Source organism: Giraffa tippelskirchi, chromosome 9 (genome assembly GCF_054371585.1).
Source record: "Giraffa tippelskirchi isolate mGirTip1 chromosome 9, T2T-mGirTip1v1.2.pri, whole genome shotgun sequence".
Taxonomy (NCBI): Eukaryota; Metazoa; Chordata; class Mammalia; order Artiodactyla; family Giraffidae; genus Giraffa; species Giraffa tippelskirchi.
In genome coordinates this window covers 158,230,177-158,518,534 of record NC_137283.1, presented here as the reverse complement: position 1 = coordinate 158,518,534, position 288,358 = coordinate 158,230,177, and the positions used below count along the sequence as shown (strand labels likewise).

The window sequence follows — 288,358 nt, the reverse complement described above, 5'->3', positions numbered from 1 at the left end:
TTAAAACTCCTTATGAATATGGTGGTGGTGGTCGTTTAGTCCCTAAGTTGTGTCCAACTCTTTGCGACCCCATGGATTGTAGCCTGCCAGGCTCCTCTGTCCACGGGATTCTCCAGGCAAGAACACTGGAGTGGGTTGCCATTTCCTTCTCCAGGGGACCTTCCCAACCTAGGAATCAAGCCCAGGTTTCCTGCTCTCAGACGAGTCTCCTGCATTGCTGGCAGATTGTTAGCCAAATGAGCAGGGAAACCTGATGTAGATGTTGGGTTGGCCAAAAAGTTTGTTTGGGTTCCCAAACAAACTTTTTGGCCAACTTGATATACCCTGTTGCTACACATTTTGCATTACACACTGTAAAGTTAAGTTTGATTGTCACCCATTTAGGTTTTAACATGCTCTCCTGTGTCAAAAATCAGTGGTTCTCAGTAATCTGGGGAGAAATATTCCTTTGAGAATCTTATGGGAGCTCACCAATAAGAAAGCATGTCTTCATATATCCACAAAAGTTTGCAAACAATTTTAGGGGCTTTTCAGACCACAGACTCCCACACAAGGATCTCCTGGGGGTCCATGAACCCTGTATTTGAAATCCCAGAACACATACTTGTTGAGAGACTTTTTAGTTTGATAACAATTGCCAGGTTTTTATTTGATTTTAAGCTAACTTATATGACAAATTGCTCATTGGAAGACAGCAGAGATCATGGAAAAAATAAATCTGCTCCAAAATTATGTATAATCTGTGTTTGTTCTCTGCAAACCCTTGGTGGGGAAAGAGGGAAATAGTTGAGAGAGGTGTTTACGACACTGGGCATTTGTAATGAGCTGTGGTCTGAACATCCCCAGAGCAGCTCACTAGGTCTCATTGCCTGGAATGATTTCTTCCAGTGTCTGGCCACTTGGAAAAGAGAGACAGAATGGAACTTGGATTTGAACTACTAAACAAGGTGGGTTGGGGGACTTGGCTTCCAGTGGCTCCCTTGTTGTTAGATAGTTGGTCTTGGGAAGGTAGGAAAGGAGAATGTATGTAATTGACTCCCAGCTCAAAGAGAGATTTCCCTTAGGTTGTAGGTTCATCTGAAGCTTACTCCCTGGAAGGATGGTGCTTGGTCATCATTTACGCCTTTGGTCCAATTGCTTTAACCAGATCTGGAGCAGGTATCGGCATCACGGAGGGAGAGTGTTGTTTGGGCTGAGCTGGAGGACTTCAAGGTCAATTCTGAAAGTCTGGGCATTTCAGGGAAAGAAAACCTGCAAGTGATCTTGGCTAAGGTCACTTCATTTCTCAGGCTGTTGGTTTTCTCAATGTAAAAATAACTGAAGCAAGACTTAATTATCTCCTTGGTTTACCCATTTGGTGATTTCATTCAGTTCAATAAATATTTATGGAGAGCTATTTGCCAGGAATGTTCTAGGCACTTGGAAGGATCAGCAAACAAAATAAACAGAATTCACTGTCCCCCTGGAGGGTATGGGGTGGGGGCTTGGGAGCAGGGATTGGCGTTGTCATTGTTCTTAAGGTGGTGGTTGAGCTTCAGAGATGGGCCAAAGCTTTCCAGGCAGACGGAAAAGCCAGGCAAAGGCCCTGAGTTTGGCATGACTGGGTAGAGAGGTGACGGGCAGTGTGCCCAGGGCTGTGGAAGTAGGCGGGGAGGGGGAGCAGGGTCAGGGACAAAACAGCAGGTGGACAGAGCTCCATGCATGCCCAGATTGGCAATGGAACTTGGGCTGGGTCTTGAGCCCCATCCATGAAGGACCCCCTGAGCACTGAACAGCCTGCAAAATATACAGGTTCGAGGGTGCCCTGAAGAGCCCCACATCAATTCATCTATAAAGGAAAGATGAAAGTCACCTTCTCTAGGTCACGATTGCTTTTAGTTCAGTATGATTGCAATGACTCTGATGCCCATTAGTAAAACTTCTGAGGCCCCAGAACTTTGCTTTCCTTCCTTGAAATCCCCTACAAGGGGCTCCTGGGTGTCTCACATGTGCTACAGATAACCACGTCAGTCCTCCTCACTCACCACGGCATGCTATTGCTTGGCTGTTCCCAAGTTCGTCAGTGTCGCTGAGAGCTTGGCATCGAGCACGGGGCATTCTGAACTTGTTGCTCAGGGATCTTGGCCCAGGTCAGCTGTCTGTCCTGGGGCTGCCCTAGGCTCTGACCCTCTTCCAGACCCTCTGCTGGGACCCTCCGGGCAGAAGGCCCCTGAGTAGAGAGTACAGAGCATGATCACTGAAGTCAGAAAAACAAACAAACCTCCACACTGGATCAGTTTCACTATTTGAACTTTACAAGGAATTGGCTGTATAACTTGGGCTACTTACCCAAACCTTCTCCATGTGTAAAATGGGACTCATAATAGCATCTTGTCCTCATGGTGCTTTTGTAAGGAGTAACTGACACAGTACATACAAAGCCCTTATCACACTCTGGCACATAATATATGCTCAGTAAACTTATTTCTTAAATCTTCTGAATTCTCTGGAACAGTCCTAATTTAAAATATTTTCACATGGTAACTTCAGAAACAGGTGTTAAGTATAAGTTGGTGCAATGTTTCCAGGAAAAAAAGTTGGTGATGTGCATGAAGAGATTCAATGTAATTCTATCCTATTACGCAGTAATTTTGTTTCTTGGCTATGTGGTGGAAATTTTCAGAAGTGTGAACAAAGATATAGGAATGTTTATCAAAGTCTAATTATGGTATATACAAAGATAGGATAGTATGCAGCCATTAAAGATCAAGTTTACAGAGAATCTTCAATGACATGAGAAAATCCTTGTGACACAGATTTAAATGTAAAGGTCAGCAATTAAAATTATATATTTAGTGTACTGCCTAACTTGATCAATTTATCTTCTGTTATAGATAAAAACTGAACAGGAATATGGATTAAAATGTTAATAGTACTTCTTTCTGGGTGGTGGGATTACATATGTTTTTAGCTGCTTCTTTGACTTTTCTGTAGTTTCTAAAATAAACATGGGTTACTTTTTTAAGCAGGAAAAAAAAGCAATGCATTTTATTTCTAATTTTATTTTTAAATCGTGTGGTAAGTGGATGCATACTTATCAGACCATGTGTTTGGAATTTTATTTGGAAAGTATGGTTACAGTAAATATAGGTCAACTACTTTCCAAGATTTCTTAATTGGAAACTAAAAAAAAAACTTGAAAATAAATGATTTCCTGGACTAGTCTGGATGAGAAGAGAAAATAAAATTTTAAAGGAGATGGAATAATGCCTTCAGCATCTCCATGTATAAATAACTCTCCCCTTTTGGCCTTCGGGACAGTGTTGGGGTGGGGTTTCTTCTGCTTCTTTTTGAGAAACAGCTCTGAGGCCTAGAAGTCCATCTGGGCCAAGTCTGTCTTAGTTTGAGAGACTTAGCTTGAGAGAAAAATAGCTGTCCTCGACTTTATCACTGTATGTCAGTATGACAACAGGAAATGTGAAAGGGAATGACTTTTATCGGAGTGGGAGCCCTTGGTGTGCATGACTGAAACAGGCAACTGTATTTCCAATGGTGTCCTTTATTTTTAGAGGATCTCTAATAGAAGAGCTTGTAATATGTAAAAGTGGAATCATGAAATGGTGTGGTACAGGGCTTCTCAAGCCTTAACAAATGTAGGAGTAACCCAGGGCCTTGGTTACTAGGCAGATTTTCGTTCAGAGGGGGTGAGCGAGGTCCCAAATCCTGAATTCTGTCCAACTCCCAGGTGATGTGAGTACTGCTGGCTGAGGACCACATCTTGTCCTATATGAAGGTATGCATGTATGTGTGCATGCGTACTCAGTCATTTAGTTGTGTATGACTCTTTGCAATCCTTTGAACCGTGACCGGCCAGGCTCCTCTGTCCATGAGGTTCTCCAGGCAAGAATAGTGGAGTGGGTTGCCATTTCCTCCTCCAGGGGATCTTCCTGATCCAAGGATGGAACTGACATCTCCTACATTCACAGGTGGTTTCTTTGCCACTGAGCCACCTGCGAAGCCCCACACAAAGGTGTAGGATACCACAAACGCTTTGTATTTTGACAAGGAAGAAAGGAGGCAGGAACTGAGATGCTGCCTTATCACTTCATGAAGATCTTCCCAGAGAACTATGGACCACGGTGCTAGACCAGTAGCTCTGAGCTTCCCTCTACCTCAGAATCAACCAGTAGATTTTTAGAAAATAAAGTGAGATGCCTGGGTTCCCCCTCACAGAGATTTTGATTTAGTTGGTCCTCGGTGTTCCTTTTTCAGTAGCTCTCCAGGTGGTTTTAATGGACAGTGACGGTTAAGATCAAAACCACCCGGAGAGCTATTAAAAAAGGATCACCTAGGACCAGCTTACCTGGCTCCTTTCCGACCTGCACTGGCTGATCAGCTCGACTCAGGGGTGTTTCTCTTTCTCCTTGGCAGGGCCTGGTGCCCCTCCTGTGTGCTCATGGGACCCCATTGCTTGAAGCATTTTCTCAGTCTTACGCATCTTAATTGCAGAAGAATCTTCAGGATGAGACAGAGGGTCCTGACCCAGCTCTCCCGCCCCACTGATAAGTCCATGTTACCTGTGCTCACCTCTTAATAGACTCGGTAGACCCACGGAGCAGCCATTCAGAAAGCGTTCATACATGAATTTGGAATCTGGCTTTTTTGTGACACACAGTCAACACTCAGGAAGCTAGGGAAGGATTTGGATGACATTTCTGGCTCTAGATCTTGCCAGAAACTCCCAAAGATCCCAAAATTAAATTAATTTTCTTTTGGAGATGGAAGTTGATAAATGCTGAAAATTCAACTCCCTTCCCTCTCTATTAGTAAAATGAAAATATCAGTAACAGAATAATTTAAGATGCACACAAGAAAGTGGTTTAGATTCCAAAGAATGCCTGCTCTGAGGTCCAGTGAGATAGCTTTAAAAAAACCCAATAATACCCCTGCCTTGCTGTATCTCACTGTGCGCACTGTTCCCTGAACCCATGGCAGTCAAGGTGAATCTGGAAGAGAATGCAAGGAGCTGTAGGAATTGCAGACGCGTTTATTTTCTCCTGGCTGGCACAGCAGCTGCAGCAGCAGACATAACAATAAAACCAAACAGCACACAATCACAAGGGCTTTTCCAGGTGGAGCTTGTATATGCTTCAGTTCAGTTCAGTTCAGTTGCTCAGTAGTGTCCAACACTGCGACCCCATGGACTGCAGCACACCAGGCTTCCCTGTCCGTCACCATCTCCCGGAGACTGCTCAAAATCATGTCCATCCAGTCAGTGATGCCATCCAACCATCTATCCTTTGTCATTCCCTTCTCCTCCTGCCTTCAATCTGTCCCAGCATCAGCGTCTTTTCCAGTCAGTCAGTTCTTCTTCCAGGTGGCCAAATATTTGGAGCTTCAACTTTAGCATGAATATTCCAATAGTCCTTCCAATGAATATTCAGGACTGATCTCCTTTAGGATGGACTGGTTGGATCTCCTTGCAGTCCAAGGGACTCTCAAGAGTCTTCTCCAACACCACAGTTCAAAAGCATCCATTTTTTGAGGCTCAGCTTTCTTTATGGTCCAACTCTCACATCCTTACATGACTACTGGAAAAATCATAGCTTTGACTAGATGAACCTTTGTTGGCAAAGTAATGTCTCTGCTTTTTAATATGCTATCTAGGTTTGTCATAGCGTTTCTTCCAAGGAGCAAGCATCTTTTAATTTCATGGCTGCAGTCACCATCTGCGGTGATTTGGAGCCCAAGAAAGCGAAGTCTGTCACTGTTTCCATTGTTTCCCCATCTATTTGCCATGAAGTGATGGGACCAGATGCCATGGTCTTAGTTTTTTGAAGGTTGAGTTTTAAGCCAGCTTTTTCACTCTCCTCTTTCACTTTCATCAACAGGCTCTTTAATTCTTCTTCTCTTTCTACTGTAAGGGTGGTATCATCTGCATATGTGAGGTTATTGATAGTCCTGCAATCTTGACTCCACCTTGTGCTTCATCCAGTCTGGCATTTAGCATGATGTGCTCTGCATGGAAGTTAAATAAGCAAGGTGACAATATACAGCCTTGACATATCACTTTCCCAATTTGGAATCAGTCTGTTGTTCCATGTCCGGTTCTAATTATTGCTTCTTGACTTGCATGCAGATTTCTCAGGAGGCAGGTAAGGTGTCTGGTATTTCCACCTCTTTAAGAATTTTCCACAGTTTATTATGATCCACAGAGTCAAAGGCTTTAGCATAGTCAAAGAAGCAGATGTTTTTCTGGAATTCTCTTGCTTTTTCTATGATTCAGTGGATGTTGCCAATTTGATCTCTGGTTCCTCTACCTTTTCTAAAACCAGCTTGAACATCTGGAATTTCCCGGTTCATGTATTGTTGAAGCCTGTCTTGGAGAATTTTGAGCATTATTTGCTAGCGTGTGAGATAAATGCAATTGTGCAGTAGTTTGAACATTCTTTGGCATTGCCTTTCTTTGGGATTGGAATGAAAACTGACCTTTTCCAGTACTGTGGCCACTGCTGAGTTTTCACAATTTGCTGGCATGTTGAAAGCAGCACTTTCACAGCATCATCTTTTAGGATTTGAAACAGCTCAACTGGAATTCCATCACCTCCACTAGCTTTGTTCATAGTGATGCTTCCTAAGTAAGTCTCATTTGACTTTGGATTCCAGGATGTCTGGCTCTAGGTGAGTGATCACACCATCGTGGTTATATGGGTCATTAAGATCTTTTTTGTATGCTTCTTCTGTGTCTTCCTGCCACCTCTTCTTAATATTTTCTGCTTCTGTTAGGTCCATACCCTTTCTGTCCTTTATTGTGCCCTTCTTTGCATGAAATGTTCCTTTGGTATCTCTAATTTTGTTGAAGAGGTCTCTAGTCTTTCCCATTCTATTGTTTTCCTCCATTTCTTTCCATTGATCACTGAGGAAGTGTTTTTATCTCTCCTTACTGTTCTTTGGAAATCTGCATTCAGTTGGATTTCTCTTTTCTTTTCTCCTTTGCCTTTATCTTCCCTTCTTTTCTCAGCTATTTATAAGACCTCCTCAGACAACCATTTTGCCTTTTTACGTTTTTTTTTCTTCAGGAAGATTTTGATCACCACCTCCTATACAATGTTACAAACCTTCATCCAGAGTTCTTTGGGCACTCTATCTGTCAGATCCAATCCCTTGAATCCATTTGTCACTTCCATGGTATAATCATAAGGGATTTGATTTAGGTCACACGTGAATGGCCTAGTGGTTTTCCCTACTTTCTTCAATTTAAGTCTGAATTTGACAATAAGGAGTTCATGATCTGAGCCACAGTCAGTACCTGGTCTTTTTTTGCTGCCTGTATAGAGCTTCCACATCTTTGGCTGCAAAGAATATAATCAATCTGATTTCAGTATTGACCATCTGGTGATGTCCATGTGTAGAGTCATCTCTTGTGCTGTTAGAAGCGGGTGTCTGCTATGACCAGTGCATTCTCTTGGCAAAACTCTGTTAGCTTTTACCCTGCTTCGTTTTGTACTCCAAGGCTGAATTTGCCTGTTATTCCAGGTATCTCTTGACTTTCTACTTTTGTATTCCAGTCCCCTATGATGAAAAGGACATCTTTTTTGGGTGTTAGTTCTAAAATGTCTTGTAGTTCTTCATAGAACCATTCAACTTCAACTTCTTCAGCATTAGTGGTTGGGGCCTAGACTTGGGTTACTGTGATATTGAATGGTTTGCCTTGGAAATAAACAGAGATCATTTTGTCATTTTTGAGATTGCACCCAAGTACTGCATTTTGAACTGATTTGTTGACTATGAGGGCTACTCCATTTCTTCTAAGGAATTCTTGCCCACAGTAGTAGATATAATGATCATCTGAATTAAATTTGCTTGTGCCGGTCCATTTTGGTTCACTGATTCCTAAAATATCAATGTTCACTCTTGCTGTCTCCTGTTTGACCATTTCCTTGGTGGCTCAGCTGGTAAAGAATCCACCTGCATTGTGGGAGACCTGAGTTTGATCCCTGGGTTGGGAAGATCCCCTGGAGAAGGGAACGGCTACCCACTCCAGGATTCTGGCCTGGAGAATTCCATGGATTGTATAGTCCTTCGAGTGGCAGAGAGTCGGACATGACTGAACGATTTTCCTTCATTCACTCACACAATTTACCTTGATTCATGGACCTAACATTACAGGTTCCTATGCAATATTATTCTTTGCAGCATCAGACTTTACTTCAATAACTAGTCACATCCATAACTGGGCATTGTTTTTGCTTTGGCTCAGCCTCTTCATTCTTTCTGCAGCTGTTTCTCCACTCTTCTCCAGTAGCATATTGGGCATCTACCGACCTGGGAAGTTCATCTTTCAGTGTTGTATCTTCTTCATTTTTCATACTGTTCATGGTGTTCTCAAGGCAAAATACTGAAGTGGTTTGCCATTCCCTTCTCCAGTGGGCCACATTTTGTCAGAACTCTCCACCATGACCAGTTTGTCTTGGGTGGCCCTACACAGCATGGCTCATAATTTCATTGAGTTAGACCAGGTTGTGACCCATGTGATCAGCTTGGTTAGTTTTCTGTGATTGTGGTTTCCATTCTGTCTGTCCTCTGATGGATAAGGATAAGAGGCTTGGGGGAGCTTCCTGATGGGAGGGACTGACTGTGGGAGACAAAAGTAGCCCATGGTCAGGCGAGTACTTTGTGATGTGCATTCACAGTGCTATAAGTGATCTCAGCTGTTACATAATCAGTATTTACAAACCATGGAGCAAAAACAAGAGGTCGTGGGGATAAAAGAGCCTGACACCACCATCTTGGCTAATTTGCTCTTTTGCTACAACCCAAAATCGGCAACTAACTTTGGTGACAAATGGTCAGAAAGAAGAAATATTCAGCTTCCTCATTTACAAAAGAAAAGTTGTGCAAAAATGAGAATTGCAAAGCTGTCAGAAGTGTTTATTTTTGCGTCAGGGCCAAATCAGAGTAAAATTGCTTGAAGTGAGTTCTTATTTATTTGTTTCTCTAGCTTTCTATCTATTTATATTGTGGTGAAAACACATAAAGTTAAATTTATGACCTTAGACTTTTGTCATGTACAGTTCAGAAATGTACATTCATATTGTTGTAAAATAGATTTCTAGAACTTTCTCCTCTTGCAAACTTGAAACTCCAGAGCCACTGAACACGAGTTCCCTTTCCTCCAGCTCTTGGCAATCACCATTCTAGTTTTTATTTCTGTGATTTTGACTCATTTACATACTTCATATCAGTGGAATCAGGCTTTTGGTGATTCAGTTCAGTTCAGTCACTCAGTCGTGTCCGACTCTTTGTGACCCCATGAATCGCAGCACGCCAGGCCTCCCTGTCCATCATCAACTCCCTGAGTTTACCCAAACCCTTGTCCATTGAGTCAGTAATGCCATCCAACCATCTTATCCTCTGTTGTCCCCTTCTCCTCCTGCCCCCAATCCTTCCCAGCATTAGGGTCTTTTCCAGTGAGTCAACCCTTTGCATGAGGTGGCCAAAGTATTGGAGTTTCAGCTTCAACATTAGTCCTTCCAATGAACACCCAGGACTGATCTCCTTTAGGATGGACTGGTTGGATCTCCTTGCAGTCCAAGGGACTCTCAAGAGTCTTCTCCAACTCCACAGCTCAAAAGCATCAATTCTTTGGCGCTCAGCTTTCTTCACCGTCCAACTCTCACATCCATACATGACCACTGGAAAAACCATAGCCTTGACTAGATGGACTTTTGTTAGCAAAGTAATGTCTCTGCTTTTAAATATGCTGTCTAGGTTGGTCATAACCTTCCTTCCAAGGAGTAAGCGTCTTTTAATTTCATGGCTGCAATCACCATCTGCAGTGATTTTGGAGCCCCCCAAAATGAAGTCTGACACTGTTTCCACTGTTTACCCATCTATTTCCCATGAAGTGATGGGGCCAGATGCCATGATCTTAGTTTTCTGAACGTTGAGCTTTAAGCCAACTTTTTCACTCTTCTCTTTCACTTTCATCCAGAGACTCTTTAGTTCTTCTTCACTTTCTGCCATAAGGGTGGTGTCATCTGCATATCTGAGGTTATTGATATTTCTCCCCGCAATCTTGATTCCAGCTTGTGTTTCTTCCAGCCCAGCGTTTCTCATGATGTACTCTGCATATAAGTTAAATAAGCAGGGTGACAATATACAGCCTTGACATACGCCTTTTCCTATTTGGAACCAGTCTGTTGTTCCATGTCCAGTTCTAACTGTTGCTTCCTGACCTGCATACAGGTTTCTCAAGAGACAGGTCAGATGGTCTGGTATTCCCATCTCTTTCAGAATTTTCCACAGTTTATTGTGATCCACACAGTCAAAGGCTTTGGCATAGTCAATAAAGCAGAAATAGATGTTTTTCTGGAATTCTCTTGCTTTTCCGATGATCCAGTGGATGTTGGCAATTTGATCTCTGGTTCCTCTGCCTTTTCTAAAACCAGCTTGAACATCGGGAAGTTCACAGTTCACGTATTGCTGAAGCCTGGCTTGGAGAATTTTGAGCATTTCTTTACTAGTGTGTGAGATGAGTGCAATTGTACGGTAGTTTGAGCATTCTTTGGTATTGCCTTTCTTTTGGTGATTGGCTTACCTCAAATGAGTTTATTTTTTAATGAATACTTTCAGAAATAGTCTCTAGACCAGCAGGAATTAGCTAACAAATAACTGAAAAGCTCTCAGGATGTTGCCTTGAGCTGCAGGCTGGCTGTGTAGAAGGAAAGAGAGTGATTGACACAGGTGAGCCTGGTCGGTGGGCCTGGCATGGGGCAGGTGCTGCCATGAGTGGACCAGGTACATGGTGTCATGAGTGACAGGGGCAGGTAGGTGTTTGTAAAGGAAGATGTCAGATGGGAATGCAGGAAAATGCTTCTTTTAAAGACAAACAAATGAACGAAAAGAAAGCAGACCCTGGTAGGTTAGTCTTTTGAAGACTGGTATCTGAAATCACTGAAATTTGTTGGGCAGAGAGACATTGCAGAAAGGGAAGGAAAGGAAACACCTTACAAGGCACCAGAAAGCAGAGGTGGGAAGCTGGGAAGGATGATTAGATATGAGCTGTGGGAAGATGGACAAAGAATAGCAGGTGAAAGGAGGGGAGAGAGAGGGGCTATCATGCAAATTGTGGTTATTTTCCCAAAGGTCATGAGGGCACTTGCATCGAGTTCAGCTTTGAACACTGGAAAGGGTGACAAACCCATGATATTATAAAGTAAACACTGTATGCTGATTTGTCCTCTGGCTTTACCACTGGGATGGAAGGAAGTCAAAGGGGATGGAGAGCTTGAAGTTGCTGGATTAGACCCACAACCATAGCAACACAGGACTGGTTTGGGTGGTGATTCCAACATTGTAACTACCAATATAAGAAGACGTATCTGAAACAATTGGGGAAATTTAAATATAAAGTGGGTACTAACTGGTAATAGGGAAGCCTTGTTGATTTTGTTAGGTGTGACTGTTAAGGCAATCCTGGAAAAATTCATGCTATCAGTTAGAGATGTCTTCTGAAATATTTACAGCAAAATGGCATGATATATGAGATATGCTTTATTTTTTTCATTTGAGATCTGTTATTATTTTGGTTATTATTACTCTACCAATTTTTTAAAACTGGAGTATGATTGCTTTTCAATGTTGTATTAGTTTCTGCTGTACAATGAAGTGATTCAGCTCTAAGTATACATATATTCCCTTCCTCTGGAGCCTTACTCCCACCCCCACATCCCACCCCTGGAGGTCATCACAGAGCCCCGGGCTGAGCTCCCTGTGTTACAGGGCAGTTTCCCACTAGCTCTCTACCTTACATATGGTAGTGTATATATGTTAATGCTACCTTTTCAATTCATCCCACCCTTTCCTTCCCCCAGTGTCCACAGTGCATTTTCTACATCTGCATCCTGAGATATATTTTAAAATAATTCAGAAAAAAAGTGTATGTATGTGTGTGTGTGTGTGAGAGAGAGAGAGAGAGACAGAGAGTGAGAGAGGTGGAAAAAGCAAACAAAGATCAGTAAAATATTGGGATTGTTAAATATTATTAAAATTAAACAGTGGGCAAAGGAGGGCTCATTCTCTAGCTTTCTCTCTTGTTTATGTTTGAGATTTTCCACAATCAAAATGTCTCCCTCACTGCCTTGAAAAAGTCAGTATTGATTTAATTACACAAAAGCATCAGCACATTAACTCCAGGACCCTCTAGACCGCACATCACACTTGGGAACTCTGAGCCACACATTCCGTTGGCCTGACTCAATGGAATGCACAGCACACTGTAAATAGATCTGGGTTTATGGCTCTGAGAGATGCTTCCATGGATACAAGTCTGTACAGTCAGCCTGGAAGGTAGAGGCCTCTTTTCTCTGCTGGAGATGTGTTTATTCTTTTGCAATAAACATTCTTTCAAAGATCAATATGTGATACAGTTTGCCCAGGGGTCTATATTTTACAGGCAGTGTAGACATTCACCTCTGGTGGCCCAGGATGCCTGTATACGTTGGGTCAATAAAGTGAAATTTGTAGACTGACTCAGCATTAGCAAATAAGGGAGATGGGCAGGTGGCTCAGGGCCTGGGCAAGACTTCCGGGGAAGTGAATAGCTCTTCTTGTTTCCAAAGGCCCCCAGCAGGAGGAAGTCTTCTGGTGGATGAAACCTAGCCATTTTCAGCCCTTTTCCTCATCTCCAGTCAGTTCAGTTCAGTCTCTCGGTCGTGTCTGCCTCTTTGCGACCCCATGGACTGTAGCATGCCAGGCCTCCTTGTCCATCACCAACTCCCGGAGCCTACTCAAACTCAAGTCCATCATGTTGGTGATGCCATCCAACCATCTCATCTCCAGTAGTCATCCATTTTTCCAGTAGTCATGCACAGTTGTGAGAGTTGGACCAGGAAGGAGTTGGACCAGGAAGGAGTTGGACCAGGAAGAAGTTGGACCAGGAAGAAGGTGGACCAAGAAGAAGAGTTGGACCAGAAGCATCAATTCTTTGATGCTTTCAAACTGTGGTGTTGGATAAGAGTCTTGAGTGTCCCTTGGACTGCAAGGAGATCAAACCAGTCAATCCTAAAGGAAATCAACCTTAAATATTCATTGGAACAACTGAAGGTGAAGCTGAAGGTCCAATCCTTTGGCCACCTCATGGGAAGAGCCAACTCATTGGAAAAGACCCTGATGCTGTTACAGTGAACGTGAAAGTGAAGTCGCTCAGTCATGTCCGACTCTTTGCGACCTCATGGACTGTAGCCTATCAGGCTCCTCTGTCCATAAGATTTTCCAGGTGAGAGCACTGGAGTGGGGTGCCATTTCCTTCTCCAAGGGGTCTTCCTGATCCAGGGATTGAACCCAGGTCTCCCGCATTGTAGGCAGACGCTTTTACTGTCTGAGCCACCAGGAAAGTTGCAGAGAAGAAGCCAATTCTGACTCCGTGTTGGAACTGTTTCTTTGACCAGCTTTTTGTTGCTTTATAATCATACAGAATGGTCTACCTCAGAGAATCTTGCCCCTCTGCCTGACTGTTAAACTAAAGTGCCTTTGTTCAGAACCTGTCCACCTGTAGATGGCAGGAAGGAAGAAATGAACACGTCCTCGGCCTGAGGTTTGCCATTTTAAGAGTTATTTGCAAGATTGATGGCCCTTTTACTTTGCTTCCTCACCTCCCTCCATCTCTGAGCTATAAAACAACCTGGCATCCAGACCCTGATAAGACGGTTATTTTGAGCCACTAGCCTGCCATCTTCTCAGTCAGCTGGGTCACTGATTAAAGTCTCTTCTTTGCCTCAGCTCCCCTTCTGTCAGATTCATTGGCCTGTTGTATGATGAGCAGAGTGAGCTTGGACTCAGTAACAATGCTGGGAAAGATTGAGGGCAGGAGGAGAAGGGGATATCAGAGGATGAGATGGTTAGATGGCATCATCAACTCAATGGACATGAGTTTGAGCAAACTCTGGGAGATGGTGAAGGACAGGGAAGCCTGGTGTGCTGCAGTCCATGGGGTCGCAAAGCATCGGACACGACTTAGAGACTGAAAAACAAGCTCGTTTCCACCTCCTTCTGAGCCAGGTGACAGTGACTGTGTGGATCACAATAAACTGTGGAAAATTCTGAAAGAGATGGGAATACCAGACCACCTGACCTGCCTCTTGAGAAACCTGTATGCAGGTCAGGAAGCAACAGTTAGAACTGGACATGGAACAACAGACTGGTTCCAAATAGGAAAAAAAGTATGTCAAGGCTGTATATTGTCACCCTGCTTATTTAACTTATATGCAGAGTACATCATGAGAAACGCTGGGCTGGAGGAAGCACAAGCTGGAATCAAGATTGCGGGGAGAAATATCAATAACCTCAGATATGCAGATGACACCACCCTTACGGCAGAAAGTGAAGAAGAACTAAAGAGCCTCTTGATGAAAGTGAAAAAGAAGAGTGAAAAAGTTGGCTTAAAGCTCAACATTCAGAAAACTAAGATCATGGCATCCGTTCCCATCACTTCATGGCAGATAGATGGGGAAACAGTGGAAACAGTTTCAGACTTTATTTTTCTGGGCTCCAAAATCACTTCAGATGGTGACTGCAGCCATGAAATTAAAAGACATCTACTCTTAGGAAGCAAAGTTATGACCAACCTAGATAGCATATTAGAAAGCAGAGACATTACTTTGTCAACAAAGGTCCGTCTAGTCAAGACTTTGGAGAAGGCAATGGCACCCCACTACAGTACTCTTTTGCCTGGAAAATCCCATGGATGGAGGAGCCTGGCAGGCTTCAGTCCATGTGATCGCTAAGAGTCGGACACGACTGAGCGACTTCACTTTCACTTTTCCCTTTCATGCATTGGGGAAGGAAATGGCAACCCACTCCAGTATTCTTGCCTGGAGAATCCCGGGGACGGCAGAGCCTGGTGGGCTGCCAGCTATGGGGTCGCACAGAGTCGGACATGACTGAAGCGACTTAGCAGTAGCAGTAGCAGTCAAGACTATGGTTTTTCCAGTAGTCATCTATGGATGTGAGAGTTGGACTATAAAGAAAGCTGAGCGCTTTTTAACTGTGGTGTTGGAGAAGACTCTTGAAAGTCCCTTGGACTCCAAGGAGATTCAACCAGTCCATCTTAAAGGAAATCAGTCCTAGGTGTTCATTGGAAGGGCTGATGTTGAAGCTGAAACTCCAATATTTTGGCCACCTGATGGGAAGAGCTGACTCATTTGAAAAGACCTTGATGTTAGGGAAGATTGAAGGCAGGAAGAGAAGGGGACAACAGAGGATGAGATGGTTAGATGGTATCACTGACTCAATGGACATGAGTTTGGGTAAACTTCGGGAGTTGGTGATGGACAGGGAGGCCTGGCATGCTGTGGTTCATGGGGTTGCAAAGAGTTGGACACGCCTGAGAGACTGAACTGAGCCAGGTGAAAAATCCACCTGATTCCTTTCTGACCCGTAGAGTGTACTGCTGAAGACTCCTTAACATTTTCCATCTGTCCTTTTTCTTTCCCTGCTTTGGAAACCGTGGTCCCTTTTTCTTCCTTTAGAGTTTTATCTGAATTGCTGGCATTTCTCTGGTTGCAGGGCCTAGACCAGCCAGGCCCAGCAGACACTTACATTCTGGCATCTAGTAATTTATTTTTTTGAGTAACGTAGCCAGGAATACTTGGAAAACATGAAAATTTCTAGTATGCAATATTAATATTGAAACCTGCTATAAAGCTTCAGTTCATATTTTGCCTTTGTTTGCAGGCCAAGGAGTCTTCACCAGATAAATCATAGACTTCTAGTTAGTAGGAACCTTAGGGGATATTTATTCCAGTGCCCCTGTGAGTGCCCAAATCTATCCATGCATCAGGTAGATCAAGTAATTAACTCCTGACTAATTTAATGATTGGAGCCAACTCTTTGCGACTCCATAGACTGTAGCCCACCAGGCTCCTCTGTCCATGGAATTCTCCAGGCAAGAATACTGGAGTGGATTTCCATTCCCTTCTCAGGGGGATCTTCCCAACTCGGGGACTGAACCCAGTTCTCCTGCATTGCAGGCAGGTTCTTTACCATCTGAGCCACCAAGGACACCCCTAGGGGTGAAAATGTGATGCTTATATAGTCACGTCCAGTGGGCACAAACAAATTCTAACTTACAGTAGGTGGAGGGTGTGGAGATTAAGCTGCCTGAATTTAGCATAGGTCGCAGGATACAGAGAAGAGCTCAGTTTTGTCCACTATTTTTGTATTCTAATGTCTCTTCACAATCAATCACTGTATGCACGGAATCATTCAGTTCTTTCTTATAATATTTACTTCATTCTTTCACCATATAGACAATAGCTTTCAAAGCTTTACTGTTTGCATATAAAGAAAGGAATGGCTCTGTCACTTCTGGTTGAACAAATTAGGAACTTTTACAAAATTCTTGGCAAGAGAAATACAATATGCTTAAAAGCTGGTGGAAAGAGATTTTAAAGCTTATGTGTTATAAACATTATTAAACCATTTATCTGAAAGTTAATCCAGTAAAATAAACCACATTTTTTTGAATACCAAAAGGCCAAAATTGTACTCAAGAACTAAGTGTTAAATTATCTTTATTTTTGCTATTTGTTAAGAAACCATTCAGCTGTTTTGGAGCAGATATTTGTCTGAAAACATAAGTCACAACTGGCTATTTAAAGCTTTTCTTCATACTTATTTTTCTATTACTTTTTCTTCATGTTTTCTGGCCTTGACTTTGTTTCTTTTGTACTTTTTGTTGGGCTTCCCAGGTGGTGCTAGTGGTAGAGAACCTGCCTGCCAATGCAGGAGACTTAAGAGACGCTGGTTTGATCCCTGGGTCAGGAAGATCCCCTGTAGGAGGGCACAACAACCCACTCCAGTACTCTTGCCTGGAAAATCCCATGGACAGAGGAGCCTGGAGGGCTACAGTCCACGGGCTCGCAAAGAGTTGGACAAACTGAAGCAACTTAGTGTGCGTGCATGTACTCTTTGTTAACAGGTTTGTGCAACTAAATCAGATGTCAGCTAAGTATTTTCCCTGAAGATTCATACATGAACAAAGAAACAAATTTTCTAATTGAATTGGAATTGTTTATAGATTAATAAATTGGCATATGTATGTATCTGTCTGAGTGTAAGTTTAACCTCTGAGTCAAGTTTAAAGGAGGTAAAATTTATCCCTAACATTGCCTTTCTCATCCCCAGATGATGATGAAGGTTAAAAGGCATCAGATAAATCCCCACCTATGTGTTGGCTAACCAACAAAATCGCCCTCAACAACGTAACAGTTCAGGGGCACAGTCTGTAGGACAGTGGGTCCTAGTCATTTTCCATCATATCCTTCCCATCACGTTACCTTGGTGGTAACTCTCTCACCTGCCTGTACAGGTTTCTAACGGCTGATTGTAGAGTGCTGTGTATAACTGCCTACAACAATGTAACTGCGATGATCGCTATGATTATTCCGTCAAGATTACTTGCTCAGGTGCTCTGTGCTGGTGATAAAAAGATAGATAAGATAGAATGACCATTCTCCAGAAGCTTCAGTCAACTAGAGAGGATGAACAGATTAAAGTAGAGTGCTAAGTGAACTAATGAAGGATACACTTTTCCTAGCCTCCACCATGAATGTGAGAATTGGGATTTCTGTATTCAAAGACAAGGTGCCAAAGACTATGGTTGGTGTTAGCATCTCAGGGGAGATACAACCTAAGCTAGGGTGGCACTGCCAATACCATCACAGTGAACACAGGCAAAAAACATTTAACATGAGGCACAGTGTAAGACTGCAAGGCAAGGTGGCCACTGCCATCCTGAAGGGGAAGAGATTTGGGTTCAGATTCGTTAGAGAGTGAGACTTTCCAGGGTTGCAGTCCCAGAAGTCTCCTCCTCCCATCGGGAAGGCAGGGAGTGGGCCGAGTTTTTTTTTTTTTTTTAATATTTATTTATATTTATTGATTTATTTGGCTGTGCCAGGTCTTAGTTGGGGCAGGCGGGATCTTCGATCTTTGCTGCAGCATGCAGGATCTTTCGTTGTGGCATGCAGATCCATAATCGCAGCTTGCAGGATCTAGTTCCTTGACCAGGGATAGAACCCTGTATTGTGAGCATGGAGTCTTAGCCACTGAACTACTAGGAAGTCCCTGGGCTGAGTGTTTAAGTGTGAATTTCATTTCAAGAGCCAAGAAAGAGAAATGGTACCTTTTATAGGTGAGATTGGCTGTAAGGAACAAATTTGCAAGGATAGGATAAGAACAAACAGGTTGATTGGAAAGGTCAGGAATTTTAAACACCCGGAATATCTGGCTTGGATGTTTGGCTTTTATTCCATGGAGGAAGGACAGGAGTGGGAGACACGGGATGTGGAGTCCCAGTTACAGAGCTCTGTGACGGAAGGCATGAAACAGAAGGGATAGATAGATGGGAGATAGCTTGAAAAAATAATGAAAAGAGTTGGTTGTCCAACTAGATATGGAGGTTCAGAGAAGTTAGGAGGTAAAGAAGAGTCTAAGATTTGTCCCTGGGGAATCATTAAGAAGCATCGTGCCTCCAACAGAAACTAGTGACATTGTGGAGGGGAGTTGGGGGGAGGTGGGCAGGGAGCTGGATTCCGTGAAGAGATAATGATGAACCTAGTTTCAGTGTTAATTTTAAAGGAATGTCAGGTCATCCAATGAGCTATGTGACCAGAGAGCCATTAGAGATGCAAGAATGGAAACTGGGACGGAGGGCTAGGCTTGATCTTCAGATCCTTGTGGGAGAAGAAGGTGCTGTCTAGGGCTAGCTCACTATGCATTTATTGACCCATGCGTGTATGTACATGTGTTCAGTTTAGTTCTGTCACTCAGTTGTGCCCGACTCTTTGCAACCCCATGGACTGCAGCATGCCAGGCTTCCCTGTCCATCACCAACTTCCGGAGCCTAATCAAACTCATGTCCATCGGGTTGGTGATGTCATCCAACCATCTCATCTTCTGTTGTTCCCTTCTCCTCCTGCCTTCAACCTTTCTGAGCAACTCACTAACTTATTCATGAGCTCTCCATTCACACATTAATGTATTTGCTTTTCATTTATCCATCCATTAATTCCTCATATCTTTGTTAGAATCCCTGCTGGGTGCCGGGTGTCACGATGCTCTGGAGAAAAAGAGACAAGACACACTCTTGCCCCCAAGATGCTCACTGTTGAAAGTCCCAGTCTCTGCTGGTCAGCACCTTGACTTTCCCCCACTTCTCCCCTAACGGCTGCCTCAGTTTCTTTTTCTGTACAAAGCAGCTGCCAGTGTGAGATCTAGAGTGAAAACGTTTCAGATTTGCTGAAGTAACGACCTGTGGACGGGAAAGTGGGGTTATATTTTCTAAACATTCTAGGACATGTGTTGCTTTTAAATTTAAAACAGATAGAAAGGACATTTGCCAGGACAGAAAAAGCGAGTTTTCCAGACAGTGATCATATTTGAGTTGGACTTCCAAGTAAGTGGAGCCCAAAGGCATTACCTTCCTGGAAGTTATATGCTGAAGACACACTGTCTTTGGGGCTGAACCCCAAAGCCTCGGCTCACACAGATGCAAGGCTGCTCTTCCGAGGTCTTTGGGGGCCTGGGGCTTGGAAGTTGAGTCCCAGGGAGTTGATTTGTCTGGGAAAGACTCTCTGGGTTCAGAATCCTATCTTGGTCTCTGTATTCGTTTTCACACACGGATCTTCTCTTTGTGCATCTGGTCAATAGTTTATTCCCAAGAACGTGAAGTCATTGTTGGCCGGAGAACTTGAGCCCTTGGAATTTAACTCCTGCATGAGTGTCTGGTCGTCTGGATTCCTTGTGTCCTCGGCACCCCTGGGGCTCGCTCCAAGCAGGCAGGTGTTGGAGACAGATCGGGGGTGGGGATGGCAAGGTGGGGGGTGGACACGAGAAAGGATGCCTCCAGGCTTTTCTGCGCTGGTGTCATGACTCACAAATGTGATCTTCATTTGTTTCATGTGCTGCCAGGGGCGCCTGCAGTGGTGTTCTTTCCTGCCTCTTTCCAGCTCCAATTCTCCCCACTCCCCATGACCAGTCAGGCTCTGTCCTGCCGGGAAGGGTCTGCATGCTGGCCTTCCACTGAGCAGTCAGAACAACCTCTCCAAGAGCTCTGGGAAGACCATAGGTCCTTTGTGGCACTGCCAGGGACAGAGCTCTCAGACTCCAGGGGACGCAGATTCCCTTGTGTCCTAGGTGGGTTTTGCCCCTTGGAGTGCAAATGCTCTGAATGTGGGGTGGTTAGTGCCCGCTGCTGTCATGGGATCAGGAGGTGGTCCTGATGGGATCAGGGAGGGTCCCTCCATGGTGCAGGGCTGCTGCAGGATTCACTCCTTAAAAGTAACCTTCACTTCTGCGTGTGCAGGTCGTGGTGGAGGAGGGCCCCTCAATTCATCACAAGTGACTTGAAGGCTAGGGCTGGGGCTTTCACCTCCTTTACACCAACCCCTTACACACGCAGCACCCAGCACACACAAGGCATGAGCGGCTGTCTGCTGCTGGTTGAGGCTCAGCGGTCTGTGGTTCCTCTGTGAAAGCTGGGGTGGAGACGAACCTTAGGATGTTCACTGGCTGTCTAGTACTGCTAACCCACATCCCAGGGCCTGGGTTTATAAAAACAGAAACTTATTATTATACATGTGGATGCTACGGGACAGAAATTTAAATATGGCACACCAGGCTGTCTTATCTCTGCCCCATGATATCTGAGGTCTCACCTGGGGAGACCAGAATATCAGAGAGGGTCTTGAACAATGGAACTGGTTCTTCCCTCACATGTCTGGTGCCCGGGCTGAGATGACATGAAAGCTGGCCTGGGGCGCTCTCTACCGGAGTGCCTACATGCGTGGCCTCTTCACGTGGCTGGAGCTTCCTCCCAGCCTGGTGGCCCTGGGGTCATCAGATTTCTGACCCAGAGGGTCAGAGCCCCAAGAGCGAGTGTTTTGGTAAACAAGTCCTTTTTTGCCTGCCTTAGGGGCCCCAGAGAATTATTTCCACCACTTTCTGCAGGTCAGAGCAGTCATAGGTGCCTCCAGAATCCAGGGGAGAGGAGCCTGGTCTTCGAGGGATAAAGTGTCAAAGCACTTGAGGCCTCACTGTAAGGCTGCCACAGGCCCCAGCTGTATGAAGCACCTCCCTCAGCATCAGAAACAGGGAGGTGATGGGTGGAAAGATGAGAAAATCCTTTGGCCACAGAAAGCAATGATAATTTTAAAAAGGTTTCAGCTTCGGGGGCCCCAACCTGGAGTCCTGAGAGCTTCCTGGACCAATTCCTCTTTGGCGGGAGTGGCAGCAAGGGTCCCTGGGGTGTCATCAGCAGTGCCACCCAGGGGGCTGCTTTGGGTCTGGGCACAGGGGCTCACATTGGCTTCTGAGTACAAGGCTCATACCTGCACTCACATCCACCTAAGAATTGTGAAGAATTTTCCATTTAAAACTTCCTACAAGCAGCTCTTTCTGGTCCCCCAAGATCAATATTTCATAGAACTTTTCTCTGATTTAGGGCTTCCCAGGTGGCACTAGTGGTAAAGAACCAGCCTGCCAATGCAGAAGACCTAAGAGACACAGGTTTGATGCCTGGGTCAGGAAGATCCCCTGGAGTAGGAAATGACAACCCACTCCAGTATTTTTGCTTGGAGAATCCCACGGACAGAGGAACCTGGTGGGCTACAGTCCATGGGGTCACAAAGAGTCAGACATGACTGAAGCAACTTAGCATGCAAGCATGCATGTTCTCTGATTTGGGAGCATGACCCTCACAGAGGCTCTCCCAGGGCAGCAAGGACTCATTGCAGGGCCAGAGTCAGCAGGGCTTAGCTCGGATACCCCACCCTTGTCCCAAAGCTTGACGTTGGCAGGAGAAGGGCATTCATGGGAAATGCGTCCTCAGATCCTGCATCTGGCCTGGAGGTCTGGAGGAAGCTGGCCTTTGTTTGATCTTTTATCTGAAGCTCTGTGGGAAGTTTCAGTTTCCAGCTGGGGATGGTGATGAGTGTCTGTGAAATGCATCATCAGTGAACTTCACCCCATGAACATGACTGTAAATGCCTTAGAGATAAGCATTATCTGAGCATCATCATGACCTCAGAGGAGCTAGCGAAGAGAATATTGATGATACTCTGGGTAGCCTTTGAAAAATGCAAACCATCATTGGTTCCCTCCAATTCACCAGCTCCACGTGGCTGTGGGGTCAGTTTCCGTTGCCACTGGAAAAGCATTTTACCATTAGACGGTTCGGTCCAGGGGTGTTCTCAATGGGAGCAGCATGAGTTAGGAAGGAATCTTCGCTTGTGACTCACGCCTGCAACTTGACCCTCCCAGGAGAGGCAGCCGATTCTGGTGCTGGAAAAGAGCCTATGAAGACAATTCTCAGTTCTGAGTTCTGCTTCAAGCTGCTTTCAGAGCGGAGGAGCCCTCGTCAGCCTCTGGAACCTTAAGGAAGAGGCCTGCTGGGCACAAGGCTTGAGGCTTCATGAAGAAACGCCTTCCTGTGTCGTCTTTAAAAGACTTCGCTTGCATTTGGGGGTGATTCGAGATTAAAAAGGGGGACATGAAATCTAGAGGGTAAGTGAAGCAAAGGGTAAAAGGGGAGGGGACCATGGAGAAGACACACCAGGAAACATGAATGGCACGTGCTCAAAATCGCATCTCAGCTCAGTCAGACCCAAGACAATGCTGACTTGTCATTTATTCCATCATGAATAAAATATTCAGTTCTGGTCCATTCAGGTGAAAGAAATAATTGTGAAGGTATCGCCATAGGTGGAAGCTCTTACAGAAATCCTGTGTAGAACTCTAGAGTAATCACCCTCTGCCTTGTCTCTTTCCTAGATAGCCCCACCCCATATCATGTCCAGTATTGGATAATTAGATCTTGCGAGGCTTTGGCAAAGTCAGCTTCCTAATGTAAAGCATCCCGGCTGCAAAGGAGGATGCCCTTTGGTAAAAGCATGAGATAGGATCGTTGCCTGGCAGCTGTGCGTTCTCATCCTGGTTCCTCCCAGCTTGGTTTCCACACATCTAGGGCTGTGGATTGTTTATTTATTGCGTTTTTGGCTGCAGCACAGAGGTCAGGCACCTTTGCAAACTGTGGGCATCGATGACTAAACCTCAACATTTTTACCACCTCAAAAACCCTGGAGAAGAGAGTGTGGCACATATACACATGGAAAAGCAAGTTCCCAAATTTAAAAGAAATCAGAAACTACTGGTTGAGAAACATTGAACTTCTAGATGTTCTTCGGTTTTCACCTACAAATGTACATTTCTGTCCTCTCTGCTAGGCTTTGAGCCTTCAGAGCTCAACTGTGTCTCTCTGGATTTCTGGGAGAGCTCTCATGTTCCACACTTGGGTGGCCCACGGGGGATCTCAATAATGGAAGGGGCATCAGTAGCAACCTTGTGGTCAGGTCTCATGGTTCAGCCTAGCCAAGAAGCAGGTAAATTGAGGAAAGCAACTGTGTTTTCATGGACAGACAGGCTTGCCCGCAACAGGAAAAGGTTTCTGTGCTGGGAGCCCTGCGGTCCCTTCTGGAGGCTGAGGGCTGCAGGGAGGACCAGCTTCTCTGACTTTCTTAGACCGAGGATGGAGGATGGGGTGAGAGCTCTGCCCCACGGGGATGCACCCACGTGAACATCCCAGCACTGTCAGCAGTGGCTGGGTTTAGCTTCAGCAGAGTGGGCACCCTGGGAAAACTTGTCATCTCTAGATTGGCTCCTACCACCTGACACGCTCCATGCTTGCTCCTTGGAAGAAAAGCTATGATGAACCTAGACAGCATATTAAGAAGCAGAGACATCACTTTACAGACAAAGGTCCATCTAGTCAAAGCTATGGTTTTTCCAGTAGTCATGTATGCATGTGAGAGTTGGACTATAAAGAAGGCTGAGCGCTGAAGAGTTGATGCTTTTGAATTGTGGTGTTGGAGAAGACTCTTGAGAGTCGCTTGGACTGCAAGGAGATCCAACCAGTCCATCCCAGAGGAGATCAGTCCTGGGTGTTCATTGGAAGGACTGATGTTGAAGCTGAAACTCCAATACTTTGGTCACCTGATGAGAAGAGTCGACTCACTGGAAAAGACCCTAATGCTGGGAAGGATTGGGGACAGGAGGAAAAGGGGATGACAGAGGATGAGATGGTTGGATGGCGTCACTGACTCAATGGACATGAGTTTGAGCAAGCTCCGGGAGTTGGTGATGGACAGGGAGGCCTGGCGTGCTGCAGTCCATGGGGTCACAAAGAGTCAGACACGACTGAGCGACTGAACAACAACCTGACACTCTCAAGACAGGCAGGATTCCTCCGAGCTTCTCTGAGTTTGGGTTTTGGCATCTGCGCTTGATAAACAGAACACACCCTGCCACCTCCTCTGCTCTGGATGGTTATGGCTCATGTTCTGACTTTCAAGATCAAGAGGACTTTAAAAAAAAAAAAATCACTTTACATTTTTTAAAAAATTGTGGACTTAATAACTTCTCAGCTTAAAGTTGTATTTTCTAAAGCCTCTTGGTAGCACGGTGTGACAGAATGCCTAGAAAAATGAGGTACTTAATAGACCCAGGTGAACTGGCAGCCCAGTGCTCCCTGCTTTCAAAAGTCCTCATTGTCTCCAGAGGGAACATGACTCAGTCCCTCTGAACACAGGCCTCTCCTCTCAGGGGACAATGTTCTCTGGGCAACAGGGGCCACATCTGACTCGTGGGGGCCTGTTCCTTTCTGCTTTCAGGCCGGCCCTCAGAGGACATGGAGCCTGTGAACTAACTGAAGGGTGAGGTCGCCTTCTGCCCTGTGCCCTTGGCTCGGATGCAGGCTGTCTTTGAAGTGGTCCAGATGACATGAGAAGGTCACTGGTGGCCCTCAAGTCCTGGGTACTTGGCATTGTACAGTGTTTGGGGTTCTGAAGATGTTTGTTTCCAAAGATGGCTACCAAAATCCTGCACGTGTTTTTGCTAAGTCACTTCAGTCGTGTCTGACTCTTTGCGACCCTAAGGACTGTAGTCCTCCAGGTTCCTCTGTCCATGGGATTCTCCAGGCAAGAATAGTGCAGTGGGTTGCCATGCCCTCCTCCAGCGGGTCTGCTCGAACCCATGTCTCTGATGTCTCCTGCATTGGCAGTCGGGTTCTTTACCTCTAGCGCCACTTGGGAAATCCTCCCAAATCCTGGCCAGTCCCTATTCTCTCTTTTAAACAAATATTTATTTACCTATTTGGCTGTGCCAGGTCTTAGTTGCAGCCTGTGGGGTCTTTGATCTTTGTTGCAGCATGAGGGACCTAGTTCCCTGTCCAGGGATTGATCCCAGGCCCCTTGCACTGTGAGCACATAGTCTTAGCCACTGGACCACCAAAGAGGTCCTCTTATTCTCTTCTGAAATGTGGCTTGGTCTCTCCTCTCATCTGAAGGTGGAGTCCTTGGCCTCTCTCCTTGAGACTCAGATGGCCCTTTGACCTGCTTTGCCAGCAGAAGAAGTGATGCTGTTTCATCTTCAAAACCTGTGCATGACGGTTTTTTTTTTCCCTTGAGGATGCAGATCCGGTGAGCAGGAGTGAGCTGAGGCAACTGGTCACGTGTGAGCAGCTCTGGTTCCTGCCTGCTTCCCATGAATGGATCACCCGGTACAGGACTTTTCCAGATCTGTAGGCTTGCACTGGACACTTTACAGGCTGGCTTCAGAGCAAGCATTCTCAGTCTTTGGAAAAGGAGAAATCATAATCCTTTGATAATATTTCCCAAGAGCAGTAAATCGTGTGTCTTCCTTTGTATCAAAGCTTCCTCTCACAGTCTGGAGCAGTAGCTCAGTTTTTCACTAACTAGCAATGTGGCCTCAGCCTTCCTACCTGTAAAGGCAAGATGGCACAATCTGTGTTTGATGGAGATGCTGGAAAATTGAGGTTCCCCGCCCACCAGCGGGCAGGGGCTTTGTGATGGCTGTGTCCATCTTTCTGGGACCACTCAAGTTGGTCGGCCTCCTCTCCTGGCTTGCTCCATTTTTTGGACCCAACATCCATATATGTCTTGGACTGAGACTGACTTTTCTCTGTCAACATTCAAGTCTGCTGTCACGTTCCTCCGTGGCTCCTGGGTTCCGTTGACTTGCCTTCCAGGCAGGGTCCTTGCGGTCTCCTCCCGCCTGCCTGGGAGTTCTCGGGGCAGCCCCGCCCACTCGGTTCATCTTGGCTTTGAAGTTGAGACCCAGACACCCCTCAGCAGGCACCGTCCTTTGACTTCTTTCTAGAGAGGGGGTTGGCTATGTAGAGTCATTCATTTATTGCCAAAATCATCTGCTTGTGTGTTTCTGGCCAAGGTTAAGGAAAAGAAAGAACAGCAGACATCCTGGAAAAGAGCCCTTCTCTATGTTCTGAATGATCCTGAGCTTATTAGGTCTGTCCTTAAGTAAGACTCAATAAGAAAGCTCTCATATAAAATGTCCAGGTTGGAGAATCCTACCTCCCAGCCTCTCCCCCTCCCCAGGCCCATCTCTGCTGCATATCTGTCTATTGGCTCCATACCAGGCTCCCGACCTGCTTATGTTCTTTGCGTCTTCCCCTCTATCAAAACATGTTCTCAGGAAGGGCTCTTAGGAATCTATGTCTACTTCGCTGCAAACTACCGTGACCAATGTTACTGTGTGCTGCTGTGTGCTAAGGCGCTTCAGTCATGTCCGACTCTTTGCGACCCCATGGACTGTAGCCCACCAGGCTCCTCTGTCCACGGGATTCTCCAGGCAAGAATACTGAGGTGGGTTGTTATGCCCTCCTCCAAAGTTACTGTAATGAGTATTAAATACAATAGGGGATAAAGCTTGAAGTCAAAGGAATGACTCTCTAAATGTGGAATATCGACCTTGAGTGGAAACGGATATTTAATTGAAGGGCTGTGTAGTCAGGGTGAAAGAGTCTCGCTATTAGAGAAACCAGGAGAGCCTCTAATCATGTGTGTTGATCACTAACTACCTTCTGGAAGCCTACTCCAGAACTGAGCAGCAAATGCTGAGAACCTGCCCTGTGCTCAATCAGGTCACGCACAGTAGGGGGTGCTGGTAGTGACCTTGACCTTGTCATGTTCCCTTGACTGTGCTCCTGCCTGGACTTTCAGGAGCCCCTGTTCCTGTCATGTGGCACTTCCTATTGTCAGGTGCTCAGAATGCATTCCCACTGCATGCTTCTTCTTTTCCTCTCCTCTGTGTGACTCTTGACTCTAAGTCTGGATTCCCCTGTGGTGGTTTATGTTGTGGGGGTTGGTTGGGGGTGTTGAGACTGGATATGGGGGGTCACCTGCCCCCGCTGGGCTCCCTCTTCCTCTCTGAGCACTGGATGCCCCCTCCCCCAACCCCAGCATCTGGGACAAGATTTGCAAAGTAAGAATGACTGGCATTGAAAAATTTGGGAGACCTCCTGCAAATGAGCCATCAAGGTAACTGAGACATAAGTATCTTGTTCAGAATGAGTATAAAGAAATTAGTCTTCTTTATCTTCATCTCTAGTTTTTACATGTCAATCAGTCATACATTTTTGTGTATGTGTTGATTTTAAAGCTTGGTTCTATGTGGGGACGATTCAGTGAATGTTCCTGAGTCATTCACACTTTAATATGAAAGAAGGAGTTGGAAGAGCACTTAATATCTGGAGAGTGTCCTGGTGGTTCCAGACATTGTCAGAGCCACTCTGCTCCCGGCTTGGGAGCAGAGTGCGTGGACATCCAGGGTGTTCACTTCTCATTACTTGGCTTCTACTGGTAGAGAAAATGGAGTTATGTGGCAGTAATGTGGCAAAAACACCTCCCATCACTCTCACTCCCATATTTAAACCATGACTTGTCAATGGTGCAGGGACTAATACGCAATTTTGAATGGATTCTGGGTCTTTCTTCCATAGGAAGCAACTCATCACAGAAAAGAAGGAGAATATTATGGTTATGGATTAGCTTCCCTGGTGGCTCAGATAGTAAAGAATCCGCCTGCAATTCAGGAGACCTAGGTTCAATCCCTGGGTCAGGAAGATCCCCTGGAGAAGGAAATGGTTACCCACTCCAGTATTCTTGCCTGGAGGGTCCCTGGCAAGAATGGACAGAGGAGCCTGGTGGACTACAGTCCACGGGGTGGCAGAGTCAGACACAACTTAGTGACTAACACATTATGGTTATGTATCAGGGAGTAAACTTTGATAATATTTAATTGGAAATGTTTTCTGTCTTTTGCTAAACTTGTGGTAAATGATGCGAACTCTGCTATCTAAGGGAAAGTGATATTTTACAAAAAGAAGAGTCATCTTAAAAAGTTACAAATATAATTTAGTTCATGATGTGAAATTTCCTGATCAAAACAAATCTGTACTGTAGATTTGAAAAATTGTATGCATTTTCATCTGTAACTGGAGCTCCAGTGGCTTTCTTTCTCTTTTTAAAATTGAAGAACAGTCAATTTACAGTTTTGCCATTGGCTTTCTTAATGCAAGATTCAGGACATCTGGAAGGTCCCCCAAAATGAGTCCTGGGGTGGGGGTGGGTCTCCAGGGAGCTCTTGCCCCTGGTCCACCCAGGACCACTTGACCCCACCATTTCTTCTCTTTCCATTCACCCATTCATCAGCCCATCATATTGTTTTGGGCATTTCTAAGAGAGCTGCACTTCTTTTAGGCATTCTGCATTCCACACTTTAAGGCATTTCTAAGAGAGCTGGATGAAGCACAAGCTGGAATCAAGATTGCTGGGAGAACTATCAACAACCTCAGATACGCAGATGATACCACTCTTATGGCAGAAAGTGAAGAAGAACTAAAGAGACTCTTGATGAAAGTGAAAGAGGAGAGTGAGAAAGTTGGCTTAAAACTCAACATTCAGAAAACTAAGATCATGGCATCTGGTCCCATCACTTCATGCAAATAGATGGGAAAACAATGGAAACAGTGAGACCTGGGTTAGATCCCTGGGTCAGGAAGATCCCCTGGAGAAGGAAATGGTTACCCACTCCAGCATTCTTGCCTGGAGGGTCCCTGGCAAGAATGGACAGAGGAGCCTGGTGGGCTCCAAAATCACTGCAGATGGTGATTGCAGCCATGAAATTAAAAGCCGCTTGCTCCTTGGAAGAAAAGCTATGACAAACCTAGACAATGTGCTAAAAAGCAGAGACATCACTTTGCCAACTTTGTAGACCAAAACCTAGACAGTGTATTAAAAAGCAGAGGCATCACTTTGCCATAGCTTCATCTAGTCAAAGCTATGGGTTTTCCAGTAGTCATGTATGGATGTGAGAGTTGGATTATAAAGAAAGCTAAACGTCAAAGAATTAATTAACGCTTTTGAACTGCGGTGTGGGAGAAGACTCTTGAGAATCCCTTGGACTGAAAGGAGATCCAACCAGTCCATCCTAAAGGAGATCAGTACTGAGTATTCATTGGAAGGACTGATGCTGAAGCTAAAACTCCAATACTTTGGCCACCTGATGTGAAGAATTGACTCATTGGAAAAGACCCTGATGCTGGGAAAGATTGAAGGCGGGAGAAGAGGGGGACGACAGAGGATGAGATAGTTGAATGGTACCACCGACTTGATGGACATGTGTTTGAGTAAACTCCAGGAGTTGGTGATGGACAGGGAGGCCTGGAGTGCTGCAGTCCATGGGGTTGCAAAGAGTGAGACATGACTAAGCAACTGAACTGAACTGAACTGAAGAGAGCTGCGGACGTCCGTGCCCTGCATCCCCATGCACGCCTTAACAGTTCAGTATTTGTTATGGTCTTTTGTATAGTGTCAGTCCTACTACCTTGAATGTTGATATTGTCTGGAGTTCTAGGAGGAGGCAGCTCATTTTATTTTTACCTGCAGCCCCCTCTCTCCACAGGAATCAGATATAAGTCCATGGGACCAGAGACAAAGGAATCACAAGTTCAGACTAAGTGTATCCAGCAAGAAACTAAAATTGGAGAGCAGGTTTTTGCAACCCTCCCAACATCCTGCATAATGTGAAAATAATAGGTCAATTAGTCAATATGGTTTTTTTTTTTTTTTTAAAGGCATCAGGCCAGCCTGCTGTTGGAATTCATACAGAACTGACAATGAACCATTGTCTGAACACTGAACTTCTTAGCTGGTTCCTTTGTTGAGGGGTTGGCATAACAGGCATCTGAGTGAAGAAACTGCTCAGAAATCTCACCGAGCCGCCGCCAAACCGTAGAGCTGTGGAACCGATCCTTCAGCTGCTTGAGCATCGTTCTGTTGGGAGTGGACTGTGGTGTCAGGGAGCAAAGGCAATGAGACCAGTGCTGAGCATCTTTCCACACACTTAACAACCCCCTTGCCAGTCCTGGCAGGCCACAGATTTACAAGAGAAAACCCCTTTTGACAATCTGTAGCCATCAACAGGTGATTAACTAAAGTTGGCCACCCCTTCCAGGGAGAGAGGAGAGGGCTTTCATTTTAATAAGCTTGCTGATGCATTTATTTAGAAAGACAAAAAAGGTTCAGGGCAAGAATGCTCTAATTAATCTATCAGCCAACCTGGAGGAAGGAAGGGAAATCTCCTTTTTAAACTATTTTATGGTGTATAGTTGCTTTCCAGGGCTTCCCAGGGGGCGCTAGTGGTAAAGAACCCACTTGTCAATGCAGGAGACTTAAAAGACACGGGTTCCTTTCCCGGGTTGAGAGGATCCCCTGGAGGCAGGTATGGCAACCCACTCCAGTATTCTTGCCTGGAGAATCCCATGGACAGAGGAGCCTGGAGGGCTACAGTCCACAGGGTTGTACAGAGTCGGACACGACTGAGCGACTCAGCACACACGCTTGGTTGCTTTATAGTGTTGTGTTAGTTTCTGCTGTACAGCAAAGTAGATCAGCTGTATGTTTACATATATTTCCTCTTTTTTGGAGGAAAGGAAATCTTTGAAACAACAGTTGTGTATCCACAAAAGGCAGTTTTGTGTTTTTACCTTTTGAGTATGAATTTATAATAAAAAAAGTCATCTTTCTTTTGGCAGTCATTTCCTGCAATTATAAAACAATATAAAGCCTGACTATAAATAGGATAGGGTCAATGTTACTTCAGCAAAAGCACAAAGACACTGAGTTGTGGATGGCTGGGAAAAAAATAAGGCTTTATTTTCCTCACATTTTGCTGTATTTGCTAAATTCCTCCTAGAATTTAATAATTTTATAGCCAGGCTGAGGATAGAAGTTTCATAATCTCGAAAGTGCTGAATGAGCAGGTTCTCAGAAACATTTGTAATTAGCCCTTGTTCTTCAACAATGTTAAAACTGTTTGCCTCTAAAAATAGTTTATTGGCTTTTGCCTTTGCTAATGCCATTAGTCTGTTTATGCGCTATGCTGTGCTACCAACACAAAAACCCCCTCAGCCTAGTGTGTCAGACAACTTTTCAGTTGGACCTAAGTTAATGGGGTGTAATGTAATAAAGCCTTCTTTTAAAATTAAACTTTTGTGTTTCATTTTGGTGAAAAATAAGTTTTCTGCAAACTTTAAGTCATACGATAAAGTAATTATAGAATATATATTAAAATATCAAATTAAGGAGAAACAGTGGCCTTCCCATGTCACTGTCCATGTCTCTCTTCTCCATCAACAACACCCAGGTTTTTTAGGGAGGACAGTCACCTACAGGGTTCTCAGCTCAGGACTGGGTTTGGGTTGGATTAAGCCTGTTGGTATACGTGGCGATTATATTTTCTAAAGATGCTGTTCTTCTAGATGTTCTTCTAGTACCCTGTTACTCTTCCATTAAGAGGCAGAGTCTGTGTACCTGCCTCATGAACCTGGGTGCGTTTTTGTGACTGTTTCACTCAGTAGCATAGAGTCAAGTCACGCTGCATGGTTTCCAAGGCCGGGTCACAAAAGTGCCAAACGCTCACTCTTTGTTCTCCTGGGACCCCGCCATGCGAGCACTCCGACGGGTCTGAGACTTCCACACTGTGAGAAAGTGAAAGTGAAGCTGTTGAGTCGTGTCCGACTCTTTGTGACCGCATGGACTGTAGCCCACCAGGCTCCTCCATCCACGGGATTTTCCAGGCAAGAGTACTGGAGTGGGTTGCCATTTCCTTCTCCAGGGGATCTTCCTGACCCAGGGATCGAACCCAGGTCTCCCACATTGCAGGCAGACACTTTACCTCTGAGCCACCAGGGAAGCCCTCCACGCTGTGAGGGAAGCCCAAACTGGCCCAGCTGGGGAGATTACACGGAGAAGCTCCAAGACTCTAGGAGGAGAGCCAGCTCCCAGTACCGACTACCCCTCCCCAACCTTTCCATCTCCCAGCCCCATCTGACCTCAGATCTGCAAGGAACTCCAAGCCAGAGCTTACCCAGGTGACCTTACTCAAATTCCTAACCCACAGAAACCAGGAACCATAATGAAGTGATTGTTGTTCGAGTCCCTAAGCTGTGGAGTGGCTTACTATCCAGGGACCAATAGCCACAGAAGTAGGTCTCATCTCTTTGGCCACAGTGATTGTTGTAGGATGGACATGTGACCCAGTCCAGTCTGATCAGTGTAAGCCTGAAGCAGTTTGGTGGGAATGCTGGAATCCTTCGGGCTTGGTAGGCTGAGTACACAGGCTCGGGAAGATGCTATAGCTGTCTGACTGTAGCCAAGTGAGACAGCCAGCAGGTGAAACCAACACACACAGCAAACTGAGTAGAGAGAGGGATCATGATGACATCATCATGCTCTGGATCAAGCTGCACCTGAAGCCGCCACTTGATTTATTTATTACCTGCTGAAGTCATCTACAATCAAGAAATTCTGGAATTGTGAGTCACCATGCAAATTGCAGAATTCAATACTTCTTATCATGCCTGAACCTTTTCTATTTTTTTTCTGATCCATGACCAGCTAAACATTAGACAATCTTCAATGACAGGACACTCACAGCCATCTGTAGCATCAATTCTATTCCAAAGGAGCTTTAATCGTTGAGCCAAAGTCTGTCTCTTGACCACAGTTTTCATGAGGCAAATTGTGAATGTGTGTGCATGTGCTCAGTCCCTCAGTTGTATCTGACTCTTTGTGACCTCCGTGGACTGTATCCCACCAGGCTCCTGTGTCCATGGAATTTTCCAGGCAAGAATATTGGAGTGGGTTGCCATTTCCTTCTCCAAGAGATCTTCCCGACCCAGAGATCAAACTCTTGCCTCTCCTGTATGGGCAGGTGGATTCTTTACTGCTGTGCCACCTGGGAAGGATAAGCTTCAGCAAGTTGCTTAAGAAAGAATTTTATGAAATTCAGATTACCATGATGGAGTGATGTGGGCTGGATACCGTAATAGTCAGCTCAATTGACAACTGTTTGATCACTTTCTACTTAAAGAGCATTGATTCATTGATCAACCTAAATCAGCATCTGATAACAATGACCGAATCCAACAAGATAAAATTGGAAAAAGATAAACATAATTTTCTGTCCTTTATTCCTCTCAAAATCAACCGTATAAGTAGAAGAGAAATGAAAACTGATAGAGTTCAGAGGTTAACAGATACAGAAAAACAGAAATCTCACTTGTCAAAAAGGCTTGATGCAAGGCAAGAGGGTTATGTATTTATTTTAAAAAGTTCTTATGATCTTAGATTATATCAGCAGAAGCACAGGGTCCAAAAAACGGCTGATGACTCTCTTTTCTCTGTGCTGGTTGGACTTACTCTGGAGTACAATGCTGGCTTTGTGGATGCCACATGCTAAGAGAGAAACTGACCAGTGCATGTTTAGAAGCAACTGGGGAATAGTGAGGAAAGCTGAAATCTTATCATAAGAGACATGGTTAAAGGATATGGACATTGCCTGGAAAGGACTCCATGTAACATCTGGGCTTCTGGAAAGTCTGATAAAGTCACTATTTTATCCTTTCGGGGGAAGCCCGCTGGGGGAAGATTCACAATAGCCTGCCAAGTGAGAACTTTAAAGCTACATCTTCTAACATATCTCTGCCTTCATCTGCTGTACTGGGAAATCCTTGAGATGCTGATGGGAGCTCCAGAACCACTTCCTCAGAAAAATCACAGAAACGAAGTAACTTGAAAAGCTTTTGAGTTTATGGATTCCTCTGAGGTACACACATCCCATGTAAAGAAGCCCTGTCCATTCATTTCCTTCTGCCTGTTTCCTCTCCTCCAGAGAAGCAAATATTACAGAATCATTGCTTGAAATTGCTAAGAGTGAAGGGTTATTTTTTTTAGTGATTTTATTTCTCTTTCTCACCTTCAGAGCAGTGCAAAGATCATTAAAACCTTCTCTTTTGCGGGCAGGTTTTCTTTTTCGTCTTTTCCTTAATCCATTTTTTGTTTCCTTCCCTCTTTCCGGTCTCTTCTCGCCGGCCTCTCCTTCCTCAACAAGGAAAGAAGGCAGAGATGTGGTGGCAGTGGTGTCGAGGCTGCGGAGCATGGCTGGAGGGAGGCTTGAACTGGCCAGGGGCTCTTTCTGCTTCTTCCTTGACCTCTGACCCTCCCTTCCTGCCCATGCACCCTCTGCCCTCTGCCGGGTGCCATCTTTTTGTTGTTGTTCATTTTTAATTGGAGAGTAATTGCTTTACAATATTGCGTGAGTCTCTGCCATACATCAACATGAATCAGCCATAGGTATAATATGTTCCTTCCTTCTTGAACCTCCCTCCTACCTCCCACCCCATCCCACCCCACTGGTTGTCACAGAGCACCAGGCTGAGCTCTCTGCATCATACAGCAAATTCTCACAGGCTATCTGTTTCACATGTGGTAATGTGTATGTTTCAATGCTGCTCTCTAAATTTATCCTGCCCTCTCCTTCCCCCACTGTGTGCACAAGTCTGCTCTCTATGTCTGCATCTCCATTGCTGCCCTGCAGATAGGTTCAAATGGGTCCCATCTTCAATCCAGAATTCTGAAGATTCTATGACACTCAGATAGGAGTCTCTATGTGATAGCCATGCTGACTTCACGGGAGAGATCTGGGCATTGGGAGGTGGTGGTTACTTGTGTAGATCCTGAGCTTTGATAAAATATGATTTCAATGAACATTTGATGTCAATTTGAATTATAACTGAAATTATTTGTAGTCTTGTCTCTACAAATGGATTATAAACGTATCGTGGCTTGAGGTTTCATGCTATATTACCTTTGTGCCTTTCACAGGAAATGGTAACATGGCTAATATTACCACCTCTGCCTTGTGTAAACTATTGGCATCTGTGTATGTGCTGTGTGCTCAGTCGCTCAGTGGTATCCAACTCTTTGTGATCCCATGGACTGTAGTTCTCCAGGCTCCTCTGTCCATGGAATTCTCCAAGCAAGAATACTGGAGTGGGTTGAAGATAAGACCAGATATATATATTCACCAAAGGAAAGGAAATCAGAGTCTTAGAGAGATATCTGCACCCTTGTGTTCATTGTAGGGTTATTCACTGTAACCAAGACTTACGATACAAGGTAAGTGTCCATCAACAGATGAATGGATAAAGAAGATGTATATTACATATATAATATATATGAAGTGAAGTACAAGTGTTAGTCATTCAGTTGTGTCTGACTCTTTGCAACCCCAAGGACTGTAGCCTGCCAGGCTCCTCTGTCCATGGGATTCTCCAGGCAAGAATACTGGAGTGATTTTTCCATTTCCTTCTCCAGGGGATCTTCCCCACTCAGGGATCAAACCCACATCTCCTGCATTGCAGGCAGATTCTTTACCATCTGAGCCACCAGCGAAGCCTATATAATGGACTGTTATTCAGCCATAAGCCAGAAGGAAACCTTGACATTTGTGACAACATGGACTGACCATGAGGGTATTATGTTAAGTAAAATAAGTTAGAGAAGACATACTGTACCACCTCACTTACATGTAGAATCTGAAAAAACTGAAGTCATACAATCAGAGTGGAGTGGTGGTCACCAGCAGACGGGGGTGGGGGAAAGTGTCCATGTTTCTAGTTAGAACACGAATGAGTCTTGGGTATCTAATTGTGCAGCATGGTGATTGATGTTGATACCATGTATGATACGTTTAAAAAGGGTTAAGAGAGTAGATCTTACATGTTCTCACCACAGGAAAGAAATCATAACCATACGTGAGCGAGGTATCAGCCAACCCCAAGGTGGAGATCACTTTACAGCCTACAAGTACATCACATCAGCACATTGTCCACCTTAACCTTATACTGTGATGTGTCAATTACATTTCAGTAAAGCTAGAACAACAACAGAAAAGATAACTCTGAGTGATCAGCTCCTGGATAACTGAGAGTTGGTTAATAATCTTAGGAAATGAGAGCACAGGTTATGGACTCAACTGCCAGACTGGAGCTGAATCCACATCACAGCTACCAGGTGTGTCGCCTTGGGTGAGTCCCTGGGCTTCTCTGGCTCCCAGTTGTTCCCACACATAAAGTGGAATCATACTGCATCATAAGGCTTTGTTATTTAGTTGCTAAGTCGTGTCTGTCTCTTTGCGACCCCATGAACTGTAGCCTGCCAGGCTCCTCTGTCCATGTGATTTCCCAGGCAGGAATACTGGCGTGGGTTGCCATTTCCCTTCTCCAGGGGACCTTCTTGATCGAGGGATCAAAACCATGTCTCCTGCACTGCAGGCAGATTCTTTACCCCTGAACCACTTGGGAAATCCCTCATGAGGCTTTTGAGGGTTAAATGAAGTAATTTATAAAGCAGTTAACCCAGTGCCTGAGGCCCATACTCAAAAATGTTAGTTATTGGGACTTCCCTGGTGGTCCAGTGGCTGGGACTTCACTTTCCATTGCAGGGGGTATGGGTTCGATCCCTGGTCAGGAAGCTAGGCTCCTCCATGCCTCATGGCCAAAAGACCAAAACAGAAAACGTAAGCAAAGTTGTAGCAAATTCAATAAAGACTTTAAAAATGGTCCACACAAAAAAAGATTCTTAAAAAAAATGTTAGTTGTTGCTATTTTCCTGAATATGGTCTTTACCTGTATTTGAGGGAGCCTCCAAAATTTCCAGCGGGAAGCACCATTTGCATCAGACCCAGCTGTGTCTGAGACACCAGCCCCTTCTTCCCATCGATGCTGCAGTGCAGCTTGTTGTCACAACACAAGGGGGTTAAGCGTTCCACAAAGAAGTACAAACCCGTGGAGACCCTCCAAACATCCAGTTCCCGTGAATGTCTTACCAAAAGGGAATTGAAATGACGGACTGAATTTATTCAGTGTATTTATTGCCAACTTCTGGATGTTCTTCATGTTCTATCCCATGTTCCATTGTGTCCAGTTGTCTTAAATACCGTTTGGCCTCATTTCGTTTATGAAAATCAGGTGCAACCAAGCTGCCTTAAGCAAATAAAGTGCTCATCCCTTCCAGCCTCCCACCTTAAGCCTAATCTTATATGTTCCCCACTCCAGCTTCACTTCCTTGCTGACACAAGTCCTCCCAGTTCTGCTGGCCCAGAGCCTAAGAGATGGACATCTGTCAGTGGACCGGGGCTGGCAGATGGTGGTCGTGCTCCCTGGGGTCCAGGGCTTTACCTGACGACAACACGATGTGTTCAAAAGATTCCAGATCTGCAGCAGGGGAGCCAATGCAGTTCTCATGAAGGGGAGCCTATTAAAGGGGCTCAAGAAGGGGAGCTCATCATTTGTCTGAAAAAGGAGCATGCTCTCCGGCAAGGGCCCAGGTGGGAACCCTGCTTTCTCTCTGTGTCTACAACCTGCCGAACCACCCCTGGCCTCCAGGAGGGGAGCACAAAGGGCCTTGTCTGGTGGTAGCCACCCCGGCTCCATTTGGCATAAAACCCACAAGGAGAAACGTACAGAGGAAACTATGCAGGAGCGGGAACGGGGTGTGTTTCAGACGTGAAGTCTGCAGAGAAAAATTTGTAGACTTTTTTTTTTAAGAAAAACAAGCCCCTGGAAATGAACTTTTGGAGAGAGATCGTTTATGCAGGAAATCTTCCTAGGAGGGGAAAAAAGAAACTGAGCTAAGAAGCAATCCAAATGAGAACATCCCCTCCCTGCTCCACAAGGAACAAAAGTGGGAGACGGAAGTTGATACGTGAAAAGCTCACTGAAGCTCAGCTGGGGCCCTGGGTGGGCTGAGCAGAAATCCTGTGAGAATTGTCCTCAGCGCTGGCTCTCCTCTGTCTGTGTAGCCACTGCTCTGGGCCCTCACCTCTCCTTGTGGCTGAGGAAATCCCGCCATGAGTGACCACGTGCCCCTGGGCTGTTTCTGCTCCCATTCATAGTCTCTTCTTTCCCCTTCCTTTTTCGCCACCGTCTGGACTCTCACCCCTTCCCTGCTGCTCCCCACCCCCACCCCCTATTTTGGTGTTTTTTTTTTTTTAATTGAAGTAGAGTTGATTTACAATGTTGTGTTGGTTTCAGGTGTACAGCAATTTTTTTTTTTTTTTACACCTTGTAAGTAAAGGGAGAAGAGAATAGAGAGCACAGAATAGAAGAGAAGAGAGAATAGAATTTAAGAGGCAGGACAGGAGAGTACATTCAGGAAACATTCCAGGCCCCTGGATCCTGATGTCACATGTGCAGCATTACCACCATCTCCATTGTCTCCCCTCTTCCCCCCGAGGGGCAGCAAGGCTGAGGCCGAGGGCCTGGACTTGCTGAGCTCTGATCTGGGTGTTTTGCTCACAAGATGCAGGACTTAGGGAACTGTAGAAATCTAATGTGCAATGAGCAGGAAGGAATCCTTCTGCAAACTGAAGTGTAGAACTCCCGGCTCTGAGATTCCCAAGTAATTTGGTCAATTCAGCATCAGTGTCAAGTCAAATGGTTTGCTACATGTCACAGAGAAAATGATCTGTTTGTTTATTGATTTAGCAAGGGCCGCAGCACCTACCTATGCCCTTGTGTGCTCCCTGCGAAGTACAAAGCACTGTGCACCCTTGATGTTCTGAAAGTTTCAGAGACGAGATAAGATTGTCAAGCAAGTGGCAGCCTTTTTCACTACCAGGAAAGGTGTCCCCTCCACCAGGAGCAGATATCAACCTGAGTGGTCCTGGGTGGCCAAGAAAGACCCAACCTGCACAGGTGCTGGAGGGGGCCAAGCTCTCCCCCATGGAGAAGACAGAGCCTCAGCCTCAGGAGTGGGCCCCAGTCCCCACGATCAGCAGCCAAGGAGGCCCTGTGAGATTTCCAGAATCCTTCCTGGATTAGCCTGGGGGAAGTTGAATCTGAGCAGGGTCTGGAGGCTGGTGGGTAGAACCTGGGGTGGGAGGAGGCTTGCAGGAAGGGCCCAAGACCACCAGGCTCACAAGCTGACCCCAGGGCATGTGGAAGGACCTGGGGGAGCTGCTGGAGGAGCGAGGGAACCAGACAGGGCGGGCCTGGGCTCCCACTCAGAGCCGGAGGCGAGGTGTGGGGAAGTAGAGGGACGTTTGGACATTGTTCTGAGTGGACATTGTACTGAGCGAAATTGTGTGCCCTAGCCCCCAAAGATGCACCGAAATCCTAATCCCTGTACCTGTGAAGGGACCCGATTTGGAAATAGAATCTTGGCAGTGAAATGGAGTTAAGATGAGGTCCTTAATTCCATGTGACTGGTGTCCTTGTAAGAAGAGGAGAAGGAACACAGAGACAGATGGACCCAGAGGGAGAAGAATCCTGTGAAGACAAGGGGGAGAACTCCGTGACAATGCAGGTCAGAGCCTCGTGTCTACCAGCGGGGACCCCGAGACTGCTGGGGACACAGACGCCAGGAGGAGAGCAGGGCAAAGACCCTCCAGAAGAGCTTCGAGAGACTGTGGCCCTGCTGACCCCTCGATTTGGGGCTTCCAGAACTGAAAGAGAGTAAGCGTCTGGTGCTTTGCACAAGCGGCCTTGGAGACAAACACAGGGAGGGTGGTTGGGTGCATCCCTTTGAAATGGGACCACTCTGGTGCCATGCATGGGCCCAGTGACCCGGGGTACCGTGCCCTGTGGCTGCGGGAGCAGATGTATCACACCCCCCAGGACCTTTCGTGGCACCAACAAACTTGCTTTTGAGACAATTCCAGTCATGACACGGATGGCTGTCTTCCCTGACCAAGGGCTCCCTCCACGTGTCCATATACAGTGAAACCAGTTGATCACACTTCCTCCAAAATAGCACCAGATGTTTAAAGGTGCCCCAGCCCACTCCCCGTTCATGCTGTTTCCCATTGACAAAGTTTTCCTGTTTACATGCTCGTTCTCAATCTCTAGGAAGATATCATTAAAAATTCATTGAGCACATCTTCAGGCAAACACATTTACCAAAGACCTATGTTCAACCGAAAACAGTAAGACTTACAGTAATGGGTCAAAATATAGCCTAAAAGGCCTTTGTAATTCATTGCAGATGGTCCACTGTGTTTGCAAGGGGCTTGGTGGGGGGCGCTTCCTGCAAAGTCAGATATGGCTGAGCAACTCAGCCACTGGAAGTCAGATGCAGGAGCAGAAACCACAGGGACTGAAACTCAAGTGAGAAAGAGGACTTTATTATAAACACAGGAGCACTGCTGGACTTGCCCAAAGGGCAGACCAGGAAGGTGCTCAGAGCACAGCAGAGCACAGACAGAATTGAAAAAGAGCCTGCTGTTTGATTTAAAAAAACTGGAGTGGTTAGCAGGTGCAAATCATAACTTTTCAGGACTTCTTTATGTTTAGTTCATAGTCGAGCTCTATTTTTCTTTTCTGTGACTTGTGCAGGGGTGGGCAGGGGGCTCAGTCTGCTCTGGTTTGGGGTCTCTCGAGGTGGCCCAAATTCTGAAATGTCCCGTGGAATTGAGGCTGCCCTGAACTGGGCCTGGGGCAGGCCTTTGGAAGAGGGGTCTTCCCTGCCATGCCCCCGACGCTCGGGTCAGCTTGTCTGCAGGCCGGTCCTGGTGGGCAGGCTTCCTCAGCTTCCCGGGGTGGGAGGGGAGGAAGATGCTTATCCCATTTATGCAGCATGGTTCTACCTTAACAGCACACCTCTCCCTCTCAGACACACAGTTCAGACAAACAACTCTTTTCCTGGTGGATCTGGCCCACCCCTGGTTTCATAAACCTCAGCCAGAGAGAAGTCAAGATGTTCAAACAGAGAGGAGGAAAGACAACATGGCAGATAATGCTATATTTAAAACGGATCACCAATAAAGACCTACTGTGCAGCACATGGAACTCTGCTCAATGTTATGTGGCAGCCTGGATGGGAGGCGAGTTTGGGGGAGAACAGATACATGTATATGTGTGGCTGAGTCCCTTCGCCATTCACCTGTAACCATCACTACATGTCAATTGTCTATACCCCAATATAAAATAAAAAGTTAAAAAAAAAAGAGTGCAGATTCCGGAGCTGGACTTTACGGCTTTCCATCCTGACTCCACTGTATTCTGATTATACACTAACCACGTTATTAATTCCCCTGATTCAATGAACATGAACTTGGGTGAACTCCGGGAGATGGCGAGGGACAGGGAGGCCTGGCATGCTGCCGTCCATGGGCTCACAAAGAGTCGGACATGACTCAGCAACTAAACAACAAGAGCAACAGCCTGCATCCATTCCCTCAGCTGTCAGATGGGCAGAGACTAGCCCCTACCTCGCAGGGCTTCTGTGAGATTAAATGAGCCACTGAATACCATGCCTGCATGAATACCATGCCTGCATATATACCAGCTAAAATTACGAGAAACCCTTCAGAGAACTTGTCACCTTCTGGATCAGAGAAGGCAGACAGTCCCTACAGAAGCATGTTAGTGGCCCAAGAGCTGGGAAGCTGGCCAAGAGCATCTCCTACTGAGGGCGAGGCTCTGGGTCACGGTCAGTAAAGGGAATGGAGGGCAGTGGATGGTGCCATGAAAGACTCAATGGTCAATATAGATGGAGGGGGCGCCCCGGCTCCTGGGACAGCTGCTTCATCCTCGGACGGCGGACTTGATTGTGGAGGTTACAAGCAGGTTGCCATAGAAAACGCTTAATGAGAGTGGCCTGAGTCATTCCCAGATAAGACTGTGACGTGGGTCGGTCCTGTGGGAACTGGGTTAGGCCATTGACATCCAAACGGACTCGACTCTAGAGAACTGAAGGAATCCTTTTCCCCTGTGTTGGCATCTCCTGCCCATCTTGTTTGAAAAAGTGAGTCATGGGAGGCAACTCTGGTGACCTTGACCCCTCGACGCAGACCTCCTTGCTTTGCCGGAAGGCTCCGGAGCTTGCAGATGCGAAAGGAGAGCAGAGCCTCTCTGCTTTGGAAACAGTGAATCCGGACTGCTGAACTTGGCCCAGGGCAGGGGAGAGGAGAAAGGGCGACTGAAAGTTCAGCCTCATTCTCATCATGTTCTCCTTAATTTTCAAGCCCACGCATCCATGGATAAGGAATTAGAGGCTCAGAGGGGTTAGTCTGCCAAAGTCACACAGTAAAAGGTTGAGTTGGGTGAGGCTGGCAGATGAGGCCAAGGCCTGGCCCCTGATTTCTTGGCTCATTTTTTTTTGGGGGGGGGGTGGTATGCTGGAAGCTTCCTCCAGCCCCACCAGGAACTTTCTGAGCCCACACTCAGGGCAGTTCACCCAGACTGGGACAGCTGAGGGGGTCACCATCTGGGGATGTATCCAGGTGGGAACACAAGGGTTAATCACTCTTGCTTGTGAAGTTCAGAGTCAGGGTCTGTAACCGGCCACCAGGCAGCCCTGACCCCAGGGCTTAGGCTTAGGATGAGGCCACTGGGCTTTGCTGCACAGGCACTGTCTCCAGTTGATTGTAGTTCAAAGCCCCCAAGGCTACAGAGGGTCCCTGGCAGGAATGGGTCCCCGGCGGGAATGGGTCCCTGGCAGGAATGGGTCCCAGTTGCCCATAGCAGCAACTAGCCCCTGGGCACACTCTTCATCGGCTTCTCTCCACTCCCTGGATGGCCTTTCCACTCCCTTACTCTGGATCCTTCCTGGGGTCCCCTCTCTGATAAACCAAGTGCACGGGATAAACCAGCACATCCCCGGAGACAGCTTCCCTGATGGACAGCTCACTGCACCTGTCCGCCCGCAGGGCTGCGGGGTCCAGACGTGGCTCAAACACCAGCCCAGGTGCGGCGGGGAAGGCGTTTCTTAGATGTGATTCATATCTACAACCAGCAGACTTTGAGTAAAGAAAACGACCCTCCAGAGTGTGGGTGAGCCTCATCCGATGAGTGGAAGGCCTTAAGAGCAAAGACAGGGTTCCTGAAAGAAGGGGCCTTTCTGCCTCAAGACTGAAACACAGATGTCCCCAGCTTCCAGCTAGCTAACTGCGGAACTCGAACTCAAGACCAGGATGGCAGCACCAGCGTTCACCTGGGCTTCCTGCCTGCCAGCCCGCCCTGTGTGCGGATCTCAGCACTGTCAACCCAGCACACATGCAAGCCAGTCCCTAAAAATGAGCCTCCTGTCTGCACACTCACACACACATACATCACACACTCACACACGTACACACACATACTCACACACACTCACACACACGCATACACACTCACACATACTCACTCTCACACACACTCACACACATACTCACACGTACACACTCACACACATACTCACACGTACACACTCACACACATACTCACACGTACACACTCACACACATACACACACACTCACAGATATACACAATCACACACATATACACTCACAGACGTACACACTCACACACATATACACATACTCACTCACACACACATACTCACACATATACACACTCACACACATATGCACACTCACACACATATGCACTCACATACACTCACACACGCACACACACATACTCACTCACACACATACTCACACATATACACCACACATGCACACATGTACACACTCACACACATACACACACTCACACACATACACACTCACACACATACTCACACACATACACATATACACCACACACATACACACACACACACTCACACACATACACACACATACACCACACACACACGTACTCACTCACACACATACACACTCACACACATACCCATATACACCACATACACACATGCACACATGTACACACATACATACTCACACACATACACATATACACCACACACACACATGCACACTCACATACTCACTCACACATATACACCACACATACACATGCACACATGTACACACTCACACACACACACATACTCACTCACACATATACACACTCACACACACACATACACACTCAAACATACACATTCACACACATACACACACACATATATAGCACACACACACTCACATACATACACACACATACTCATTCACACATATACACACTCAAACATTCACTCACACACTCACATGCACATGTGCACACACACTCACACACATACACACATGCACACTCACACACATGCATGCACACTCATATGCACACTCACATTCACACACATTCGCACACATGCTCACACACTTACTCTCTCACACACTCTCACACACTTTCACACACACTCACACACACACAGACTCATCCCTTGAACTGCCACCTTATCTGTGCTATGGCAGCACTTACATACCTGTTTCCTTTCTGATGAACTTCATGTGATATTTTTTTACTTTATTACAACATTTAGTTTCAATTTTCCTCTCTCCTGTTGTGTGTTTGCCACACCAAGCTGAGCCCCTCTCTGCCCCTCACACAGGCCCTTAGCTGTTGAATGGATAAAGGGGGGCTGGAGTCCTGATCTCAAAGTGGCTGCTGCCTCGGGTCTGATTCTGAATCCCCGCTGACAGCCTGAAAGGCTTCAGGCAGCTTCTCCACGGCCAGCACTCCCACTTTTATCCATTTAGTCTTCCATATGTACACATCCCAGCTTCACGATGTCATCCCTGGTTAGCAATGCACACATTCACTGGTTTATTTAACACTGATCTATGTATCTGGCTGGGCCAGCTCTTAGTTGCCTCACACGGGATCTTCAGTCTTCCTTGGGCCACATGGGTCTTTAGTTGCAGCATTTGGGTCTAGTTCTCTGACCAGAGATCAAACCTGGCCCCCCTGCATTGGGAGCGAGGAGCCTTAGCCCCTGGACCAGCATTGGCACACTTTGCTGATGAAACTCCAAGTTGAATAATTAGGTTGTTGCCTTATCCATCAGCCCAGCTGGGAGCTGCTGGTAGGACACCTGTCTGATCCACAGGTGGGCACAAAGGCTATTGAACACAATTGGGATTTTGTACAGTGTTGTCTTAAACTGTTTGTGAAAGGCTAGAGACAGGCATGGTTCCCTACTCTCTTCATCTGACACATCTTTTTTTTTTTTTTTTTTTTTTGATGTGGACCCTTTTTTAAAGTCTTTTTGAATTTGTTACAACATTGCTTCTGTTTTATGTTTTCAGTTTTCGGCCCTGAAGCACGGCCGTCTCAGCTTCCCAACGAGGGATTGAACCAGTGCCCCGTGCATTGGAAGGTAAAGTCTTAACCATTGGACTTCCAGGGAAGTTCCCAGACAGATCTTGTAGTTGTTGTTGAGTCTCTCAGTCGTGTCCAACTCTTTGCAACCGCATGCACTGCAGAATACTAGGCTTCCCTGTCCTTCACTATGTCCTGGAGTTTGCTCAAATTCATGTCCATTGAGTCAGTGATGCTATCTAACCATCTCGTCCTCTGCTGCCCCCTTCTCCTTTTGCCTTCAGTCTTTCCCAGCATTGGTTTTTTCCAATGAGTCAGCTCTTCGCATCAGGTGGCCAAAGTATTGGAGCTTCAGCTTCAGCATCAGTCCTTCCAATGAATATTCAGGACTGATTTCCTTTAGGATGGACTGGCTTGATCTCCTTGCTGTCAACAGGTATTCTCAGGAGTCTTCTCCAGCACCACAATTCGAAAGCATCAGTTCTTTGGTGCTCTGCCTTCTTTATGGTCCAACTCTCACATCCATACACAGCTACTGGAAAAACCATAGCTTTGACTCTATGGATCTTTGTTGGCAAAGTGATGTCTCTGCTTTTTAATATGCTGTCTAGGTTTGGCATAGCTTTACTTCTAAGGAGCAAGTGTCTTTAATTTCATGGCTGCAGTCACCATCTGCAGTGATTTTGGAGTCCAGGAAAATAAAATCTGTCACTGTTGCCACTTTTCCCCCTTCTATTTGCCATGAAATGATGGGACTGGATGCCATGATCTTAGTTTTTTGAATGGTGAGTTTTAAGCCAGCTTTTTCACTCTCCTTTCACTCTCATCAAAAGGTTCTTTAGTTTCACTTTGCTTTCTGCCATTAGAGTGGTATTATCCGCATATCTGAGGTTGTTGATATTTTTTCCAGCAATCTTGATTCCTGCTTGTGATTCATCTAGCCTGGTATTTCACATGATATACTATGAATATAAGTTAAATAGGTAGGGTAATATACAGCCTTGATGTGCTCCTGTCCCAGTTTTGAACCAGTCTGTTGTTCCAGGCCCAATTCTGACTGTTGCTTCTTGACCCTCAAACAGGTTTCTCAGGAGGCAGGTAAGGTGATCTGGTACTCTCATCTCTTTAAGAATTTTCCATAGTTTGTCACAATGCACACAGTCAAAGGCTTTAACGTCGTCAATGAAGTCGTGTCCAGTAATGTTGTCACTCAGTTGTGTCTGACTCTTTGCAACCCCATGGACTGTAGCCCACCAGGCTCCTCCATTCATGGGATTTTCCAGGCAAGAATACTGGAGTGGGTTGCCATTTCCTTCTCCAGGAGATCTTCCCGACCCAGGGATTGAAACTGGGTCTCCCGCATTGTAGGCAGACGCTTTGCTGTCTGAGCCACCAGGGAAGTCCCAATGAAGCAGAAGTAGATGTTTTTCTGGAAGTCCCTTGCTTTCTCTATGATCCAATGAATGTTGGCAATTTGATCTCTGGTTCCTCTGCCTTTTCTAAATCCAGCTTGTACATCTGGAAGTTCTGGGTTCATATACTGCTGAAGCCTAGCTTGAAGGATTTTGAGCATTACCTCACCAGCATGTGAAATGAGTGTACTTGTGTGGCAGTTTGAACATTCTCAGGCATTGCCCTTCTTTGGGATTGGATACATCTTAACGAGAAACAAAATGAGACAAACAGGCTCCATTCACTGTTTGATGTGTGAGAGGAGACTTTCTAGTCCCAACTTGACTGTGTCAGGATTTTTTACCTCAGGATCCAGAAGCCACTGTTTTGAAAGCCCCTAGGAATGTTAATATCTTTACCTGCTCCTCAACCGCTACTCCTTAAGAAAAAAAAAACAATGGACTTTTTAATTCCAATAGACAAAGTTAGTGAGATTTTTTTTTCCTACTGAATTTGTCTTGGACCCTGAAACCAAAGCTATAGCATACTTTACTTATATAGTCCTTTCATAAACATTTCTGAGGTTTTTGGATGAAGTAGATTTCTCTTAACAGATGGAAAACTGTGTTGCAGAAGAGAAAACCAAAGCACAAAATGAACTGACTGAAAACTGACTTACATCCAATTCCTAGGCTGCCCTAACATTGGAAACTCTCCACTCTTCTCCAAAGACATTAATTAATCATGGTCATTCTTGAATATTTACTCTAGGCCAGGTCCTGTTCTAGGTAGCTTACAAGATTGCTAATTTACATGCGCAACTAAAACTTCTTGGAAAGTTAGGAAAACAAGATGAAAAAATATATATTAGAAAAATATAAACAAAGCAAACATAAAATGTGGTATCTACAGTTATATCCAACACAAAAACTTTAAGAAACAACAATCATTATGATAAAAATTTCGCTACATAGAAAGGTTAAGTTCATTTAAAATACATAATTCTTAATTTCTGAATTTGGTAAAATAACATAGCCTCAAACTATGACTGATTGACCATATCAATCAATCAAGAAAAATAAACAGATTCATGATCCTGGTGTGAGAATTTAATGTATTTATCTCAATTACTGGTATGTCAAGCAGACCAAAATAAATGTAAAAATATAGAAAGAAATTAAAAAAAATGATCAACTTCATAGATTTAGTGGACATTTATAGAACCAGAAGGGGGCTTCTCAGATGGTACTGGTGGTAAAGAACCTGCCTGCCAACACAAGAGACATGAGAGATGCGGGTTTTATCCCTGGGTCTGGAAGACCCCCTGGAGGAGGGCATGGCAACCGACTCCAGTATTCTTGCCTGGAGAATCCCATGGACAGAGGAGCCTGGTGGGCTACAGTCCATGGGGTAGCACAGAGGTGAACACAACTGAAGTGACTTAGCACGCATGCACGCATAGAACCAGAAATTAGGGAATACGCATTCATCTCTACACCCTACACATGGAACACTCACAAAAATTAGAGAGACCTCATGCTAAGCCATAAACCGATTTCAATAAATTCAAAGAACTGGAATCACACACAACATATTCTTTGGCGACTATGTAATTGTCGTTTAGTTGCTAAGTCATGTCTGACTCTTTTGTGACCCCATGGACTGTATCCTGCCAGTTTCCTCTGTCCATGGGATTTCCCCAGCAAGAATATTGGAGTGGGTTGCCGTTTCCTTCTCCAGGGGATCTTCTCCAGTCAGGGGTCGAACCCATGTCTCCTGCTCGGCTAGTAGATTCTTTACCTCTGAGTCACCAGGGAAGCCCCAGTTAAGTTGAAATAAATAACAAAAATTAAATGTGAAAACCTACAGTTTTTAAGTTTAACAAGTATTCTTCTGAAAAATGTGTAAAAGAAGAAGCAACATTTAATTGAATGGAAATTAAAAATACAATTGAATGACAATATATGTATATATATAAAGTTCATGAGATATTGCCAAAGCAATAGTTTGAGATATATATATGCCTTAAAAGTTTGTCTTAGGAAAGAAGAAAGGCAAAAACTTGAGAAGCTGAGTATCCAGTGCAAGAAGTTATCAAAGTAACTCCAGAAAAAATTTAAAAAGTAAAAGAAGGAATGAGCAAAAATAAGTGAAGTAGGAAGCAAAGATATAATCAACAATGTCAAAAGGAATTTTTAAATACATTAATAAAATAGACAAAGTGTTGCTGAGATAAATCAAGAAAAATATAGAGAAGTCATAAACAAAAAATTAGGAGTGAAAGAATGCCATAAATATAGATAGAAGAGAGATATTAAGAAAGAATACTATGGAATATATATATATGTGTGTGTGTGTGTGTGTGTATATATATATATATATATATATATATATACATATATATGTTTAAACCATATGCACATGTGCAAGCTAAGTCGCTTCAGTCGTGTGTGACCTATGACTCTGTGTGACCCTATGGACCGTAGCCCACCAGGCTCCTCTGTCCATGGGGTTCTCCAGGCAAGAATACTGGAGTGGGCTTCCAAGTCCTCCTACAAGGGATCTTCCTGACCCAGGGATTGAACCCATGTCTTTTATGTCTCCTGCATTGGCAGGCAGGTTCTTTATCACTATTTGCCATCTGGGAAGCCCTTAAATCATATATTTAACAATAAATATATTCACTTATCAAAACATACTCAAGAAGAAATAGAAAGCTTTGATAATTTCATTATTCTTAAAGAATTTATGGAAAGTTATATAACCTTTCCTCAGAGACTCAGATGGTTTTATAGGTGAGTTTTAAAACAAACTTTTAAATTATTGGGTTGACCAAAAAATTCTTTGTATTTTTCCATAAGATGTTATGGAAATATTATTCATTCACTTTCACACAAACCCGTTCAGAGAATACACAAAAGAGGAAGCGATGTAGTATAGCATAAGAGATATGTAGTATAAGAGGTCATTATGACCTTGATGACAAAACCAAACAAGGACTGTATAAAGGAAAGTTGTCAGAAAATCTCACTCATGCACATGGATGCAAAAATCCTAAATAAAATATTAGGAAATCAAAGATAGGATTGTAACAAAGCAGAGAATACACCAAGATAAAGATGAATTTGTGTCAATAATGTAAGAGTTGTTTATAAAAAAATCTATAGATGTAACATATTATCTCCTTCTTTTCAATAGATGATGAAGCATTTCATAAAAGTAAAAAAAATTATAGTAAGCCAAGAATGGAAAGGGACTTCCTTAGTGATTAATCAATGGTGTGTACCAAAATGATAGCCCACATTATTCTCAATGGTGAAATGCTAGAAGCATTAATTTTAAACTGGCTACCATTTAGGAACAAGACCAGGATACCACGGTCACCATCTTTTTGACAGTAGAAATCATAGCTAGCACAGTAAGAGAATAACATTACAAGTCATGAAGGTAAGAAAAGAAAAAGACAAAACTATCATTACTTATTAGGTGATACAGTTCAATCTACATTAAAAAGCCTCAAAATATCTATAGAAAATTCATTAAGAGTGTTTCTGCAAGATGACTGGATTTAAGATTGATATAAAAAGTCAACTGCATTTATAAAACACCAGTAACTCAAACTCTTCCAGAAAATTGCAGAGGAAGATAAACTTCCAAGCTCATTCTATGAGGCCACAATCACCCTAATACCAAAACCAAAGATGCCACAAAAAAAGAAAACTATGCCAATATCACTGATGAACATAGATGTAAAAATCCTCAACAAAATTCCAGCAAACAGAATCCAACAACATATTAAAAAGATCATACATCATGACCAAGTGGGCTTTATCCCAGGGATGCAAGGATTCTTCAATATTCACAAATCAATTAATGTGATACATCATATTAACAAATTGAAAGAAAAAACCACATGATTATCTCAATAGATGCAGAGAAAGCCTTTGACAAAATTCATCAACCATTTATGATAAAAACTCTCCAGAAAGCAGGCAGAGAAGGAACATACCTCAACATGATAAAGACCATCTATGTTAAACCCACAGCAAACGTTATCCTCAATGGTGAAAAATTGAAAGCATTTCCTCTAAAGTCAGGAACAAGGCAAGGGTGCCACTCTCACCACTACTATTCAAACATAGTAGTGGTGACTTCAACATTGGAAGTCTTAGACACAGCAATCAGAGAAGAAAAAGAAATAAAAGGAATCCGGATTGGAAAAGAAGAAGTAAAACTCACTGTTTGCAGAGGACATGATCCTCTAAATAGAAAACCCTAAAGACACCACTAGAAAATTACTAGAGCTAATCAATGAATATAGTAAAGTTGCAGGATATAAAATTAATACAGAAATCCCTTGCATTCCTATATACTAACAATGAGAAAACAGAGAAATTAAGGAAACAATCCTGTTCATCATTGCAACGAAAATAATAAAATACTTAGGAATAAATTGACCTAAAGAAAAAAAGACCTATATATAGAAAACTATAAAACACTAATGAAAGAAATCAAAGATGACACAAACAGATGGAGAAATATACCGTGCTCATGAATCAGAAGAATCAATATAGTGAAAATGAGTATACTACCCAAAGCAATCTATAGATTCAGTGCAATCCCTATCAAGCTACCAATGGTATTTTTCACAGAACTAGAACAAAGAATTTCAAAATTTGCATGGAGACACAGAAAATCTTGAATAGCCAAAGCGATCTTGAAAAAGAAGAATGAAACTGGAGGAATCAACCTGCCTGACTTCAGACTATACTACAAAGCTACAGTCATCAAGACAGTACAGTACTGACACAAAAACAGAAATACAGATCAGTGAAACAAAATAGAAAGCCCAGAGATGAATCCATGCACCTATGGACCCCTTATCCTTGACAAGGGAGGCAAAAATATACAATGGAGAAAAGACAATCTCTTTAACAAGTGGTGCTGGAAAAACTGGTCAACCACCTGTAAAAGAATGAAACTAGAACACTTTCTAACACCATGCACAAAAATAAACTCAAAGTGGACTAAAGATCTAAATGTAAGACCAGAAACTATAAAACTCCTAGAGGAAAACATAGGCAGAACACTCCCTGACATAAATCACAGCAAGATCCTCTATGACCCACCTCCCAGAGTAACGGAAATAAAAGTAAAAATAAACAAATGGGACATAAGTAAACATAAAAGCTTTTGCACCATGAAGGAAGCTATAAACAAGGTGAAAAGGCAGCCTTCAGAATGCGAGAAAATAATAGCAAATGAAACAACCGACAAAGAATTAATTTCCAAAATATATAAGCAGCTCATGCAGCTCAATACCAGAAAAAGTAAATGATTCAATCAAAAAATGGGCCAAAGAACTAAACAGACATTTCTCCAAAGAAGACATACACATGGCTAGTAAACACATGAAAAGTGCTCAACATCACACATTATCAGAGAAATGCAAATCAAAACCACAATGAAGTACCATCTCAGGCCGGTCAGAATGACTACAGTCAAAAAGTCTACAAATAATAAATGCTGGAGAGGGTGTGGAGGAAAGGAACCCTCTTACACTGTTGGTGGAAATGCACACTAGTTACATCACTGTGGAGAACAGTGTGGAGATTCCTTAAAAAACTGGAAATAGAACTGCCATATGACCTAGCAATCTCACTGGTGGGCATACACACTGAGAAAACCAGAATTGAAAGACACGTGTACCCCAATGGTCATTGCAGCACTGTTTACAATGGCCAGAACATGGAAGCAACCTAGATATCCATCTGCAGATGAATGGCTAAGAAAGCTACGGTACATATACACAATGGAATACTACTCAGCTGTAAAAAAAAGAATGCATTTGAGTCATTTCTAATGAGGTGGGTGAACCTGGACCCTATTATACAGAGTGAAGTAAGTCAGAAAGAAAAACACCAATACAGTATATTAACGCATATATATGGAATTTAGAAAGATGGTAATGATGACCCTACATGCAAGACAGCAAAAGAGACACAGATATAAAGAATAGACTTTTGGACCTCTGTAGGAGAAGGCAAGGGTGGAATGATTTGACAGAATAGCATTGAAACATGTATATTCAGTTCAGTTCAGTTCAGTCGCTCAGTCGTGTCCGACTCTTTGCAACCCCATGAACCTCAGCATGTCAGGCCTCCCTGTCCATCACCAACTCCTGGAGTTTACCCAAGCTCATGTCCATTGAGTCAGTGATGCCATCTAACCATCTCATCCTCTGTCGTCCCCTTCTTCTCCTGCCTTCAATTTTTCCCAACATCAGGGTCTTTTCAAATGAGTCAGCTCTTCTCAGTATTACCATATGTGAAATAGATGACCAGTCCAAGTGTGATGCGTGAAACAGGGTACTCAAAGCCAGTGCTCTGGGACAACCCAGAGGGATGGGATGTGGAAGGGAGATAGGACGGGGGGTTGGGATGGGGGACACATGTACATCAGTGGCTGATTCATGTCAATGTATGGCAAAAACCACTACAATATTGTAAAGTAATTAGCCTCCAATTAAAATAAATAAAAATTTAAAAAGTTAACTGCATTTATAAAACACCAGCAACAATTTATAAAATATAGTAATAGCTACTATTTGCTGTAACACACCTGTTTTCAAAATTAGGCACTAGAAATCTAACAAAAGTTATGCCAGAGCTGTGTGAAGAAACATTTTAATGCTGTTAAAAGATAGCAAAGTTCTAAATAAATGGAGAGAGAACACGGGTTTTGTTTTGTTTTTTAACCATCCAGTAAAGAAGTCAATGGTCTCAAATGTCTAACAGTTTTTCAAGGAACACAGCAGTTTCTATACAATTTAAATGGAAAACAAAGGCTCTAGTATAATAGGATCAGCACACTAACAAAGAGGAAAAAGAAGGCAAAGGAAATGGTCTGAAGAGGTATCTATGTTTAAAGTGAGGCTAGATAGGTGGATTGTGAGGAGGGCATGGGGCAACCCACTCCAAGATCCTAGCCTGGGCAATCCCACGGACAGCGGAGCCTGGTGGGCTACAGTCCATGGGGTCACAGAGAGTCGGACGCGACTGAACGACGGAGTACGTGTGCAGGTGAATTCTGCCCCGCAGAGGACAAAGTGACCCCGGTGCCATGACCGTGGGCCGTGAGTCTGGGCATCTGACATGAGCCATGGGATCACCTATAGCCTGCCGCCTGAGCTGCACACCTCCCTGCACTTCTTCAGCAAGGGCATCACCACGTGCTGTGTCGAACTCTGGCGTGCGTCCTTCGTGTCGCACCGCCCTTCCTAGTGTTTCATCTTGTCTACACGCGGGGAACGCAGGAGTCTGAGAAATCCAAGAGGAAGAATCCAGCTGCCTATGAAAATGACACATGAGCAACCCACTGGGATAAGGATTCCTGGTCTCTGAAAGAACCTTCTCTGGGAGAGGAGTGTACATTGCAGTGTCTTGAAGACACAATAAATTTATTATGGGCTGCAAAAAATAAAAATAAAAAAATAAAGTAAGGCTAACTGAAATAGTATGGTATTGGCTCAGTGACAGACATAGTGACCCATATAACAGAACAGGGAACCAAAAACGGTCCCACACCTTTTTTGAATTTGGAATATGATACAGGTGGCAGCGCAGATTACTAGAAAAGGATTAACTGTTCTGTAAGTGCTGTTGGGATCATTTGCTATCTAGATGGGAAAAAATGAAATTGGACCCAGACATCGCACCATACACAAAAATCAATTCCAGATGGATGTAAAGCCTTCCATGTGAAAGGCAAAAGTCTCGAACCTTAAGAAAAAGATACTGGAGAGTATCTTTAAGACTTTGGAGGCAGAGAAGTTTACACTAAGCATTAACTATAAAAGAAAAATTGATATACTCAACTGCACTGAAAGGAAGGATTTCTGTGAGTAAGAATAAAATGAAAAAGATAGTAAAAATAAACTGAAACATGCCCCTGTCTAGAATATGTTTTTTAATACATTTAAGCAACAAGTGATGGTTACTCTTTGTACGTTAAAAATTCCTTCAAATTGTCAGTGTAGTGAAAGTCATGTCCAACTCTTTGCAACCCCATGGACTATACAGTCCGTGGGATTCTCCAGGCCATAAAATTCGAGTGGGTAGCCTTTCCCTTCTCCAAGGGGATCTTCCCAACCCAGGGATCAAACCCTGGTCTCCCGCATTGCAGAGATCAAACCCAGGTCTCCCGCATTGCAGATAGATTCTTTACCAGTTGAGTCACAGTGGAAGCCCAAGAATACTGGAGTTGGTAGCCTATCCCTTCTCCAGCAGATCTTCCAGACCCAGGAATCGAACTAGGGTCTCCTGCATTGCAGGTGGATTCTTTACCAACTGAGCTATTAGGGAAGCCCAAGGAAAAGAGAAATAATGAAATAAAAAAAATCAACTGGATATTTTATAGAAGAGGAAGTATGAATGGCAAATAAGCATAAAAATATAGTCAATATCTTTTTAAATCAGGGAAATGTAAGCTAAGAACATACAATATATATCTTGGCTGAACTGTATTAACAAAAATCAATACAGCTGAAAACACTAAGTACTGGAGAAGATTTAAATGCTGTAGAGGTGAGAATGTAAGTTGGTACAATCACTTTGGAGAAAAATGTGGCATTATCTTCCAAAGCTGAGAATGTGCTAAACACACTCTCCAAGCCAGAAATTCCAATTCCACTCCCAGGGGTGGGTCCATGCACCATGGAAAACATCTGTGTATGTGGGCTGGAAAACAGGTACAATTGCATCCTTAATAGTGTTATCAGGGCAAAAACCCTGGAAACAGCCGAAATGTTCATTGTTAGGACTGGATAAATGTGTTGTATACCCATACAATGGAATATTAAATGACAAGGAAGATGAATTAGTTTAGCAGCATATAACAAACTAGATGAATCTTGGAAAAAATTCTGAGTGCAATAAGCAAGTGAAAGAAGGTTGCATATTCACTATGGTATCTTTTTTTTTGAGGCCAGATCTGCATTTTATTTTATTTTCCATTTATTTTTAAAATTAGAGTATAATTGCTTTACAATGCTGCACTGGTTTCTGCTGCACAACGATGTGAATCAACTATGATATACATATATCCTCTCCCTCTTGAACCTTCCTCCCAACCCCCATCCCACCCCTCTAGGTCATCACAGAGCACCAAGCTGAGCTCCCAGTGCTGTACAGCAGCTTCCTGCTAGCTAGCTATTTTTATGGTACCATTTTTATAAGGTTCAAAAACAAGCCACGTACTGCTGAAAGATACATGTGTAAACTATTTTTAAAAGGTGCAATGATAAACACAAGTTTCAGGATTTTCCTAATCACAGGTCAATCAGGAGGAAACATCTAGGTCATTTCAAAGTTATTGGCCTAGTTGTTAAGTGATGGTTCTCAGCTATGTCTTTTATGATTATGTTTGATAACCAACATAGACCCTGGCTTTATTAGTCCATTAATGAAGTATTTCCAAATCATCCGGTGACTTGTTGGCCTTATTACAAGCCTCAGACTTCATTTTTCCCATTCTTAATTATCTTCACTTTCCCATTCTCATTTCCTCTGGGACTTCTGAGCATCTGAACGGTCACCAGCCAGATCAAGAGCCATGCTGTTGTGACTCAGTGAACTCTTCTGCCTGAAAAATAATCTCTCCTCCCCTTTAGTCAGCACCCCTTATCTGCCCAGCTTCCTACAAACCCAAGACCAGAGCCTCCAGCTGACTGTTTGGAGAGACATTTTCCAAGATCTCATTAGGAGACGCTCACATTCTGCCCATGATTTCTCCTCTTTCCTCCTCGGAAGGAAGACCGACAGTCATGAGGTTCATGGTTGGGGCTGTCCTTGGAGTTCTTTTACAGGAATGTGGGCTTCTTGGGGCTTGACTGAACCCAACTCTCTGGCCCAAGAGGTGTGTGGGCGGCTTTATGAACTAACTGACTTTCTGTCCGCCTCCATTTTTTCTTTCCTTACATTAGTGGTGATTCTATTAGCAAACCGCGGGCCCTTGACATTCAGACTTCATAAAACCCGCCGGAAATGTAAAGCAGAAGTGTCCACAGAAGGGGATGGACCCGGGATGGACCCATTCCCCCGCCTCACCTCAAGATTAGATCAGCTTGGCACCTGCCTGGGAGAGAGCTGGAGCTATGATTCATCACCATCACTTGCAAAACTAGGATGGAAATCTTTCCCAGCTGCTGGCCAGGGCAGAAACGTACATGACTGTGCACATGTTCCAGACAAAGTGAGTGAGACTCAGAACTCCTTCAAAGGCTGCTGTGGTTCATGTGCACAAGGCCAAGTTTCAGCTATGAATAACTCAGCAATTGGCCCATGTGGAAACTCATGACTGAGTTCATGGGACCAACTGATTATGGACATGACTGAATTAAAAGCAGCCTCTGTGTCCAATGAGCCATTGAGAAACTTAAACCAGGAACGCTGAGTTCAGTGCACTGAGAGAATAGTTTGGGGTCAGTATACAGATGAAGCAAGGGGAGGCAGAAGAGGGGCCCACGGCAAAATCTAGGGGAACAGAGCAAGTAGCTCTGGGCACGGCAGCCGGAAGACCTCACAGGGTCTTCCTCTCAACATCTCATGCCAGGGTCTGGGTCCCTCTTGGCGCCACCTGTGGGCTTTGTGAATCAGATGATGTGGTTGGATGCACGGGCCATGGTCAGCCCAGCACACCTCTCTGGGTTCCCAGCAGAAGCTGACTTTGGAAAAAGATGCTTAATCCTTCTGGGTTTCCTTTTATTCATCTGTCAATGAGCTTAATAACAGTGTCAGTCTTCTAGGAGGGTGGTGAGGATTAATTGAGTTTCTTCATGAAAAAGACTCATTCCGAGTCTGGCACATGTTGGGGTTTAATATTGATCAGCGGATGTTTGTGGTTGCAGGGCCACGAACCAGTGCCACAAAGGTGCTGAGATCCAGTTCTGATTCTGTCTCAGGTCACTTCTGTGTTTCTGGGCACCAACTTCTCTCACAAAGTCAGGGGCTGGGGGACCAGGGCGGGACTCATACAAGCACCTGGATCTGGGGAGGCGGAGATGGAGACTCAGGCCGGCTGTGAGCTTGCTATTTCAGCTGGCAGATGATCATAAAGAGCAGCTTATGAGATTATCCTATTTTACAGTGGTTGCTCTGAAAGTTTGTCACTATGCCCTAGAAATGTAAGTTCAGCCAAGGAATGGAAAAAAAAAAAAAACACCTACAGGAAACTAGTTTTTACAAAAACACAAAAGGATGCAATGTTATTTGGTGAAACATTGATTTTTTTAAAGTGCCTTCACTGTGACAGGGCACGTTTTTAGAGCACTGTATCTGTGCACGTCCTCTGAGAGGCTGAGGAACACGCTGACACCCCCAGAGGCTGAGCTGGGGTAAACCAACCCACCTCACCCCAGGCTTTCACCCAGTCCATTGCCCCACCAGCTGCCCCTCCAGCTGTGCTGGCTGCTAATTCTGAATTCTGGACCTCGCCCTGTATTTCTTTTCTTGGACACTTAATAGTTTTGTCTTAATCAGGATTTCAAGGAGCAGTTGGCCGCATAAACTCTCAATAATGTCCCTATGAATCCCGTAAGCGGTGTGAGAGCAGGGCACACGGGCCTCCAGGCTGCTTTTCATGTGGTTTTGGGCTCCTGAGTGTTCAGCTTCTGTCTTTGTGATGACTCAGTCCTGTCAGTTCCAAAGTCGTGTTCTTTATTAAAGCTAAACTCTCTTGATCTGGGCAGGAGATGGGCAGGAAGGGCTGCCCTCTGTCATAAGCTGTGAGCTACCTTTGGGTGCCCGGCACCCTCTTGTCCATGCAGAGAAGCCGTGCGGTGGGGAGGTGAGATGCTGGGCGGATGTGAGAGGAGGGTGATGTCCTCGGGCCCACTGCTCCTGAGTCCGCCTCCCTCACTGGTCCTGGGGCATTTGTGGGAGTAGGGTTGGAGCCCTGCGACATCACAGGAAATGGTGCCTGCTTGCCGTGTCTTCTCACTCATGTTCTCTCAACATGTTTTCAAAATATTGATTTTGAACCGGGTGTCCTGCTGTGATAAGCGAGAGTTTTTCAACCAGAAGCTTCTCCTTTGGTGGCAGAGAGATACCCCTGTCACATGCTCATGGAGCTGCAACTCTAATTCAGCTTCCTGAGGATGGATGTTGGAAGTAGGTAAAAAGGCAATAAGACCAAAGAAGGCCACATAAATCAGCTTATGAACCACATAAACCAGTTTCAATGGAGAAGGCAAAGGCAACCCACTCCAGTACTCTTGCCTGGAAACTCCCGTGGACAGAGGAGCCTGGTAGGCTGCAGTCCATGGGCTCGCTAAGAGTCGGACACGACTGAGAGACTTCACTTTCACTTTTCACTTTTATGCATTGGAGAAGGAAATGGCAACCCACTCCAGTGTTCTTGCCTGGAGAATCCCAGGGACAGGGGAGCCTGGTGGGCTGCCGTCTATGGGGTTGCACAGAGTCGGACACGACTGAAGCGACTTAGCAAACCAGTTTCAAAGTGCTTGTCTGGAGCTTCAGTGTCAAGAGGCCAACATACTCAAGTAGTTCTGTCTTCACTGCTCTGAACTCGCAATGCACCAGACTAAGCATGAGAAACAGACAAGATCTCAGCTTCAGGCTTCACCCAATGGCCTGAAAGTTACAGAAACTTTTGATACAAAGAGAAAAACCAGGGGCTGGAGGGTGGGTGGGGAAGGCACACAAACACACACACACGTACACACACTTAAAAACAGGTGTTTGCATTATCAGGTTTTTACTTATTCATTCATTCATAATAAACAATTTTGAATATGTGTGGTATATTATATCTTCTGTTAGGTAGAGGGAATATAGGCATGAATGTGATATGCTATCATCTCAAGGATTGTACAGACTATTGAGGGAGAAAGGCATTTATTACATGATACACTGTAAATAATAAATAATACAACGCACTATAAGAATCCGCTAAAAACCATACAGGCAAAATGTGGTAGAAACATAGGTGAAGGGGTTATAAGTAAGCCTACAAAACCAGGGACATTTCCACAGAAGCAAGAATTAGGTCTTAAAGAACAAGAGAAATTCACCTAATGAAGAAAGTAGGAATAATGTCCAGACAGGTTCCAATTAGAACAAATGGTTAGTTTAGTCTCTATTGGATAATCAAGGGTAGATCATACTTGTGTCTGTGAGGGCTAAGTTGTTGAAAATAGAACCCTCTAGTTAGTTTACACGGGCTTCCCTGGTGCCTCAGATGTTAAAGAAGCTACTTGCAATGCCAAAGACTTGGGTTTGATACCTGGGTTGGGAAGAGCCCCTGGAGAAGAGAATGGCTACTAACTCCAGTATTCTTGCCTGGAGAATCCCATGGCTAGAGGAGCTTGGAGGGCACAGCTTACCCGGGAAGGAACTTACTATAGGTCTTTAACTGGCTTAGATAATCAGCGGCAGTGCTGAGGAAATAAACTTCATGCTGAGTTTTCAGGAACTATGTCCCAAAGGCACACAGCAACGTTGACCCACCAAGAGACTCCTGACTTCTCAATGATTCAGAAGCCACTGGCTCCAGAACCACAACCCCACAATAAAGGGACGCCACGATGAAGAGGCAGCCATGGTCAGAAAAGCTGACGTGTCTACGGCCTCCAGGACTTTCTATGACCCACAGTAGTATGCCCTATTCCTTGTCAGTTGACACCCAAGGTAATTACTAGACACTGAGACCTCCACTAACCCTGATATGAAAAGGCTCTAAGCACATCCTTTTCTGTGCTTCTTGGATACACAGCTTCTGCCTCACTCTGCCATCCAAAATTCACTCAAGACCGTCTGATGGTTCTCATCCTTAGTCACATAGAGAACCCTAGATGCAAGAGCCTGAGAAATGTGGATAATAGTTGTCCAGACTGTGGATCACATAAAAGTGTTCTGAAGCAGGGTGGAATGGAGAAATAATAGTTAAAACAGAAACACATGCATATGTACATACAGATAGCTTATGTGTATATTTGTGTCTTCCTTTTCAATGGATCCTTTTGTTTTTGTGAAATGTCCCTCTTTATCTTCTATAACACTCTTTGATTTAAAGTCTACTTTAATATTAATAGAGTCATGCTAGTTTTTGAGTGCTTATACACTGTTTGTTTGCTTTATCTTTCCATCCTCTTCTTTCAACCTGTTTGTGCCTTTATATTCTAAGTATATCTTTTACAGACAGAAGATAGTTGGATTTTGCTTTATTATCTCTACTTTTTAATTAAAATGCCCAGTCCCTTTCACTCAATGTAATTATTGATATGGTTGGTTTTAAATCATGTATTTTACTCTACATATATGTTACAAACCCCATCTTACAATGCTAGTATTTTTATTTAAATAGTTATTTATCTGTTACAGAAATTAAGAGAAGAAAAGATGTATCTTTTGTATCTATCCATATATTTAACTTTTTAATGTTCTTTAATCATTCTTATATATCTGTATTTCCCTCTGATATCATTTTCTCTCATACTCAATAACTTCTTTTAATATTTCTTGTAACGAAATTCTGCTGGAAATAAACTCTCTCAGCTTTTATTTATCTGAATATGTCCTCTTTAAAAAAAAATCTCATAACATTGTCTTCTGGCTTCTGTTGTTTCTGATGAGAAGTCAACCATCATTTGAATCATTGTCCCTCTGAATATAACAGATCATTTCTTCCCACTCTATTTTATCTTCCCCTCTATTTAAAGATTTTCTCTTTAGTTTGACTCTCAGAATTTTGACTATGATCCTGCTTGGCCTGGTTTTCTGGACATGTTGGCTCTGTGAGTTGGTGTGTTTTCACCAAATCTGGGGATATTTTGATCATATTTTTTTGTTTTTCTGTTCCTTGACTTTTCTTTTTTAAAATTAACTTATTTATTTTAATTGGAAGCTAATTACTTTACAATATTGTAATGGTTTTTGCCATACTGATCATACTTTCTTCCAATATATTTTCCTGCTTTTATTCTTCCTCTTCTCTTCTGGGATTTATTACATGCACTTTAGATCATTTGCTACCCATAGGTCACTGAAACTCTGTTTATTTTGGCTTTCTCTTACTTCTCTCTATTCTTCAGATTGGGTAATTTATATGGATCTGCCTTCAAATTCACTGACCGTTTCTAATGGTCACTAACCATATCTAATCTGACCACTAATTCATGTTTTCATTTTAAATTTTGTTGTTTTACTTCTGAAATTTCTATTTATTTCTTTTTTATAGTTTTAATTTCTCTGCTGAGACTATCTCTTTGTTTATTGAGATCATAATTTCCTTTAAAACTTTCAGCATAGTTATTATACCTGTTTCAAAGTTCTTGTATAGTAATTCTAATTTCTAGGTCATTTCAGGGTCTGTTTCTGTTTACTATTTTTGTCCTTGATTGTTGGTGAAAGCTTTCTGCTTCTCACATGTCTAAAAATTTTGTTAATATGCTGGACATTTTGGACAATACAAGTGGCCTTTAATTTCTGGAGCTGTACTTATACCTAAGGATTGGCCTTTCTGGTGCCTCACCTGAGTACTTGAGATGTTAATGAGGTCTTCCCACTGTAGCTGAGCTAGAATTCCACTGTCTTTAAGGACCATGTATCTATAGTATCTCTATTCTTCTTTCAACCTTGTAGCAGCTCTCTCTGCTAAGCCTGTTGAAGCAATGTTGCAGCCAGCCCCTGACCAAGGACCCACTGAGAAGCATTATATACATTCTTGCTGTTTCCCACTTCTATCTTCCTTCTTCCCCAGGGCAACTCCCTTCTCTCTTGTATTCTAAGCCCTGAACTCCAAACTATCCTTTCCCATCTCAGTAGGACCTCCCTCCTTGATCTCCTTGCTGTCCAAGGGACCTTCAAGAGTCTTCGCTAGCACCACAATTTGAAAGCATCAATTCTTTGGCACTCAGCCTTCTTTATGATCCAACTTTCATACTGGTACATGACTACTGGAAATCCATAGCAAGGAGATCACGCCAGTCAGTCCCAAAGGAAATCAACTCTGAATATTCATTGGAGGGATTGATGCTGAAGATGAAGCTCCAATACTTTGGGAACTTGATGCCAAGAGCTGACTGACTAGGAAAGACCCTAATGCTGGGAAAGCTTGAGGGCAGCAGAAGAAGGTGACAAAGGATGAGATGGTTGGATGGCATCAAAGACTCAATGGACATGAGTTTAAGCAAACTCTACGAGATAGTGAAGGACAGGGAAACCTGTGTGTGTTTCAGCCCATGGGGTCACAAAGAGTTGGACATGGCTTAGCAACTGAACAACAGCAGGACTGCCCTACTTTGAGTTCTGCCTCCTGATGCCCGAAGTTAAGAAATTGTCCCCAGTTGAGACCCCAATTGAGACCTCACTCACCCCAGAGAGTGAAGGTGAACATTGGACTCACATTGTGTACTTCCCTTTTCTCTGGGATCCCAGTGTGGCAGTGCCTATTTTCAGTCTCTGAAAACATATTGATTCAGCCTTATAGTTTGTTCAGGCTTCTCCGGTGGCTCAGCGGCAAAGACACTGGAGACGTGGGTTCAGTCCCTGGGTTGGGAAGATCCCCTGGAGGAGGAAATGGCAACCCACTCCAGTATTCCTGCCTGGGATATCCCACATACAGAAGAGCCTGGTGGGCTACAGTCCATGGGGTCACAAAGAGTCAGACATGATTAAGGACCCATGCATATTGTAGTTGTTTGTGGTGTAATGGTAAATCTAGTACCAGTTACCCCAATCTGCTGAGAAAAAGAAGTTTCTCTATACGAATATTTGAAATGCATAAAATAATAAAATAAAGAGGAAAATCAAGACGTAATCATCTTAAGGCATCTCTTTTAATTCCAAATCAATTTGAATTTAAAACACTTTGTAAGTAAATACAGATGATATGTAAATTTTATGATGTGAAAAAAATCTAAATATAAGATGTATCTATTAAGATTTTTGCATTTGGGTGTGACAGGCAGGAAAATTCTTGTGTTGCTAACAACTCCTGGAGATTTTAGTATGAATTGAATAATCTTATTTTCCCATTGAGAGTTTCCAAAAATGAGGTGAGTGTTTCCTTTAATACACTGGCCAGACCAGAGGAGCTTGGAATAGCATAAAATAAATGACTTCAAGAGAGATGATTTAAGTAGAATGGAGAGGTTGAGGTGGAGATATAGAATGAAGTTGCTGTTCCATTTCAGATACTAAAGAAAGTGTGACTCAAAGAGGAAACAACTATTTATTTTGGCTGCTTGAACTCTAATGGGGCGAGAGTGTGACTGACATCCCAGAATACTATACAACCATCATCCAGCCACTGAGAGGCACACATAAGCCCTCTGGGAAGTTCTTTATTTAATGTTCTCTTTGCTTCAGTGGTCAAATCTGGGCTCTCCAGGGAGAGCCTAATGGGCCAGCCACATTTCAAGCTGAAACCTAATAAATGCAATAAAATTTTAAATGAGTTCATGTTTAAAGGACTCATAAAAGAGATATTTTATGTGCCAAATATATTGAAGAAAAACTGTGTCCATAACATAAATGAAAGGAAATGTCACCTCTCTATGCTTAATTCAATTGCAGGTAATTTTTCAGTGTCTGATTTAAATGATTATTTCCTGTTACAGTCAGCTAAGACCTTTGGTCCAGGCAGGATGTATTACAGCCCCTGACCCTGAGGAGTATGTGGTAACCAGGCAGAGGCAGACTCCTACCTGGACCATGGAGACTTATTAGGGTTCACCTGAGGCCAGGGTTAAGGCAGGGGAGTGTGTGACTGGCAAAAGATCAAGGCTGTGTGAGCTGGTGGTGAGAGCTCAGGCTTTGGAATCACAGCCTCCCGGGTCACAGTGCTGACTGTGGCTCTAAGTAGGTTGACTTGATCTCTCTGAAGGTAGTTTCCTTATCTGCAGAATGTTGATCATAATTGCATCGACTTCTCAGAATCCATGTGATGCTTCAATGAGACTATGTTTGTGAGGTCCTGAGCACAGATCTTGAAGATCTTTTTTCATTAATTTTAATTATTATTTCTTTTTTTGGTTGCCCTGGGTCTTTGTTGCTGCACACAGGCTTTCTCTAGTTGTGACAAGCAGGGCTACTCTTCATTGCGGTGCCTGGGCTTCTCATTGCTGGGGCTTCTCTCTTGCACAGCACAGGCTCTAGGTGCACGCGCTTCAGTAGTTGTGGCTTGCACACCCTAGAGAGGGGACTCAGTAGTTGTGGTGCATGAACTTAGTTGCTCTGCAGCATGTGGAATCTTCCTGGACCATGTTCCCTGCATTGGCGGGCAGATTCTTATCCACTGTACCACCAGGGAAGTCCTTTGAAGATCTTAATGTTCAGTGAGGGGTAGAGGTTATGAAATGTATGTCCCATGTAATCTGCACATCACTAACAAAATAAAGCCAACAAGTTATAGTTTCTGCAGTGTTAAGATGCTAGTGGATCACAGGTTAGGGATGAACAAGAGTCCTCTCCCTTTTCCTCCCCTCCCTTCACCCCTGCAAATTTACCCTCAGGGGACCCTTGCTCTCTGCATCACCTGGGCAGCCCCACATTCACCCATGACTAGTTAGGTCTGTCACTGTCATTTCAAAATGCTTGTGTTGTGATGTTGAGCAGATATTTGCACACACTGTTCAGGATAATGGCAAAGATTCATCCTGGAATTTGAATTGGGTGAGCAAAGACACTATTTAGGATAATGGCAAAGATTCATCCTGGAATTTGAATGGGGTGAGCAAAGCTTTTTGAGGCTGGGAAAGGGGGCCCCAGGGACGTAGGAAGTTTTTGGAAGAAAGCCACCCTGTTTAGCTGACCGCTGCTCAAAGGATGCTTTCTGGAAAGCAGGGTGCTGGGAAGAGCTCATTTAGTGCTTGAAAATATTTGCATGAGTAACACAAAATCCAGAGACACTGACTTTTATTATGTATTAATCAAGTATTTAATTAATTAATTTTGTTGTATCTGCTGGCTGGTTTTGCAGGGCTGTGAAGAATGGGGAGGGACTTCAGTGGTGGGGGCTGATTTGAAGGTCATTAAAGGTGAAGAGAAAGTGGGACTGGTTAGAACCATTTGTTGTCTCACTGCCCTGGGACCACTGTGGTTTGGTGTCTCCCTGCCCCGGCATTTATATTGGGCCACCCTGCTCCCACCCTTCTCTTTGTGAGATGTTTTGCTTTACTTCCCTTATCAAAATTGTGTTCATCCTTTGGTTCCTTCCTCCCAGGCATTTTTCTGGGTATCTAATGAGTTAATCTGTGATAAATTAAGTGTGAGTGGTTCAGTGAATAACCTTCTCTGCTCCCCCCACCCAAATGCATTTTGAGGGGGACTCAGAGGAGCCTTACTCTAAACTACTGACTTCAGTCAGTACTAAGGGATAGCCCTCCTCAGACAGGTGTAGAAGAATTCGTAGTGGGAGCATGGTAGTGGTGGTAACTTTGGGGAGTGCCTAAAATCACACCCCGTATTTGGCCACATACAGTGGTTGATGGGGAGCAGAGGCTCTGGAAATGGGTTCACACAGCCAACGGGCCTCCTGGTCCTGGAATTTAGACCTGGCTGTCCTCACTGTATGCTTCAACTACGTGCTGACCTCTGTAGGGGCTGCTGTCATGGGCTCCGAGGAATGCCCTTGGGATCCTGACGCGGTGTGAGGGGAGTTGCACGTCACCAGCAACGTGAGGAGGCCTTTGCCTCTCCTGCCAGTCCGTCTCGTCAAGTGTGTGAGTGCAGAGGCTTCTCCAAGGGGCTTCCCCAACAGTGTCCAGCCCCAGGCCCAGGGAACCTTTCAGGAGCAGGACAGGTAGCAGGGGTTGAGTGTGGCCACATGCTGGGTGGTTGGAAGAACCAGGGCCTTCCTTCTCACTGGAAAAAAAGGAAAAAACATTAGGAGAATACTAAAGTACCACAGAAAACCCAGCAGAGTTTTTGTTTCTATGAAAAACAAACAAACCAACCCACTGTGGTTACTCCTTGCTGGACTTGCTGTTGAAGGTGGATAAACCCTAACTGCCCTTAGTCATGGTTTCCTGTAAATGTCCTGTGAGTTCCTCAGGTCTGGTCCTCAGACCACCAGGCTCTGGATTCTCTTGATCCTGCCCTGCTCTTCCCTGGGGTGGGAGGACAAGTTTTTTTACATTATGATTCGTGATGCTCTTTGACTTGATTATTAAAACTGCTCTTCAGTCTCTGAGTATTACAGAGACTCCCTGACCGCCCACCACGCTCCTCACTCTGCTGGGAGTCCTTCTATCCATCACCATTTCACACCCCAAATCTTGTCTGCAAGATGAGAAAGATTTTAAATATCATAAGATGTCATAGATACAAAATCATGTTCCCTGTAGATTAGTTTAGAAGCTAGAAAGAAAAGGAAATTTCAAAATGACTTTTCATACTCACTCCCCACGCTGCAATTCACTTGGAGATCAGGTAAAAGGGGAACTTGGAGGTGGCAACCCCTGATGAACCAAAACTACAAACCCAGACAGCATATTAAAAAGCAGAGACATTACTTTACCAACAAAGGTCCATCTAGTCAAAGCTATGGTTTTTCCAGTAGTCATGTATGGATGTGAGAGCTGGGCTATAAAGAAAGTTGAGCGCCAAAGAAGTGATGCTTTTGAACTGTAGTGTTGGAGAAGACTCTCGAGAGTCCCTTGGACTGCAAGGAGATCAAACCAGTCAATCCTAAAGGAAATCAACCCTGAGTATTCATTGGAAGGACTGATGCTGAAGCTGAAGCTCTAATACTTTGACCACCTGATGTGAAGAGCTGACTCATTTGAAAAGACCCTGATGCTGGGAAAGATTGAAGGCAAAAGGAGAAGGGGACGACAGAGGATGAGATGGTTGGGTGACATCACTGAGTCAATGGACATGAGTTCAAACAAACTCTGGGAGATAGTGAAGGACACAAGAGCCTGGCATGCTGCCATCCATGGGGTCACAAAGAGTTAGGCACAAATTAGCAACCAAACAACAACAACAGGTTCAAAAAGATGATGTCACCCCTTTAAGTGAAAAGGTGCTTGAGCAACTGACTCATCACAATGAGAGCTGTCGACTCTCTGATTTAGAGCCTGGATAGGAGGCAGTGCTGCCCTGAGATCCTGCACACAGGGAGTCCCCCGAACCAGGGGGAGCTTAGTGTAAACACACTGAGACATGTTTACTTCCTTTTAAGAGGATGAACCATATACCTCTGGGTGTTGTCACAGATTTCCTGTGTGAAGGATTCTCTCAAGTGTCTCAATCAGAAAATGTTTCTATTGGGACCAGAAAGACAAATGAAAAGCATAACCCTCCCACCTGGGACAACAGCTTGTCTCGGCCGCCAGCTCCAGTGGACACGCAGGAGCCAGGGGTGCCGAGGCCAACAGTGACCTCAGCTCTGCTCGTCGGGCTCCCAGCCCGAGTCACAGGGCCCCAGGGCCTTGACCTTGACCGCCAATTCAGCCCCAAACCCCAAGGCTCCCCATCCCAGTGTCTGAAGAGGTCAGAGGTGGAAACTTTATTGACTTACCATGGGACTTTCCAAGTGGGAAGCCAGGCTCTTCTTCCCGTATATTACAATAATAAAAAATAATTACTTCTGCCATTGAATTTTTATGCTAACCACACCAGGTCCAGACATCTGCATTAAACTAAGCTGCAGAACCTTGGGTAAGGATTTTTCCACAGCTGCAAAGCTCTGCAAAAACCAGGAAATGTCCAACAGCTGCTGCAGCCACAAAAATATTACAGGAATGAAGACATTTCAAATGTAAGAGAAATGGCTGATTACGCACATCAAAGCGGCCTTAATGAAGAGTAGTTTCTTTTGGCTAACACTACAGAAGTGAGGAATGAGCCATTAGTCAAAACTATGATGATAAAGACTTTTCATTAATCATGTAGGAGACTGGAGAAGGGGGACAAAGGGGTTTTCCTGAGCGGGATTGAGGAGATTATATTCAAATGAGAGGCAGACAAACAGCATGGGATGGGATAGAACCTTGTTCCCATCAAAGAGGAAGAATCAACTGGAAAAACTTTGAAAAGGACGAATTTTAATGCTGTTTTTGAGTACCCAGTTTAGTATGATGGAAACTGAAAACATTATCATTACCCGATCTTGTTGCAGTAAATAAATATGGCGGTCATATCTTTAATTAAATGTGAAATTAATTGTCTCTTTTAAAAGAGAAAAAGCTTGTAGCGTTTGTAGAAGGGTCTCAGCCTCTCTTGCTTGGTGCACTCAGAGGTCAGCAGGCCCACGTGTCCTGGGCAAGAAAGAAGTTGCTTATCTGACTTGGCCACCCCTCCCAACTGTGGACTACTTTCACCTTCCCGAGTTATCCTTTTTCTGGATCCTGTGAGATTATTTAAGAGGACACAAACCAGGATTCTATGGAGAAACAGAACCAATAGGGTACACAGAAATGAGAGAGAGAGAGAGATTTGGGGCTAGAAAGTCCAAAGTCTGCAGGGTAGACCAGCAAACTAGAAATTCAGGCCGCGTTCTCAGGCTATAGTCTTGAGTCAGAAAATTCCTTCATTTTAGGGAAAACCATGTTACTATTTTTAAGGCTTTCAACTGATTGGATGAGGCCCAACCACATTATGGAGGATAATCTTTACTTAAAGTCACCTTATGCTGAGCATATCTACAAAATACCTTCACAGCAACACCTAGACTAGCGCCTTACTGAAAAACTGGATACCACAGGCCAGTCAGGATGACACATAAAATTAACATCACACCCTGTATTCATTTCAAGAACATTCCAGAAGGTGGGAGTGGGCGTGGGAAAATGTGGGTTGGTGGGATAGTGTTCATACTATTTCTCGGAGATGGAATAAATGTCATTCTCTTGTGTTCAAATTTTAATAAAATTTCCAATTTCTAAAGACAATAAGGATTATTTAGAGCTTTAAAAGGACATTGCAATTTAAAATCAGGCCATAGGTTGCTACAGCTGTGAAGTCAGGTTGTGAAAATCTCTCCTTTGCTCACTCAGACACACGGTTCCCACTGGGAGGTGTGAGGAGCAAACCTCCTGCTGCCCCTGGGCAGGGGGAGGCCCTTGGGCACCATGAAGCCAGGGCACCACCTGCAATGCAGCATGAAGGGATCTATTTTCAGAAGGCGAACTGTTTAGGGCTGCCCAGGACTCTGTGTTGTTTTTTTTTAATTAGAGTATAGTTGCTTTGTAGCATTGTGTTATTAATAGTTTCTGCTGTACAGCAAAGTGAATCAGCCATATATATGTATACATATATCCCTCTTTTGAAAATTTCCATTTAGATCACCACGGAACACTAAGTAGAGTTTCTTGGGCTACACAGTAGGTTCTTGGTAGCTGTCTATTTTATACACATTAGTGTAAATACGCCAATCCCCATCTCCCAATCCCTCCCACTCCCCCTCCCCGCCTTGGTGTTCATACACTCATTCTATGTCTGTGTCTCTGTTTCTGGTTTGCAAATAAGATCATTTACATCATCACTGACTCAATGGACATGAACTTGTGCAAACTCCAGGAGATAGTGGAGGACAGGGAGGCCTGGCATGCTGCAGTTCCTAGGGTCGCAAGGAGTTGGACACGACTTAGTGACTGAACAAAAATACCATTTTTCTAGATTCCACACATGTGCATGAATATAGGACTCTGTTTTGCAAAGTGCTTGCCAGTCATTGAGAGATAGGATCATTGGCCGCAGAGCCACAGGCATGCTGGGATTCCTGCCTGCAGGACCACACCCTTGTCCTTGACGCAGGCCCTTCTCCATCCTTCTTGCCCAGGCTGCCGTCTCTGGCAGGGACATTCATGACTTCTTGACCTTTAGGTTCTTGATCTGCAAATTCAGGAGGAGAAAAGATTTCTGGTCTCCTTTTCTCTTCTCTGCCTGTGGAATCTGCCTCTTCCAGGGTAAGAGCAGATCCTTGTCTTCAGTTTAACTCCTCAGGGCCTCTCTGACCAGGACTGACTTCCCCATCCTCTCTTCTTCTGGAGGCTCATTCTTTGTATCATTCATTTGAAAAACATTTGATCTGTTGCTAATTTTCAGGCCCAGATTTTGTCTCTTCAACAAGGTTGGAAACTAAAAGCTTAACTCAAGTGTCACCTGTATTTAAAATCTGCCCTGTATTGCTCCCCACCTCCCCTGCAAACACAGCCCCTCCCTACTACAAAAACACCCACCATGTCACACACACACACACACACACACACACACACACACACACACACACACACACACACAGAGTTCCCAGAGCAGAGATATAATAAATAATTATGAGTGATGCTGATGACTTAAACTGCTTCACAAATGTGCATATAGTAATTTGACATATAATGACAGTTGTTTCAGAAAAGAAGTTTACCTCAGAGTATTATTTTAGGTAGTTTTACCACCTCAAAATTTCATTTATTGAGCAATTACTATATGCTAAAGACCGTTCTTTACATGTGCTATCTTGTTAAATCTCACAGCAGCCCTGTAAAGTGGAATTCATCTGGGTATTATTTATTTATTTACTTGTCTTTAAATTATCAAGTTGTATTTATTATAGCATTTACTACATATTAGGTGTTCTATTAAAAATTCAGTTTTAGTTTATTTACCCTGGATTCTACCACTTACTTTCCTCTTCATCTTTATTTTATTTTTTTAAATTAATTTTTATTGGAGTTACTTTACAATGTTGTGTTAGTTTCTACTGTACAGCAAAGGGAATCAGCCATACATACATCACCTCCCTTTTGGACTTCCTTCCCATTCGGATCACCGCAGTGCATTGAGTAGAGTTCCCTGTATGCACATTATTAAAATGATTAATTGTGACTTAGAGTGCTTAAATAATTTGCCCAAGGTCATAAATAGTGGGATTGGAGTTTATAGTTATTTTCAGCTACCAAACCCTATCCGTGTACAGAGTACAGTGTTGGCGAGGGGAGGAAATCACAAGAGGTTCCCTTCACTGTGCTACACTTCCATGCAGGAAGGCAGGAAGAGGTAAGTCTGGGATCAAATGGTTTGGCCCAGGTGTGCATTGGAGGTTATGTAAGCTTAGGTGAACTCTTAAATTCATCTGAGTCCAGAGGTTTAGATTTCTCAGTCTGCAAAATGGGAGTGAAACTACTTGTCTTACCCTGTAAATAGCATCAATGTTGCAAAATACTGACTATAGTTCCAGGGTTTATTTAGAATCATCTTCTATTGCTTTCATGAAGTATTCTTGATTTTGTAATCTACCCAAGATATGACTTCTACATGAGATTTGACGTTCGTCTCTGGATACTTTTAGCATCAAACAAGCAGCCCCTGCCTTCCAGAGGCTAAAACCCCAAGACAGAAGAATTACAAGGAAAATCAGTCCCTCTGCTTTTCTGTTTTCTTCTCCCTTCTTGTTGCAACCACCATGACGTCATACAGAGATCACTCCCACTCTGTTATTTTCATTTTGATTTTAGTATATGATTTTGGTTTTCATTTATATTTTTATTAGAAAATAGTTTTTCTTCATGCAATGCCACTTCTGAGGCAGTACCCATGAACTGGCAAAGTTCATCACACTGACATTGATGCAGTAGAAAAAGTCAGTCCCAGTTTACCAGTTGACTGGTCCACAATAAATTGACATACCAATGCAAGCGGAGAATGGAGAAGGGGGTACAGAGAGAGGAAGTGGGACAGGCATTTTAGAATTCATCAGGATACGAACACTAGAGTCTCTCTTCTTGTAACGACAACAAAAAGCATTTTTTGAGGGTAGAGTTCTTACAGTTCTATTGAACATGTGAGGGACTTAATGTTTATTTTTTTCTTCTGAAAATGGACCACTAAAATCAGTATCAAACGGGGTAGAGACTGTTGCTGAAGCAGGCTGTGGAAGTGTCTGCCCACCCTGACCCTCCACCCTGGTTAAATCCATCTCCAACCACCATGATGAGAACATCCCCCTCCCCCTCCAAACCCTGACCCCACTGCCATCTGTCTGTCCATCCTGTCCCTGACCTGCCAAGATGTCACAGGTGAGTCTCAGAGGGGCCTCCTGGCAACTATGTAAACTAAGGCTCTTGTAAAGAGGATTGCGTCATGGTAGGGAAAGTTTTTTGGGGGCTCCAAAATCACTGCAGATGGTGATTGCAGCCATGAAATTAAAAGACGCTTACTCCTTGGAAGGAAAGTTATGACCAACCTAGACAGTATGTTAAAAAGCAGAGACATTACTTTGCAACAAAGGTCTGTCTAGTCAAGGCTGTGGTTTTTCCAGTAGTCATGTATGGATATGAGAGTTGGGCTGTGAAGAAAGCTGAGCACCGAAGAATTGATGGTTTTGAACTGTGGTGTTAGAGAGGACTCTTGAGAGTCCCTTGGACTGCAAGGAGGTCCAACCAGTCCCTCCTAAAGGAAATCAGTTCTGAATATTCATTGGAAGGACTGATGCTGAAGCTGAAGCTCCAATACTTTGGTTTGGCCACCTGATGAGGAGAGCCGATTCATTGGAAAAGACCCTGACGCTGGGAAAGATTGAGGGCAGGAGGAGAAGGGGCAACAGAAGATGAGGTGGTAGGATGGCATCACTGACTCAATGGACATGAGTTCAAACAAACTCTGGGAGATAGTGAAGGACAGGGAAGCCTGGTGAGCTGCAGTCCATGGGGTCGCAAGGAGTCAGACACGACTTAGGGACTGAACAACAACAACAATTTATACTTTTATGTATTTATCTTTTATGCTTACTCTGGATTAGGCCAGTGTTACCTAAGTAATAGTAATACCAGACTACTGTAATATCTCTGTAGAAATGGAGCCAGCATCCTGAAAAATTGAGTTTGCTCATTAATGTCATGATTCAAGGTTCCATGATGGCTATAGTTAGAAGCCATCAAAACATAGCTGTATTACGCAGACAGTAAAAGACATCTGGGCTCATGTAGTGCAGGAGGAGGAGAGAGAAGAGAGGGAAGAAAGAAAAAGGAAGGGAGATAATACATAACAAAAAGAGACACACAGAAAGAAAAAGATGCTCAATACCTAAATTCTCATTAGGTTTGATGAAGTTTTCTTTAACCATTAAGCTTTTAGTCTTTTTAGACTGAATTTGGAAAATCTTTAAAAAAATAAAATCATCTTAGGAACACAACTAAAAGCACCATTGAATTCAAATGGAGTTAACTCAGAGTACTTTTTAAATTAATTTTTATTGGCATATAGTTGCTTTAAAATGTTGCATTAGTTTCTACTGTACAGCAAAGTGAATCAGCCATACGTATACATATATCCCCTCTTTTGGGGGATTTCCTTCCCATTTAGGAAGGAAAAATGTAAATATACTTACACATAAATAAATATGGTTATCTGTAATTAAATATAATAAGTTAAGTTTCATCCCCAAAGTGTTGAAGGGTATTCTAATTTTAGTAATATAGATTTGTGCCACCTTGAAGATGATTGCAGAAATAAGAAAGCATCCTATGGAGGAATCAACCTGCCTGACTTCAGGCTCTACTACAAAGCCACAGTCATCAAGACAGTATGGTACTGGCACAAAGATAGAAATATAGATCAATGGAACAAAATAGAAAGCCCAGAGATAAATCCACGCACCTATGGACACCTTATCTTCGACAAAGGAGGCAAGAATATACAACGGAGAAAACACAATCTCTTTAACAAGTGGTGCTGGGAAAACTGGTCAACCACTTGTAAAAGAATGAAACTAGAACACTTTCTAACACATACACAAAAATAAACTCAAAATGGATTAAAGATCTAAACGTAAGACCAGAAACTATAAAACTCCTAGAGGAAAACATAGACAAAACACTTTCCAACATAAATCACAGCAGGATCCTCCATGACCCACCTCCCAGAATATTGGAAATAAAAGCAAAAATAAACAAATGGGACCTAATTAAAATTAAAAGCTTTTGCACAACAAAGGAAACTATAAGCAAAGTGAAAAGACAGCCTTCAGAATGGGAGAAAATAATAGCAAACAAAGCAACAGACAAACAATTAATCTCAAAAATATACAAGCAACTCCTGCAGCTGAATTCCAGAAAAATAAATAACCCAATCAAAAAATGGGCCAAAGAACTAAACAGACATTTCTCCAAAGAAGATATACAGATGGCTAACAAACACATGAAAAGATGCTCAACATCACTCATTATCAGAGAAATGCAAATCAAAACCACAACGAGGTACCATTTCACACCAGTCAGAATGGCTGCTATCCAAAAGTCTACAAGCAATAAATGCTGGAGAGGGTGTGGAGAAAAGGGAACCCTCTGACACTGTTGGTGGGAATGCAAACTAGTACAGCCACTATGGAGAACAATGTGGAGATTCCTTATAAAACTGGGAATAGAACTACCATATGACCCAGCAATCCCACTGCTGGGCACACACACCGAGGAAACCAGAACTGAAAGAGACGCGTGTACCTCAGTGTTCATTGCAGCACTGTTTACAATAGCCAGGACATGGAAGCAACCTAGATGTCCATCAGCAGACGAATGGATAAGGAAGCTGTGGTACATATACACAATGGAATATTACTCAGCCATTAAAAAGAATACATTTGAATCAGTTCTATTGAGATGGATGAAACTGGAGCCCATTATACAGAGTGAAGTAAGCCAGAAAGAAAAACACCAATACAGTATACTAATGCATATATATGGAATTTTAAAGATGGTAACGATGGTAAAGATGGTAACCCTATATGTGAGACAGAATAAGAGACACAGATGCATAGAACAGTTTTATGGACTCTGAGGGAGAAGGTGAGGGTGGGACGTTCTGGGAGAATAGCATTGAAACATGTATATTATCATATGTGAAACAGAACACCATTCCATGTTTGATGCATGAGACAAATGCTCAGGGCTGGGGCAATGGGATGACCCAGAGGGATGGGATGGGGAGGGAGGTGGGAGGGGGGTTCAGGATGGGGAACACATGTAAACCCATGGCTGATTCATGTCAATGTATGGCAAAAACCACTACAATATTGTAAAGTAATTAGCCCCCAAATAAAATAAATAAATTTATTAAAAAAAAAAAAAAAAAAGAAAGCATCCTAAAGCAACCGGGTTTGTCTTCTGGTATTTTTTTCCCTTAATCCTCAGCACCCTGATCATGAGAGCAAATATCCCGACCCTCATGGGGCTGGTGCTCACTCTCCCCACACGGCCTGTTCTCTGATGCATCTGCTGTGTTTCACTCAGCTTCACTGAGTTTCACTAAGTATCAGAGATTTCTTCCCCTTTTGGTTTGATTCTGTGCAGGATCGGCCTCGTGGCATGTGGTCTGTGTCATCACCTAGGCCCCTGCTCACCGGGGCTCATGCTTAGATCAGGGCCCTGTGGTCACCAGCCTGAACTCCTTAATACTTTCTGTACAAGGCACTCCCGATTCATTTTGCACTGGATCCAGTAGCCAGTTTCAAATGTAATCACTCCACCCTTCTGCTCCCCGGATCTCGCCCTTTTTTCTTCCTCATCACATCAGAGGATGTAACTAAAGAATGTGGGACTCTGCACTCTGTCCTCACCACACTTCTATGTGTTAAATCTCAATTTTTATAAGCTTTGGGACTTGAATGGTACCTCACAGCCAAGAACTTTCCACCATCAAATTTCACTGTGGTTTGCCTGACTGTGGGCATATTTTACCTCATTTCTCCAGCTGGCAGAGAACAGGAAGAAAAACAGGATGCCCAGGTTAGGGATGAAGCCGGCAGGAGAAATCAAGTCTTCCTAACTCTAGTCTCCAGTCTGACGAGCCAGACCAAGCAGGAAGCAGTCAGGAGCCCCTGATATGAAAGTGCTGGTCGCAGGACGCTCAGTCCATTGTGGACAGGACAGCCCTGCTGCCCGGGAGTGTCCATGGAGAGTTTGGTCTGGCTGTCTCTTATTATTTTGTTTTAGATGTTCCTATCATTTACCCTTATTGCAGATTTGTGCTTTCAATAAATGACTAGAGGGAATTCCCTCATGGTCCAGTGGCTAAGACTCCAAGCTCCCAATGCAGGGGCCTAGGTTTGATCCCAATGCAGGGGCCTGGGTTTGATCCCTGGTCAGGGAACTAGATCCCACATGCTACAGTGAAGATCAGAGATCTTGTGTGCTGCAACTAAGACCCAGTGCAGCCAAATAAATAAATAAAAATATTAAAAAAGAAAAAACAATAAATGACTAGAGCAAAGCACATCACAGCTTTACCTGGGCAGGGTTGGGTGAAATCCACAACTGGGCCTGATATTCTTCAAGGCAAGAGGATCTTCTTCTTTTAAGATAATGATCAAATCTCTAGAGGTAAACAGGAGAATGAGGGCTCCCTTAGTTGTGGGATTTAATCCATCCTGCCTATTCACCAAGCTTCTTTCACCTCAATCCTGTTTTCTTGTCTGTCTGTGTTGTATCTGTGTGTGTGTGAGATATGCATGTTGTTGTTCAGTTGCTAGTCCTTGGATTCACAAGGGGACTTCCCTGGTAGTTCAGACAGTAAAGCGTCTGCCTGCAATGTGGGAGACCTGGGTTCGATCCCCAGGTCGGGAAGATCTGGAGAAGGAAATGGCAACCCACTCCAGTACTCTTGCTTGGAAAATTCCATGGAAGAGTAGCCTGGTAGGCTACAGTCCATGGATTGCAAAGTCATGTCCAACTGTGACCCCATGGGCTCCAGCACACCAGGCTTCCCTGTCCTTCACTATCTCCCAGAGTTTGCTCTAACTCATGTCCATTGAGATGGTGATGCCATCCAACCATCTCATCCTCTGTTGTCCCCCTCTCCTCCTGCCTTCAATCTTTCCCAGCATCAGGGTCTTTTCCAATGAGTCGGTTCTGCCCATCAGGTGGCCAAAGTATCGGCTTCGGCATCAGTCCTTCTAAAGCATATTCAGGGTTGACTTCCTTTAGAATTTATATATGCATATCACATATATAAATAACATATAAAATATGTTTCTGGCACAAAAGAGGTCTCAAAAATGTTTGTTGGATTCGAATCTATATATTGATGAAGCAGATACACTGTTCTCTGTAAAGTTTAGGAAAGACCCTAGCTATCTGTCTTCTGGTTTTCCAATTTGCCTTTGTCTTTCATGGGTCCACTGAAAAGGCTTCACTTCTCTCCCCAGGCAATGGTTTTGTGGAGTTGTATTTTCCAAGTAGGGAAAGGCTTTTGGCTCCAGGTATAGGATTAAACTCAGGTGAAACGCCACAGCAGGATATCAGAAAGATCCATTTTCTACTTTGTAGTCCGTGATACCCGTTTCAGGTAAATCACAAGGATTCTTGCAATAAAGACTATTCCCCTAACAAAAATAGATATACGTGATCATCCCCCTTTTCTTTTTATTACAAACCTCGCAACTTTCTCTTAGAGAAAAAGGTCTAGTGCACATGATCCTGGCAGCCATTTAAATATACAAACAAGGCTCCTCCAGCCCTAAACGGACCCCCTTCCCCTTTCTGGAACTCTAAACTTCCCCTCTTCGTTCTCAAATGCTGAAAGCAGTCATAGATTTTCAGGAACACTGGCACATTTTCAAACATTCCCTAGAAAGGGTGTAACCCTGCGTTTCTCATTTATCTCCTTCCCTTACATCAGCCTGACACTTGCCACCCCAGGCATTTTTTACTGCAGTTCATTCAAGGGTCAACCAGAGATAACTTGCTGCTACTCAGAGGGGAATGCTGAACAAGTGAGGCATCCTCCAGGAAGCAAGTTGACAAGTAAGACACAGCGCCATGATTTCCATCCCTTCTCCAAAGCTGTTTTCTTTCTAATCCTTTTTTTTCCCCATACATTTTGACTCCTTCAGGAAAGTCTTGCTATTTTCCCGGAAAAGTCTCCAATGGAGCAAGATTTCCAAGCCCACTGCTCACTGTGTGCCAGGCCAGCATGTGAGAGGCCATTTGTTTACAGAAATGGAATCAACTCTCGATCGCTCTTCATCAAGACCTGTATCCCCATAGCTCCTTCACTAGCAGGAGACTTGCTGGCGTCTAAGGACACACTTCTTGGAAGCCATTTATTCTCTGGCCTTCTTGACAGCTAGGATGATGTCATATACACTCCTCTTGTTTTATTCCAGATGTATAACATTAACACAAACGTTGGCGGTCATTGCTTGTCTTTTCATAGTCCTCAAAATGGCTTGCACTTCTAAAAATGGAGCTGGCATCATTTCCAGCATGGACACAATCGGAGGTTCGGTGGGTGTGGGAGGTGGGAAGGGGGATGGGGTAGGTCTACTTTCATTCACTGGGGACCCCAATAACATTATAGACCCAAGAATACATCTAGTTCTCAAAGTAGCAGCTTGTTTAGCTATTCTCATGGATCAATGAGAAGAGCCCTGGATTGCCTTTACCAGGTTATGGAAGGGCTACTGAAAGCACTTACTGGGTTGGTTGATTGCAGAGACACTCGTACAGGTATAGTGACACTATCAGCATCTCCGTCATGTCCTACCTCCAGTCACCCCACATGAAAACAGAGTGCTCCGGAAGCAAGCATAGCTGGATCCAAGTCCCCTAGGCCCCTCTTCTAGCCAGATGGCCAAGCCTCCATCCTTGTTATTTCTTTTATTGAGGTTCACATAGGCTGGGAGTGAAAACGTAGTGGTCTCAAGAAGGCTGTGAATTATTTATCTGAGGCTACATAACAAATGATTCCAAAATTTAGTGGCTTGAACGATTATCCTGTATTATTTCTTTTAAAAAATAATTTTATTTATTGTTGATTTTTAACTATACAGGGTCTTTGTTGCTGCACAGGCTTTTCTCTAGTCGTGGCGAGCAGAGGCTACTCTCTAGTTTCAACGTGCAGGCTTCTCATTGCGGGGGCTTCTCTTGTTGTGCAGCACAGGCTCTAGGGCACGTGGGCTTCAATGGCTGCAGCATGTGGGCTCAGGAGCCCAGGCTCAATAGCTGGGGCACATGGGCTTTGCTGCTCCATGGCATGTGGGATCTTCCCGGATCAAGGATCAAATCCATGTCTCCTGCCCTGGCAGGCGGATTCTTTACCACTGAACCACCAAGGAATCCCCTCCCTTTTTTTTTTTTTTTTTTTTAAATTTCTGACTGTTTCTGTGCATCAGGAATTTGGTTAGGGCACAGCTGGGATGGCCTGTATGTGCTGTGTGACTCCTGAGGCCTCAGATGGAAGACTCGAAGGCTGAGGGTTGAAATCATCTGAAGGCTCACAACTCTCATACATGGTCATTGATGCTGGCTATTAGCTGGGGGCCCACCTAGGACTGTGGGCCAAGACACTCTCATGTGACTCTCCATGTGACCTGTGTGACCAGCATCTAAGTGTGACCATCTCTAGAGAGAGAGGCAGATCTGTATGCCTTTACGACCTGGCCTTGGCAGGCCTGTGGCGTCCTTCCCACTGTGTTCTATTGGCCGAGGCGGTCACAGAGTTCTGCCCTGGTTCCAGGGGAAGGAGTGCGGATGCCCCCTCTTTGTAGATGCGTCAGTCTCACAGTCAGAGAGTGTGTGGGGTAGGATGCGTGTTGATTCAGCCACCTTTGAGAAATCCGATCTGCCGTGGGTACCTCCATATACATTGGCTTCCCAGCAGAAGTGGTGGACTTGTCATCAACATTAAATAACAAAGCCACTTCCTGAATAAATCCTAATGGAACTCTCTGAGACCTGCAGGGACTCCAGGTCTCCTGCGGAAGACAACAGTGGTCAGAAAGCCCGATTCAGTGAGAGCCGTAGAAGAACTGGCCAACTGGAAACAGCCAATTGCTGGACTCTTCTCCCAGCGAGGATTTTGGATCAATGTCTGGAGAGCACAGGGCTCAGCTAGTCAACAGCCAGCTAAAGCAACACTGTAAAAACAGCGCCCTGCATTGGACTGTGCCTGGCATTTCTGTAAGCATTGCCGCATCTGATTCACCAGAGAGCAAGCCAATTGCAGTGTGGACAGTCTTTCACGGAGATTCCATGGGAAACAAGAAAGACTGTTCTCTGTCTGAGGATTTTACATTTTAGCTGGAGGAGGTGGAAAATAAACATAATAGAGTAAGCAAAGTAACAGGAGAGTGAGAAAACACCAGCAAGGGATGGGCATTGTGGTACTGGCCTGGCGTGATGGTGAGGACACAGCCAGCACAGGTCTTCAGGAAGGTTCATGTAATTCATGGGCTGTGTGGGTGCTTAGTCACTCAGTTGTGTCTGACTCTTTGCAATCCCATGGACTGTAGCCCACCAACCTCCTCTGTCCATGGGATTCTCCAGGCAAGATACTGGAGTGGATTGCCATGCCCAGCTCCAGTGGATCTTCTCGACCCAGGGATTGAACCTGGGTCTCCTGCATTGCAGGTGGATTCTTTACCTTCTGAGCCACCAGGGAAGCCCTATCCAAGGGTTCCCACCTCTTAATTCTCTCCCCTCCCTTCCTTAGCCCAGAGTTCTTAAAATTATGAAAAGGAAACTGATGAAAAGAGAAATAACTTTAGGCTGTTGAAAATATTTTCATCACATTTTTTAATTTTTCAGATAACACTGTGTATAAGTGTTGTTCTCTTCATCTGGAAGAAAGTAAGCGGACCTGAATTCTTCCCAACCGAGAAGGAAGGCTCCTTGGGAACCTTGTTAATAGTCCAGGCACGAGGCTCCTTTTGCCTTCTTTCCACCTTGACTGATGCGGCAAACTCTCAGGGGTCTCGCGCCTTCATCTCCCACCTAAACCCCCAACCCCAGGATCTACAGAGGACAGCAAGGCAAACATCAGATGCTCACCGTTTGCTTATCTTTCTTTCTAGGTGATGGGATTACGATTTCTCATTTCTGTAAATTATATTCAACTTACTTAGTGTTTTCTGCATTCGTTGAGTGTTTTTGGTCAATGAGCAGGCAGTAGCTTGTACTGAAAAAAAAAAGAATCCACATTTTTGAATAACAAATGCTGTTACTCCTCAGCTTAAAATCCTTCATCGGCCCTTCCTTGACTCTCCACTGCCTGAAGCAGAAAATCCAAACCCTCTGACCTGGTCCCTCCCTGCTGCAGGACCTGCACCCTCCCAGCCTGCCCTACCTTCACACTTCTTCCCTGACCTCCCACCGCCCCCTCCTCAAGCTCTTCCCACCCACTCCCCTGCCTCCACCCCACACCCTGACCAGCTGTGCCTGGGACCTGCCCCGGCTCTACCGACACTGCGGCCTTCAGAAGACTCTCCCTGCCTCCCCGCCAGCCCTGCACCCCACCTGGCAGACTCTGTACCCCCTTGGGAGGAATCTGCTGCCCACCTCTGCTGAGTCTCCCTCTAGGTGCCCTCTCTCACTCAGCCTCTTTCCTCTTTTTTTTTTAATTGAAGTATAGTTGACTTACAATGCTGTGTTAGTTTGAAGTGTACAGTAAAATGATTGTTTTATATATATAAAAATATATATATAGAGAGAGAATATGTGTGTGTGTGTGTGTACATATATATATATATGTATGTATATATTCTTTTCCAGGTTCTTTTCCATTATATGTTGCTACAAGCTATTGAGTATAGTTCCCTGTGCTACACAGTACGTGCGTGCTAAGTCTGCTTCAGTTGTGTCGACTCTTTGTGACCCCATGGACTGTAGCCCACCCGGATTCTGTGTCCACGGGGATTCTCCAGGCAAGAATACTGGAGAGGATTGCCACTTCTTCCTCACAGGGGATCTTCCTGACCCAGGGATCGAACCTGCATCTCTTATGTCTCCTGCATTGGCAAGCAGGTTTTTTTTTTACCACTAGCACCACCTGGGAAGCCTGCGCTATATAGTAGGTCCTTGTTTATCTATTTTATATGTAGTAATACCTATCTATTAATTCCAAACTCCAAATGTATCCTCCCCCCTTGCTCTTTTGGGCTTCCCTGGTGGCACAGACGGTAAAGAACCTGCCTACAGTGTGGGAGATGGGGGTTCGATGCATGAGTCAGGAAGATCTCTTGGAAAAGGAAATGGCAACCTGCTCCAGTATTCTTGCTTGGAGAATTCCATGGACAGAGGAGCCTCGTGGGCTACAGTCCATGGGGTTGCAATGAGTTGGACATGACTGAGTGACTAATAGTTTTCTTTATCTTTTGGTTACCATAAGTTTGTTTTATATGTCTATGAGTCTGTTTCTGTTTTGTAAATAAGCTTATTTAATCATTTTTTAGATTTAGCATATAAGTGATATTACATGATATTATATTGGTACCTCCTTGTAGTTCTGGTCTGCATTTCTGTAATAATTAGCAATGCTGAGCATCTTTCTATGTGTCTGTTGGCCATCTGTATGTCTTCTTTGGAAAAATGTCTATTTAGATTTTCTGCCCATTTTTAATTGGGTTGTTTGGTTTTTATTGTGTTGAGCTGTATGAGCTATTTGTATATTTTGGAAATTAGTCCCTTGTTGGTTGCATCATTTGCAAATATTTTCTTCCATTCTGCAGTTAATTTCATGAAAGAATGAAATTAGAACATTCTCTAATACCATATACAAAAAAAAACACCCTCAGAGTGAATTAAAGACCTAAGTGTAAGACTGAATACTATGAAACCCCTAGAGGAAAACATAGGCAGACCGCTCTTTGACATACATCGCACAAATATTTTTTTGGATCCATCTCCTAGAGTAATGGAAATAAAAGCAAAAACAAACACATGGGACCTAATTAAGTTTAAAAGCTTTCACACAGCAAAGAAAATCGCCCAGCCTTTTTCTGAAGCAACACGCTGTGTATCCTGCCTTGCAGGGCCGTTTCTTCACTAGACTGGAAGGGCACTGATCGCAGGCTCCGTGTCTTTACCTCTTGCTTGTGCTCTTGCTGAGTCCCCAAGTCATGTCCAACTCTTTGGGACCCCACGGACCGTAGCCTGCCAGGTTCCTCTGTCCATGGGGTCCTCCAGGCAAGAATACTGGAATGGGTTGCCATTTCCTTCTCCAGGGGATCTTTCCGATCCAGGGATCGAACCCGTATCTCCTGCATTGGCAGGTGGATTCTCTACCACTGCACCACCAGGGAAGCCCATCTTTACTCCTTATGTAGTTTTTTCCTCTCTTTTCATCTTCATGGAGTGTTTTTGTGCCCAGCACAGTGTCAAACACAGAGCAAATAACCCATGAAATTACTCACTGAATGTCTGCCTGGGTTTCAAGTTGCCTACATAGCAAATATAGATCACTGGAGTCTTCCCCCCGCCCCGCCCAATAAAGGCCACTTGGGAATAAAACCACCGAGAGTCCTATATGCATAGGGGCATCCGAAACACAAACGACTTTCTTGTGCTGTTGCTGACTCCCCCTGTGCTGGGTTTGTGCTTTTCCTGGAGCCCATTCTCTGGTTTCCCAACAGCCCAGAGAACTGAGACCCTCAAACAGCGTTGTTTCCACATCTGTTTCCCCCAGAAAGTCCCTGGGGACTCTCTGTCTGGTGTACCATGGTGAAGTGAAGTGAAGTCGCTCAGTCGTATCCGACTCTTTGTCACCCCGTGGATTGTAGCCTACCAGGCTCCTCTGTCCATGAGATTTTCCAGGCAAGACTACTGGAGTGGGTTGCCATCTCCTTCTCCAGGGGATCTGCCTGACCCAGGGATCGAACCCGGGTCTCCCACATTGTAGGCAAACGCTTTACTGTCTGAGCCACCAGGGAAGTCAAAGGAAGCCACCAGAGTGTACCATAGGTGCTCATTTAATGCTCATGGCAGGAATAAATTTCACACTTAGGTGGTCCATGTGTCAGAAGTGTCCAATCAGTATCAATGGAGGCATTAGAGATGGATGAGCGTGGGGACTCTCGGAGAGTTCTGCAGTTTGATTTCCGGACTGGGTCACTGGATTGGTGGGGTGAGTGGGGCCTCCAACCCACGCCAGCTCCTCCAGATCCCCGGCTGGCCACGGAGCTGCCAGGGAGCATCTGGGACGGTCAGCTTCAAGCCTGCCTCGTGGGGGCTAACAAAGGAAGCCACGCGTTTGAGAAGTGCCCACCCTTCTTCCTTTCCACATGAAACTCCGGATTCTCTGTAACTTGAGAGTTCTCCTTCTCCATCGTTTCTCCAGAGCTATGTCGGTCCTGAGACCAAAGCATCGTAGAGCATCACCCTTTAGGAATGTGAAATGATTCTTGTCCCAACATGGCTTTGCTTAATAGCATGCTCCACAAACTCAGGGGGCTCATTTGGGTAAAATACAGTTTTCTCTTTTCATACGTTTGCTGCTTTCTCCAAACAGACTCTCGGAAAGACTGCAGCCTCAGCGATTCAACAATTTGGAACTGAAATAGAGTCGAGAGTCTGGAATTTTGTGTCTCTTCTGGTTGAAAATATAAAAAATTCTTTGAAGTGTATAAATTTGTGCTTGGCCATGCTTTCAGTTGGCATCGTTTCATTCTCACAGACCACGCTAGAGCGGGAAATATTATTCCTCAACCCTTCCCCACTAAGCTTCTTTGCCCTCTAGACCTTCCAGATAACCAGGACAAGAGTCCTCCCTAAAAGGGAGTATGGGTTCCCTTCCGTCATCCCTTCCAATCTTCTTTAGAAGAACCACCCCCAACCCCACCACTGCCACCTCTTCATCTTCCTGACGGTCCTCTCCCCACCCAACACGGCACAAACCACGGAACACAACTCCTTCTGAAGAAGGGGAGGATGGATGGTGGTAGCAGTATCCTTCAGTTAAGTGTCCTCAGTTCTGGACAGCACAGCACGGGGCTGGAGGTGTGTGACATTTCAGGGGAGGGGACTGTGCCGCCTAACACGGAGATGCATGTGCCTCGGTTCTTCCATGGACTCTGCCTTGATGCCATGTTGGTGATGACAGTGGTCAGTTGATATGTCACTTATTTCCCCATTAAACTGAGCGCACAATGCTAGACTCCTACACTATATCCCAGAACAACAGAAGAAAGTACCTCTTGGAGTATGGGAGAGGTAAGTGTCTGCTGAGCTTGTTAAAGGGTTGCTCTACCCTAAAGAAAACAGTCAGCACCTGCTATCAACAAACAAACATAGCCAGGTCTCCTGAGCATCCCCGCCACCCAGCACTCTGGAGACGCTTCGCCAGTGCCTGGTGGGGACTAGGCTTTTGCATTATTTTACACCTGAAAAGACAGATCCTTTAGGGGCCAAAAAAGATTTTTGTCTTTTGGGATAGAGATTAGAATATATCCACCAGAGATATTTGGTTGCAGAAGGACCATCTATTCACAGTCTGGAGGGAACCCTGAATGCAGCACAGTAACCCAAACCGAAAGACTGAGGGCAGGAGAAGAAGGGGGTGAGAGCGGACGAGATGGTTGGATGGCATCATTGACTCAACGGGTGGGTTTGAGCAAACTCCGAGAGATAGAGAAGGACAGAGAAGCCTGGTGTGCTACAGTTCATGGGTTGCAAAGAGTCAGACACGACTGTTTGTATGTCTTTGAGTGAACAACAACAACAAATCCAAACAGCAGTGCTCCAGGCCGAGATGCTGTGTTCAGCAACATCATCTGAGCACATTACTGATATATTCTCCCTGGAGCTGGGCTGTCTTATGACTGAGCAATATTGTTCTTAGGGGGTGTGGGCCCAAGCACTTGTTCCCAGGAGTTTGGGAGCTAAAGACAAAGGCAGTGGGAACACCTGGCTTGTCTCCTCTTTTTCTGATCCTGGAGGGAAGAATGCATAAAGGACAGGAATGGCATGGCTCACACCCTGGGCTGGAAGCTCATATCCTCTGGGTGGTGGTTTCTAAGACTGAATGAGCAGTATGGCAGGAGTGGGTTGTGGGTGATTTTGGACTTTTTCGCCTTGGAATGTTTGATGGACTAGATTGTCCTGTTTAAACCACAGAGCCAGACCACACACTCTGTGTGGGAGGGGGCTTTGCACTGCAAGGGAATGAGTGTTCCCAACTCAGTCACTGGAGGAAAGGTGAATCCCGGGGTGGGACATCTGGAAACAGGAGACTGTGAGTGAAGGAGAGCTGGAGGGTTACTGGTGGTGGGTGGGGCCCAGGTGGGGGCTGTCTGGTAGGACACCCCTGGGCTCAGGCTCGGATCTGGACTCTGAGAGCAGACCCTCCAGGAGCAGCTGTGGGCTACTCTGTGATCTGTGCTTTCTCAACCCCAAGGGCTCTGGGTAAAGTGTCACCGAGGACAGAGTCCCGTCTCACTCTTGTGTGGGGAGCATGATCCTCAGGGTGGGGATCTCCCCAGGACCAAGGCAGCAGCTGCAGCAGCAGTGGGAGGCTGGGAATAAGCCAGGGGGTCTTAATGATTCATTCTGGCCATGAAGATGGTGCAGAAGGCAGCTTCTAAACTGGCACACGACGACCCTAGCGTTTACACTCTTATGCACTCCACCCCTTGAGCAAATTGCTTCTAACCAAGAGAATATAGCAAAGATGACAGGGCTTCTCGTCTCCAAACAGGATTTGTAGCATACTGTATCCTCCTAGGTTTACCTAAGGTTGTGACTTGTGTCTTGTAGCAGACTCTATTGCACTCCATTTATTTATTTATTTGGCTGTGTTAGGTCTTAGTTGCACTATGCGGGGTCTTTCGTTGAAGTGCATGGATTCTCTAGTTGTGGCACACGGGCTCTGCAGTGTAGACTGAGTAGTGGCAGAGCTCAGGCTTAGTTACTCTGTGGGCTGTGGGATCTTAGTTCCCTGACCAGGGATCAAACCCGTGTCCTCTGCATTGCAAGGCGGATTCTTAACCACTGGGCCAGCAGGGAAGTCCCTACTGCACTCCTGACTTGCCCTTAAGAAGCCATGTTGGAGAAGCCCACCATGGTAAGGAACTGAGGTGGCTTCTGGCCCATACCCAGCAATGGGACTGACCCCCACCAGCAACCACTCAATTTTGAGTGTGGATCTTCCCCGCCCCCAGTGGAGCCTTCAGATGAGACCCCAGCCCTGACTGACAATGTAATCACAGCCTGTGGGAGACCCTAAGGTAGAGGAAGGGACCACTTAGACCATTCTTAGATTCCTGACACAAAAACTGTGAAATACTAAATGAATGTTTATTTAAACTGCCAGTTTGTGATTATTTGTTATGCAACAACAGATAATCAATATAAGTAGTACCTTTAAAATGTGACAAAAAAATATCTGGGAAGATGTAATAGGGAGATCCTGCTACTGGCAATTAGGGCACTGGGAAAATTTTACAATAAAAATTTGATATTAAAAGAAAGGCAAATTGACAGTCACAGGTTTATGAGATTAGAAGAGACAGGTTATTTGAGAAGCTGCTGGTGAACGATTTACTTTCTAACATCACCTACCCTTTTCTCAGAACCCTGCTCTCCCATCACTGTCATCCCCTTAACTTCCACCTGGATCCTGCCTTCCTGCCTTCCTCGCTGAGTCAACGGCTCAGCTGGACCACGTGCCTGCCTTTGATTTTAGTTTCTCCAAATGGAGTTGATGTCCACTGGCTCTTTTCACTGCATCTGGTGATCCAGTGCTACTCCCCACCCGCCACAGGCCCCCTGTGCTCAGTCCTGAGTCTGGGGATCTCATATCCCAAGGGGAACCTCAGAGCCCTCACATGTCTAAGAAGGAAGGTTAGACATGGTATGTAGCTGATCAGGAAAGGCTTAAAGTTGGGACTTTCCTGTTGGTTCAGTGGTTGAGAATCTGCCTTCCAATGCAGGGGGCATGGGTTTGATGCTTAGTCAGGGAACTAGGATCCCACATGGTACAAGGCAACTACTGAGCCTGTGCCACAACTACTGAGCCTGTGCCACAACTAGAGAGAGGCTCAGACAGTGCAAGGAAGAGCCTACATATCACAGTGAATGATCCTGTTGCAGCCAAATAAATAATAAATATCAGACAACAACTTTTAAATGTATGATCTGTGGTCCTTTATCCAGATGCAGTCTTTGGCATCCGTTCATGACTTGTGCCAGTTCCAGATGAGACCCATCACCATGAGCGTTTAGAGAAGGTTCAGGGGAACTTTGCCATCCAGGAAGTTGCTACCTCCTGTCTCTCCATACTTCTTGGGTGTACTCCATCTGATGAAGACAAAGACCTAATTTCTTGATCTGTTCCCCTTGGTTGGAATCCAGTTCAAAGGGAGAATTTGGATATCTCGAAGTCTGAACTTGGAATGATATGGTCTTAAATTTTTACGAGCCTCTTAACTTCTCAGATATGGAACCTGATGGGCTCTTCCTTTTAAGTGGCTTTCTTGATGTTGCAAGTTCTGCCATACCTTCAAGGTTTGATATAACACTGAAACATCTTTCTGCAGTGAACAAAATGCTGTGTTTAGGAAATTATCCACATTTTTTTGCTATCAAAAATATTTTTTCTGCTTAATTTGCTTTATATCAAGGTGTTTGGATTATGTTTATTTTAAACATAAACCATTTGGAAGATTTTCTTTTCTGTATCAGTCATTTGTACCTCCTCATTTTGAAAGCCCATAAAAATACATCACCACCTAGAAATAAAGATGAAAGCATCCGCCTGTGGGACCACATTCTCAGGCTTGACCTTTACACAGAGGTTCCTAGACAAAGATTAAATCAGACAACAAAGCCTGTAGGATGCATAGTCTCCTGCAGGTTTTTGCACATAGCATCTTTGGTCTTGGAAAGCCGGTTTCTGGACCAGGAGGGAAGTTAGCTGGGTGGACCCAGGGGTTAACAAAGCTGGGTATAACAGGGTGCTGGTGATGTCAGGGGCTCCAGACTTAGTGTTGGACCAGATAACTCCCAACTTTTCTATCCCGATAAACTTAGTCACCAAATTCTTTTCATCGGAATGGATGAGTCACGAAATTCTGTGGAATAGGGGCTAGATTGCGGATGTGACCATCCAGGGCAACATGAAAGTTCAGACCAAAAGAAACAGCAAAACTGGACTGTGTGTGCTCAACATTCTTTCCTTGGCAGTGGGTCTCCCAGGATCTGGCCTTGGCCTGGGTCCTGGGAGCTAGACAAGTACAGAGGAGGGATGTGGCTGCAGACCCAGAGCCCAAAATCAACGTTTAGAATCAAACCAGCGGAGATGGAAGAATGGCAAGGACCTGGGCAGAAAGGCTGCATCAACAAGACTGCAACCAGGGACTCCAACGTGACCACGGCCAAGCACACAGGGAAGGAGGAGACGGCAGAGAACAGAAGAGTCTGTGAGTGCTGGGACCCCTGTGGGGCCCTGGGATCTTGTTTCTGCATGGAGAAGGCACAGAAAGGCAGACTGGGCACAGCAAAACCAGGGTTCCCACGCCAGGAATAGAGTTGAAAGATTTGCCAAGATGGAAGGGAGGCCAGAAGCTGGTGTCAGAGCCATGATCTAGGGTCAGCAAGACACAATCAAGTTCAAATAAGGACCAGTAGGAGGTGAGATGGGTAGGGTAGAGGGACAGCTTTGTCCTTGACAGGATGCCCATTTCAGTGTCTGCTTGTGTGAACAAATCAAACAATCCATGACATCTGGGTGGATCACGGGTGTGTTAATAGGGCCTGGGCTGGAAGGGACACTTTATACTTAACACGGATGCTCCTTGCACAACCAGCAATGGAAAAGAACTCCAGTGGCTCAGGACAATTTCATCCCAGTGGTGGGAAAAAGAAATACAAAGCCACAAGGTCGTGAGACCCTGGGTCTGTGGATCCTTTCCCGTTCACAGGGAACAGTGTCTGCCCATGGGAGTGAGCCATCTACGAGGCAGAGGCTGGATTGCATAATCTGGTATGAAGCTTCAGGGGCCAGGCTGAGGTCTTGCAAGGGGAGAAGGCAGGTTCTGAATGAGGACATTGAGTCAACGTTTTCTGGAAGCCTGTTCAGGGCTTGTCATCCAGGCTGAACACTGGGGGTGCTGTGGCTGCTGGAAGGAAAACTGCTGATGAGGGAGGATGCAGATCTATAAGCTAGAAGATTTATTTCTACTTGCTGAGTTTTTGCCATTTGCAGATTTTCCTGCTTCAGTTATTTTGTCATCAGGATTTTTTTTTTTACCTTATTTTTTCCCTCCTTTGCCAGTAGGAAAACGTGTGTTTCACAATTTCTCTTGAATGTCATCTCCTCTTTCACCCAGGGGCAGGGGTGGATCTGGTTTTGTGGGGCCTGAAGCTTACACAGTTTGGGAGTGGTCCTCTTTAAGAAAAAGAATATAAAAATTTTAACATGAAGCCTGAGTCACTATGCAGTCCAGCCATCTACAAATGAACTAGTGACCAGAAGGCTTCCCAGGCGGCAGAGTGGTAGAGAGCCCACCTGCCAATACAGTAGACATAAGAGACGTGGGTTTGATCCCTGGGTTGGGGAGATCCCCTGGAGTAGGAAATGGCAACCCACTTCAGTTTTCTTACGTGGGAAATTCCATGAACAGATGAGCATGGTGGGCTACAGTCCATGGGGTTGCAAAGAGTTGAACATGACTGAGTGACTGAGCATGCATAGATGAAATTAGGTGCCATAGTGAAAATATGGATTTGGTATGAGAAAATAAGCCACAAGATGTTACAAATTTTAAAAAGTTGTCTAAAAGTATCACTAGATCTAGAAAAATATCGTACTATTTTTATTAATGAGGTGCCTGGCTATAATATGTTTTGCTACATTTTTGGCTGCATATTCTGAACACTTTTTCATCTAGTAAAAATTTCATACTATTTCTGTTGTTGTTGTTCAGTTGCTGATGTATCCAACTCTGTGACCCCATGGACTGCAGCACACCAGCCTTCCCTATCCTTCACTGTCTCCAGAAATTTGTTCAAACTCACGTCCATTGAGTTAGTGATGCCATCCAATCATCTGATCCTCTGTTGCCCCCTTCTTCTCTGGCCCTCAGTCTTTCCCAACATTGGAGTCTTTTCCAGTGAGTTGGCTCTTCACATCAGGTGGTTCAGTCTTCCCTTGAATTTGGTTATTTTACTATTTGATAGTTTGGCAATGTTTCCTTAGCTTCTTAACTCAATTTTGATGATGTTGTGTAAAGTTTTTGGATCAGTATTAAACTTGGGAAAATCTCTATCAATCTTTCTTCCCCCAGGGGCTGTTATGGACACACTCAACTTCTTGGGTTTACTGCTGCAAGTCTGTGTCTTCCAAACATAGGAGTTCTGATACTATCTGTTCTGCATTGTTCCCAAGAAAGAAGAACAAAATCGCACAACATGTTTATAATTTCACACACTGCATTTTGGAGTATAATCCCAGTAAGAACTTTAATTTTGAATAGGCATCTGAACTAAATCCTCTGCTTACAATTTTTATGCTTGACGTGGAGGAACTTCTATGGGATAACTTTTTTTTTTTGGCTTAAACAACAGAAATTTATTTTCTCATAATCCTGAAAGTTAGAAGACCAAGTTCAAGGTGTCTTCAAGGCTGGTTTCTTTGGAGATCTTTCTCCTTGGTTTGCACATGGCATTCTTCTCCCTGTTTTCACATTTTCTTCCATCTGTAACTATTGATGTCCAAATGTCCTGTTCTTATAAGAACATCAGTTATATTGGATTCGGGCCCATACTAATGATCTCATTTGATTTCCTCTGGTGGCTCAGTGATAAAGAATCTACCTGCAATGCAGGAGGTATGAGCTCAATCCCAGGGTCGGCAAGATCCCCTGGCGGAGGAAATGGCAATGGTGTCGCTTCTGATGCTGTTCATTTGAACCTTGTTTCTTCTCCACTGCCCACGTGAATCCAAGGTCAGGCCTTGGAGCTCCCATTCAGGTTGCAATACTTCCTGAGTCTTTGTATATCTGTGGGATGTACAAAGTGGGATACATCTGTGTCTGACCTAGGGAAGTCACCAGGTGGGAGGAAGGAGAATTGGAGAATTCCTGGAAGCTTCTCCTGTAGCAGCTGGCAATGACTTAAATATACATGGGAACGACTGTGATATATAGCTAGAGAGACACATGATAGAGACATAAACATAGACATAGATATGGGTGTAGATGAGTTTAGTGGGATACATACATGTGTATTTTATATATAACAAAATAATAATATATATCTAATACATGTAGTTATCCCACTAAACTCAGCTTCTCTTTAGACAGATCCCCCAAATGCCCATTGACTCTCCAGTACCATCTGATATGGGGAGAGAGGCGACAACGAGGAAGTTGAAGGGCAGAGAGATAATGGCCTAGAACCATGAGCAGCCAACACATCCTACTTGCGCGAAACACCACCAAAAACTTGTGATCCTGTGACCACGTTGCTAGGGTCCAGCCCAGGTCATGGAAGAAACTCAGTAACTGCAGAGCCCAAAGTCGATGTGCTGGTAACTGGAAAGTCAGATCTTTTCTCAAATACTCGGAAGTCCTGTTTACAAGTTCCTCGATTGCCTTTTCATTCCTAGAGAGAGGTGCTTTAATTCCTACTCTTTTTTTGCCCATTTTCTTATTTTCCTCTGGGTTTCCCAGGCAGGCACTTTAGCCGGCTTCCCACATGGCGATGTAAACTACTTAGGTTTTTTGATTTCTGTTAACTGTTGCTATTTGGAAAGTAAAAAGTTCTCAGATACTGAAGTTGAGTGGGTTGGTACGGTCCAGAAACACGGGGAGCCAGCTACTCGCATTCAGAATCTCTACTTCGGCGTCATCTCCTTTTGCGGATTTAGGACAGAGTAAAGCGATGTTGCTGCGGGGCTCAGAAAAGGAAGGTGAGCTCCCAGGGTTAAGACTTATGCTATCACATTGTAAATCACTAGACTGAAAAAAAAAAATCTGAAGAATTCAAACCTCCCGGATTTCTAAAATGTTATATTGTATGTTTAAAAAAATAAGATGTTGGCAAGGGTATGGTTTTGTAGATCCGCCTGTTCTCGCTGGTGTGTGATGACTCAGGGTGCAGGGTGGGCAGAACGCTCGCTCTGTGTGGCCCCCTGTACAGGCTGGGTTCACGATCAGCCACACCCCGCCCGGGGCACCTTGCCCCGTACAGATCTTGACACAGAGTCACTTCCTCCCCAGATGCAGCCGCAACCTGGCCATGAAGAGCGTGGACACTCCCTAAGATTCTGGGCTCCAGGTAAACTTCAGGCCTCATTTAAAAATTTTTTTACAAGTTGATTTTTTACTACTAGCCCTTCTAAAAGAGGAAAAACAGCTTGAGATATTTTATTCTATTATGAAATAAAATTTTAATACTAATATCTTGCCCTACAACTTGTTTAAAAGAAAAATGAACAGTCACTTATAAGACAGAAAAAATAAAATTACACTCCAATATCTCAGTTTCAACTTTTTTTCAGTTTAGTTCAGCTCAGTTGCTCAGTCATGTCCAACTCTTTGTCACCCCATGGACTACAGCATCCCAGGCCTCCCTGTCCATCACCAACTCCCGGAGTTTACTCAAGTTCACGTCCATTGAGTTGGTGATGCCATCCAACCATCTCATCCTCTGTCGTCCCCTTCTCCTCCTGCCTTCAATCTTTCCCAGCATCAGTGTCTTTTCCAATCAGTCAGCTCTTCGCATCAGGTGGCCAAAGTATTGGAGCTTCAGCTACAGCATCAGTCCTTCCACAGAATATTCAGGGCTGATTTCCTTTAGGATGGATTGGTTGGATCTCCTTGCAGTCCAGGGGATTCTCAAGAGTCTTCTCTAACACCATAGTTCAAAAGCATCAATTCCTCTGCACTCAGCTTTCTTTATAGGCAAATTCTCACATCCATACATGACAACTTTTTTTTAAACCATGTTAAAAATCATTCAGCTTTATTAGAAAATTTCCCTAACATGGGAAAGGAAATAGTCAGCCATGGCCAGGAAGCCCAGAGTGTCCCAGACAGGATAAACCTAAGGAGGAACACATAGTAATCAAACTAGCAAAAATTAAAGACAAAGATAAAATATTAAAGCAACAAGGGAAAAATGACAAATAGCATACAAGGGAACTCCCATAAGGTTATCTGCTGATTTCTCAGCAGAAACTCTACAAGCCAGAAGGGAATGGCACCATATATTTAAAGTGATGAAGGGGAAGAAACTACAACCAAGAATACTCTGTCCAGCAAGACTCTTGCTCAAATCTGATGATGAAATCAAAAGTTTTCCAGAGAAGCAAAAGTTAAGAAAATTCAGCACCACCAAGCCAGCTGTACAACAAATGCCAAAGGAACTTCTCTAGGGAGGAAACAGAAGTGAAAGAAAAGATCTACACAAAATAACCCAAAACAATTAAGAAAATGGTCATAGGGTCATACATATTGATAATTACCTTAAATGTAAATGGATTAAATGCACCGACCAAAAGACAGAGACGGGCTGGGTGTATGAAAACATGGGCGTGTATGCACTGTCACTTACCGCATCACTCTGCTGAAGTCCCCAAATTGTATGTATTTATTTTATATTGTTAGCTTAATTATGTTTCCATTGTGGCTTGCAATTGTAACTACCTTTTATTTTTCCTCTGGCTATTGATTGTGAAAACTGATAAGCATCTTTTACTATTGTGATTATGTGACTATTATTCACTTAATATCATTGTATCATAATTGGTCAGCAGAAAATAATAGAATGCTATATCACCAAAACTACCATTTAATAGAAAACCCTGTAATTGCTTTTTAAAATCCAGATGCACATATGCACAATGGAATATTACTCAACCATTAAAAAGAATACATTTGAATCAGTTCTATTGAGATGGATGAAACTGGAGCCCATTATACAGAGTGAAGTAAGCCAGAAAGAAAAACGCCAATACAGTATACTAATGCATATATATGGAATTTGAAAGATGGTAACGATAACCGTATATGCGAGACAGAATAAGAGACACAGATGCATAGAACAGTCTTATGGACTCTGAGGGAGAAGGTGAGGGTGGGACGTTCTGGGAGAATAGCATTGACACATCTATATTATCATATGTGAAACAGAACACCATTCCAGGTTCGATGCATGAGACAAATGCTCAGGGCTGGGGCAATGGGATGACCCAGAGGGATGGGATGGGGAGGGAGGTGGGAGGGGGGTCCAGGAAGGGGAACACATGTAAACCCATGGCTGATTCATGTCAATGTATGGCAAAAACCACCGCAATATTGTAAAGTAATTAGCCCCCAACTAAAATACATAAATTCATTTAAAAAAAATCCAGATGCATATCAGAATTATCTTGGAATTTTTTGAAAAATACAAATGCCTAGGTATTCCTTTTTTTCTCCAGAGCTCCAGATACGTTTCTAATGTGAAGCCATGTTTAAAAACAACTGGACTATATGAGGATCTTTTACTTTTATCTAGTTTGTTTCACTTTTTCTATTAATATGTCATATTCAATGCTCCCATTTCATTTAGTTTATGTTTTCCAATTTCTCCATCTCATTTTTTTAATATTCTTTCTCAAGCCTTTATCAAGCATAGTAGAAAATCCTTTTTGACTTAGTATGAATAGAATGCTAGATTTCTAATTAAAAATAAGATACACAGCAAGCAACAAAAGTTTACAGTATAGCACAGGGAACTATAGCTATTATCTTGTAATAACCTATAATGGAAAATACTCTGAAAAATAATATGTGTATATATATAACTGAATCACCTTTCTGTGCTCCAGAAACATTGTACATCAACTATACTTCAATTAAAAATATATATATATTAAGAGAAAAATCATTCAGCTTTATTAATTAACATATACTAAGTTCACACATAATCTAAATAAATCTTTTCACAATGCACTATACGAGTCTAGCCCAAAATACAAATTACAAGAATTCAGAAGCATTCTTGATGTTCTGATATAAATGATCTAAGAATTGTGTTTCTTATGATTTACAAAATAGAGGTTAGTTGTTTAGTAAACATGGATGCACATTAATCTTAAGACCTTTTAGGGAAGGGCTACCTACACTATACCTACCTATATGATACTATACCTAAGGAGACAAAATATCTGTACTCCAAAAACTATAAGACACTGATGAAAGAAGTTGAAGGCAACACAAACAGATGGAAAGATATACCATACTCTTGGATTGGAAGAGTCAATATTGTTCAAATGACCATACTACCCAAGGCAAACTACAGATTCAATGAAATCCCTATCAAACTACCAAAGGAAGTTTTCACAGAACTAGAGCAAAAAAATTTTAATTTTGTATGGAAACACAAAAGACCCCGAAAAGCCAAAACAACCTTGAGAAAGAATGGTGTTGGAAGAATCACGCTTCCTGATGTTTTTCCCCTACACTCTTGGTGGGAATGCAAACTGGTACAGCCACTATGGAGAATAGTGTGGAGATTCCTTAAAAAAACTGGGGATAGAACTGCCATATGACCCAGCAATTCCACTGCTGGGCACAGACCCCAAGGAAACCAGATTTGAAAGAGACACGTGTACCCCGATGTTCATTGCAGCATTATTTATGATAGCTAGGACCTGAAAGCAACCTAGATGTCCATCGGCAGATGAATGGATAAGGAAGTTGTGGTACATATACCAATGGAATGTTACTCAGCTATTAAAAAAGAACGCATTTGAATCAGTCCTAATGAGGTGGATGAAATACAGTATATTAATGCATATGTATGGAATTTAGAAAGATGGTACTAGCGATCCTACATGCAGGGCAGCAACGGAGGCACAGACGTAAAGAACGGAATTTTGGACTCAGTGGAAGAAGACGAGGGTGGGATGGTTTGAGAGAATAACATTGAAACATGTGTATTACCATATGCAAAATAGATGACCAGTGCAAGTTCGATGCAGGAAGCAGGACACCCAAAGCCAGTGCTCTGGGACAACCCAGAGGGATGGGGTGGGAAGGGAGGTGGGAGGGGGGTTCAGGATGGGGGGACACATGTGCACCCATGCCTGATTCATGTCAACGTATGACAAAAACCACCACAATATTGTAAAGTAATTGGCCTCCAATTAAAATAAACTAATTAATTAAAAATTTTTTCAAGGCTAACACAAGAGAACTTTCAAGAACTCCTTTTGCTCCAAGAAGTGGATGTTCTGCAGTGGTTGTTCAGACATGAAGGGTCTTGGCAGGTAAGGTAGCTGGTTCCCCTTCAGGTCAGGAGCACAACTCAGACCCTGGAAAAAATATATTTCCCATTCAAGAACCTCCAAATAAGAATATTCTAGAATCTGGTCATTTGACAATTGTCTATTTAGCATCTTTGGTGTCTCAGACGAGGTGCTGGGGACGGGAAGATATGGGAGCCAGCCTGAGAGGCCCTCCCAGCTGGTCGGGGAGCGGCCAGATGCACCGTCCTGGGGAAGATGGAGAGAGTGGAGATCATCACACCCACTGCAGCCTGTGGGCCAGGTCTGGCTCCCAGCATGTTTTGTTTGGCTTCAACAGTGTTGTGCTAGATTAGTTTTTAAAATTATGAAATAGCTGCCAACATGAAAAAATTTGGAAAATGCATGCACACTCATGCACACGCACTCCCCACACACATTTACTTCCAGATGTTCGACATCTTTTTATAAGCTCGGGAGACCTAGAGACAACCAGGCCCACATTTCTGCCTCACTAGGAGTACATAACTTGGCTCCCCATGTTCCCCCGCAACTGCCCATGGATGCCCCGGAAGGGCCGCCTGTGTTACCAGTCAGACCACCGAGTGGAGCTTCGCTAATGGGAGTGTATCATCAGCCACAGATGCAAGCCATATACGCAATGTACATTTTCTAACAGCTGCATTTTGTTAAATAGGTGAAACAGATAAAAGTAATTTAACAATGCATTTTGTTTAACCCAAAATGTCGAAATGTGGTTCCACCAATATAAAAATTATTGATATACTTACATTCTTTATTCATACTAAAGCGAAAGTTAGTCGCTCAGTCATGTCCCACTCTTTGCGACCCCATGGACTGTAGCCCACCAGGCTCCTCTGTCCATGGGATTTTTCAGGCAAGAATACTGGAGTGGGTTGCTATTCCCTTCTCCAGGGGATCTTTCTGATCTAGGGATCGAACCCGGGTCTCCAGCATTGCAGGCAGATTCTTTACTGTCTGAGCCACCAGGGAAGCCCATACCAAATCCTCGTAATTCAGTGTTTTTCTTGCAGCACATCCCAATTCAGCCTTGCCCCATTTCAGTGCCACAGGTGGGGGCAGACCAGGACAGTGGGGGATTACAGCATGGTACCTGCTGTGGGGCTGGCTGGTGGAGGGCCAGGCTGGGAAGAGATTGACACCGGATCATGGGTGTACTTAAGGGGGTGCTTTCTGTACTTCTAATTGAGCTGACTCACTGGAAAAGACCCTGATGCTGGGAAAGACTGAAGGCAGGAGAAGGGGATGACAGAGGCTGAGATGGCTGGATGGCATCACCGACTCGATGGACATGGGTTTGGGTGGACTCTGGGAGTTGGTGATGGACAGGGAGGCCTGACGTGCTGCAGTCCATGGGGTCACAGAGTGAGGCATGACTGAGCGACTGAACTGAATTGAGAAATCACTGAAATTCTGTTTGGGGGCTTGAGTTTGATGTTTTGAAAAACCCTGTATTGTATCTAATGTTCCTCCGATCACATTTTAAATCCACTTACTCTTGAACCACCTGAATATATACAGAGAACAGCCAAGTAGGAGCTTCTAGATGTTTCCAAACTCTTCTTGTAGAGTGCTGGGGATTCCATGTCTGGACCTCAGAGGGGAGGGGGATGGGACAGAGGGACCTGGGGCACCATCCGGGAGCCACCAGGAGGAGCTCTGGCAAGTCAGTCTTACCTGTTGTTGAGTATGTGCAAGATTTTATTTATAGAAAGAGCTCTACTGGTTTTTGTTTTTTCACTGTTTGAAAAACACTCCTTTACAATATAACTTTCCAGAACATATAAAATAGTCTCTTTCATGTTAGCTGCTTAAGTACTTGGTGTGTTTCCCATTCTCTTCATTTATCTTTTATGGAGTCTTTATTCACGTCAAATCCCTTTATCCGGGTTAGCCCAATATAAACTGGGTACCAGAAAGTACTCATATTACACCGAAAGAGGTCTTTAAAAAATGTAGTCGTGTACAATGCTTTTAAATCCTGAAGGGGTTATTTTGTCACCATGTATCTTCAAAAATCTCATGTTAACAAGTAATTATGGATCTGATTGTATAATTAATTATAAGATTTTTAAAATAACTGTTAAAATTCATTTTTATTAAATGAATCAGTAACAGATGATTAGAAACAGACTACAAGAGGAAGTGGAGTGTGAAGAAGGAATTGGCTTCTAAGCCTTCCAACGGAACAGACCAAGCTCACCCACGCCCTTCCCCAAACCCATCTGTAAGTTGATCTCTTAGCAAAAGAAAGAAAAAGGGCTTTCCGTTTCTGTGACTTATATGGAATAAAGAACACGTCTCTGCCTCTAGACTCTGGCCACCTCTAATTTTCCGTGATCTCTGGTCCTTTCTCTGTGGTGAGAGGGTGAGCGCACACAGGAAGGCTCGTCTGCATTGCTTGAGAGCATTTATCTGCCTCCATTCCTGGCTTATCTGGTCTTCTTCCCCTTCTCCTCATAGGGTTTCTCTGTATTTTCATTAATAATTGATCTTTCCTTACCTGCCAGTCAACTGAAACATTTAATGATGGTTCCAAATACTCCTCCACCACACCAGGCTGTGTTTTAGGGAATTCCCTCCATCTGATGACTCTGATGTGTCCAGGTAAAGCCTGTGACAGAAACCTACTCAAACCCAGAACTTTTGGCAAAGGAATTCTCCATGATGTGTTCAGATGAAGGGCTTCTCTAAATGTCCTCAGTATCCCTCATTATCTCCTGAAAAGGCCTGAGGGAAGCCACATGTGACTGTAAGCTACAATGGCTAGTGGAACAAGGGCTGGGGTGGGGAAAGCATGATGGCAGACTCGGGGGTGGGGGGTGGGGAGGGACAGTGGCTGTGCCCCAGCACAGGTATTTAGACATTCAGCCCTTCATTCCACTAAGTGCATTAGTTCAGTTCAGTCGCTCAGTTGTTTCTGACTCTTTGGGACCCCATGAATCACAGCACGCCAGGCCTCCCTGCCCATCACCAATTCCCAGGGTTTACCCAAACTCGTGTCCATTGAGTCGGTGATGCCATCCAGCCATCTCATCCTCTGTTGTCCCCTTCTCCTCCTGCCCTCAATCCTTCCCAGCATCAGGGTCTTTTCCAATGAATTGGCTCTCCTCATCAGGTGGCCAAAGTATTGGAGTTTCACCTTCAATATCAGTCCTTCCAATGAACATCCAGGACTTATCTCCTTTAGGATGGACTTGTTGGATCTCCTTGCAGTCCAAGGGACTCTCAAGAGTCTTCTCCAACACCACAGTTCAAAAGCATCAATTCTTTGGCCCTCAGCTTTCTTTATAGTCCAACTCTCACATCCATACATGACTACTGGAAAAACCATAGCCTTGACTAGATGGACCTTTGTTGACAAAATAATGTCTTTGCTTTTTAAGATACTATCTAGGTTGGTCATAACTTTCTTTTGGGGCTCATTAATCCAGGGACAGGCACACAAGACATCATCCAGAAAGTGGAACCAAGGCTGGAGAATCAACTCTAGGGAGAAAGATGGGGAGAACAGGAGATGGTGCTCCCAGGCATGGCCCACCCATGAGCAAGTCCCAGCTAGAGTGCACTGATTCCAGCCCTTCACTCTTGCACAAGAATATGTGCATACATGTGTGCTAAATCACTCCAGTCATGTCCAATTCTTTGCGACCTTATGGACTGCAGCCTGCCAGGCTCCTCTGTCCATGGGATTATCCACATAAGAATACTGGAGAGGGTTGCCATTTCCTTCTCCAGGGCATCTTCCCTACCCAGGGACTGAACCTATACCTCTTATGTCTCCTGCATTGGCAAACTAGTTCTTTTACCACTAGCGCTACCTGGGAAGCCCATAGGAATATATATAGAAGAATGCAAAGAAGAATGATACTCTTGCAAAACTTCCTTTATTTGCAAAAGACATGATCTTATATTAAGAAAATCCTAAAGATTCCACACCAAAAAAACTATTAGAACTGATTTAAAATGCAATAGTTTCAGGATATGAAATTGGCATACAAAAATCAGTTGATATTTTTTGTACAGGAACAATGAACTATCTGCAAAAAGATAAGGAAAAAATTCCATTTAAAATGGCATCAAAATAATAGAATTCTTAGGAATAGATATAATCAAGGAAGTGAAAGATCTATATATTGAAAACTATGACATGGATGAAAGAAATAGCAAAAGACACAAGTAAATGGAAATATATCCCATGTTTATGAATCAAAAGAATTAATATTGTTAAAATACCCATGCTACCCAAAGCCATTTATAGACTCAATGCAGTCCCTATCAAAATTCCAAAGGCATTTTCCACAGGAATGAAAAAAGTTATTCGAAAATTTGTGTAGGGAACCACAAAAGACCCTCAAAAGCCAATGCAAGCTTGAGAAAAAACAAAGTTGGAGGCATCACACTTTCTGATTTCCAACTACATTACAAAGCTATAGTAATCAAAACATATTAGTACTGGCCTAAGAATAGACACATAGACCAATGGAACAATATCAAGAGCCCAGACATAAACTCATGCATGTAAGGTCAGCTAACATTTGAGAATGGATCCAAGAATCCTCAGTTGGGAAAGACAGCCTCTTCAATAAATGATGTTAGGAAAACTGAATATTCACATGCAAAAGAATGAAATTGAACCCTTATCTTATGTCACTCACAAAAATGAACTCTAAACGGATTAATAATTTAAATGTAAGACCCCAAAGGGTAAAACTCTTAGACAACAACACAGTGGAAAACTTTCTGACATTGGTATTGGCAATGATTTTTTTTGAACATGATAGCAGAAGCACAAGCAATGAAAATAAAAATCAACAAGTTGAACTATATTAAATGAAAAAGTTTCTGCACAACAGGAGAAATGATCAACAAGATAAAAAAGCAACCTATGGAATGGGAGGGAATATTTGCAACCATATGTCTGATAAAGGGTTAATATCCAAAATGTATCGGGAACTCATACAACTCAATAGCAAGAAAGCAAATAATCTGAATGAAAAATGGAGAGAGAACCTAAATAGAAATGTTTCCAAAGTAGATAAACAAAATGGCCCCAAAATACATGAAAAGATGCTAAATATCACAGAAATGCAAATGAAAACCACAACATGCTATCATTTCACACCTATTAGAATAGCTACTTTCCAAAAAAAAAAGAGAGAGAGAGAAAACAAGAGATAACAAGTATTGGTGAGATGTGGAGGAAAGGAAACCCTAGTACACTGTTGATGCAGTCATTGTGGAAAACAGTATGGAGATTCTTCAAAAATGAATAAGCTAATTTAATAGCACGACCACATGAGCCAGTAATTCCGCTTTGGGGTGTTAATCTGAAGGAAATAAAATCACTATCTTGAGGAGATATATATACCCACATATTCATTGCAGCATTATTCATAATAGCCAAAATATAGAACAAACTTGTTGTCCATTGAATGGACAAAGAAATACATATACCTAATGGCATCATATCTTGATGAAGGTGAAAGAGGAGAGTGAAAAATTTGGCTTAAAGCTCAACGTTCAGAAAACTAACATCATGGCATCTGGTCCCATCACTTCATGGGAAATAGATGGGAAAACAGTGGAAACAGTGTCAGACTTCATTTTTTTGGGCTCCAGAATCACTGCTGATGGTGACTGCAGCCATGAAATTAAAAGACGCTTACTCCTTGGAAGGAAGGTTATGGCCAACCTAGATAGCATATTTAAAAGCAGAGACATTACTTCGCCAACAAAAGTCCGTCTAGTCAAGGCTATGGTTTTTCCAGTGGTCATGTATGGATATGAGAGTTGGACGGTGAAGAAAGCTGAGCACTGAAGAATTGATGCTTTTGAACTGTGGTGTTGGAGAAGACTCTTGAGAGTCCCTTGGACTGCAAGGAGATCCAATCAATCCATCCTAAAAGAGATCAATCCTGGGTGTTCATTGGAAGGTCTGATGTTGAAGCTGAAACTCCAATACTTTGGCCACCTCATTCAAGGGTTGACTCATTGGAAAAGACCCTAATGCTTGGTAGGATTGGGGGCGGGAGGAGAAGGGGACGACAGAGGATGAGATGGTTGGATGGCATCACCGACTCGATGGACATGGGTTTGGGTAGACTCCGGGAGTTGGTGATGGACAGGGAGGCCTGGCGTGCTGCAATTCATGGGGTTGCAAAGAGTCAGACACGACTGAGCGACTGAACTGAACTGAACACCATATTATTCAGCCACAAGAAAGAAGGAAATTCTGCCATTTACAACAGCGTGGATAAATGTGGAAGGCATTGTGCTAAGTGAAGTAAGTCAGACAGAAAAGGCAAAATACTGCATCATATCACTTACATGGAGAATATGAAAAAGCCAAACTCATAAAAATAGTAGAATGGTGGTTGCCAGGTGTTGGGGTGAAGGGAAACGGGTGTGATGGTCAAAGGATACACTTCCAGTGATAATATGGATAAGCTCTGGGGATTAATATGCAATTTGGTGGCTATAGTTAACAATATTGAATCTTATTCTTGAAAGTTGCTAAGAGAGTAAATCTCAAATGTCAGCACTACCACCACCACAATTAAAAGATGATAATTACATGAGGTGAAGGATATGCTAATTAACCTTATTGTGGTAATCATTTCATGATATATATGCATCAAATTATCACAGTGCATATCTTAAACTCATATGATGTTATATGTCAATCATATCTCAATAAAGCTGGAGAAAAAAGAATGACGTGGAGTTGGCCTGGAGGTTTAGTTTCCAGGTTTAGGGACATTTAAGGAACTTGGGTTTAAGAAGCTTATTGCTATAGTTGAAATAAATGCAATGCAGTTGACCCTTCAACAACATGGGTTTGAACTGAGCTGGTACACTTATAGTGGATTTTTTCAATAAATAATAATAAATAATAGATGCATACCACATACTATAGCTTCCCAGGTGGCTCAGTAGTAAATAATCCACCTGCCAATGCAGGAGACACAGGAGATATGGGTTCGATCTCTGGGTCAGGAAGAACTCCTGGAGGAGGAAATTGCACCCACTCCAGCATTCTTGCCTGAAAAATCCCATGGATGGAGGGGCCCGGTGGGCTATAGTCCATGGGGTCGCAAGGAGTCGGACACTACTGAGCATGCACGCATGCGCAGTACTATATGATGGTTGAATCTGAGGATGTGGAACCTCACATATGGAGGGCCAACTGTAAAGCTATATTTGGATTTTTGATTGTTTAGAGGATTGATTCCACCAACCCCCTCATTGCTCAAAGATCAACTGTACTCAAGGTCTGGAGACTTCACGAGACCCAGAGGTATGTTTAGAAGGCCAAGCAGCAAAATGCTAGCAGGGAGGGATCTCACCAGGGCTTGGAGGGTTGACTTATCACAGCCAGTAGGAGCATGACTGGATCTCTCTGTTGGCTGAACTGTAATCTGTGCATCTTGGCTGAGGGCAAGTTGAAGTCTGTTGATATAACCCTGAGAGACATGTAGACTATAACAAATGGGGCAGGCCAAACAACAAAGGCAAGTCATGTTATGTCTGAACTTGAAAAGCATATTCTGGGTATATAAACATACAAAATGCATATGTTTACAGGAATGTAAAAATTGCAATAGTTTATCCATTTTTTCCTGGGGACTTACGAAAATAAAGTGGGTCATTTTTCAGGTCCATTGTTTCTGGTAAGGTAACATATATGCACACAGATAAATATACAAATACTTGCAACAATCTGAGGTTTGCCATCATAACTTAACTCTGTAAAACTTACAGTGGTTCTGCCTCAAGGCAGAACCTCATATTTACTATGAGGTCATGTCTTTACTGAAATGTGTTTGGGTGTGTGTGTATTCTTCACTACGAGAACTACCACAAATTCAGCATGGCTTGGGTATGTCAGTTCTTCCAGAATCCAGGACTTGGACCCATAAGGCTCTCTTCCAGGGCAATAAGAGCCTTCGCACAGATGATATTCTAATAGAATTCTGTGGCTATCATCTTCAGAGATCGAATTTAACAGAGTTATGATCGTTAGCCATGTTTCCTTTGGGAAAAGGAGAAAGTCATCAAAGAAATTCACTGTAAAACACTTTAACCAAAATATTTTTTAGGAAAATGAGTAATGTCTATAATAATAGAGAAACAAGTAAGCTATAATATGAATTCATAATATGGATTCCACCAATTCTGAATTCATTTGAGAGGCTGTGGAAATTGACCATGCTACAATATATAAAATAAACAAGTTGTAATACAGTAATGAAGACAACTATGACATTCAGGGAAACTGTTGATCTTTTATGCTTATTTACAACATCAACAGCCATGACAGGGTATTATCTTAAGATATAGGATATAGTCCATTGAATTGTGTCCCCTCCACCCTCCCGCCCCACGAATGATATACTGAGGTCATAATCCCCAGTACCTGTGAATGTGACTTCATTTGCAGATATAATCATGTTAGGTTGAGGTCAGCGTGGGTTAAAGTGGATCCTAAATCCAATGACTGCTGTCTCAAGAAAAGGAGAGATTTAGATACAGAGACACACACGCAGAAGGAAGACGTGCACTTGAAAACAGAGGCAGAGACTGGAGTGAGGCAGCGATAAGTAACACTGAGGATTGCTGGCAACACCAGAGGCAAGAGAAACAAGGAAGCATTCTCCCCTTGAGCCTTTGGGGAGCCTGGCCCACTGACATCATCATGGCAGACTTCTGGTTTCCAGGACAATGAGAGAATAAATTTCTGTTCTTTCAAGCCACCTGGTAACTGTGTTAAGTCAGCTCTAGGAAACTGATACAAATGTAAACAAAAGTTTGCAGTCAAATGCTCTACCCCTCTCTGCAACTGTAAACAAAGTTTTGAACAAACTAATGTTTCTGTTTCCTCTCTGGCACTCTGCGTTCACAACCCAGGGCTGAGACCTTTCAGGTCCACCCTCTTGGTCTCTTGACTGGTCCATTTCTCCTTCTCTCCATTCACCGCAGGCGGGACCCAGGCTTTGGCACCAACACCACAGAGTCCTCTGTCCTGCCTTCCCATTCCCCTTCTTCCAATCCTTCCTGCTGCAGCCAGGGTGATCCTAGCATGCAAATCCAGTTACACCCCACCCTCACCCTCCCAACCTCCCCCCCTCTTTTATATAGTTTTAACCATTTCGAGCTTTTTCCTTCTCATAGAATAAACCACGAAACTCTTGCTGTGGCACCTGGTGCCCCTGTAATCTGTTCCTTTCTGGCCTCTCCAGTTCTAGCTCATCTCTCTCTTCCTCTTACTCCCTCCTCTCAAGACGAGATGATCCAGTCATCTTTCTGGTCCTGGAATGTTCCAAGCTCTGTCTTCTCCCAGGACCTTGGCATATGCTGTTCCCTATGCCTGGAGCTGGAGACAGGAATGGCAACCCATTCCAGTAGTCTTGCCTGGAGAATTGCATGGACAGAGGAGCCTGGTGGGCTACAGTCCATGGGGTCACAAAGAGTTGAATACAACTTAGCGACTAAATGACAACAACAACATGCCTGGAGTAGTCATGCATCCTCTGTGGGTTTTACTCCATGTCCTGCCTGCGGAGTTAATCAATCTTGCATCCTGCATGCTCACAGCTTCCAGAACTCTGTAATGCCTCTCCTTTTTAAAGAGGAATCCTTCCCTCAAGATATGCATTTGAGTAACCTTGATCCTTTGTTCCATTCCCTTCTCTCACTCTTGCTCCATCAAACTTGAAAAAATTTGTATATGATTGGCACACAAAAAACAAATTTAGCTAATCAATCCCAGCCTTGTGGAATTACTAAGTGATGAGCACATTTATTGCAAGAAACATTTTCTCATTGAAAAAGGAAAAAGACCATAAAAAAGATCATATCTTGTCTCTAAAGCTCTTTGTAAGTACTGTCAAAGCAGCAGCTCTCTACAGCTGTCTGGTCTGCCTCTACACGGAGTAGCAAACTACTTTGCTGATAAGAAAGTTGGCTCTGATGAAAAGTGAATTCATGGGACCCAGTCAACAAAAGAAAATTTATAGGAAACTGATTTAGCTCAGGAACAGAAATCGAGTTTCTAAAAGACACACTGCGCCCAGTTAAATGAACCGTGCTTCCTGGCCAGGGCCTGGCTGAGCTCTGGCCTCTCTCTAGTCCATCTCCAAACCTTGGCCATCTCTGACTCCCCCAGCCCCAAAATTGCTTCCCCTCTGAGTGGATTCTAGAGTACAATCCTATCTAGAAGAGCAGTTCCCAAGACATCCTATCCCTCATCCCCATCCCCCTTACTCAGGACAGTTTACAATTCTTTGCAGGTGACCAAGCCTGCTTCAAACGATGTGCGGATGTGTTGGGTGTTGCCATTTCTTTGCAGCAGCTGGAGGTGCTTTGTAGAGAGCAGCACTGGCCTCCCTCCACCCTGGGGCTCCAGCTCTGGGACAAAATACAGCTGCTGGGGGCCCTGCTGTTCCCAGGCCTCACCCAGCCTACTTCAGTCCCTGGACATGCACTCAGATGTCCACTTCTATCCAAGGAGAGGGGGCTTCCTGGGAAGTGGCTTGCTGATGGGTCTGCAAGGTAGACAAAGGATGCTACAACAGATGTCCCCTGGCATGCTACACAATAAGTGTGTCTAACAAACAATGTGACTCACACAGCTACAAAGCACCCCCTTAACCATCCAAATTGGCATATTGCTTTGATGCAAATTACCAATAAGAGGTTTGTATTTTATTTGTCGGTTGGTTGTTGTCATTTAGTCACTGAGTCATGTCCGACTCTTGTATGACCCCATGGACTATAGCCTGCCAGTTTCCTCTGTCCATGGGATTTTCCAGGCAAGAATGCTGGAGTTGGTCACCATTTCCTCCTCCAGGGTATCTTTCCAACCCAGGGATTGAGCCCATGTCTCCTGCATTGCACGCAGATTCTTTACCACTGAGCCACCAGGGAAACCCACATTTGTTGGTTTACTCATATTTTATTTGTTAGCTTCTATTTATTTGCTTGATGTAAATTCATTTATTTGCCTGATGTATGTTCACATGCTCTTTGAGGTTACATAAAAGATATATAGGCCTGAATGATGGTTTATTCCAAGGACCCAAAGGGGACTGTAAATTCATTTATTTGCTAATATAAATTCATATATTTGCCTGATGTATGTTCATATGCTCTTTGAGGTTACATATAAGATATACAGGCATGAATGATGGTTCATTCCAAGGACCCAAAGGAGACAAGGGGCCATGTGGGATATGCAAGCCGGGGAGTGAAGAAAGCTTCACGGAAAACCAGAATCACAGCTCAGGATGGTTGAGAAACAGGTCAAGCATCTGGCATGTGCATCTGGCCTCAACCACACCAAGGAAGGTGGTCTGAAGGATATTCTCAGCTCATCCAAAACCACCTCATGTTCTTCCTGGATCCTCATTGTCCTTGATCCTCATTGTCACTTGACCTGCCATGTGACAAGGACCAACAGGAGCAAACGCCCTGTTTGGAGGGCTTTCCCCAGAAAGGAAGCATGGCCTGGCAGCCACAGGCGTTCAAAGGAAGCTTCCATTCTAGTGCTTTACACACTTCCAAATACCTTAATTCTCACAGCAAACATAAAAACCCAGTATCATCATGGCAGTTTCAAATATGAAAAAGCAGCGACCTGCAGAATATCAGGTCATTTGTGGAGAATCCAGGATTTGAACCAGGCCTGGGTTTGCCTCAAAGCAGAACTCTGGGGTAGCTCCTTGGCAGAGCTCGGTGGCATCCTTATTATTTATGCACAAGTAACTCAGTCTCACAAATTCCCACAGAATCAGCCAGTTTGGTTTTGTGTAGCAGGAACTAATTTTCGCAGCGGCAAGCTGGAGTGAGTACAAGTTAATTTTTCATAATTAGAACAATTAGATACACTTCTGGCTCTGAATCCTGTTCAATTAAAAACTAAACACATCCAGACATGACTTTCTTCTTGTCGTGTCTGGGAAACTCCGTCAAATGTAGAGACTTCTCGGCAGCTGTGGGTTTAAAGGCTGGTCTTAGCATCGCAGTCCCCGTCCCTCCCCTCCCTGGGCTGTGCCCAGCTGAGCCCAGCAGGTGGGGGATGGGGACGTCGCCATCTCAGTCTCCATCTGCTTCTGGAACCAAGCGCAGGTGAAGCTCGCCCTGTGTGGCCCTCGTCGTCAGGATGGGCTATGCCAGGCGCGCAGCCTTCCTGCACCGAGTGGACAGCCTCCCAGCTGTGTGGGCGTCCCTCGTGCTCCTGAATTGCTGCTCTTGGTTCAGATCAGCGACCAGTGCGCTTGCCACTTGCTTCCCGCTCTCTTCCTCCTGTCCCCCAAGTCCCTCCCACCCCCCAATTCCCATGTAGCCTTTGGGCCCATGGAAACTTCAAGATGCTGTCTTCCCTCTCCCCTCTAGAGGCACAGACAGCCCCTGCGCACGTCTTCCTCCCCTGCTTCATCCTTGACTCTCTGCCCTCTTCCCAGCTCACGGGATTGTTAACAAACCTGGAAGCCAGAAGGGAAGGCAGGGGACACGATGATACCAGGTCACTGCTGCTGCTAAGTCGCTTCAGTCGTGTCCGACTCTGTGCGACCCCATAGACGGCAGCCCACCAGGCTCCGCCGTCCCTGGGATTCTCCAGACAAGAATACTGGAGTGGGTTGCCATTTCCTTCTCCAACGCATGAAATTGAAAAGTGAAAGTGAAGTTGCTCAGTCGTGTCCGACTCTTAGTGACACCATGGACTGTAGCCTACCAGGCTCCTCCATCCATGGGATTTTCCAGGCAAGAGTACTGGAGTGGGGTGCCATTACACTGCCCTTCAAATCCTTTGTGTCTTACGCCTGGCTCAGTCACTTGAAGTCACTGGTGAATAATGTTCCCCTTTGTTTTCTGGCCCCAAAGCAGTGGGGCCTCTTAAGCTGAGTTGTGCGGGCTGTGGACTGACGGGGAATGAGACAGTGTTAGGAAATCCTATGGTGGGGGCAGGGCAAGGGGCGGGTGGGGAGCACGGTGGCTTCAGTACTTAAGTCTCTTCTTACAGGACCACTGATCAGAGAGGCACCCTGACGACTCCGTCAAAAAAAAAAAAAGTCACTGTCAGCCATCACTCTTGCACCCTAAACACTGTTGTGTTTCTCACAGTAGGTGTCACCTGCTTGCATGTATATTTATTTACTTGTCCATTATTCATCTCCCATGACCCTCTCTCCCACAGGCATAATGAAATACAGTCTCCCTGAGGGATGGACTTTTTTTTTTCTTTTTTTGTGCCTTAATACAATAGTATATTTGTTTCAGGTATACAGCAAAGTGATTCAGTTATACCCAGAAAGGTAAATGTCTATATTCTTTTTTTCAGGTTCTTTTCCATTACAGTTTGTACGGTTTATTGCAGAATATTGAATATAGCTCCCTGTGCTCTACAGTAAACCCATGTTGCTTGTCTATTTTATATATGGTAGAGTGTATCTGTTAATACTCCCAGCTGAGGGATGGACTTACCTTTACTGCTGAATCTCCAGCACCTAGAATATACCACGCATGATATCAACTCTCAGTGTTTATTGAATGAATTAATAAGTTGAATTCCATAAACTCCTCCACTTAAATCGAGTTTACAATAAAGACCCAGTTTTTTAAAAAATTTATTTTTATTGGTTTGGCTGCAATGGGTCTTAGTTGCAGCACACGGATCTTTCATAGTGGCATGCAGGATTTTTCGTTGCAGCACGCAGACTCTATAGTTTTGGCTCGGGCTTGGTTGCTCCATGCATGTGGGATCTTGATTCCCTGCATTGCCTGGGCCACAAGGGAAGTCCCTAAAAACCCAGTTTTGGTTTTACAAAATTACTCTATTGGAGATGTGCTGTTACATGCCTCGTGCATCCAGATCCACCAGCAAGCGAGCAGGACAGCGTGAAGCCTTGACAGTGAAGGGAGGTGACGGCTTCCATTCTTTTTTCCTCTCAGCCCATCAGACCTCAGGCCATCTTTGCCTCTCCACCACATCGAACAAAAGAAACCAACAGATGAATGCAGCCACTGTCTACATATTTCCAAGGCCTTGCAGTATATATGGAGGACTTTATAGAGTAAGTGATTACAGTTGGGATAAAGCATAAAAGACTCCTGGGGTCCTTCTAGGGGGTTGGGGTTGGGAAATTGTTAAAAATCTAGTTGGAAGTTTGAACTAGGAGAGCAAGGTTCATCATTTACCATTTGTTAGCCAAACATTGCCAGGCTAGAAACCACTTCTCCCAGCCAGGATTGGTGTCAACAGGTTACCCAAGGATTATCTATCCATTCATTTCCATGGTGAATACTGTAAATATGGGAAAATAGAGCATTCCAATCTGAAGAGGAGGATTAATCTAAATCTGTTGATAATAGATAATATTTTGCACAGTTCTAAACCTAACTGAACAACAGATTGACTCTACAAAACTGCAAACATTATGTAAACAGAGCTGGCTTGGATCTGAAATTTCAAACCCAACACTGACGGGTACATAGGTATAAATGGCAGTATTTGAAAACATGAAGAAGAGTCTTTTACTTAAGATAGGCTCTCTGCTGGTGTTCAGCTGGGCTGCATGGATTTATGGTTCCTTCCTTTGGTCCTTCCAGTTTTCAGCTTAGCACAGATTTCCAAAGTGGATCTTCACTTTTTCTTGGCTACTGGCTTTTACCATCCTGTCAATCAGCAACCATGGCTTGTCCCCTTGACTTTGCTGTCATGGTTAATTCTTCCTTTGACTTCGCACCACTGCTTTTCTGATCTGGGTTTTATGATGCTCTGTAACTAGTTGTGTGCACTAACTAGTGAGGGATCATCCCTGCTCCACTCGACCTCAGTCTTTGAAAGTGTTCTAAGCAAGTATAAACCCTGTTATGGGTCAATATTTCATTTGAGTTGTGTGGGAATAGCCATATGAGCAACAAACTGAATGCTAAGTGTCCATTTAGAGTTTCATTTTCAACCAAGTAAAATTGATGCCAAAGATAACATGATGTATCTGGAGATGTCCATAATTGTTCCCAGGCTGTCTATACTTTTCACATTAATATTAACTCAAACTCAAATATTAGTGATATCTTCACACCGTCACCTGGCAGAAAGAGTGAGTCTGGGCAGAGAAGGTAATTCCAGCCTCGGGCAAACTTGAGTTTCCTAAACAATGGGGTGCTTATTCAGCAGGAGGGCTGAGGGAAGGCAGAAAGAGGGGTCCACAGGCACAAGGACAAGGCCCTTGGACTTGGGTCCCTGACTTCTCAGTGATCAGGAGTGCTGAGACAGCCCTGAATGTGCTGGCCTCTGTGGCTGTGAGACCAGACATATTTTCAGGAGCTGAGATGGGAGGGGCTTAAAAACTGTGTGGTATTTAAAAGTAACTACTCCACACACAACCGAAATAAATAAAGTAGATAAACAAGGACCTACATATAGCACAGGGAACTATATTAAATATGTTGTAATAATGTATAATGTTTACTGGAAAAGAATCTGAAAAAGAATATATATATGTAATATATAAATGCAATATATATTATTGTAATATATATGTAATATACATAATAAAATATATACATAACATATATGTATAATATATATGTTATATATATGTAAAACAGAATCACTTTGCTGTACACTTGAAACTAACACAACAGTTGTAAATCAACTATGCTGCTGCTAAGTCGCTCAGTCGTGTCCGATTCTGTGCGACCCCATAGATGGCAGCCCACCAGGCTCCCCCGTCCCTGGGATTCTCCAGGTAAGAACACTGGAGTGGGTTGCCATTTCCTTCTCCATTGCATGAAAGTGAAAAGTGAAAGTGAAGTCGCTCAACCTTGTCCGACTCCCAGCGACCCCATGAACTATAGTTCAATGAAAAAAAAAAAAACTACTGCAATTCTTTGTCTTCTAAAGTTTGATGCTCTCGGTCAAACTCGATTCCTTGCCCCTTGTATGATTCTGGAGGAAAGATGGGGCTTCTGGTGTCTTTGGGGGCAGGGGATAGAGAGACATCTGTGCCTCTTTTCTGCCACTGGGAGAAGTTCTTACCATCTGAGAAGGAGACAGCCCTGACGTCAGCTCCGGCCCCCGTGGGTCCTCAGTGTCACAGGTGAGTGAACAGTGAGAACACAGATGTCTTAGAGATGCTGGTGCACGAACCGGTTCGTGTCTGAGCTCTCAGACCTCTCAACACGTATGGCTTGTCTAACGTTTCACGAGGAGAAATAAAAGTGTTACCTGATGAGCTGGCGCCGAGACTCCTTAGTCACCTGCTCATTCATGCAAGGTCACTGACTCATCTCGCCACAGGCTTGGCTTAATGAGCCATTGGAATTGTAGCTGAATATAATGAGTAATTTGATTTTGAGCTAAATTGAGTACTTGACATCGAGGCTGCTAACAAAAGCTGAAGATTATTTATAAAAGAAGACAACGTGAGTAAGAGTCTCCATGGGCCCTGGAATGAAATCAAATCCAATTTGAATTCAACACCAGTACAGACCTGCTTCACGCACTCTGCTTGACCTTCTTGTCATCAGTCACAAGTCAGGCTGAGAGCTCAGGTAAGGATTCCTGCTCCCAATGTCCACTGGGTAAAAAACACAGCTCCTCTGCCTTGAGAGCCTGAGATGGTGGATGCATCTCTGAAATGAGGGATGTGGCAAAAGACAGCCTGGGATCAGAAGTCTTTTGACTTTTTAAAAAGATTTTTTTAAGTCACTCCGTGCAGCATGTGGGATCGCAGTTCCCAACCTGTGATCGAACCCATGGCCCCTGCATTGGGAGGGAAGTGGCTTAACCATTCGACCCCTCAGGGAAGTCCCAGAAGTCTTTTGACTCTTAGAAACTGTTCAGAGCAGGCCAAGGAGGAGAAAGGGGCCTCTTATGGGCTGAGCTGTGGCTTGCTCTTCCCCACCACAAAAAAATCATATGGTAACGTCCCAACCCTTGGTACTTGAGAAGGACCTTATTTGGAAATGGGGTTATTGCAGACATAATGAAGTTAATTGAGGTCACGCTGGAGTTTAGTGTGCTCCTAATCCAATGACTGGTGTCTTTATAAAAGAAATGCATCTAAAGAGAATGAGGTGTATATGGGGTAGGGGAGACAAGGTGAAGACACAAGGAGAACCCCACTTACAAACCGAGGAACCCTAAGGATTTCCAGCCAAACACCAGAAGCTAGGAGAGATGTGGGGACCAAAATTTTCCTCACAGTCCTCAAAAGAAACTAACCCTTCTGACACCTTGACCTTGGACTTCTGGCCCCCAGGACTGTGTTGTTTAAGCTCCAGCCTGTGGTCCTTTGTTAGAGCCTCTGACATGGAGTCAAGTGACAAGGCAGACAAGCACCCACGGCCTTGGTCGACTCAGTCAGCCTCCTTCCCTGACACAGAGCTTCCAGCCTGGGGTTAGAGTTTGGGCTTGTGTGAAAAGGGCAAAAGCAATTTGGAAACGAGCGTATTTGAGGTGTTACCTTAGATTCTTTGCACCCACTGCTTGCACCACCTCTAATGGCACTGATGGTGTCTCTCACACAGAAGCCTCAGGGATGATTTCTTAAAAGTAAGACTTGCCTCGTTCCCCATCCATTACTATATCAACAAAAGACATCTAGCTTTGGTTGCTAATTACATGCACGTTACAACTCAAGCCCAAAAAACAAAACCCTGTACCCAGGCCTTGTGCAAGTCCTAGATTCAATCAATTTAAAAATAAAAGTAAAGAACAGCTCTTATGCCTGCCCTTTAAAGAGAATGCCTGTGTAGCAGAGGCTGCTTACCAGTGTCAATAGCCAAGAAAGAAAGAAAGAAAGTGAAGTTGCTCATTTGTGTCCGACTCTTTGCGACCTCACAGACGGTAGCCCCCCCAGGCTCCTCTGTCCATGGAATTTTTCAGGCAAGAGTACTGGAGTGGGTTGCCATTTCCTTCTCCAGGGGATCTTCCTAACCCAGGGATCGAACCTGGGTCTCCTGCATTCCAGGCAGACACTTTACCATCTGAGCCACCATGGTAGCCCCAAAAAGCATCATGGAAGCCAAGAGAAGCATCGGATTCTTGACCGAGTTTCTATAGCAGAGACAGGAGCATTGAAATTCAGGGCTTTGAATTACAAGGGTAGGGGGTTTGGGGGAGAGTTTTCCCTCAGGGTTCATAAGGTTGACTTTGAGTATAAGAAGGAAAAAGATGTATGGAACTGAGGGCCCATGATATACGTAAGTAGAGTGGGGCAGAGTGCGTGACGATGTCGGATGGTTTTCCCACATCATGGAAGATAAAGAAACTTTGCCAGCCATTGGAATAAAAGCACCGATGTGACTTGGTGTGCACTCAGCTGCTAGTGAGTTCCTGAGGAGAGCGTCCTACCAGGCTTCAGGTCAAGCTCCTGATGGCAGGAGGTTGAAGGATGTCTCAGGAAGGTTGGAGGGAGGACCTAGAGTTGGGTTCTGGGTTTGTCTTTGAGCTCTAGGGGTGGCAGGCCACATGGGGAAGAGCCCTGCTCAACTGGGAGGTAGGGGAGGGGAGTGGTGTGCAGATGCTTTCATCAGGAGGCAGCAAGGAATGGCCACGATGGCCAAAGCCTACAAGTTGGAGGTCTGAGTGAAGGGACGGGCTGAAGTTGCCTTGCAAGGCTTGGATCTGTCTTATGGATTCAACCCCTGTGCATGAAGGAGACCCGGGGATGTGGTGGGAAAGAGGCAGGAAACGACATGGAGACCCGGAGAGAGAACGTCTGAAGGACCACTTTTCCCCACCCAGCCCTAGGACAGGCACCACAAGATCCTTCTCCCCTTCCAGGTCCCTGCCCCTCCTCACACCCATGTTCTACAGTCTGTTGGCCCACACAGGGTAACAGGGTGGACTGGCCTGGGGAGCCATCGTATCTGAGCGGTTCTGTCATGATGCTCAGGATGAACCAGGCCACAGGCTCCATCAGGAGCTGTGCTCTGAGCCACAGTAGACACGTGTGTGAACACCCTTCTCTGTTTCTCTTGCTCTTATCGTATTTCTGCAGGCAGGAGGAAGAGTTCCACGGATCACTGTGTGTAGCTAGCTGGGGTCTGGGCTTTGCCAACTAGGTTTTAAGAATTAAAAAAAAAAAATTTCTCTGCTTTTCCAAACTGTGAAGGATTATTGATTGTGAGCTCTCTTAGACTATAATGAATTCACATGGACCTAATAAGTATCCTCGAAATTAAAAAAAAAAAAAAAGATCCTTCTAATCCATACCGTGTGTCCCCATCCTTTGTGTAAGCCTCTCTTTCTCTTCTTACCACCATGAATCATTGTGAGACCTGTGCACACTTTTAATATGAGATGTGGATCTCCTGTGGACAGAGAAGATCCTGGCAGGACACAGTCTACAGGGTCACAAAGAGCCGGACACGACTGAAGCAACTAAGCATCCACACACACATAGATCTTCTACAGTTAAATAAGCTTGAAAGATCTGGTTCACATAAATTGGATTGGAAGCCAAATAAAATTTGCGACTAATCATTATTGATGGTCTCAATAGGTACACGACTGAAGCAACTTAGCAGCAGCAGTAGCTATGCTGTTTGCTAATAAAACCTCAAAACAGAGATTTTGGAGTTAATAAGAAGTATTTCAGGCTTTATCTGCCAGACCCAAAGCCTATACCCTAGACAAGGTAAATGGGTAAATGTGAACAGATAAATATGGCTTGCCATATACGAGGACCACTTAAGGTGGGGAGAGGCCAGGGCCTGTGTGAGAGTAGAGGAGGGGTGTGTGAATTCACCTTGGTAAGTCCATGGCTTGGCTGGCTTTCTCAACACAGTTGAGACTTACTTACCTGGAGAGTTCAGTTTACACAAAAATTGCAGGTTGTTTAGCTTGAATGCAAAGTTGAAAACCAAGCTTCTTTATGCCTAGGGTCTGCTTTATAGGGCTCTATGAAGAGAAAAATCTATTTACTAAGATTTGAGGCAAGAATGTGCCTTGAGGCTAAAGTGCATATTCCCTAGAGATGTTTTAGGGACTTGCTTTTATTGTTCAACTTTATTCTGCTTTAAAAATTGTCCACATTTTTGAAATTTCAGATGCACCATCTGACACACACATATGCATCTTACTTCACCTTTTTTCAGGGCTTAAATATCCAAAGTCCTGGTTCCCATACACACTCCAGTGAAACCTCTTTATGTGCCTTTTGGGTGAAATACATTTTTTTCTCACAGAATCCTTTTAACCTGTTATTTTTCTATTTGTAGTGCCCAAAAGCTGAATACCTACTGGTTGAGAGAGAAGTACATGTATTAAAGTTTACAAAGGGAAGAAAATGTGACATTTTGAAAGTCTCAAAAATGGCTTTGAGAGTTATTTTTAAAGAATATTCTTGTTGTTATTGACAAGTTAAGGTAAAAATCGAGATTTATCCATGTCCTTATCCACTAGTTCAATCAGCATGTATTAAGCATGCCAGTCTGTGCTGTGCTCCAAGGCAAAGTGGATAAAAACGCCATGGTGCTGGCACTGGGAAGGGAATACCTTTGCACTCACAGGAGAAGGGCATGCAAAATAAATTGTAATAAATGCTGCAAAACTGAAAAAAGAGTACTGTGGTAAACTCTGCAGGAGGGGCAGCGCCGCTGATGGTGCCAACAGGGCCCCGTCCGTGTCTGTGTGCAGCCCCTCCCACCAAGTGCTAGTCACTCAGTCGTGTCCGACTCTTTGCGACCCCATGGACTGTAGCCCACAGGCTCCTCTGTCCATGGGATTTCCCAGGTAAGAATACTGGAGTGGGTTGCCATTCCCTTCTCCAGGGGATCTTCCCAATCCAGGGGTCTAACTGGGGTCTCCTTCATGGCAGGCAGATTCTTTACCATCTGAGCCACCTGGGAATTCCCTTTCCTGAATCCAGCCTACCTGAAGACTTGTTAGATGAACCGGAAGTCATGACCTGCAGTCTCTGAGCTTGGACCTCAAGAGGCCACCCAGCTTTCATCCTCTTTGAAGTCACCGGCCATGTGGGAAGCTCAGGCTGGACCCCTGGATGGTGAGAGGTCCTAGGGAAGGAGAGAGACCCTGTGGATGAGAACTGAGCCACCCAACTGACCCCAGGGGATTAAAGAGGAGCCTCTCTTCTGAGTCCTGCCCAATCCCCGAAGCACAAGATCACAGACAGTGAGACAACTGTGATTTTGACCTCCTAAGTTTTGGGTGGTCTGTTATAGAGTAACGCTGATGGTAACCTAGACAATGTGGAATAAAAACACGAAAGTCTACCTACTTTGTCCGGGAATGCATCAGAAGCCAAAATGTACATGGTGACAAAGCAACGCCTTGTCAAAAGTTACTACTACCGAGCTTCCAACTCAGGAACCTGAGTGCTCTAAAGTGACAGCGAACGCCAAGGTGGTGCTTATTCCATGCCTGGGGCTGTTTTCAGTGCTGTGTGCCCGTTAACTCATTCAGGCCTCGCAGCACACTCCTGAGGCAGCTTTACTGTTATTATCACCTCCCGCTTTACTCGTGGGAAAGCAGGCTCAGAGAGGTAAAGGGATGAGTCACACAGCTAGTAAGTGAGGTACCAAGGAGTCAGTGCCAGGCCCTTCAGCACCAGCCTAGGCTTTTAGCTGCCATGCCTCCTTCTGCCTAACGCTAGATTTTGGGAAGGAGCCCAGTCTTTCTCACTTAGCCATCAGAGTTCCATTGAGGGGAGGATTCTCTTGATGAAGATGTGTCTGTGAATGATGGGTCCAGATGACTACCAAAGCACCCCCTTACTCCCTCCTCATCTCATTGACTTCTGGATGCTGGGTCCCGTGGCATGCATGGCCTTGCTTCTCTGCCCTGCGGTCCCATCCCGCATCAGTCAGGCTCTTTCCTAAAGCTGCAGGGACCAGTGACATGGTCAGAGCCTGGGTTTGTCTGCGACTTTTGTGCAGGGCAGGAGTTAAGAGGTTAAGAGGAGATGTGATTTTTTTTTTCATTAATGCACCTAACCAGAAAACCACCTTGTTTAGAATGTAGTCCATAATTTAGTATTTTGAAGTACTGAGATTTTTCTGGGAAAAGATACTTTTATATAAAATGTCATTTTGAAGTAAATGCTTAAAGTTTAACTTTTGTTATTTGGGGACCCTAGTACTAGTAGCTCCTATAAGGTTTGAGAAAATTCACACCTGAGGATTATACTGATTCCATGGTGTGAGGTCTCCCCTTCCACATGTGTGTTATCTATATTTCATACCCACTACAGACCCACTACAAAACTGACTTTATACAGTTCATGGGGTCCTAACTATGACAAACCTAGACAGTGTGTTAAAAAGCAAAGACATCATTTTGCTGACAAAGGTTGGTACAAGTCAAGGCTATGGTCTTTCCAGTAGTCATGTATGGATGAGAGAGTTTGGTCATAAAGAAAGCAGAGTGCTGAAAAATTGATGTTTCTGAACTGTGGTGCTGAACAAGACTCTTGAGAGTCCCTTGGACAGCAAAGAGATCAAACCAGTCTAACCTAAGGGAAATCAACCTTGAATATTCATTGGAAGGACTGATGCTGATGCTGAAGCTGAAGCTTCAGTACTTTGGCCCCCTGATGCAAAGAGCCAATTCATCAGAAAAGACCTTGATGCTAAGAAAGACTGAAGGCAAAAGGAGAAGAGTGTGACAGAGGATGAGATGGTTGGATGGCATCACCAACTCGATGGACATGAATTTGGGCAAACCCCGGGAGATCACGAGGGACAGGGAAGCCTGGTGTGCTGCAGTCTATGGGGTCAAGAGTGGACATGACTAGGAGACTGAAAAACAACAGGCCCTGACTTAGCTTCAGTGCAATTGGCTTAGTTTCCCCTCATCCACAATTGGAACCAAGAATCAGCCTGCAATGCGGGAGACCTGGGTTCAACCCCTGGGTTGGGAAGATCCTCTGGAGAAGGGATAGGCTACCCACGCCAGTGTTCTGGCCTGGAGAATTCCATGGACTGTATAGTCCATGGGGTCGCAAAGAGTCGGACGTGACTGAGCGACTTTCACTTTCACGTCCCTTCACCCCTCCCAAGAGGTGAGTCCAGTGGGGAAACTGCAGTCTTCCCTCCCAATGACCAACAGCTAGAGGTTTAGGTTTGCCTCCTTCAGTATCTAGGAGTGTGGAAACGGATCTCACTGCTGTCCAGGGTCAGTTTCAAGCCTCCTCCAACAAAGACCTGGAAACCTGTCCTTCTCCCTGGAGTCGCTGACTCCTTGCTTTTCTGCTCCATCCTCCCCTGAGTTCCACTATAGGGTGATGTCAGTCCTGATAACCATTCTGCTAAGAGTGTCTGCCTTGGATCTTAATGACCATGTGTAAATAAAACCAGAAAAAAAGCAAACTTCTTGGCTGGTGCTGGCACTGCCCATTTCCTTGGAGTTAACTGCAATGTACCATTTGCTGAAAGGCTGCCTTCCCTGGGGGCAGGGAGCGAGGAACAAGAAGGTCAAGGGCCCTGTCCTCCCGGCTGGGAAAAGCTGAGGGACGCCTGTTCCCCCCACCCCTCGCCCCACCCCAGATGGATCCAATCCTGAACCATAGTGAGGTGAACCGAATTCTTCCTTTGCACTGAGATTACACCATCATGTGGCTTGAGGCAAGGCCTCTTTACAAGGTAAAGGGAAACCTACCTGCTCTGTCAACTTCCTACAATAATTATCAAAAACCACTACAGTATTATAAAGTAATTAGCCCCCAACTAAAATAAATAAATTTATTAAAAAAAAAATCATCCTTCAGTTGCTTAAAAAAAAAAAAAATCCAGTGAGAAAATGCAAAAGTAAACATTGTATATGTTACATACAATGTCCTTGTCATTTTCAATGATGATGACATGTTGCAGCAAGAATTCATCTCTTTTCTGAAGGTGGGGCCTTTTTTTTATCTTCTCTTAGTGTTATACTTTTGGTAATAGATGAAGCAGGGTAGGTTTAGAAGCATGAATCTTATTCTGGGTTACGTTTTTTCTGTCATTGTTGTTGTTGTTTAGTGCTAAGTCATGTCTGATTCTTCTGCGACCCTACAGACTGTATGGCCTGCCAGGCTCCTCTGTCCATGGGCCTTTTCAGGCAAGAACACCAGAGAGGGTTGCCATTTTCTCCTCCAGAGGAACTTCCCGATCCAGGGATTGAACTCACATCTCTTGCGTCTCCAGTACTGGCAGGTGGATTCTTTACATTGAGCCACCAGAGAAGCTAGGACACAGCTAATTAAAGGCAAGTTCTAAACTGCTTGGCTGCACAGAAGAGAAGCAATGTATTTGACATCATAGTCTTAAAACAAAAGTTCAGTCTCTGTTGACTTTCTTTTTTAGTAAATTGCCAGGTCTCGAGAGCCCTCCCACTCCCAGCACATCAGGGTGAGAAAGTGTCCAAAGCATCTGAATGGATCTGGGAGAAAGCTCTCAACCCAACAAAGGGAGCCGAAAGAGGGGCTGCTGTGAAAGGAACTGAGTTTAAAGGGGAAAAAGGTGGGTACCAGCCCTGTGGGAGGGACATCAAACCCTTATTTAACCAGCAAGCCTGTGGCCTTTGCATCCTGAGCGGGAGGGGAAGGCGCAGGACCCGGAGGCTTGCATCTGCAGAGGCAAGAATGCTCATCCGGGAGAAGACAAAGCTAAGGAAGTTTGTGTTGGAAGCTGGAATTGGGACACTTGTGTTCCTTGGCTTAGAGCAGAGCCCACAGAAGGGCGGTTACGTGAACCAAGACCCTGTCGGAGCTGCGAAAGCTAGACGCGAAGCCTGTTCCTTTGAGGTTCACCTCCTACGGAAACAAGCTTTCCTAGTGTGAACAGAGACGTCGTGTGTCCTGGAGTTGGCAGGAAGCTGTTTATCTGCTCCCGCTACAGCTGTCTTCAGGGACTAGTGGCAGAAGAGGTCTGACCTTCTGCCTTGGACCCAGAGCAAATTTCAGGAGAGGTAGCTGCTGGGTAACAGGTGTCCGTGGAGCCCTGAAGCCATGGAGCTCCCTCCAAAACAGAGGTCTGTCCTTTTCACTTCAGGGCAGACTGCAGGGCCCATAGTACTTCCAGAAGGTGTATATCTTCCTGTTTTACTAGGGGACAGCAGAGGATGAGAGGGCTAGATAGCATCACCAACTCAACGGACATGAATTTGAGCAAGCACTTCCCAGGTGGCACGAGTGGTAAAGAACCCGCCTGCCAATGCAGGAGACACAAAAGACATGGGTTCGATCCTTGGGTCAGGAAGATCCCCTGGAGGAGGAAATGGCAACCCACCCCTGTGTTCTTGCTGGAAAATCCCATGGACAGAGAAGCCTGCCGGGCTACAGTCTGCAGGGCCGTGGAGCCTGACGTGACTTAGCGACTGAACAGCAACAACAATTTACTGGACCTAAAAGCTCTCTTTTTTCTAGTTTGTTCTCTGAAATGCTTCACCCTTTCCTGAGGTGATGTCTAGCTATGGAACGTTCAGAATATTCCTCCCCGGTTCACGTGGCTGCCTCTCCACACCTGATCACCGCTCCAAGCGAGCTGCTCTCGTGGGAAAAATGTCCCTGGCATGGCAGGGAATGGAGAGACACAGGGTGAGGTCAACATTCATCAAAAAGAATGGCAACGTCTCCCTTAAATTCCAGCATTTTTGCCCATTTCCTCAACGCATCTTCAAACTTAAGAATTTTGTAGACATTGGCACAGACTGAACCACGCCCTTAATTAAAAGTTTTGAGCTTGGCCTTAAGCTGGGCGGTTGATGAGCTTAGAGGCTCTTCTCTCTGAAAATGAAACAGATGCCGTTCACGCAGCCGGATGCCATTCCTGCTTGAAGCTGGCAGACGGCCGGCTTCGTTGCCATGGGGGCAGTTTCCACAAGACATCGTGAGTTTCCATAAGACGCATCAGCTTAGTGAGGCTCTGGAAGAGAACCAACAGCCGAGAGGTGCCAGAAAGAGGACGCTTGTGCTTTGTGTTTGCTTCGAGGCAGTTGCTCAAAATTACGTGTTGTGCAGACACAGAGGATAGACAGATGGTTGCCGGGGGGTGGGGGAGGGGAGGCTTGGGAGTTGGCGATGCAAACTATTACATATAGGGTGGATAAACAACAAGGTCCTACTGTATAGCACAGAGAGCTATATTCAATATCCTATGATAAACCATAAATGAAAAGAGTATTAGAACAAAAACATATATATATATGCATATACACATATACATGTAAAACTGAGGTTATATATATGTCAGGTTAGATAGCATCACTGACTCAATGGACGCATATTTGAGCAAACACTTCTCAGTTGGTGCTAGTGGTAAAGAACCCACCTGCCAATGCAGAAGACATAAGAGACTTGGGTTCAATCCCCAGGTCAGGAAGATCCCCTGGAGGAGGAAATGGCAGCCCACTCCATTATCCTTGCCTGGAGAATCCCATGGACGGAGGAGCCTGGAGGGCCACAGTCCATGGGGACGCAAAGAGTCAGGCATGACTGAGGTGACTTAGCACACACATGCATAACTGAATCACTTTGCTGAATAGCAGTAATTAACACAACACTGTAAATCAACTATGCTTTAATAAAAAAATAAAAATTATGTGTTGTGTTCAACAAACATGTCTGTGAGCTCCCTGTGTGCCAGGCATTCTTCTGAGCACTTTACAAATGCCAACTCAGTTCTTGAAACAACCCATGAGGCAGGCGCTGTTATTATCTCCATTCTAGAAGAGGAAACCCAGACACACAGAAGCTGGAACCCTTGCCCAAGACCTCAGAGCTCCTGAGGCGTCCAGCCGGCAGTGGGGCCCAGAGGCAGGCCCTCCCCCCGCACCAGGAGGCCTGCCCCAGACAGGCCCGCATGGGCCCTCAAAACACCAGCTTACGGGAAAGGCTCCTGAGAGAAGGACAGTCAGTGCTGAGCACAGATAAGCCCTGATGGGTTTCTAAGTTATGGATCATTAGCTATGGCTTCCTAGTCACCCTCCTGGGGGCTGCCTCCTGAAGAGAGGTGTCAGTGACCAGCGAGACTGGTGGCAGAGAGAGTGAGTCTCTTGGGGAGAGAAGCCCCAGCTGTTCATCTATTTCTGGAGTAAAAGAAGGGAGAAGAATTGGCCATGGAGGGCCAGGGAGGGTTGGTTGTGTCACCTTCTGAATCCTCAGCTGAAAAGGTTTTCATAGTTGTTTTCACTGTCACACTGGCTGTTATTTCTTTGTCATTAACAGCATTCTTCCTTGGAAGGGGACCAAGAGTCTGCACTGGGCCCTCGGTTAAACCCTAATCGCGTCTTTCTCATCTCGTGCACACTCCACACCTCACAGACGTTGATGCTTCCTGTTTCCGAAGCAGAGGTGTCCTGATAGAACGGTGCGTGCTGAATCAAGCTACGCACAGGCTTGCCAGGGACCAGGGACTTCTGGGAACAAGGCACCTTCAGTGATGAACCCAGTGAAGTTCTGAGCAAACTGGGTGGGCTCTAGACTGTGTTCATGCCCACCTCTTTGCCAACAGAACACGATTGAAGCCATTAATCTTACCTAAACTTAGCCCGCTTGCAACAAGCATTTGCTGTTTGTGAGTTGCCTGGTTCACACAGAGGAAAGACCCATTGGAGGGAACCCCCAGCCAACCTTGGAGTCAGACCAGAGCCAGCCAGCTTGTGGTAACTTTGAACGTTCTGTGTTGAAAGATGGGCAGACGGGGGTCTCCTGCTGAGAATGCTCTCATCCACAGCATCCTCATATCATAGCACACCCCCCTTTGTAGCTGAACGTGAGGCACTGAGTAGATGATGCTTCCCTGGTGGGTCAGACGGTAAAGCGTCTGTCTGCAGTGCTGGAGACCCTGGTTCAATCCCTCGGTTAGGAAGATCCCCTGCAGAAGGAAAGGGCAACCCACTCCAGTACCCTTGCCTGGAAAATCCCGTGGACGGAGGAACCTGGTAGCCTACAGTCCATGGGGTCGCAAAGAGTTGGACACAACTGAGCGATTTCACTTCACTTTTGAAAAGAGCACTTTTCACCTTTGGCTTCTGACCCCTGACACCAGCCTTCCCTAACTCACCTCTCAATCCAATCATTCACCCCATGAATAGGGCAAAGGACACATTTACTGCCCTGCTCTGAGACTCCCGTGTGATAGAAATACCAGAAGTGACTTGGACTATCATTCGAATAGATAATTATAAAATAATAGAAGAGTCCAGTGGCTATTATCATCACTCATGTTTTGGGCTATTTTCTTTCTGAAATGTTTGCAAAGAGTTAGGAGATTTGGAGCATCATCTTGGCACCAGTCTTTAAGTTTCAGCACAGTATACAATTTTTTAAACAGTTATATTGTGGTATAACTGACACGCCATCAACTTAATTGTATTAAGTCAATTATTTTAAATGCAATTATATTACTATATTGCATTAATTATATTAAAAATAATGCAATGCTTTAACGTGTATATAAATTCATGAAACCATTGCTGCGATTAAGATAATGAAAATAGCCATCACCCTAAAAAGATCCCCACAACCTGTTCCAATCTTCCTCACCACCCACCCTCGTTCCCCAGGCAACTGCTGATCTGCTCTTGATCATTTAATTTGTTTGCAGTTTTGAGCTGTTACATTGAGCTGTTAGAAATAAAGCTTCCATGAACATTTTATGTGCAAGTTTTTGTATGGACATAACGCTTTTATTTCTCCTGAGTAATTGTCTAGGAGTGGAATTGCTGGGTCAAGTTGTAGGTATATGTTTAACTACAACTTCTGAAAAGGTTGTAACAGTTTACATTCCTCCCTGCAGTGGATAAACATTCCAGATCCTCCGTATATTTGCCTATACTTAGTAGGGATAGTCTTTTTAATTTTTGTCAGTCTAATAGATGTGTGCTTCCCTTGTGGCTCAGAGAGTAAAGAATCTGTCTGCAATGCAAGAGACCTGGGTTCAACCCCTGGGTCAGGAAGATCCCCTGGAGGAGGAAATGGCAACCCACTCCAGTATTCTTGCCTGGAGAATCCCATGGACAGAGGAGCCTAGGGGCGATAGTCTATGGGGCTGCAAAGAGTCGGACACAACTGAGCAACTAACAGATGTGCAAGTTGTGTCTTGCTACGGCTTTATTTTTCATTTTCTTAAAGATTAATGATGTTGAACATCTTTTCGTGTGCTTATTTGCCATTCATATCTCTTCTTTGGTGAAGTGTCTTTCAAGGCTTTTGCCCATTTTTATTGGACTGTTCTTATTTTGAGTTTTAAGAGCTCTTTATATATTTTGGAAACAAATCCAATATCAAATGCATGCTTGCAAAGACTTTCTCTATGTACGTGGCAGATTATCTTTTAATTTTCTTAACAGTTTTTGTTGAAACGCAAAAGTTCTGATAAAGTCTAATCTATCAATTTGTGCTTTTAGGTACTGTACTATAGGTATTGTGAATAAGAAACCATAGCCTAACCCAAGGTTACAAATATTTGTCTTCTGTGTTCCTGCTAGAAGTTTTGTAGGTTTTTAAACTTTTTATATTTTTACATTTAAGTTTACAATCTGAATTAAATCATATATAGTGTGTGAAACATAAATCAAAGATTTCTTCCCAGATAAGAAGATCCAATTATTCCACCACAATTTGTAGAAAAAAACTACCTTTTCTCCATGGAATTGCCATTGCACATTTTTCAAAATCAGTTGTCCATGTATATGAGAGTCAGTTTCTAGATTATCTATTCTCTATTCCTCTGTTCTATATATCTTCCAATACCACAGTCTTAATTATTGTTTCTTATCATTTCTTTATATTGTCTTGAAGCTAGAGGGTGTAAGTACTCACTCAGCTTTGCTCTTTTTTCTTTTTCAAAGAATTTTAGTTATTTCAGGTGGTTTGAATTTCCATATGAATTTTAGAGTCAGCTTGTGAATTTCTATGAAGAAAGTCCTGACGAGATTTCATTGAAATTGCATTGATCAAATTGGGGAGAACTGATACCTTTAACCACGTTGAGTCTTCTGACCCATGAACACAATATATTCTCCCCTTTCATTCAGTCTTTAAAATGTTTTTAAATGAAGCAATGCTTTGCAGTCTTTAGTGCACAAATCTTTGACATCTTTTGTCAGATTTATCCTTAAGTATGTTATATTTGGGGGCTTTGGAGAAGGCAGTGGCACCCCACTCCAGTACTCTCGCCTGGAAAATCCCATGGACGGAGGAGCCTTGTGGGCTGCAGTCCATGGGGTCGCGAAGAGTCGGACACGACTGAGCGACTTCACTTTCACTTTTCCCTTTCATGCGTTGGAGAAGGAAATGGCAACCCACTCCAGTGTTCTTGCCTGGAGAATCCCAGGGACAGGGGAGCCTGGTGGGCTGCCGTCTATGGGGTCGCACAGAGTCGGACACGACTGAAGCGACTTAGCAGCAGCAGCAGCAGGTGACTCAGTGAAAAGAATCTGCCTGTCAAGGAGGTGAAGATTTGGCCCCTGGGTTGGAAAGTACCTCTGGAGGAGGAAATGGCAACGCACTCCGTTATTCTTGCCTGAGACATCCCATGGACAGAGGAGCCTGGCGGGCCACAGTCCATAGGGTCGCAGAAAAGTCAGACACGACTTAGCAACTAAACAACAACAATAGCGGCATATTATATCTGAGTGAAATTGTAAATGAGCTTTAAAATTAATTTCAGCTTTCAATTGTTCATTTCTATTCTGTAGAAATACAGTTGAATCTTGTATATATTCATTTGTATCTTTGCAGACTTGCTAAATTCACTTATTACATCTGGTAGCTTTTTTGTAGATACCATTTTTCCATATACATAATTCTTTCCAATCTGGATGCTTTGTGTTTGTTTTTCTTGCCTTATTACCCTGGCTAGAATCATGTTGAGTGGAAGTGATGTCAGTGGACATAATTGTCTTGTTCCTGATCTTAGGGAGAAAGTGTTCAGTTTTTCACCATGAAGTTTGATATTATCTGTACATCTTTCCTAGATACCCTGTCAAGTCTGAGAAAGTTCTTTTGTACTCCTAGTTTGTTGAGAGTTTTTATCATGAATAGATGTGAGTTTTTTCTAATGTATTTTTCTGCATTTAATCAGAGTATCATATGAGTTTTCTTTATAAGTGTGTAATACAGTGAAATGAATGGTAAGATTTTTGAATGTCAAACCAATCTTGCATTCTTGGGATAAAACACACTTGGTCATAATGGGCATGATCCTTTTTATGTTTTCTAGAGTTTGTAAAGAGCTAATATTATTTCCTCCTTAAATTTTGGTATGATTTACCAGTGAAGCAACCAGGGTCTGGAGTTTTTCTTGTGAGGAAGTTTTGAATAAAATTTTGATTTATTTAAAAAGCATAGGGTGTCTCAGGTTATTTCTTTGTGAGTGAGCTTTGGCAGTTTGTGTCTTTAAAGGATTTTTTTTACTTCATCTAAGTTGTCAAATATATTGGCATAAAGTTATTTATAATATTTCCTAATATTTCAAGAAACTACATCTCTAATTCCTGATACAGTAATTTGTGTCACCTCTTTCTCTCATTCTGTCTGTCTGTCTGTCTCTGTCTCTGTCTCTGTCTCTTTCTCTCTCTATATATATATATATATGTATATACATTTTTTTTTCTTATCAGGTCACCTATAGCTTTATCCGTTTTATCATATCTCTTTTCTGTGGAACTTTTAAAGAAGATCAAAACTCATGGGAAAATTATTTTTTATACAACCTCTAACAAGCAAACTAACTAATAAACAAAATCTCAAAGACAGTTGACAAGCATTTGGACCAATTCTGGATGCATCTTTTTCACTTATAATTGTGACTCAAACTCACTCTGTGTAGAACCAATGTCATATCTCATAACAGAACAAACTGGATCATATAATTCTGAAGTTAGGGGACAGAACTCTGTCAGGAATTTTCTTTACATATAAGGATTGTCTCCAAATGGAAAAAAACAGAAAGCTACATCTTACCACTGAAGGAATGGTAAAAATTAGAGCATGCTAAATAAGACTGAAAATGTTTCCTAATTTCATAAGGACCCCAGACACCAGCCTTGCTACTGCAGACGGTGGCAAGTTCCCTCTCTGAGACAAACCAGAGAGAGGTCAGGTTACAGCCACTCAGCAAACCTCACTGCAGAGACCAGGAACCTTTCAGTGGGAATAAACCATTTGCCATTAGGAAGACCAAGGGAGGAAGGGGCCAAGAAACTGGAAATGAAGAGGATCAGTGTCGAGAGCAGTGACAGGAAACACAGAAAAGCAATGACTCTCAGTTCTCCGAGAACACTGATCATGTTGCTGGCAAAGAGATCCAGACCTCCAGTCTAACCCATTCTAGTTTCCTTTGTTGTTAGAAGTCAGACATGTAAACACAGTGTCTCTAAGGGTGTTTTAACTGCTCATAACATTTGTTTGCTTTAACGAGGCATAGGGACCCAGCCAGCTTCCAACTCAGTCTTTTGCAGACAATAATTTTCATACCACTGATCTGGATGGTTCATTTCAACTCCAGACGGAAAAGAAAAGATCAAACAGTGGTTGGGACCACAGGGAAGTCTTCAGCTGAGGGCAGGGACCTTATTCCAGCGGGAAAACGCTTCTTGTTATCCTGTTGTTTAACAATATCCAAAACAACCTTCCTTCCCTGCCCAGGGGGATGCATCTTGGATTGGATGTTTGTAGAGGCCAGTTCTAGATAGACACGGAGCAGGGTTCTGGAAAGATGCTTTACCTTTAAATCCTAAAAAAAAAAAAAGAAAGCATTAAGTGATGGGAACATTAAAATAATCATGAGGAATAAAAAAGATTGTTTGGACCTATGGATACCAGTGGGGAAAGGGAGAGGATGGATTGGGAGATTGGGATTGATGTGTATACACTCTTGATATTGTGTATAAAACAGATTAACTAATGAGAACCTAGTGTACAGCACAGGGAACTCTACTCAGGGCTCTGTGGTGACCTAAATGGGAAGGAAATACAAAAAAGAGGGGATATATGTATAAGGGTAGCTGATTCATTTTGCTGTACAGCAGAAACTAGCACAACATTGTAAAGCACCTATGAAAGTGAAAGTTGCTCTTTGCAATCCCATGGTCTGTAGCCCGCCAGGCTCCTCTCTCCATGGAATTCTCCAGGCAAGAAGTGGGTAGCCATTCCCTCTTCCAGGGGGATCTTCCTGACCCAGGGATCAAACCCAGGTCTCCCACATTGCAGGTAGATTCTTTACCATCTGAGCCACCAGGGAAGCTCTATATTCCAAAAAAGCAACTTCACACCAATAAAAACTTATTTTTTAAAAATGGCTATTTGGAGTAGATATTTTTTAATTACACAGATCTCCTAGAAAAGTCTCTTTATCTGCACAGCGCCTGGAAGATCTACTGGCTCCAGCAGTGTGGTTTTCCATTCCCTTGACATTTGCAGCTGCTTACGTCGGTTGCTGTATATGGGAACCTTCTGAAATGTTCCAGATTCACCACGTCAGGACTCATTTGTCTCCTCTGTCCCGCTTTTGTTACTAAATGTCTGTGTTTGCAAAAGTGGTTCAACACAGGGGTTGAAGCATATCAAGGCGCCAGTAATGGCACCACTGAAGGTTCTCAGCAGAGGTGGCTCTCCAGCAGTTCCAGGAGTCACACAGCTCTTTAGGGGCAAAGATGGGGTTGTCTAGACGAGAAGCCTCTTGTCTAGTTGCAGAACTCTTTCCACCTAACCTGTTCTCTAAGTCACTGTTTTTCCAAACTAGGTCAGGTCTCTAGGGCACAGTGTCCCACCCCACCCTCTGCATGGCAGAGAGGCAGAGCCTGAACACAGTGCTCTCGCCTAGGCTGAACCAGAGTCGTATTCCCGGAATTCTACCTCTCTGCCTGCTTTCAAGCAACCTGCTCCATTTCTAGCTGTTCCGCTTCTGTTCCTCCCAATCCTGGGATGGTTCATGGGAACAAAAGCTTGGACTGTCTGTGTTCATGACACAAGGGCAAGCACTGCCCCCCCGCCCCATGGAGTCCACATGGACCCATTAGTGGGCGCACACACACACACACACACACACACACACGGGATCACACAACTACCAGCACAGGATCTATCCACGAGCCAGGACCTACTCGGCCATTCCAATGGACAGGATTCACCCGGCACATCACAGACAGACTGTCCCTGCCCGTCTCTGTATTCTAGGTCCAGTAGCTGGGGTGCCTCCAGGATCCTACAGCATTAGGGACAGGACAAAGTGGGGAAGGACCTGGAGGTAGCCTGGTCTGAACCAGGACTCATTCAGAAGAGAGGCTGCAGACAGGGCACCCTCAGTACATATGCACCCTTGGGGAAGGAGCAGAAGGTGCCCCATACAGGTGTGGATTACACATCTATGAGGGTAAGTGAGGAAAAGGCTCCCAGGGATGAGGGCTTGGTAGAGCTGGCAGGAGACATGGGGCAGGGGTGGGGGGCTTCAGCCCACATGTGCTCCTCACCAGGGCACCCTCGTGTGCAGTGGAATTTGCCCAAGAGCAGGCAGACTCCTCTAGGGACACAATCTCCCTCCCCCTCCTCTTCCTCTGGAACATGGGGTGAGAGAAGACAAGCCGAACTAATCAGTGAAAGAAAAATCCAGTAAAAGCAAGAGGGACACCAAGGCAATGATTTAAAAGATAACAACCCGGTTTTTCCCAAACATGGGACGAGGTTCCCACCTCTTTTACACAAGCGATCCCTGATCTGCAGGTTGAGACAAGGCTCTAGGAATGAGCACTGCTCAGTCACTACATCTGTGGACAAGGAAACACGGGGCAGTGTGTTTTAGAGGGCCCTAGAAGCGCTGCTTTATAAATATCTTGAGGTTCCCTGAAGTCCTTCCAGTTGCCGTTCTTACACACAGGAAAACCATTATGTAGATTCATTTTCTTCTCTACTATCTGAGTGGGAGGAGTTTGCCTCTGCTCACAAAACCATCTATCATCTCTGCTGCTGGACAGTTCATCAGTGGTTTTGGGCTTTCTCTCCTTCCCGTCCCCATGTCGCACACGTGCCTTCACCTTTCCTAGTGAAGATGTCCTCCTCTGGTGAATTTCCCAGCGGTGGCCGAGGTGAGCCTCGTCCATTTGGACTTGAGCTCCAGGCTTTCCTTCCCCAGGTCCCAGTCAGCCAGCAGCCAGCCAGGCAGTCTAGGGAACAGGGCGATGGAAATTCAGCTGATGGGTGGCAGAGTTCCAATACAAATTTCCCTTTTCTCACCACAATTTTATAGAACTTTGCAAAGACGCACATCAGCACTCTTGCAAGTCCAGCTTGAAAAGAATCAACACATCAAAGCCCTAAACTTTCATGCTGTTATTTTTAATGGTTTGATCAATTATCCAACACATGACGTTCCTGTAACCCTATCCTAGGCCATCAGGGGAGAGTTCCATCACCAGGGTTTCAGGAATGTCTGTGCCACGTCAGCCAGAATTTTATGTAACCCACTTCCTGCTCAGGGATTTGCTTGGTATTAATATATTTCCTCCTGGGTTCCTCCTGACCTTTTCCTTCTATCCTAAGGTCTCATTATCATTTTTTTTTCTTTTTTAGTATGTGAGGGAACACTTGAGTTCTGACTATACAAAACAACATTTCCATAAAGCATCTCTCTAGCCTCTGACCTTCAGCAAATCTCCAGCAGAGAGGGCAGGCTTGCCCAGGCAGATTTTAGCTCTATGGGATAGGACTAAAGTGAGACAGTGTTATGAACAAGGTGACAGCCCTACCTAAATTCTAGCAAGTTCCAAAAATATTTTGTAGGTTCTTGATCTCATTCTGCTCTCATCAGTAAAGGAAGCTTACTCTGCAGTTATTTAACTTTTCTGTACTTCTCAGACAAAGCTCTGAGCTCTCAAGTGGGAAAATCAAGTTCATGGACTTGCCCTTACACTTCAAAGTGAATCAAACAATAGTGAACGGCTAGAACGCACTTCAGAGTTGATGCTGTAAGTGTCCTTAACTTATGTTTCCTCACTTTCGTGTCAAAACGAAAACTTGGCAAGGGAAATTATTTTGATTTAGAGGTATGACTGGTCTTACACAATAGTAGCTCTCTGAGGGCAAAACTGATGTGTACTTCATTATTTTGGTCATCTCAAAAAGTTTTTGTCACTGAATGGAACCTGCCCAAGGGCTGGACAGTCTTGGGGACCTTGGGAAGCCACAGCACTCCTGCTCTTGGCCTAGACTTGTACCCACCCCCCACCTGTCTGTCACAGCATCGCTTGCTCATCTTTCAAGACCTACTTTTCCCAAGAAGTTTTTGCCGAACCCATTCCACCCCCTCCCAGCCCCATCACAGTACAATTGATCATACTGTCCACCGAACCCCCACTTCACCCTGTACAATCCTGATACCATCGCACGCTGAGCACTTCATTGCACTTACAGCTTTCCATATGGGCGTCAGTTTCTTGATCGGGGTTTCCCTATCTCCGTGTGATTGCCAGTGTGGGCCAGACAATGCTTTGCTGTGGGGCTGTCCTGTGTCTTGTGGGAGATTTAGCATCATCCCTGGCCTCTAGCCACTAGATGATGCCACTAGCATCTCCCCCACCTCCCCAGGAGAGACAGCCAAAACCACTGTCAGACAAATGTCCCTTGGCAGGCAACACTACCCTAGTTGAGAACCACTATTCCGGCCTCTGAGATCAGAGGGTGATGACAACGTTTTGTTTACCTTTAAATCCCCAACACCTAGCACAGTCCTTCTTATAAAGAGCGCATTTAGTAAGTATTTATTGAATTTTGAGCCTCCAGTGAATCAAAGAATGTTAACAAAGTATTAACATTCAATGCAAGTTATTATTTACTCATCTATTATCTGGAACTATTGCCTGATCTCAACTACAGGTCGTGATGGTGATACACAGTTCCTAACTTAAGGGTAAGGATTCACTGTGAGGTGTAGGTGCCCAGCACCTTTGCTGTGCAGTATTTGGTGACTCTGAACTTCAGATGACCTCTGAGCTGGGACATGATCATTGAAACTCTGGCCTCCTGCCCCCAGGTTTGCCCCAGGGTGCTGGTGATCCTCTTGCCTTCTGGACCCTCTTTTTAGGTATTAAGATGTTAGTTCCTCGAGCTTGTTTCTGGTTTCTGAAGCAAGGCCTGGCTCTCAACCTCCGGACCACTCACCTATCCTGACTTTAGGAAAGGATGGGCCCCTCGCCTGTTGTTAACCTGAACCAAGACCTGTTTCTTCTCATCTCAGTCACACATGTTGAGTTAGCCCATGTCCTGGAGTGACTAGCTTTATCATTTGGGGGGCCCTATAATTAGGTTACTTGAAAACTGTATAAACCCTGCAAGACTTTACACACTCATCCTGGTTCTGTGCGTACCACACTAGAGAAAGTCAGTGGAAAAGTAACCAGTTCCATTCAACCATGTAAAATCACATGGTATTTTTAGTCTCTGACTGCTTTAGTGTGTGAACATTGTTCATGACAGAATTCAGTATGTAATAAATAATCAAAAGTGGGTTTCCTTCAGACAAAGGATAATGTAAGAAAGACAGTGGGCTTGGCTCAGAGCTTGGGCAAGATCAGTCTCCTCAGGACATCTGTTGCCCCCACTGAGCTGCAAACATGACAAAATGGTTCCTCCTTAGAGGAGTTACTGTTTACTGTGCTCAGTTGCTCAGTTGGGTCCAACTCTTTGAGGCCACATGGACTGTAGTCTGCCAGGCTCCTCTGTCCATGGGATTTTCCAGGCAAGATTAGTGCAGTGGGTTGCCACTTCTACTTTGGCCACCTGATGCAAAGAGCTGACTCATTGGGAAAGACCCTAATGATGGGAAAGATTGAGGGCAGGAAGAGAAGGGGATGACAGAGGAAGAGATGGTTAGTTATCATCATTGACTCAATGGACATGAATTTGAACAAACTCCAGGAGATAGTGAAGGACAGGGACACCTGGTGTGCTGCAGTCCATGGGGTCGCAAAGAGTCGGATATGACTTAGCGACTGAACAACAACTCCTCGGAGGAGTAAACTTTAATAAAAGTTTATGTAGTTTATATTTCTGTCCACCTTACAAATTCTACTTCTAATTCTTTCTTCCTCCCCCTAATAATCATGGCAACATACATCCCGTAATGAGGAGTATGATGTTAGCAGAGATCAGAAAATCTCACCTGTGAAAGGACTTTGACCCTCAATAGCATTTCAGAAACCCAGCTGCTCATCTATTAACTCCCCTAACTCTCCATTCACTCTTTCACTTATTTACCTATTCATTTATTTGTTCATTCAACAGATTGAGTATCCATGATGTGCCTGGTGCTGTGCTAAGACACAGCTTTCAATGGTAAGTGAGTCTCTGCTCTTGTAAAGCTTGCATTGAGTGGGGAAGACAGAAAATAACACATAATCCTTCAAATAAATGTATAGTCAGCACTGCAGCCAATACTATAATAAAGTAGGGAAAGGCTTCCCCGAGGAAGCGATGCTGAAGATTTTCTTTAAAAAACCTACTTATTTCTAGGAGCCATGCTCAGAAATTCGAATCCAGAGGTTTAAGCTTCCCTGGTGGCTCAGTCCCTAAAGAGTCTGCCTGCAATGCCAGAGACGCAGTTTCAATCCCTGGGAGGGGAAGATCCCCTGGAGAAGGAAATGGCAACCCACTCCAGTATTCTTGCCTGGAGAATTCCATGGACAGAGGAGCCTGGTGGGCTACAGTCCATGGGGTCACGAACAGTCGGACACGACTGAGGGACTACCACTTTCGCCTTCTTTTCTTTTCCCGGAAGCGAAGGTGTATTTCCTAAGAGCAGAACTGAGTCTGCGCAGCCCTGACAGAGGGGAAGGCCTCGCCCACCGAAGGTTCCTTCCATTGAGGAGGTGACACGTGTGCCCGGAGAGCTGTAAGCATTTGGGTAAGGAAACCAGAGGAGGGAAATGCAGGTGAGAATCAATCCGATACAGCCTTCAGCTCTAAACCCCTCTTCCTAACACATTCTGATTCTCTTCCACTCTTCCCCTTTTAGACGATTCCCATTAAAAAAATTTCTGATGCCCTCACCTCCAGCTCAAGGAGTGACACCAGTTTCCAGTCCTATTCAGTGTTGCCCAAGCTTATTTCTCTTTATGCCCTTTGTGCTATTCGCTTGTGTTTGTGTGAGGCCCTGGGTCCCCTATGAGAGATCGAGTTTCTTCAGAATCCTAGAGCTTGGAAAATTTGTTGTGAAAGTTTATCCCAGGGAGATGTTGCAGAGTTCTCTTTAGCTATTTATGTGTGAGCAATCAAAAAGCAGGGTTCTGTTAAATGATTTAATTTGCCTTTCTGTCTTTGTGTGATTCCAACTTCAAATCCAGCAGCAGCACTGAATCCATGAATGGTCTCATGTTACTAACCTGTGAAATCTGCCCATAACCCCCCCAGCCATCAAGACCTAAGAAACTGTAGACCCCAGAATGCAGGAGACAAAGCACCACATACCTGTTCTGCTACCAGCAGAGAATAAAGATTCTGCTTCTCATTTTTAACTTTTATTTAACTCTTATATATAATTGTTGTTGTTGTTTAGTCGCTAAGTTGTGTTCCACTCTTTGCAACCTCATGGTCTCTGTTTGTGGAATTTTGCAGGCAAGAATACTAGAGTGGGTTGCCATTTCCTTCTCCAGGGGATCTTCCCCACCCAGAGATCAAACCCAAGTCTCCTGCAATGGCAGGTGGATTCTTTACCACTGAGCCACCAGGGGAGCCCCACTCTTACATGTAACAGCTTTAAAGAAGTGGTAGCCAAATGGTAAGTTTCAGAGGCTCTAATTCTGACCATGATGTCTCAGTGACATGCAGGATCCAATGAGTCTGTATTTAGGATAAATGCAGCTTTTGGAAAGGTTTTTTAATGTGTTGTTGAACTGATGTCAAGGAGAAAATGTCAAAATACTAAAAATAGACTGAAGTTGAAAGTCTGGCCTCCAAGTCCACAAAAAGTTTATTCGTTTCTCTCATTTTACATACACAGAGGTGATCTCACGCTGCCACAAAGTCATAGGAAAATAATCAGATGGCTTGCACAGAAATTCCCAAACAGGACATCATGAGTGATGAGTGGCCCTAAACTGCTCAAAAGGTTGACCATCTGCTCCATCTCTTCAGATTTTCCCTCAGTATAAATGATTTCCACAGTTTGTTATTTTTATCAATACCATCCCAACTGTACTGAATCAGATCTAGCTGATTTACACTCATTGACATGTGTAGAACTGGAAGAATATCTAAAGAATCTCTTGTCTCAGTTCAGTTCAGTCGCTCAGTCGTGTCCGACTCTTTGCGACCCCATGAACCGCAGCACACCAGGCCTCCCTGTCCACCACCAACTCCCAGAGTTTACCTTGGCTAGGAATCTTCAAAATGTGTTCCTCAGATCACTAAGGTTCTTTGCACTATCTCAAGGGGCTTCCAGAAGTTTGAGGTGAAGGCTGAGAGGACATAACAGAGGTCAGGGCCCAGTCTTCATGCCTCAGCTTCAACCAGAAATGTTACATTTGTATCTCTTATTTATATTGCCTGCATGTGCTCAGTCCAGTCCAACTCTTTGCAACCCCATGGACTGTATCTTGCCAGGTTCGCCTCTGTCCATGGAATTTTCCAAGCAAGAATACTGGAGTGGGTTGCTGATACCTTCTCCAGGGGAGCTTCCCAACCCAGGGATCAAGCCCGCATCTCTTTCGTCTCCTGCATTGGCAGGCGGATTTTTTTTTACCACTGTGCCTCCCAGGATGCTGAACTCAGATCATTTTGGCAAAACTGCTGTAAAAACATTATACTGGACTTCTCTGGTGGTCTGGTGGTTAAGAATCTGCCTGCTGATGCAGGGAACATGAGCCCCATCCCTGGCCCGGGAAGATCCCACATGCTGTGGAACAACTAAGCCCTTGTGCTACAGGCTTAGTTGCGCCACTACTGAGCCTATGTACCTAGAGCCGGTGACCTGCAACAAGAGGAATCACCGCAGTGAGAAGCTAGTGCACTGCAACTTGAGAGTAGCTCCCACTCGTCAAAACTAGAGAAAAACTTCAGCACAACAATGAAGACAGAGTGTGGCCAAAAAAAGTTATACTTCCCAATTCAATCACGAAGCTCAAATGTACTGAAGGGTTGAGAATTCCCGAAGATCACATAATTGAATAGTGGTAAAGTACAGTGGAAACTTCTTCTTCTAGGTCTCAATATAGTTTGCAGAATTTTGAAATTTCCACCTCGGTTTCAGATTTCAAAACTCTCTGATTAATCTCCCAAATGTTTTTTTGCAATACTGTATAAAGTCATGCTGTGAACTGACAGGGACAAATTCAGTAAAAGCTCATGTTGTTTTAATTCATTCTCAAGCAACAAATCCAAGCTACTTTATTTTCATAAGCAAAAAGCTTTCAGGCACAAACCCAAATGAAATTCTCCAATTTGGAATTCAACTGAGCGCTTATATAATTTATTCCAGGAAGAGATAAGAGGCTTACTTTACATACCAATATGCATCAATTGATAATGCCTGACTGAGAAATGTCTTGAGGTCATCACTGGCCACAGAGGTAATGCACCAATGATTTGTACTGTCTGCCATGGACATGGAGGAAAGTGTGGTATCCCTGCTTCATCTTTGTCATGCCTGGCCTCCTCTGATTACTATGCTTTGGCTTACAAATTATCTTGGAGTTGTTCTTTTCCCAATTAGATGATGAATTTTCAAATTTAGGGACTGCGACTGAAATGCCTAGTGAATTGCTATATGTAAATGTAAGAGCTAATAAATATTACTGTGTGAAGGAATTGAGCTGAGTTGAACTGAATAAAATCGAATTGAACCAATTGAATTAAATGGTTTATCTATAAGAGACCATCAAAATAAATGGTGGGGAACATACCTCTACTCAGAGGCCAAAAATATTTTCACTGATATTTAAAAATATTCTAGATTTCATTTGAGAATCTCTCTCAACAAGTTAATTTAAACTGACTCAGGATTTCTTATTTATTTATCTGTTGGGTATCAAAGCATGCAATTACTCACTCAGTCTTGTCTGACTCTTTGTGACCCCACAGACTGTAGCCTGTCAGGCTCCTTTGTCCATGGGATTCTCCACACAAGAATGCTGGAGTGGGTAGCCATCCCTTCTCTCGGGAATATTCCCAACCCAGGGATCGAACTTGGGTCTCCTGCATTGCAGGCAGATTCTTTACCATCTGAGCCACCAGGAGTCTTGGAACAAAATTAAATCTCAATAAAATTAAATGTATTCTGTAATTGTGCTGTCTTTGGCTGCTGAGTTATCAGTAGCCATGAAAAATGGGGCCGTAGATAATGGAGATCATGGGAAACTGATTTGTGAATGTTTCTAAAGAAATGGTTGGAAACAGGAATGAATTAGATCACAGAAGGGAACGAAGTCCTCAGAAATTGCCAACATCACGAGACTGGATGCTGTCTTTCCGCCATGTCGTTTCTGAGTTAACCATCCTTCCCAAGGACCTTTGCGCTCAGCTCTCAACAGCATCCCATGCTCAGCACAAAGCTGGAATTAGAGTAGAAAGTGTCTGAGTCACAGATAGCACAGATTGGGCTGCCTAAATGACAGACTTTATGTCTCCCATTTCTGCACTTGGGCATACCAGATCAGGAGGCCAAATGTTTGGGTTCCCTTCCTGCCTCAAAGATGGCAGTCTTCTGACGATATCCTCGCATGGCAGGGAGAGAGACACCAAGCTCTCTGGTGTCTCTTCCTATAAGGGCTCTTCAGGACCCAGTCACCTCCCAGAGGCCCCACCTCCTGCTACCACCATTCTGGGATTGGGGCTTCAACCTCCATGTCCTAGGGGACACAGACATTCAGCCCATTGCAGGGTGTGAGAAGACAAGTGCATCTAGGGATGACCTTGGGGGCAGTCTGGCCTTTCTGGACTCATCTGAAGAGGGCATCATCAAAGGGCAGAGGCAGTGAGACCATGGAGGAGGAGGGAACTCCCTGGAGGGCAAGGTGTCAGAGTGCCACCAGGGAAGCCCTGGTCCCCTCCTCCCTGCAGTGGAGCTGACATGCTAAAGCACCTCCCTGGACCATCTTCTGCCCAATCAATGACAGGCTGAGCCTTGATGGCTTACATTTACTTACAAGCATGGAAATTTGCTTGGCTGGTCTTCTGTATGGATTTCAAATACAGACTGTCTCCAGGAATAAATCTTATTACTGCCTAGAAGTTACAAATCTCAGTCCAGTATGCAGCCAAAACTGCACCTTTGTTTCTGAGCCTCACTGCCCTGATCCCATTGGATGGCAGAAAACTAATCTCCGGTCACTGGATGCCCCGCCCCTCTCTGAGGTTGTGCTGAGTTCTGTGAGTTGTACTTTGCATCAAGCCTTTGGATGGGTGGGAGGAGACAGGGGGCATGTTAGCTCAGTGCTGTTAGCTCAAGCAGGTGTGTGCTGAGAGCTCCCTCTGCCCATTGGGTCTGCATTATCAGTCCTTGTAGGTCCTGCCAACTGGCCTCTTACAGATCCAGAAGCTTGGCCGTTACTTCTGTCCCTCAGTTTGGGGCACAAAGTACTTTGCATCTTCTTTTGCAAGTGAAAGTTAACAATTCAATTATATTTCAAATCTGACAGCAGCTTTTGATTATTCAAGATATGGGGAAACTAATAGAAAGCAGAGACTGAGTTCTTAAATATAGTTTTAAATAGATCTTCCACATTCTTGAACAGTGTGCAGCCTATGCACCATTACATGTGGTCATTACAGCAGCTCAGTTCAGTTCAGTCGCTCAGTCTTATCTGACAATTTATGACCCCATGGACTGCAGCATGACAGACTTCCCTGTCCTTCACCAACTCCTGGAGCTTGCTCAAATTATGTCCATTGAATCTGTGATGCCATCCAACCATCTCATCCTCTGTCATCCCCTTCTCCTCCTGCCTTCAATCTTTCCCAGTATCAGGGTCTTTTCCAATGACTCAGTTCTTCGCATCAGGTGGCCAAAGTATTGGAGCTTCAGCTTCAGCATCAGTCCTTCCACGGAATATTCAGGACTGATTTCCTTTAGGATTGACTGGTTTGATCTCCTTGCAGTCCAAGGGACTCTCAAGAGTCTTCTTCAACAACACAGTTCATACTACAGTTCAAAAGCATCAATTCTTCAGCACTCAGCTTTCTTTATGGTCCAACTCTCACATCCATACATGACTACTGGAAAAACCATAGCCTTGACTAGACAGACCTTCGTCAGCAAAGTAATGTCTCTGCTTTTTAATATGTTGTCTAGGTTGGTCACAGCTTTTCTTCCAAGGAGCAAGTATCTTTTAATTTCATGGCTGCAGTCACTATCTGCAGTGATTTTGCAGCCCAAAAAACTAAAGTCTGTCACTGTTTGCATTGTCTCCATCTATTTGCCATGGAGTGATGGGACCAGATGCCATAATCTTAGTTTCTTGAATGTTGGGTTTTAAGCCCAGAGTAATGGAAATCAAAGCAAAAATAAACAAATGGGACATAATTAAACTTCAAAGCTTTTGCACAACAAAGGAAACTATAAGCAAGGTGAAAAGACAGCCTTCAGAATGGGAGAAAATAATAGCAAACTAAGCAACTGACAAAGAATTCATCTCAAAAATATACAAGCAGCTCATGCAGCTCAGTACCAGAAAAATAAACGATCCAATCAAAAAATGGGCCAAAGAACTAAACAAACATTTCTCCAAAGAAGACATACAGATGGCTAACAAACACATGAAAAGATGCTCAACATCACTCATTATGAGAGAAATGCAAATCAAAACCACAATGAGGTACCATCTCATGCTGGTCAGAATGGCTGCTATCAAAGTCTACAAACAATAAATGCTGGAGAGGGTGTGGAGAAAAGGGAACCCTCTTACACTGTTGGTGGGAATGCAAACTAGTACAGCCACTATGGAGAACAGTGTGGAGATTCTTTAAAAAACTGGAAATAGAACTCCCATACGACCCAGCAATCCCACTGCTGGGCATACACACCGAGGAAACCAGAACTGAAAGAGATACGTGTACCCCAGTGTTCATTGCAGCACTTTTTACAATAGCTGGGATGTGGAAGCAACCTAGATATCCATCGGCAGATGAATGGATAAGGAAGCTGTGGTGCATATACACAATGGAATATTACTCAGCTATTTAAAAGAATGCATTTGAATCAGTTCTAATGAGGTGGATGAAACTGGGGCCTACTACACAGAGTGAAGTAAGTCAGAAAGAAAAACACCAATACAGTATATTAACGCATATATATGGAATTTAGGAATTTACGATGACCCTATATGTGAGACAGCAAAAGAGACAAAGAGATAAACAGACTTTTGGACTCTGTGGGAGAAAGCGAGGGTGGGATGATTTGAGAGAATAGCATTGAGACATGTATATTATCATATGTGAAATACATCACCAGTCCAGGTTTGATGCATGAGACAGGGTGCTCAGGGCTGGTGCACTGGGATGACCCTGAGGGATGGGATGGGGAGGAGGTGGAAGGGAGCTTCAGGATGAGGGACACATGTACACCCATGGCTGATTCATGTCAATGTATGGCAAAAACCACTACAGTATTGTCAAGTAACTAGCCTCGAATTAAAATAAATAAATTAATTAAAAAAAAACAAAAAGTCAAGCCACACACTGAAATAAAATACGTGTTAATCATGTATCTGACAAAACACTCATTTCCAGACTATATAAAACATTTTATAACTCAAAAATAAGTAAACAACTCAATTAAAAGAAATGGACAAAATACATTTAAAAGACACTTCACTTCAACTATATCTGGATGGCAAACAAGAACATAAAAAGATGGTATCATTAGTCATTGAAAAGTGAAAGTTGTTCAGTTGTGTCCAACTCTTTGCGACCCCCTGAACTGTAGCAAACCAGGCTCCCCTATCCATGGAGTTCTCCAGGCAAGAATACTGAAGTGGGTTGCCATTTCCTTCCCGACCCAGGGATTGAACCTGCATCTCCTGCATAGCAGACTCTTTACCATCTGAGCTACCAGGGAAGCCATTAGAGAAATGCAAATTAAAACTACAATGAGATATGACTTCATACTTGTTATAATGGCTAATTTTTTTACTGAACAAATCCAGATGCTGACAAAGATGTAGAACAACTGAAACTCTCACACATGCTGATAAGAATGCAGCTGGCACTCCACTTTGGAAAACAGTTTGATAGTTTCTCACAAAGTTAAACACATGTACACTTAGCAGGAGAATGAAAAAATTGCCTTAAAACCCAGCATTCAAAAAACGAAGATCATGGCATCCAGTCCCCTCACTTCATGGCAAATAGATGGGGAAACAATGGAAACAATGCTTTATTTTCTTGGCCTCCAAAATCACTGCAGATGGTGACTGCAGCCATGAAATTAAAAGACACTTGCTCCTTGGAAGAAAAGCTATGACCAACCTAGACAGCATATTAAAAAGCAGAGACATTACTTTGCCGACAAAGGTCCATCTAGTCAAAGCTATGGTTTTTCCAGTAGTCATGTATGGATGTGAGAGTTGGACCATAAAGAAAGCTGAGTGCTAACGAATTGGATGCTTGTGAACTGTGGTGTTGAAGAAGACTCTTGAGAGTCCCTTGGACTGCAAGGAGATCAAACCAGTCAATCCTGAAGGAAATCAGTCCTGAATATTCACTGGAAGGACTGATGCTGAAGCCAAAGCTTCAATACTTTGGCCACCTGATGCGAAGAACTGAGTCATTGGAAAAGACCCTGATACTGGGAAAGATTGAAGGCAGGAGGAGAAGGGGACGACAGAGGATGAGATGGTTGGATGGCATCACAGACTTGATGGACATGAGTTTGAGCAAGCTCTGGGAGTTGGTGAAGGACAGGGAAGCCTGTCATGCTGCAGTCCATGGGGTCACAAAGAGTCAGACACGACTGAGTGACTGAACTGATACTGATACACTTAGCATATCTAAGAAAGTCCACTCCTGGAGAAATAAAAGCTTACATTCATATAATGTCCTGTCCATGAACATTTATAGCAGCTTTATTCATAATCAGCACACATCAGAAAATACTTCAACTCTGGTTCTTCCCTCTGGTAAATGTATAATCACAGTGCTGCAACTTTACAGGCAGAAACAGCACTCAGAAGCAAAAGGAGTGAGCTCGTGATGTGTGCAACACCACCCACGGGTCTCAAAGGCGGTATGCTCGTTCGGAGTGAAGGCAGACTCAGAAACCCATACAGTCACTTTCACATGACCTTCTGGATAAGGCAAAATTATAGAGACAGCAAACAGATCAGTTGGTGACAGAACTAGGGGTGGGGGAAAAGGAATTTGGGGGGTGATGGAATTTAATTATATCAGTGATTACATGACTATGAATTTATGAAGATTCATAGAGATGTACGCTAAAAAGAATGAATTCTACTGTACAGAAAAAAATTTCAGTGAATAAAAACATTATACATACGCACGTACCCACCCACACAGGAATATTATTCAACCTCAAGAAAGGAAATCCTGCCATTTGTGATGACATGGTTGAACCCAGAGGGCATTATGCTATGTGAAATAAACCAGTCACAAAAAACAAGTTCTAATAATTGCCCTTATGTGAGGAATCTAAAATAGTGAACCTCATGGAAGCAGAGAGTAGAATGGTGACTTCCAGGGACTGGGAGAGGAGAAAATGAAGTGGTAATAATCAAAGCATGAGTGCATGCATGCTAAAGTCTCTTCAGACTCTTTGCGACCCCATGGACTGTAGCTCTCCAGGCTCCTCTGTCCATGGGATTCTCCAGGCAAGAGTACTGGAATAGGTAGCCATTCCCTTCTCCAGGGGATGTTCCTGACCCAGGGATCAAACCCAGGTCTCCTGCATTGCATGCAGACTCTTTACCATCTAAGCCCCCAGGGAAACCAATCGAAGGGTACAAAGTTTCAGTTATGCAAGCTGAATTAGTCATAGAAATCCACTACACAGCATAGTGGCTATAGTAACACTGTATCATAGACTCAGAAATTTGCAACGAGGGTAGATCTTACACTATGCTCTTATTACACACAAAAATAATAATAAAGAGTGTGGGAGAAAACTTTTCAAGATGATATATAAGTTTATGGCATAGATCATGGTGATGATTTCACGAGGGTAGATTCATCTCCAAACACCTCAAGTTTTATATATTAACTATATACAATTTTTGTATGTTAATCATAGCTCAATAAAATGGTTTAAAAATGAAAACAAAGTCTGAATCTGTACTTGGAAAGGTCTCTGGAACCTAGTAAGGATTTATAACAATTGGCTATTACAGATGTATGGATGGATATACTAATGATATTCACCTTGTATTTGACCCATGAAGCAGATTATAAGCTATTTTCCAACTCAGTCATTACAAATTAACTCAGAGATACCCTGACTATGGACAAAGCCCTGACTTTCTACCAAGAAACTCTTCTGGACCGGTCAACAAGCTTTGTACCTCTCAGGCCACCATTTGTTTTTCATTAACCAGAACATTCCCAAAGGAGAGACTACATTTTCTGATTCAGCATCAAAAACAGAATAGAGCAGTGGTCACCAAATAAATATTTCCTATACAAAGAGGCAGCCCAGAAATGCTGGAAGTGGAATTTAGTGCGTCTCGAAGCAGCTGTGCTTCACACGGACATAGCATACCCCAGACGACAGCAAACACAAAACACCCATGACTTACATATAACCTCCCCAAACTTTTTAAAATGCCCAGCTCTTCCAGTTGTGTTTTAGGGTAAAGTGTGAACTCTGAGATGGGCATGAACTCCACGTGTTATTCATTCACACTCCCTGGCACATGTTGTCATGGAAAGTGTGTTGAATTAAAGCAAGCATGGATAAATACGAGCGGTCAAGAAAGCCTGAGATGGTTTCTAACCCTTCCCATGTGCTGAGGGCACAGGTAGGTGCATCCAGTCTCCTGACCTGGCCCTGGGCCTGCAGCTGGGTGCCCCTGAGGTCGTAGGCCAGGGTGAGCATGTAGGGGTCGGCAGCAGCTGGCCACACAGGTCCATTGCTGGAGGAATCTCAGTCTACTTGGCCGGGACCAGCTCCCGTACAGAGCTTTTGGAACCATCCCTGAATTACCCCCACTTTTTCATCCTGAGGCAAATCCATGAATTTCCAAACTTTCCAAGGAGGTGGTAGGAGGTGGAGTTCATTGTGAAGTCCTGGAAGGGTGGTGAGCATCCTGGAAGCCTTGCCCACATAGGACCAAGTGGGGGGTTGCGAAGGGTGTGCGTGTCCGCAGGGACAGGGTGAGAAGGCAGAGCGCTCATGAGTCTGGGCGTCACAGGAGGCAGCTGGGACGGGTACCCGCAGGGTCACCTTCACATGAGGGAGAGGCAAGAATGTGCTTTCCCTGAACTTGACTAAACCTTTGAGGATAACAAACCCAGCTTCTCCCACTCGGGCCTCAACAGCAGCCAGCACAGTGCTAAGTGCCTAACAAAGGCTTCACACAAATCCCTGAGAACCTGGTGCTCAGTGAAGCCAAATTCATCAACTGAAGCAAAAACCAGGGTGGAAAACACTGACATAATTCAAAGTATCATTTCTCCTCTATTCTGACCACACAGTATGGGGCCCTGAAAGTTCAGTTTTTTGGGGAGCAGTCAAAACTAAGAGACATCGGGAATTCCCTGGTGATCCAGTGGTTAGGACTCCAGGCTTCCACAGCAGGGAGTGTGGGTTCAATCCCTTGTTGAGGAACTAAGATCCCACAAGCCATGTAGCATAACAAAAGTGAAAAGTGACGGTGTTACTCACTCAGTCATGTCCGACCTTTTGCGACCCCATGGACTATAGCCCGACAGGCTCCTCTGTTCATGGAATTCTCCAGGCAAGAACACCGGCGTGGTAACATTTCCTTCTCTAGGGGATCTTCCCCACCCAGGGATTAAACCCAGATCTCCTGCACTGAGGTGGATTCTCTACCACTGAGCCAACATAAGAGACATTTACAGGGATGAGACCGTGTAGTGTGGAGATGGCAAGCAGGTTTGAACTTGACTCCTGGTTCTACTCAACTGAGAGCGCTGTTGAGAGGTCAGTGTTGACAGAGATGGAGCTCCTTCCACCTTGATTGACTAGCAATGTCTGTCACTACCAGGGAAATAGGACTGGTGGCCACGTGCTCACCCCTGCCATTCCTGCTGGTGGAAGAGATGGGCCTGTACCTCAGTGTGTGAATTTGGCAGGGGATTTCAGCTTTCTGGGTCTCCATTTCCTTGACTATGTAATAGTTTAAATGAGATGTCCTTGAAAGTCTCTACCAGCTCCAGGAAGAAAAGGGAGTATGAAAGTCCTTTCTATTTAGTGAACTCTCTAAAAATCATCCTTAACTAATTTTTGCTGATGATGTCATAATGTACTAAAAGTAACAAACAATTGTGAAAGAGCATTATCACTTTCCAGACTGGGTGGATGCTTCTAACTTGTCTCTGCAGATCTGCCTTCTTCCCTTCTTCATCCTGCTCTCTGCAGCAGGGGCTGACTTGTTTCACCTTCATCAACCCGCCTCTTTGTCACCTGGCTTCCGGGTGGGTTTGGGTAACGAGGACCCTGGCAGGAAACAGGAGGGAACGTGAGAGGAGGGGGAAAGATTAAGGGAGGGAGCAGGGTGAGCAGGAGGAAGCCCAGGCTCCCTGCATGCAGGGCTGCTTTGTCCCTTGAGGGAGGTCATCACTTCTCGAAAGCTGGACTTGTCTGCCAGATTCTCCTGGATTCTGTTAACCAGTCCTCCCTCTGGTCCTCCAGGTTCAGGATGGTAACAGCCCACTGATGCAGTGTTCCTTGTGGTCCCCACCTGCACCTACATCAACAGTTCCTTTCTTAAACCTCCTTTGAAAAGTCAAAGTGCTAGTCACTCAGTCATGTCTGACTCTTTGTGACCTCACAGACTGTAGCCCACCAGGCTCCTCGGTCCATGGGACTTCCCAGGCAAGAATACTGGAGTGGGTTGCCATTCCCTTCTCCAGGGGATCTTCCTGACCCAGCGATCGAACCTGTATCTCTTATGTCTCCTGCATTGGCAGGCGGGTTCCTTACCATCTGAGTCACCAGGGAAGCCCTAAACCTCCTTTAATTATCCTAATTTGAAGGTGACATTTGTTTACTGGTGGGATGTTGATCCATCATCTCAGGGTCTTTTACAAGTTAATAAATAATAAATGTTGCTTAATTAATGAACTGTGTATAAGGTCTATATCTGCAAAGATGGCTGTATCATCTTTGAAGAAATGGGACAAAGGTTGCAGACAGTATGGATAGAGAAGAACTGTGGAGCAGAAACCAAGGTTTCTGATTGAGAGTGAATATCTGGCCCAAACAGAAGGATGTGATACCTGTAGACCAGCATGGCTCTTCTGACATCTCTCTTGTTCTCTAAGCCTCTCTCTTGGTATCACTGTTGAAAATCTTTACAGTTTTATTCTCCCTTATCTATCTAGCTAGCTAGCTATCTTTCTACCTACCTACCTACCTATCAACTAACTCCCTAAAGGAATAATCTAAGGGATGCATCTCAACTGTCCCTTTCATCTCCCTCTAGTTCCAGCACCATTCTTGTCCGATAAGACTTGGACGGGGTAACCAACTTTGCTTCTTCACAAAGCTGCTATTCTCAGAAAGAGACAGTGCATGGAAGTGTAAATTGTAGGTTCTCTGATGGGTCCTGGCCTCAGTACAAGTGGACTACAAAGACATCAAAGACAGGCCAGAGAAGAGCAGTAAGGCAAGACATCAACACAGAGACCAACTTGAAAATCTTTCTCACCACCCCTTTCCTGGCCTGAGACACTGCTCCCAGGCTACCTGGTGCCAACCGGCCTTCTGGAAGACCAGTGAAGGAGTAGACTTCTTGGGGCTGCTCTTTGCATGAGTTTTTCCTCTCATGCTCAGATTTTTTTTGCCCCAACTACATGTTCTCTTGCTTTCAGACAGAAAGAAAATAAACATTATATCCTTCAGTTACCAAACTTTTACATTCTAGGCTCTAAGTTACAATGACCTACAAGCTCGTCTCCAATTTCTGGATGGAAAAAAATTGCAAAAGCCAAAAACATTGTCATAGAACTGGAAATAAGCTAACAGAAGACATTGTCAGAACTGTATGAATTTCTCCATGCCAACGGGACTTCCTTGAGAAAATGACCCTGGCCTCAAAGTCTCTGGAATAAAGTGAACAGGGCCAGCAGACTGAACAAAGTAGGACACCACGAAGTGCACTCGGAGGAGAGCAGCAGAATGTGTATTCAGTTGTTCATTTACTCATTCACTCTTGCATTCAAAAGTCATTTATTGAACATCTGCTATGGGCCAGGCTCTGGGTTAGATGGCAGGATGTGACAGTAGGTGAAATAACAGATGTGGCCTTGTTACCAAACCAAACTTGAGTCTGTTTGGTCATGCACAGCAAAGCCAACCTACAGACACTGAGTTGTGCTGAAAGAGAGTGCAGCATTTGCTACAGGCGCCAAACAAGGAATCCAGGCAGCTCATGCTCAGAAGACCCAAACTCTCTGAAGGCTTTCAGGGGAAGGTTTTTAAAGACAAGGTGAGGGCAGGGGGTTGTGTGGTGTGTGATCAGCTTGAGGGTGTGTTTCTGATTGGTTGAAAGTGAAAGTCGTTCAGTTGTGTCCGACTCTTTGCGACCCCATGGACAATACAGTCCATGGGATTCTCCAGGCCAGAATACTGGAATGGGTAGCCTTTCCCTTGTCCAGGGGATCTTTCCAACCCAGGGATCGAACCCAGGTCTCCCACATTGCAGGCAGATTCTTTACCAGTTGAGCCACAAGGGAAGCCCTCTGATTGGTTGGTGGTAACTTAATTAGGAGTCAACATCATCAACCCTCTGATTCCAATCAGTCTGGGGTTATCTACATGCTTGTGGGCAGCATGTGGTTAGCTTCTCCTACCTGGTAGGAGTTTCAGTATTGGAAGATAGCTTACAGGATGTGGCTTAGAATATTATCTATAACCCTTGAGGAGGAACTAAAAGTCCTTGACTCTGTTTAATGGCTAAACTATTATTTTTTTTATCTGATTGTCTTCCTTTCTGCATTTTATCACTTCTCTGATTAAATTTATTCTTTGACTAAAATTTTTCTACAGATAAAAGGCAGACAGAGGACATGGGGGTGGGGTGGGGGGTTCTGTTCTGGGAAATTCCCATAGGATCCTGCTTAGCCTCTGCCTTCATGAAACTTATAATTCAGGGAGTAGTGGAAATTGCTATGGCGAAGTTCTAGAAAAGATAGCTACCAATTAATTTTTCTGTTGGAGGGGAGTTTTGAGCTAATCATTAGGTAAATACCTGACATTCTGGGAAATTTGCAAAAGGACACTTTTGCCACCCAAACATAAAGTCAGTAGCCAGCCACTCTTGGGAGGAGGGACGAGGCCTGGCTGGGTGATTCTGGATGACAGAACTGTGGCTGTTGTCTCCCCTATTGACATCTGGAGCTTGAAGATGGGTGATCAGTCAGATGGGTAGACTTGGATTGGGATCAGTGGTCCCTTGGGTGGGACAGGATCAAGATGCCCTCCTTCATGGTGTCAAAATTTTAACAACATAAGGAGCCAATTTAGGTTAATTCCACTGAGTTCAAAGATCAGAAAATGACTGTTATTTTATTATTGCCTTTAAGAGTCAAATCTGAGAGCCCATGTGTCAAGGTAGAAACCCTTCAGTCTCAAGTGTTCTTGGTGCTAGTCCCAGGCCCACCCCACTCCTCTCTGGCCACTGAGGAGCTCCTTTGCTGCTTTAGGTCCCTACTTGCCCATGACACGGCCATCTGCTTTACTATTCCATTCATTTCCACCAGCTTGCAGCTGGTTGCTGGCATGTGTGTTTCCCATCTGCTCCGCTAGGACACTGTCTGCACCAGGGAAGGGGTCGTGTGTATTTGGGTCACCCTGCAGCCCAGAAGAGGGTCTAGAAGGACGTCCGGGCCATATTTTGGATTCAGTTGACATCTGCTGAGTGAAATGAGAGGAGTGATTATCACAGTGTCCACTGCCCAGGCCTCTGTGGCCCAGGAAGGCAAACACCCTCTTGCTCCCCACCCTGTGGGGTGGGACAGGCTCAGATAGGATGGACTGGAAACCTCACCTCGCTGTGGTCCAACTTCTTCAGCTCCCCATAGTCATCCTTACTTCACCATATCCCCAGGGAGGTGGGGAGTGGTCTGCAGCCCTGCTCCTCATGGAAGCCCCGACTAGCTTCTTCCCCCCACGGTGGGGGAACACCTCCTGCACTGCTCTTACCTCACTTCCCTCTGCTCCACCAAAGACCCCAGAGCACTCACCGCTCCTCTTCCCCCTCCCTCCCAGGCAAAGCCAGGGGAGAAAGTTGCCTTCAGGTCTGTCCTTCAACAAGGAACAGGGAGGTCCAGACGCCATTTGGAGCTGGGAGGGAAGATGCAGGCAGGAGAAGGCAAGCAGGATAGACTGTCAAGTGCTGCCACAAGGTGACAACAGAAATAGCCTGACCACTGGATATGGCCACCGGGAGAGACCCAGGCCTGGGAGAGCTGAGCCCAAGAAGCCAGAGTGTGGCCACATTAGAAATGCTTGCGAATAAGGAGCAGGAGGGGATGGGTTGATTCATTCAGGAACTCAGCTCAAAGCCAGCACAGTGTAGAGGGAGCAGCAGAAGGGGGACGTGTGTGTGTGTGTGTGTGTGTGTGTGTGTGTGTGTGTGTGTACGCACGCGCGCGCGCTCAGTCACTCAGTCATGACATGGGTGATGGGAAAATTTTTTAATTTAAATTTTAAAGTTAAGATGAGGAAGGCTAGAGCACATCTGAACGTTGGGGTGTGGTCTTTCAAAAGGGAGACACTGCAGTTACAGGAGGTCAGAGTGCGCTCCTGGACCTGAGGGGGGAGCTCCGTGTGAAGATGGCGGTGGGCTCCGACGCATGCGCGTGTGGCGATCTGCCGTCCTGCGGCCCTGTCTGCTTCGTGAGGTGGGGTGGGGTCTCCTGAAATAGGAGGGGAAGTGGATGGAGGTGAGTGGTGACCAGGAGTGTTGCGTGGGTACTATGGGGATGGTCTGATAAACCGTGTGGAAAGCCACAGGGAGCTGAGAGGGGAAACCAACAGTTGGTAGCTTGGAGGTGTCCATTCTGCTCCTAGAAAGGGAGGCAAGAGCGGCTGCTTGCTCACCTCCGCTGAAGGAGGAAACAGACAGAATAGGCTCCATCTTGAAAGCAGGACTCCATCTTGGGCCAGAAGGTGGACTTGGAGCTATATGCCCAGTATTTATGGAAATGACATACCAACTGGAAAACCAGACCACCCCACCCCCCACCCCCATGGAAGAGCCCCAGGGCTCAGATTTAGACTCTCCCTCGCCTAAAAGAATACCCTAATTATCTGTGTAACCGAATAGAATCATAAATTCTATTATGCTTTGGGGTATGACCACAGGCCTATTGATAATTGTCCACTGTTAACTACCTAGGCTTAAGGCATACGAATCATAGGTTAACTTTGATTGTATCTTTCTTTTCCTTTGTTGAGACTAGTTTCAGAGAATTTGGGGAGGTGGGTTTGAGCACGTACACTTAGGATATATAAGGTTTTCACAAAAACTGGTCGGGGTCGTTGGCTAAGAGGAGACTCTGCCTTGGGCCCGCCGGTGTAATAAACTGCACTCCACTATCTGCATTGTCCTTCTGAGTGAGTTTGTTTCCTGGAACCCGTGGCTACAACACTGCGACACGGAAGCACCTCCTGCAAGTGGTGGAGGTGGACTGTTATTTCCTGCCCTAGGAATGCAGAGTCCAACCTCAGGTAAACCCTTTTCTTAACTGATCAGGGTGTTTCTATTCTTGGCCAACAAGCAAACTCTGCATGAGAGAGAATTGCTTTCCCAATTGGGACCAAGAATTTTTTAATGTGTTAATTTTATCAGCCTCCATTTCCATGTTAATTTTATTTCACCTTTGTTGTAAATCCTTATGGGCTTAGCTCTCATTATGATTTTTATAATTTGTACATTGGTCCCCTGTGGCTCAGTTAAGAATCTGCCTACAATGCAGGAGACCCAGGTTTGATCCCTGGGTTGGGAAGATCCCCTGGAGAAGGAAATGGCAATCCACTCCAGTATTCTTGCCTGGAGAATTCCATTGACAAAGGAGTGTGGCGGGCTACAGTGTGTGGTGTTGCAAAGAGTCAGACGTGACTGAGCAACGAACACTGCTTTCACTTTCAATCTTACAACTAAGATTTTAAACCAGATCACCATTCATGACAAGTGTCATTGTGTTTTCATGTTGTACTTTTTAAACTCACTTCTTATCTCCAACTGCAAAATAGTTACATCCTAAGGAGATGATTTTAAGGCCTGAAGATGTTGCAGAAATGTGGGCTAATTCTATGGGTGGAATCGTTTTAATTATACGTAGTGACTAAGACCTGTGCTCTGTGCAGAGAAGCAAATGCGTTTTAACGCCATTAATCAGCACAGTCTCAAACACCCCATCCTCCTGGACTGACGAAGATAATGTGATCTGAAAAAGTCAAAAAGGAAAAAAATAAATCAAAGCTCATTTGGTAAAATCTGGAAATTATGTTTCAGCCAGATGGTTATATTAAACATGCATGAAGTCCTCTAGAGCCCATAGTATTCCCTAAGACCACAATACAGAGGACTTGACCGATGGGAAGCTGGGGACCCAGTTCAACTGCTCAATGCAGAGTTTAGATTTGATAGATAATAAATAATACTCCAGTTGGAGAAGAGCCAGCAAACATCTGTCAAGTAGTAAGTTTTTAAGTTTGTACTTTGGTAAAATTGTCTTTAAACCTCAAGAGATCTCTAATCCAGTTGTACAGACTTTGTCTTATAGGATAAATATTTAAGGCTTAAGAATCACCTTAAATAATTCTGTTGGTTCAGATGGTAAAGAATCTGCCTGTAATGAGGGATACCTGGATTTGATTCCTGTGTTGGAAAGATCCCCTGGAGAAGGGAATGGCAACCCACTCCAGTATTCTTGCCTGGGAAATTCCATGGACAGAGGGGCCTGGCGGGCTACAGTCCATGGGATTGCAAAGTCAGACACAATTTAGAGACTCAAACTTTCCCTTTTCACTTTAGAAACACAGGTGGTCGCTGTTGCATATACAGTGTTTTTGCTTGGTCTGTTTGTTTTGTTTGCAACCTTTTAAATGCACAGAAAAATGATTGTGAACTCACAGGCCAAATTAAGAACAGGCTGAGGACTTCAAATCAAAAGTGTAGACATTTCCAGCTATATTTCAGCTTTCAGTGATTAACATCTCAGTATTTTCCAACAAGGCTCATTTGGTAATTAAACTCTTCTTAAATTCTTCTAGAATTCTAAAGATCCTTGAGCCAACTTTTCTTTTCCTTTAATTCCCACTTGTGTCTACTCTGACCTCCAGAGCTGGCAAACCCTTTTCTTCCTTAAAGCCTCGGAAGTAGATGAAGTCTTTAGGAAAACAGTCCCATTCATTTAATCCCAACTTGACACAGAATGATTTCCAGACCCGCTACAATCTTGAATGCCCTTCTTGGCATCTTGCTGCCAATGGAGCTCCTAAAACATGTCCTCCAGGACCTCACAGCTCTAGAAACTTCATCTAACCTCTGTGGATGCATTTGAACTATTGCATAACCTAATTTGGAGGGAATATTGCAAACACTATCACCTTCACATAGATTAAGTTTTTTTGTTTTGGCTGAGCTATCATCTGGCCTCTGTAGTAATTTCCATAAAGAATTGAAACATCTATTGGTAATAAAAGTTCAGATTTCTAGATTCAAATACAGTCAAAGGTTCCAGGAGAAGCTCAAAAAACTTGCATGAGTGAATGCCACTGAAATCTTTGGATTTCTGTGAAGTGAGTGTAAATCCTTCTGTGGGAAATGTGTTCTTTCATGTATGAAACAAGTATAAAGCCCTTTGGGGTGAGGCTGACCAGAAACACGGTTTAGTGTATGAAATAGTGCAGAGAGGTGCCTGCATCTCTATGTTGGGCTCTTGATCCCCCAACTCTTCTTCAGGAGGCCCCATAACAAAGATGGGTGTCTAAGGAAAATTCACTTTTCTTTAAAGGTCTTATCTTTGGTTTGGCATTGTGAAGCATGTTTGAAGGTTAGTGTGAAAAAATAGGTGTTTTTAAAGACATCCCTTTTTCATAATTCCACTTTTATGTACAAAAGCCTCAGAAACCCAGCAGATTTCTATCCTAGTGTTTTCCTAGCCATCAGAATGCCTGCATTTTCTCTACTGTTGTTTACTGCAAGAGGGGATCGTGGGTGTTGCCGAAAACATCCGCCCCTGCCACCCCATCACAAAGAGCCTCAGTGACTTGTTTCCTTGTGCTTTTTACCTTCACACCCACCAGACACATCAGGCTTCACTTCCACCTGGCACTGGCACTAAAAGTAACTGACTCCAGTAACGAACCACTTTACACCATTACGTCGTTTACACAGTGGTACAGCTCCTGGTCTCCAGAACTGTGTCTGCCTCTGGCTTGTTCCCACTACTGATTCTTGTTTCTTTTTACAATTGTTTTGGCTGCACTGGGGTCTTCATAGCAGCAGGCGGGCTTTCTCTAGTTACAGCGCGTGGGCTTAGCTGCACCTCAGCATGGGGATCTTCGTTCCCAGACCGGGGACTGGACCCACACCTCTGCCTTGGAAGGCAGGTTCTCAACCACTGGGCCACCAGGGAAGTCTCTCCCACACCCCCGCTGTCTTTCACCTTGAAACTTAGAAGGAGACAAACCCTTCATTCCCCAGAGCTGCCCGAGGACACAGAGGTACCATGCGCACGCGAAGAACACCATATTTTAAGAAGAGTTAGAAGAAAATGTCTCTACATAAATCCTCTTGTTTTGTAGTTGAGGAAGGTAAGATGCTTATATTTTGAGGAGGAGACACTGGGCTTGGCAGGAAAGGGGAAAGGAGTCTTTTTAAACTGGATTTTAAAATCATTTGGGACCTAAAATCTTAATCTGGAAACACACTAGATCTGTCCTCACACAGCCCACCGGTTCATTTTTCACATGGGTGTGGACGGTGGAAATCACTCAGTTTGCTACTGGCTCATAGCATCACTATATCCCAGTCATTTCCTGGGCTTGGCAGCATTCACGGAAAGAACCCACACCTTTCCATTCTTGCCATGTTACACAGAATACATATTCTCTGAAGCCTTCTAAAAAGATATTCACAAACAGCACCTCTGCTCCAAAAAGTCCCGCACACATTTATCGAGTGAACAAGTACAAATTTAGCAATTTTAATCAATGTCCTTGCAGACGAGTGTAGATATGTATATGCATATATACATATATATATATATCTCAAAATTGAGAATTTACAAGTAAGGTTTGATACATTTGGTCTAGCGGTGGGTAAGTCCACAGAATAAATTTTAAGTAGGCTACATTTCCTTCGGTGGCGTTTTTAATAATTCAGTTCTACTGCATAGAGAGGGATCCAAAGCTTAAATTTAGCTACTTTGGGAGGAGTCCAGTGAGAAAAAAGAAAAGCGGGTGGTGTTCCATGAAGTGAGCCGAGTGTGTTGATACTGATCCCTGGAGATACTGAAGCATCTGAACCTCGGGCCTAAAAAGGATGAAAATCGCACCGTGCATCCCTGTAGCTGTCTGTGCCATCCCTGGGATGTACTGTTATAAGTAAAACCTGTAGAAAAGCAAAGTTAACAGCAACACTGAAGCCAGTGTGTGGTCCAGGCCAAGACGTAGGAATGAGTTCCAGATTGAAGATGCCTGAAGTGTCCAGTGTCCACTGTGTGGCCTTGCTGACACCGGGGACAGCAGTGGGGGGCCTTGCTGACACCGGGGACAGCAGTGGGGGGCCTTGCTGACACCGGGGACAGCAGTGGGGCTTGGGACACTGCCTCTTTTCCTGCTGGCAGGCCCTCACTCAAGTTAACAAGGGGATCAGCTAGGCGAGCTTCCAGCACGATCTTCCTGCGGTTACCACTTCCCCGGGATGGAGACCCCACACTCGTACCAGCCCACATAGTAGTAGGGGGTTCCAAAACCTATGTTGCCGAAGCTGACTGGCTCCTGGCGGTACTGGCGATAGTAACCTAGAAGGTTAAAAAAAAAGAGAAAGAAAACACATCTGCGACACTGTGATTTATAATAGAAAATGGGTATTTGGTCTTCATCCCCATTCCTGGCATGAGGCTCCCCAAACCCTTGGAATTTCCTGAGTGGCAAGAGCAATTAAGGTGTCTGGGAAATGATTCTATTCATAATAAACCTCTTCAACCACACGTGGGCTTATGTTAATGAAGTGGCTTCTGGAAAGCACCTAAGGGTGAGGGCTGGTCTCCAGAGGACGAACCATGGGATTATGGGGTGGGGGCTTCCATCCCACCCCCAACCTCGGGGAGGAGAGAGGAGCTGGAGATTGAGTTCAGTCACTCATGGTCAATGCTTTCATCAATTGTACCTATGTAAGGAAGTCTCCATGGGCTTCCCTGGTGGTAAAGAATCCACTTGTAATGCAGGACCCACAGGAGATGTGAGTTCAGGTCCTGGAAGGGAAGATCCTCTGGAGGAGGGAATGGCAACCCACTCCAAGATTCTTGCCTGGAGAATTCCATGAACTGAGAAGCCTGGCGGGCTACAGTCCATGGGGTCACAGAGTTGAACATGACTGAGCGACTGGGCATGCAAGCGATGAAGCCTCCGTAATGTGGGTGGGCCTCGTCCAATCAGTTGAAGGCTCTAGTAGAAAAAGACTGATTTTCCCTGAAGACAGGGGTGTTCTGCCTTCAGATGTGAACTGCAACATCAGCTCTTCCCTAGGTCTCCAGCAGCCTCGTTGGGCTACCCTGTAGATTTTGGACTTGCCAGTTTCCACAATCATATGAGCCAGTTCCTTAAAATAAATCTCATTCTCTCTCTCTCTCTCTCTCCTCTCTGTCTCTCTGTCTCTATCTTTCTGCTGTTGGTTCTGATTCCCTGGAGAACCCCGCATAATATACTTGTTTTACTGGAGTTAGTAATGTATTACAAATTGTTAACTTTGAGATGAATATACTTATTTCCTCTTACAGTGCCATCATGAAATAATTGACACACAATCTCCTGAAACATATCCTGGTTGGTTTGCATTTATTTATTTTTCCTTTTCTATACTCTTGTTCATGTCATTCTCCACCTGGAAGACTCTCTAATCTTTGCATGAATTTTTATGACTCAACCCAGACTCTGCCTCTTCTGAAAACTTCCCCTGGCAGCCTCAAGTGGCCTGCCTCTCTTGAACTCAGAGACTGACTATAATCTGCACAACTACGTGATAATGGGACAGTCATGTGACATAACTTGCCATTGTTGGCACTTTAGGTTGTCTGCTCTAGTGACCTTTCATATGTTTATCCTCTCTTCCCAGTTCTGTGTTTCCTGAAAGTAGGGATAAGGTCTTGTATTCCTCTGTATCCCCACCTCTCCAAAGGAAAAGGAAAAGTGTTAGTCACTCAGTTGTGTCCAACTCTTTGTGACCTCATGGACTGCAGTCCTCCAGGCTCCTCTGTCCACGGAATTCTCCAGGCAAGGATACTGGAGTGGATAGCCATTCCCTTCTTCAGGGGGTCTTCCCAACCCAGGGATTGAACCTGGGTCTCCTGCATCACAGGCAGATGCTTTACTGTCTGAGCCACCTCTCCAAGGCTCACTCCAAATACAGCATGTGGTAGGAGTACTTTGTTGATTCCTTATTTTTATGATCAAAAATGCTGCTAACATCCATCTTCAAATGACAAACCAAAGGCAGAGATACCATGAATTTTCTCCTTATGTTGGCCCTCCTCCCCATCCCCCAGTGTAATAGATCAGGCCTTTGTTCACATTACCTTGAATGTTAGGGAGGGCTTCTATGTAGGACTGAGGCCCTGTTCTTCCATCAAGGTGTGAATCCACAAATTGACAGTGGTCTTCACCTCGTCCCCAACTGTCCCCAATGTTGTAGAATGTATCTGCAAAAAGGAATTTGATGAGTCAGTGACTGGCCCAAAAATGCTACAGCTGATTTAGGAATTTGCACAAACTTGAAGAACCAACACCGAAAAAAGATGTCATTTTCATCATAGGGGACTTGAATGCAAAAGTAGGAAGTCAAGAGATACCTAACAGGCACATTTGGCCTTGGAGTACAAAATGAAACAGGGCAAAGACTAACAGAGTTTTGCTAAGAGAATGCACTGGTTATAGCAAACATCTTCTTCCAATGACACAAGAGAAGACTCCATATGTGAACATCACCAGATGGTCAATACCGAAATCAGATTAATTATATTTGTTGCAGTCGAAGGTGGAGAAGCTCTTACAGTCACCAAAAACAAGACGGGGAACTACTGTGGCTCAGATCATGAACTCCTTATTGCCAAATTCAGACTTAAATTGAAGAGAGTAGGGAAAACCACTAGACCATTCAGGTATGACCAAAATCAAATCCCTTAGGATTATACGGTGGAAGTGACAAATAGATTCGAGGGATTAGATCTGATAGACAGAGTGCCTGAAGAACCATGGACAGAGGTTCATGACATTGTATGGGAGGCAGTGATCAAAAGCATCCCCAAGAAACCAAAATGCAAAAAGGCAAAATGGTTGTCTCAGGAGGCCTTAGAAATAGCTGAGAAAATAAGAGAAGCTAAAGGCAAGGGAGAAAAGGAAACATATACCCATCTGAATGCAGAGTTCCAAAGAACAGCAAGGAGAGATAAGAAAGCCTTCCTCGGTGATCAATGCAAAGAAATAGAGGAAAACAATAGAATGGGAAAGACAAGAGTTCTCTTCAAGAAAATTAGAGATACCAAGGGAACATTTCATGCAAAGATGGGCACAAAAAAGGACAGAAATGGTATGGACCTAACAGAGGCAGAAGATATTAAGAAAAGGTGGGAAGAATACATGGAAGAGCTTTACAAAAAAGACCTTAATTACCCAGATAACCATGATGGTGTGGTCACTCATATAGAACCAGACATCCTGGAGTGTGAAGTCAAGTGGGCCTTAGGAAACATCACTACAAACAAAGCTAGTGGAGGTGGTGGAATTCCAGCTGAGCTATTCCAAATACTAAAAGATGATGCTGTTAAAGTGCTGCACTCAATAGGCCAGCAAATTGGGAAAACTCAGCAGTGGCCACAGGACTGGAAAAGGTCAGTTTTCATTCCAATCCCAAAGAAAGGCAATGCTAAAGAATGTTCAAATAACCACACAATTGCACTCATCTCACATGCTAGCAAAATAATGCTCAAAATTCTCCAAGTGAGGCTTCAACAGTATGCGAACCAAGAACTTCCAGATGTTCAAGCTGGATTTAGAAAAGGCAGAGGAACTAGAGATCAAATTGCCAACATCCACTGGATCATAGAAAAAGCAAGGGAATTCCAGAAAAACATCTACTTCTGCTTCAGGGACTATGCCAAAGCCATGGACTGTGTGGATCACAACAAACTGGAAAATTCTTAAAGAGATGGGAATACCAGACCACCATACCTGCCTCCTGAGAAATCTGTATGCAGGTCAAGAAGCAACAGTTAGAACTGGACATGGAACAATGGACTGGTTCCAAATTGGGAAAGGAGTACATCAAAGCTGTATATTGTCACCCTGTTTGTTTAACTTGTCTGCAGAGTACATCATGTGAAATGCCAGGCTGGATGAACCACAAGCTGGAATCAAGATTGCTGGGAGAAATATCAATAACCTCAGATATGAAAATGATACCACCCTTATGGCAGAAAGCAAAGAGGAACTAAAGAGCCTCTTCATGAAGGTGAAAGAGGAGCATGAACAAGCTGGCTTAAAACTCAACATTCAGAAAACTAAGATCATGGCATCCAGTCCCATCATTTCATTGTAAATGGATGGGGAAACAATGGAAACAGTATTTTCTTGGGCTCCAAAATCACTGCAGATGGTGACTGCAGCCATGAAATTAAAAGACACTTGCTCCTTGGAAGAAAAGCTATGACCAACCTAGACACCATATTAAAAAGCAGAGACATTATTTTGCCAACAAAGGTCAGTCTAGTCAAAGGTCAGTCTAGTCTATGGTTTTCCCAGTTGTCATGGACAAATGTGAGAGTTGTATCATAAAGAAAGCTGAGTGCCAAAGAATTGATGCTTTGAATTGTGGTGTTGGAGAAGACTCTTGAGAGCCCCTTGGACTGCAAGGAGATCCAACCAGTCAATACTAAATGAAACCAGTCCTGAATATTCAATGGGAGGACTGATGTTGAAGCTGAAGCTCCAATACTGTGGCCACCTGATGCTAAGAGCTGACTTATTTGAAAAGATCCTGATGCTGGGTAAGATTGAGGGCAGGAGGAGAAGGGGACGACAGAGGATAAGATGGTTGCATGGCATCACTGACTCAATGGACATGAGTTTGAGTAAACTCCAGGAGTTGGTGATGGACAGGGAGGCTGTGCTACAGTCCATGGGGTCGCGAAGAGTCAGACATGACTGAGGGAATAAACTGAACTGAAGAGGGCACATTACTCACACTCTGTGTGTCATACTTTCCATGTTTGAAAGATGGTGATAATGGCACTGATTTCAAAGCATTGTAAGGATTTATTGAGCTCATGTATGCTACATACTTAGCAAGTGTTCCTTAAATGGAAACTACTAATATTATAGGCATTTTAAGCCAATAAATGAGATACCTTTCTACTCTTTGGTTTTAAAAAAAGGTGGAAGGTCTGACAGTCAGAGAATATTTTATGAAACCATTATGAAAAGCATGAATATGTGTAAAAATAGTGGGACCTGTTTTCATATGTAACTAGAAGTAGGGCGTGTCTGCAGCAGGAGGTGCTGTCCTTGGTCCTGAACCAGAGCTGCACAGTAGGGCTGAGTTGTTTCTCTCAACCCTGCGATACCAGACAAGGCTATGTGACCTCCCCCAGGAATTCTGAAGCAGAGGAGGAAAGGGGCAGTGTGGGAGAGGGGGGAAAAAGCAGAGAGAAACAGACACTGGTTGTCAGGAGAGGCATAAACACTGAGAAATTGCTGGAGTAGGGGACGGTTGGGGAGATTTTGACATTATCGAGAAATGATCACTAGCAAGAAATAAAAGAACAAAATAACTGACCTATGATAAAATATAAACCAGCTGCAGGAAAGTTTTTTTAAAAAAAATGTTATGCTAAAAGATTAAAAGTTGTGTGAATTTTGAAATATAAGACAATTATGTGTAGGTGGGTGAGTCAAAGCCAGCTAGGTAGAAATGGCATTTTGAAATGTTAGTAGTTCAAAGTACATATGTTATTCTCTGTTTGAATCCCCTACCATGATGAAAACAATGTAATTTTTGTTTGGACACAGAATAAATAGTGCAGCTCAAAAAAAAAAAAAAATAGTGCAGCTCATCTATGTTTCACCATCTACATTTTTTCTCTGTAAAGTTGTGCCAGTGGCAAAGACCGTAGTGTGGACCTGTCCTCAGTAATTCAAGCTTACACCCATGCCTACTGTTACAGAATCAACATCAAAAAAAAATGGCCTTTGATTTTCTAATAGAATTCTGGACTTCATTCCTAAAAAGTAGTTGATATAAAATATGTACATATATTCTTGGGTACCAATGTGAAAACAAGTCACTCTAGCACAGAGCCTGCAAAACTGGTTTGCATTTGAGCCAGACTGAGACATGACCGGTCCACACCTCAAATGCATGGTGCACCTGCTATGTCAAGTTAGTATCTGATCAACTAGAGACTTTTCATACCTTCCCACAGCACGCCATCCCCAAAGACCTACCTTTCAGGTTGTCACTGAGGTAGATCTTATACCGCAGCGAATTGCAAAGAATGACTCCCACAAACTTCCTGTACCATGTCCGCTTCACATACTGTCGGCCGTGGCAGTCTGTGTAGCTAGGGTCGTGTTTGAAAGCAAATGGGATCCAGATGGGCTCACCACCTGGACAACACAAAGCACATCTTCCAAGTCAGAGCACTTCACAGTGTTTACTCTTGTACAAAGTACCAGACATGTCAGCTTATTCACTGGGCCTTCCCCTCTTTGCGGGGCTTTCCTGAGCAGTTTTCCCATCTTCCGATGGGTGCGCTCTCTCTTCTCTTCTTTCTTTATACTGAAGTACAGCTCGGGAGTTCCTCATACCCGAAGATATTTGAACTATTTGCATCTTTATAAAGGATCCTCAGAGTAAGAAAAAGCCTTTCGGCCTCAAGGAACATAAGTTATGATGACAAGTTTGACCTTGGGTGTCATACCATCCTACCTCCCCACCCCCAAAGCCCCTCAGCACAGATGTCTACCATTCCTGTAATTCCTAAGACCTGTCCTGAACTTAGGCAATAGGTTTTTCTCAGTTTATTTGAAAAACAAAGTAAAATTTTTTGTACTCTTAATCCATTTTGCTATCTTTTCAGCAATTTAAAACATTCAAAGAGGTTGTAAAAATACTGTTACCTCTTCATAGGTTGTTGGCCACCCACAGTGGTTTTTATAGCTATTGTCTGTGCTGTGCTGTGTTTCGTTGCTCAGTCACGTCTGACTCTTTGCGGCCTCATGGACTGTAGCCCGCCAGGCTCCTCTGTCCATGGGGATTCTCCAGGCAAGAATACTGGAGTGGGTGGCCATGCCCTCCACTAACCCTATTTAACAATTTCCAGACTGTTCTTTTCCCTAGATTAGGAGAGCGGGCGCAAAGAAACCACAGAAGTTGTCGGAGAATAATGACAATACAAAAATGGTTTGGCATGTCTACTTGTGAGTAACCATAACAATCTCATGTTCAATATCCAACTTGATTACTAGAATGTCAAGGTTATCCAGAAGAGAAACGTACCTGGTGGCCTCACGACAAGAAGAGGATTATCTGTAGAATGAAAGAGAAACAGCTGACTTCACTATTATGTCATGGAGCCACATAACTATGGAAATTTTTTGTAACTGAAAGGGCTAACCAAGCTGCAATAGGTAAGGAAAGTATAAGATTCATTTGACATATGCCAAGACTTTTAAAACTTTATGTCTCAGTCTAACAAGTTATATCTTTCTACTCTCTAATTTCAGCCCTCAGTTTCTTGATAACTATTTAGATTTGAATTATTTGGGGGTTTTTTTCCTATAGACTTTTATCATGTTAATTCTGATAGCTGCCAAAAGACCATGTTATTTTTAGGAAATGCAGCCATAAACATAGACACATTCTTTATTTGAGCAAATTAACCACTGATAAAGGTTTCCTTGTACTCTTCCTTAACCACTCATGAAAAACACACTTCTTAGATGAAACAGGTGAAAACACCAATTTTGAAGTCCTTTGCCAACAGTTCCAGTATAAAGCATATTCTCACAAAAGATTCCTTCCGTATATTTTGATTCAGTGGATTTAAATCACTGCATTTGAAAATATCTTCCAACGGCAAGTGTTCTGGGCTGAAGCTACTTGTAGGGAATGATCCAACCAAATGGAAGCGAGAGCCACGTTACTGTGGAGCTGGCCGTGCTGGGATTCTGCAGGTGTTTGTCTTGGGACCATGGGCACCAACTCTCCCACCTGGCTTCCTATACAGAGAGGCTGCCCGACCAGGAACTGCCACCGTGAACTGGCTATGTATGCTGCCTCAGACCACGACCACGGGACACTGTGTGTACTGCCTCGTGGAACCTCCGCTGAAGGGTCTGAAAGCTCTGCACACCAGCAACCCAAAGTAGGGACATGTGAGTGACACTGCTTGCAAGATGGATAGCATTTTAATTAAACCCTGCATATTAAGGAGAGATATCTCTGTCTCCTAGGAAAGGAAGCCTCCTAGAGATCTGACTGGTTGAAAGAAGCAACTGCCCCCTCAGATCACATGACATGTATGCACTTCAGCTGCTTGCAATAAAAATAAAGACATGACCTCTGCAACTACATAGATTCAAACTTATCTTTCCCACACAGCTTAAAAACTAGATTTTCTTCCCTTTTCATTGGAATTTGCTCTTTTCACTTTTCAAGCAGTTCCAATGAAGACTACTTTTATTATCCAAGATTTAACTTAGCAGAAAGAAAATCATGTTTATCCTATAAAGTGATATCCAATATGAACTGACTAAACAGAAGTTTCACTTCTTCAGTTTTTATTCTATTGTAGGCTGGATTTCAGATTATTTGTTTTTAAGAAAATGAGAAAAAAAGAACATGAAGTCATCCATACCTGATTCTGTAACAAATGAGACTGAAGAGCTGACAGGTCCATAGCCATGAGGATTTTTAGCTTGAACTTTAAAATAATACCTGAAATTCAAAGAAAACATAGTTTGAAAGAGAACCTTGTTTAATTTTTGTGTAATGAGGCAAACATCCAAACTACTGAGCACTCACTCTGTGGGTTTGAGTCTTATCTTTTCACAAATGCATACACCATCGCTAATTCTTCATTTTATTTCTAAACTTTCTCATTGTCGAATAACTTTTCAGAACAATATAATGAACAGCATAGACATGTTCCCACTAGGAGTGGAGGGGCGTACTAGGCAAACAGGTCACTTGGACTGTGTGTGTTATTTAGAGCATCCAGGGTTCAACTGTCCCGTGCAGGCCACACCCTGCAGGCCTGCTGTTGGGCAGTAAGGGCCCCTCTTGTCTCATCTTGAGTTCCACCAGCAAGAGGGAGAAGCTGAAGAAGGGAGAAATGCTTACCGAGCAGAATTCCAGTTCTAGCCTAAGTCTCATCCCTGGACGTCGTGTATAAAAGCAGGATGTCTGACAGCCTGATGATGATGCAACCTGCTGTTGGCAGGGAGAGGCTGAGCCAGTCCAGAGGCTGGCCTCCTTGGGGGAACTAACGTGACAGCAGTGTTCTGGGCGCAGGACAAGTGCTACGCTTGGCTCTGGAGCCTTAAAATCACCGAGTCTCCAGCTTCTGTGCCTCAAGGAAAGAGAAGCAAGTCCAGGAAGGGGAAGTGGAAAAGGCCTGCAGAGGCTCTGCTGGGGATTAATCTTTGTCTTGGAACAGAGAATGTGGTAGAAAGCACATGGTCTGAATCAGCCTGTTCATATAGAAGGAGATAAGCCAGTTCAGTTGGGAGTCCAAGAGCATCTTACTTTGGACTCTCGTGAGCTACAGAGCCAAAAGCAGTGATGAGAAAATAATGGAAGCCAACACAGTTGAGACCTACTCTATCTACGGTAAATCTTTATGGTGTCCTCCCCCCTGGAATTCTAGGTATTATCTGTGCCCTCTTAGTCCTTAACTGGGGCTTCCCTGGTGGCTCAGATGATAAAGAATCTGAGACCCAGGTTTGATCCCTGAGTCGGGAAGATCCCCTGGAGAAGGAAATGACAACCCACTCCAGTATTCTTGCCTGGAGAATACATGTCCTCCTCCATGGAGAGAGGAGCCTGGCAGGCTACAGTCCATGGGGTCGCAAAGTCAGACATGACTGAGCAGCTAATACATACAGTCCCTAACTACTTCCAGGAACAGAAAGAGGGTTAAAAAAAAAATTGGGCAGGGGAGTGTGTCCACCACCTCAGAGTTCAGAAGGGCCTTGGCTTCTGGGCAGCAGGAGCTACACTTCAATGTTACAAAATCCTATGTTTAAGTCAGACACACACGCACTAATTAAGATGCACTAAAGTTTTAAAAGGAGAACTATTTACATCCAGAGAGCAAAGGCACATGTCTGTTGCACCTCTGCCCTGGCGCCAAGCCTACTGAGCATCTGAGCTGAGTTCCCCGGGGCAGCCTCTGGCCTCACAGTTATGCAGAGGTATTTGACTTTGGGTTTGATTGAATAGAAAGCAAAGAAAAAGTCCATTTGGTAAAATCAAGTCTTCTCTTAAGCTTTTCAAGAAAGTATATTCACATCTCATTTAGGACAGAATCCTTTTTAAATTTCATTAAAAAAAAAAAAGATACGCACAATTAAGAACATATGAGTTCCCAAATCTCCATTCACTCAGCACTTCGTGCGTTTTCAATGGTGCGTCCTTCTAGCTCAGCGGTCGTGGAGCTATTTAAGGCAAACTCCGCTGGCAGTTCAAACAGTGGGTTTGGCATACATCAACGATAACGGTCAAACTTTACAGACACCTTTTCCTTAAAAAAATAGGAAATCGAACCCTAGGGTGTGATACTGATATTCAGAGGCTACCAGGGACATTGCTGCTGCGTGTTTCTCAGGCCATCCCTGGAGGCAACCTGGCACCACTTCCCCAGCTTGGCGGCGGGAAGCACCTGTGCAGTCGAGGAGATGGCAGAGGGAGGACCCATTGGCTGGGAGAGCCCACTCCAGTTTCTTAGTCGTACCCATTCTATTTTACACTGAAACCTAAGTATTCTCCAATTCGACCCTCCTATCCATGCAATGACTCCATTCCTCCACAAAGCCCACATGGCCCAATTCTAAAGATGCATTTCCATTTGAACTCCACCTACTGTGTCAAAGTTAGTGTAAATATGCCGAGCTGAAAAACAATACGGAATTATAAGAAGAGTAAAATTTTCAAAAACCACATTAAATTCTTTTCTACAGACTAAAATGTATATTTCATACCCTGAAGTGTCTCTGTCTCACCTAAACGCCTTGCCTTCTTATACAAGCTTCTGGCACCTTCTTCTGAATAGGTTCCGTGGTGACAGATCTTTATACTTTAGGCTTCCCAGGTGGCGCTAGGGGTAAAGAAACCGCCTGCCAATGCAGGAGACACAAGAGACACGGGTTTGATCCCTGGGTTGGAAAGATTCCCCTGGAGGAGGGCATGGCAACCCATTCCAGTAATCTTGCCTGGAGAATCCCATGGACAGAGTTGCCTGCAGGGCTACAGTCCATGGGGTCACAGAGAGTTGGACACGACTGAAGCGACTTAGCATGCGTGCAGGCATGGAGGGTTCTGAAGGAAATCCTCGTAGGAGAAAGCCAGCGAGCACTCTCCCTCCAAAGAACGCAGACCGGAAGGCCACGCTTGGGGAGAAGCCGCAGTGGCCACTGCTGCTCCCAGTCCGTCTCCCAGGGCCCGCAGCATGAGTGGACGCAGGACGCAAGCCTCAGGGGACACGGGGGCCCATCTGCAACCAGCTGGTCCAGCCGCCAGCCTGCTCTCTCCTCTGTCCCCCCGACCACATCGGCCTCCTTCTCTTCCTAAAACACACCAGCTTCCCAACACCCTTCCTGCCTCAAGCAGCCTGACAGCTCACTTACCTTCTCCAGGTCAAATGCTGCACATCTGCCTCAGCTGACTGCCCCTTAGCCTCAAGCTCAGGGAAGAAGCCCCCTATTATACACTCACAGCACAGGGTAGTTCTCCCTCAGGAAGCTGGTCGGGGAAAGTCCGTATCTACGTGTTTATAAACCGTCAGTCTCTGTCAGACCGTGAGCGCCCTGAGGGGTCATGATGTATTGTAGGCCCCCCCTCACCCCCTCCACTCACCCCTCTTTGGAGCCCGGGGCATGGCCCTGAGCACTCAGTAAGCTCTCACTCATTCATACCTATAGGAATAACGAATAAACCATCCCACATAACCATCTCCTGGACAGTATTCAAAACTGAACATCAGTTTGGTACCAAAAATTGTCACAAGAAAACTGGGCTGTGGGGGCAGGAGTCTGGGATTTCAAGTAGCCAGGAGGCCTAACGTCTCTAAGGCCTCTTTCAGCTGCTCCTGAGGCTGTGCTATAAAAACATTCGCTCTGAACACAATTTAAAAAAAAAATGGGATGGTGACTTTGTTTTCTTTAATTTTGTTCTTGGTCTAATGAATCAACTTTTCATTACTATCAGGGAAGAGCTAAGAAAAGGGCTTTCTTGATTTCCTGATTTTTTTATTTGCTTAATCCTGAAATTTGTAATAGTTTATGAAAGCTCAGTTCAAGTGAGCCCAGGGCATTAAGAGGCCCTGAGCAAAGTTCTCCGCTAGTTCAGAAGTCTCTCAGTGCCCAAGGTTATTGTCCAGTTTCTATCCCTTGCAACAGTTCTGCTTAAGGTTCAACATTTCTGTTTAAGGAGAGCATTTTGTTCCAACCTCCTCTGTGTTCCTCTGACTCGGGCCCAAGTCACATCATTCAGAACACTTCGCTATGAAATACGGTGGCTGGATGCGACATGGTGTGCTGGAGCCATACTACAGGCTTCAGAGAGCCGATCATTAAATACCAGCAATTCTGCAGGCCCAGGCTAGCTTGAAATTGGCAAATACCATAAAGCAGTTGTTACTTTTTTTTTTCCCCAGAGAGCCAGTTTACAAGCACACCACAGCGCGACCATTGCGTCCTTGGTGTTCTGCCCACGTTCACCCACCAAGGATGGAAGCTTTTCTGATGGTTGTTGCCAGCAAGACCAGAGAATATAAAATAGGAAATGCACACACACACTGTTTGTACCCTTGAGACAAGTTCTGCACATTTCACACTGAGGGCTAAAAACTCACTCCCAGATGGCCCTCTGACTGGCGACCCACTTGTCTGTGTAGGAAGCCATGCATCTTATAACTGATATTAACATGTAAAATACATCTTTCTTGAATGATCTGAACTTCTACATCATAGAGCTTGAGTACCAGCTATTAAAATGTTTAGCCAGTTCATACAACTCAACAACACAACAAAACAAACAACCCAATTGAAAAATGGGCAAAGAACCTAAATAGATATTTATCCACAAAAGAAATACACAAGGCCAACAGGCACATGAAAAGATGCTCAACATCACTAGCTATTAGAGAAATGCAAATAAAAACTACAATGAGGTACCCCCCGATACCAGTCAGAATGGCCATCACCAAAAAGTCTACAAATAACAAATGCTGGAAAGGATGTGGAGAAAAGGGAACCCTCCTACACTGTTGGTAGAAATAGATAAGTTGGTGCAGCCACTACAGAAAACAACATGGAGGTTTCTTAAAAAACTAAAAATAGAATTACAGTGAGATCTAGCAGTCCCACTCCTGGGCATATAATGTAGCTTTATGTTCATAGGAGCACTATTTACAATAGCAAAGACATGGAAACAACCTAAACATCTATCAACAGAGGAACAGATAAAGAAGATATGGTACACATATACAATGAATGGAATACTGGGAATATTACTCAGCCATAAAAAAGAATGAAACAATGCCATCTGGAGCAACATGGATGGCACTAAAAATTATCATACTAAGTGAAGTAAGTCAGAAAGAGAAAGATAAACACGATATGATATCACTTACATGTGGAAATTAAAATATGACACAAATGAACCTACCTACGAAATAAAAACAGACTTGCAGACACAGAGAACAGACCTGTGGTTAACAAGGGTGAGGGAGGCACGGAGTGGGAGGTTGGAGTTAGCAGATGCAAACTGTTATATACAGAATGAATAAACAAGTCCTACTGTACAGCAAAAGAACTATATTCAATATCTTGTGATAAACCACCATCGAAAAGAATATAAAAAAGAATGTGTGTGTATATATATGTATATATATATAACTGAATCACTTCAGTACAGCAGAAATTACCAAACATTGTAAATCAACTCTACTTCAATAAAAACTGCTTCTCAACTGTTGCTCTGCTTATGTCATATGTGAAGCTTGTGCTGCATAAAGTCACTATGTTGGTGACTACAAATAGGTGGATTCCCTTTCAACACACAGAACAGTCTTTCCTTTCCCAGTGGTAGGTAGTTTCAGTCTCTGGAAAACAGGGAACAAAATATAAACACAATAACCTAACAACCACAAAGCACATAGTCCTTCCTCCGAAGAAAAGTACATGACACATGGTAAGCATTCACTTAGAGTCTATGAGAAACAACGAGAGAATTCAAAAGAAACCATAAGAGCACTTTTAGTTAGTCCTTTCCTTTTCAACCTAAGGATATCCGTGACCACGCACACAGGTCTCATTTTCTGTTTATAGATGATGGACGCATCATACCTTGTGTTGGGCTTCAGGTTCTCAATGGGCAGGTGAGTTACTGATGAAGCCTGGGTGGACCATTTGTTCCTGATGAAGTCTTCATAGGATGCACTGTAAACCAAGTAACCTACAGGAGGAGAGGAGGCAGAACCCAGTGAGCGTCAAGGAAGCACATCACCCAAGAGGCGTAACTCAGGGGAGGGTGGGAGGAGCCGTGGGGTGGGGGCAGCTCTGTGGGAGAAGTCTAGAAGTGTGCTGGGTCGGGACGAGGTACAACGCTGGTGTCCACTGGTGATAGCAGATGCCAGATACTAGGTAACGGCAGAGACACTTCCTGATGACTAGCCGGTTCCCTACTTTTCTTCCTTCTCCTGATCTTCCACAGTCCCAGGCTTCCTCATCTCCTCGGAACTAATCACATCTAACCATGAACGCACAGCACAGGAAAGAGCAGTGACCTCCACACAAGTATCTAAGAAGTTCCTGGTATGGAGAAGGAAATGGCAACCCACTCCAGTATTCTTGCCTGGAAAAGTCCATGGACAGAGGAGCCTGGTGGGCTGCAGTCCCTGGGGTTACATGACTGAGCATGCATGCATGAGGGTGGAAGGAGATGGGTTGGTAGCAATAAACTGGTAGAACCAAAAAAAAAAAAAAAAAGAAGAAGTTCCTGGTAGAAGTATATACAATTGTCCTTCACGTGAAACGGAGCATCTGTGATGGTGAGTGCTGTGTCTTGTGGCTGAAAGATCCCAAACTCGATAGGTCTCTCCACCTCTTGTTATAGACTCTCCTGTGGTTTCTAGTTGTTGAAGATCTCTGCCGGCCCTGGACCGTGAGGTCTCGTGACAACAGCCAGGCAGCTCTGCCTTATCCCCTGTTAATGGAGCTCAGCGGGTGGACTCTGCCCTGACACCTGCCCAGCCTGCCAGGCTGCCTCGGGAGGCCAAGTGATGTCGCACATCCTTTATGCTGGTCTCTTAAAACGGTAAAAGCGTCTGCCTACAATGCGGGAGATCCGGGTTTGATCCCTGGGTTGGGAAGATCCCTTGGAGAAGGAAATGGCAGCCCACTCCAGTATTCTTGCCTGGAAAATCCCATGGACAGAGGAGCCTGGCAGGCTACAGTCCATGGGGTCACAAAGAGTCGGACACGACTGAGCGACTTCACTTTCTTTCTTAAGTGGGAAGGAAATATTTGTCGAGTACTTCCTCTGCGCTGAACGTTATGCCAAATACTTTGGATCGGGTTTTACTTTGATGAATTCTCCTGACCTTAGGTTTCTCTGTCTGTCTCCATTCTGACACAGGACGAAACTGAGTCTTAGCGGTCAAATATCTGGTCCAAGTTCATATTTGTTAATTCAACAAGTATTTTTTGTGTGCTTACTGTATATTCATTCAACCAATATTTATTGTGTACCTCCTGCAAGTCAGTGCTACTGTATACTAAGTGCTAGAGATTAAATGATCATTCGTTTTACTGAAAACTCCAGGAGCAGCAAGGCAGACAGACAAATAGGATTATACAGCTTGTTTCTACAGCCTGATGAGAACTGTGTGCTGTGGGCGTTGGGGGGAGGGGAGAGCTGGACACGGAGAGCTTTCCCAGGACCATGAAATCGCGCTGATAACTAAAGGATGGGAAGCAGTTAAGATGCATGGTGGGAGGCAGGGAGAACTCCAGGTAGAGGGAATACCTGGGCAAAGATGCAGGCGAGGGAGAAACCAGGAGGCAGGAGGGCCTCAGAGTAGCAGAGTGAGGGAAGGGCGACATGAAATGAAGCTAAAAAGCATCAAACAACAACAACAAAAATGCAAGGCCCTTTGGTTATGAAGGCTTTTGCTTTTCATTCCAGAAGAAAAAGAAGACATTCGAGGGGCGACACAACAAGACTGTCTTCCATGTATCTCTCTGGTGCCGAGTGGAGGACCAGACAGGTGTGGTATATGGAGGGGGTGGTCTAGCTGGACAGTTGTGACAATATCCAGGTAAGTAGTCACAACAGCTCAGGTACCAGGGTGGTTAATGGAGAGCAATGGATGTGTGCAGGAGAAATCTGAAAGGTAAAGGCGACGGGATTGAGTGATGAACTGAAAATGGAGGAGAAATAAAGAAGGAGATTGGAAGATGACTCCAAAGCTTCAGGCTTGCAAGAATGGACGGAGAGTGAGACAGAACACCTAGATGAGCAGCCGTGTGTCTGATCCTAGATATGCTGAGCCTGAGAAGCTTTGGAGACATGATGGATGATAATGTCAAGTGGACATGGTTTTTCAGTTTGAGGCTCAGAGGAGAGCAGGCTGGGTCCTGACCTACAAACTGATGACTCAACGCCAAGAGGCACTGAAACCATGTGCATCGGGACTTCCGTGGTGGCCCAGAGGTTAGGATCCTGCCTGCCATTGCAGGGGACACAGATTTGATGCCTGGTCCGGGAAGATCCCACATTCGGAGGGGCAACGAAGCCCATGCACCACAACTACCAAGCCTGTACTCTAGAGCCCTCGGGCCTCAGCTGCTGAAGCCCATGTGCCCCAGAGCCTGTGCTCTGCCACAAGCTGCTGCGATGGGAAGCCCACGCACAACAGCTAGACAGCAGCCTCCTGCTCACCACAGCTAGGGAAAGCCCGAGCGCAGCCATGAAGACCCAGCGCAGCCAAAAACAAATAAAAACTTTAAATGCGCATATATATTTATTTATTTATTTGTTTTTGGCTGCGCTGGGTCTTCATGGCTGCACTCAGGCTTTCTCTAGCTGTGGTGAGCGGGAGGCTACTGTCTAGTTGGACTGGACTGAAGGACTGATGCTGAAGCTGAAACTCCAATACTCTGGCCACCTGATGCAAAGAACTGACTCATCTGAAAAGACCCTGATGCTGGGAAAGATTGAAGGCAGGAGGAGAAGGGGACGACAGAGGATGAGATGGTTGGATGGCAGCACTGATGCGATGGACATGAGTCTGAGTAAGCTCCGGGAGCTGGTGATGGACAGGGAGGCCTGGCGTGCTTCAATCCATGGAGTCGCAAAGAGTTGGACACGGCTGAGCGACTGAACTGAACTGAACTGAAGAAGAAAAGTGACTTGGGACCATGCCTTAAGCAATTCTGATCTTTAATGTTGGGTCAAAGAGGATGAGCCTGTGAGGAAAACTTGGGCTGAGAGAATCAGATCACAGGTCAAGGAGGAGAAGATGAAGAAAATCAAAGTCATCGAAGAGGCCAGTGGCCTTATTCAGCAACCTGTTCTCGCCGATCGCCTCCCCATGGGCTATTCTGGTGATGGGAAGAGTGGATTAGAGTTACATAGCTCCTCCCGAGCACGCAGGGAGCAGAAACAGGGGCCCTGGGCTCTGAAGCCTTTTCAGAGAAATTCCTTCTTCTCTTTTTTCAACAATTATTTCACGAGACTTGGGAAGTGTTGCTCTCTCCATAGGGTACCCTCCTCCTCTGAAGATGGTGATGTCACGCCACATGTGCTGATGGTGATGCTGTACCCAACAAGGGCCCAGCCGGGGCCGGATGTGCCCAAGGAGCCCCGGCTTTGATGGGTCAGCCCAGCTCATCCTCTTTGACCTCGGATGCTTCTCCTTGTGTCTGGATTTTTATAACGTGCTTGCTGAGCACGTGTAACTCCTGCATTCTCTGTTCTTGTCAAAACCAGTCCTGAAAAGATTCAGAGACCACCACGAAGGTGATTTCCCACGGAGTCACTGCTGATGAAGAGACAGCTTCATTCATTAGGACTGATAGAGTAGGCAGCGGGTCGTGGACCTATTTACTTTGCAGGAGTTTCGTGTCGTTTGGCTACCATCTGGTTACACGCTGACTCAATTGCGTGCGAAAGAAAAGAACTGCTGGTGGAAACACAGCTACCAGGACCCAAATGCCTTGCAGTGGGCCCTGAAGTATGATCTTCCCTTTGGGTCTAGGAGGCATCTGGGTATCCACTTCGCTTCGTTGTTCTACAGCTAAAAGAGCTGGTGTTTGATTCATTAACTGATGAAGCACTCCCATGCTTTTCTCTTTTAGCCTCTAGGGTCTAACATGCTTCTTCTGCATGTCACAGGGCTGTCGTGCACTGAAATATTCCACGATAAGCAGCTTGGCAGGAGTTAGCACAACTTTCTATTGGAACCTGGATCCCAACAACACCTCAGCCGTATTATTTATGCTCGTGGCGTGAGTGCTCGTGATTAGGGCCCTGGAGCTTGGTTTGGGATTAGATGGCGGGGGTATGTGGCGATGAGATGACCCCAGTCTCTGGGGAGCTTCAGAAGGCTTGTAATGCAAAGCTAACAGGAGCATGTGTTTCGGAAGCACGCCCTCTATGGGATGATACAGGAACTGCGTCGGAGTTAAGCCCAGCGACGTTTACCGGAGTTCTCCGAAGGCTCCTCACGCTCCAGCCCAGAGGGCACGTCTAAGGTGGCTGGTCCTTTCATCCTGTACCCATCCTTCTGTTTCTCAGAAGCCCCGTGGCTCAGGGCACAGTGGTATATTTATGTTAAGTAACATCTGTTATGCAAGAGATCAAAAGCTGAGTAGCTTAAGATAAGGTTTTCCATGATTTTTTTCCCCTGTATGCTTGCTTGCTTGCTTTTCAAAATTGCCATTCATAAAATCATATTCAGTTCATAAAAGGATTTTCTGGCTGTTTTGACTACAAGCTTTCCTCCTTCCATTGATTTATTCACTTTCTATTAGGAACATGCTGGACTTCACAGAAGCTAGCCCCAGCGGCCCAAGCAACTCATAGATTGGGGAACCAGCAAGTATAGTTACACCAAGACTCACACCCCTTGATCTGCACCCTGGCTCTCCACGGCCCTTCCATCTTGCCTGGCACAATACCCAGGCATTATGTCTTATGTCCTTTACCCTGACTTTTGGGCTGCAGTGCAAACATCATTTAAAAAAAAAAAAAAATTAGCTCTCTGGTTGTGCTTGGGTATTTTTTTCTCATTTTAAGAGATCATACTGGGGACCTAAGGCAAGAACATTAAAAATTTCTAATTCGATGTAGGACACTATCATGGTAGTGACATAATATGTCAAACTCCAACTTATGCCACCATCCCCAGCCCTGAGACACACACACACACACACACACACATTCCTTCCTCTTATATAACTCACTGACCCAAAAGCAATTATTTGCAAAAGATGGGTGTCTATCCAAAGAAAACATTAACTCTTTTCTGTAAGAACTCATCTCAACAAATTTATCCTCAAGTATGTCTTTGGCAGAGTCAAATGAACTCATGAACATCTCACAGACGAAGATCTTGGAGGCTCAAGATCCCTGGGCATTTTTTCCATCACATCCAGTTCCCACCTAAGGAATTCAGGAGCGCCAAGACTGATTTGGCAGCACCGAGCTGACCCAGAAAGAGCCTGAGTCATGACCCCAGGGTTGATCATGACCCCGGGCAGTGCACAATAGGAGCGCTCTCATCACCCATGCTGCAGGAGCTCATCTGGTAAGTGGCTCTGCAGACTCCCTGGCTACTTGCAGGATTACGGGGTCAGAGACCTGAAGATATTTTGTATACGAGGAGAACAAGGTCCAGGGAGAATGAAGTAGCAGCTCCAGTGATACGAACCCATCTGGGACTAAGATTCAGGACTTCTGGCTTCCATCCAGTGCCCTACCAGGTTTCCCTTACTGCTTCTATTTCATCCTTTTAAAAGAAAATATCTGCATTCGTCCATCCAGTTCATCCATGCATCTCTCCATCTAGCTATCTGACCGATCCACCTACCCTGGCACCCTTCCATCATTCATTTCTCCAATCCTTTAATTTATTTATCCATCCATCCTTGCATCCTTGCATCCAGCCATCATCCATTTCTCCATTCCATCCACCCATCCACTCATTTTCCATCCATCCATCCTTGCATCCATCCATCTTTCATTTACTCAACCCATTCATTTATCCATCTATCCATCCATCCATCCATTTTTCATACATCTACCCATCCATCTATTGATCCATCCTTGCATCCATCCATCATTCATTTATCCAGTCCATTCATTTATCCATCCACCCAATTTTCATTTATCTACCCATCCATCCATCCTTGCATCCATCCATCAGCCATTTCTCCAATCCATCCATCCGTTCATTTTCCATCCATCCATCCATCCTTGCATCCATCCACCATTCATTCACTCAATCCACTCATTTATCCATCCACCCACCCATCCATCCATTTTTCATCCATCTACCCATCCATCCATCTTCCACCCATCCACTCATCCATCATCCATTCATCCCTTATTGTCTGTATTTCCCACCTGCAGATCGACAGGAACTCTGAGCACCTGCCTTAGACAAACCTGTTATCACATCTCCTGGGCCGGCTTTGTCCCAGTCCACAATGACAAACGAGTGGCAGCCTTCCACCGCGACCACGGTGATGTTGCGGGGGACATGCTGAGGCGGCACGTCACTCTTCTTCAGGTCATTTGGAATGATTTCATCTAGGCTCTCCACTTGGAAGTGATCCAGAGCATCAGTCAGAGAGCATGGAGCAGACGGGTCTTTATTTAGGTACGTCACGTAAGGAGCTGGAAAAGAACAAAGATACCCAATCGGTTTGCTGAAGGCTTTCTCTGAGGGCAGAAATGTGATGTCTGCTCCATGGAGTAGACCCAACATTCAGTCTCTTTCTGCTAAACATCCGGGGTCATCAGCCCTGAGGCCAAACACAAGTGCACATCCCTAGCTCTCCTGAAAGGATCCACGTATTTATTGTATCTTTCAAGCTGGTGGTTTCAAAAGATCCCATTGCCCCATCAACATCGATGCCCTCATAGTGGTTTTGAAACCTCTCCAAACTACAATTTAATGTCTAATAGAAGTCTGCCACATTCTGCCATTCCTGTGCCCTCAAACTTGGAAAGGTGTGATTGAATCCAACTTGGAGTTCTCTCAACACATTTCATTCCCTAGACCGTCTTGGGACCAGAAGGGAAAAAAAAAACATACACCAGCCAAGATGTACAACCTTAGCCTCAGTCTTGGCTGACCTCCCCTGGGACATCAGGGACTCACATAACCCCCTGGAATGTCCGCACAGGCCAGGCCTGAACAGCCTTCTACAACATTACTGCTCAGGATGATAACAGCGACTCGCATTTATTCCTAGATGCATGATCTCAGCAGATACAAGGACCCCAGGATTAAGACAAGACAAGAACTGATAACCCATGCTCCAGCTGAGCCTACCAGTGCTGAGAAGGAGCCCACAAGACTTTTTATTATATACGCGCTAGAACTTAGAAAAGCCCAGGGATTGGATTTGGGCTTTATACATTCAAGATGCACAAGGGTTCTCAAGTAACAGTTTCTAAAACTTTTTAAACATCCTATTGCATCTCTTCATACAGCCTCTCATTCCCAGTGGCCGTTAGAACTGAAAGCAATTTTTAAGCTCCTCTGTTTTCCAATAATCCGAACAAAATTAGGCGTTTCGAGTTTGTGCATGGATCTGATCAGGAAGTTTGGGGGAGCTGTCTACTGTGCTTTATAAAGTTATAGGTATATGAAAACAGCCAGACAATAGCAAGCCTTTCAGTCTTTGAAGAGGTCTTCGGAACAGCTAATAATAGCACTGAAAGCATTTCAATTTCTGTCATGGAACCACAGAGACAAAAGTCAGAACATTTGGTGAATTCAGCCAGGCCGCGGCTTGCCATGGGCCAGCATTACCACTGGCCTCAGGAATCCTCCTTCCAATTAAGATTCTTATTCTTCAAGTACGAGTAGTTCAGACACTCAATACTACATCTTGGCTGGCGAGAGTTGTTCTTCGCTGATGGCAGAACATTTGTTTTGGAAACGGAAGAGTGTGATATTAGTTTAAGCTGTTGCCTGTCTCCACTCAGTAATAAATTATTTTTTTTCCACTTAGTGATATGTTAATCTGCCTTGTTAGCAAAGTTCATTAAGGGCATGGGAAAAGAAGGCTCCCAAAGGGAATGAAACACAGTTTAGTGACATAGAATTTCTTCCTGAAACTGTTTTAATAACTGAGAAAGAGGAATACAGTCAATTTCCAGATCACAAGTTCTTGAGGCTAATGAAAACTATAGGAAATAACCTCAAGGAAAACAGCTTCAGCTCTTTGAAACTGTAAGATATACTAGTAGCTCAATTCATCAAACTGCTCATCTTTTAGGAAGAAGTTAACAAACAACATGCAGGGGCTTCCCTGGCAGTCTAGAGGCTAAGACTCCACGCTCCCAATGTAGGGGACCTGGGTTTGATACCTGGTCAGGGAACTAGATCCCACATGCCACAGCTAAGACCCAAAGCAGCCTAAATAAATAAGTAAAACAACAAAACAAACAAACAAACAAAACCAATGTGCAGGCAAGGCCTAGTAAAATTCTCATCTCAGAAAAGTTGGCTATAACAAAAATACTTATATTTCCTGGACTTGATTATTAAATATTTCTTACTCTTCATCTACACAAGACAGCCTCTCTAAACTCTGCTCCACTGGATACCAAATGTTCTCCTGTGTGCCTGCTCCCCTGACTTCTGCAGAGAGCAAGTTCATGTTTAGAAAGCATCTAAACAGGACTGATTCACTGACTCACCCGAGTGGAAACGTCACCCTGGGAAAAACCTCTGCTCTAAACGAGCTGCCATGGCCAAACCGAGGGATTTGTTCTTCTCTTCTTCAAAGGATGAAAGCTAAAAACTCACGTTTCTCCGATTAACGAACTTGTACTTACCAACAAAACGTTTCTTCCCAGCCAGATCGAATTCTTCTTCAGGGTAGGAACTGATGGGGCCTTCAGGCGGGATGACAGCGGGCGTGGTGGTGGTGGTGGTGGTGGTGGTGGTGGAGGGCTGGGTGGTGGGCGGCGGCCCCGAGGTCTCAACTTCATAATCTGAAATGGTATAATGGTTTTGTAACTGGGCACGTCCAGAAAAGGGGCACCATGTACCATCAAAAGATACCTTAAGATTGAACAAGACACTGAAGTGTATAGGCACACAAACAGACTTTAGAATAAACTCTGTGCCTGAACAGAATTTGTTGCTAACAAAACAATATCCCCCCCACCCCACCATTTTTCAGTCCTTAGGGAAAAGCAGCTGCAGGTAGAAGAAGGAAAGGAAAAAAATAAAAAAGAAACACACATGACAAGAAAAATGAGATTTTTGGAATCAAAGCTGGACGGACAGAACCTTAGAACTTACCCAGGTTAGCATGCTCCTGTTACTGGTCCATGACCATTCTCTGCCTAAATAATTTTCCCTTTTAAAGCCATAAAAGAGTCACACAAGAAAATAAACCTGATTTTTTAGTGCGTATGGGTTATTTTCTGAGGGGGAGGTGGGACTAATCCTATTGAGAGAACTAATCCATTAACAAAAAAGAAAAGAAAATTCTGCTCCCTTTTCAACAGCTCCAAATCATAGGGTTTTATTTCCAAAGGTGCTAAGAAAACTTCCTTTGCTTTCTCACATCTGCTGTTTTTCTTTCAAGTCTGTTTTTTTTTTTTTTTTTCTAACTGGGGGATTTATTTTCTGGGCTCTAAAATCACTGCAGATGGTGATTGCAGCCATGAAATTAAAAGACGCTTACTCCTTGGAAGGAAAGTTATGACCAACCTAGACAGCATGTTAAAAAGCAGAGACATTACTTTGCCAACAAAGGTCCATCTAGTCAAGGCTATGGTTTTTCCAGTGGTCATGTATGGATGTGAGAGTTGGACTGTGAAGAAAGCTGAGTGCCGAAGAATTGATGCTTTTGGACTGTGGTGTTGGAGAAGACTCTTGAGAGTCCCTTGGACTGCAAGGAGATCCAACCAGTCCATCCTAAAGGAGATCAGTCCTGGGTGTTCATTGGAAGGACTGATGTTGAAGCTGAAACTCCAATACTTTGGCCACCCAATGCAAAGAGCTGACTCATTGGAAAAGACTCTGATGCTGGGAAAGATTGAGGGCAGGAGGAAAAGGGGACAACAGAGGATGAGATGGCTGGATGGCATCATCGACTTGATGGACATGGGTTTGGGTAAACTCCAGGAGCTGGCGATGGACAGGGAGGCCTGGCGTGCTGCAGTTCATGGGGTTGCAAAGAGTCAGACACGACCAAGCGACTGAACTGAACTGAACTGAACTGAAACCACTACATTGAAGATCATGACTGCATCAGAGGTGACATTATTCCCACATTCATGAGTGAAGAGCCTTGCTTGAATCTACAACCAGCAGCAGGCAGACTGAGCACATTAGTGAGGACTGACATCCCAAGTGTCAAAGGCCAGCACTGGGAAGGGGACAAGCTTTCTACGTGAATTTCCTTCAATTTCGGAGGCAATTTACAAAACACAAGAACAACCACAGGGAGGTAAGTATAATCACAGCAGTAATTACTAGGAATGGAGTGATCAGACACGATGCAAAGCAAGCCTCTTCTTCATCTTAGAAACTTCACCTTCACCTGAAAACATTCTGGTTTTTAAAAAACCAGCACATCTACCACATTGCTTTTTGAATGTAATTACAAAAGGAAAGGAAAGAATGAGAGTGAGAAGAGCCAAGAAGGGAAGCTGGAACTCAGTTAAACTAAGTCGTTTTTATTAACACGGATGCGTGGTGCAGGGGTGTTCAGACTAAGTAACTCCAGAATTTACAAAAGAAGGAGGAGAAGGTTTGAGAAGGAGGGAAGGGGGCTTAGGGGTCTTGTCTGGAGGCTCCATCTGTGTGTCAAGCACATAGTTTTCCTCTGGATCAAATTTTTATGGGGCAAGGGGAGGTAGCTTGGAAGCGGAGTACCACCACCCTTCTCTAAGCGTTGCCCTCCAGCCTCAAGTTCTCAGGGAAACAGAAATTGAGACCATCCACTTAGCCCACCTCGGCCTGCCCAGGTGGCTTCCCAGGTGGCTCAGTAGTGATGAATCCACCTGCCATGCCAGAAGGTCACAGGAGACCTGGGTTCAATCCCTGGGTGGAGAAGATCCCCGGGAGAAAGGAATGGCAACCCACTCCAGTATTCTTGCCTGGAGAATTCCATGGACAGAGGAGCCTGGTGGGCTAACAGTCCATGGGGTCACAAAGGGCCAGACACGACTGAGGGACTGTGCACGCACTTGGTAACCAACATCAGATTCTCTAATCAGAAAAGTACCCCCAATAATGTGCTTGGAATCACTCGTACCTTCATCATAGATGACGTACGCCTCTTCCGTGGGCACTGCGGTGTCGGTCTCCAGCCCTGAGAACTCATCTAGGAAGGAGAAGGCAAGGGCAGTCAGCAAATGCCCCAGGCTTTCTTTTCAGCATGGCGCCAAGGGCACGGCGATCCAGCCCCTTGCTGCTTTGCTTCCAGGGAAATAAGCCTCCCCTGCCACGGCTGCCTCAGTTTCCTCAGAACGTTCCAGCCTCAGAACGCAGAGGTGGAACGGAGAGTTTCTCTCCTTTGTGCTCAGGAGGGTGCACTGGAAAAGACACCTCCCCAGAGCTCCCGACCCTCCAGCAGAGGGGGCTCTTCCCGACTTGGGGGGAGGTGAAGAGGGAGGAAGGAGGGAGGGAGGGGGAGGGGGAGGGGGAGGGGAGGGAGGGGGAGGGGAGGGAGGAGGGGGAAGGGGAGAGAGGGGGAGGGGAGGAAGGAGGGGGAAGGGGACGAAGGAGGGGGAAGGGGAGGGAGGGGGAGGGGAGGGGAGGGGAGGGAGGGAAGGGGAGGAAGGAGGGGGAAGGGGAGGGAGGGGGAAGGGGAGGGAGGGGGAGGGGAGGGGAGGGGAGGGAGGGAAGGGGAGGGGAGGGAGGGAAGGGGAGGAAGGAGGGGGAAGGGGAGGGAGGGGGAGGGGAGGGGAGGGAGGGGAGGGGAGGGAGGGAAGGGGAGGAGGGCAGGCCTGAGAACAGACATCCTCTGAAGGCAGGGAACTCCTTTGTTCGTGGCCTTTGGTGGCTCAGACGGTAGATAATCTGCCGGCAAGGCTGGAGGCCCAGGTTCGATCCCAGGGTGGGGAAGATCCCACGGAGAAGGGAATGGCTACCCACTCCAGTATTCTCGCCTGGAGAACTCCATGGACAGAGGGGCCTGAAGAGCTGCAAGTCGGTAGGGTCGCAAAGAGTCGGACACAACTGAGACTCACACTTTGATTTTTCACTCTCTCTCCATCCCCTGATCTTGCTGCTCACATGTTCCAGGTGGCCTCCTGCCTCTCTTCTGTTCTATTCTGGCTTCGCTGCTCCCTCTAAGCTTCCATCCCCTCTCAGTGACTCGGGAGCTAAATCTGTAATGATTAGAACTTCTTAACTTGCCTATGAAGTTTGGAAATAATATTCCAATGATTACAAACATCTCTTTACAAACAAGTTGGATTTTACTTATAAAGTCACTAGATCTGCTGTGACTACAGAATTATCCTATACATGCAATCTGTAGACTTTTATATGTGATTTTTTTTAATCCACCAGGAAGCCCTAATTATAAGAACCATTGTTCAAACGACTATTATTAATGGCTTCCCAGGTGGCTCAGCAGTAAAGAATCCACCTGCAGTTCAGGGGACGCAGGAGACGTGGGCTTGATCCCTGAGTCAGGAAGATCCCCTGAATGAAAAAATGGCATCTCACTCCAGTATTCTTGCCTGAGAAATCCCATGGAAAGAGGAGCCTGGAGGATTACAGTACATGAAGTGAAATGAAAGTCACTCAGTTGTGTCCGACTCTTTGCCACCCCATGGACTACACAGTCCATGGAATTCTCCAGGCCAGAATACTGGAGTGGGTAGCCATTCCCTTCTCCAGGGGATCTTCCCAACCCAGGGACCAAACCCAGGTCTCCCGCATTGCAGGCAGATTCTTTACCAGCTGAACCATCAGGGAAGCCCAAGAATACTAGAGTGAGTAGCCTATCCCTTCTCCAGCGGATCTTCCTGACCCAGGAATTGAACTGGGATCTCTTGCATTGCAGGCGGATTCTTTACCAGCTGAGCTACTAGGGAAGCTCTTACAGTCCATAGGGGTCGCCAAAGAGTCGGACACAACTTAGTGACTAAAAACAACAACAAAACTGGTAAGAGAATGGATGAAAACTTGGTTCAAAAAAGTGAGTGATTGAAGCAAAAAAGTTTTTTGCCTCCACGAGCTGGGTACTGCTTTAAGCAGAAGCTGTTTTGGGAAGATGGGAGGAAATCCATACATGACTACTCTGCTGGGGGAGACAGATGCAGCTGAAAAAGGAGATCCTTTCTCTGCAGTTGGTGAAATATTGAGGCAAAAGATTTCCTAATTCAAAAAAAAGTTCAGAAGAATTTCTTCGTTTGACCTGAAGCCACAGCAAATTATACAGAACTCTCAATCCAAGGCACACTTAAGAGGCAGAGAGGGTGAGTGAGGAGACAGGAAGCAGGAAGTAGGGTGTATCACATGCCTTCAGGGCATCGGGCACTGTCAAGTATATATTGTTTGAGTTAATCCTCACATAAATCTCCAAATACGTGGGAGATCTCCACTTCTCAGCCAAGGACACCAAGGATTTATAACATGCCTGGAGTCACACAGCTGGTAAAGGACCAAGAGCTGAAACAGAACTGAACTACAAGGCCTTGGCTCCAAAGACTTTATACTTCATCAAACTGCCTCCACTGTTTAGAAGTTGGACAAACCAGTCTTTTGCTTGTAAACCTTCAGGCGCTTCATTAGAATCATCATTCTGCAGCATAATGAAGGGGGAATTGAAATAGAAAAGTATATAAACCCCCTTGACTAAAAAATTACAAGCACCAATTTTGAATTTTGTTTATTGCTAGGAAATAACTGATCATTCCCCTGAAATATTCCAATAGAATCCTTCTATTAGGCTTTTTTGAGCCTACTTCGAATAACTTCATGAATCTGAGCACTGCCAGAAAAACTCCACCAGCAGAGGACAATGGTGACCTTGCCTTGCCTGTCCGGCCCCTCTGGGATCGAAGGGAAAAGCCCCGTAGACACCATGGAGGTGGTGATGCTGGGTGTGTTCTGACGTGGCCAGCAAATGTCATCAAAGAGAGGTTGTAAAAGATCCACCCTTCAGGATGGGCATTTTGAGAATAACGATTAGACAAGATTTTTTTTTTTTTTCAGTTCATTCCAATGTCAATATGCTTGGATCCAAGAGGAATTACTTCTGGGCTGGTTTAAATCAGAGTTTTCAAGTTCACACCACCTAACATTTGGGGTTATCTTGCTGTTGTTTTCCATGACACCATTTTCTTTCCCTTGTCTATTAACTTTCAAGAACGTAGTCCTGTTGTGGCTTATTATCAACTCAGATTCATTTCATTTCATTATTATTTTTAGTCAGGTCAAAATGAATAAATTGTACAATTGTTGCAGCCCAGTGTGAATGAGAAAGGGTCTCCTCCATGGATTCCTGATACTAAGTACAATTAGTAAGTACAATTCCTTAAGGAGCTGCAGCACTTTGGTCCAGCACCAGACCACAGAAACCACGCCTTTCACCTGTGAACTTGGATCACTTCTTGAGACGAGTGACAGTTGAGCGTTCTGGCAAAAGTAAACATCCTACTGAGTGATTTAGTGCTCCTTTTTTTGTTTTAAAACCAAATAAAGTCAGAGATAATTTGTCTAAAATAGCACCATCTTGATTCCAAGTCAAAGAAACTTCCAGATGTAATGAAACAGATTTACTTTTTTTTGGAAAAGCTGACCCTCAGAATTTGCCCCACCTGAATGCCAATTTGGAGTATCTGGAACTACATATAACTGAATGTTTTTAAGCCAAACCAAAATTGATGTCAAAAGCTTCCACCTCTTCACATAAAAGTAGCAGCCAGCCACCAACCATGTGGTACAGTTTATATATGTATATTTTTTGAGTGGTTTTATCCAAACGGTCATGAAATAAAAAGAGAGTACAAAATGTTTGGGTCTTAGTTCCAGAGATACTTTTAAAAAAAACTGTTAAAGTAGATTCTCATTAAAAGTTTGGAGAGAAGGTAAATTATAGTCATTTGAAACCCAAGGATATTTGCAAATTATTTGGTTGGTCCAACTCAAGTGAACTTTCAATTATTCTCTTTGTATTTTCTGTCTTGCGAGTGAGCTGTGGCAGGAGGGAACTGTTTTCCATAATGACTGATGTTCTTCTAAAACATGCCCCACGGTAGTGTTACAAATTGTTGAAGATGTTCAGCTGGCTCATAACATTTCCAAACACACACGATATCATCAGATCTGCTGTCAAAATGGAACCTGAAAAACAAGGATCACTGGTAAAAAGACTTCTCAAAAGACTTTCTAACTTCTCCATTAGAAAACAGAGCACGCCTATGGCTTAGGGTATGGTTTAGATATCCAAAGATGCATTATTGGGTACCACAAGGAATCTGAGATGAAGCAGAGGACACTGTCTCTACTGCAAGGAGTTTATTACTTAATAGAAAAGTCATAGCAAGCCAAAAATTATGCATGTGTGTGTGTATGTGTGTGTGTGTGTGTGTGTGTGTGTGTGTGTGTGTAAAGAGAGAAAGGGCGTCAATACACTGGAAATAAACATATAATATGCATCTGTGCATACAGGAATATGTATAACTATGGTATCTATAAAAAATGCTTTAATTACTGAATAATTTAATGACACAAGGTTATTCCCAGAACACTGTTAAAGCAGCGTTTTCAAGGAAAAGAGAGAATTGATATAACCAGGATAGGCAAGACTAAGATATCTGAAAAGATGATTTTTAAAATTGGAGGGCTAGAAATCTAAATGCTCATCAGCAGAGGAATGGATTAAAAAAAAAGATGTGGTACATATATATAATGGAATATTACTCAGTGATTAAAAAGCATGAAATCCTGCAGTTTGCAGCAACATCAATAGACCTGGAGAGTGTCATACCCAGTGAAGTAAGTCAGGTAGAGAAGGAGACACATTGTATAACATCCCTTATGTGTGGGATCTAAAAAGAAATGATACAAATGAACTTACAAATGATTCAAAGGGAAGGGATAGTTAGGGAGCTTGGGATGGTCATGTACACACTGCTATAGTTATTAATACAATGGATAACCAACAGGGACTTATCAGACAGCACATGGAACTCTGCTCAATGTTGTGTGCCAGCCTGCATGGGAGGGGGTTTTGGGAGACTTTGGACACACGTACATGTATGGCTGAGTCCCTTCGCTGATCACCTGAAACCACCACAACATTATTAAATGGCTATACTCCGATATAAAATAAAAGTTCAAAAAAAAATTGGAGAGCTAGAAACAAAAAGTTAGGACTTTGCCAACAGAAGGTAATGACAAACAGTTGGCTAGATGGGGGCTGAGAAGGGGAGTCTCAGAAGGGCAGGTATTCTCACAGTGATCATAGCAGAGGTTCTAAGTCAGCATCCTTACAACAATTTCGGGTGACTAGGCTGCAAAGTGTCATGGCCAAAATGTGCTTGGTAAAAAGCACATGTGTGTACACATGGAACCCCAGCACCTGTGAGTGTGCATTGTAGACTGAACTACAGTTGTCCCTTGGTGTACACGGGGAATTGGCCCAGAAGCCCCTGCAAATACCAAAATCCACGGACACTCAAGTCCCTCCTATAAAATAGTGTAGTACAGGGAATCCAAGCTACGATGGCTAGAATGAAAAAAAACAGATAATAACAAGTGCTGGTGAAGATGGAGAGAAACTGGACGCCTTATGCATTTCTGTCAGGGAATGAAAACAGTGAAGCTGCTATAGACAACAGTTTGATGCTTCCTCAAAAAGTTAAAGACAAAGAAAATATCATATATTAACATATATATATGAAATCTAGAAAAATGATACTGATGAACCTATTTGCAGGACAGGAATAAAGACACAGACATAGAGAACAGACTTATGGACACAGTAGGGGAAGGAGAGGGTAGGATGAATTGAGAGGGTAGCACTGAAACATATGCACTATCACATGTAAAACAGAGAGCTAGTGGGAACCTGCTGCGTTATACAGGGAGCTCAGCTTGGTACTCTGTGATAACCCAGCGAGGCAGGATGGGGTGGGAGGTTGGGGGAAAGGTTCAAAAGGGGGAGGACGTATGTATGATTCACACTGTTGTATGGCAGAAACCAATACAACATTGCAAAGCAATTATCCTCCCATTAAAATTTTTAAAAAATAGTAGGGAAAAAAGTTAAACACAGAGTTACCAATCAACACAACAACTCTACACAGGAAAATTAAAAACAGATATTTAAAAGAAAAAAAATGTACACAAATGTTCACAGCAGCATTATTCATAATAGACAAAAGGTAGAAACAACCCAAATGTCCACCAACCGATAAATGGATAAAATGTGGCCTTTCCACACAATGGAGTATTAGTCAGCAATAAAAGGAAAGCAGTACAGACAACTTGAAAACAAATTATGCTAAGTGAAAGAAGCCAGACACAAAAGGACACATTTCACATGGGATTCCATTTACACAAAATGTCCAGAACAGACAAATAGAGAGATAGAAAGGAGATGAACAGTTCCCGGAGCTGGGAGGAGCAGGAATGGAGGGCGACTACTAATGAGTAAAAGGTTTGTTCACGGGGTGAAGAAAATATTCTGGAACTTGATAACGGTGATAGTTGCACAACTTCATGAATACGCTAAACTTTCTGTACACTTTAAAAGGGTGAAAACTATTCAATATCACAGTAATCCAAATATATGTCCCGACCAGTAACACCGAAGAAGCTGAAGTTGAACGGTTCTGTGAAGACCTACAAGACCTTCTAGAACTAACACCCAAAAAAGATGTCCTTTTCATAATACGGGACTGGAGTGCAAAAGTAGGAAGTCAAGAAACACCTGGCGTAACAGGCAAATTTGGCCTTGGAGTACAGAATGAAGCAGGGCAAAGGCTAATAATAGAGTTTTGCCAAGAGAATGCACTGGTCATAGCAAACACCCTCTTCCAACAACACAAGAGAAGACTCTACACACAGACATCACCAGATGGTCAACACCAAAATCAGATTGATTATATTCTTTGCAGCCAAAGATGGAGAAGCTCTATACAGTCAGTAAAAACAAGACCGGGAGCTGACTGTGGCTCAGATCATGAACTGCTTATTGCCAAATTCAGATTTAAGTTGAAGAAAGTAGGGAAAACCACTAGACCATTCAGGTATGACCTAGATCAAATCCCTTATGAGTATACAGTAGAAGTGACAAATAGATTTAAGGGACTAGATCTGATAGACAGAGTGCCTGATGAACTATGGACAGAGGTTCGTGACATTGTACAGGAGACAGGGATCAAGAAAATCCCCATGGAAAAGAAATGCAAAAAAGCAAAATGGCTGTCTGAGGAGGCCTTACAGATAGCTGGGAAGAGAAGAGAAGCAAAAAGCAAAGGATAAAAGGAAAGATATTCCCATCTGAATGCAGAGTTCCAAAGAATAGCAAGGAGAGATAAGAAAGCCTTCCTCAGCGATCAGTGCAAACAAATAGAGGAAAACAACAGATTGGGAAAGACTAGAGATCTCCTCAAGAACATTAGAGATAACAAAGGAACATTTCATGCAAAGATAGGCTCGATAAAGGACAGAAATGGTATGGACCTAACAGAAGCAGAAGATATTAAGAAGAGGTGGCAAGAATACACAGAAGAACTGTACAAAAAAGATCTTCACGACCCAGATAATCATGATGATGTGATCACTCACCTAGAGCCAGACATCCTGGAATGTGAAGTCAAATGGGCCTTAGAAAGCTTCACTATGAACAAAGCTAGTGGAGGTGATGGAATTCCAGTTGAGCTATTTCAAATCCTCAAAGATGATGCTGTGAAAGTGCTGCACTCGATATGCCAGCAAATTTGGAAAACTCAGCAGTGGCCACAGGACTGGAAGAGGTCAGTCTTCAGTCCAATCGCAAAGAAAGGAAATGCCAAAGAATGCTCAAACTACCGCACAATTGCACTCATCTCACATTCTAGTAAAGTAATGCTCAAAATTCTCCAAGCCAGGCTTCAGCAATACATGAACCGTGAACTTCCAGATGTACAAGCTGGTTTTAGAAAAGGCAGAGTAACCAGAGATCAAATTGCCAACATCCGATGGATCATCGAAAAAGCAAGAGAGTTCCAGAAAAACATCTATTTCTGCTTTATTGACTATGCCAAAGCCTTTGACTGTGTGGATCACAATAAACTGTGGAAAATTCTGAAAGAGATGGGAATACCAGACCATCTGACCTGTCTCTTGAGAAACCTGTATGCAGGTCAGGAAACAACAGTTAGAACTGGACATGGAACAACAGACTGGTTCCAAATAGGAAAAGGAGTACATCAAGGCTGTATATCGTCACCCTGCTTATTTAACTTATATGCAGAGTACATCATGAGAAATGCTGGGCTGGAAGAAACACAAGCTGGAATCAAGACTGCCAGGAGAAATATCAATAACCTCAGATATGCAGATGACACCACCCTTATGGCAGAAAGTGAAGAAGAACTAAAGAGCCTCTTGATGAAAGTGAAAGAGGAGAGTGAAAAAGTTGGCTTAAAGCTCAACGTTCAGAAAACTAACATCATGGCATCTGGTCCCATCACTTCATGGGAAATAGATGGGGAAACAGTGGAAACAGTGTCAGACTTTATTTTTGGGGGCTCCAAAATCACTGCTGATGGTGATTGCAGCCATGAAATTAAAAGATGCTTACTCCTTGGAAGGAAGGTTATGGCCAACCTAGATAGCATATTTAAAAGCAGAGACATTACTTTGCCAACAAAAGTCCATCTAGTCAAGGCTATGGTTTTTCCAGTGGTCATGTATGGATGTGAGAGTTGGATGGTGAAGAAAGCTGAGCACTGCAGAATTGATGCTTTTGAACTGTGGTGTTGGAGAAGACTCTTGAGAGTCTCTTGGACTGCAAGGAGATCCAATCAATCCATCCTAAAGGAGATCAATCCTGGGTGTTCATTGGAAGGACTGATGTTGAAGCTGAAACTCCAATACTTTGGCCACCTCATGCAAAGAGTTGACTCATTGGAAAAGACCCTAATGCTGGGTAGGATTGGGGACAGGAGGAGAAGGGGACGACAGAGGATGAGATGGTTGGATGGCATCACTGACTCGATGGACATGGGTTTGGGCAGACTCTGGGAGTTGGTGATGGACAGAGAGGCCTGGCGTGCTGAAATTCATGGGGTTGCAAAGAGTCGGACACGACTGAGTGACTTAACTGAACTGATGGCATGTGATTTTTGTGTCAAGAAAGCTATTATTAAAGTTGTTTTTCATAAATAGAAACAACTATGATTAGAAATAATATTAGGAAGAAAATATTTAATGAAATTGTTAGTGGAGCAGCAGAAATGAAAAAGGAAGGTAAGCCGTAGTGAAGTATTTTTAAATAATAAATTGTAGACATATAATTAAGATATATCGTTCTCCCTGAATTTAACTTTTTCAAAGACTTTGTCCTTATTTTCAAAATGCTGTCTAGAGGTAAACTATTACTAACCATTAGACACTAATTTGGCTTAGGCTAGGCTATCAGACAAAGGCACAGGAGTAAAGTAAAAAAAAGATTCATCTCTATCATGATTTGCAAAGAAAAGAAGAAACAAAAATATCAAGAATCTGACTTTCATGGCAACTGAAAGTCCAAAATTACAAAGTAAATGAAAAGAAATGAAAAGACCTACATAAAAGCAAAAAGAAAATGTAAAATATTAATAATAATAGTAGTAGTAATTAGAACTAAATCCAAACAGCCACTCTTCTGTTTACAACCTATTAGTAAAGAAATATCTGTTCTAATACTTCAATTAAAAAATAGCCACATCAATGTATGCTGAAGAGGTCAAGGAAAGTACAAGATATTTTCATACCAGAAACCCAAAGGTAAATTCAAATTTGTACTCACTTTTAATTGGTGGTTTGAGAATTTTCTTCCCAATCGTCCTCTTCAGTATGTTCCTGTTCTTTGATGTGAGTTTTTCAGACACGTCAGATGTTCCTGTTCATTTGGAACTTTTTCACGGAAAGACTAACTTCAAACAGAATTCTCAATTTGGAGACAGCATTCACGTTCAGACTGATTGAGTTTGAATGATGGTGTGCTATGAATTCAGGGCATGTGTGTGATTCCTGAAATGAAGGGTCTTCACTCTGCATTAGCTTAAAAAGACAGAAGCTTTACAGCCTGCATGGCAATTCATTTCAACCTGAGGGAAAGGAGATGAATTTGCCTTCTGGAGCCTGAGGCAAATACAGATGACCTCCCCCCAAGCAGTGTGAACAGGGACAAGCAGAGAAGATAGCATCTCGGCTCCACCGTGACTTGGCCCAGAGTGTCCCCAGGTTCTGTCCTTTAGGGGAGCAACGGAGGGGAAGGTCTCAGTAAGAAGATCCAGCAGGGACACAGGACAGCTGCGACCGTGTGTCCCAGATCGGGAAAGGGCTCAGTCTTAGCCAGTGGACAGCCCTGCTGCTGTGAGAGCCAAGCCACATAAGCATAAGCATTTTCCAAAGGGAAAGAAGTGAAAGTGAAAGTGTTAGTCACTCAGTCACGTCTGACTCTTTGCAACCCCACGGACTGTAGCCCGCCAGGCTCCTAGGTCCATGGAATTCTCCAGGCAAGAATGTTGGAGTGGGTTGCCATTCCCTTCTCCAGGGGATCTTCCTGACCCAGGGATCAAACCCAGGTCTCCTGCACTGCAGGCAGATTTGTTACCATCTCAGGGATTGCTGTTCAAATGTGCTTGGGAAATACTATTATTCTTAGAAATTCACAATGAGACTATTCAGTGGTGGAAGTCCAACAGTCAGAAATTCCTTTAACTTTGTCTAAATCACATAGCTAATCACAGAACCTTTTTTCTAAATTATTATTATAACAAGTACTAATCTACTAATGGAAATGGCAATCCACTCCAGCATTCTTGCCCGGGGAATCCCATGGACAGCGGAGCCTGGAGGGCTACAGACCATAGGGTCGCAAAGAATCAGACATGACTAAAGCAACACAATCTACAAATATCTTGTGGAATACACTTTGGGAAACACTGGTCCAAACTAACAGTGTCTCATGTTTCAGACAAATTTTTGACTCGGGTGGGGACAAGGGTTTCCAGATAAAACAGAGGAAGCCCACTTAGATTTGAAGATGTACACCTCACTCACCGCACCCAGCAGGCTCTGCAACCCCCCTCTGAAATGCCACTCTACCACGTGAGTTATCAACAGAACGAAGATGGTTACCTTCCTCAGGGTAGCACTCCGGGACCCCACGTGAGCCCATTATGAGGTTGCCATCTTCGTCATGCCGTTCCACGGTCCCAGGGGGACAGGTGGGGGTGGGGGTTGTGGGCTCCGGGGTGGTGGTGGTTGTCTGGGTTGTGGTTCGGGTGGTCGTTGGGCGAGTGGTGGTAGTGGTTGGCCGAGGGGTCGTGGTGGGCCGAGGGGTCGTGGTGGTGGGTCTTGTGGTTGTGATGGGGGCACGGGTGGTTGTTTTGATGACCTCCAAGCCCACAAGGGGCTTGCCTCCAAGACTCAAAATGGGCTTATCCTGGGCACTGGCCAAGGGTTTGGCATGGCGCCCCTGTCCAAAGAGTGGGAGGCCATCGGGGCTCACCACGGGAGTCCCTCCCAGATCTGAAACAAAATCAAACAAAAGCTATGCAGCCAGGTGAAACAATCCAGGGAAGTAAAAAAACAAGTGGAAAGTATCTTCTCAATGTCTTATATTTTAATCAATAAAAGGCAAAGAAATAATGAAAAGGATACCAGCTGAGGTCACAGTACCTGCTACTATCCAGAAACTTCTGGGCTTTTTATATTGTTCATTACTCTGTACTAGCTTATAAAAGTATATAAATACCTCATTGCTATGCCCCATTACCTGCAATAACTCTAAGTCTCTAGGAAGGAAAGTGATTCTTTCCCCATCCTTATTCTTACCACTATGGACTTAAGTGTTACTTTGGACCAGTGGTAGCAAAGATATTCTGCAAAGAGCCAGAGAGTAAACATTTTAAGCTTTGTGTTGCCACTATTCAACTCTGCCACTACAGAACAAAAAACATAGACAGTACACCAATAAATGCATGTTTCTGTGTTCCAAGAAAACTCTGTGTATGGAGAGTGAAATATGAATGTAATATAATCTTCACATGCCACAAATATTATTCTATGATTTTTTTGGCAATCATTTAAAAATGTAAAAGCTATTCTGAGCTCACAGGCTATACAAAAACAGGCAGCAGGCAGGATTTGGCTTTAGAAGTGGTGTTGCTGAAGTCTGCTCTGGACTGCCCAATCCCAAGAATGAAGTCAAGAGCCACCTCCTCTAGAGGGTGGAGTCTGTAGGAAGACGGTTGGATCAGGGAAGAAGCTAAGCTCCACCCCTTCCGAGGCACCTCGTCTCCACATGGTTAATGTAACTGGACCAAGGGCCCCATTAAAAATGAGGAGGAGGAGGAAGAGAGAAGTTGCTACCCTTCAGATAACTCAGGGCACTTTTGTTCCATGAGAACCATTCTCACTTACCCACAATGGTTCGACCATCTCCTCCTAGTTTAATCCGGAGAGGATTTCCTTGTGAATCTTGTAGGTACCTTCCTTCTGTGTTCAATACTAACCCACGATCAAGATCCACGACCTAAATCCATGACACAGATTAAAGAATGTATTGAACATTTCGAAACGTTCACATTAATCCAATTACATGAATATAGGGCAATAGGAAACACTATTTTTGTCAGCATCATTCATAAGGTATAATAGGAATGAAGTACAAAACAGTCATATTTCATACTTGTTTATCCATATAACAATTGTTTCAAGTTTTCTCAAATATTCAAAAGATGTTCAAAATACTTTTACCACTAAGTATGTTGTATGTCAAAAGCAGGAAACAACCTAGGTGTTCATTGATGGAGGAAAGAGATTAAATAAATCATGGCATAAATCATTCATACAGTGAAATATTGTGCTGCCAGTGAAAAGGATTTGGAAATTCTGAATTTATCATGAGATATACTGAGGCAGACTTAGATTAAAGGACTGATTATTTTGCAAAATAAAGTACATTCACTTGTATATATAAGCTTAAAAGTGTAGAGAGAAAATTCTGGACAGATATATCCCAAACTGTTAATAGTGGTTATTTCTGAGAAGTGATTTGGGATACTTATAATCTTTTTATACATTTTTGAATTGTTTTAATTTCTTGCCATAAACACAACAGGTTTCCATTTTGCTGTGTGATAAAAATCAAAATTGTTATATCAAAACCAGTTTAATTTGTAATTAGCTTAATATAACACACATGAAAAATTTTCATGTTCTAAGGAATTGTACAACTTGGACAAAAGGTATTATTATCTCTGTTAAGAAACAACTCATGTGCCACACTGATGGTTCTCAAAATATAGTGCTGGGCCAGCTTCCCCAACCTCACCTGGAAACTTGTCAGACATGAGAATTACCTAGCCCAACCCAAACCATACTGACAAGCCCTCAGGGATTCTGACGCCCATTGGTGTTTGAAAACCATGACTCTGAACAATCTAGTCACTGGAGGAACCCCTGCAAGCAGGCCACTTGTCGGGTATTATCTCAGTAATTAAAATAAAGCTTATATAAATAAACCCTACTTTGAAATCTACTCCATACTGTTTCAATTCAAAATTGTTTACAATGACACTTCATTTTCATATGTATTCTTCCTTCTATAAATTTCCATTCCTTTGAGAAATGATAAAATGTATCTTGAAGCCACCTGTGACTGAAAATTCTTTGAAGTTCATCAGTATGTTTTCCTAAATCTTACTGCTATAAATGAGAAATTTTGACTGGGAATTCTACTATGAATAATTTTTTTGATTCTTTGAAAAAATGTTTTAAATCTCTGAACATTCTAAGTGTTCTGTCCATCACCCTCAACCCACCAAAAACTCCTAAACATTTACCTTAACCCCAGGAAGTCAAAGTCATTTAGCTTAAACATACATAAAGTACTAATACTTATTTTTTATTCCAGTCAAACAACAATTGTTGGAAGATTTAAAAGGTGATCTGATAAAAACTGCCTATTTGATTCAGAGATTTTTGCTTTGGTTCAGTTGTTTTTATCCTGCTTCCTTTTACAAAGGATTTGAGATAATTTACAGAAAATATGTATTCTGTTTAATCAAACCATAAAGAAAAAATAAAATAAAGCTAACAGGAGTGGGAAAACAAATTCACTGGACAGGCTGTGCCTCAGATTTTGTCTGACTGGTTAGCCTAAACATTTGTGTGACCTTCTTAACCAGTCAAGAAGAATGGGAACAAATGCCCATGCCTGACCTAATTAGCTATGAGAAGAAAGCAAAGTAGTTCTCAGGAGAATCAAAGCCTTTTCTGAGCACTGGAAGAAACAATAGAGTATAAGTGTACTGACACACAAGTGGTTAAAACTAGAGAAAAAAAGACCGCTTCATTTTTTATTACACAACGCCCGCCATTTTTCTCTTCCCAACAGCATGAAAACAACCGGTATGTGTAAAGAAGTTTACCCTACCCACTTTGTTCCTTGAGGGCCATTGATAATTCTTTGTCCACTTGGTTTTCCATTACTACCAGGAAGTACTCTCCCGTCTCCATTTGGTCTTCCATTATAACCTACAAGGTACCAAACAAACAAACAAAAAATACAGAACCTGGTAAATTCAACACTCCTGGAAAGTTGGCTTCATACCACCCTGTAAGTAGTAACATATCATTTCAAACAGAAACACTAAACAGAATTTTGAACCAATAGCTCAAATATATTAGCTAATAATAGACTGAAACTGTGACTTCTACATGACAAACAAGAATGTCTGTGAAGGTACGGTCACAGTTTTCTACAATATTGGGGGAATGAGAGTGTTTGGCCTAAGTAAAATTTCCAGGTAAAGTTTAAGACCGTAGTAGTTGTAGCTTTTTTTCAGCCAGCTGGAAGGTGGAAGGAGGGAGAGTTGGAAGGACAGGGAAAATTCTCTCTGACATCTATGAGATACCGTGCTTCTCTCCTCCGCAGATTATACTAAACACAACCACTGTCTCTAGCTGACTCGGGTCTAGATCATCCATCACCAAGTATAAACACACAGTGCTGACTCAAAGCTTGCTGACATCAGTAGGGCCGCAGAAGGATTTGCTCAGAGAGGAGGTAGCAGGCCCTTCAGTTGCTCTCCAACTGTTCCTTGCACCTGCCCTCTCTCTTCACCTCCTGCCCTTTCTCATCACCTGCAGCTTGGTCGAGGCCTCCGCTGGAAGCATCTGCTCTAGCTTAGCCCACCGGATAAAGTGCCTGGGCTTCCCGACAGCTATTTGCAGGTCAGAGACATTTCTCTCGTTCAAATAGTTAATGAAAATTAAGAATTTATTGACTTTTTTACAAGGGAATGTGACTTTTACATCTATTATTAGGGTGTTAGGTTTGCATGAAACAGTCCATTTTAATGGAAAACTGACCTCCTTGTGGGGGCACTGTCCTAGGGCTTTACATTGAGCTAAATTAACAGTATATTGCATGGATTAACAACTACTAATACATTTAACCAAGAATGTTCTATTATGCCCCAAATCCATGCAAGGGGAATGCAAGGCACCACTTAACCGATTGCAGATTTCAGGTAAATACCTTAGCTCCTGCTCTGAGGTCCACCTAGACTCCAGCTCACAGCTGTCTACATTCTGTCCAAAACCTATGTCACATATTGGCATGTTACGCCTCTGTGCGACCATCATCTTTCACAGTCTTTTCTGGAGGTTTTAAACAACATTCACTGGTTGCAACATCTGAGCAATTCTCCCCCAAGATAATTTGAGTTTGTCCCAAGATGTTTTTAGCTGAGAGGTTTATATGCATTTCCAAGGCAAACCATTCAATATCACAGTAATTCAAGTCTATGCCCTGACCAGTGACAACAAAGAAGCTGAAGTTGAACAGTTCTATGAAGACCTACAAGACCTTCTAGAACTAACACCCAAAAAAGATGTCCTTTTCATTATAGGGGACTGGAATGCAAGAGTAGAAAGTCAAGAAACACCTGCAATAACAGGCAAATTTGGCCTTGGAGTACAGAATGAAGCAGGGCAAAGGCTAATAGAGTTCTGTCAAGAGAACACACTCTTTGTCATAGCAAACACCCTCTTCCAACAACACAAGAGAAGACTCTACACACGGACATCACCAGATGGTCAACACAGAAATCAGATTGATTATATTCTTTGCAGCCAAAGATAGAGAAGCTCTATACAGTCAGCAAAAACAAGACTAGGAGCTGACTGTGGATCAGATCATGAACTCCTTATTGCCAAACTCAGACTGAAATTGAAGAAAGTGGAGAAAACCACTGGACCATTCAGGTAAGACCTAAATCAAATCCCTTATGACTATACAGTAGAAGTGAGAAATAGATTTAAAGGACTAGATCTGATAGACAGAATACCTGATGATCTATAGATGGAGGTTTGTGACATTGTCCAGGAGACAGGAATCAAGACCATCCCCAAGAAAAAGAAATGCAAAAAAGCAAAATGGCTGTCTGAGGAGGCCTTACAAATAGCTGTGTAAAGACGGGAAGCGAAAAACAAAGGAGAAAAGGAAAGATATACCCATTTGAATGCAGAGTTCCAAAGAATAGCAAGGAGAGATAAGAAAGCCTTCCTCAGCAATCAATGCAAAGAAATAGAGGAAAACAACAGAATGGGAAAGACTAGAGATCTTTTCAAGAAAATAAGAGATACCAAGGAAACATTTCATGCAAAGATGGGCTCAATAAAGGACAGAAATGGTAGGGACCTAACAGAAGCAGAAGATATTAAGAAGAGTGGCAAGAATACACAGAAGAATTGTACAAAAAAGTTCTTCACAACCCAGACAATCGCGATGGTGTGATCACTCACCTAGAGCCAGACATCCTGGAATGTGAAGTCAAGTGGGCCTTAGGAAGCATCACTATGAACAAAGCTAGTGGAGGTGATGGAATTCCAGTTGAGCTCTTTCAAATCCTGAAAGATGACACTGTGAAAGTGCTGCACTCAATATGCCAGCAAATATGGAAAACTCAGCAGTGGCCACAGGACTAGAAAAGGTCAGTTTTCATTCCAATCCCAAAGAAAGGCAATGCCAAAGAATGCTCAAACTACTGCACAATTGCACTCATCTCACACGCTAGTAAAGTAATGCTTAAAATTCTCCAAGCCAGGCTTCAGCAATACGTGAACCGTGAACTTCCAGATGTTCAAGCTGGTTTTAGAAAAGGCAGAGGAACCAGAAATCAAATTGCCAACATTAGCTGGATCATTGAAAAAGCAAGAGAGTTCCAGAAAAACATCTATTTCTGCTTTATTGACTATGCCAAAGCCTTTGACTGTGTGGATCACAATAAACTGTGGAAAATTCTGAAAGAGATGGGACTACCAGACCATCTGATCTGTCTCTTGAGAAACCTGTATGCAGGTCAGGAAGCAACAGTTAGAACTGGACATGGAACAACAGACTGATTCCAAATAGGAAAAGGAGTACGTCAAGGTTCTATATTGTCACCCTGCTTATTTAACTTACATGCAGAGTACGTCATGAGAAACGCTGGGCTGGATGAAGCACAAGCTGGAATCAAGATTGCCGGGAGAAATATCAGTAACCTCAGATATGCAGATGACACCACCCTTATGGCAGAAAGTGAAGAACTAAAGAGCCTCTTGATGAAAGTGAAAGAGGAGAGTGAAAAAGTTGGCTTAAAGCTCAACATTCAGAAAACTAAGATCATGGCATCCCGTCCCATCACTTTATGGCAAATTGATGGGGAAACACTGGAAACAGTGGCTGACTTTTTCTGGGCTCCAAAATCACTGCAGATGGTGACTGCAGCCATGAAATTAAAAGACGCTTACTCCTTGGAAGGAAAGTTATGACCAACCTAGACAGCATATTAAAAAGCAGAGACATTACTTTGCCAACAAAGGTCCATCTAGTCAAGGCTATGGTTTTTCCAGTGGTCATGTATGGATGTGAGAGTTGGACTATAAAGAAAGCTGAGTGCCAAAGAATTGATGCTTTTGAACTGTGGTGTTGGAAAAGACTCTTGAGAGTCCCTTGGACTGCAAAGAGATCCAACCAGTCCATCCTAAAGGAGATCAGTCCTGGGTGTTCATTGGAAGGACTGATGTTGAAGCTGAAACCAATACTTTGGCCACCTGATGCGAAGAGCTGACTCACTGGATAAGACCCTGATGCTGGGAAAGATTGAGGGCAGGAGGAGAAGGGGACGAAAGAGGATGAGATGGCTGGATGGCATCATCGACTCGATGGACATGGGTTTGGGTAGACTTCGGGAGTTGGTGATGGACAGGGAGGCCTGGCGTGCTGCGGTTCATGGGGTTGCAAAGAGTAGGACATTACTGAGCGACTGAACTGAACTGAACTTATATGCAGAATAACCACAACAAGTTCCAGCCTCAACAGGAACTAATCCTTCCTGCTGCTGCTGCTGCTAAGTCGCTTCAGTCGTGTCCAACTCTGTGCGACCCCATAGACGGCAGCCCACCAGGCTCCCCCATCCCTGGGATTCTCCAGGCAAGAACACTGGAGTGGGTTGGCATTTCCTTCTCCAACGCATCAAAGTGAAAAGTGAAAATGAAGTTGCTCAGTCCTGTCTGACTCCTAGCGACCCCCTGGACTGCAGCCCCCCAGGCCCCTCTGTCCATGGGATTTTCTAGGCAAGAGTACTGAAGTGGGGTGCCATTGCCTTCTCCGAATTCTTCCCGTGGATTCCTTAATACCCCCTGGCACAAGAACAACCTAAAACAGAGGCACCTGAGTGTGGCATCATGGCTGTGACACAGATTCACAGATTTCGAGCGTAGGTTAAGGAACTCAGAGAAGCGAGATGGGATAGCAGTGGCAACCCACTCCAGCATTTTTGCCTGGAGAATCCCATGGACAGAGGAGCCTGGCGGGCTACAGTCCACCAGGCGGCAAAGACTCGGACACGACTGAACAGGCACACACACATACCAGAGGGTTGTGGAGTCGGTGTTGGGATTGGAACGGCCGCCCAGCCACCTCACAGCTGTCCCCAGCAAGCCACTCAGACCCCTAAGCCCCGGCTTCCTCATCTGAAGATCATCGGGAGAAGCAATGCAAAACCAGGAGATCGCATTTACATCTCAAAGCTCCTAACCCATCTGCTTATACAGAACAGATGCTCCGTAAGATAAAAGGTTCTTGGGAATTGCTATGAACCCTGCTGAGAACCGTCAAGACAACGTTCAGGTAAAAACAACTCACCTGGTCTCGAAGGGGGTCTCACCGGCGCGCGTGAGAACGGGTTCCGGAACCTGGAGTTCATCATCCGCTGGCGCAAGGAGAGCATCGGGGTGGTGGGGGAGGACGGGGCAGGCGCGCGCGTGGTGAACCGCGGCGGCGCGGGGGTGCCCACCGTGGGACTCGGGGTGGCGGCGGTGCTGCGAGCGGGCTGTCTGGGCGGGAGGTGCGAGGCTCTCGGGGAGCTGCCCGGAGGTGGAGAAAGAGGCCGCTTCACCGGAGTGGCGTTCTCGTCGTGCGGGGAGCCCACCCTGGGGGGCGCCAGCACGATGGCTGGCTCCGTCTCCCCCTTAGCGAGGGTCCCGTCAACGTGTTTGCCGCCCCTGGGGCTGAAGGAGGAGGGCCACTTCGGAGCAGAGGAAGACTGCGGGTCCTTGTCCTTTCCTCCCTTAAAGAACTTCACGTCTTCATCCTCCTCGGCTGACACCGACTGCTGCGATTTGGACGGCAGGGGCTCCCTTTTGGCTGGCGAGGCCTGGGACGCCCCGTCCTTCCTCCCCGCCCACTGGGGCCCTGCTCTGCCCGGGACCCTGGTGCGGGCGTGGGGGTGCAGGCTGCCGGGCCTGCCCGGGGGCCTGCGGAGGTGAACATCGCCTGCGCTTCCTGCCTGAGCCTCCACCTGGCGGTGCTTGGGAAGGGACGAGGTGGCGTCCTTGGCACGGGATGGGGTGGCGTCATTGGCACCGGCCGAGTACGCTGGCGCCCGGACCCCCCCGGTCCTCGCTTCTGCGCTGTCGTCGTCCAGATTCTGGGGAGACGCCACGCGGGAGGACTGTCCGCCTCTGGACAAGTAAGAGTCTGAGAAGGAGGCGCTTTCCTGCGACGTGGGGTGTGGACGGCCGGCTTCAGAAGGGAGCGCAGGCTGGGGTCTGGAAGGCGGACGCCCCACTTCCTTGCTCTGTGGGCCATGGGGCTGTGGCTGGGACGCCGGGATGGCCGAGGAAGGCGACTTTTCTAGAGCAGCGGATCCGGCACCCACCCTTTTGGGACCCGTGGGTCCCGGGTGGTGCGGTGACCGTGGCACAGGCGGCCAGGCCCCCAGCTGCGTTTTGGGGGACCCGCCCTCCGCACCCGCGTCTGTGCTTTCTTGCACATCCTGAGCCTTAGAGGACGGAGGTTTGGCCTGAGGGGGCACCCCAGCCCAAGTGCCCACGGATTTGGGGTTCTCTGGGAGGGGCTCCTTCCACTGCAGGCTCTCCCCTCTCTGGGGGCCTCTTCTCAGATGGTCCGCGCCCGGGGAGGCAGGCTTCCTGGAGGAGGAAGACATGTGGTCGTTCACCACGGTGGCAGGAAGTGGTTTTTCGTCTTCGGCCTCCTCTTCGCTGTCTTCTTGGCCTCCGGGGCCGCGCCGATGGTCAGAAGCTGGGTGAGAATCCACCCTTGGGTGAACCCGGGGGGACGCGGTGGACGGAGGGGAGCTGGAGGGCTGTAACCGGGGTCCCCGGCCGCTGCCAAACCTGTGCGGGTATCTGCCGTGGGCAGCGAAGGGCCTGTTTCTGAGAGAACTGAAGTGTCCAAAGACTGGCGGGCCCGCGGGCAGCCGGGACCTAAATGTTGGGGCCGTGGCCACAGCCGGCCTCCCTCCTTCTTCCACATCACTGTCACCATCGCCATCGGAGTCACCTGCTCCTTCAGAGGCCTGTGTCCTCGAGGAGGGACGGGAGGAGCCCGAGGAGGGCCGGGTGGACCCTGACGGTGCGTTGGACCTGGCGGCCGGCGCGTCCTGACCATCCTTCCAGCCTCGGGAGAGCGGAGACCCGGGCTTTGGTTCGGTGATCAGGAGCCGAGATGACCCCCCAGGAGATGGAGAAAGTCTCGAGGGTGGGGCTGAGGCCCTGGAACCTTCCTCCCTATCCTCGGAGTGGGGCGCCCTCCGGGCGGGCAGGGCTGGCCTCGTGCCATGGTGCGCCGCGCTTCGGTCGCGCAGGGCGCTCCAGGCCGGGTGGCGGCCGGACGACAGGGCGGGCCTAGCGTGCGCGGCGCTCTTGCCGGGCAGGTGTTCCGACAGGGCGTCCTTGGGGTGCGGGGAGCGCGAGGTGGTTTCTTCCTTCTCTAGACCCACTGAGTCATTGTCAGTAGAGCTGGAAGGCCGGCTGGTGGGGGGTCCCCCTGAAAGGCGGTGAGCACTGCTCTCAGGGGGTGCACGGGAGGCAGAAGAAGATGCGGAGGGGGGCGCCCCCGGACGAGGGTGGGAGGTGGGCGAGGAGCCGCGCTGGTCCACGCCTTCCTTCCGCGGCAGCACGGGCGTGCGGGCTCTCACTGGAGTCCTCCCAGCGGCAAGAACCGGGTGGACAGCTCTACTTGGTGGCCTCTGCTGGGACTTCTGGCCTTGGGTCTCCGGGGGCAAGGTTGGTGGGTCCCCGCGGGAATCCGGCTCCTCTTTGTCAGTGATTTCTGTGGACTGAAGACCCCAACCTCCGTTCTTCCTGGGGGGAAGCTGGGCTTTCCTGAGCAGTCCACCGTTAGCCAATATTTTGTTCTTCAAGTCGAGAAGCAGGCTCTTGACATTTCTCCCTTGGGGAGAAACAGGCAAGTGAGTATGTTTTGAGGGAGCTGGAGCTTTAGGAGATGAGGAAGGCTCAGGCTTTTCAGGTTTGTGCTGATCTTCCCTGTCTGTTTTCTGTTGAACGTCAGACTCACTGGTAGGGGCTGTAACAGATTTTAAAGAATTTGCTGTCAAAGAAGCAATTTGAAAGATGGGCAATGAAAAATGACTAAGATGGCAGTATGGAGGCGCCAAACATTAGTAATAAAACTGATAATTTCTCCTCCTTTAGACACTGGGCACTTATTTTCTCAATTATAGAATCTCCTTTTAAGTTCTAGTTTGCTTTAAGCAATATAGTCCTTATATTGGTATGTCCTTTTCCAGGGGATCTTCCCAACCTAGGGATTGAACCCAGGTCTCCCACATTGCAGGAAGATTTTTTACAGTCTGAGCCACAAGGGAAGCCCCAATAACTTTTAAAGTTCTATTTTGCTTTAAGCAATATAGTCCTAGAGAATATGTGTGCTGAGTTTCTATAAATTGAATCGGGCTATGCCACAGCTTATTTGAAGGAATTCTGAAATGAGTGCTTTGAAGTAATCCATTGAGTTCATAAGTACAAAATCTTATATAGGATTTTCTTAATATAACTGTCAAGATATTACAAATGCATTATAGCTGTTCCTTACAATGTAGGCAAGAAATACACATAAGCCTGGCACAGAATGTTCAACGATCTGAACTTAAAGTACAGATGTGTTGTGTGTAATTTGCAAATGACTGGGGTGAGTTACACATTTGTCATTTTTGAGGCATTACAAAGACTTCTCTATTCCTTATAACATGTCCTTACTTGCTTTTTTATGGCTGAAAATCCCTTTAATGATGGATACATTTGTAATCCCACAATAAAGCCTAAAATAAAAAGACCCCTGAGATAAGCAAAACATTATATTATGTGTACCCTACAATTTACTCTTTCTGGAGAGCAGGGTTGAATCAAGGGAAGGATGCTGTCAGGGGAGAAGGATTTATTATAGCACTGGGGGATCCAGAGAGAGCAAACTTCATTTATTTCAGCTTTTTGAAGATAGAACTGCAGTAGACTGTGGATCCTCACAGCATATAATGAAGGTGGTAGCTACCAACATCTGTTGCAAGCTCAGAGAAGCAGGAAGGAAAATATAGCCCACTCCAGTTTTGGACTTTATTGACCTGTTGGGTTTTGATACTGAGCAGATAAACATGGTAACTGAAATTCTTCTGGGTACTGCTGTACTCCAAAACCATGGAATACAAACTATAAAAATTTTATGTGCTGTTTATTCACTGAAATGGGACCAACTAAAAATGTCCCATTATGCCTGTAAAATGTTCTTCCCCTGTCATCATAAATCCCAAATTACACAATGGTGTAAGATTAATCACGGATGAATACATTAATCACATAATATGTAATTAATATAATAATCATTAATGTCATTAGCAATCAATATCATTTTAGGGTTTGGAGAGACCAATTTCAGAAGGGACCACAAAAATATTTTAGACATCAGAATGGCGCTTTAACCCCACAATTCATCAACAGAGCAGTTCTAAACCCATGAGCATGATTCAAAATAACACACCACAATTAGGAGTAATGAAGAGAGAGAGAAAGAGAGCCACAGACACACCATGCTTACTCGGTGGCAGAGCAACAATGAAGGCTTTGGAATGAGGCCCCAGTCCTCTCCTGTTGGCGGCCCGGATTTTGAAAAGATAGCGTTCCCCAGGCTGCAGACCTTCTACCCGGGCAGACGTCGTCTCTCCAGGGTAGGTGAGGGACTTTGCTCCAAATGGTTTGAGAGCCGGGGCATATGAAAGAATGTACTCTGAAATGATTTGGCAGACGGTTGGAAGGAGGAAACTGAAAACAGTCCTGTGTCCAGCAGACAGACTGTACAGGCAGCATGAATTAGAATGCGCATTACTAAAATTAATACTCTAGCTATGCATGCCAAATCAGCAGCTGGAGCAGAACGACACAGTAGGAGGTGAACCAGTGACTCAGTCAGGCCACCAGACAGTCAATCAGCTGGCAATTTTCTATTTGTTGCAAACTCAGCATATGGATCCCAGGAGGCCAGTCTTCATACAACGTACCAAAAATATTTACACTGTGTTTGGGTTTTTTCCTCATTGTGTTTATTTACTAATTTACCATGACAGAATATAGCCAGAATAGAAGAAGTCAGGGTGGGAAAAAAGAAAGACAGCTTCTATGAACTGATTCTGAATAGCTGCTAACACCTCTAAGAGTTCCATTTTATGCATCGGGGCTGTTTGTATTTGTACATTAAGCCAGATAAATTCCATATTTGAAATATAATATCACTTTTGTAGCAATTAGGGAAGTTCTTAACATATTCAGAAAAGGATTTTTCAGTTTTTAAAACTGTAAGGACAAGTTGCTGAGTCATACATAGACATGTAATGTTTAATGTTTCTCTACAACTACAAATATGTTATGCCTTGGGCTTTGAAAATCATAGCAAATTCAGTCCAAGGAACTAATATATCTCTGCACTTACATGGAAATATTGCAACATAAGGAAGCCATGTTTTGAAGCCATCCATTCCAAGGCTTCAGTCCCATGATTGGGCGGCATCACTGACTCAATGGACATGAGTTTGAGCAAACTCAGGGAGATAGTGAAGGACTGGGAAGCCTGGCCTGCTGCAGTCCATGGGGTCGCAAAGTTGGACACGACTTAGCGACTGAACAACAAGGTTTTGAAGCATAATTTTCATCCTCAACTAAAAACTGTCATGAATATTTTCCTGCCAATAACTCAAGATTTATAACCTACTGAGTTAATATGAGTAGGAGTTAACCAAGAGGGGAAAAAAAATGAATTACAAAATAACCATGCAACCATCATACTTCCTAGGGAAGCATGGATGGTCTTTCCTTTTCCCCTAAGCTTTAATCTTTAAAAAGTACATTAGTTAAAAAATTTTCATCCAAAAATCCTTTTCAGCATTTGTCTGAAAAATAAGTAAATAAATAAATAAAGCAGCATTCTTTTCTCATTGAAACTGAACAAACTAGTCATTTGCGGTGGTCAAAAGTAAGAATTTTAAAAACCCACTGTCTATAAAATTTTGTAATTCAGATTGTTTTTATAGATTCAATTCATCTGGAAAAAATTTGACCATGTCAAAGTATATCCTTTTATTATGCTTTCTTTTTCTCAGATGTAAAAAATGCCCCAGGATAACTGTGAATTTACAATTCTACCACCACACCTTCAGGTTAGTGAGGTACATGAGTTCTTTTGGACATAAAAACTCAGTAGCTATTATTACTTCTGGCAATATTTAATTGACTACCAGGGAGTTTCTTTTGCCAAAGAGCTATAAATGTAAAGTAAGATGTGGGAATGGGGGGAAAAAAGTAAATAGCATGGTAATAAGGTCATCAAGGAACAATAATTGACTTTTTTTAATAACTAAAAAAGGTAGTCAGCTAAAATATGTTTTTATTCAGGTTTCAGAAGTCTTTTCAGCATCATGATAATAATACAGTAGCCAGTGTTCAAACTGTCATAAAAAGAATGATTAAAAGGGGCCAACTATTTCTTCATTTGTTTCTGATTTATTCCAAAAAAAAAAAAAGGTGAGCAAGAATAGCACAATATATTTTTTAAAAACCTAGAAAGAAAGCATTGAATTTTAGAAAACACTTTCTTCTATCTTCTGTAATTTTTACTGTCTCATGAAAAGATATCCTTATAGATTAGCAAAGATAACTTAAGGTTGAATACAAAAGAGAACCATCCATTTTCTTTAATTAAGAAATTCTCAAAGGAAATCAGTGATAATTTGCTGAATTTCCTTCAGCTTACACAAACTTAGCATATTAAAGTTTTCTTCCAAAATCCAGCAACAATAAAAAGTACCCTTAGAGTACATTTGCATAGCCAAACCCTAACCCTCAATTGTCATTTAATTGCCAGGTCGTGTCTGACTCTTTGCAACCCCATGGACTGTAGCCTGCCAGGCTCCTCTGTCCATGGGATTTCCCAGGCAAGAGTACTAGAGTGGGGTGCCATTTCCTTCTTCAGAGGATCTTCCTGACTCAGGGTCTGAACCCATGTCTGCTGCATTGGCAGGCAGGTTCTTTACTGCTGATCCACCTGGGAAGCCTAACCCTTAATACCACTTTTTAAATGTCTCCAAGTAGATTTCCAAAAGGTTTCTGAATGTTTTTACATTAAAAAGAAATTATTTGTGCTTTTATTTAATGTTCTCAACAGACTACTTTAAAATTTATCTAGTTGTGACTTCTTTATTCTATTTTCATTTTTTAAAATCTACAGTATTTTTTTTCCTGTTTTAAGGTCATTTTTTTCTTCAGATCCCACCCCCCCAAAATTCAATTGTTCAAAATGTTGACAAATAGGGGAAAAAATCTATATAACATTTTAATTTTCAAGGAGAAAGGGGCAACTGTGGAGATGGTTGCATGGCATCACAGACTCAATGGATATGAATTTGAGCAAACTCCAGGAGATGGTAAAGGACAGGGGAGCCTGGCATGCAGTCCATACGGTTGCAAAGAGTCAGACACGACTTAGCGACTGAACAATAACGATAAATATTTGTAGTCCATTCAAGACATTTATGATCCAATGGGGTTCCTGCTCAACCTAACCTGCCAGGATCTTAACCAGCACAATGAAAAGATCCACAGAATGAAAAACAAGGTGTCACTTTGTTTGGTTAAAGGTTATGATGTCACATCCATTCAATTAACAACAGCCCTCTTGATAGTAGCATCAAAATCCCTGCATACAGGGGGAGATGGAAAGTCATCTGCCTGATGACCCCACTCTAACTGACAATGAAAACCCTGCTGAAATATCCTTGTCCACTGGATTGGCATTCCAGATCTGTATCTTAACTTCCCTGTTGCTTTTGCAGTCGCCAAGCCTGCGATCAGAACCAGTGTTTATCAGAGTCAAGGCACAGTTCTCGTCGGGCATTTCACCCCCATGTGTGCCTTACACTCTCAGTCATGAGGTTCCTACCTTTCACTTTCCCCTCGGTCTCAGGCAGAGCATCCCAAGCTACAGTGACAGCTGTAGGCTTGCCATTGACTGGCCAGACGTTTAAATTTTCAGGAGCTGTGGTAGGAGCTACAAAAGGACAAGAATCCAAGGTTTAAAAAGGCCCTCATGGGTGTTCTAAAAGTAAATGACATATGGTCCCTACATACACATGTTCATTGCAGAGCTACTGTGTTAATTTTTATTATACATGAGAGAAAATTCTCCACTTGCCCTTTGTGTATTTAGTGGTCTATGTCAGCTTTACCAACTCATAGAGTGAGGAGTTAGACACACATCAGGAAATGTTTTTAGGAATTCAGAATTTCTCTCCTTGACGAATATTGAAATATACAAAGGAAAGTATAATCCAGTTCCAACTTCCTCTGGATAAAATTTTGGTTTTTTTTTTTCTGGACAAAGTTTTTAAAGACATAATTTAAAAGAAAATAATTGTAGCCTTGAATATAGAACAAATTTCTCCCCCAGAATCAAGCACAACTTGAGTCTTAAGAAAGGAGAGTCTCTCCAATACTCTGGAGCCACGCGTTTGTTACTCAGGGGCGTTCACACAGACAGCGGGGATTTATGAAGGCTCCACGTGGTTTTAATGCACTCCACATGTCAGGAAAACATGCTCAGGAAAATAGCCAGTGAAGGATGAAGCATGGACCCAAGGAAACTTCTTAGGAGATTTAGGGTTAATGCTACTTTGAAAAATGCCTCTCCTGGCCATTATCACTATGGCTCCCTGAGTGTCTTTAAATCTCCTTTTAGGGGTAATTCCCAAGTTGCAAGTCCAAAGGCCATTCTGAATACAGACCAGACTCCGGTGTTCTCTGGAAGACAGATGTACTCCACCTGCCGTCTCGTTCACCCTGGGAAATGCGGACTGCAAATTCATACATGGTGTCTGGAATCAGGTTCTCAACCAGCACGCGTCTGTTGGAGACCTGCTTGTAATCCCATCTCGCCAACTCCCCCTTTTCTCGGTAGCGCACTGTGTAGTGTCTGTAAGAAAACACAAAGCAGCAACACACCCAGCTGACCGGCTCTCTGCAGGTGGACCCTGGCGTCCTTGGTGTTTTCCCTTCCCTGTAAGTGATGACTTCTGGAGGTAAGTGGTGAAATCAAGAAGAGAAAATTCTAAACTTGTGATTTTGTTATTACTTCAAAGAATCTACTTAAGTTCCAGGGAGGTGTGTCTAAAGTAGCCCAGGAAAGACAGAGCTTAGTGTCTTTTCAGGACCAAAACATTTTATTGCTCAAAAGATCAAGCAGAGATTAAAAGGGAGGGATAAGGGGGGACACTTTTTATGAGGCAAGTGCCTTATTAGGGGTGTGGGGGGGGGACGGGTGTGTGTGTGTCGATGTGTATGTGTGTGTGTACGTATGCGTGGTGTGTGGGAGTGGGGTGTGGGGGTGTGTACGAGTGTGTGTACATGGCGTGTATGTGTGGTGTGTGTATGTGTACACGGTGTGTGTCTCTGTGTGGTGTGTGTGTATGTGGTATGTGTGTACATGGTGTGTGTGTGAACATGGTATCTGTGTTTATATGTGGGGTGTGTGTGTATGTGTGTGTGGTGTGTGTGTACATGGTGTGTATGTATGTAAGTGTGTGTGTGTGTATATGGCAGGGGTGTGTATGTGCTGTGTGTGTGTGTACCTGGTGTGGAATGGGCAATATTAAGAACCAGATCCAGCCCGAAGCACCTTGGCTCTCCAGAAAAGAAGGACAAGAAGACTCACTAGGTACCAAAGCAGGTATTTTCTATGAGTTCTGCAAGGAAAGGCAGCCTGTAGTTCTGAGTAGACTTATTACCGTGAGATGGAACAAAAATGTACAACAAACAGAGCAGGAGAGAGAAGCTTACAGGAGGAACTCCGCTGTGTGGTTATCAGGCAGGGGAGGACCGTGTGACCCAACACGGTCATATTTGTCAGTCCCGGGCAGAAGACACCCTCAACACTCGACGTTACAAGTTACAAACACCATTTATTGTTGTTTAGTCGCTCAGTCATGTCCGACACTTTGTAACCCCGTGGACTACAGAACACCAGGTTTCCCTGTCCTTCACTGTCTCCTGGAGTTTGCTCAAAGTCATGTCCATTGAGTCGCTTTTCTCAGAAGTTGTCTCTGTGGCCACCTTACAGTAAGCGGCATTTTGATGCCTTAATAGTGTGCTACTCATTATGATACTTCATTAGTTAGAATAAGACTGCCGTGTCCGACTCTTTGCGACCCCATGGACTAAACAGTCCATGGAATTCTCCAGGCCAGAATACTGGAGTGGGTAGCCTTTCCCTCCGGGGGATCTCCCCAACCCAGGGATGGAACCCAGGTCTCCCACATTGCAGGCAGATGCTTTACCAGTTGAGCTACCAGGGAAGCCCTCAGTTGCAGACACAGCTCACCAATTAGCAGTAAGAGTTCTACTAAGAAAACTCGAGTCTTGTTTTGTTTTCATCAGGATGTTGGAAATGAAAGTCCGTGTTGATCAGGAACACTTCCTGCTGGGGGAGGCCCTATGGCTTGGGAGAGAACCACTATGCAACTTCTGAGGTCTCTGACAAGAAGCAGATGTCTTTTTTTACTAGCAGACAGTGACAGAAGCTCTAGCTAGTACAAATAATATAATATATATATATATAAAATGTAGAATAACATCTATATAACTTTTATATATATATATGTATATAGATATAGATATATACACACTCAGCATTATATTCCATTCATTTTCTAAAGTAAATTCACTTTTCCTGGTTGCAAATAGGTTAAAAAAATAATATATAATGACTAGACCACCAAGCCTTTGGCTTTCTCTTGGCTGTGTGCTTTCTCTTGGATGTGTGTTAGTCATCTAACGCACATTTTTATGACTATTGGTCTACCACTAACTAGAAATGGCATTCACCAGTGGCCACTTTGCTGACAAAGGTCCGTATAGTCAAAGCTACGGTTTTCCTGGTAGTCCTGTAGGGATGTGAGAGTTGGGCCATAAAGAAGCCTGAGTGCTGAAGAACTGATGCTTTTGAACAGTGGTGCTGGAGAAGATTTCTGAGAGTCCCTTGGACAGCAAGGAAATCAAAACAGTCAATCCTAATGGAAATCAACCCTGAATATTCATTGGAAGGACTGATGCTGAAGCTGAAGCTCCAATACTTTGGCCACCTGATGAGAAGAGCCGACTCATTAGAAAAGACCCTGATGCTGGGAAAGACTGAAGGCAAGAGGAGAAGGGGACGACAGAGGATGAGATGGTTGGATGGCATCACTGACTCAATGGACATGAGTGTGAGCAAGCTCCAGGAGATGGTGAAGGACAGGGAAGCCTGGCATGCTGCAGTCCGTGGGGTCATAAAGAGTTGGACATGACTTAAGGACTGAACAATAACAGTGGCCTTTTTAACACGAAAATTATTTTAACCTCATGATTGGTTTTTCCTCCATTACTATTGCAAATGACTATAAAAACCAGAAGAGCATAACATCATGGGTTAAGACAAAATAAAGCACATTTTGTTACACAGGACAGGAAGCCAGGCAGCGCTTGAAGACTATCTAAAGAGGAGTCACTGTGCGCAAGGCATTAGACACACGCCCACCACTCTACACAAGACTCTTTCTGCTGCCACTATCCCCAGATACCACGAAGCCAGTAAGGCTCTTCTTCCTAAGATGGACCCACGTCCTCTGTGCATGAACAGAACATTCAAGAGACAAAGCAAAACTGGGGGCAAAGAATGAAACAGAATCTAGGAAAATCCCAGACACAAGATCAGACTATGAACAGATGCGATGTGAGGGCCTGCTGTGTGTCTTACCCACATCTGATCTGTGGGCAATGTGTACCACCCACAGAATCAGCTAGACTGTCCTAGAACAGTCTACCCGTCAGCTACAAAAGAGGTAGGCGTTCACGTATGTCGTTCAAATAAATACATGTCTCTTCAGGGCCCAAAAAACCATGTCTCTCACACAGAAAATAAAGAGAAGGAAAGACGGAAAAGTACCTTGATGCAACAACTTTCTTCTGTTTTTCCAAAACAGGGTCCACCCAGGCTACCAGCACAGACTGGGACGACATAACCCGGACGTTGATGTCTTCAGGTACGTCCAGTTCATCCTCTTCTGCAACGATAGTGGGGCATGTGCAAAGGCTGTCCGTACAAGAGGCTCTGCCCTGAGTCCCGCTGGTCCCCAGAGCCTAGTTTTTAAATTGCTTATGCTTGATGTAGATAAAATGAAATGAATAGGAAGTCAAGCAGTTATTTGATTGGTCAATGCAGAAAACCAAAAATCTCCATTCTTCTTCTTCTTAAACACATTCTAAGCTGCCTAACCCAATCAACATAAGGACAGTCGTGCAAAAGGAGATGCTTTGCCTTGGTCAGAGATAGTCCAAATCACTAAGAGCTTTCTCAGTATACACTCTGAGTTTCTGGGAAATAATACTATTTTAACAGGAAGCAAAAGTTTGGGGAAGAAAAGTTCAATTCAGAGCACTTCCTGGGTGATTATGGCATGAAATAAAAATTCTACCTCAACAATTGCACAAATCACATTGAGTTCAGTGTCCTCACAATTTAGAATATATGATTCCAAAGCAGATTAAATGTTATATTCAGACAGAAAAGAGAATTCAGTTTGTCAGTTCCCAATGAACTACATTAAAGTCACAAAGTTTATGTGCAATCTGTAACACTGAGACTCACAAGACGTCTTCAGTTTTGCTTTTCCTAGTCTCTTGGAGTTTTGCGGTTTTTTCATTTGTTTTGTCTTTTCAACTTTCAGGGATCATGTTTCAAAAGGTTGTGGCTTTTACTACAAGTAGGGGAAGCTAACTATGTAGCCTTTAGAAAAGTGATACAGGGACTTCTTCTAGAGCAGCAATTAAAGAATTTTAAAAAAGTGTAACATCATACATGTGTGACTTTTGTTATACAATGTACAATTACAGTAACTATCAATGTAAGAATATACCATATAAATATATTATTTAAATAAATTGTGAATTCACAAACATCATTATGTCATAGGTTGCCTCTTTAAATTAAGGCACGTGATCCAGAAAAGGTATATGTAATTTGTTACTATATGACTGATATAAAAAACATCTGTGAACAGATGTGGAAAAAACTATCCCTAAGTAAGTGACCAATGATCGGGCTATCAGCAAGCCAGTTTTACATTTTTCCTCACCCTTCTCAATGCCATTTTTAGGCAGTTTTAGCTGAAATAAAGTTTGAGGGCATATCTTCTGTGCTGCCCCCTCCACACCTACCCTTCTCTCTCTCTTTGTTCCCAGTCTATCACCAAGGGCAATTTATGTGTGGATCAGACTGTGCTTGTAAATGGAATAAATGCTTGAGGCTATCATGACAAATCTGAAGACATTCAAATATACACAGGGATGGATTGCATCACAGGAACACTCTAGCCTCTGAGTAGAAAAGAAACACGTGCCTCCAAAATGTGACCAAGTCTGCCCCCGTTTCGTGTTATACCCAATAAAATCCATGTACATCGTCACCCAGCCAGCATCATTGGAAAACAGCCAAGTCCCAGACCACGACTTGACCAGATGCATCCCTGGAGACATACCTGAAATCTTCCGCTTCGTTAGGGCAGCCCTGTAGACCGGCTGACTCTGCCCCCGGGAGTTCATGGACTGCAGAGAGACCACGTACACCGACTCGGAGGCTGCGGACCAACAAGCAAGGGATGAGGTTCTGCCGCTGGTTCTCTGGAAAGCACACCCCTGCTTGTCGGTGTCCCCCTCCCCTTACCTCCTTCCCTTCTCATCTCTCTCTCAGGCATTCCTACTTATTCAGGACAGCTACAGATGAGACCGAGAACTGTAGGAACTAAACTCAAAAAGAACACAATTTATGTCAGGAAACGTGGAAGTGGTTTTAACGCACAACTCCTGAAAAAGTGGGTTTCTATTGCATTAGCGTCAAAGAAAGATGAACAATGTTTAAAAAAAGAGAATAGTATATTTTCCCACGTAATTCCCTAAATATTTTTTTAACTCCAAACAGAGAGGAGGGAATGTCTCTGTTTTTATTTGTCATCAAATAGAGAGGAGAGAGACAACAGTAGCCAGTACACCAGGCTCTTAGCCAAATGGGACGCTGTGCCCTTTGAACTAAAATCCTCAGAACGGCATCTCTGAAGATGAGCTAAGGGCAAACAGAGGAGTCTAAACTCATCCTTTATTTCTAGATTGTTCTTTCCGTTCACCCCCACTCCCACCCTCCAGCTTGTGCATTGGGCCCACTAATATCCATTTTAATCTAAACTTGAAAACATTATTTGGAAATAAACTATACGACCTAAAACCTACAGTTCTCAAGTACTACAGAATCACTGAGTCTGAGATCCAGGTAAAACTCTGGCTATCTTCCAATCTGAACTTTCTTATTTTACAAATGAGGACATAAAACCACAAAAATGGATTGACTTGCCCAAAGTCACACCCCTAAGAAGGACTCATAATCTTCCCTAAATCCAAGGTTGCTAATACCCAACTCCAGGTTCTGTCATCCTTGTTTCCTATAGCAGCCTTGATCAGTTCAAGAATAAAAATGAGGCCACTTGACATACTACACCTGGAGAAGGCAATGACAACCCACTCCAGCACGCTTGCCTGGAAAATTCCATGGACAGAGGGGCCTGGTGGGCTACAGTCCATGGGGTTGCAAAGAGTTGGACATAACTGAGCGACTTCACTTTCACTTCAATTCTGACATACTACTAATATGGATAATTATACCATCAGGTAATACGTCAGCACATTAATAAGAGAGCATGCATGCATGCTCCGTCACTCAGTCGTGTCCGACTCTCTGTGACCCCATGGACTGCAGTGCACCAGGCCCCTCTGTCCATGGGATTCTCCAGGCAAGAATGCTGGAGTGGGTTGCCGTGTCCTTCTCCAGGGGATCTTCCCAACCCAGGGAACAAACTGGTGCCTCCTTCATTGCAGGCTGATTTTTTACCATCTGAGCCACCTGGGAAGTGCAATAAGGTGTCACTAAGATCCTAAAGAAAATGTATAACACTGGTGGCCTGCCTGAAGGAATAGCAAACTTCCATGTGGCAATGGCAGAATAAACCTGTTGTTTTAACAAACAGTAAACATAAAAGGAGACCCATGTCCAAAAACACAGAGAGTCTTGTTTATGTAAACTTCTATAGACTAATCACATTTCAAGCGAAGGAGTAACACATGACAAGCTTCATGGCCTATATGTATCTACACATACATCAGTTCAGTTCAGTCACTCAGTCAGGTTCGACTCTTTGCGACCCCATGGACTGCAGCATGCCCAGCCTCCCTGTCCATCACCAGCTCCCAGAGTTTACTCAAACTCATGTCCATTGAGTCATACATACACACGTAAGGCAGATGAAACTCACACTGTGACCAGAGTACATTATTAGGCTGAGGCTCTCACATCTTATTCTCTCAGAAAATTCTGAAATGTTATGTTTTACGAAAAGGAAGAATCAAGTTTGTAACGCTTGGATTCCCAGAACATTAAATGTCTCAACATTGGAGTCCCTTCAGATCCGTTAATCTCTTGGCGCTACTGACAAGCACACCAAATGTCAACAAAGAAAAATTTTACTGTTCGACTTCACAGTCCAGGAATGTGTATAAAGAACTAAACGTGAAAAGCAGTGGCTCATCATTTATCAGGAACCACCAAGAAAAGACTAGTTTCCCACGAGGCACTCTTCTGCATGTCTGCGATATAATTCTTAAAGTTCTTGGTTTGCTGAACGCCCAGACTCTTGATTTGCTGTGCTCTCCAGGTCAGTGTGGCCTGAGATGATCTGCAGGGAGCAGGCTGCACTGCAGTAAACTATCACACCGGCTCGTGTGCGCCGGGTCTAGTCTCTGTGTTGGGTTAAGCATTTCATCTCAGTTCCTCGCTTAGTCCCGACAAAGCCCCACGAGGAAGCCACTCTCATCATCTCCTTTTCGTGGGTGAGGAACCAGCTCAGTGGGGTGAGATGACCCCAAGGACATGGCCCAAATGCTAGGCTGGTCTCAGACAAGCCCTGGGCTCTTACTAACATAGTTGAGAAGCAGCAGAGAGCCCAGAGCCCACGGGGCACTGACCCTGGGCTGAGAAAGCGCCTGACAGCTGAGTATGCCACAGCTCACCACTTTTTCATAGAAATATCATAAAGATCCAGTGGTATAAAAGCACACTTCTTCCCATGCTCCTTTATCATTGAATAGAGTAGAAACAAAATTTCCAAAATGAGCACAGCATCACCATCCAAGGGACCCCTGGGACTCCAGGTCCCACCCCTGCTCATCAGAGCCACCAACTCCCCTCACTTCCTGACCTCAGTGTGACATGGCAGAAACTGACTCCCGAAGGCCCCTGGAAATATCCTGAAGGACTCCAAAGGCTCTATCAGCTGCCACCACACTTCATCTCGATGGGACCCAAGGTCCAGTGCCCCAGGATCTAAGATGAAGCTTAAAAAGCTAAACAATGGGGGCTTCCCTGGTGACTCGGTGGTAAAAAATCTGCCTGCCAATGCAGGAGGCGTGGGTTCGATCCCTAATCTTTTGGAAGATCCCACAGGCCTCAGAGCAACTAAGCCCGTAGGCCACAACTATTAAGCCTGCGCTCTAGAGTCCACATGCCACAACTCCTGAAGCCCACACACCTAGAGCCCATGCTCCGCAACAAGAGGAGACACTGCAATGAGAAGCCCGTGCACTGCAACGAGAGAGGAGCCCCCGCTCGCCACAACTAGAGAAATGCCCGCACAGCAATGAGGCCCCAGCACAGCCAAAAATAAACCAATGAAATTATATTTTAAAAAAAGCTAAACGATGAAAGCAGAGCCAAGATGGGAAAAGCATTTAGGCTCACCACCACCAACCGCCCCCCACCCCTGGCACATCCAGAAAACCGACCCACATCATGGCATCAGTGCGACCCCGGTCAGGAAGCCGCTGATGGGCACTTGTTGGGCGGCCTTGTCCCACAGCTAATGGAAGGTAAAAAGGATGAAGGTGTGGAGGGAGGACAGAACAAACAGTGAATTTCCGAACAACTGTAACACCTGGAAAATGAACATCACAGCCGAAAGACCACGTTCCGTTCAAAGGAGCTTTACGATCTAAAAATGATCACCAAGATCATGAAGACATCGCACAGCAACGAACATGAAACTCACCTAGCTTTTTGATTTCGTGCGTTCGCTCATCTCTCGTCAGTGGGACGTAATTCATCTTCCGGCCACTTTCTCCGTAGCCCAGAAGGAAGCCCCGGGATCGGCGTGGACTCTTGGCTCCGGAGAGGCGCGGTGCCTTCCACGCCACGGACAGCCGGTCATCGGAGGAGCGGACTCGGACCCGCAAAGGCTTGTTGGGCACGTCCTTTTCTTAAAGAGGAAACGACACAAGACCATTAAACAGCAAACCCTGGAGCTCCTGACAGAGGAGGGAAAAGCGTGCCCAAAGATGGAGCCATGACAATTAGCAGCTGGGCTTAAAACATCCATGTTGGGTAACCAGTTCTAATAAGAACATTCTTCCCCCAAGGGTATCAACACTCGGAGTCCACCCCACACAGGAGGCTGAGAGGTCTCAAGGATTTAAAGTGAAAACATACCATGTGTGAGACTGCCAGCCAGAAATCCTGGATGCTTTACAATGTTCCTTTTCATCAATTTCCTCTTGCCCCCTTAAAAAGCCAAAACTATATATCCTCTGGTGAAAGCAAAGGGTCAGCATAAAATATAGCAAACACACTTTCATGCTATTTTTAACTGTCCTCCTGGAAGCTTTCCCACTATAAGTTTGAAAAAAACTAGGCTTTCCTTGTCTTTATGGTGAATCACTAAGAGCTCGATACTGCTTTCTGGTTTTGATCTTAATTTCTCTGGTGTGTCCAAGTTGTGCCCCTTCAGGCAAACCCTGCTGCTACGCCCCACGTCTGCTGTTGCCTTCCTGCTAAGTGAATTCATTTCCAGCACTCTTACTAGGCTGATAAGTCTCAGGAGTCACTCTCATTGTTAACATTCTCAAAGCAAGGCCAATACTTAGTGTCTGAAGTTTTGCTTTTACATCAGTTAAGAGCTGATGATATGTTTGAGAACAAGGATTACAGATTGCGTGATGACTACACTGCCTGTTTCTGACAGCAGGCCACATTCTAGCCCTTGCAGGGGGATCCAGTAACCCAGTGAGTGTCTCTCTGGTTATGTAAGGTAGGTATATTTCCCAGGCATCTTTCCTCCACTATGTACATCAACCTCATCATCAATTCTAATTTTATTAGACTGGAAAATTCCCACCTAAGTGAATATTTTAACACTAACTAAAACAAAACAAACAAACAAACAAAAAATGTCATGAGTTAGTGTGAGTTTCAACAGCACAATAATAGCCATTGGAGATGGTTATGCCAAGAAGTCAGTCACCTGACTGTGTCTTCAAACCAAAAGGGATATCCTTTTGTATATTAGCTGGAGCTACCTAATCAGTCACTGGACACCCTCATTCCTAAAGGCTGCTAAAAGAATATCATATCATGGTTCAACAAATATTTTCCCCAATACACAAAGTAGTGATTATTGAGATTTTTTCGTTTGTAATCCAATAGCACAGTCAATGAACTAACTATATAAAATTTTGTCTTGCACCCTAGTGATGAGAGTGTAACCACTTTTGCTGGCATTGTACTAAACTGAACTCAGTTTTATTCCAAGTTCAGAGGTGGGGCTCTCCACTTCTCCCTATAAAAATTAGGGACCACCAAGCAATATGGAAATGAAATACATGCTCATCTCTATAAATCAAAAGAAAATTTGTCTAAAGTGTTTAGTACGAATAGTCCAATTCATTAGCAGCACAGTACTGATTCATTGAATGAGTTCCTACATTAATCGTATGAGTTGGTTTTTCTTATGAGTCCCAGTGGGGACCTCTTCCTTCCTACTCCTAAGAACAGGACGCTCAGTGTTTCTAGAAAGATCCAGGCTGCCGAGTCTCATTAAGCACTTGCATTCTCTGTGGGTGACTGTGGATTTTCTTCATCAGCATGTGTCACTGCTGAACAGACCTTGTCCACATGGGGCTAGGCTAGGAATCATTTTTTTAAAAGCCAGTAGTGAAAATATCTGGTAAAAACGACTTACGAGACGCAAAATCTGGACAAGGGGCGGCATGCTTAGTCTCGATGAAACTTTGGTTTGGTTTTTGAAGTCAGCACATTTTTGGACAACATTCATCAGAACAAAATACACAACCAAGTTAAACTTTTCAGGAATAGTGTTTGCATCATTTTCAGCTTTATGCAAAGTTATGAAAGAAACTTTACATGAGCCATAGGCAGGGGAACAGAGGTCGAGAGAGGAAATTTTAAAGGAAGCAAAGACTTGGCTTCATTCTCTTTACATCTTCTGAGTCATGTTTTACTCTGTGTGCCTCCAACACAAACTATCACCACCTACAACACATGGTTTAACAGAAGCCCCTCTGATGAGTGAGCCCACAGCCTCTCCCAGGTGAACCCCCTGAGGCTGGCGTTTGGTTCCAGAGTGCCCAGCTTTGGGCAGGCATCAGGGCTTTTTTTTTTTTTTTTAAGAAATCTATAATGTGAAAATGATGTCTGCCTGGAGAACTGACTTATGAACAGGGCCACCAGGAGGAAGGAGAGGGTAAGATGAATGGGGAGAGCAGCATGAATGCATACACACTACCATATATAAAACAGAAAGCCAGTGGAAATTTGCTGTGTGACTCAGGGAACTCAAACTGGGGCCCTGTAACAACCTAGAGGGGTGGGGATGGGAGGGAGGTTCAAGAGGGAGGGGACATATATACTCCTAGGGTTAATTCATGGTGATGTATGGCACAAATCAAACCAATATCGTAAAGCAATTACCCTTCAATTAAAAATAAATTATTTAAAAATTATGCCTGCCAATAATACACAGTATTCATTTTACTCTTAAGAAAAGCTCATACCTCCTCAAGGGAACCTCAGTGATGCGGCCATGAGAAACGATGCCTGCTAAAGCTGCCACAGGCCATTTGCACTGCTCTTCTTCCCAGCAGGACTAGCAGGTTCCCCTCAACCCCCATGGTGGCCACAGTCTATCTCCGAGGGGCAGCAGTAAATGCGGTGGGTGTCCATGGTGCTGCCACCAATGTGCCCAGCCTCAGGGTTGCCCTCACCGCTCTTGTCCTAAAGCCCCAGGTGACACAACCACTCTCCCAACCACTGCAGAGGGCCGCCCATCAGTCTGGGACTTCTGGGATGGTCTAGAGCAACATGGGCAAGTTGACGGAAAACACATGCATGAGTCTGACAAGATTCAGCTGAGAAGCAAATCACTGAGCAGAGGTGGCGTTCCGAGCTCTGTGGCCCTTCCCCCCACCCCACCCCCAGATCCACCCAGCCATCTACTTTACAGTCGAACCAGCATCAGTGGAGAGAGAGCCTTGCCTCGGGGCCTTGGGTATTCCATGGTGGCTCAGACAGCGAAGTATCCACCAACAATGAAGGAGACCTGGGTTCAGTCCCTGGGTCGGGAAGATCCCCTGGAAAAGGGAATGGCAACCCATTCCAGTATTCTTACCTGGGGAATTCCATGGACAAAGGAGCTTGGCGGGCTGCAGTCCAGAGGGTCGCAAAGTCGGATATGACTGAGCGACTAACACTTCTTCTTCATTTGGGGAGTGCGGTGGGCCTATGCTCCAGAACAAATAACCCCTGACGCTCAAGAGCAAAACTTCAAACAAACAGAAAGAAGGAAAAAGACCACTGGGATGTCCTAAAGTGCCAGGGTCCCTGAGGAAGAGGAAGGGGGGAGGTTCCAAGAACAAGGGGCTCCATACCAGATGGCACAGGGTTTGGCCTGAGATCCTGACCCAGGCCAGGCCCACTAAATATCACCCACACTGCCCAGTGGCAGGGACAGCAGCGGCCCCCTCGGACAACATGGGCTCTCCCCCACGGGCTCCGGGCTGCCGTCCAACCCTCCACACCAGGGTTCCGGAACAAAGCCAAGCCTGCTGAGCAAGTTTTGGCAACAGGGCTGAGGCCAGCCCTATGACCAACCACACTGCCTGTTCTACACAGAACCTCACACTTGGTTACACACTCTCACATGGTTCATTTAAACTGTCCTTCCAACATCTCCCAGGTGAGGAGGCCAGATGTCATAATGCCCACAAGAAAACTGAGGATCAAGAGGTGAAGTACCTGACCCAAGGCCACATGGCTAAGTGCCAAGCAGCGACCTGAAGGCAGCTACCCTAATGCCAGTTTCCCCGCTTGTCCACTGAGACCCCATCCACTCATGCTCACCCCTCCCCCACATGCCATCCCACCAGCCACCCAACCCCTTCTGCTAATAAAAGTGAAACATGGGTTCTAAGCTGGACAGGCCCCCTTCCAAGTGTGAGCATAATGCCCACACAGTAGGCCTCACATTTGCAGGTATGTGTTTTGTGTGTTTTTTTTTAAACTCCCTGGAGAGCAAGGAGATCCAACCACTCCATCCTAAAGGAAATCAACACTGAATATTCATTAGAGGGACTGATGCTGAGGCTGAAGCTCTAATACTTTGGCCACCTGATGTAAAGAACTGACTCACTGGAAAAGTCGCTGATGCTGGGAAAGACTGAAGACGGGAGGATAAGGGGACGACAGAAGATGAGATGGTTGGATGGCATCACTGACTCAATTGACATGAGTTTGAGGAAACTCTGGGAGATAGTGAAGGGCAGGGGAGCCTAGCATGCTGCAGTCCAGGGGGTCATAAAGAGTTGGACACAACTTAGCAGCTGAACAACAGCAACAATTTTGTATCAAGGTATAGCCGATGAACAATGTTGGGATAGTTTCCGGTGAACAGAGAAGGGATCCAGCCAGCATGTATATGTTTTTTTTTCAGTGGATCAGGCAGTATAACTAAGGAAACAGAGAAGCTACTCAGCAGGTTGCCCTTAGCAACCAGAGAAGGCCACCGACTCTAAAAACCAGAGTGAGGTGACAATGTCATTCCACTGTACACAGCCCTAAAGCCAACACCAATTTTTCCAAGTACTTTGAAAATGTCCTTTCTTTAATGTTCTGGATAGAACACACTGCTAATTAGCTTTTATAGATCTTTTATAGATCATCTGGGAGCCTTCTTTTAAGCTGCTGTGCACATGAAGAAAACTTGTTCATATGGTTCAAGTTCACTTGCAATGAGATTTTCTAAGTGTTTTCTCTAAGCTGTGTGTGATAGCCTCACAGAAGCCTTCTGAAAATTTTCTAATAAATCTGTGTAAGCCTTTTCTCTTGAAAGCACAAAGTCACAATTGCCAAGAGGAATGATGTTCATATCCACCAGTGCTAAGTATATTTTGAACCTGGCAGGACACACTCCCTCCGTTGCTCTGGAGACCATTCAACCAGGTAGATGTTGCTTAGAATGAATTGATCTCAGAAGACCTACAGCGATTAATCACACACCGTCCACTGAGCAGGTCAGTGAGGTGAAACGATTCCCATGTAAACTACAACAAACATCTGAAAGCCAGGCAGAATTAGAACATCTCCCTGATTTGTATCGCCAGCTCTGCAAATTGGCAAGTATTCTGAAATCATAGGGAGTCAAAAAAATCTGTTCTTTTCACACACAAAAATATTCAAAATTCAACGTGATGCTTTCTTTGCTCATTTACAATTCAGCGCTAGTTAAACGCGTAGCTTCTGAATTGGGCTTCCATGGGCTCGAAAGCCAGGGTCTGAATCTGAGTCTACGTCTCACTGCCTTTCGAACTTCAGCTTCCTCCTCGGTCAAGTAGTATCTAGTTTACTGGGTTTTGTAATTCACACTGTCCTGGCATCTATCAAGGACACATTAAGTGCTCGTTGTGTTTGTGATCCGTCATGATAAAAACCCTCTTTTATCAGATTCATGGTGGGCGGGCGGCTCCTTTCAGAAGGTGAGCTGTGGTTGCATCATAGAGTTTTCTGTGGGCTCTAAAAAAAAAAAAAAAAAAAGTGTTTCAAAGAACCTGGTAAAGAATCCACCTACAACGCGGGAGACCTAGGCTCGATCCCTGGGTTGGCAAGATCCCCTGGAGAAGGGAAAGGCTACCCACTCCAGTATTCTGGCCTGGAGAATCCCATGGACTGTATAGTCCATGGGGTCGCAAAGAGTCAGACACAACTGAGCGACTTTGACTTTCAAAGAACCAGACAGGAGCAAAAGAAGTGGACTTCTTGCCAAAGACTCTACACTGAAAGCCTTCTCATATATGAGGCTGTCGACACCCAGGTGGCTTTTTTTGCACCATAAGCGGAAAGCACTATTCCTCGTCCGCAGCATCTCACAGTCACACACCACTCTGAGCCGGCCCCTCCTTTTCATTGGCATGAAAGTCCATGGCCACGGCTGTCTGGTGACCACTTTCCCTGGCCCGGTCTCAACTAGCATGACATTCTTGTTTCCAGGAGAACGTGAGGGATCCCTCAGTCTAGAGCTTCGGAGAGCAAGTGGTTTGTCCCACTAACCCACCTGACACCCACTGCGCTGGCCTCCAAGCTTCACGCAGATGGCCCTTATCCTCAGCCCAGGGGCAGTAAGAGCCACCCTTCCCCTCGCCCAGCCTCGGCCCCAGGCAGCCTCCCCACCCTTCCCAGGCATCAGACCTCAAGGCCACCAGGGACACTGATCTGAGGGTGGGCAGGAATCCAGCCCACGAGGCTGGACCACGGTCCTCACACTGCACTGTGCATCAGAACACCTTGGGGGTGGGGGGTGGGGCTTGTGGCGATACAGCCCCTCCCACCTGTATCCGGGACAGGTGAGATTCCAGAGCTTGTGTGCGCTTGCGATGAAAGAGCCTGATTAGGAAGAGGTGAGAGGGCAGGAGGGGGGAGGGAAGATGCCTTGGGGTGCAGGGGGGGATGACACCAGCTGTCTCAACCAGAGGAACTAGACATGTGTCTGCTGCCCCCACGCTGAGTCTGGGTGCCCTCCCCCCACCAGGCTCCTCTGCCCACCAGATTCTCCAGGTAAGAATACTGGACTGAGTTGCCATTCCCTTCTCCAGGGGATCTTCCCGACCCAAGGTTCAAACCTGGGTCTCTCGCATTGCAGGTGGATTCTTTACCACCTGAGCCACCAGGGAAGCCCGAGAAGGAGAAAGGAAATCTCGTGCCTTCACTTCAGAACAGTGTCTGTCAGAGCATCACCAACCTTCATCATCGACTGGATCCCTGCTGAGTAAAGCACTGGACAAGTATCCTCACGATAACCCAATAAACACCCCATGTACAGACAACAGAAGTGAGGCTCTGAGGGTAAGGGAGAATCTCCAAGCCAGACAGCATCAGGCACTCAGCTGGCATTGGAACCCAGGGCTTTTGAGGCTGCATCCCTGGTTCTCTCCACCCATATTTAGAAGCTCACAATGGTTGCAGAGTTGGTGTCACCAGCAGCCACACTGTAGCACACACACAGGGCCCTCTGGGAGAGCGTCCCCCTAGGTGCCCCTCTGGGGAAGGACTGGTCTGCAGAGCCAGGCATCGCCATCTATCTAGGACTGTCATGTCATGAGCATCCCTGCATTCAGAAGATGCTGGCTAAGCTCCCAAGGGCCTGGCTGCCCTCCAGGGAACGTGGGTCCATTTTTCCCATCAGAAGCCATTCATCACACCGTTCCCCTTACATTTACCCATGTTTCAGTCTCTAAGGGCCTGGCTGCCTGCCGGGGAAGCAGTGTGGGAAGCAAGGGGAGAATTAGAGTGACAGGCACGTATCTCAGCATCCTTCAGAGACACTAGCATAGCACCCCTAAGCCATCAGCCGGAGTCAGTCCATTCTTGCTGCTTTTACAGGGATTGGGAGAAAAGAGAAGGTCTTGAAAGAAAAACAAAGAACCTTGATTGCCCCCACCAAATCTATGTCAATTACTAATGATGTTAGTAATGTTAGGACTGTGGAAGCCCTTTATAAGGCATGTAAAGCTAACTTTTAAAGCAAACAAACCTCAGTGCCATCAGTTTAAGATTTCTGCCGCCCCCTGCCCAGTTCTTCACGGATTCCTCTTCCTTGCTTCCTAGGATCACGCGGGGACATCCTGGCTGTTACCAGATGAAGAAGCCACAGGGAACCCAGGGACAGTGTAGTCAGAGGCCAACCCCATAGGCTGGCACAAGGCTGCCAGCATCTGAGCCACAAACGTGGTCCTCAAAACTCCAGCAGGACTATCTCAGAAACAAAGCAGATGTTCCAGCCGCCCTGGGACCACTCCACTCCAACCATCTTGTTTGACTTGGCTGTTTGTTTCACAAAAGTGCTGGATCACTTTACCGCTGAACAGAGCCCCTCACGCTCTTTACCGAGGTTCATGTAACAGCGAAGAAAGCAAACGCGGCCCCCACAAGCCTGGAGCATGGTAACTGATCCACAATCTCGGTTTTATCTCAAAATTGCATTTGAATTTTATAGACTACCCTATAATATTTTGGTTTGTTTTCAAAGTCAAAAATAACATTTTAAATGACTGGCCACCAAGAAAACACTTCCCGTTGGACCTGCCTGGTATCTCTGCCAAGAAAATACTTCCCGTCATGCTCTCCTGGCAGTGCTATGTGCTCCCAAGTTCTGAGGACCCAGTTTGAGAAGCCTCAAAGAATGACCGGTATATCAGCAGCTCCAGGATGTCAGCCAAAAAGGTCAATCAGTTACTGATCTTGATCCCAGTGAGTGAAAGTCGCTCAGTCCTGTCTGACTCTTTGCAACCCCATGGACTGTAGTCCACCAGGCTCCTTTGTCCATGGGGATTCTCTAGGCAAGGATACTGGAGTGAGTTGCCATGTCCTCTTCCAGGGGATCTTCCCGACCCAGGGATCAAACCTGGGTCTCCTGTGTTGCAGGCGGATTCTTTACCGTCTGAGCCACCAGGGAAGCCCAAAGGTCCTATGATCCCAGCGGTGATATGAATATCAGTGAACACTACACCACCAATGTCACTGCACAGGACCGAGGCAGCAGAGGCCGTCACCCCAAGATGGTGGCCAGCAGGACATTAACAACGCGGGCAAACTCTACAGAGGAATTCGGCGGTCCTACAACCATCTGCATGGACACATCCCAGATCTCTTTGTACATTAGTTAGGTCAGCAGTCTCTCCACTGCCGCACAGGCAGAGCTAGCTAAGGTCCCTGCATCCTACTCAGGGCAGTGGCTCAGCGATATGCCCGGAATGGCGACATCAGTTGCCGAGGTCCTCAGCCACCTGCGCCAGGGGTGAGCTCTGGCCTGGGCCCAGCTCCCTCGCTCCCCATCCCTGGCCCACCCCGCACTGACGCAGCCTGGAAGGCAAGAGGGGGAAATTCTGCAGGGGACCAGCTGTAAAGGTTCCTACGTGAAGGATGAAAAAGCACATCATTGGAGCATCTGATCTGGACCCATCTGCTGGTGCTTCAGTTTTCAGCTGCACTTCCTGAGGGCTCCAGAGGAACACAGAAAGCAAAGGAAGCGAGCCTCCTTTTCTGAGCTCTTCAACGGCTGAAGTGCAGACATCTGGTGTTTCCTCACCTCACTGTGGACACAGAGACAGCCTCCTGGTTGAGGTAAGCTAAGAGAAAGGGGTGTTAGATATCCTAAGGAAAAATTTTCACAGGTTTTTGCGGTTTGTTTTGTTTTGTCTAAAACTCTTCTGCATTGTTTCATTTGGGAGGCAAAGAGTCGGCGACACAGTTGTCTTCTAGAAATGAAAGCCCTTTTTCTGCTAAACGGCTATTGGTTAGCTCAGTTTTTAGTGCTATCCAATATGTCACCTGCAAATGAAAGGTCCAGTTACAATACAAGGATAGGCTGACAACTGAGCAAAGAAAGTGGTTTCTTTCAGGAAAGACGTCTACACACCCAGGGATCCTATATAAGAAGCTGCATCTCTCTTCAGGGGCATCACCCACTGCTCCACCCTGCCCTCCTCTGCCCTCAGACACCAAAAGAAAAGCCAGGGACAGATACTCAGAAAATGGCACCCAGCCCCCAAGATGCTGGCCCCACCAGGACGTTGGGTTTGTTAACTACTGCAGGTTCCTCCAGGAGGCGGGGGCAAGGGTGGCCGACATTGCACTCAAGGCCCACACACGAGGACAGTGGGGACAGTTCATCTTCCCAGCCGTCCACTGCCCCCGCCCACCCCCTCAAAGCAGCCACTCCTCAGCCTTGGAGGGAAGGGCCTTGCACCCCATCAATCTGCGTCTTAAGGATTCACTGAAAGGAAAAGTTATGTGCAGATATTCTCATTCATCAGTGTAGATAGGGAGATGAAACACCGCAAAATGTGGGTTTCAGCCCTCGTGTCTGAGAAGGCTGCCCACCACTTCTGCCTCCTCCAGGCAGCTGGCCTATGCTGAGTCCTTCCCACGACATTGTTGTCTGGGCTGGAACTCAGGAGTCCCGCCCAAGAACATCTGCACTCAAGCCTCTCTTGCCTACTTTTTAGGATGAAAGAATGGACTCTGAGGTTGGTGAAGTCTAACCAGATTCTAACCACACAAAGAACTGATGCTTTTGAACTGTGGTGTTGGAGAAGACTCTTGAGAGCCCCTTGGACTGCAAGGAGATCCAACCAGTCCATCCTAAAGGAGATCAGTCCTGGGTGTTCATTGGAAGGACTGATGTTGAAGCTGAAACTCCAATACTTTGGCCACCTGATGTGAAGAGCTGACTCATTGGAAAAGACCCTGATGCTGGGAAATATTGAGGGCAGGAGGAGAAGGGGATGACAGAGGATGAGATGGTTGGATGGCACCACCGACTCAATGGACATGGGTTTGAGTAAACTCCGGGAGTTGGTGATGGACAGGGAGGCCTGGCGTGCTGCAGTCCATGGGGTCGCAAAGAGTCGGACATGACTGAGCGACTGAACTGAACTGAGCCACATTCTAATGTGAGAGGCGGCTTGGAAACCAGTACACAGATAAAGAGATCTGAGCCACAGAGGGATAAAGATCTGAAGGTGGAGGAGGTGAGCTCACAGCAGGTGGACCTGACTGTGACTCCACAGAGCAACCAGCCCTGAGGAACTCCCGTCTCCAAATGCATTCAACACCGTCCTTCATCCAGGCCCCTCCAAAGAAACAGTGGGGAAGAACCAGGACTGCTGACTAGTGACAGCACCACTCTGGGGTGACCAGGTGGCCTGCCGGGGCCGCCCCCACAGTTGGTGGCTGAACGAGATGCAGGTGCCGAAGCTCCTGACACACAGCTTGACTTCCTGGGCATGGGTGTGGAGCAGAAGCAGCCTCTAAATGCATTTCACCCAGTAAACATTCCTTGAGTGCCTACTTTGTGCCCGGCCCAGGCTCTGGAGATACAAAGATGAGTAAACCATGCTGCCCTGCCCTCGGGGAGCTCACCACCCACCACCCCACCCAGGTCAGGAGCCAGAAACCAGGTCTGCCCTGCAAATGGCATACTTAAAAAAAAAATCTAATAATTGCATGAGAGAGCTACTGAGAAAAATAATGTCACAGACATTATTAATCCCCTGTGGGCCAGAGACTTTAAACTGAAACTAGTATATGAAAAGAGGACAGTCTTTGATTTATAATTAATTTTAAAACTTTGGAGCAGGGAACACTTAAAGCTCAAGTCTGGCCCACAGCAGCCGGGATCTGGCTCCAGATTACACAGCAGTGCCCCCAGGGTAGAAGCAATGCAGGATGCGGTTTGCTTATCGCTGCACTGCAGCGGCTCCTCTTGCCCAGTCATACCGACACACACCGGTCAGTTTAAGTGAGTTAACATGGCGTCACCTTGGCTCATTTGGCAGAAAGCCTGCCATTTGCACCCAGAGAAGGAGGGCGGCACTTCCAGTGTATCACTGGAGACAATTCCCTATCCTGTGCACCTCTGTGTATTCGCTCACACCCTCAACACCCAGAATCTATGATTCAGTGTTTCTTCCTTGGCCAAGATGACTTCGGGATTTGCTGGCCTAAAACATTCTAAGTAGGGTGGAGACCAAGGCAAACAGCCATTTCTCAGCAATGGTTCCCAGCGGCTTGCCAAGCTTAGGATCACTCATTCAGAGTGCCTTAGTGTCATTAATTCATGAAATGTCAGACCTGAAAGGAACCATAGAACCTTAGTAGGAAGTTTAGAACCTGAGAGGGTTCTTAGAAAGGAGCCTGGAGCCTTCTTGGGGAGCCCCATCATTGTATGGCTGAGATGTCTGAAGGGTCTCATTGTTGACTGAGCCTGACTCTGGGGTGTAAGAGTGAGTGGTGGAGATGGTTATGGTTGGATGGATTCATTATGCTCTTAAACCAAGAGATTAGGGAAGGAGGCAATCTCAAGACAGTGGGATTAGAGTTTTCAAATTCCACATTGGTCACATCTACATAGGGACTTCCCTGGTGGCTCAGATGGTAAAGTGTCTGCCTACAATGCAGGAGACCTGGGTTCGATCCCTGGGTCAGGAAAATCCTCTGGAGAAGGAAATGGCAACCCACTCCAGTACTCTTGCCTGGAGAATCCCATGGACAGAGGAGCCTGGTGGGCTGCAGTCCATGAGGTTGCAAAAAGTCAGACACAACTGAGAGACTTCACTTCACTTCACTTCACATCTACATAAACAAACTAGCAAGAAAATGCACCTGAAGCTGGGTGCTTATTTTGATGAACTACTGATAGAACAGACCAAAACACATGCTTGGACATCTTTCCTGGTACATCCACAGATATGCCCCATGAAAGGAGTGCCAAGGAAGAAGTGAAAGATGCCAAGCTTCAGTTTTCAGGTCTCATAGTTTCACTGTCAAATAATTTGACACCTGCCCAAATTAGCTTTTGAGCCAGGTCCTCCAGGGGAGGGGAGGGCTCCAAAGATGAATTCAGAACAGCTCTTGGGTCCTAACCATGCTCACAAAGAAGCTTTCTGTATATGAAGTCAGCCTGAGAGAAAAGCGGTAACAGCAACCTTTCCTCAGAGCCAGGAGAAGGGGAAGGAAGCCATGAAGGCTTAGAAGTCAAGGGAGGGGAGACAAGAGATGTCACCCCAATGACCTTTATTTCCCAGGGAGACAGGAAGCAAGGTCACCTGCTGGAAGTGAGGGGAAGGCACGTGGAGGAAGGAACTTGAAGAAGTGACCAAGTTTTGGAGAGAAAGAAAGGAAACTGAGAAAGCACAAATAGAATAATCTCCAAGTAGAACCTGGGGTCCAGATGAACTTAGAAAACCAGCTATAGGAAGCTGTCACAAGGTGGATGAGCTTAGTTCTTATTCCTCCCGCAGGCTCAGCGATTAGCAGAAAGGAAACCCAGAGAGCCAGGGATAGGGGGCGGCTGGCACGGCCATGCTGACATGAGTGTGGTGAAATGCTGGCACCAAGATAAAATAAGCCAGAAATGAGCCAGGAGACAGTTTCTGGAGTCTGGCAATGGGAAGGTCTACAGACCCAAAGCCTGGACAATCTAATGACATGAGGGCATTGAAGAAGTGAGATAATGGGGAATTTCATGATTCTAGGATTTGGAGGGGAGCAGCTCCATCCTAGAGGACAGGAGCGGAGACAGTCAAACGGATTGTCAGCACCGAAGTTGTGCAGTCCAGGACGCAAGTGTAGAGATGCACATAATGAACCACGTGCCTTCAAGCTGTTTGGATTCAGGGAGCAGCCTGGAGGTCGGGGTGACTATGATAAGGGAGGGAATGGCTAGACCATGGGAATCATGCCGTGTTGGTGAAAATGGCCTAAGAGGGAGCATCCCGGTGGCTCAGTGGTAAAGAACCTCCTGCCGATGCAGGAGACACGGGTTCTAGCCCAAGATCCCATGTGCTGAGGAGCAGCTAAGCCCATGTGCCCCAACTACGGAGCCTGGCCTCTAGAGCCCGGGAGCTGCAGTGCCTCAGCCCACATGTCACAATTACTGAAGCTTGAGCGGCCTAGAGCCCATGCTCTGCAGCAAGACAAGCCACCAAAATTAGAAGTCCGCACACCACAACTGGAGAATAGCCCGCACAGCAGAAGACCCAGTACAGCCAGAAATTAATAATTTTTTTTAAGGGCCTAAGAGAATTGTGAACTCTATGCTAAACTTGAGTCTGAGCTGTAATTTAACTGTCAAAAAAAAATTAGTAAGTTTCATGGACTAAAATAGAATGGAAAGAAAATATGAAGTATAAATCAAACTTTTATTTCAGTTCTGTGTCTAGTGTGGGCTCCATCCCTTAAGGAAAGCACAAAGGATTCGATTTTTAGAAAACCACAACATTACTAAAAATACATATGAGCCTATTGAGAGCCAAAATTTCCCAGATGAAAAAAAAAAAAAATTTCCCAGATGAACAGCTCGGTGAAAGCCCATGAACTGCCCTCTGAGCCCGTGGTCTGGTTGGAAGCAGAGATGGACCATGGTTCTCATCCTGACTCCTGGTGCTCGGCTCTGCACAGAGCAGATCACCCAGATCCAGTCACAGAAGAAAAGCTAAAACAACTTCAGAAAAGTCTGCAGGAAAGCTGAATAATAGGATTCCAATACGTGAAGGGACTTGTGACAGCTCTTCCCCAAGGACAAAACAAAGGGATATGGGTTTACATCTCAACAGGAGAGATTTTACATTTAAATACCAAGACCACTTTCTAACAAAAAGATATGTGATGAGCAACCAAAGAGGAAGCCAAAACTTCTGCCCTAGAGTTGCATTTTGGCTTAGTCCTATAAGAGCGTCCACATTTGTATGAGTGACCATCTGAAAATCACTCAGGTCCTGCCCGCCCGCCTCCAGGCCTCACCACACATTCTTCGTCTCCCTCGTGTGGCGTCCCAGACAGTCCCACAGGGTCTCAGCCTAGTGCCGCCATCTTGTTCTGTATCACAGTGCTGCTCATTTTTCAAGGAATTTATGATCATGTTACAGGCTAAACTTTGTATCCCTCCCCTCTCAAATTTTTATGTTTAAGATCTAAGCCAAATTACCTCAGAATGGGACTGCGTTTGGAGCCTGGGCCTAACAAGGTGACTAAGTTAAAATGAAGCTACTAAGGTGGCCCTAATCCCATCCGATGGTGTCCTTAGAAGAAGTAGAAATCTGGACACAGAGAAGCCAAGGATTCATGGCCACAGAGGAAAGATAAGCCGAAGAAAAAGGCCTGGGGAGAGATCAAACCTGCTGACACCTTCATCTTGGACTTCGAGCCACTAGAACTGTGAGGAAATAAATGTCTATTGTTTAAGATAACCAGTCTCTGCTGTTTTGTTATGGCATCCATACCAAACTCATACGGATTATATGCCTGACTCTCTGCTTACATGGCTTATTGTCTTTCTTTCCCACTCTAATGGCAGAAAGTGAAAAGGAACAAAAGAGCTTTTTGATGAGGGTGAAAGAAGAGAGTCAAAAAGCTGGCTTGAAACTCAACATTCAAAAAACTAAGATCATGGCATCCGGTCCCATCACTTCATGGAAAATAGATGGGGGAGAAATGGAAGTAGTGACAGATTTTCTTTTCTTGAGCTCCAAAATCACTGTGGACAATGAATGCAGCCATTCATTAATTAGAAGAGGCTTGCTCCTTGGAAGGAAAGCTATGACAAACCTAGACAGCATGTTAAAAAGCTAAGCCATCGACATCACTTTGCCGACAAAGATTCGTATAGTCAAAGCTATGGTTTTTCCAGTAGTCATGTACAGATGTGAGAGTTGGACCATAAAGAAGGCTTGAGCACTGAAGAACTGATGCTTTTGTATTGTGGTTCTAGAGGAGACTTTTGAGAGTCCCCTGGACAGCGAGGAGATCAAACCAGTCAATGCTAAAGGAAATCAACCCTGAATATTCATCTGAAGGACTGATGCTAAAGCTGAAGCTCCAATACTCTGGCCACCTGATGCAAAGAGCTGATGAATTGGAAAAGATTCTGATGTTGGGAAAGATTGAAGGTAAAAGGAGAAGGGGGCAGCAGAGGATGAGACGGTTAGATAACATCACTAACTCAATGGATATGAATCTGAGCAAACTCTGGGAGATAGTGAAGGACAGAGAAGCCTAGTGTGCCACAGTCCATAGGGTGGCAAAGAGTCAGACATGACTTAGCAACTGAACAACAATAATTACTGTCTTTCCTTCCCACTAGAATATAGTCTTAAGGCAAACCCTTGTGAATCTTATTCACATTGTATCTTTAGCACCCAGAATTGTGCCTGGAAAACCACGGGCACTGAATGAATTAATTACATAATTAAAGTCCTATTTTTAAGTAAAGACAATGAGGGCAAGATAGATTTCCAGCCAGCAAAGGGGACTTCTGAAATCTGAACGGAAGCCACAGTTTCCAGCAGAATAAAAGAATGGATTTTCCTCTGGTTTCAAATAAACACTGGAAGAACATGAGGTATTACAGATCAAAGCACGAGACCAAACCCTGGGGGCCTCACACCAGGTGCAGATGCTAATATCTGCGTTTCTAGGACAAATCGTTTCCTTTGTTGTTGTTGGGTTTTTGGGGTGTTTTTTTTTTCTTTTTTGCATTTAAAGACTGTGTATTTTATTAAATCAAAATAGACTGTACATGCATTTGGGGGAAAACAGCATTGTATATTAAGTACAAGATGTTATTCATTCTACCATGTTTGATGTACAAATCAAAAATAGTACTTCTTTTGTTTAATGGGATTATCATATATTAACCATTCCTCAATAGCATAGCATATTTACCAGGCCTTATTTCAAAAGGTACAGATGCAAAGTTGGTCATTTATTGATAATTTCTCATAAATTATTTTTATTATTTTCATTAACAATGAAATGTCTTTTTTTTTTTCTGGAGCTAAATCTATTCATTCTGGATATGCATTTTATTAAAGTTCTACTTTACATCATATACTGCAAAATTTCTTCCAGGATCTTTCTTACCACCGTGTATGACAAATACAGTGTTATATATTACAGCAGAGCATTCTTTGGCATCAAGAACCCACAGAGGCTCCTGCAGAGAGAGGTTAAAGAATCTCACAGTCATAAATCCAGTAGTGAACTGGGCTGTGATTCTCAATTCCCAGGGTTTCTATACCATGTGCTTACTCAGAAAGGACACACACACACAAGTCTGTTTCTATTAAAGATGGCATAAGAAATGAACTACTTCAGAAAAAAATATTACTCATTCCAAAACTGCCATTCAAAAACTTTATCAGGAAGATGATCAAAAATAAAATGGTTATTTAAAAGACAAATTATAAGGTTCAAAGGCACAGTATATCTGTCAGTAAAAGGTGTGAATGTTTACATGTGTGTCTGTAGGAGTAGACAACCTCCAAAATAAACACCCTTCCTATTTTGCACATTTTCTAGGTGTACTACCTTCTGGACTCTCTTACTGTTCATGTCTTCCAAAGTTTGATCCTTGGCTTTACTCTTGTCTCTCCTAATTCTCAGCCTCTCATCACTCTTCCTACTTCAACTCTCACTCTTCAGCACGGCTCCCAACCCACACCTACCTCTTGCCCTCATCACCAATCACCTATAAGACAGGTCCATTACATCGAGTCCAGCGTATTTGAACAAGAACACATCACCCTTCCCAAAATCCAGTTTCCTTTTCAGGCTGTTTTGTTCTTCCTTTCCCTATTTGTATAAAATGGTCTTTGAAAACTGCCTACACCCATCAAATCTGACCTGAGAGGCAGATTATGGTCACTGGTTTCAACATACTCACCTTCCTCTCAACAATAATACCAGACTGATTAAACATTCAAGAGACACAACAAGAAATGTCAACACTTCTCTCAACAAGTAAAACGATATAGACAACATCCACATCCAAATGATAAAACACACATGAATACAAATATGGAGCAGAGATGGGAGGCAGGTTATTGAACGTATCACAAAGTATCCCGTGCATCAGAAAGGAGAGAAAGCCTGGATGCAGCATATTAGCCAATAAAACCACTATTTGGTGGGCTCCACTCATTTCTGCATCCACGCATAGAAGAGCTGTAAATATCCTCATCGGGCCAGGACTGCCATCTCAACCACCATATTTGCCTGTTAACAGAGCAACAGCACCCCCGGATGTAGACAAGGACATACCCCCACACCAGAACATGAAAGAGCGGTGAGGACTGAGCAGTACTGGCTGCAGCCTGGTCCATCCAGTGCAGTGCAGATCGACCACAACTGTGCAGCGTGTGTGTTAGTTTAGCGATGGGAACTAAATGAAGGTTTGTGAGCACATGTGTGTGACAGAAGCACAGCCCTCTTTCGAGATGGTGCTTCAGTGAAGACATGAACCGAATGAGCAAGTAGTACCTGTGACGGTTTCATTAAATGGTCCTGGACCCTTAATGGGAAAACCATCAATCTTGATCCATTCACCTCCTAAATTAGGAAAATGCAACTTGATCGTTAGAAAGGAGGACTACTGGATTTTCCACACTTCACTGCATCCCTCAATGTACATTTCAGTGGTCTTCTCAACAATTTTCCAAAGGATCTGCTCAGGCCATACAAGTGACCTGACCCCTAAACTGTATGGACAACACAGATTTTCTGTCTTTTATACATGGTTAACTGTAGTGAGTACCCCCAAACTTAAGACAAAATGCTAATAACCTCTATCAAAAGTATTTTAGAAGAAGGGATAAATCTCTCCTAGTTTTCAGTCTTTCAGCGTGCTATTCAAGTCTAAAAATGTCTTGTTTGGGAATCCCTTAATGATTTCTAAATTTGCCTTGACCTGAAGAAGCAAAGAATTTCCCAGTCTAAGTCACAAAAACATAGCCTCCAATTCTAGGTAAGACTTACCAGGCAGGCTCTCCGCTCTGTAAACGGGACGGCTCACTCCATTGCTGTTTTCTGCAGTAACCAGCACAAAGTACACTACCCCCGGTTCTGAAACACACGGTTCATGTCAAGCCACCATTTCAAATCTCCAAGAATGACAGTTTCAGTCACTGTCTTCCTCATACCAGTTATAACCAAACATAAAAATCCGAATTAAGAGACCAATCTAACTATAGCCTTTTCTCTTTTCTTTAATCAAAATCAGTAACATTGGTCTCAGGCAACTGAAGCACACCTGACCAAAAGAACACAAAATTTATTTAGTGCAAAGCACATGACATGTGTAATAAACCTGGATTCGTGAGCAGTCAACAAAAATAAGCTTTTGAGTTTTTTTACCATGAAATCAATGTAGGAAACAGATACACACCATCCACTAAATGTTTTAACCTACAGTGTTAGTAATGACAAAGAATGTTTCCCAGTGGCAACCTCCATAAAATTGTAAGAACATTTCAATGTAACTCATGAAATTTAGCACAAGGGAAATCTACACTGCAATAAGTAGAACCTCATGAAATTTTCTTCTTTTCACAATAAAATATTTCCCTTACTCTATGTGCAGGTTTTCTTTGACTATTTCAACAAAATAGTCAAAAGATCTAGAAAAAACATTTCCCGAGACCTTGGAAACGCTATGCCTGAAATAACTGGACTACACTTTTTGACATGCATCTAGGGATCAAGGTTACATAGTGAAGGTCTCTAGCTGATATCCTGAAATTGCTGGGATGCAAAAGAAAACCCAGACACCATGTTACAAAGCAAGGGTAACTTGAACCTACAGTTTTGAAAAGAAAAACTCAGGTAGTGCTGGTTTTCCTCAAAATGAATTATTATCATGTGAAAGATAAGCAAAGGTGCCAATTCCTTTAAGAGATGAAAGTTTGTGGGCATTTGAGGGGATAAAGGGCTGGAGCGGTAAGAGTTCTGTCAAAGGCAATAACGATCATTGCATTTCTCCCAGTGAGGAACATTCCCTTCACAAAACTTCAGTTCTCAAGCCAGGGTCCAGGACCAGTGACACATCTGGGACCCCTACTAGGCTCAAGACTGGTCTGCCTTCTGTCTAACCATGGTGGGACCTGGTGGCATTTAAGGTTTGGCATGACCTGCTGGACCAACTGGGAAATGCTGTAGGTTTGGACAAAAAGCAAAACCAGGCATCGCCAACATTTTCTGTCTTCATTCTGAGCTTATTCATATTTCAAAGAAATTTCATCCAAGTGTCTCTGTTTCGCTTCAGAAAACTTCTGATTTTGATCAGGAAGTTGCCGGGGGCGGGGTGCAGGGGAGGGGTGGGGATACTCTTGGTTTTCAGTGAGTTCTAGGGCTTTCTTTTTGCATGTTTTTCTTCTCTGCAGCCAACCTCACAACCCAAGGGTTGAGCAAGAAACTGGGAGGCTGCTCATGCCTTTGTGGGATAAACTCTCCATTTAACATCACAGTCGGGCTCTGGGGCCCTAGTGATACGGAGGCGATTCGGAGAAATGTACGTTTAGCTGGAGCCATGAAGACAGGAATCTGTCCCCCTGTGTCTCCCTTCTGTGTACCTTCTGCTCTGCTCCCAGAAAGCCTAATATCACAAGGCAGGAGGTGGAGAAGGACTAAGTGTTCTGGACAGTGACCAGGAAACTAGGGAGCCACGAGTTGGTTTTGGTCCACTGAGGGAGGGCAGCAGAATGCTAACGTGGCCAGGGGGACCTGGTTATCACAGGTGCTGACTTCTATGACTTCTGTAGGATCCATCTTAAGGTTGGACCACGGGATGACTGTAGAATAAATGGAGTCTCAGGCCAGAGGGACTGAGAAAGGGGAATACAGAGGATCCACTGGAGGTAGCTCAAAGCTTAAGTTCAAAACCACATATACCTGCACTGATAACAACAATATATTTAGGCAAAATGTTAAATCCTCCAAACTTCCAGAAGCAAATTTAATGGGGAGAAATGTTATATCTCTGAATCAGATGTGGCAAAGCATGACACACCATACACCCCTACAGGGACACACTGTTTAATTAATCCTTAATTATAAACTGGTTTATAAATTAGAAATCTCAAGGTCAGACTACAAACTTGTCCAATAGTCAAGTTTCTATGAGCTAAAAAAGAATCAACGTATATTCCAAAAGCACATCCAGAAACTAAGAACTGTTTCCTACATCAATTTGGAGAAAGATCCAGGAATTCAAATGAAGGATGGGAAGCTCATGAGCAAGATGAAGGCTGTTGTTTAACAGGCTCTTAACCTTGGCTACCCAAGAACCAAAGAACCACTGGGTGCCATTTTTGTCTCCCAAATAGTCAGCCTGAGAATGGAAGGAGAATGAAGGGGGACAGTTAGTTCTGACCGGGAACAAGACAGAGTGTCACTTACCCACATCCTCAATAAGGAAGGAGTGCGTCTCCGCATTCACCTTGATGTATTTAAGACTTTTCAGTGACTTCCCGTAGGCAATGTTGTAATGCTCCACGGATCTACTGGTAGCATCTTTGGGTGGGTCCCACGTGACTTTCAGGCCCATTTTAGTGGACAGCAGTTTCACGTGCCTTGGCTTCAGTGGGTGGTCAGCTATGCAAACAGCGCAACTATCAACTTACGAGAAGGGCAGACTGGGAAAATGAATTCTTTTCCAATGTTCTCTGACATGGTTAGCAAAAGAGCAAACAACTTTCCATCTGTCTGATCCTAAAGACTTTAAGTACCGTCATGTTTGGGCATCATTATAGTGTGACAGCAAAACAAACATACCAAACCCGCAACCTTTTATGTATTTCAGAGAACTGTGAGTGGTAAATTTAAACCAAAAGTGAAACAAATCAAAATAAACTCTAGGCAGTCCCCAGCTTTATTGTGTTGCCTTGCTAGGACAAGATTAACAAAATAGTAATCTGACATATTCTCCAGAAGCATTCATATATTAAATAAATTCTCAGGATTCGGCATGGTACCGCTGGACAATCTTTAAAACCACTCTGAGAAGAACAACATAAAACTCTCATGATCAGGAAGAATATCCACTGTATCTAAAGGGGGCTAAGAGAATCAGTCATTTCCACAAAGAAAACAAATCAAGATCAACATCTTAAAAGAGAGGCAAACCCCTGGTTTTAGTCGCTAATTTAAATGTTTCCATATTTCGTCCCAGAAGAAGACAGAAAAATTATCAAGAAGCACAACATTTTTACCTTCATTGATGAAGTTCCAAAACAGTGTTCTTGGTTTTCAAAACTAACCGAAACGAAACATAATGTTTTGTCAAACACAATCTCTCAGCTCATAATATAACTGATATTGCAATGCAACGTGATATAAATAGATGCTAAATATTCACACAACAGTCAACGTAGGGGCAAACCTGGATCTGAAACTGATTATTCACCAATGCAAGGCATTCTCAGGGGGCAAAAAAAGGCAATCTGAAAAACCCAGAAACATTTGAACTTTGGAACACTTAGAAAAATGAGAGTCTATAGACTCTCATAGAAAAGAGGGAAAGGGAAGTGTTTCATGAAAACACATAGGTTGATTAGTATGTGATTTTTAATGTTAATGAAGATTCTGAAAAAAATAAGTATAGCTGATTCTAACATACATCACTTATTCTTCCCAAAATTACCCCGCTGCCTTAGGAGGAAAATGATAAGAAAAGAAGAGAACTCCGGGATCCCACTAAAGAAATTCAAGGGAATGAAAAAATAGAGTATGAATATCATAATTTTTGAGGCACTAGAGACAGAGTGTCCACTTTGGAGACAAAAACACAATGTCAGAGGACAGGCACAGAGCAACCTCCAGAAAGCATTTCTTCCCCAACATCAGAGGTGAGGGTCCTGTAAACGTGAGACGGGGGACATCAAGGACAAAAAGCCTAATGCCATCGGGGAAATTCTGAGTTGAGGAGACAGTAAAGACAGCCCACTAGTAAGCATCTGGATATTGAAAATTAGCAATCATGGCGACTCTGCCTTAATTCTCATGAACCTTCCTTGCCTACAAGGAACTTTGCAGGATTTTCTTGGCTGGAGGAGAGGGGTTCCCTTTCCTCAGTTTCCTTTATTTCTTCCAAGGTTTCACTTTGAAAACCTCCCCTCCTTTTCAGCCATGGGTTTGACCTTCTCTAGCTGCAGTCCCCATTTCCTGCCATAGCAGAAATCACTCCCAAGAATCCTGGGAGTTCTTCACCCTGGCCAAAACATCATGGAAACAAAGCAAGGACTCCAACACCTCGAAATGGTTGGGTGACTCTCCTAAGGAAGAAAACAAACGAATGAGTACATGAACAACGCTTTTCTTTATGGTTCAGTTCTAAACCTCCCTTCAGGAAAGTTCGATCCTGGACAGATCGTCTCTAATTGTGAGTTGTGTAAAGCCCTAACACCATCATGTTTTCTGCTGTGCACGAGCAATTCAATCCATACACAATGACCTCGGTCTGAAGATGATTCCCATTCATTACTGACATTCGAAAGGAGGAACAATCCATAAATACACTCACTGTTCTTTCCTGCTCTGCCTCACCTCTGTCCTTGAACACGGCATGTAATCATTTCTAAGTCACATGAGAATCGCTGTCAAATGGTGCATCCACCCAGGGTAAGGGGGACACATTGAGAACCTCAAGGAGCTCTAATAAGATGAGGAAAGTAAGAAGAACAAGAGCCATATACCCCTGGGTTGTCAAAACTGAATGCACACCACTACCTTCTGCTTACCCCATCAGTTTCCAAGTGTGTCCTTGCAAGAGTTCATTTGTTCTCCTCCTGCCAGTGATCAAGTACCATCAGTGTGTCTCAACACAATAACTGTCAGCATTTGTACACCAGAAAAAAAACCCATCTGGTGTAAACCAACTCTAAAGTATAAAAATGGGAGAGGGAAATGGACAAGAAAAGGGGGCTTATTGAGTGCCTACCACCTGCCACCCTCTGCCTGAAACTCACACTGCATGAGATGCTCTTAACACACACAACCCAGGAGGTGCTGTTTACTCCCTCCATATGGCAGATGAAGAAAGCAAGCAAGGCCTGGAACAGAGAGGTTAGGAGAACTGTCCAGAGTCACACAGCTGTACAGGGGTAGAACCAAATGCAAACCCTGCGGTGCCCAACCGCAATGCCTGGCTTTTCCCACAGCTCACAGATCCTTGAACTCTGTCCCTGCTCATAAATGATCAATGACCACACCTGTGAAAAATTTATTTAGGAAGCCACTAGTATCCTAAAACCAATCGTGAGGGCTCCAGCTGGATTTACCCTTTCCTCCACCACCTACCCCACCTTCCCATGCCATTTTTCCTCTTGGAGGGGCACTCTGCCTTCGCCCACAGTCACTTCACCTCCTGCTGTCTGTCCTAGTCGGCTCCTCTCTATGGAAGGAATGGAGTAAGTGAATGATATTCACATTTGTATAACAAAATCTTGGGCCAAAGTAGTGAAGTGGAAGTGTGAGTCACTCAGTCGTGTCTGACTCTTTGCAACCCCATGGACTGTAGCCCACCAGGCTCCTCTGTCCATGGAATTCTCTAGGCAAGAATACTGGGATGGGTTGCCATTTCCTTCTCTAAGGGATCTTCTCAACTGGGGGATTGAACCCTGGTCTCCCACATTGCAGGCAGATTCTTTACCATCTGAACCACCAGGGAAGCCCTTTGGCCAAAGCAACAACTTTCTAATAGTGACATTTTAGGACTTACAGAGTTACCTAATGAAGGTTGTTTCTAAAACACAAAGGCCTTTAGGGGATCTTGAAATCATCCCTTAGGGTCAACTGCCTTATAAAATCAGTCCTGAATTCAAGGTTCTCCAAACGCCTCAGGTCAATGTACCAAAACCCCTCCCCCACAGCACCCCCAACTACACACAATACTACCGTGACTTAATTAAGGGGCATTATCATTCCCTGGATTCTCATCAGTTTTGACCTTAAAATTGATGTCATTGCTGATGCTGCCTGGTCAACAGCACCCATGCCTCACTCAGAAAAGTTTGGATGAAAAGAACAGGAAGAACGGGTGAAAGGAAATCTGTGGTCGCTCCAGGTCAACTCCTCACTACGTGCCTTAGCTCTGTGTGAATCCAACAAACCAGCCTCTAATTAAGGAAGAACGGTTCTAGGCAGGCGCAGATCAACATGCATGAACCTGGGCTACTTGACAGAAGACCTATTCTTGGGACTAGAAACACAGCGATGTGTTCTATTCCTGATCATCATTTGATAGGTCTCATGACTTCACTCGTTAAATGAAACGTAAGAAGTGTGAAGCTGGTTTCAGGGTCTGCAGACTGTATTCTGGGTTCTGTGTTTCAGGAGTGCCATTCTGGTAGCATAAAGCTGAAACATGACAGAGTGATTTCTTCCTTATTTGTAAGTGTTCATAGACCATCCTCATTGTTAGAAAATGAAGTATAGAACCCTCCTGAAACAGTTTTCAGGATTCTCATCTGATTAAGGTAATGAGGGGTATACTCTTTAAAGCTTACATATCCCATGAACTGCTTCTCCAAAGAGAAAAAGGACAAACCCAAAGTCAACACAATAGGAATTACACGGCTCGATACAGGGGACATTGGGAGGTGACCTCACAAAGCGTGCATGACACATGAGGGCCGTGACAAGCTGTTTTCTCTTCTCCGTAGAAGGCAAAACGTGGAAGTGAGTTCAAGCTGCAGCCGCCAGGATTTTAGATTAAGTACAAAGAATTTCCTGTCCCTGTCCTTCTCCATCTCCCCCCAGTCAAGGCTGCCTTTGAAGGGAGACAGATGGTAAGGTGCTCAAGACAGAAGCAGCCGCCAGCAGCGTCTGCTATGACTCAAGCAATTGCATACCACAACAGACTCATTCCACAGTTCACACCAGTAAACCCCATCCAGAGTCAAGAATATTTTACCAGATACTAAGCGGCGAAATGGTATTTTGATGATATTTCAGATACTTGGTCATTGCCAAGCTAGACATGTCAGTGCTGTGGCTCCCCTGAGGCCCCCATTGGTCTGTTTGAGAATGAAAAATAAGGGACAGTTGGCACCCGGAGTTCTCACTTTGGTCTAGTCTCCAAACTCCAGCTTTCATTCAAGAGGGCCCTGGAGGCCAATTTGGTTGAAGGGCTAAAGTATGGATCCGCATCTGTTCAAGGATGGTTCCAAGATTCCAAGGGCTCCTCCATGTCAATCCTTGGAGAGTCCACAGAGCGGCTTCAAGGGGTTCTCCAGGGCTGACAAAAGCCCTCAAGAAGGCTGAGTGCAGAGTTGGGTACCCGGGGCCAGCTTGGCCCACCCATGTGCAGGGCTCATTTATCACAGTGGACAGGGTGCCATCCCCACCTCCCCACTCTGGCACTTATCTGGGCATCAGATACAGACCACACACTCAGTACTCACGTAAATGACTGATGGATTGACGAAAAAACACTAAGGTTGGACTAATGAGGTCAGCCAAGAGTCCCCCCGAGGACCAGGAAGATGGAGCAAATAAGTGGAGACATATGAAGGAATGTACACGTTACACAAAGGCACAATTTAGTTTCTGGCACCTGCTGACAAAAATGAATTCAGGACCCAGATTGTCCAATATTCTGGAGGTTCTTCTAAGAAGCTAGAAATCCTGGATTTTGTGTGAAATTTCTCCATTTTATATTTTTCTCCATTTTATACTCCATTTAAGTGTTAAAAAAAAAACACTATATGAAGAAGCACAGATACACCCACACAACCACACACACACACACACACCAGCTGGCCAGACTCAGTCCATTGGCCGCCAGTTGGTGACCTCTACCTTAACTCCAGGAGCAACAATTTATTTGCTGATCCTGACAACTTCCCAATGTCATATTTCAATTCTGAGACTCCCATGGGAGTCTGGGTCCATCCGAAAGAGCTCTAGATCAAGATGAAGGCTAAAGTCTGGAGAAGAACCAGGAGTAACCCAGCCCCTAAAGGCTTAAGGTACAGATCTGTTTAAGGGCTATCTCCCACCTCCAAAATTCCCTCGCTCCCCTAAGAGACCCAGTGGCTGTGAAAAAACTGGCCTGGGCTCTAAGGAAGTAGAGAAGACCCATCTGGATCTGGGGAGGGGAGTGTAAGGTGTTCCCTAGGCTTCCTCTACTTGTACAGCCAATAACTTTCATGTGCTCAGCTCCGACCTAACCATCCCAGATCAAGTCCCCACTGTCTATTTGAAAGGTGCGTGTGAATTCCAGACTGAACGCATTCAAGATTCTTGGTTCAGACACACCACCCCTCCTTCAGGGTACAGGCCTATCCACAAGGATTGGAAATAAATATGTTTCTAGAAAGAGAGCTCTACCAAGGGCAATTTCTCAGATTAAGAGAAGGAAAGCTCAGAATCCATTAATACAATGAATCAAGGGTAAGACTGATCCAAAAATGGCACAATTCATGGAGAAATGCTTAAGACTATGATTCAGAAGAGTAACTGAATCTTTCTGGATCCAAAGGGTTGTTTTTGTTTGTTTTGCCTTAAAAAAAATATCATACAGTTACTTGATTACATTCTCCAGACAAGCAAAAAGAGAAAGGAAGGTAGACGGATGGCAGATGCAAGGGAGAAGTTGTGAGGCCCCCACTGACCCACCTGCATGCTTCCTCCATATCTGCTCCATCACAGCTTCCCATCTTGATGGACTTTAGCCAAATCTGCTACACCAAAGTGTCTGTGCACAAAGTTCAACCAACATCAGAGGAATAAAGGAACACTTTAAGCTGGATTTACAGCCAACCTGCCATCTATAAACAAAACAGTAGCTGACAAACACGCTCAAATTCTTTCATTTCTGTGACAGCACTGGATGGAGCTGCCACTCAGAGAATCATCACCAACAACGGGGCTATACCCCAGAGCTGAGGTGAAAGATCCAACTGGCAAAGTGTTGAATAGGTAGAACGCAGTATGTTCGGAGGCAGTAATACTTACTGAGAGAAATGACTCAGACAACAGCAGTTTGATTTGACTTGAAAATCGAATCTGAAAAATCTATTTGGTTCTCCAAACTCAGGATATGTACTACACAATTTATAGATTGATGTTTAAATAGACACAATGGACAATGATGAAAATAGCAACGATTGAACAGTGATGAAAAAGGGCCTATATGTTTCTCCTGAGCTGATAAATAACAAATCACACATAATTTTTATCTCATCTGATTAAATGTATGCAGGAGCTTTCCCTGGATTTGAAACATGAGGGACAAAAGTGGTCCTTATGAACATCTGAGCTCAATCAATTTAAGAAAGTAGATGCTGTTGTTTAGTTATTAAATAATATCTGACTCTTTGCAACCCCATGGACCATAGCCCACCAGGCTCCTCTGTCCATGAGATTTCCCAGGCAAGAATATTGGAGTGGGTTGCCATTTCCTTCTCCAGGGCATCTTCCCAACCCCTGGGATCAAATCCATGTCTCCCGCACTGGCAGGTGGACTCTTTCCCACTGAGCCACCAGGGAAGTCAGGAGTCAGAAAATCAAACTCTCAGGTTTATTACCGATGAGGTTGCCCTGGAGAAGGTGGATCTAGAGCGTGACTACCACAGAGCTTCCTGTACCCCTTCCCTCTCCAGTTCTAAACCCTCAGGTGGACACAAGTGAGCCTGCAGAGTAGATCAGCTCAGGATCTTTGCCTCACAGTGGGGGCGAGAGCAGCAAGCCTGGCCTCCACCCAGCGCACTCCCCACAACCCCCCCACAGGCAAGCAGGAGCGGAGGTGGAAGCAGCCTTCCTGCAAGATGAATTCCAAGAGACCAATGTGCTTGCCTCTGCTAATCCATAAATGCCTCCGCGTGGAGAAAGTAGAGCCGTGGAGGCTGGGCTGTCACCACTCACCCCTCCAATCAGCTCCTGTCCAGCAGGAGAGCGAGCATAGGATGAGGAGCGTGGGGAGGGGACAGTGGAAGTTCCCGAGCATCCCCAGGGGCTTGTCCCCTCACCCCACTGGTCACGACCATCAATCTGAGGCCAAGTGTAGCTGCCTTTTCAGAGTGAGGGTCCAGGCCACTTCCCCCTCATTCAGAGCCTCCCCCGGTACTAATCACTCTCCCACCATGTACCCTCCTGGGGTCGTAGGTGGGGAGCCCCCAGGGCCCCCCCAAAAGCTCTGAAAAAAGGAAGCCTCATTCTTCAACCAACCCCAAAGCCAAGTTGACCTCCAGCCTGAAAATCCACTGCTGGCCTTTTCTATTTCAATCTCAAATTTTGTCAAAGCTCATGGGATCCAAAACAGCCCACAGGATTTAAGCAATGAGATGAAACGACAGTACAGAGATACTCTGAAGATATAATACCAAGTTTCAGTGTAAGTACCTTCTATCACAGAAGGCCCGGGGAAAGTGTAAAGTCCAAGAGTGAAGGCTTCTCAGCCTCATGGCTTAAATGAAATGGAAAGAGTTGAAGTCCACACTGCTCTCCTCCCTTTTTTCTCATTCTGTTTAGCCTCAGCCTGAAGAGATTCATTCAAATGCCCAGAGGGGGTCAGGGTTCTCTCAACTGCCATCTCTGCCATCTTTCACTGGAGTTGGTGGCATTTAGGTGGCTCAGTGGGTAAAGAATCCGCCTGCAGTGCAAGAGACACAGAAGATGTGGGTTTGATCCCTCAGTTGGGAAGATCGCCTAGAGAAGGAAATGACAACCCACTCCAGTATTCTTGCCTGGGAAATCCCATGGACAGAGGAGCCTGGTGGGCTATAGTCCACAGGGTTTCAACGAGTCAGACACGACTTAGTGACTGAGCACACACACACAGCTCTTCAGGATTCCTTGGAGTATAAATAATTGAATCCAGAGTCTCTCTAGAGAGACTACATTTCTATAGAGTCCCAAGATCCTAAAAAAAAAATCTCTGCACAGCAGGGAAACCAAAATGCACTGTGTGAAGGACACATTATTTTTTCTACCCAGTGAAGCCTCCCCCAATTCTTCTGGTAACAGACCTCTGTTCCTGTGACCCCAGCCAGCCCCAAAGTCTTCACAGGAATCGTTCTCATTGGAGCCAGACCCTGTCCACTGTCTTAGCCTCTGGCTGGAACTGTGGGTGACCAGCTCTTACTGTCCCATGGAGAAGAGACCAGGGATGGAGAGAAAGAGTCTAGGGCTCCCTCAGACCAGCTCAGCCACTGCCCCTCCCAATGTGCAGTTTCACAAGCCAATGGATTCTGGGATTTAAATTAGTTCAAGTTGGGCTTTCACCACTTGCAGTCAGAACCTAATGGATTAAGAGCCTATTAATCAAAATCTTCTATGGAAGTCAAAAATAACTTTCTGAAGCTACCCCGGCAGCCAGTACATTTAGTCACAAAAGGCTGCCAGTGGAGACACGCCCAAAGACATGAAGGCAAATACCAGCCAGAAATGGCTGCCATTCTCAGCTAAGAGCTCCCTGCAGCCCACCCAGTCTGGCAGGAGAGGTGGAGGAGTAGGCGGGGACAACTCTGGTTACAGAGAAAACCCCCAAAGGAATGTTAAGAGCTTGTGAAATAAACCGGTCCCTAAAAACCCCAAAATGGTAAAATTATTTCTCAAGTATACCAAGGATTGCTCTTTAATGCACAAAAACCTTCATGTTTATGTAAGTCTCCCTACTGCTTCTTTGTTTGAAATTCAATTCTGACTTTCCACTGGAAACCGCCAAATAGTTCCCAGACTCTGAAATGAAGAAAACACAAATCTCAGGGTAACCACGAATGTTTGACCAAAAATCCCATCGATATGCCAAGAAAGGTTATGATGTACTGAAGTGCAGTGTAGCTTGGGGGAAGAAGCAACATGATCTACGAATCTGACTATGATTCTGAGGAAGATTGGAAAAATCCAACAATTATCCATAAGATACCAAACAGCAAAGGAATATCCACCCAGAAATGCAGAAATATCCAGATGGTTGGCAATGTGTGGGCAAAACACTGAAATGACTGAGTTTTAAATAATTTTTCAAATGAATGTTGGAATTCTATTTGCCAAATAGTTATGAACCTTCCCTTCAAAAAAAAAAAAAAAGAGGAACGGGGGTGTACATGGTGTTTTGCAACAGTGGGATGTAAAACCAATGGTAGTAAAATTGACAGATGGTTGATTGAGCTTCCCACCTGGAAAACTGGGGCTGGGTAGACGGAGTCTGGGTATTAAAATAATGGCCTGGCTCCTCTTCTGACATTTCACGCTAGGCATGGGGTTCCATTAAAGTGTCCCCTACAGTTGGCATGGTTTTCCAGGGAGAACTGCAATAAAAAGTGAAACCAAACTCTAGGTCATTGGAGTCTTTAAACTTAAAAACACTCCAGGGAGCTGAAAGAGCTCTGCCAACAGGACCTCTGACCCCACTTCGGGAACCACACAATGCTGGCCTTCTGCAGAGAGAAACACCGAGGCAAGCAGATGTCCCGAGTCCCTCGGGAAAATCAAGGGTGTCCGAGGATCTCCAGACTTTAACCTCGGTTCACAGTCTTCAAAATCCAGTCGGCTTCTCCAGGTCACGGTGACTTACTGGATTCCACCCCATGCCCTCAAATATGGCAAATATGTCCCGTCATAGTTACCTGGTGAGGGTGTAGACAGAGAAGCTAGGAGATTCCAAATGATCCAGACATCGCTTGTGTGTGTGAAGCCCCTGGCCAGGTTTCCTAATGACCAGAGGGGCCAGTCGCGTCCTCCTACATCTCACCCATGGCCTCTGCTAAACCTGAGACCCTGGCCCCCTTGGGCATTTTCCAGTATTTTGATAACAACAATGCATCATTTTATTCAGATGAAAAGGCTAAACTCACATGCACACATGCCAATGTGCTTATAAGGGCACGAGATGGTCACTGCATACAATTGTGAATCACATTTTTTCTCCATCAGCTCAAAGAAGCCAAATAGTGAAGCCTCCAAATCTCAAAACTCAAGTCACTGGCTAATCCTTAAGTAAGAGTTTGTCTATGTCCTTTTCCATCCCCTCTGGACCGTGAACACCACAGGGCATCCGTCCCTGTGCAAATATCCTCCACGCTGGACCAGCTTCAGGAGGCCTCTTGTCATGGACGGAGCTGATCCTCACACTCTGCTTTGGGCAACTATTCCCCTTGGGGGCTGAATGCAAGCTGGTTGCGCTCGAGGCTGCCAGGCACTCCTGTGGGCACTTGAGGGCTTCTCAGGGGAAGAGCCCGATGTCACACAGGCAGGGCTTTCTCCTTGGTCCCCCAACCTCCCACCCAAGGCCACTTGCACCCTCGACGCAGCCACAGTCCTCTGATGCTGGTAAACCAGGGCTGTCATTCAAGCAATCTCTCATCACCTCACCGGGTAACAGCTCCCAATGGACAAAGTTTGCTTAGAATGTTCTAGATTCTTGGTTGTTTGTATTTGGAGGAAAACTGGGGTGAAGAGAGAAAGCCAGACTATTTTGCTAATCTAGCTTAACCTCATTTTATTGCCCTCCATTATCTTCTCTCTTTCTCCCCCGCCCCACTACCACCTTGGGGAATATCAACCGAGCAGAAGAGCACAAAAAAGTGAAGCAGCAACGAATCCTGCTTCAAGGCAAACAGCAAGCAGCAAAGCTAAAGCCAAATTCTCAAGTCCAAAGGGCACTCTTCAAATGAATCTGCCTTTGCCCTCAAGATGTTTTCTGAAAGTTGAATTTTTTACTGAAAGTTGAATTTTTTACTAGTCCCAGGCAAACCAAGTTTCCCAGCTAATTAAGAACAGTTTAGCAGTCTGCACTGAATTCAGAAACTGCTGCACAGACATTGTGGGTCGGGTACCAAGGAGCCATGTCCAGCTTCTTTGTCCTCTCTCACCATCTTCTACAGCAGAGGCAAGGATACAAACTATTCATGACCCTCCGGCTTCCGTTGTAGCGAGGGATGGCCACGTGGTCAATTCAAGCCAATGACATTTAAGAGGAAGTTACTGCTGCCACTTCCAGGAATGCATTAAAAAAAAGGGGGGGGGGTCAAGACCTGCTGTCATGTGCTTTTGCCTTCTATTTCTTCCTCCATTAACCCCGCCTCGGGATGTCAATACGATGCCTGGAGATGCAGCAGCCATCTTGCAGCATCAATCAAGTGACAAGTCTGAGAATGACGACCTGGCCTGCAGTGGCAGAGTGAAAATACTGGGTCCCTGTGAGCCTCTCTGCCCCTGAGTTTACTGGTGAGTAAGATAAACGATTTCTTAACCTGTTCAGCTACTGCTCACCAGATATCATGTTATTAGCAGCCCGATTCATTGCTGCTTGATAACATCCTATCTGGGTCCACAAAAACAAGTCACTTTTTTCTCTTAATTTCTAAATGAAAGCTGCTTTGTTTTAACTTTAATTTCTTCCTGTTTGTTGTTTTTAAGGGATCCACTCCAGGAATTTGATTTTGACAGTGTCACTGCTTTATTTGTCACTATGCCACGGACTTGAGTAAGGACACTGATGCAGCCAGAAATTAGAGTGAACTGAACCAGCAGAGCTGGCAGAACTTGATCATTAGTAGTTAAGGTTTTACAGCCCTTGGCCATTTTATTCAGGAAGCAATGTAAGCAAAAGCTACTGTTTCCAGACAAAAACAAGAATTTTCCCCCTTCGAAACCACCAACTTTCCAGAATGGTTTGATGGTGGTAGTTTAGTTGCTCAGTCATGTCCCCTTACAGGAACGATGCCATATGTGTAATGAAAGTAAAAGTTTAGTCGTTCAGTCGTATCTGACTCTTTGCGACCCTGTGGACTGTAGCCTGCCAGGCTCCTCTGACCATGGGATTTCCCAGGCAAGAATACTGGAGTGGGTTGCCATTCCCTTCTCTACTGGATCTTCCTGACCCAGGGATTGAACTGGCATCTGGAACCAGTGTCCTCTGCGTTGCTGGTGGATTCTTTACCGCTAAGCCACCAGGGAAGCCCCCAGAATGGTGCAGGGAAATGCAATTGGAGGAATTCCACAGATACACTTATTTATGACAACCATAAGCAAACAGAGGACCCTGGAAAGAAAATGCCTGCATAAGAGAAGGAGATACAGGACTCCTGCCTGCTGCTGACCAGCAGCAGAGACCCAGAAACCAGTCCTTTTCAGGTTTTTGTGGGATCTTTTGCACATTCTTCAAATTCAGTTCGCGGCTGAGAAATAGTTTCTTAAAGAGTAATCATTGTTTGCTGGTCCAGCTTAAATTCAGCCCACTACAAACTGTTTGACACACCAGCCAAAAACAACTCCCTGAAAATTCATTCCTTGTCCCAAAATGTGAAAGTCATTGTCTAACTATGTTAAATACTTGGGCATTACTGTCGCTAAAATCACCACTCATCTTACTCAGAAAGCTCCCTAAAAAATACCCTTAGAAGAGAGGCCAAGAAAATGCTATGGAGAAGAAGGTATAAAACAGGGTGACTGAGGCAGACAGGACCAGAAGCCAGCCACACGGATCCAGTGACAACCCAGATGGCTTAGGACAATCACTTTTTTAAATAAATTTTCACATTTAAAATTTTTTAATATTTCAGATAATAGCTTACTGCTTATGAATGGGTTTAGAGGCAAATAAACTAGCAATGGAGATGAAAACATTCACAACACACCTGATAAGCAAAAAGTTAAAGTATTGCAATGGGACCATTTGTGAAAAGGAAAAACTAGGGTGAGAAGTAAAGGAGAAGAAAGGAAAGGAACATGTGTTACATGCCTACTAAGTCCAGGCATTTCATTTACTTCTGCAACACATATTTACTGAGTACCTACTACGTGTCGGATTCTGAGCTATGCACTGGGGATCCACAGGTGGTTAAAAAGAGTTCATACATGCAGGCTAAGTCGCTTAAGTCATGTCAGAGTCTTTGCAACCCCATGGACTGTAGCCTGCCAGGCTCCTTTGTCCATGGCATCTCACAGGCAAGAACCCTGGAGTGGGTTGCCATTTCCTCCTCCAGGGGATCTTCCCGACTCAGGGATCCAGCCCATGACTCCTGCTTGGCAGGTGAATTCTTTCCCACCTGGGAAGCCTACGTGATGCAAGTAGAGAAAGCCCACCACGTCACAACAAAGACCCAGCACCACCAAAAACAAAGACGGAAGAACTGAGTCTTAGAGAGTTGAGTGACTTGCTGAGGGCACACAGCTACGAAGTGACAGTGGTCACAGCCAGGCGTGTCTGAAACCACAGACCATGCTCTTCCTACTATGTCTGGTTGTCTCTCAGCCCTGAACCTGTAGCCTTGTAGCTGCGAGGAATAAATGAAGGCCTGGAGAGAAATCAGAGCCAAAGGTATGAGACTGAAAGTCATCAGTGGAAGCTGAATTCACAGGGACACGGGAGCTCATTGCACTGAATGAGCATCTTGTCAGTGTCAGGAGGACCTCACGCCTCCGAATCCTCGTTCCTGGTCCTGGACTTACCCTTCTTCCAGCCACATGAATGATGCTCCTCCTGAAAGCACCTCTCCTGTCCTCCAACCCCACAATCTCCCACCTTCTAGGGCAGCCTGCTCCCTGGTTTCTCTTCCCCATCGCTGATCTCCTTTGTCAGCTCCTCCCGCTTTGCCAGAACTCAAACGTTCAAGTGCTTCCAAGTCCTGCTCTGGACCACTCTCTTCTCTGTGTGCACTTCCGGGGCCTTCTCTGAGTTAGTACATCCTGTCCCAGGATTGAAAACCCCATTCATGTGCTGATGGTTCCCAAATGGCTTTTCCTCTAAGCACCAGAGTTATTCAACCGTCTACTTAGCATCTCCGATGGAACCCAAAGAACACTGATGTCTAAAGGACGACTCAAAGTTGTTTTAAATCTGAAATATTAGTGATAAAATGGAGAACCAGGATTCAGGTTGCATCGTGGCAGACAGGGGTAGAGAGATTTTCAAGAAGAAGCGAATATCCATCAGTGTCAAGTAAAGGCAGAGAAGAGCCCATTTTTCTCCACTTGTAATTAGGACATGTCTACCCTATTCAAGTGCTTTCCAGGTGGTGCCAGTGGTAAAGAATCCACCTGCCAGTGCAGGAGATGCAAGAGATGCGGGTTCAATCCCTGGGTCGGAAAGATCCCCTGCAGTAGGAAATGGCAACCCACTCTAGTATTCTTACCTGGAAAATTCCATAGGCAGAGGAGCCTGGCATGCTATAGTCCATGGGCCTGCAAAGAGTCAGACATGACTGAGCACAACATATACATTCCCTATTCAAAGCCCCAAACCAAGCAAATATGCCACTGAAGTTTCACTCTGCAAATACTAAACTTAATTTCTTCCTTTGCTACAGCTACCCTCAAAGGATTGATGTGAGAATAAAATGTGAAAGAAAATCATAAATCACTCAACAAATATGAGATACAGGAAGAAGAGCCATAGAATTGATGTCACCGACTTCAACCCAAAAGAAAATGACCTGGCAGGATTCCCAGTACCTGGGCTCTAGGTCAATGTCCCTCCTCACAGAGCATGAATGGGCTTTGGGTTTTCACCTTCCTCATGCTTGGGAATTAATTCACAGAACGTACTTATTAGAAATTTTTAAATCTTGAGAGTTGAGAGGAAAGTTGGGTCATCTAATCCCATTTCCCCCATTCAGCCTGCCTATCAACGATGTGTCTCAGATAGCCTTCAATCCTTCCCATGACTAGATGCCTCTCCCCAGTCAAACCCCAACAGGCTCCCCCACCTTCAGAGATGCTTGCATGCTCAGTCACTCAGTCATGTGTGACTCTTTGTGACCCTATGGACCATGGGATGCTCCAGGCAAGAATACTGGAGTGAGTTGCCATTTCCTCCTCCAGGGGAACTTCCCGACCCAGGGATCAAATCCACGTCTTCTGCACAGACAGGCAGATTCTTTACCACTAAGCCAGCTGGGAAGCCCACCTTCAAAGGCAAACATCTATGAATGTGTCGATTGGGTGACATGGGCTTACTAAGCAAGGCACTGCCCTAGGATACAAGAGAAGCAATCACAGACATACACAAAAGGCAGAGGTGTTCAATCTCCTGAGGGCAGCACCCTATTGGCATCTGAGAAGAGGAATAAGGGCATCCAACATGAAACATCAGTTGAATGCGACTAACAATATACATTATCAAGGGTCAGAAAGTCCTCCCCAGGCTAGGATGACCGGAGAACAAAGTATGGCCTCAGTGCTCCCATGAGTGGAGCACTGGCCACTGCTTTCCACAACTTGAATTCTAAGAGGACATTTAACCTCTTAAATGTTTGGCCACCTGATGCAAAGAACTGACTCATTTGAAAAGACCCTGATGCTGAGAGAGATTGAAGGCAGAAGAAGGGGATGACAAAGGATGGGATGGTTGGATGGCATCACCAACTCAATGGACATTGAGTTTGAGTAAACTCTGGGAGTTGGCGATGGACAGGGAGGGCTGGTGTGCTGCAGTCCATGGGGTTGCAAAGAGTCAGACACGACTGAGCAAGTGAACTGAACTGAATCTCTTAAAACTCTAATCCAGTCTGCCCTTTATCCCTCAGAACGTTCCTGAGTTGTTCCCTGCAACGAAAAGTCATTACTACTTCAGAGCATCAGCGGACACTGTGGAACTCATCCCAGAGACCGCTCACGGGATCTCTGAGACACAAGGGAGACACACAACGCGCTCAGACAATAGCCGTGTCTCATCTCCCAGAGGTCTTCCTTCCTGGGTCAAAGGGCCAAAGTGTCGTCATGACAACTGTAAGACAGGAGCAGCCCAGGTCTCAGTCAGGGAGCGTCATATTCTCCGTCCTTTTTCCCTCTGCCCTTTCACTGTGGTTTGCATCGACATCCATAGGTACGTTTGTGGATTCTGAGAGTTATTCAACATAAGAAGATGCTTCAACCCTGCCAGTCTATTAGAAAATAATAGAAAGAAATTGTTGGGTAACGTAGTGAAGTGAAGTGAAGTGAAAGTCGCTCAGTCATGTCCAACTCTTTGCGATCCCATGGACTATACAGTCCATGGAATTCTCCAGGCCAGAATACTGGAGTTGGGTAGCCTTTCCCTTCTCAGGGGATCTTCCCAACCCAAGGATCGAACCCAGGTCTCCTGCATTGCAGGCAAATTCTTTACCAACTGAGCCACCAGGGAAGCCCTTAGAAAATGGTATTAAAAGCAGCAGGGCCAGGGAGTGGTTACAGCAGAAAGAGAATGTGGCGGCTTTCCATGACACAAAGAGTGTCAGGGAGTCAGACACTCTGGGAAAGCCAGGCTGCCACCTAGACATCTCCACTAGGGAACACACCTAGATAAAAGAAAGACAGTCACACATCCCAACTTTTACTAAACAGGAAAATACTGCAGACTGCATCAACTCCGAAGTATACCCACCAGGCCAAGTCCTCAGGCAAATTTGGTTGTTTCCCTTGTCAACCTTCCCTGGTGGCTCAGATGGTAAAGCGTCTGCTGGCAATGCTGGAGACCCGGGTTCGATCTCTGGGTTGGGAAGATCCCTTGGGGAAGGAAATGGCAACCCACTCCAGTACCCTTGCCTGGAGAATCCCATGGACAGAGGAGCCTGGTAGGCCACAGTCCATGGGGTAGCAAAGAGCCAGACACGACTGAGCGACTTCACTCACTTGTCAATCTTACAATTCTGTGTACATCAGTGCAAAAACATTCAGAACTTAACACCCTCTGGTAGGTGGAAGTTGTTAGAAAGTACGAGATGATCTTATATTTGCTACTGATCACATTTGATGCCATTATTTATTGTTACATTAATTCCAGCTCCTTTAGTAAGTCTTTATAGCCTGTCCTTTAGAGCCTAGCAGAGTTATTTGCCCACAGAAGACCTGAAGGACCTGAGGGAGTGAAAGTCACTCAGTCATGTCCAGTTCTTTGCAACCCCAGGGACTGTAGCCCCCCAGGCTCCTCTGTCCATGGGATTCTCCAGGCAAGAATACTGGAATGGGTTGCCATTTCCTTCTCAGGGGACTTCCCTGAGTTAACTATTTAATCACTTGCTTTATGAATGAAGGCTGTAGCCAGGCTGGATCTATGAATGCAGCTCACTGAATGTGTGTAGGTGTCTGAAGCTCTGGGTTGACAGTTCAGCACACAATGCAACACAGTGACTTGTGTCTGCCCACATCTCAACTCCGGGCCAGGGTCGGAGGCTGTGTGAATTCTTTCACCTACTGAAAAGGAATCATGTTGGTATGTAGGCATACCACATGTCGTGGGTTGAACTGTGTTCTCCAGAAAGACATGTTGGGTCCTAACGCCCAGGACCTGTGGATGGGATTTAGAAACAGGTTTTTGCGGATGTAATCACATTAAGATGAAATCGTGCTTGACTAGCGTTGGCCTTGATCGCATATGACCAATATCCTTATAAGACGACACACAGGGAGAATGCCACGTGGCAAGAGAGACAGAGATGGAGTGATGCATCCACAAACCGAGAAACACCAAGGATTCCGGGAATCTCCAGAAGCTAAGAAAAGGAAGGATTCTTCCCTAGAGCCTTCAGGAAGAGTACCACCTTGCCCTGCAGATCTCAGATTTCTAGTCTCCAGAGCTATGGAAGAATAAACTTCTGTTGTTTAAAGGGCCACTCAGATTGTGGCCTTTTGCCCGGCAGCCCTAGGAAATGAGTGTATCTACCATGCAAAAGACCCTGATGCTGGGAAAGATTGAAGGCAGGAGGAGAAGGAGACGACAGAGGATGAGATGGTTGGATGCCATCACCAAATCAATAGACATGAGTTTGAGCAAGCTCCGGGAGATGGTGAAAGACAGGGAAGCCTGGTGTGCTGCAGTCCCTGAGGTCAAAAAGAATTGGGCACCCCTTAGTGACTAAACAACAATAACCATGTAAATAAAGTTCTTCACTCTCACCACAGGTGGGACTTCCAACACAAGCCAACACTCCTCAAAACCCTCTCCTCTGACTCCACTGGTTCAGCTGAGAGGGACGCAGGCACCCGCCCCACACACCCAGCTGGAGTCAGATCAACACACACAAAGAGGAGAAGCATGACAGACTTTATTTTCTTGGACTCCAAAATCACTATGGATGGTGCCTGCAGCCATGGAATTCAAAGACGCTTGCTCCTTGGAAGAAAAGCTATGACCAATCTAGACAGCACATTAAAAAGCAGAGACATCATTTTGCTGACAAAGATCCATAGAGTCAAAGCTATGGTTTTTCCAGTAGTCATGTACTGATGTGAGAGTTGGACTATAAAGAAGGCTGAGCACCAAAGATGCTTTTGAACTGTGGTGTTGGAGAAGACTCCTGAGAGTCCCTTAGATAGCATGGTGATCAAACCAGTCTATCCTAAAGGAAATCAATCCTGAATATTCACTGGAAGGACTAGTAAATGAGTATACCTACCATGTAAAAGACCCTGATGCTGGGAAAGATTGAAGGCAGGAGGAGAAGGGGGCGACAGAGGATGAGATGGTTGGATGGCATCACCGACTCAATAGATATGAGTTTGAGCAAAGTACAGGAGATGGTGAAGGACAGGGAAGCCAGATGTGCTGCATTCCATGGGGTCACAAAGAGTCGGACACAACTTAGCGACTGAACAACAAACAACAAATGTCATATGTAATTAATACCAAAGAAAGCACATCCGATCATTCAGTGAATACTCACTAAGCACCCCCAATTCCCAGACAGCATTCTAGGCAATGGGGAGACTTCAGTGAACAAAACTGACCTAACATCATATGATTATGGAGCTTTGGTTCCAGAGGAGGAAAACAGGCAGTTATCACCACACACGTGAAACACACACACTCTCAGGTAGAGACGGAGGTTGTGGAGAAAAATAAAGCTGGGATAAGAAGCAGTGCAGGGTAGGGGTAAGATGACACTGTTAAATGGTGGGGAGTGGTCAGGTGAGACCTCATGAGAAGATGATATCCCATAAAGAACCTGAAGACGATGAGGGATATCCCATACGTGTTTATGGACAGTAGTTCAGACCAATGGAACTGCAAGTGCAAAGGTCCTGGGGCTGGGAGGTGCTTAGCACACAGGGAACCAGCAAGGAGGCCTGGGGATGGACGCTGAAGGTGAGGGAAGGCCTGGTGTGGAAGATGATTATGTGTAGCCTTGAAAACTTGCTCAGAATTGGTTTTTTATCTGAGAGAGACAGAAGGTTCTGTGACTTCATGCATCATGAGAACCACTGTGCTGGGGGTTTGAAAAGAGTGTAGGGGGAGAGGGCAGGAGCAGGGGAACCAGCGAGAAGGTTACTGCAGAAATCCAGGTACGATAGCATGGACCAGGGTGGGCATGGTACTTCCTTGTCATGCCAGATTCCTCACCAGAATATCTAAGTACACACAGAAAATACAGGCAAACTAACGGCGGTGATCTCAAGCAGAATGGCCTAATACATATAATTTTAAGAACAGGCTTTTGTCAATCTCAAAAGGTTATATATACAAGTCCATTGATATGATGTGACTTTTTTTTCTGGCCATGCCACACAGTATGCGGGATCTTAGTTCCCCAACAAGGGATTTAGGCTCCCCCACCCCGAACCCCCTGCAGTGGAAGCGTGGAGCCTTCATCACTGGACTTCCAGGAAAGTCCCTGATATGACATTCTTGAAATGACAAAATAACAAAGACGGAGAATGGATTGGTGGTTGCCAAGAAGGAGGGGAAGAAAGGAGGTGGGCGTGGCTGCCAAAGAGGAGTGGGAGGGGTCTTTCTGATGGAACGTTCTCTATCTCGACGGTGGTGGTTGCACAGGCTACACATGTGATGAAATTACACATACACAAAAGCACACGACACTGGTGCTCTCTGGATAAAGTCAACACATGGCACCAATGTCAGCTGCCCACCCAGGGCAGTGCGCTGCGGCCCTACAAGATGTTACCTGGGGGAGAAACTAGGGGATGGTCACTGGCTCTCTGCATTACTTCTTTCAATTGCAAAGGGAATCTACAACTCTCTGAAAATAAAAATTTCTAAAAACCATTAAAAAAAAAAAAAAGAATCTTTTACACCTATAATGTTGTCCAAAGCCCTATTGTAACCTGCCAAAAAGCACAAGAAAAACAAACAGAATGGATGAAGCATTAAGTATAGATTGCATGTAAGATATTAGTTTGTGAAATATAGGTGAAACTCACAGCTTGTTTTGATTGTACACCATGAGTGAACAAGAAGTAGATTGTGAGAAAAACGTGGACTTCATAAGATTTATTAAGAATAAGTTATTTCCCTTTAAAACATGCTGCAGATGGAACATATGTTGGAACAAGAGGAGCACTTACAAATAGACAAGGATGGAAAGTCATTAAGTATGAACATGCAATCTCTGAACTGACAGTCACCCCCTAAATCGACCACCCATTGGTGACACCGGCTATAGTTTCATTCAGCCCTGACAATTCTGTCTAGGGCAACAATCCCTTAAAGCTTTCTTTAAACTGACCCACAGTGAGCACAGTAAGCGCCCCCACCCCCTTCACCCCCACACCCCCACACCCCCACCCCCACCCCAGCTTCAGTGGAACAGGCTGGCCTCCAATCTCCATGTGCTAGGTGGAAGCCGCAGGCAACAACCACACAGCTGGGCCATCGCCAGTGCGGATAGGCTGAGCCTTCTCGGCAGAGGATTTTATTCTTATAAAATTCTACGAGGATGAAGGGGTACTGCCTGCAGGAGATGGTGCTGGCTGCTTTCCCCTCTGTTGCCCCAGAGGACCCATCAGTATTAACAGGCGCCCTGGTTCAGATGGCAGCTCGGGGGACCCACGCGCCCTGGCCGCCCTCGCCTGACCTGGCCTGGGCTGGGGTTGTTCCTCTGAGCTCCCAGGAGACCACACGTGACCCCTCAGCTCTCCGGCCTCTTTGGCTCTACCCAGCACTGGGCAGACCAGCTGCAGTGACTGTTGGTGGGACTGCATGGGCAGACAAATGTGGAGTCATCTCATATTAGGAGCCGTGGTTACACAGCTGCTCAGATTGCTTATCATGATGCTAACTGGTTCCAGCATGCGGGCGCAGGGACCCACTGTCCACCGTTTTCCCACAAGCCACACAGGTGCATCCGCAATCCACGTCTGCTGGCTTGGACCAACCATCTGGCCACGTAAAACGGCCTTCTAACCCTGAAATGCATCTTTAAAAGCAGAGACATTACTTTGCCAACAAAGGTCCGTCTAGTGAAAGCTACAGTGTTTCCAGTAGTCATGTATGGATGTGAGAGTTGGACTACAAAGAAAGCTGAGTGCCGAAGAATTGATGATTTTGAACTATGGTGTTGGAGAAGACTCTTGAGAGTCCCTTGGACTGCAAGGAGATCAAACCAGCCAATTCTAAAAGAAATCAGTCCTGAATATTCATTGCAAGGACTGATGCTGAAGCTGAAGCTCCAATACTTTGGCCACCTGATGCGAAGAGCTGACTCACTGGAAAAGACCCTGATGCTGGGAAACATTGAAAACAGGAGGAGAAGGGGACAACAGAGGATGAGATGGTTGGATGGCATCACTGACTCAATGGACATGAGTTTGAGCAAACTCCAGGAGCTGGTGATGGACAGGGAGGCCTGGCGTGCTGCAGTCGACGGAATCACAAAGAGTTGGACACGACTGAGCGACTGAACTGAACTGAACTGAGTTATTTCAGTGCACTTATTAAACCCATCTTAGGATTTGCATCAGTCTCCCTGGATACAAAAAGAATCCACAGAGCGTGGAGGGGGATGGATATTGAGAGAGACAGCTTCACTAAAACTCACTCAAAACTGACTTCCAGCACCCAGGAGGCAGGCACCACCCCTCTGGGTCCCCGGTGCTCACCCATCCTCCAGCTGCTGCAGCTGTGGCTGAAACCTGCAGATTCCAGGGCAACCCCAGCAGCTAAAAAGGGCTGCTGACCTCAGCTTTAGGTGTAGGCTTCAAATTCTTTGTCACTAGCGGTCAGGTGAAAAGTGCTAAAAGTACTAACTTGCAGGCATTTCCAGTCTCAATGAGTGATGTGTCCTTCTTAGCTTAATATCTGAGGGAAGCTCCAGTGAGTAGCAGAAATGAAAAAAAAAAAAAAAAGGGAAAACCAAAGCAGGTAACTGAACGTGTGTTCTACAAAGCCCCCCGACCACTGGAGCGAACGGTTAAGGGCCCGCGGGCAGCGGCCGCGTGGCGGTAAGGCCGGGAGCGCCCTCTAAGGGCCGTGGACCGCAAATACGGCCGTGCGCGAAAATGGGAGGAAAAAAAAAAATCTGTCTTCCACATGACGTCACCTAATACTCAATGAGCACAAAAATTCCTTATTCAAAATTTCTAAATTTTAACCATCTGATCCATACTGGAGAGCTTTCCTTAATAAGATGATAATAGTAACACAATTCCCCCAAATAAAATTAAATCCATCTTCTTTGTAACTAAGACAAGGATAAAAAATACATGTATATATAAAATTAAAAATATACATAAAAAATTAAAGATTAAAAAAAAAGAAAAAGACAAGGATAACGTCTTAGAAGGAAAAAAAGGATGTTTGCCATGTGCCCTGATTCCAACTGCTCTAACATTTTCTACTAAAATAATGAAATATCCATCCCCACTCCCCAGTTACCCAGTTCTCCCCAAAGGCAGCCAAGTTTTCAATTTCAGATGTATCCTAACATAAATATTCTATGGCTAAACATCTGATTACATATATATATATTCTTTTCTCTCCTTTATCTTTATACATTTAAATTCTCACCCCCATATTTTCTAACTGAAATGAAAGCTTCTGATAAGTTTTATTGTAACTCAAGAAATTCCTAAATTCCAAAGGGATCAATGAAAAGGATCTGCTTCTTATCAGCAAAGTCGTGGAGACTTTCCTGAAATCTTTGCATTTAATCACTCCCCCACCCTCACCCCTTGCAGTAGAAGAATAATGCCCTCCTCCCCAAAAATGTGCATGTCCTAGTCCCCAGAACCTGTGAATGCGTGACCTCACACAGCAAAATCAACTTTGCACATGTGATTAAGTTAAGGACCATCCAGTGTAATCACAAGGGTCCCTATAAGCGAAACAGGGAGTATGAAGGTCAGAGAAGGTGATGTGTGGATGAAAGTAGAGTGAGGTCATTGCTGGAGAGGCCACCAGCTGAGGATCTCAGCACCTCTAGAAGCTGGAGAGGGTGAGAACTGGATTCTCCCTGAAGCCCCAAGAAGGAACACGCCCCTTGATTTTAGCCCAGTGAGGCCCATTTCAGACTTCTAACCTCCAGAACTATAACAAAGGTGTGTTATTTAAAGCCACTAAGTCTGCAGTAACTTGTTACAACAGCAAAAGGAAACTAATACACCCCTCCATTCTTCATCTCCAACCAGGCCAGTTTTCAGGAAATGGGCCCTTAGGTCTTAAACAGAACTAGGAACGGTCGTGGTAAGATGATACCCTGGAACTGATCGGTGATAACTTTCCAGGGACACAAGTTATCACTCTGCAATTCTATCACAACCTCTAAACACTACTAACGAATTCTGTGCTCAGTTGACAAAAAACAAACAACAGTTTTTTTATCTGAGGGGAGGGGGTCCAATGCACAAGATAAAAAGAAAGGGGGAACTCACCCCCTCCTTTCAGAGGACAGAAGGAGAAGGGAAACCCTAAGAGCTGCATGGAGCCTGGGTCACAGGAGAGCCTATGAGGGCTTCTAGGGGCAGAAGGAATCTTTCTATTTACTTGGTCTAATGGGGATTGAGTAACTGGCCTGAGGTCACAGAGCAGGTGAACGGTGACAGCGTTGAGACAAACCCACGCACCTTGATTTGAACCTACTTCCTTTCTATACACCAGTTGTTATCAAACATCCTGTTCTCAGATTCCTTTCATGCTTAAATTAATGAGGATCTCACAGAGTTGATGTTTATGTCTACTTGCTGCTGCTGCTAAGTCGCTTCAGTCCTGTCCAACTCCGTGCGACCCCATGGACAGCAGCCCACCAGGCTCTTCTGTCCGTGGGATCCTCTAGGCAAGAATACTGGAGTGGGTTGCCATTGCCTTTTCCCTTATGTCTACTTACTAGAAATTAAATCTTGGAAGAGGTTAATCTACATACCTATTAATTCAAGTTGAAATAGCAATAGTAAACCATTACAAGCTGTCATAACAAACTGGATTTTATAATAAACTGTTTTCCAAAACAAAAAGAAATAATGAGAAGAATAGCATTTTTGGCATTTTGGCAAATCTCTTTCATGGAAGACAGTGGGATCACCTATCCAATTGCAGCCTATTACAGTATATTGTTTTCGCTGGAGTCCCCAAAAAACATCAGGCCTCATACAGATATTGGAAAAGTATTTCAATGGCCTTACAGATAATTTTGGAAAGTCTTTGATACTACACCAAAACTCATCAAGTAGTAGTTCCTTAAAGGTTAGTTGCAGTGTAAAATCTGAAACCATATAAAGAATTTCTCACATTTTGTTACATTAAAAATCCACTGGGCTATTTTGAACTTTGATGGTTCTTTTAGCCAGGCAAGGTTTTGTAACACTGTGCATCGGTCACCTGGATTTACCAGTTCACTTGTCTGTACAGAGCATCTAAATGTTAATACACTTTACAACACAGTATTCCAAAATCATTTATATCACCAGCTATCTTGTTAGAAAATTGTCAAAATAGTGGGACACTTTCAAGCTTAGGATGTTGGCGGTGACTTGGCAAAATTGTAATTTTCACTTGACAGCTCAAATTTTCTCACTGGCAAGACATATGAACAGTTATTTTACCAGAAGCAGCAGCCCACCTTTGTTCATTTTTTGAGATGTCTGCCAAATACCCAAGTCAAAATAACTAGCTTGTTTGCAGCCCTTCTTTCTAGTTAAGGTGGTGTTCTGTGGGAAAAAAGCAGCTAGTTCAGCTCACACTTCACAGTATCACACAACTGCTTTCCTGTGCAATTACCAATGAACTTGCTGGTGGCTCAGACAGTAAAGAATCTGCCTTCCATGCAGGAGATCAGGGTTCAATCCCTGGTTGGGAAGATCCCCTGGAGAAGAGAATGGCAACTCACTCCAGTATTCTTGCCTGGAAAACCCCGTGGGCAGAGGAGCCTGGCGGGCTACAGTCCATGGGGTCGAAAAGAGTCAGACATGACTGAGCGACTAACACTTCCACTTCACCGATGAATGTGGGCTGTGAGAAGAAGCGCTAATCATGCCTTTACCATTTCTTCACACAGCATATTAAAAAGACATGCAAACAAGGGTAGAGATTTGGTAAAATCTATCATTTTTACTCTCGCACCAAGGACATTCTTCACTGAATCTAGCATATCTTTTCTTCAAAAGTCTGAAAGATGCAATGACCCTGAGTTCATGAGGGCACCTATGCCAAGATTCACCCTAAAGCACTACCAGTTTTCCCACTAAACTTTTGTACTGTCTCCACAGATCCCAACATTGTGAAAAAGGCAAATAATATCTTAGTATTACTTCGAAAATTGCTTTGACCTTGAGGATTCCCTGAAAGAGTCTTCAAGCTTTAAAGAAAAATAAATCACCCCAAACCACCCTAAGATAACCATTATAAATATATGACAGTGTGTGTGTGTTCTCATATGGTTTCTAGAAAACTATCTTATCAGACTGACAAGTGCAATCATAATTTTAATGGTTGGGTTGTATTTTATTGTAGGGAGGGCGGAGGGGGTGAAAGGCATCACTTGCTTATTTCGTTTTACATTTTAATTGACCATCAAGATGAAGGGTTTATTTAGGTCTTCAGCATGCCCTGCAAATCATCTCTGCTTTAAAGAAAGTTCCTCTGAGCTGTGGTGGGTCCCCCACTAGGAATCTGTCTCTGGGGGATTTCATTACAGGGATTCTGGTTCCAAAGGTCTGGGGACTAGGAGAGGCTCTGACTCAAGAAGCTTGCTAAGCCCGTGCATCAGTTGAGCCAGAAAGGAAGCAGTGTGTCCACAGCCCTGCTATAACACCCAGAGTACAAGTCTGGGGCAGTGACTTTAGCTATTACAGCAAGACAGTCAGGAAGCAGATGAAATGCATCTGTGACCCTGATTTCCTCCCCAGCCTGGGGAGCTCTCGGCAGGTTATGTCTGTTCCTTTCCTTCTATCATTTAAATCAGTGGATATGCATCTCAAAATACGCTTGAGCTCCTTTGTCTGCTTCTAGTCTGGTCATCATTTTCCTGCAAATCCCACATCAACACAGTAGAGAGAAGTGCCAGCAAGCGTTCCAGCTCCAACATTCCACAGCTCGGTGATTTACTGAGCAGAAGGCAAGAGAAGAAGCACGGAACACAGCTGGGTCCCGGGAGCGATCACAAGCCACCCCGACTTCAGACCCACTCAAATGTAACCCATCAAGCAGGTGGCAGTGCAGTCTAGCAGGTACAAGGCTGTAAAACACCAGCATGGCACCGGCTCCAGTTTCAGTCTGTTTTCTGATACAAAAACTCTTTCAACATTCAGAGAATTTTAATTTAGAGGGGAAAAACAGCCATGGGTTGTAGGTGGGGGAGTTGAAAGGCTTTAAAATAGTCTTATTATTGATAAAATACTATAAAAAATATTCAGACAATGCTTTCCTAGAAGTAGCTAGCAGAGAGGAAAAAACCCACAGCTGGAACTGCCTTTTATGAACAAGTGGCATTCTGGCATCTCAGCACTTGGCATAATCCTGAAGCAAGCATTACACCTGAGACACCCACCAAAAAGAGTCACCAAGCAGTGTGGCCCTTTCCCCCTTTCACTTGTAATAAGAGGGCAATTGAGACACGAAATAGCCTCACAAAGCAAGTAGCCCTCCTTGGAATCGCATCTGAATTTTTTATAACCCAGCTGGGAGTGAACAGTACCAACAAAAATGTCCATTTCTTGGATTCCTGCAAACCGATGACATAAATAAAAGCCACGCAGTGTCGTGTGAAAATGCCTGCACAGGAGGTGGAAACAAAGGCCACCAACGGCTTGGGGATGAAAAACCTTGTCTCTCTGCGGGAAACCTATGAGAAATGTGAACACAGCGCGCTGGCATTTTCGGAAAAGCAGTTGCTCACATTCCAGCCCCCGAGGAAAGCATCCACCCGGTGTCCAGCCTCGGCCTTAGGGGAAGGGTGAGGTCCTCCCAAACCGACCCCCGGCTTCCCTCTCTCTCCTCTCAAGACAGAAGTCCTCTCCCAGCTCCCAAGTTCCCACCGAGATGCACCCCAAGAGCGCGGCTTCTCCTTGGGCACCGAGGTACCTGGCCGCCCCGCGGCGGCTCACGGCTCTCCCCGCGCCTCGGGGACGTGTCCTGCCTGTCCGTCTCCCTCTGGTCTCCCGGGAACCGTCCACCACACACCAGGCATCCGTGCCTCGGGGCAGGTGAACAGGAGGAAAAGGAGGATGCCCCGGGGGGAAAATTCTGGGAGAAGGAAAGCGTCGCTCCCACTCCCACCGCAGCGCCGAAAGGTCTCTTTTCTTTTCCTCCCGCGCCCCCCAGCTTTTCTTTGCCTGAATGTTCCTGGGATGTCCGATTCCGGGCATTCGACGGCAAAGTTGAAACCGAGGAAGCTGAGGTCCCCTGCCGCTAACCGTGTCCCTGCGCTTGCCTCCCGCGCGCGAGGCACCGAACATCGGGACCCCTCGTCCCCAGTCGCCCCTCCGCGCCGGGACTCGCAAGCCATGAGGACGCACAGGTTAGGGATCCGACATGCAGCCAGTACAGAGCAGGGAGGGCGGCGGTGCCCGGGGCGACAGGCAGTCGAGGGGCGCACGGAAAGTGGACAGAGGGGCGCGAAGAGCCTGGCGGCAGAGCCCGGGACTGCGCGTACCTGGAGCAGCCCCCGCCGGGGAGATGACGGGCAGCAGCGCGGCCAGGAGCAGCAGCGCCGCCCAGGGCAGCGGGCGCCGCGCGCGCGGGGACGCCCCAACCTCGGGGGCCATCGCGAGCCCCGGGGTGCGCGGCCGACTGGGCCGGGCGGCGGGCGGGCGGGCGGGCGGGCGCTGGACGAGAGTCCGGGAGCGCGGAGGGGCTGCCGTCGGGTCCCCGCCGTCGGTGTGCGTCTGAGCGCTCTGCGCCGCGCCCGCGCGCCCCTGGCCCCGCGCCGAGAGCTCCCGGCCCCGCGCCCCGGCCGCCGCGCTCCGCACTGAGGCCGCCGGCCGCCGGCCGCGCCTTTTAGCCGCGCGCGGGCTCCCCCTGCCGGCGCGAGGGCGGCGGGGGTGGCGGCTCGAGGCGGGCGGGGCGCGGGGCCGGGGCTCCGGGTGCCCGAGAGCGGCGGAAAACCACTGGGCGGGTCTGAAAACGCAGGGATTAGGGGGCGCCCCGGGTCCAACCTCCTCTGGTTTGCTGGTTCAGGAAAGGGCCCATCACGTCCATTCGTCGCCAAGCCCAGGTGTGCCCTCTGTCACCTTAAATAAAGACCTCTGGCGTCCCCGGTGGGGACCCTGGCCAGGCTCCTTCACCTCGATCAGCACGAGGCGGTCGCCCCTGCGGCTCACCCCCGCCTTCACCACACCCCGCGTTAGAGAGGGGGGCGTTCGTGTCCTTGGACACCGTTGCTTCCGGCTGTCTTGTGCGGAGCCCGTGAACTGCATTCAAAGAAACCGTTCTGTAAACGCGCGAAGAAAGGCGGAGCGCTTGCCTGTTCTCGCTTGCGCCGATCTCAATGATGATAACACGGCTTAGGTTTCCCTATCCTGATTTCCACCTGTCTGTCTGTGGTCAGCTCCCCGCCTTGGAAGCGGACTGGGAGCGCCCCTGGAGGCGACCCGGACGCCTGCACCCGGCCGGTCCGCGCTCTGGGCGCAGGTGCTGGGGTCGCCAGCAGCCTCCTGGCAGTCTTGATGGGGCTGCAACTCACAACCTGAGGTCGAGGTAGTCCTCCACTGTGGTGGCCCCCAGATCTGTGTCCTTCTGCAGAGAGGAAAAGGTTTTCAGACGAATTCTAGACTGATGAAAAAGTGAAACGCAGCGTCTCTTTTCTGAAAGGAAACGCATCCACGCCGCTAAGCCCTGGCAGGTACCTCTTGCCCCCTGAGCACCCAGAAAAGGCAGAATCCTACGGTTTGCCTTTCCGGAAAACTTTCTCCTGGGTCCCAGTGAGGATTAGTTCTTCCTTTATCCTGCAAGGTCTGTGAGCTCCCAGAGCTCTTGTAATTTGCAGTCAGTTTGATGTTTAATTACTCCCTAGTTTTGAAATGTTCCCCCACTGTTTCATGGAGCCTTGGTATTTGTCTCCCCAGCAAGTCCCTCCTCTCTGCTTTTATTTCTGGAGCAGTAACCCCTTTCTCTACTCCAAGGGGCTCCGGTGGGGCTCCCCTCTTAACCACCTTCTTTCCCACCCCAGTTGGTCCAAGGATCGCCGGTGGCCCAAGCCAGGTCAGTCAAAGTCAGGACTTTTCTCATTGGACCTGGTGAAAAAGTCTGAGGTAGGCCGAAATATGCCCTTCTTCAAAGATGCCCAGGTGGAGAGCAACCAATTAGGGAGAAAGAATTGCGCAGCTGGGCTCCAACCTCTGCCCTGCACTTCCTGAAGATTGCTTCCGGGAGACAAATTTTCCTTTGGCTAAGTTGGAGTGGGGTTTCTATCCCACATAACTTATGAGTCCTGACCAGTACCTGCCCCCATCCGTAGGAGGATGAGAATATTTATATTTACATCCCGTCTGCCACCCAAAAAGGTCATCAGAGTACCAAGCACAGAGTTCAGTTCAGCTCAGCTCAATCGCTCAGTGGTATCCGACTCTTTGCAATCCCATGGACTGCAGCACGCCAGGCTTCCCTGTCCATCACCAACTCCTGGAGCTTACTCAAACTCATGTCCACTGAGTCGGTGATGCCATCCAACCATCTCATCCTCTGTCGTCCCCTTCTCCTCCTGCCTTCAATCTTTCCCAGCATCAGGGTCTTTTCAAATGAGTCAGTTCTTTGCATCAGGCAGCCAAAGTATTGGAGTTTCAGCTTCAACGTCAGTCCTTCCAATGAATATTCAGGACTGATTTCCTTTAGGGTGGACTGGTTGGATCTCCTTGCAGTCCAAGGGACTCTCAAGAGTCTTCTCCAATATCACAATTTAAAAGCATTAATTCTTCGGCACTCAGCTTTCTTTATAGTCCAACTCTCACATCCATACATGACTACTGGAAAAACCATAGCTTTGACTAGACTAACTTCCAAGAAATGCTGATTGATCAGTTGCCATTCATTTTGTCCATTCAGTCAATGTTTATTGTGTATCTGCTTCATGCCTGACACTGCTCCAGGCACTGCAGATCTAAAACACTAAAAACAGCAGTGATTACAAGTTAGCAGGAGATGAGTTTTAAAAGATAAGGAGCATCACAGTAAGGATGTCACAGGCTACAGTAAGGGCTTGGGCTTTTATTCTGGGAAATGGTGCGTTGGAGGATTCTGATCATAAGAGTGACTCTACAAGATTTACGTAGAAGTAGAAAGATCAGTAAGCAGGCTCTGATGATGCAGGTGAGGAAAGATGGTGCTTGGACCAAAAGGACAACCATGGAGGGGATAAGAACCAATGAGACTCTGGGTACAGCTTGAAGATACAGGTCAGATGATCTTCTGACTGACTGGATGAGAGGGAACAGAGGAAAAAAGAGAACTGGAAATACCCAGAGTCATACTGGTCTTACCGTAGTCATTAATTCTCCACTAGGATGTTTGTTATTTCAGGTTTCACTTTTGGATTTGGTTTTAATAAAACGATCACATGAGAAGCAGAAGCTCACAGGGAAGGCTCACCAAGGGGTAGTTTTCTTCCTCTCTCCCCTCCTTCCTTCCTCATGAAATACACATGCATTCCCTTGTCTCCCCAGCTTATTAGAGTCACTTTCTTCTGTGGACATTTCAGAGTAAAGTCTGACGCAAAATCACCTCCAACTTTCCATTTTGATGACAACTTTCCATTTTAGATCAGAACAACTGGCCATGGACTGTTCAATAGTAAATGAAATAACTAACTTTTATGAGTCTGAATTCTGATTTGATTAAAAACTTGAAAGCGTGTTTAATCTTAAAAGTCATAAGAGAAACTTCAAAGTTTTCTCAAGCCTTTTGTTGTTGTTGTTCAGTCGCTAAGTTGTGTCCGACTCTTTGCAACTCCATGAGCTGCAGCACACCAGGCTTCCTTGTCCTTCACTATCTCTTGGAGTTTTCTCAAATTCATGTCCATTTAGTTGGTGATGCCATCCAACCACCTTATCCTCTGTCATTCCCTTCTCTTCCTGCCCTCAATCTTTCTCAGCATCAGGGTCTTTTCCAATGAGTCAGCTCTTCACATCAGGTAGCCAAAGTTTTGGAGCTTCAGCATCAGTCCTTCCAATGAATCTTCAGGGTTTGTTTCCTTTAGGTTGACTGGTTTGATCTCCTTAAAACCTTTTAAAAGACCTCAAAACACCTGAACTAAGAGCCATGGTCATCTATCCTGAATGTGATCATCTTAAAAATATAAGCTGTCTGAAGTGTCCTTCCTTCTGGTCATTTCTTTGCCCATTCTATTGTTGCAATTGTCCTGATAGGCTTTATTATTTTTCACGTAATTTCTTAAGCTCCTAGTTGTTGCTCTATCTTGTTTACCAAAGCAAAACAGAGCGATGTCACTCTCGGGCTAGGCAGATCATCAGCTATTTAATTATGATCCCTTACTAGCCTGCCTCCAAGTTATTCCTATGGTTTATGCCTAGTTATGCGGATCAGTCTGTGTCCACGCACACCATCTCTGGTTCTAGTTAATTTTTTTAAATAACCATGCATTCAAAGAGTTCAGCACTCTCCGTACACATTGTCATGGCATTCCTATGCAGCAAAGTAGATTAAAATGCTCTTCTGTTTCATGTGGAGAAATAGAAACCAAGTTCAAATGGCCATGCAGGACCAACTCCAGGAGGGTGTTGACAGCGTGTGTCTCAGACTGTCATCCGACATCAAGTCTTGTTCTGGCTTCGGTTTGGCTCATGGCTCTCTCGTTCCTTTTTAAGCCATACATTTGAGTGTGTATCTTCACTGTGACATTGTACAATACCCATTACACAATGGCGATGTGCACACGATGTTTAAAAGACTCTACACAGAAGTAGAACGAAGGAGAAGGCATACTCATGCCTTCTTGGGGTGATGCGGGGAGAGCATTCATTCAAGCAAAACACACCTGGAGGAAAACATCAGCCTCCTGATTTCCATAAACGGAGGGGAAAAGGGGAAAGAGAAAAGCAAAGTAAAATAATGCTTCACCCAGTTTTCTGGAACAGTGACCATTTTGTTCCATGTCCCACAATAACCTTAGAGGCACCACTCTGATTTTACAGAGAGAAAACCAAGGCCCCAAGAGGGCGTGTGTCTTGTCCACCCCACTAGTGACCCATGATGGTGAGAGTCCAGCCCACGCATCTGACCCAAAGTGAACGTCTTTGCCATGGCACCAAGGTATCACTGTGGCATCTCCATGGCATCTACCAGATTTTCATCAGGACCAAGGCAGAGAGTGCAAATAAAAATATGTTTGCCTGCCCTATGTCCACTACATTTATCAGACACACCTTCTTGTCATCCAAAATGTGAGTGATCCTTCTGAGCCAGCACAAACCAAGACCTGACTACTACATCATTCATCTTCCGGGATTTGGAAGGTGCTCCTTAAACACATTGCTGTGAATCCATCAATGCCTGAAGCTTGCTTCCACTGCACAAAAGTTCTGACTTGCTCCCCCTGCAAGGCAGTGTCAAGGCAAGTTCTCCTTCATACAGATATCCCGGGACTTTGTGAAACATAAAGGATTAGGACATCAGATACCTAGCCTAGTGTAGAAACTGTTAAATATTCTAATTGAGAATGTTTCTGTTGCCATGATAGACAAGCCCACAGACCTGTATCATGGGGTTGCAAGTCACACCTACTACAAATGGAAGCAGCTAGCTATTCCAGTTCTGTCCTTTATCTCTTTTCAATGGGCTTAGGGCTTGGGTTATATTGAGGGAAATCATTCATTAATGTATTCCTTTCTTGTTGTTGTTGAGTCACTAAGACGTGTCCAACTCTTTGGGACCCCATGGACTGCAGCACACCAGGCTCCCCTGTCCTTCACTATCTCCCAGAGTTTGCTCAGATTCATGTCCATTGAGCCGGTGATGCCATCCAACCATCTCATCCTCTGTCGTCCCCTTCTCCCTGTGCCGTCAGTCTTTACCAGCATCAGTCTTTTCCAGTTAGTCAGCTCTTCAACGTCAAGTGGCCAAAGTATTGGAGCTTCAGCTGCAGCATCAGTCCTTCCAATGACTATTCAGGGTTGGTTTACTTTAGGATTGACTGGTTTGATATCCTTGCTGTCCAAGGGACTCTCAAGAGTCTTCTCCAGCACCACGGTTCATAAGCATCAATTCTTCGATGTGTATTCCTTTAAAGGACCTTTATTGAACAGATATTTTTGTGTCAAGTGATGTGTTAGGGTCCAGGGATACAAATGTGGCTGAGACTCAGGCAGCCCTTGCCACAAAGAGCTCATGCTCCAGGTCAGAGAGAAACAAGTTACAATCCAGAGGGCCGTGATCTTAGACCACAAAGCTTACAGGAATTGTTCTCAGTGGTGCCTCTCTCTGTGCTGTGCTTATTCACTCAGTCATGTTCAACTCTTTTCAACCCCATGGACTGTAGCCTGAAAGGCTCCTCTGTCCATGGGATTCTCCAGGCAAGAATACGGGAGTGGGTTGCCATGCCCTCTTCCAGGGGATCTTCCCAATCCAGGAATTGAACCCAGGTCTCCCGCATTGCAGGCGGATTCTTTACTGTCTGAGCCACCAGGGAAGCCCTGCCTCTCTGTACCCTTACCTTATTTTCTTTTCTCCCCAATGCTTTAAACCCTGTGTGTGCATTCCATAGGCAGACATCGGGTGCATCCACTCTAATTCTGTGTGATTGAAAGAGTCCAGTTGCGGGGAGGTATTAATAAATTGGGGTGAAAAAGGGGCTCAAAAAGTATGGTCTTCAAGTTGCAGTTGGCAGTTTCAGAAGTTGGCCCTGGCAGTGTGCTAAGAAAACACATATCTGGCCACCTTCCACCTGCCTTTGCCTGACCCCATCTCATATCCATGACTAAATGGTTACCCAAGATATTTCAGGCTTAGTATTTTGTATTTCTGCTTGTTTTTTTGTCTATTTTTCAGAAAGACTGCATTCCACTTATTCCAAATGCTAGTGGCTTAAAGCAATACTCACAGTGTTCTTCATAGCGTCTGTGGGTCAGGAATCTGGAAGAAACTTGGTGGGGCAAACACGTCCTCTGGCAGGTAGACTGAGGAGCCGCATCCCTCACTGTCTACCCCCTGCCTTGGCTCTGATACCCACTAGATGTGGACGCTGCTACCAGACCAGGGCTGCATTCATCCATTCAAGCCTGAATTATCCATTCAAGATTGAAAATTTCAAGTTGTTTAGACTATGATGTGTGTAAGGGATTAAGTGATACAGTTTCAAAGGTGGTAATAGAAGGATGTAAAGGCAGGACTGAGGAGTTTGGATTTGCTCTGAAGGCCAGAGGAAGGCACTAAACAGAAAAGTGTACCAGCTGATCTTTACAAAGTTACTGTGGGTACAAGTGAGATAACCTAGGGGCAGTACTTTCAAAACAGTGACAAGAAATACAATCCTAAGGGATTTACACTATAAAATCAGAATTGCACTCTAGAAAGATGAATCAGGCAAACGGATTGTATGGGGAGGGACTCAAGGCAGAGTGGCAGCAAGGAGGCTACTGACATAATCAGGAGAGAAAGTATAAAGGCCTGGATGAGGGTTTCAGGAAAGAAGTAAATGCATAGAGAGGATACTGTGAGATTAACAGAGTGTGGTATAGGGGTGATGGATAAGAAGCTTTCACGGGGCCCCAAGGTTAATCTTTGGGCTTACCGAAAGGCAGAGACTAAATCCAAGCACCCCCAACCACTACAGCAGCCTATAGTTAGAGATATCTTCCATCTCTACAAAACAAACACGAAACCTCTCCAAACAAAAGTGCACCCCTAATTTAGGCCCTCAGGATTTCCACAGTTTAGGATCAGTCAGATATGAGATCATAAACCCCCAAAGAGACCCTGAAAAGAGTCAGCAGAAACAAGACTTAGGCTCCCAAGTACTTTAGATATTATGTTATTAGATTCAAAATGTTAAATGATTATACATGATATATTTAAAGAAGTAAAAATAAAATAAAAAATGATTTGATCAATAGCCAAAACAACTCATAAATGAAAAATACTACCATAGATAATAAAAGCTGAGTGGATAGTTAAAGAGCAGATTAGAAATAGTAGAAGAGACAATTAGAGAACCAGAAGACTGGTCAGAAGAAGTTACCAAGATTGCAGCACATAGATGCGAAGAGAGGGAAAATAAAGAGAACAGAGAACACCTTAAAAGAAAAAGGACACCTACAAAAGGATGAAGTTGAAGAGCAATCTTAATAACAGAAGCCTGAGATGGGGGAATAATATCTTTAGACTTTGAGAGAAAATGACCTCAAGTCTAGAATTGTGTGCCTGGCAAAATTATCTTTCAAGAATCAAATCAAATAAAGGCATTTTCAGACAAATAAAAAGGAAAGAAGGCACAAATAAAGGATAAATAGGAGTTAGAAAAAGAAGATACAATTGCATAAACAGCAAATATTAAAAGCAAAAGAAAATATTATGAATTATATCATTGTTTTATCTGTTCATCATAATTACTTGATCTGCTCATAAATATAATGGTAATAAATTTGAAAACTTACATGAAATAGATTCCTGGAAAACTATCTTACTAAACTTGACTCAAGAAGAAAGAGAAGGTCCAAATGGTCCTACTGAAACAATTATTAGAGGAATCTAATCAGTTGTTTAAAATCTTCCTGTAAAGAAATTAACAAAGTCAGCCAATTTTATGAGCAAATTCTATATAACTTTCAAGGAAAAATTGTTCCTATCTTCTAGATGTAAAATGAGGAGCTGCTCCTCCAGGAGAATTCCATGAGGTTAATATAACCTTAATGCCAAAACTAGACAAAAATGATGTGATAAGAGAAAATTAAAGACATTATAATTGATAAACATTGATACAAAAATCCTAAAAAACATTAAACACCAAATCCAGTCAAGCATAAAAACAAAAATATATCTTGTCTAAATATGCTCCATCCCAGAGATTCAGGGGGAGGTTTAACATTAGGATAAATGTTACTGTTGTTGTTCAGTCGCTATGTCGTGTCTGACTCTTTCCAACCCCATGGACTACAGCCCACCAGGCTCCTCTGTCCTTCACTATCTTCCAGATAAATGTAGTCTATCACATTAATAGATTAGAGGAGAAAGAACATATGCTGTTCTTATCTGACTCAGAAAAAAGTATTAGATAAAACTCAATATCCCTTTATGTTTTAAAAAGTCTTAAGAAACTCAAAACACAAGGCACAGTCCATAAACTCATGAATAGTATCTATAAAGATCCTCTTGGAGTTACTCAGTTTTCCTGGGTCTCTCCCATGTATACATGCTATTAAATTTTTGTCTGATTTCCTCTTGTTTTAAAAAAAAATGAAAAACTCCACACAGCAAACACCTTCCTTGATTATGAAATATGAGAAGCATGGGGTTTCCATTCTCATCAGCTCTCTACACGGGCAGACTTGACGACTAACCTCTATCTATTTCAGGCACTTGGCAATTTCTCCGCTGTCAGTTGCATTGCTTCTCATGTGAAAGGCAATCTTCTCCCTGTATCTTAGTAACAAGACAACACAACTTCATTGCCCAAGTGATCCTCCTTTCTAAGATCCTATATAACACACAGTGGTCATCGGTTTAATTTTGCCTTGTATATTCATATACAATTGCCATATTGGCTGTCAAATATTTTGAATAGAACTCCAGCTCTTAGGCAAAATCTTGCAAAGCCCCTGTGCCAGCATTATAATTTTCTCTCTGGACATTTTCCATTATTCTCTAAATTTCAACAAAAATAGGTGAAGAGAGGAGAGGAGATAAAGTCAAATGTGCTTTTCCCCTATTCACGCTGCAGAATATGTTTCAAGAAGTTGATGGTAGGCATAACTTCATTTCTCCATACTCTCCCTGGTACATCCAATTCCTGGTAGTTAAGTTTTTGATGTTGTTCAATTTTATTTATGGTTCCCATTATCCATAAATCACCCGGGGCAATGAACCTCATGTGTATTGCTTTTAGTGATGGTATTTGCCCACATGGAGGATCTGATTTTTTTTCATATGCCTTCAAATTCATATGCCTTCTGCTTTTACAGACAGTTTTCTTAATATACATTTAAAATAAGAATGAAGTAATTGGTAAACATGATGTGAATTAGAGGAACTTTTTGTACATTACTTGCCTGTTCTTTTTGCTGCCGCTTGACGATTATGTCATTGTTTACAGTTGCTGAGGTGACCATGTGAGAATATTCAGTTTTGGAATACTTCAAGTCCAAGTTTGTGGTTCATATCCTTTGTGAATCACTCCACTTATAAATAAAATTAATTTGACTCTGGGTCATTTCATCAGCTATACTTCTGGAAAGATAATACAAGCCTGTCGCATTCTAGAAATAATAAATAAGTTACTTATTGGACAACCCACTGGAGAAAATGACATCTCATTCACTCATTTGGAAATAAAATCACTCTATCAGGAAATCAAAGTGCCATTGTATCAAAAAAACTGAGTAACACCACACAACTGTTCAAAGAAAATCAAAATGAAGCCCCAAAGCCTCCAACTGTTGGTGGAAGTTTAAACTGTTACTTCAGCTTGGAGAGCAACTAGAGGCATTTGTCAAAATATTAAATACACATATTCTTTCTATTATTGACAAACAAAAAAGACACGCCCAGGCTAGATTTGAAAGAAAAATAAGAAAGCACAGCGTTAGGAGAATAGGATTAATAACAAGGTCTCACTTTTGAACTGTGGTGCTGGAGAAGACTCTTGAGAGTCCCTTGGACTACAAGGGGATCCAACCAGTCCATCCTAAAGGAGATCAACCCTGAATATTCATTGGAAGGACTGATGCTGAAACTCCAATACTTTGGTCACCTGATGTGAAGAGCCGACTCATTGGAAAAGACCCTGATGCTGGGAAACATTGAGGGCAGGAGGAGAAGGGGATGACAGAGGATGAGATGGTTGGATGACATCATTGACTCAATGGACATGAATTTGAGCAAACTCCAGGAGATAGTGGAGAACAGGGAAGCCTGGTGTGCTGCAGTCCCTGGGGTCACAAAGAGTTGGACACGACTGAGGGACTAAAAAACAACAAAAACAGGAAAAACGGGACAGTAGAGCCTTAGGGCAGAAACATTTAGCCAGATTCTTTAAGGTACCCCTTTTGGCATAGATCATCCCCAGCCGTTTTCCATTTTTTGTGTTTCTCAGGAGGCAGCACCTGATTGGCTTGGTTGGGTCACATGACTCCACCTCCCCACAAGAGGACAGGATGCCAAGCTTCTTTACCAGACAGAGCAGGCACGCGGCCCCCGCTGTATTTGCTTTTAAATAACAGCAGAAGACAAACATTTGAGGTGTTTTCTTATTACATCTCCATTTCCCTAAAGGAAAACAGGGGTGCTATTATCAGAAAGAAAGAGAATGAAGGCTTCAGTTCAGTTCAGTCACTCAGTCGTGTCCGACTCTTTGCAACCCCATGGACTGGGGCACGCCAGGCTTCCCTGTCCGTCACCAACTCCTGGAGCTTACTCAAACTCATGTCCATCATATCAGTGATGCCATCCAACCATCTCATCCTCTGTCATCCCCTTCTCCTCCCGCCTTCAGTGAATGAAGGGTCAGAAGATCAAACTGTGTTCTGTGACAGCAACTCCGTGTCAGTCATCCGTCCAGAGAATGTATTCGTAGGTGTCACGGAGGTGGTAAACAGTATTTTTGTGATATTGTTCTTAACAGTAATTAATACAAATAATAGGAATAAAGGACTGGTTCAAGATTGTCAATACAGACCCTAGAATTCCAGGCAGCAAAGAAAATCAATGGATTGAAATGAGACTGACACAGGGTGATGTCTCACACACACTGGTAAGTGACTAGAGGAGATTTCAGAAAAGCGTGGAAAGTATAATAATGGTGATGTAAAAACATGTTAAGATGTATATGGAACAGGGAAGCCTCATAAGATTTGATAAGAAGATGACTTTATTTTTGTCTTCCACTGTTTCTTTAAAATGTCTCCAGTGGGATCAGGTCTTCTTCTGTCTTGAGGGGAAACTCAGGCAGGGCTATGACTTCTATGAATTCTCAGTCTGTGTGTGTGTGTGTGTGTGTGTGTGTGTGTGTGTGTGTGTGTGTGTGTGTGTGTGTGTGCCTGTGTGTGTGTGTGTGTGTTTCTCTCTCTCTCTCTCGCTCTCACACACACATATGAGTGAGTGAAGTCACTCAGTCATGTCCAAGTCTTTGCGACTCCATGGACTGTAGCCCGCCAGGCTCCTCCGTCCATGGGATTTTCCAGGCAGGAGTACTGGAGTGGGTTGCCATTTCCTTCTCCAGGGGATCTTCCCAACCCAGGGATTGAACCCGGGTCTCCCACATTGTAGGCAGATGCTTTACCGTCTGAGTCACCAGCGAAGTCCACACACATATCCACACACCCTAATCAAAGCTTATGTCTGCATATGTATACCTGCGTGCACAGTCTCTCAGTCAGTCCGACTCTTTGTGACTCCGTGGACTGTAGCCCGCCAGACTCCTCCGTCCATGGGATTTCCCAGCCAGAATACCATTCCAGGGGTCTTCCTGACCCAGGGATCAAACCCACCTCTCCTGCAGCTTCTGCACTGGCCAACAGATTCTTTACCACTGAGCCACCCAAAAAGCCCATGTATATGTATAAAGTTGTTTAAAACAATGTGGAAGGACACGATCTGTATCCACCAGGGTCCTGGCATTAGAAGAGAATTTGTCTGAACAGACTACTTATAAAAGGGAGGGAAGAATTTGGGGAAAGAATGGGGTTTAACGCAGGACCAACAAGAGCAGGGAACCATGGAGCCCCAGGGACCTGGAGAAGGTGGCTTTTGGGGAAGTCAGCTTTTGACATTTGGTGGAAATGCAACCAACCCACAGTGACCCAACAGGTAGGAAACGAGGAGCCGTCAGCACCTCCCACCCTCCAGCCTCCTCCTGGTGCCTCCCATCGGCCAAGTCCAATCAAAGGTTGGAGAGTAAAGCAGTGGTCCCCACCTCCAGGATCTAGTGCCTGAGGTAGAGCTGACATAATAATAATAGAAATAAAGTGCACAATAAATGGAATGTGCTTGAATCATCTTGATACCATCCCTCCCTCCCCCGGTCCATGGAAAAACTGTCTTCCATGAAACCGGTCCCTGGTGCTGAAAAGCCTGGGGACGGCTGCCCTCAGTAAGCGGGCAGCAGCACTCGCTTACTCAGTAAGTGCTCCCCAGCATTTAGAGCTAAGTAAACCTCAGTGACATGTAGAGCTAAGCACAGGCCATTCAGAGCTCTACACGGGAGTGTGGCAGAGACAGCTGAAACCCACCCCCTGCCATAGCAGAACAACGACCCCCTAAGATGTCCTCATCTCCTGAACCTGTGAATGTGACACCTTGCCGAGAGAAAACAGATCCTGTAGGTGTGATTAACTAAGAATCTTGCGATGGGGGAAATATTCTGGATTAGTTAGTTGGGCCCAATGTGATTAAAAGGTCCTTAAAAATGGAAAAAGGAGGCAGAGAGAGAATGATGTGTGACAGGGGAAGCAGAGGTCAGAGCGATGCGAATGTGCACAGCCTCTAGAGACTGAGAAAGATTATTCCATTGAGCTTCCAGAAGGAGGGGACCCCTGCCAAAACCCTGATCCCCAGGTCCCCTTCAGCTTCTCTGACCCCTGGGCCAGAGTGACTGGCTGAGTGACAAAGGGCCCAGACCCTGCAGGGCCCCATACCATCAAGGTCTGAAGACCTGAAAATGGATACAGCTTCCAGTGTTGCATCCTTGGCTTCCAACTTGCTCTTGGTCTCCAAGATTTTACATCCATCTTAAGTTCCCTGCTGCCTGCCTCTCAGACTTCAAGCTCTAGCATCACACATAGGCAACAGTTCCCAGAGAGATCATTGCAGTAGCTCCCAGGACTGCCTGTGGTCAAAGGTCAAATCTCTATAACTGAGCCCTTACGATTTATGTATATATATATCTATTACTCTATCTATCTGTACATATGTGTACTTCTATATCTATAGATAGGCGTCCATAAGTATACAGACAGATGCTAGACAGACAGACAGGGAGATACAGTTATCTCCTCTAGCGGGTCTGCTTCTCTGATCAAACCCTGACTGACACAAGGGGCTTGTCAACAAGTCGTTGTCAATATCACTGTTGAAATTATCTATCATAAAAGCCTTGGTTTTCTTAGGTTGTGCTCTATACTAGCCAAAGTCTTTAAAAGGATTCATCTATTTCCTCTTCTTAATAATTAGCAAGGCAAATAACATCCACCTCATATTACCAATAAGAAAAGAACTTGATAACAGAAGTCCCTTAAGGAACCAGTGTCTGACACACCCACCTTTTATCCAGAAGGAAAGACATGGAGGAATAACTATCTGGGCAAATGGGTCCCTCCCCCTTTTTTACCTTGAAGAGGTCACAGGGCCATCACAGCTCTGGGCCAGATCAGGAACTCAGTAAGTAGGATGCCTTTATGTGCATAAGAACTAAATCCTATGAATGTTTTGCTGTGAAAGGGCTGACCTCCCTCTGCTTTGTTAGACAAAACTCTTGTGATTAGTTCTAACCAGGCTTGAATTGAGGATTACCTCGCCTTGGACAAGCTTAAAAGTGGAGCAAGTCCAAGCAAAGCATACCATGAGGGTGTAACTTTTGCACAGAATTTTTCCTACTTGTTGGTTTAATCAACTCTTAAACATCCCTGAAGGTCTAAGATAGACTTTCTAGAATACACACGCATTGCAGAGCCTCCTTGCACCCATAAAAGTGTCATATGCTCAACGGAAGAGCTGCCCTCAGCATCATCGATTGGGCGCTTGCCCCCGTGTTGGTGCTGCGTATGGATCTCAGTTCTTGTTTTCTGTAGGTCACCTGGATTTCTGTTTTGACGCCTCCTGCTATCAAGATGAAGGGTCATAATCTCAATTAACTCCTCTCATTTCCTGAAGTTTAAGAAGCTCAGAGGCTGCACCGTCTTTGGGAAGATGCCACCTGGCTGTTTCATCTAACCACACGAGGCCCCACTGAGATGTCTCACGTCCCTGACCACACCATCCTTCACACTAGTGGGTCTTCCTGTGAGTTCTGCGCCACACTTGGCACACAGGGACCACGTGGCTCCCCTAGCACTCCACAGGTGGGAGTGAAACAGGAGGGAGGTGGGCAGGCCACAGCCTTAAAAAGAATGACATAGCTGTAGGACATGACAAAAACTGGTTAGAACCAACTAGGTCCAAGATGGCAGAAGATTTGATTTCTAGTAGACCTTGGGCCTCATTGTAATACATTAGCTAAATGACACCCCTCCCTCCCAGTGCCTTAACAGTTCTGAGGTTGACTATAGTAGGCCAAAAACTGGGCGGTGGCCCCTTCCCAGAAATCCCTGCTCCTTTCCCAAGATAGTTGAAATCATCTTCCCTCTCATTAGCCTATAAAATTACGCAGCCCATAAAAACTAATCATGCCATACTTCGGGCTCTCTCACCTGAGATGGACCACACTCTGTTGGTGAAGTGTGTTTCTTGCTAAATAAATCTACTTCTTACCTATCACTTTGCCTCTCGTTGAGTTCTTTCTGTGACATCAAGGACCCGAGCTCCATTAAGTCCCGACACCAGGTGTGTGAGATCTCAATTAAAAGCCTGTGGTTCAAGTCCCAATCTGGATTGCATGCTTTCAGTAGAGGCAGATGGCAAACAATGACTAGAGATGAAAGCAAAAGATGGGCAAATGCATCTTAAATTATATCCTGCCCCCAAGTCTTATTGAAGTTTATTCTATATGCTGTGTGTATGTATGTGTGTGTGTGTGTGTGTGCGTGCTCAGTTGTGTCCTACTCTCTGTGGCCCATGGAATTTTCCAGGCAGGAATCTGGAGTGGGCTGCCATTTCCTACTCCAGGGGATCTTACCAACCCAGGGATCAAACCCATATCTCTTGTATCTCCTGCATTTGCAAACGGATCCTTTACCCACTAGGCCACCTGGGAAGCCCATGCTTTACATGTCCCAAACAAGATTTTTATTCCCTCCAGGCCATCAACTGTGCCTGATAACTCTAAATGTCCTTACTGGTCAGCAGAGTACCAACCAATGCATTTTTATCTTTGACAATAATCCTGTGTAGATTACATATACTTAGGAATGTTCGATGCTTTCACCATGCAGGGACCTGTGACTAGCAGAATACTCCAGATGTGGACCCCACGGTGAAGCCTCATGTGCAAGAAATGTGCTGATTGTGGAAGCAGTGCTCCCAGGGCCAACTGGGAAGTGTGGAAGGCAAGATGGGGGGCGGGGTGGACCAGCAAAGGCTCAGTCTCAAGCCATCACACACAGAGGGTCGCTGCAGCCTGATCCCTCCGAGGAACCTCGGAGGATAAATTACACCTCAGGGTGGTCCCACAGGAACCAAGGAGCTGGGGCTGTGAGTGTCAGGGCTAAGCTGCTCCCATAGCCAACGGCAATCCTTTAAAAAGTGTCAGGAAGCCCACAGGCACGGAGGGAAAGGACCCAAGAGGATGTGAGCAGAGCCTGGGCACTGACCAGTATAGCGCCCCCCACTGACCTGACGGGGGAAGCAAGAACTTCTGAAGACAAGTACCGACACTCAAGTGCTCCGCGATTCAGTGGCTGTGAATGTAAGACAAACAGAGGGAAGAGAAGAAACGGCTTAAAAACACTTCAGACAAGGGTGTGCACCTCTCCAGTTCACTGAGATCTTTTCATGTATCATGTAAGCAGTACTGTGACCTTTTGAGTCATGGATTTGAGCCAAGAATTTATCAACTAAAATTGCAAAATGTCACATAACACAAATCATGGTTGTCAACACCCACAAATGTCAGCTGGCAGGTGCTAGGACACAAAGTAGAGAATGAATTTTATCTGAAACTCAATTTACAGGTATTTGGAAATATTGATAGTATGTAAATAATATTTATTCATGCAGATATGCTATGTAGTTTAAGAAAAAAGAAAACTGGTCTCATACAAAATTCCAGAATTCTTTTACAATATTTTATCTCTAATATTTTAAAGGAGCACTTATTCTAGATAACTTGGAAAAGTTGGAGAGAAGACTATTACTCCTAACTTTGAAGCACCTTTTCCCTAATTTAGAACAATGGTTCTCAAAGTGATATCAGGGTGCTCCCAGGTCAGCAGCAACAGCTCATCCGAAAGCCCATTAGAAATGAAGGTTCTCGGGCCCCACCCCAGGCCTGAAAAGCAAAAGTCGCTCAGTCAGTCCATGGGATTCTCCAGGCCAGAATACAGGAGTGGGTAGCCTTTCCCTTCTCCAGGGGATCTTCCCAACTCAGGGATCAAACCCAGGTCTCCCACATTGCAGGCGGATTCTTTACCAGCTGAGCCACCAGGGAAGCCCAGACCTACTGAGTCAGAAATGCTGAGGGCTGGGAAGGCCTGTAGGGGAAGCTGTCACCCCCCCACTATAAGTTTACCCCACTGACTTATTATTGGGCTTCCCAGTTGGCACAGTGGTAAAGAATCTGCCTGCCAATGCAGGAGACCCAAGAAACGTGAGTTCGATCCCCGGATTCGGAAGATCCTCTCGAGGAGGAAATGGCAACCCACCCCAGTATTCTTGCCTGGAAAATTCCGTGGACAGAGGAGTCTGGCCAGCTACAGTCCATGGGGTCACAAAGAGTCAGACAGGACAGAGCACATACACACATACTTAGCATTGGATACATAAGCTGTTTCCAACATTTCACTATTTTTAAAAAATATTTATTTGGCTGCATCTTCCTTATGGCCTGGGGGATCTTTAGTTGCAGCCTGGGGGATCTTTAGTTGCAGTCTGCGGGCTCTAAGTTGCAGTACGTGGGATCTACTTCCCTGACCAGGGATCGGAACCCAGGCCCCCAGCATTAGAAGTTCGGAGTCTCAGCCACTGGACCACGAGGGAAGTTCCCATTTCACAATTTCGAACAGTGCGTCAGGAAGCATCCTTATGCTAGATTTTTTTGTGCAATTAGTTGAGTAGATATTTCGCAGTCTCCTCTCTCTTTCTGCCTCTCTCAAACAGAAGCTTTAAAAATGAAGAAACTGTCTTGCCTCTGCGGCTTTCTCCCTCTCTTACTCACTCTATGCCAAACCCCAGAATACATGCCAGGAACACGGGCAGGAGGGGAACACAAAAATAAAAAAAGATTGTATTAAAAGCACTCGTTCCAAAGATTATATTAAGAACTCTAGCTTTTGATCCATCCCCTTGTATTTTCTTTTTTACCTCCTGTGGAAAAATCTTGCCTGCCTCTCTGGAAAAGCAGCCCATAATTTTTCCTGAACTGAACCGCAACTGATCCTGTCCATTTCTGTTCAGAGTTTACGGACAGGACTCACAAGGGGGCAGAAAGAGCTATGTCCCCTTTTAGGGTAAAGCCAGGGAGAGGAAAAGGAACAGAGGGAAACTGAAGAGAGGAGAGGAGCAGAGAGTGAAAGGGCGGAAAAAGAGGTGGGAGCCTTTCACAGGCTTGGGTCCTTAGGTGCAGAGCAAAGTCAAGTTGCCACCTGGGGCCCTCATCACCAGAGCATCCATTATACACATTTTACAGAGATACCCGGGCAATGCGTGTTTCCATAAATCCTCCAGCATTTTTTCTTTACAACCTCAAGCAAAATTCCATTTCTGCTACCGTGGCTGCAGGCCATCATAAATACATCTCCAGTAATTTCAGCTCCTGATATTGGCAGTGTCCTTGGGCTGAACTTAATCTGAAAAGCTGAAGTTGCAATCTCCTCAGCGGTAAATGTGTTTTCCCTTTGACAACATAATTGGGATAAGAAAGGTAACACCCATGGGAATATAAATGTGCCTCTGAAACTGAAAAAAAAAAAAAAGTTAAATGAATTATCCATAGGCCAGTAATACAAATTCATCCACATATTTTCCATTCTATTGTGTCACTTGCACCGCTAAACTGCCAACTTGCACAGCTTCCCAGTAAACTTGCTGGGGCTATTATAAGTAAAATGTCAAGAGTTACCTGAGCAAGAATGTGAAAGTGACTAAAAATAGTATTACTGTGCTACCACCCTGTCTGCAGTGACGTCAATCGGCTGTAGCTGGTGGCTTCACCTGCCACCTCTCCTCCTTGATACCCACCAGACTCCCCCTGGGCCGCCCCCCCAAACCCAGACCCCTCACTGTGCAGCTGCTGGTGCTGGAGACCCCACCCTGCTCAGCTGCCACTGTCTCCGCCTCGCAGATCACCTTTCCGGGGCTGCCTGCTGGTGCCTCTTCCCACCACATGAGGGCTCAAGGTGGGTCACTGTTGGGTTTATTCAACTCTGACACTGGATGATGCTGACTGTGTATCTCCTGCCTGTCCCCTCAACTCAGACCCCGAGTCCTGCGAGGATGGGGCCAGTGTCTCTGTCCTTGCTTTTTGGATGTAGGGGAGATTTTCCCCCAGAGTCCTCAGTCCCTGGACACACACCCCTTCGCGCTGTGTGTTTGCAGTTGCTTCCTGCCCAGCCAGGCGGAGTCTACTCGTCATGATCTTGACACTAGGCTTGGCCACGTGATGCGTCTGGGCCAATCGGACATCAGCAGAAGGAGCCCAGGCCAGTCTGGCAGAGGACAACATATGATAGCATCCAAGGGGTGACTCAGGAGGGAATCTACCCTAGACCAGCGGGAGGAGGTGAGAGATCACAAAATGCCCATGTGTGGAGACCAGTGGCTAATTTACACATGAAAGGAACAGGGACTGCCCTAGTTTTCACACACTTGGTAACCTCTGTTTGTTGCTGTTCAGTCACTCAGTCGTGTCCGACTCCTTGTGACCCCATGGACTGCAGAAAGCCAGACTTCTCTGTCCTCCACAATCTCCCAGAATTTGCTCAAACTCATGTCCATTGAGTCAGTGATACCACCCAACCATCTCATCCTCTTTCGCCCTCTTTTCCTCCCACCTTCCATCTTTCCCAGCATCAGAGTCTTTTCCAATAAATCAGCTCTTCACATCAGGTGGACAAAGTACTGGAGTTTCAGCTTCAGCATCAGTCCTTCCAATGAATACTCAGGGTTGGTTTTCTTTAGGATGGACTGGTTGGATCTCCTTGCAGTCCAAGGGACTTTCAAGAGTTTTCTCCAGCATCAGAGTTCAACAGAATCAATTCTTTGGTGCTCAGCCTTCTTTATGGTCCAACTCTCACATCTGTACATGACTACTGGGAAATCCATAGCTTTGACTAGATGGACCTTTGTTGGCAAAGTGATGTCTCTACTTTTTAATACTCTCTCTAGGTTTGTCATAGCTTTCCTTCCAAGAGGGAAGCATCTTTTAATTTCATGGCTTCAGTCATCATCCACAGTGATTTTAGAGCCCAGGAAAAGAAAAATCTGTCACCACTTCCACTTTTTCTCTCTTTATTTGCCATGAAGTGATGGGATCAGATACCATGATCTTAGTTTCTGAATATTGAGTTTTAAGCCAACTTTTCCACTCTCCTCTTTCACCCTCATCCAGAGGCTCTTTAGCTCTTCTTCACTTTCTGCCAATAGAATGGTATCATCTGCATATCTGAGGTTGTTGATATTTCTCCTGGCAATCTTGATTCCAGCTTGTGATTCATCCAGCCTGGCATTTCACATGATGTACTCTGCACATAAGTTAAATAAACAGGGTGACAATACACAGCCTTGTCACACTCCTTTCCCAGTTTTGAATCTCTACTTATACCCTTCCTTATGTTATAGATACAGGATTTGTGTCTGTAGGCCCTCGTGAGGTGGGACCACACTTTTTAAAAATCACTTACTGACTTTACAGCTAATTAATTTGGAATTAGGAAACCCCACACACCTGTGTTTGGGTATTCCGGTTGGAGTCACAACTTCTGGAGTTAGGAATACTCCATTT

The 288,358-nt window shown here is 44.8% G+C and overlaps 1 protein-coding gene and 6 long non-coding RNA genes across 12 annotated transcripts; 2 read left to right on the top strand and 5 right to left on the bottom strand.

Moving 5' to 3' along the window:
* Nucleotides 1–145,756: 145,756 nt before the first annotated feature.
* On the bottom strand, nt 145,757–148,438 carry LOC145519774 (uncharacterized). The gene is made up of 2 exons (XR_014063904.1): nt 148,330–148,438; nt 145,757–148,205 (listed from the first exon to the last, which is right to left on the bottom strand). It is a non-coding gene; the product is annotated as an uncharacterized LOC145519774 (long non-coding RNA).
* A 1,631-nt stretch (nt 148,439–150,069) lies between these two features.
* On the top strand, nt 150,070–165,567 carry LOC145521525 (uncharacterized). 2 transcript variants are annotated; one of them, XR_014065445.1, is made up of 3 exons: nt 150,070–150,198; nt 164,466–164,627; nt 164,940–165,567. It is a non-coding gene; the product is annotated as an uncharacterized LOC145521525 (long non-coding RNA). The 2 variants fall into 2 exon arrangements; XR_014065444.1 differs by having other exon boundaries at nt 150,072–150,198; nt 165,038–165,567.
* On the bottom strand, nt 152,391–152,949 carry LOC145521527 (uncharacterized). The gene is made up of 2 exons (XR_014065446.1): nt 152,814–152,949; nt 152,391–152,629 (listed from the first exon to the last, which is right to left on the bottom strand). It is a non-coding gene; the product is annotated as an uncharacterized LOC145521527 (long non-coding RNA).
* Nucleotides 157,078–268,400, bottom strand: FNDC1 (fibronectin type III domain containing 1). Of its 5 annotated transcripts, XM_081530181.1 has the most exons (23): nt 268,043–268,154; nt 239,700–239,894; nt 237,282–237,368; nt 236,787–236,855; nt 218,677–218,883; nt 215,068–215,166; nt 213,477–213,594; nt 210,283–210,470; nt 209,442–209,549; nt 206,052–206,240; nt 201,843–204,527; nt 197,082–197,182; nt 195,065–195,176; nt 193,778–194,170; nt 182,736–182,804; nt 180,298–180,456; nt 177,892–178,122; nt 171,567–171,675; nt 165,857–165,936; nt 164,497–164,526; nt 163,443–163,604; nt 159,521–159,643; nt 157,543–157,747 (listed from the first exon to the last, which is right to left on the bottom strand). In XM_081530181.1, the coding sequence occupies exons 1-23, from the start codon at nt 268,152–268,154 to the stop codon at nt 157,632–157,634; spliced, it is 5,742 nt and encodes a 1,913-aa protein (XP_081386307.1). In that variant the 3' UTR covers nt 157,543–157,631. The 5 variants fall into 5 exon arrangements, with proteins under 5 accessions (XP_081386311.1, XP_081386307.1, XP_081386308.1 ...); XM_081530185.1 differs by lacking the exons at nt 193,778–194,170; nt 236,787–236,855; nt 237,282–237,368; nt 239,700–239,894; nt 268,043–268,154 and adding exons at nt 157,078–157,335; nt 262,059–262,358 and having other exon boundaries at nt 157,669–157,747; XM_081530182.1 differs by lacking the exons at nt 236,787–236,855; nt 237,282–237,368; nt 239,700–239,894 and having other exon boundaries at nt 206,043–206,240; nt 268,043–268,400.
* On the top strand, nt 182,981–186,449 carry LOC145521523 (uncharacterized). Its single transcript, XR_014065442.1, has 2 exons — nt 182,981–183,083; nt 184,497–186,449. It is a non-coding gene; the product is annotated as an uncharacterized LOC145521523 (long non-coding RNA).
* LOC145521528 (uncharacterized) lies at nt 206,531–208,783 on the bottom strand. Its single transcript, XR_014065447.1, has 2 exons — nt 208,696–208,783; nt 206,531–208,378 (listed from the first exon to the last, which is right to left on the bottom strand). It is a non-coding gene; the product is annotated as an uncharacterized LOC145521528 (long non-coding RNA).
* LOC145521524 (uncharacterized) lies at nt 223,548–229,832 on the bottom strand. The gene is made up of 2 exons (XR_014065443.1): nt 225,626–229,832; nt 223,548–224,537 (listed from the first exon to the last, which is right to left on the bottom strand). It is a non-coding gene; the product is annotated as an uncharacterized LOC145521524 (long non-coding RNA).
* Nucleotides 268,401–288,358: the final 19,958 nt, after the last annotated feature.

Excerpts from the sequence above, each read along its gene's own strand:
- FNDC1 (XM_081530181.1), bottom strand. The coding sequence starts at position 268,154 with ATGGCCCCCGAGGTTGGGGCGTCCCCGCGCGCGCGGCGCCCGCTGCCC. Across the intron at positions 163,605-164,496 it reads TCTTGTCGTGAGGCCACCAG|GTGGTGAGCCCATCTGGATC; the intron begins GTACGTTTCTCT and ends TGTGTTGTCCAG. Across the intron at positions 159,644-163,442 it reads CCTCAGTGACAACCTGAAAG|ATACATTCTACAACATTGGG; the intron begins GTAGGTCTTTGG and ends TCCTTTTTGCAG.